The following is a 233,118-nucleotide window of genomic DNA, read 5'->3' as shown; positions in this document are numbered from 1 at the left end:
TATTATTACTTATGTCGGCAGGCCAGTGTCAATGCACCTGTATTTCGTGTGCGAGTGCAGAGTATGGTGCCAATATTATCTATGCTAAAACAATATGGGTGTACAGGTTTATATGTATGATATGTGTTGCCAAGCTTTTTTATTGAATGTCTGTTTGCGTCGCGTTGATGAGATGTAATATACTCATTCGCGTCGCAACACTATTGTTGTTAGTTTGCAAGAAACTTAAATGTCCAGTCTCTTACGCAGCTGCGACTTCCATTCATAGCTCGTCACTCTCACGCCCAATTTGATAGTCGCTACTTGTATCAAGGAGACATCACTTGTCCCCACACTTCTCACATCACTTGCAAACAACTTGAACTTACAATTAGCTCTTTGCATTTATTACCATCAAACGCGATCGTGCTCAAGTGCTTGGCCCTTTGGTCGCTCAATTGTGTATCGAGTGGGACGTATCTGTAAACGATATCTCTGTCGAATAAAAAACGCCCATGGGCAGGACACAAGCACAAAACGTGGCGGCGCGTGTCGCTACTTAATTGTTAAACATTTTGTAACATTTTGCGCAGATTAGCATCGCAAAAAACTGTGAGGCGCAACCCTCGGATAGAAATACGTTGTGTGACCGAAGCGAAGTGCTTTCAAGTCTAGTGCAAATCAAACAGGTCCTGCAAACCCTTGTTTATTGTTGTTGCTGTTGTTTTGATTGTGATGCGCGGATAATCTCCAGGCTGGCACGTGAGCCCTCTGTTTATTCGTTTGTTGGCTTGTTTACTCGTAGTGCCCACGAAGGTGTAATGCGTTAAGGGCAATGGAACCCGGGAGACGAAACGTGTGCAGAGACACGCGGCACAGATTTTTCACATGGATAAGTCGGTGCAAGTCACAATCACAATTACGATTGCAACGACTGAGTCAAGTCGAAACTTTAAAATTTCTGAAAGAAATATATGAAATTTAAAAAAATAGATCAAAATGTTCATGTAATAATTTTTGGAACATTAAAGGACATCAAAGAAAATAAAGGTGTGTGTATTTGTTTAAAAGTCCTAGAATATTTTAATAAGTAACAGACATGAACACTTCATTTTGTAAATCAATCGTATTTTGAAATCGACTTAAGGCATAATACATGAAATTTTGTATCAATTTAATAAAAATGCCAGTCGCTGTCTTTTTTTAAATTTAATTATTTGTACTATTTTTTCATAAATAAAAGTGAGCAAAACTGATTTATCGATCCTTCCAAATTGAGTTTATATTTAAACGTCTGAGGAAAACTATTTTCATTTTATATTGCCTATTAGCTGAGGGATGGATGTATTTTTTTTAATTTCGTTGCAATCGTCTTTTGATCATTTTACATTTTGTGTTCAATTTCTTGTATTTTGTACTCGATCCCTCACATACGCAACTCCAGCTGTTTGATGTTGTACAAAAATTGTGCTGCTTCGGGTAACGCCTGTTGGTCACCGTTTCGTTAAACATTCTGGCATGTCCTTGCGGCCATTACAGTTGCTGCCCGCTTTGTATGTGACCGGCAAGCTTCGACACTATTGCTGCCATTTTTTCTTATATTTGCTGAAACTGCTGTTGCTTTTGGCGCAGCCATTTTTGTTAGCATTTTACCCCACCCCCACCTCCCCCGCCACACACACTCCAGTCCCCTTTCTCTGCGTCACTGAGTACTGGCCAGTTTTGGCTTTTTCGCTTTTTTTGGCTGCCAAAAGCCATATCCTGAGCGCGCTATTTGCTCTGCTCGATTTCTATTTGCCCACAGTACACACATATACTATGCACATTCTTGTGTGTGTGTGTGAGTGTGTGTGCGAGTGTGTGTTTCTAAGTATGCCGAGCATGTAGCTTTTGGTATTTATGACTATTGTCGGAAAGCAAATATTTGTCTGCAGCGCATAAAAACAACAGTTAAACGAACGGGCTACGTAAACGGAATATGTATGAGATAGCCTCTATATCTGTATGTATGTATGTATGTAGGTACGTGTCTGTATATGTGAGTGCCGTGTAGTTGTTGCTGCTATGTATGTGCGTGTATGTATTAGTAATAATGGAAACAACTACGAACATAAAAGCTGCACACAGTAAAAACTACTGCCAAAAGTGACGCCTTTGGTATTTATTTTTTCCTTTGCCTCCTCCTCCTCCTTTATTTTTGGTCAGTATTTTTATGCTTGTGAATTTTTATGCTGACCCCAAGTTTGGTTGTTTTTGGCTTTTATGGCGCTTTGTTGGCCCATTGGCTACAAAACTGAGCCAAGAGTCGGGGGTGGTCGAACAGTTTGGTTTAGACTTGGTCAGCATAAAAAAGGACAAAAATTCTGTCTTTGCTGTAGTTGCCACTTCTTTTTACGGGTATAACCGACGAGTCAAAGCATATGGCGGTCATCAATTGTAGCTGGACTAGAGTGTCTGTCATGTCTGTGGATGAAGTTACAAAATGTGCTTTCTTTTGCACTGATTTCATACAATTAGAGGCTTAACGTAATGGGAAATTTGCATTTTTTTTATATAATATTGGCAATTTACTTATTTAAATAAAGCATCGCCTTTATTCGAAGTTGAACTATCAGGTGAAAATTTTATTTTAATATAAAATGACAATTCAAATGCCAACTCGGACTATAAATTCCTTCCTACACAACTGACACCAACAAACATTTTAAACCATATATCGACTGCTCAAAGCTACAACTGCAATAAACTATTTTAAAAAAAAATTCGAAAACTTTCAAAACCAGCATTTTACTTGAATGCAATTATTTTCAAACGCTGCCAATGGTGTCTAAAAACAGTTCTAGCTTCGGCAAGTTGAAAACATGTTCCCAAAAATAACCTTATCCTTTCAAACCCAATAGCAGACAAATTACAACTTATTATAAGCGTCCTAAAAAACAGTATTTATCAGAATATTATATGTAAATATATGTTTTTATGTATAATGTCAATATTAAATAGGTTATCGTTTAATGAAATCAATTCAATTAGAATTCAAATACTCTCATAAAACTAATATATATAGCTAAAACGCCCTAGAAGTCATTCTATAATATTATATGTCAGCTTTTAGTTTTAACTCTAATCTCGCCATCAACAATTTAAAAGTATTCTAAATTATGATTCGGCCAAGATGACGCACATTCACGAATTTTTTCTTTCATTAAATTAAAATTAAAAATTTGTCTGAGTGTTGATAATACACTTTCATCTGCAGGTAAATTAGTAATAGTTTTGTTTAATATTCTGGTAAGAAGTACAAATATTTGTGCGGGTATTCATAACTCAATTCTAAAAGACAATTTAATATAAATTCCATTATGATTTTTCTTCGCCCATCACGATCATTTTAATTCTTGCAACTTCAATTAACTTAACCTAAACTTAATATAGTGTAATTGCCAATGAATATATTAACTATGTTATGCTAAGGCCAGGAGTCTGTTCTCCTTGCAGTCTATGGCATCTATTACTATTATTATAGATTAAAAACACAAAGGTATTCTGTGTATAAAGATTGATTTTCTCACCGATGGTCCATTTGGTTCGATTTGAATTAAAATTGCTCTGATATACAAGTAGTAGATGGAAGCCCATATGCCAAGTACGATGGCCCTACCTAGTATGGTTAAAAGATCTTGGTGTCCATCCGCGTGGAGATGCTTGTATCGATTCGTCTCATATAGCTGATCATACATACCTACAATAAAAATTTGGTAACGACACGTTCTGTTTGTTACTTATATTTTGACTTTTCAGTATATCCTTTTCGTATATTTTTCCTTTGCAAAGCTAGTGATGCTTAAACATATATCAGTGCTTTCTTTTCCTACAAAATTATTTAAAGTGAGTTCACTTTGCAGATCATTGGCTTCCTCTTAATCAGATACATACCTCTGTAAAATTAGCTCAACACTTTACTTAAAATTCAATTTTCCTTGATCATCCCCCTGCAGCAGCCAACACTTTCGAAAGCAATAATTCACAAAACCTTCCCTTATATTCCCTTCCGAGCACACCGCTTAGCTCATTGATTCCACAACAAACAAACCTCGAAATTGTTCCCATGGGCATGCATACACACACGCACACATCATCATCGCCCATCGTCATCATCAATGGTCCTGAAGCTGATACGTATACTGCAATGACAACGTCGCCTTCCCAAAGTCGCAACTTTCAACACAATGCATCAGTTCGGACCCCGAAAGCAGTTTGTGTAAATATTGAAACGTTTTCCGCTGGCAGTCAAAGTTAAATCTGGCATCGAATCAAAGATTGTGCGACCGATTGGAGCTGGGCAAACAAACCCCTCTGTCTGTCGTGGATTGAGGAGCGGGAAGGGGCGCGTGCCTCAACATTTGCTGTTGATTGCCATGTACGTCTATAAATATATATCAGATATATATTTGTAGTTGCGTCCGAAATAGATTTTCCCACTCATTGTGTCAGATAATGTGCCATAATAAGCAAAATTCACACCAATTGCCCAGTGAAGCAAGAAATGCGCAAAATTCAAATATTTTCAAATTAAACGCCGAAAATAGACCAAAAAAAAAAAGAAACTTTGGCTGCTGTTTTTGGCCAAAAACGCTTTTTACACTTGACTTCAAATTGCTCAAAGGCAGTAGCGGCCGGAGAACGCGTTTTATGCGTTTGCGTTTTGGCCAAACAGGAAAAAAAAAATGGCCAACAGGACAAGGGATTGGTGGGTGCCGAGAAGGGTATTGGTGGTACCGACGTTTACGCATCAAAGCCGTATGAAAAATGACCAAAGCGCGTTGCGCAAAATTGAAAGCTGGAAAAAAATGGCTGAAATGTTGCTTTTTCAAACGGCAGTCACACTGAGAAAAATATACTTGAGCATTGTTGTCTCAAAGTGAAGAAAATTTAATATATTTGTTTTCTTTATTCTGTAGGGATAGAGCCAAAGCCATGACATGATTACAGATCGTAAATATGAGGAATTTCGGATGAGCAAGAACCAACAAAATATTTCAGTGCCTGTAAAGTTTCTTACAATTTAACTGAGAATCTCAGATTAAGCTCAAATAGTCAGTCTTTATCAAGTAAAAACTGTTAGATTTACAAGTGATGGAACAACTCCTTTGTAAATTAACAAACAGATTGACAAACATTAACATTTTCCCTTTTTCCAGGCTCGGTTCACAAATACTTTCGTCTTGAGCTTCAGAGTCCAGTCTTGTTTTAATAAGTAGCTAATAGAGAATGATTTTCTATTTTTTCACATGCTGCAAGTTTCTGTAGAAAATATTTTCCAGATCTTAAGTCTGATACATAAAATAATCGAAAGAGAAAAACTAAAGAGTTCACTTAAAGGTACGTTCAGTTTAGGAGTAAAGTTTTCTTAGTGCAGACTATGACGTTCTGATACTCTCGACGATGATGATGGCGATGATGGCGATGCTGGCATCCCTACCCTCCTCCTGGCCTGCCTTGCCAATGATGAATGCGCCCGCGCTCACATTCCGCGTTTGCTGCGCAAATGAAATTGGAAAATTTGCCGGGTAAAGAAAATATGGCTGGGCTAGCAAAATGAAAAATAGTCAAGCGCAAAACAGCACGCGAAAAATTTGAAAGCCATCGATACGCAACGCGGTCGACATTTGGAAATAAGTTTTATGGTTTATGCCTCGTCTATATGCTTTTCTTTGCTCTCTTTTCGTGTTTGTAAGCCTGGTTCATATGATTCTAATGCTGGCTCCACGCTTTCTGTCAGCTGAGCAATTTATTGCCGCCTCAATGCACGCCAAACACCAAACACCAAACCGCCAAACGGAATATTGGCCAGACTCGAGTCCGGGCACACTATTTGATTTTGGCTTTAGCGTATTGCCAATATTTGTGTTTGTGTTTGTCTTTGACATTGTGCCAAATACTTCAAAGTAGCATTTTCATTTTGACACACAGTGCCCGCGGGCTCACAGTCAGATAGACGAGATAGAAGGAGGTGCATGTTCCAATATTTATACAATGTTGAGGTTTCTGGGGCTATTGTTGGGCGCACTACCAGCTGGTTTACTGAATGACTGACTGCTCAATTTTTTTGTGTAGCTTATGGGAGTTCCCTCTATCTGCCTGTCCGTCCTTCTTATTTGGTCTTTGTCCAAACCATTCCAGTCATGTTCGTAATGTTACTGAACCCATGCTTATAAGTTCACACCATTAAGAGCATTGTTTATAATTTTGACTTAAAATCAACTTTGACGGTTCATTAAATAAGCAAAACATCTACGAGAATGCAAGAATGTGTAAATGTGTCCATACACCGCACAGAGAATACACTGATATTTTATGTAAATATTTTGATCCAAGTATATAGTAAGAAATTGTAACCATATGTTATTTAGAGTTTTTTAAAACTTTAGGTTTTAAACCTAAAAAGCAAATATGATTGGTTTTGCTCCAATATTAAAACAAATACTGGTTTTAGTGTTTTTTTTATTAACAAAATTCGAAACCATTAATCTAGGGCGAAATTGCAAAACAATGTTCTGATATAGCCAAAAATTGATTTCGGAATGCAGTTTCCCAACGGGTCAGTGATTCTTCACCTTTAATTCTTAAGTATATTTTATCTTTTATTATTTAAGTATTTTAATTTTAATTGGTTTTCTTCTATCTTTTATTGCTATAATTTTTCAACTCCACTTCTATTTTGATAGGTCTACTATATAGTCATAGTCTCTGCTGTGAATAGCTGGCCGTTTCGTTATTAGATATTTTTGTCATTTTTATATGCTCTTTTATTTCTTTATTTTTATTATACCCTGTACCCGTAGGGTAAAAAGGGTATATTAGGTTTGTGCAAAGTATGTAACATACAGAAGGAAGCATCTCCGACCCCATAAAGTATATATATTCTTGATCAGCATGACGAGAGAAATCGATCTAGACATGTCCGTCCGTCTGTCCGTCCGTCTGTCCGTCTGGATGAACGCGAGGATCTCAGAAACTATAAAAGCTAGAATAACCAAAGTTGGCATCCAGATTCTCCTACATCCGAGTAAGGACGAGTTTATTTATTTTTTTTAATTTTCCCCCCCTTCCCCCGCTGCAGAATTTCGTCAATAGCGTCATTTTATTCAATTCGGTCAATTCTAAGAAAAGTTATTGGAGAAACAAATTCTCGCCAGTACAACCTCCCCAAACTGCAGCAACAAGTTCGCTCTTCTTCTTCCTCTTTTTGCTGCTGCTATGGGCGCATATAACTCAGTGACGGAAGTTTACCTGGGTACAGGGTATTACACTGTCGGGCTTGCTCGACTGTAGCGTTCTCTCTTGTTTTTATGTAGTTTAAGTTCTCTATTGCATTGATTTTTTAAAATACATATATTTTTCTTTTTTCTTTTACATCGACTGCATTGTTTGTCGATGAAATAAATAAATAAATAAAAAATTTCAAAATGAATGTTGACGAAAGTTGATGATGATTTTGGGCTCGGATCAACGTAATTGAATGGATCATTGAGCTTAAGAAGATGATAAAAATCATTAAGTAAGCTAAACTAATGGCAAATATAATTCTAGCAGAAGCTAGGTATAATTCTTGTCCATTTTTGTACCAATATTGCTTAAATTTTGCGTAAAAAATTGACCTCCAGTTTACAGCTACTTATTCAGGTAGAGTAATAAATTCCGTAATAATTTTAGTATTTAAATTTTATTTAACTTGTTTTTGATTTTTTATTTACTTATTTTTTTATTAGATCAATAACGTCTCTGACTACTTTACTCAATTCACAATAGCTAGCTTTTTGGCAAATAAAATCCCCCACCGTGTCGGATTCGTTATTAGTTCTTATTGTATTTTCTATATGATTTTTTACTCATTAATTTTATTTTTTTGAAGTTCTCTATTGTATTAAATGTATCTGTGCATGTGAATTTCTCACACTTGACACAAATCTGTGGCTTGATCTGTCCGGCTGAAGAGTCGCACGACTTCATAAATGCCATTCCTGATTATAAACAAAAAGGCCAAGCGGAAAAAGGCAAATAAACTAAGCGCTGCAATAATAAACAAACGGTGGAGTGAATGAGAAGAGCGGCAAAGCTTCGGAGTCATGCAGCTTGCAGGCTAATGAAAAGAACTGCAGTCACACACGCACACACATACATACATACACACATACATACATACATACACCAATACATACATATGAACACTTGTGTAGCCTTTGTTGACAACAAGCAGAACGACAAACAAAAACAGCACTTAAATTGACATTAAACAAATATCGAATATTATTTATAGAATACCAAGACTGCACAGAAAGAAACAGCGAGAAAGAGAGAAAGTCATTGGATACCCCAAAACTAAATTACGCACACGCTGAGCCACTTCAAAGATACTTCATTCCAAGGACTCCCAACGCAGACAGGCAGGCCGGCAGGCCGGCAGGCCGGCAGACAGCATGTCTATCAATGCCAGTTCCAGAGCGCTATGTCAACAAGTCGGGAGCAACGGGCATCAGGGCAGCAGGCGCAAACTAATTTGGCGGAAATTTATTTGAAAATCTAAACATCTGCAAAATTACGCGCATAAATCCTTTAACACTTTTTTCTGGCTATATAGTACGCGAGTGTTTGTGTTTTCGTTGGGGGTTGCAGTCTGCTCGGTCGACTACTCCAGAGGCTGGACCAAATGTTGAACCAATGCAGGAGATCGTAAAATTAGCTCACTTCAGACCTCGGCCTGCTGTGCCGCATCGCGGGTGCAAATGCAGCAGCGGGCTCCGTCGGCAACTTTAACTCCTTGGCGTCCTCTTTGTTTACACAAACTCTCACACACACACACATGTATGTATTTATGTAGTATTTATATATATTTACACGTATACTTGTATATCAAACTCGACGCTTGCAATTTTAGCTGACCCTTTTGTTCAGATGGATTCTTTAGCTGCGGCTTCTTAGCACGCGTTGTGTTGACAACAGACAGCTGTATTGTTGTTCTCCTAGTTGTTGCCAAGACTGTGCATCTATGTCTATGAAAATAAACGTTGTATTTGTAAAAAGAAAACAATGACAACACCCGCTAAACCAAACTCTCCTTCTACTTGACTACTTGTGAATGAAAGTACGCACCTAATGACCCCTATCCCTAAACACTCATTCATGCATTCAGTTGAAGAGGGGGACGAAGAGATAGGCAGGAAACCATCTATGTATGAATGCTGCCACAAGGTGGTCCGACATAGAGATGGTCGTGATTGGCGTGATTCGCAGAGAATGTGATGCAAATAAATTAGTGGGGATAATAAGAATAATTAAAACAATAAAATGGATAGACTGCTACGCTTACGTATCATCAAAAAATAGTTACAAATATTGTCTGTTAGCAAACGATTCATTAAATGAATATTATATTAAAAATAAATTCAAAGTTGGCTCAAGTGATGAACAAGTAGTTACTTGCATCGATTGAAACTTTTCAGTACCATCAGTATACAGGTCCTTTAAAATAATTCGATTAGATTTTAGTTATTTCCGAAAGTCAAAAACTTTCATCCTATAGTAGAACAATAACACTTCGTTTTGATAGCACAGAACCGCATTTTGCCTCGATTTTAAATTTGGAATGGATTCAAGTAACCTAATAGTGCAAAATGTTAAGCAATTGAAATCTTATATCTCACGAAAGTACATTCTTTCCATCTCTAGTCCCTCACAGTCGCTTTTTTAAGGAGCTCTCGTTGTGGTTTCTTCGTCTACTATATGTAGTGCGTGTGTTTTTTTTTCGCTCTAAACTCTCACCCCTCTGTGTGTTCTTTGTGGCTCTTTAGCGCTTATCATGCTCAAATGATAATTGAAGTGCCACACAAAAACTATTTATCCTGAGGCTGCCAAGCGTGCTTTTGTTGCTGTTGCTGTTGCTGATGTTGTTGTGGTTATTCAATATTACTTTGCCCAGCATTGAACCCAAGCAAGTCTTTGCTACCCTTTGCCCACTTTTTTGTTTTTAGATATTTTATTAAATTTATTTCTAGTGCCTCTGGCGCATTTGTCCCTGCCGTTGCCCCTGCCCTTGCCTCTGCCCTGCTTCTACCTCAGCTATTGTTCTTCTATCCTCGTGTCCCTGACGAGTTTTATGACAATTTCTACTTTTTACCATTGTTGATTCGATTTTATGACCGTTGCCGACTTATCAGCGCTTGGCATGTTGTCATCATTATTTTGATTGTCAGTAGTGACTGGTTGACTAACTGCCCGTCCCCGTATCGACCCATAATCCATCTATGTATATGGCATAAAGTATCGATCTGGGTGCGAGCCAAGGTTAATTGAATTTAGGCTGTTATGTGTTTTTTTTTTTTTTTGTGGGTGTGCGATATCTTTCTGCCTTCCTGTTTTATCTTTATGATGCTAGTAAACGGTTTGTATGGCCAAAACGTGTATGCATAGAAGTTGAGCGGCATTATGGCAACAGTAATTAACATATACACCCCTGAATTGGCAACAATTAGAGCCATAAAGGTTGACATTTGGAAATGTACTTTGCTCAGGAAAAATTATGCTTCAAACACAAACCAAAAAAAGAGGCATTCATAGACGAGTTCGGCATCTCGTATCTCAAAACCTATCCAAAAGTTATCTTTAATGTTTGCTCATTTTTGCAACATGCTTTCTATTTCTATTCAAAATTGAACACAAATAAAGTTAATTACCATAAACTGATAGAATGAATTACAAGCTTAGTTAAATTAAATCGTAGTTTTACATTTTAGCTTTATGCATTTTAAAATGCTTTGATGTTTCACTTCTTAGAGAAGAATTATACGAGGCGATATCATTTTATGCAAGGCTAGAGCCACATTACAATCGGAAGGGATAAAGCCATATAGACATAGAATTACAAAGAAAATTTAAAGATATTCTTATACAATATTGATGAGATCAGCAGATATATTTCTGATCAAAATGATCAAATAATCGTGTGGTCCCGAATGTGAGGAAAGTCTTAACAAGCTTCCCATTGCTAATTGGCTAAGAAATTTTGTTGTTCTTCAGGGGGAATACAGTGACCTATGTGAGCGATTGGGGGTGCAAAATCAGCGCGAAGCTACAAAGATCTTAACAAACTTGCCTTCTGTTAAATAGTTATACGATTTTTAACTAAACGTTCCAAACAGGACAATAGAATAATTGCAATTAGTGAACAAATGCCGATTGTGAAACATAATTTTATTTCGGTTAATGTAATTAAAAATGTTGGTACTTCTATAGAACTGGAGCTGGCTGGGTTTTTAGTTTTTTAATATGACATACTTACATATATTGTGTTGTGCATTTTTAGAGAGTCTGGACATTTCGTCGTTTAAGTTAAGTGAAAAATTAAATGGTACTACGTTGCAATCAATTTGCTTATGATATTTATTAAGTGAGCATATATCGAAATACATACAGAATACATACTAGCTTGACTGACATCCTGTTGCATACCAAATATTTACGTATATGAATAGGACAGCAGACAGGCAGCAGCAACTCGGACAACAAAAACATTTTTACACACTACATCTATTTTGTTGTTATTTTGTCTGCTGCCGTTTTTGTTGTTTTGATTGTCTGAAGAAAAAGTTTTTGCAGTTTGGCTACATTTTCAATAATTTCTTTAAATTTGCACAAACTTTGGCCGCCACTTCTATTGTTGTTGCCCATTGCAGTTTTAGCTGAAAAACAAACAAAATAATAAAAGAAATATGTACCTAAAAAGTACATCTCGTAGAAGAAGAAACGTCATGCTATGAGATTTTTTTTTTGCAGGAAAAACATCAAAAATTGCTAGAGACTTTAGCTTTACTTTTGTTTTATTTCCACAGCCGGTCGGTTGGTCGGTTGGTCGGTTGGTTGGTTGGTCGGTCAATGCGCATCGAACCAAACTGTGTGTTCTCTACTTGTTTTATGTGAAAAATGTGCGAGGAAAGTTTTTCAAAGTTGCACGGCGCCAGAAACAAACTCAACAACAAGTACTAAGAAGGCAAGAAAAGTATGCTTGGTCTTTTAGAGATGCCATCGACTTTTCCGAGTTGTGTGCAGCTGAGGCAGCCTCTAAGATTTCCTAAGCTACAATAACAACAACAATAGCAACAACAGCAACAAATGGAAGAAGAACAGAAAAGCTGACAAAAACATCTTCAGTCGTAAACATTTTACAGCAGGCAGCATCAACAGTTTCTGCAGACAATACTTCGCATGCACAACAACAACAACAACAACAAGAATGGCGAGAATAACAACAACAAAAACAGCAATAACAACCAGAGCTACAACAAAGCGCACAATAAAAGTTCTGTGCAAAATCGTTGAAGCCAAAGCCTCGGCTTAAGCCAAAAGCCAACAAGAAGTTGCCAAAAGCGCAAAACAAAAGAAGGAAACCAAGCAGCCAAGCAGCCAAGCAGCCAAACAGCCAACAATATCAGCATTATCCAGCATCCAAATTCCTATAGCATTCAGTTCCCATATCCAGTAGAAATAGAAGAGAAAGAAGAAGAAACAGGAGCAGTCGGCAAGTAGCGCCAAAACTTTTGTGCACAACGCCATGTTTGGTTTGTCTTTTCAGCTTCCGCGCGGCAGTTTTCCTTTTGTCCTCCCTTCCATGTGTGGGTGTGCTTGTGTGTATATACAAGTGTGTAAGTGTTGTGTGTGTCATAGTAGTAGTTGACTTTGTTTTCATCGTTTTCCCAGATTCGCCAGTTTGCTTGTTGGCGCTTTGACTGCCTGAGCACTTCAGACTACTCGACTCTCCGGTTGGTCTTCTTGGTTTGCGCTTTTATGGTGTTATTTTGAGATACATTTTTGTTGCTTCCCACTTTCAAAAAACTTTAAAGACAATTTCTATTTTTATCTGGATTTTGCTGCTACAAAGAACGGCTTAGAAAAGCAAACAAGGTTCCGGTTATTGAAATATGCAACACAAGACTATATTTTCCAGTTTGGACATGGACACAAAATTCGGAATAGTATATCAATGTATGTATCTGAAGTCAATCGCTACAGAGAAATAAATATCTATGATGATAGAAATATGCAACACCAAATTATATTTTCCAGTTTGGACAGCGACATAAAATTCGGAATATATCAATGTATGTATCTGAATCCTTCCCAAATTTTGAAAACCCGAAGTGCTTTGCTTACCTTATTTATAGTTTCGATTTACAATACATTTTTTTTATGTTCGAAGATGTAGTTACTCGAATTTTATACCATTTTTCAAATTGGTGGACGGCAGCCAGTCAATCGCTATACAGAGAAATAAAATCGTTGATATTTCATGGAACGAACATTATTCGGAAATTCAAAGCAAATCGCATTTTGCAAATAAAAATAAACCTTTGATTAGCTCTTGAGATCCTAGATTAAGTAATATTTTTTATGCCAAAGCTGGAAGCTTACTTAAAGATTTGATTTACTGCAGTATATTTCGAAGGAAAATATATGTTAATGGCATATTTATACTCAACCAAAATCGGCATACATGTGAGGAGCCAGGCTACAGACTATCCTTTTTCGGTAAAGCTAGCTCCTACTTTTGGGTGAAGCACTTATTCGTAAATGGAGGGGGTTCCACCTGATTAAAGTAAACCAAGCCGATTTGGCAGAAATGGTTCAGACAGGCTCTATATCGCTGAAGTTGTTTGACCCCATGGCAAATCGTACATAACCGCAACCACAGCACCCTTTTGTCAACATCATCATCAGTAGAAACATCATCATCGTCAGCAACGCCTGGCAGTGTTTATGCTCACAACTTTTGTCGAGCCACAAAAAGTAAAGCAAGCGAAACAAGCGAACACAAGAACATATACTATATGTATGTTAAAACTATAAGTCTTTGGACGCAGAACAAAAAACAAAAGAAGAGAAGAGGCAAGGCCGTCATTTTTTGGTGCTTGGCATTCGGCAGCAGCATCAGCATCAGCAGCAACAACAACACCAGACTGTATTGTAGAAATTGTCGTTCAAAGGACAAGCCCCAAGTTGCTTGCCAAAGTAGTCGAAAAGTGCGAGCATGCAAAGAAATAGCAACAGCAACAACAACAGCAACAACAACAACAACAAATACAACAACTCATACTCATTGCTTAAAATTTATGCCATGACAGCCCCGGGGCCAGCAGCAAATGTAAAAGACGCAAAAATGGTCGCAAGATTTCAATTTCCAAGAAAGCAATATAAAAAAAAATTAAAAAGTTCCCCTTTTCTCAACATGCGCAGAGACGGTAGAAAATGGTTGCCGCTTCTAGTGCGGGGTAGTGATGGACCAATCAACGATAGCTCGAGGTGTGGCTATGCCAGCTGTAGGGAAATTACGCTTGAGAGAATTTCCCAAGTCCATGGGCGGAGGGGAACACACGAATGCCAAACTAGCTGTTAATAATCACTTGAGACATGCGCTCTGTTATTTAGAGTCGAGAAGGGGGAAGCAGGCACGGCGGGGGTTGGTTTCGTGCATGCAACCCTTGCAGGCTCTTCTTCTTGTTGTTGCTATTACCGTCACGTGCAGTTGGGAAATTTGGTGCCCTGTGTTTAGGTTGATTGTTGTTGGGCCTCCACTGTTGCTTTTGTAAACATGCGCAGGCGCACAGCAAAAAATGCATGCAGGGTGAGTGCGAGTGCGAGTGCGAGTATGTGTATGTCTTTCTGTGTGTGTGTGTGTGTGTGTGTGTGTGTGTGTGTGTGTGTGTGTGTGTGGGGTTACATTTCAACTGGTACTTTTGGCAGAAGCAACATTTTTGTCCCATGCTCACGATGGTCTCGGTTTCGGTTTCGGTCTCGGCCTCCGTCTCGGTCTCGGTCTCGGTCTCGGTCTCTCATTCACATTCACATTTTCAGTCGCAGTCGTCGTCGCCGCCTGTTCGGGGGCTGGCAAAGTGAAATGCTTTGATTTGCCTGATTGTTCGATCACATGCAAACTGACAGCGAACGTGGCTGGTTGTCAGCGCGCTTAAAATCAAAATCGACAATACACATATAACAACAACAGAATTAGTTTGGCTTGTGTGTTGAGTCAGGAACTTGTGATTCCCCCTAGAAAATAAAAACCAAATCAAAAATACGAAAAATTAAAGTGTCGCATCAATTGTGAATTTAAATATACAGTTCGATTTTTTTGCCTTCAACACACACACGCGCTCACATTTTCGCATTTGTTTAATAAAATGTTGGAATTTTATCCAATGCCCACAAATCTGAATCAAGTCGGTGGCAGTCTTTATTCGCTGCAACAAAATCATGGCGGTGCGCGTTTTTTGGACAATCCGAATGTAAATAATAATAACAGCAGCAGTAGCAGCAACAACAACAATAATATGACCTGCTTGCCAAATGCAAACAGCAACAACAATAACAACAGCAATGTGCACAACCATTTAACAACAAACATTTCCGGCAACAACAACCCGACAGCAACGGCTTCATTAACGGCAGCTGTAATATCCGCACAGCAACAACAGCAACAACATCAGCATGCTGGCTTGCCAATTAACAGCTGCCCAACACCCACAGGACACAGCCCCAACAACAACAACAACAGCAGTAGCAACAACAACAGCATCACCATCAATGGCAACCAAAACTCCTCCTGCAGCACATTAACAGCTGCTGCTGCTGCTGCGGCAGCGGTGGCAGCGGCTGCGGCTGTGGCAGCGACGTCATCGGTAGGGTCCGGGTCCTGCCCGACAACGCCAGCATCAGCATCAGCATCGGCAGCAGCAGCAACAACAGCAGCCGCAAACTCGAACACACCAGTGACCATGCCAGTCGGCTCCTGCTCCTCCTCCTCATCATCTTCAACGTCAACTTCTAGCTCCTCCGCATCCTCAACGTCTTTGTCATCCACAGGAGTGGGGATGGGAGCCGGTACAGGTACAGGAGCAACGTCTACGTCGGCATCGAAATTGTCTGCCGATTGCAGTGGACGTACAGGTATGTTCCAAAAGTATTTTTCACCGGCAGTCGAAGCATTTTCTGTCCGTTTCGTTCCCATTTCTGGGGTCTTCCGCGTTTTTCGCTTTTCGCATACCTCTGTGTGCGTGTGTGCGAGTGTATGTGTGGGTGTGCACTTAGCAAAATCAAATTAGCTCTTAATTCCGCTTTAAAGAAATTTATTTTCTGTTTATCTATTTCTGCTTCCACTTACATATTGAAAGAGTTCACTCTCTCCGTTTGAAAACCTATTTCTACTAGCCTAGATGCGTGTATAATTTTTGGAGAAAAACTAAAACTAATGAATATATAATCATTATTATTTGTAAATATTTGAAGAACGTTTTCAGATAATTTGTTAATTTGTTACGCGATCAAAAAAGGCATTAGCGGTTTCGTTTTATTGAATCTGTTGTCCTTTGAGAGCTAATTTTCATATGGAACCACCATCCGAATAACTTTAATTGTATTACAAGCTCACCGCCACTTCATTTTAAGCTGAAAAAAAATGAAGCACTAGGAAAATACTTCATCTATATCTCCTTTATTGCTCCTGCAGAAAAGGGACTCTATTTGCATACAATCATTTTATCAATGGGCTTTTATAATCGATCCACGGTTATATAGATTTCAGAATAATTACTAAAAAGGGCAAACAATTAAACATGTTTTGTATTAAATTCGTTGCAAAAACATTTAAAACAGTTATTTTGTTCTAGCAGCTTATTCGACTTTCAATTTAAAATAATAATATTTGGCTTGGTACATGCCTACTTTAAATGTAAATGTAGTGGAAATGTAATAGATGAGTTAATATTTCTAATCAGAAATATTTATTTATAATAGTGTTTAAATAAAAGCAATACAATTTTTGCAACACTTGCTTTTAAAAAGTGCTAGATCCATTTGCGGCAATAAAAGATATCTATGAGCTTTGACTATTATCCTGAATTAAACTTTGTATTTCTGTAAGTGTAAAGGTGTGCGCTTGTCCGTGCTTGTGTCCGCTTGTCTAGCGCCGAACTTGCGACTATCGTTGAATGTTGCCGTCGCTGCTTCGAGCTCCCCAAGTTGCCTGCCGCAAATTGTTGTTGCCTCTTGCGTGTGATATTCTAGGTTTTGAGGCAGTTTAAGCCTTTCACTTGTTGTTGCTTCTGCTGGTGTTGTTATTGTTGAATTAATTTGCATTTTGTTTATTTAAAAATGTTCCCTCTTTTTTCCCGTATACCATTCTCCCCAAGCACTTGAGCAAAAGTTTTTTTTTTGCCAGCAAATGAGGCAAGTGGCATGTGCGTGTGGCCCACGCGTTTGTGGCTCTCGGTGGGGCATCTGTTCTTATTGTTGTTGTAGCTGTTGGCGACTGTCGGGCATCCCTTTCTGCAAATTTAATGTGTGCGTTAATAGTCTGTTGGCGCTTTCAAGGTTAATTGAGCACTCTAATGCTTACAAAATATTTAAAGTTTTCCTTCGTTGCTCAAAGTTGCTGTAGGGGTGTGTGCCTGTGTGTTTTATTGTTAGGAATGGTTTAACCGCTGGATTAAAGCTAGGACGCATTTATTGCAAATATTTGAATAATAAATTAGCAACATTGATTAAAATGTACAATTTCCAATTTATCGGAATTATATTGGGTCAAACGGAGTGATAAAATCTTTTTTTGTTTGTTTGAATGTTAAATTGCCTTCTAATTTTTTTTTTTTTTTTTGTTAAAAATGTATATATAATTTATTAAACTATTTTTCTATGTATCTATGTATATACAATATTTACAATCCCCCCCACAAGGGATCTTGTGGGGAGATCCTTTGGATGGCACTTCTTCAGTCTTCTCTTCTTGGGTTTGGACAGGAGCCGCCTCGCTAGTGAGTTGGGGTGACTGCCGAGTCGCTTCTCGTAACTTCTACTTTTTGAAATAGATTTTATTTTACAAAGAGATACGGTTTACATATGTAGCTTTCCGGGTGAGTTTCAGAATAGCTATAAATACTTGTACTTAGTCCAACACTTTGTTAAGAATTGAGTACTTGTTTAAATTCTAAGTGTAATATCATAGACTTAATGGCAAAAACGTTCGACATACTGTTAAGTCTAAATACATTTTGTGTGTAAAATCTTATGGAAAAGAAATCAGTGCAGTATTTACTGAATTTATACAATCAGTTGATGTTAAATACTCTGTTCTGAATTTTGCTTTACAATTTAAGACAAATGTTCAATAACGTTCATCAATTCATAATTTTATTCACATAGGCTTTATATTTCATTGCTTGCTTTTTATTTCGCATGTCCTTACGGAAATAAAATAATGTAGATATATATTATTTGAAGCATATTATCTTCCTTTCGCCGCTGTTGCATAAACAAACCAAATAAATACAAAATTGTGGCCAGCGAAGAGACAAAATCTAAATTAATATTTTCGAGCAAATATTGGCAATCAATTTGTATGACAAGTACACAACGAGCGCGTAATGCTTTCGGGCAAAAATATGTTCAAAACTATGAACACAAGCTGACCGCAAAATAATTTTGACAATGAACCACACAGAAGGCAGGCAGCGGGATCACCATCCTGAAAGACCTGAAAGAGCCTGCCCGGCCTCAGCCTCAAAGTAGGCAACACTTTTTAGATGCAGCGGAAAGTGTTGGCTGCCCAAAAACTTTTGCAAAATTTTGCCCGAAATGCAAAGTGTGCGAACAATTTTTGAGTGTGTGTAAGTATGTGATGCGTGTGCATCAGTTGGGGATGTGGGGGGGCGAGTCCAAGCACACGCAAATATTTGGACAGCACAAACAGACGCACACTCGCACACATATGAATTGTTTGCCTTTTGGCAGCAAACTTCATATTTGCATACGAGCATGAGAATCAATAGCTCAAATTTCTATTAATGCCTTTTCGGCTTTTCCCAATGCCAGAACAGTGGCAGCAAATAGTTTCCGTTTCCGCTTTGCCCCAAAACCTTCGAAAATCGTTTGCCAATCACTTGCCGTTCAGCTCTTAGCTTTGAATTTGAATTTGACACTAGCGCCAGGAGCAGCAACAACAAGTTTAGAAGGTATTTAATGGCATTTAGGCGACTAAGAGCTAAGAGTTGTGCTTTATTGGTGTGCCCGGCCCACTCGCATCCACAGACCACGGAAATGAACACACCCGGTATCAGGTATGCGCATGTGAGCGTCTCAACATATCTGGTTGCTGCGGTCCCTGTAAGAAGTTGCCAGCACACTACTCCTTAATCGTAGATTCATAAGCTCAACTGAAAGATAAATATGATTTTATTTTATTTATAGTTCGATTCATTGCTTAGATAAATCATAATGCGACCTGAGCATACTTATATGAATTCTTCATCTTAATATAATTTTCTCAAAAGTTTTTAAGTTAAAAGTATAAATAGAATTATTTAAAATATCTAAAATGTGATACAATTTTTAAGTGCTCTACATATTGACAATTGTGCAGTAGTTTTGCTTTATTAACTTCATTCAAGTTTACAATCGTTATTGATATTCGGTTCCGAAACTTTATCGGCATACTAATGTCGTGTAGTATGTCGATGTTGGCAATTATGCGCCATATGCCCACAGCTTTCTCACTTTCGCTTCAGTAATGCGGCTCCTGTGGCTCACTGTCCCAGACCGTGCGAGTGTAGGTGTGTTTTGCTATTGCTTCTAGCTATACCATATACATACATAAATGCTTTAAATTACAGTTAGTGTAATTAAAGTTGCCCCTTTGCTGCGCCTTCAGGTGCTGTCATAAGCTGTCTGCTCATACGTATGCGAGTAAGCCAAAAAGGTGGGGGCCACGTGCACTTTATGCCACAGATTCGTAACTTTGGTGGCCTGTCAACTCAACTCAGCTAAACAGAATTCAACTCAATCTCCATAGAGCTGCGCTTGCCTGTCAATGTGTCCAATAAATGCGTCATATAGTGCTCTGGCTTCATATCCATATTGATAGTCGGGGCTTTGTGCTCATGATGATAAGCACGTCCTGTTATCGTTCAGTGTGCTGATAACAAGCCCGTCGACCGTTCTCCTATATGTGGCGCGAACATTTACTGTTTGCTTATCGTTAAGTTGATTTTGGATTTATCTGGTGTTTAATCTAGTTGACATGAGTGCGCCGCACTTGTTCTAGCTGTTGGCCCTTGTTTGTTGTTGTGTTGCTGTTGAATTTTTCCCCCAACAAGCTTCACTACATGTTGACCAAGAAAAATCAATTAATGCAGTTCAGTACATTCGAAAATATTATTTAATATTATAAAATACAAGTCCTAGTATTTTAAAATATTTCGATTCATTTGTATCGAATACCTACATAATAATAATTGAACAATTATGCTACAGGAATCAAATCGAATGCCCCGACCTAAGAATAAAAATTCGGAAACTGTGATTATTTAAAATCAGCGATCACGCTTTATATCACAACCGAACCCAAATTTAAATAAATATTGTCGCTCGACAATATAAAATTGCTAAAATGAAACCATATTTTAAAAGTAGTTCCAAATTACTTTTTGATTTTTCTTTTTCGTAATCTGTCGGTATTTGATATGAAATAATTTTAAAACTAATATAAAACTTTTCTTTATTTCATACAAATTAGATAGTTTTCGAAACTCACGAAACTTCTTAATATTTCAATTTAAAATGGCACTTTCCATAGCATTAAAAAGTTAATTAATCTATCAAATGAAATCAAATAAATATACCAAATTCTATTACGTATTTGATCTCATTAGAATTGGCTTTTCATATTGCAAAGCACCACACATCCATGAATGAAGAAACACAATTGTCTGTTCACAATGCTATGCTCGCGTTTCGTTTGTTTAGTTTAGACCGTGAAAAAATGGAAATCGGCATAAAACTGCAGAAAATGTCATAAATTTCGATTAGATTACACAAACGCAACGTCGATGGGCGCCACTAAGACCGATTGCAACAATGGACACAATATGCAGGCAATGGCTAAAGTGGCAAAAAAAAATTTAAAAAAAAAAGTTGAATGGGAACATTTGAAAATTCCGCTTCACAAGAGCTTTATCAAAAGATCCATTGCCGTGCTCAGCCACAATGCCACGCCCACACACCGTATACAACAAAAAAGGTTTGTCACTGCACAATAGATGGCGAACTTCTATGAACGGATGAATTGATGATTCATTGAGCTTCAGAGCACATTGCAATACAATGTTGCTTAACTTTATTTATTTTGTGTAGCATACTTTGGAGCGCTGTGTTTGAAATGTGGCTAAAGGGGCGTGAGTGTGTAGGTGTGTGTGAGTGGGCTGAGGCTCTTGTTAAGTTAACGCTGCACTGACTGGCTTAGCTCATAAAGCTCTGGCGCCCCAAAACAGTTAGCTAACAAACAAACACTTCAACACACTTTTTCGACTCTTTCGGCCGTAGCTCACTCACATATTTGAACACACACACACACACACACACGCGCATACATAGGCAACGTCATACATCAGCGTTGGCAGCGCCATTGTGTCAACCATAAATCATGCACATTTTTCTGCCACTGAGCCGCAGCCATATAATATAACACCACCGTGCCGCTTTCCCACTCCCCCCCCCGCTTTCTTTTAGTCGCTTCAATTTTTAGCTACTTGCGCGAATTACATATACATATATACAGATATGTACATGCATATATGTACATAGTTAGTTATACTTGTATGTGTATATTGCTACAGCAGTGTGGGTAATTTTATTTTTGCTGCAGCTTTTCCAGCGTATTCAGGTACTACTTTTTATGACTGGTTTACAGTTTCAAGTATGCTTGTGTGTGTACAGTAGATTAGTGTAAATATGTATCCGAGTGCTTGTGTATGTATGTATGTATGTGTGCGTCTCTGTGTTCCCAAACAAATCGCGCGTGTTGGGGCAGCCGTTCTTCATATGACTTGTCCTCTAAATGTTGCTTGTTGCTAACTAGCCTGGCATTTCCATCTGGACTGAAACACATTGTGACAGTTGGAAAGCTTTAAAGCAGGAAGTGACTCGATTTATCCATTTTGTAACACAATATCTTGGTAATCAATTCAATTTATTTTGATAAAACTTTGTTTTAAATGCTGTTTCGTTATTGGGAACTAGAACAACTGCCAAGCGGCGATCATCTTTTCTCTTTGTAAAAATTATCTTTTTTTTTTTTAATTCGTGCAACAAAATAAGCTTTAATTAAATATTTCGTTGTTTTAAGCCTGTTATCTCACAATAGAAATTTAAAACCAACTACATACTAATATATTGTTTATATATGTATTAATTCTAAGTATATCAATGATATAAAGAAGCATTCATTTGAAACTTCGTCTATTAATATAAAATAAAAGTATATTTGTTCAATAAACAAAATGATCAAATTGAAATCGAATTAATCTCTGATCTCAAGTAGATTGAATTATTTTAATAATTGTTTTTTTTTTTCGAGTTCATGGAAGTTAATATATTTTTGCTTTTGGCATAGTTTTAATCAAAATGTTTACTATAATAATATTTCACTACCTAGTCTGTTCTTCTATCCGTAAAAATGGAAAGCATACCATTTTTTTTTTTTTTTGTTTTATTAATTTATACGAAGTGTTATTATTATTAAACTAGTATTCCACTATCTATTCGACACTTTAATCTGATTATAAACATTTCATCATTTGTTTATGGCAAAGGACGAAATGCGAATTCTGAAAGTGGAATTGTTTTTGGGTTCCAATTAAAGTTCGCAGCTACAACCAAGTTGAAATTAGCTTTCCACGGTTATATTTTACATTTGCAAATAATCAACTCATGTGGAAAATTCTTAGTATTGTGAGGCAGACGGTGCCCTTGTCAGTAACTGTTTTTGGCTTCGGCAATTGACATTTTCTTTGGCTCGACAGCATCAGCTTTCGCATATCACAAAATAACAAAAAAAAAGAAAACAGAAAACTTAACGTTTCAATTACGCATCAACAAGCTATCAATACAAGCTGTTGCAGTCGGCGACAGATAATTTTTTTGTGTTCCACATTTCGATTTTTCTTTTCCTTTCTTTTTTTGTCTTTTTGAAGCACTTATGACGGAGAGTGCAGAACAAAGAGCAAAAAAAAACAGCTAGAGCAACAACAACAACAGCAGCACTACCTCCAAGTAAAAGGGAAGAAGAAGAAGAACAATGAGAGCAAGGCAGGCAAAACATTTTCGCACGATTTGATTTTTGCTGCTGTTGGCTCCCAAGTTGGCGTTGTTGCCAATGTGCCTCTTGTTGCTATTGTTGTTGTCGCCAGCACATGTCATGATAATTTTGCAGGGACATATGTTGCCAGAGAACGCACAGACACACAGACACAGACACACACACACATACGCACACTGGTAAATTTTACGACTAGCAGCGCGCGTATCAAGCCATAAACATGAATTAAATCGATTTTATAACTCACTCCTTTCCCTCTCTCTCTCTCGCTCTCGCTCTCTCTATCTTTGCTTTTCATAGAGGTCGGCCACATAAAGTGCGAGAAGAACTACGAGCTGTGCGAGGGCTGCGGCCAGAAGATTCACGACCGCTATCTGATGAATGTGGGGGATGCCAACTGGCACGAACAGTGCCTGGCCTGCTGTTATTGTGGTCTGCAGCTTCACCACACCTGCTATGTGAGGAACTCGAAGCTCTACTGCAAGCTGGACTACGATCGCCTGTTTGGCGTGAAATGCGCCGCCTGTTGTCATGCGATCCTGCCGCAGGAGCTGGTCATGCGTCCCATACCCAATTACGTTTTCCACTTGCCCTGCTTTGTCTGCTACGCCTGCCGACTGCCGCTGCAGAAGGGCGAGCAGTTCATGCTGCGGGATGGCCAACTGTTCTGTTATCGGCACGATCTGGAGAAGGAGATGTTCCTGGCGGCTGCGGCAGCGCAGCACTGCGGGTTTGTCGGGCTAGATGAGGAGGATTTGTTGCGGCCACGTGATGGCAGGCGTGGCCCAAAGCGACCCCGCACCATTCTCACCTCCCAGCAACGCAAACAGTTCAAGGCCTCCTTCGATCAGTCCCCCAAGCCATGTCGGAAGGTGCGTGAAGCTCTGGCCAAGGACACGGGCCTATCGGTGCGAGTGGTGCAGGTCTGGTTCCAGAATCAACGCGCCAAAATGAAGAAGATACAACGCAAGGCCAAACAGAATAGCGGCAGTACGGGCAGCGGCAATGGGCGTGGCAGTGGCAGTAGCGCTGCCGAGGACAAGGATCATGTCGAGAAGGAGGAGAAGTGCGTCAAGCAGGAGCTTGGCATCGATGGCAATGTGGGTGGTGGCTACCTATCTGGTCTGGACAGCGCCTTTTCCAGCCAGCCCCTCAATCCCAACTTGCCCTTCTCACCAGATGGTAAGTAGATTATTAGCAAGTTGGTACAAAGATTTCTAATGGTCCTTATATAAATCGAGCTTTAGTTCTACATGCAGGAAGAATGCAGATCTCTCTAAACACATTTTTCACCAAGCATACATATACGAGTAGGAATTCAATTAAGAGATATGACAGTTTTACTAAAAGAATAAAAGTCCCATTTTGGAACTATTTTTTATGTGTTTTTGATCACGAAGATCGGCTATTTTAAACAAAATAATGTCAATAATGGACATAAGAGTACATTTGGAAGCAATACATATGTACATATATTCTCTTCTAAGGAAACTAATAAGCTGCTTGTATTTTGATTCGCATTTGAGGATCGACAAATATATACGAATTTTTTCCCCAAGTATTTTTATTTTTATTTATTTTGAGATACATTTTAAGAGACCAGCCAAAATATCAACTTGTTAATGACTCAATATGCCAAGATAGTTGCACTTACTAATCAAAACGTTCTCCTTCGCAGATTACCCCGCTAATTCAAATGACAGCTTCTGCAGCTCGGATCTCTCGCTGGATGGCAGCAACTTTGATCAGCTGGACGACGATGCCGACTCGTTGTCCCTGAACAATCTGGAACTGCAATCGACCAGCTCTTCGGGAAACCAGCATTCCAATCCACATGACATGCTAGCCAATCTGAACACCAGTCTCATCAATCCCATAGACAAGCTATATCTAATGCAGAACTCGTACTTCAGCTCGGAGCAATAGAAGACGGCTACGATAACCGGGAGAAGAAGGGTTCCACGAATTTATTAGAGTTAGAGTTATCGGCTCCATTTCCGTTAGCAGCGCCCGCCACAATTGTAGATAATTTGGTAGAATACATCGCCAGCGTTCTTAGGCCTTGGGGCAGCGTTTACTTTAAAGCTTAGACATGTCCTAAAGATTGGAGATTAACTTCAATTGATTTGTCATGCAGCATTCAAGTTGCTAATTGTAATAACGAAAACATCAAATGTGATTTTTTTTCTAAGATTAACACAAAGTATTGGTTAGACCTTCTTTTAGGAGAAGGCGTTGTGAATGAGTTTGGAATGCATAATTAATTGTTAGTTGGAGTAAGTGCAAAAAACCATAAATAAAATAAAGATAAATGAAATATATGTAAACCTATCTATGTTTGTAAATAGTTTTAAACGCAGAAATTGTTATAAAAATATGTCATTTAAACTTAATGCCAGTCAAAGTCAATAAATATTGTTGTTGTGTATCAGGCCGCGTATATTTCCAGAATGTGTTACAATTCAAAATGTGTAGCTAAAGGGCACAAGATCAATGTGACCAGGTGACACTTTTACAATAATACTTAACAAGGTATCGAATACCTAACATGCCTCTCCTTAGCTTTGTCATAACACTCAATAAAATATATACATTTGCATTGATACATGTTTAACATTATGAGATATTTAACAATTAACAAAACAATTATTCATGGAGTTCAATAGAGATTTCATCATAAATTCAGGTCTAAATTCAACTTAATACATTTCATTTTGTTTTCTTAATTGCAAATATTTGATTCATAAGTTTCATTTTCTATTTTTAATTTTTAAGTGGAAGGCTTAACAACCTTTCCCTCTATACGTGGTCTTAGCTGTCTTCTGGTTGGTGTTGGTTCAGAAGGAATTACAGTGTCATTTTGACTTTTAGATTCACTTGAACAATCACTTTCGATTTGATTATCTCGTTTTTCTGTTGCAATGTGTTTGCTTTCTTGATTTCTAATTTGATTTAAATGTCGTTTTATTTCACGATTGTTATGAGTTAAGATACAACAATAAGATCGAGGTCCCAATTGTTGGCTAACTGTTGCTTGAGTCCAACTTGCCTTGTTAGGATTTTTATAGTCCCTGACCATAACCTTTTGACCTTCTTTAAATCTTATGTCGCGATTACCTCTGTAACTCATGACACTATCCTCCTGCTTTTTGCTTATTTGATCATGTACAATTGGAGGTTTTAAAAACGAAAATCTGGTCTTTAGTTGTCTACCAAAGAAAAGTTTGGCTGGCGATTCGCCGGTCGTGCAATGAATCGTGTTTCTGTAATCTATTAAAAATCTATTCAGGATTATGTCAAAACTAGAATTGCTGTTAACTTTAATGCTTGCATTTATTGATTTTTTTACAGTCTTTACAAAGTTTTCAGCTTGGCCATTTGTCGCTGGATGACCAGGAGCTGTCAAAACATGCTTTATGCCATTGTTGGCCATGAAAATGCGAAATTCCTCTGAAGTAAATTGTCTACCATTATCAGACACTAATACATCAACTAGACCATATCTACAAAATAATTCTCTTAAGGTTTTTATTGTAAACGATGACGTAATTTCCTTTGTTTTAAAAACTTCTACCCATTTAGAGAAAGAATCTACACATATCAATAAATAAAAATTATTTATTGGTCCTGCAAAATCTACGTGTATTCTACTCCATACCTGACCATTTGATTTCCACGGTATCAAAGTAGACTTTTCTGGACTTGGTTGTGATTCCTGACATGCGATACATTCTCTTATTAAATTTTCAATTTCTAAATCCATATTTGGCCACCATACGTATGAGCGTGCTAACATTTTTGTTTTCACCATTCCTAAATGAGATTTGTGGAACTCTTGTAAAACTTGATTCCTAAGTTTTGTTGGAACTATTACACGATGACCCCATAAGATACAATCGTACTCAACTGTTAGCTCATTTGCTTTATTTATGAAATTTGAGAATTCAGCCTTGTTTAATTTTTGTAGCGATCCAATTTTAATGGCTTCGCACACCTTTGAAAGGATTGAATCATGCCTTGTTTCACGAGCAATACTCTTGAAATTCAATTTAAACGGTATATCAGATTGAATGAAGTTAATATAATTGTATTCCTCATCTTCGTTTGATTTGTATAACTGAGGCATCCTTGAAAGTCCGTCAGCCTCGTTTAATGAACCCTTTATGTGTTCAACTGTGTACTGAAATCCTGACAATATTAAAGCCCACCTCTGCAAACGTGCAGACGCCATAAGTGGCAATCCTTTTTTATCTCCAAATATTCCCAAGAGGGGCTTATGATCAGTTCTCAAGATGAACTTGATCCCTAGAAGGTATTGTTTCAACTTCATTACACTATATACAATCGCGAGAGCTTCCTTATCCAGTGTGCTATAATTAATTTCACTTTTTGATAAGGCTCTGGAAACAAATGCTATCGGTTTAAGACCATCAGCAAATCTATGTGCTAGTACGCCAGATACGGCATTACTACTGGCATCAGTCGTTAAGACAATAGGCAAGTTTGCGTCATAATGCACTAAGACTTGTTCTGAAGTTATCTCACTTTTAATTCTCTCATATGCTTTGTTACATTCAACTGTCCAAACAAATTTTGAATCTTTCTGCAAAAGTACATATAATGGACTCATTATCTGTGCGAAGTTTTTAACAAACTTTGAATAATAATTCACCATTCCAATGAATGCTCGTAATTCAGATACATTTTTAGGTGTGGGTGCTAGTAAAACGCTGGAAACTCTATCAACATTTTTGCTTAATCCGTACCTGTCTATTGAGAACCCTAAGTAACGAATTTTAGATTTGAAAAATTCACATTTGTTTGCATTTAAAGTTAGTCCGGCTGATTTCAGCTTGCTAAGAACTGTTTTTAAATTTGAAATGTGTTCTTGAAGATTGCTTCCTGTTACTGTAATGTCGTCCTGATAAACTACGACTCCTTTTATTCCTTGGAATAAACATTCCATTGTCTTTTGGAATATTGCTGCTGCTGTTTTTATACCAAAAGGTAATCGTTTGACTTTTAAAAGTCCAATATGTGTGCTCCATGTGCACAACAACTGAGATTGCTCATCTAGGTGCAACTGGTTATAAGCATTGCTTAAATCAAGTTTAGTGTATAATACGCCTCCTTGAAGTGCTGCAAAAATATCATCAATTCGTGGTAACGGATATCGTACATCGACTAATGATCTATTTACGGAAACTTTGTAGTCTCCACAAATTCTTATATCACCATCTGGCTTAAGAATCGGAACCAATGGGGTTCCCCAATCAGAACTATCAACTTGTTCTAAAACTCCTAACTCAATCAAAGCGCGTAATTTTTGTTCAACGCGGTCTTTCCATGCTAATGGTAGCGGCCTAGGCTTGAAAAATATTGGCTTGGTGTTTTCCGCTATTTGTAACATAATTTTGCTCCCATTAAAAGAACCTAATTCGGGTCTAAACACATCTGCAAATTCACTTTTTATTTGTTTTGTAAGTACAGAGAGTTGTTCACTTTCGCTAACATTGTTAACTTGAACTAATTCAAAATTAAACGATCTCAAAAATGTTCTACCAAGTAAAGCTGGACTCATTGTTTTCGCAACTACTATAACCATTTCTTTTCTTATGCCTCGATATTCAATTGTTGCATCGTACTCACCGACAATTTCAATAAGACGACCATTGTAGTCCATGTACGGAACATTACATTCTCTGAGCGGCTTCTTCATCACTGCCTTCTCATAAACTGAATATGGAATAATTGTACAAGATGCTCCAGTATCGCAAGTGACGTTCATGTTACAACCATCAATTGTAACCGGTAACACGTAAACCTCACCAGAAGAAGTTGGTGCCACGCTAAATACAGAAAAATTAAATTCATTTAGCTTAGTATCTAACATAGGATCTTCAGATTGTAAATTCGATACGCAATTTATTCGTTTTGAATTACATACGCTCGCCAAATGACCCTTCTTCCCACAAGTGTGACAATTTAGATGTTTGTACTTGCACTCTTCAGATCGATGATTTTTCCAACCACAGTGCACACAGAATTTCTGCTGCTTTTTGCCTCTGCCTGCGTCGCCGTCACTACCGTCGCTGCTACTGCTTTTGAAGTTCATCCCATGTGATCTTCCGTTGCCCTTGAAACTTCCAGTGTCATAACTGCCGTTGTTTCTATTGTTGCAGTTTCGCTTTTTTCTTTGATTTGCGCTGCTTCTGTTCACGTAACTGATGTTCTCTCCTGTCCTCTTTGCAAAATCTTTGGTCTCCATTATCATTGCCTTTCTTAGTGCGTCAGAAAGAGATAGACGTTCATCTTCTTCGCACATGCGTTCAAATATTGCATTAGGAAGACTCATCACAAATTGGTTAAGTACGAATGCTTCCAAATAGACACCAAATTTACAGCTACATGCCAACTGTTTTAAACGGGCATACCATTCTGCAATTGTCTCATTTTCGCCTTTGACTGCCATATGAAACTTTTTTCGTTCTCGAAAAACAAGTGTAGGTGGTGTGTAGTGCGTTGAAAGTATTTCGCAAATTTCCTTGTATGACTTTGATACAGGTGAATCTGGACTGCATAAACTGTGTAATACACCATACGGGCCTGTTCCAATTGATTTCAACAACGTTGATTTTTTTGCATTTTCTTCACTCACACTTTGCTCGCACATGTGTATTTCAAATTTTTCTTTCCAAATTGCAAACGTTTCACTGTTTGGCACAAACTCGGGTATGCTTATCATGTGATAAAATTGTGGAGTTATAGGTGCTGCTGTAGTCATGCTGGTCATTTATTTGTTCTTCTTTAACTTTTATTTTCTTAACCTTTATTTTCCTAACTTTTATTTTCCTCGTCGCCAATTCTGTTGTGTATCAGGCCGCGTATATTTCCAGAATGTGTTACAATTCAAAATGTGTAGCTAAAGGGCACAAGATCAATGTGACCAGGTGACACTTTTACAATAATACTTAACAAGGTATCGAATACCTAACAATTGTATTAGCAAGTGTAGGTGCATTTTAATTGATATTAAACTAATTGGATGGGTGATCAAGTTGGGGCGATAATAAACAATGACGATATTGCATATGGTATATGTATGTACATATGTTTGACGAAAAACATATTTTTTGACTCTTGAACAATTCGCGGTGCTGTTAGCGCCATCTAATGGTTCCCAAAGTCAAAGAAATTTATGGTGTTCAGTGTTCTCTAGCGGCGGGAAAAAATATTAATTTCATTGGGTCTGGCACTCTCGATCTAACAAAATAATTTCTGATTATTACAAGTGGCAACGCTTCGCATTTATTTCGATACAGCTGCTTTTCGATAGCTGGAAAATTCGATTTCAGTGTTTTTCGCTTATCGACTGGCAATGCTAAGTAGCAATGGTAAGCGACAATAAACAATAATGCAAAATTTATACAGTAAATAATTGAGTGAATTATGCATTAACAAGTTCTCCTCCCCCTAGCTCTTTTACTCGTTCTTCAAGTCGCTTGTGGGCAAGGAGGTTGTCGTGGAGCTGAAAAATGATCTCAGGTAAGTGTTGTTTTTGCCGGCAAACGTTTGCATTTGTAGCGTTGTTGACACGCGTGCCAGCAGTAATTTGTGGGTTTAAAAATTGTATTTAATGTGCGTTTCTTGCAGCATATGCGGCACTCTAAACGCTGTGGACCAGTACCTTAACATCAAGTTGACAGACATCAGTGTAACAGATCCAGAAAAATATCCGCACATGTTGAGCGTGAAGAACTGCTTCATTCGTGGTTCAGTGGTTCGCTATGTGCAGCTGCCTGGTGATGAAGTGGACACACAACTGTTACAGGATGCTGCGCGAAAGGAGGCGGTTGTGAGCACTAGATAGGCATGCTATTAAGGCTTCGCCTTTGACTTAAGTTAAACTTTTTTAATTTGCAAGAGCAAAATAGTCGAAAAGTATGTACAATTTGGGTAATTTGAATAATGTCTGCTCTACGTCTACTTCTGTAAGCAAATTAACTTGATAAACGAATCTAGAAGCTATGTTGAAGATATTACAAATGGAATTTTTTATTTACGGGCTTGTGAAATCGAGAAAATCTGTAATATTCTACATGTCAGTAAGGAAAGCCCATACTGAGCCAACATTCATTTATACAAACACGTTGATGTCTAAAGATAAGTTGATATCTACAGAAACGTCTTTATTAAGTTGTAATGCGTATTTGTCCCTTGAGCAGCGAAATACGTGGTTTGTGTGTGTTCTTTTACCGGGTACTATGTCCCTATCTCCATGGTAGACAATTTGTGGAGTTGCATGGCGGCTGAAAATCTTCCGCCAATTTTTTAACTAATACTTAAACTGAACTACATGAAATGTACAGGAATTTATGTATTACGTTTGCGGGAAGTGAAAAATGGAACAGGCAGAAAGAGGCGTGGCAGACCCCACAAACTACATATTTATAATCATGATCAGCATGACACGATAGTCGATCCAAAAGTTGAGACACAGATGCCTTATGTGTATTCAGCTTATCTACTTGCTCATTATTTTGAGTGTAGGGTGTTTTCCATGTCCCCACCATTTATATATTCCTCCTCGAGTCTCGATCTCATTTTTGAACACAGTTATGTGTTAATTATGAGTATCCAATTTAATTTGAACTCAAATATTCGGAGCGAGCTTAGAGTCGCTTAAAATACTTGAAACAGTTTTCAATTTAGTAACTTCTATTTTCTGCTTGACTTGAGAAAAAATGAATTTTAATCTATATTATTGTAAATAGCTTATTTCAGTGTAACCAAATCAAATACACTTAAAATACCATTCAAAAAGAACAATTTCAAATTTCGCGCATACATTGTAAAATAATTGAGTTTAAGCGGTATGTTGCAGATATGCATCATAGGCATACGAATGTTTAATAAACAATCGCTGTTTTAAGACAATATTTGCTGTAGTTGTTGGTGCCATATGTGTGTTGGTGTGTGTACCATGAATTTCGCTCCAGTGTGTGTGTCATAACGGAATTTCCTACAGTCAGTTTAGCAATAAATGTGACTTGGAGGTCAAGCAACGCTGTCAGCGGATCAACGATGATTTTCCGAGTTAGTGACATTCAGAAGAATTTGTATAATCTTAAATGTTAACATATGTAATAAATTTTTTGGTTTTTCTACTTGTACAAGATGTCCTTAAGATGCTTATATGTAAATGAAGAGAGGTCTAGTGCAGAAGGGTGTAGGCAGGGGGTTGGCAATGCCCTCGCACTGTTTTGCTTAAATGGAACTCATGTGGATTTCTTGAAGGTTTTCTTGTAATCGTATGCATGCATTATTATTTTAACCGTGCACCGTGCATTATTTAATAAAAATTTTAATTTTTTGGTGCATATACAATATGGTCTTTCATTAACTGTGAAGCATTAAAACTAATATTAAATTTCACATCAATAAAAAATATTAAATAGCCAACTTAAAGTTATCTTCGATTGCTGGGAGAGAGGTGGGCGGACGTACATCGCAATTCCGCCTTGTCATGTTGTCCATACAATTTCAAATTATAAACATTCTTGTTATTTTTTATTCTTAAACCATAATTTTTAATATATTATATACATATGTATGTACTTATTATATTTTGCAACTATCTGGCGACCTTTAACCCAAAACTGTAATGATTCATAAAAAGTATTTATTTTATATAGAATCATATGGCCTTCATAATGAATATGTTCAGATAAAACGATTATCATTTTTTGTTTTAAATAAAATAGTTTAGTTTCTTCTGTGTATTTTTGTGGATGGAATATTCGGTGGTTTGCACTAGGACGTAATGATTCATCTGTAAGGGGCATATAAATCATAGTAAATAATGCTTTTCAGACACCCGCCCACATTGGGATTAGCGCTAGTTTAACATGTTATATATAATTTCTTGTATAGATACATATGTATTATTTACATATTCTTGCGCATGAACTTATGCCGAACATTCATAATTCACTTGGCCTCAGAAACTGTTGACAGCAGAAAATGAGCATGAAATTAAATGGTGTATAAAGATTTTGCAAAGTTTTAAAGAAATGCCCGCAACAGGCCGGAAGAGAAAGCTCAGAAGTCGGATCTAATCCTATAGTTCTCAGAAGAAAAAACAATTGAATATTGTTGTTACAGAAAAGGTAACATTTTTAAAACTCCTACTTACTGAAAACCCAGTCATCTATGCGTCTGCACTCTTCAAGAGATTGGTGACGACAAGAGCTGTAGGGAAAATGAGCACGGAACAAAAAACGCAACTATGAAAAGAAAACCTTTTAAAAAATGTTCGTCGACGATGCGACGAAGAACAACCATCTAGGGTCAATGGAAATTAAACTTAAGGCTAGTAACGACATAGAATATGTATTTACGATGTACTTTAAAGATTTTTACTTAAGGAACAATAAAATCTTTACAATTAAAACTTATTGTATCAAAAATAGCTGGGAGATATTTAGGCGGTGTTATTGTTTAAAGCAAAGGAGAAATCAAGCTAAAATGTCAATTATATGTAAATGTGTGTATGTACATCAGTATATAAATATAGTCGGTGCGTATGTGTGTATAATACTATACGTACATCGTATCGAATACTTCTCACGCTACTCATGCAGGAGGTGCCGAGCAGTTGCCACAAAAACAATTCGAAGCTATGTGAATGCGCGTGTTTAAATGCAGCGACCTGGGCGTGTGATATCGAAACCATTGAAATTGAAAACACTCAATGAAAAGTTTTGCGGTGCAGCCTGGGATTGAATTGAATTTGGCATGCCAGCAGTGTTGACGATGTTGTTTTGGGAAGGGGAGGACCCTTAGCACTGCCGTGGCAAGTTAGGGTGTGACGTACACGCCCTTTGCCCTTCCCTCCACCGCCACCCCCATCCGTTCAACCACCACCATATTCGTCTCCGTGTGTGTGTGTGTTTGCAACTGACCCACATCAACTCTTTCGTATGCGTATTGCACCATTGAAGTGTCTGCAAAAAATGTTTATAGCATGTGGCAAAAGTTTGCAGCAATCAAATCGGAAAAAATGCACACACATACACACACTGGCAAACAAGAATACACTTCATAATAGTGCTTTGGCTTTTTGGTTATGCAAAAGTTTCGGACCAAAAGTTCAAAGTTTCAAGGTGCAGTTTTAAGCGTGACGTGGCCTGGCCTGGCGTATGCGTCATAAATGCCATAAAATGCAGACACGTGGCACATTGAAATAATTCCAAAATTATAATGATCAAAGTTATTGATGCTGGTATGTAAGTGCATACAATAAAATGGCGGCAAATCAATTCAAAAATATGCATTCGATAAGTCTGAAAGTATCGTGTTGGTAGAACTACATGGAGGATTTTTTCGACAGGGAAGAACTCGCATAAATTATTCAAAATATATGCATTTTATTCATTCATTCATTTTCATATTCGTTTTATTCTCTGCATTTTGTACCCTATGTGTAACATATACAAGCAGACTTAAAGATCTCAATTGCAAAAGTTTAGTTATAATATTGCTCGAACATTTACCTTTTTCGAGATGGTTAGCCTTGAGAAGGTTCAGCAGTCTTTAAAACACTTCTTCTGTCTTTAATTCACTTACCATCAGTTAAACAACGAAACTCCATTGTACTTATTTATAAAGTTGAACGCAAAAGCTCTTATCTACTCATCATACTTGACGGAAATCACAAATTTTGTCATCATCGACACACAAAAATATGACTGAGAATTTGTAATAAGTGGAGCTACAACTACAATAACTGTGGGAACTGTCTGGCTAAAGGACTGTACGTAAAGGGGAATTTAATTGTAAACTAACGCACGATAGAATGTCAGTAATATCAGGAAAAAAATACCTGTTCTTAAGGGTTTTCTTTAGTACCATACACCTGAAGAGCTAATGATGGTAAATTATTTCAGGCAATGTGCTTCTAAGAATACGCTTTTGAGTGTTAACAAAATAAGAAATCACATACCATTCATACAGAGCTTGGTTATTATATTAATACACTTCAAATTGAAATGTTTAATACAATACTTACTTACACTTATTACTTATACTATGTAATGGTCGCTTGCATTAAAATTAAATTAATTTTACTTTTATCGCAGCTCGGTGCTACAAAATTGGCACTTGCGATAAAAAGGGTTAAAGTTGGCCCCAAAGCTTCAGGCCCCTATCAGCTGTAGTACTACGAAAGCTTTAGTTAGTACAACTCTGAAATGGACTGGAATGTATAGTAAAGCGCATCTAACTTTACGCACTTCAGTAATTCCCTCGAATTAGGTGTTATAAAAGGCCTGATCTTGCTAAGATCGCTCTCTTTTGTTCTTTAACTTTTGGATGGCCAAATTCTACAAAGTAGCCACGTCCGTCAGCTACGCCTAACACGTGTTTTGGGTGTTATTCACTGGCCCAAAAGGAAAACGGCGGGACACTCTCGAGCCCAAAGATTTTGTCCACGTTAACCTGGACCTTAATCGAGTGTAAGTCCGTGCGGCTGGAGACGATTTGAAGACCCCCCAATCTTTATGGCATTTTCCGCCTGTGGGTAACTGTCTATTAAGGGTGCTGCTAAGTAATCGGTGCGCATCCGTCACTAGATTTGCGACTAATACCTTGTCGCTGCTGTATTGGGTGCAGCCGAATCAAATAACTTCGACATAAGGGTTATTTCCCGGCGGAATTCAAACCGCAGTCGTTGTTTACACTTGGACGAAACATTTGGTTCCAATCGGCAAAGTGAATTGCCGTACGCTACAAGTCCGTCTTCCAAAAAGGAGCTTGCGAACATGCGGGATATATCTTTTTGCTCTGGGTGTCGAAACGTCATTAGCTCAACATGACCACCGCCGACTTCGCTCTGCCGTAGAACCCATTGCCGCCACCACCACCTCATCATTAACTACAAAAAATGTGCTACTGCTCACAAAAAAAGTGTCTAAGTTTGAAAATCACAGTTTCAAAATTGAAGAGAGTGTGTGTACAGTGCATACTTGTAGAAAGGGAAATGCCTTAAAACCCAATATAGTGCATATACTTATATGTACCAATAGGCGCATTTAAGTCTGTGTAATTTGTTTGCTATTGTTTTTTTTTCGTGCCCAAGATCAGTGCATAAAAGCTTAAACCGAAAAAACTCTCGAAAAGGCATGTGTACAAATATATATAATAATAGCAAAAGAAAATGAACCCAAAAAAATATGCCTCGAGATAAATAAGACAAATTTAAATAAACCCAAAATTAACCCATCCATATAATAACACACCAAATAAATATGCATTTGCATATAAATGTATGTGCATTGAATTAATCTGTACATAAAACAACGACAACACCTCGCTGGAGGGCCCTTCATCGCTGGAGTCTGTACGTAAGTCTGTACTTGTATTTATCATTGCTATCGCTTTTGTTTCTTATCTCGTTTGTAAGCCGAAGTTAAATTGATATAATGTGATACATACATACATACATATCAATTTTAGTACAGAGCTTTTGCTCGACCGTTATCGCATGTCAATTTACTTACGTCCGATACTAACTTTTTCTCTTATACTAATATGCCTTTGAGAGAACATATGACAATAATTTAGAATGCGGAGGTCAATGAACCAGCAAAGAATGTGCTGATCTGTAGCACTGACCTGCCTCACTATCACTCATGTGAGCTTTTAGTTTAGTTTTGTTTTTTTTTTTTCATTTAATTGCCATTAAATAAACTGCTGCTGATTCGGGTTGCTAAATTTTGAATCGACGTTACTTTAGTGCATAAAGAATAACATGAAAATAAATAACATTAAGCGTATATGCACACACACTTTCTGATTAATTTTTTCTTTAGTTTGATACTAAAATATTAAACTTATTTACTTTAATTTACTTGTTTTTAATTTTGTATACTTATACTGAACAAGTTTTCTTCCATGAATTCATAAACGACTATTATGTTTGCACTTTCATTTGAATTATCATGCTACTAGAAATATAATTTCTCGCAAATGTTTATAACTCATGCCTATTATTAAATTCTGTTTAAAATTACTTGATAAAGTTTTATTTTTTCTGGTGACATAGGAACATACAAATAGCTAGAACATTTACTATAGGGGAACTCCATAAACAATACTCGCATAGAAGCTCCATGGTTGGGTGGGTATAGAACACGAGCACCGACTTCCATCTCAAGATCTCGCAAACTAGCTAGACATATAGTCTGATGCAAGAAGCCATCACCTGTACCGTCAGTTTTCCTCTCTCGTTTAATTGGCCTTTGATTTGTTTTAGTTGCTTTGTTGGAAGTAGGCCTTCCAAAATTTAGTTTCAGCAGGGACTCTATAATAATTTAATTTATGTGCTTAGAGTCTTCAGGACTCAGCAAACCCACCCCACCCCGAAAGAGCTAGGGTATCAACGGGTCCCGACCTCCGCTGTGACACCGTCGGCTCACGCTATCTGTTTTTTTTTTTCATCTAGCCAGGATACCGCAATGTAGATTCGATTTACATAAAAGGTTGGCGCTCTATGTGGAGCTAAGACAACCAGATAGCCCTCTACATCTTGCATGTACTATATAGAGTATAGTGGTATATTACAACTATCAACTTCCAATTTTGATGTAAGCAATTTTGAGGACATGCCCTATTCTATTTCTATTCGGGTTCCAAGCTCTTGTCTCCTTGTTGTAATAAGATGTCGCTCGATAACTTTACAACTGAGAGACTATTTATACATAATTGTACGTATACAATCCATACTCTTTTGGGTACTATACGCTACGCAATTCATCCATAGCACTAAATCCGACTTAATTAATAATACTCATTGCTCAGGAAATATTGTCAATTAACAAAATTAAAAAGTTGTTGTATATTAAATAGTTTTCATAAATTGTTTGAAGAAAATATAACTACAATCCATAACTCTGCATGTACATAAGTGTGGATGGTTGTGTAGGTGTGTCTATTAAAGTGCTTACTGGAAATGCCTGGAATGTGAAAAAATTCGGTCCAACATTGACAGGCCCACAAACGGCATTAATTAAACGAACGCCAACAAATAAATTGTGTGTATATAGTACTTTGGAAAGAAAACAGAAACGTGCAGCTATCAGCATGTGATTAACCCAATTAATACATAAACAATACACCGGCCATCTGACTGGTCCCCTAACCCGAACTGTTTCGAGCCGTTGGCCGCCCGATGAGTGCATGAATTAAATTAATTGCAGCAAAGGCAGTTGCAGAAGCGTCTGTCATAAGTCTGCAGGGTCTGGTCGCCGCACAGTAGGTTGCTGGGCGTCCAGTGGGGGCCATGTCGGCGCCAGGCTGCACACTCGGTCGGTGCAGAAACAATTGTTGCCTCACAAAATAGAAAATAGAACTTTAATTAGAAGCATTGACTACAGCAAAAGCATAAAGAAAGTACACTGAATGCCAAAAGTGCTTGTACAGGCCTAAGAAAGAATGTTAGTGCAGAAAAATTCAAATTAATAATATTTTGGATTTTTAAAGTACATTTTTCATAAATAAACAAAGCTCAATCGAAGCCAAGTTTATTAAATAGTTGAGAACAAAACTCATTGCATAAAAACTCCTAATATAGATATTAATTAAAAGACATTTGAATGAATGTAACTCTTATATTTTTATTAGATGTGTTACATAAATTGTGTTACATAAATTATTATCGCTTAATTAGCTGTAATATTAGTGTATTGTAATCCTCATCGCCACTGCATAACGATATTCATTTTCAATACAAAGACTTTCTTCTGCGTCAATTTTCTGTGAATAAACTAATTAACTTATATTCTTTTGAGTGTGGTTTTTTCCATGTTCCTCCTCAAACCACCATCACATCCTTGCATAGTTATGCGTTAGAAGGTGTATCGAATTTAATTTGAACGTAAATAATCGGAACGAGCTTAGAGTTGCTTAAAATACTGGAAACAGTTTTCAATTTCGTCACTTCCAGCTTAATTTGAGAGAAAGATGAATTTCAATCTGGTTTTGCTCATAGATATGTATTATTGTAAGTATATTAATAAACAATTGCTGTTTTAACACAATATTTAATGTAGTTACTGGTACCATATGTGTTGTAAACGCATGTCCTAGGATTTTGGATCCAGTTTGTGGGCATAACGGACTTTGCTACAGTCAGTTTAGCAATGAATGTGTTTTTCGTGTAGAGCAACGCGATAAGCAGATGAGAAACGATTTTCCCCGTTAGTAATGCCAGAACTAAGAACTGTATGATCTTAAATTTTAATATAAATTATTTTGTAGTATTTCAACTTGTACAGAGATATAGATGTGGACCGACGGATGCTCCAAGATGTCCTGAAGATGCTTTTATTGGAGAATAATACGCGCCTACGCAGGGGCTTGGCAGGGGTAGCCATTGCTTCCCCTCCCCCACCTTAAATCAGTAGAAACAAAATTTGCATAATTATGGCGCACTTATTAAATTATTATGTAAGTGCACCGTGCATTATTTAATAAAAATTTTATTTTTTTGGCCTCCCTTTGAAAAAAGCTGCGTACGACCTTATTAGTGCATATACATTATGGTCTTTCATTGAACTGTAAAGCTTTAAAACTTAACTTAAATTGCACATCAATAAAATATATAAATAGCCAAATTAAAGTTATCTTGCACTGAATTTAAATATTTCTCAAAAACTAGTCCTCTTTATTTGGGTTTTATTTTTATAAAAAGTTCTAATATTAATACTAATGTTAAGACATTTGAAATCATATTGTTCTTACGTATAAAACAAACACTTATACATATTGTTATTATAAGTAATACTATATTATTCTGCGAATCTAATGAATTTGATATTTGAAATATTATTCATTTGTTTTAGGAAAAGGAAAAGGACCTTTTTATATTACATATCATGTATTTTTAAATAACATTTTGAAACAATTAATAAAGTCCTTATAAAACGCAGTGTTTAAGATTCGTTTAGCGAACTTAAGATATTATAGAGTCGAGTGTACTTTTTATAGTTCTTCAGTATAACCCAAGCAGCTTAATGAACAAAAGGAATTTTTATTGAGACAACAGAACATTTCTAGTAGTGCTTCGGGCATGAATACTTTAAATACTTTTACCAACTAGTGTGGCTGGCGCCGCTCATATGTATGCTAAGCAGCGTGCTCTCTGCTATTTAAAGGCTATTTGCAGTTGGCCTCATTGCATTCACACATACACACACACACGCACGCACACACACACGCACACACACATGCCCAGACCCAGAGATAGAAGGCGACGGCTGGCTTTAAACATTATACAGTAAGCCCAGTTGGGCAAAAGTAAGTGCTGGCAGCCACGGCGCTGCCAACTGCGACAGCAAGAGAGGAAGAGAGAAGAGAGTGAGAGTGAGTTTAGGAGAGGGGGTGGAGCAACAGTGGCTGTCAAGGCATTCAGATATGTCAGTGGCTTAACTTTGGCGTCATGCAAGCTCCAAAAGCCCCGGAGTTAAGTCTAAGTTTGTTGTGGTAGTTGTTGTTGTTCTTGTTGTTGTTCGCATTGCTGACACACTGTGGCATCTCCCAAGCGTGCATTTTATGGCTTTAAAGAGGAGGGAGGAGGAGAGCGACAAGTTCTATAAAAACTAATGATAACAAGCATAAAAATAACATAACATTAAGCAGATGCCACAAGAGTCGCAGGTGCTTGAAAGGATTTTGTCTGTGGTCGTCGTCGTTGGGAGCTTAAGTGGCTGTTGGTCCTTAAAACGTAAGGTGCAGCTTTTGGCCTTTGGATGATGCTGATGTTGTTGTTGATGTTCCTGATGTTGATGTTGATGTTGATGTCAGAGGCATAAATCAAATTTAGCACACAGCTGGGCAAGTGACAAAAGTCGGGGTTGTGCATGGGGTGCAGTGAATATAATTTAATTAATTCAACATAAGGCCTTAGACGGCGCAACTAGAGAGGAAATTCTATTTGAAAAAATAATTAATGAATTCATCAGTGCTAAGTGCAGCCATTATACTTGACGATGCTGCTTGCCTGTTGACGTTGATGAGCGCAAGAACAACACAAACTACTTTCGGGATAAGGCCGAGCTACAGCCCAGAAATTGAAAGCTACGGCAGGCACGGCTCGGCCCGAGACGAATGCGGAAACTGAGGCGTCGACACAGACAAAGGACAGACACACGCACATAGAACTAGTTAAGTTGGCTAAACTAACATGCGCCTAAGAGATTATCATGCACGGATTGCCCAAGTGGGCGTGGTGGCAATGGTGGCAATGGTGGGCAATGGCAGGCGTTGGCAGAGCTCTCCACGCAGCTCTGAGGCTTGATGGTGTGAGTTATGTATGAAATATGCATTATGTGCCGGCTGTAGCTGCTGTTTCTACTGCTTCTGCTGCTGCTGCGGGTATGTGATTATGTTTCGCTGCCGACTAAAGCAACAACAATGCCAGCATCATTGACTGCCCGGGGGTAGCAACATAAAGTGGCAGCAATGCCTGAGCTTGCTACTTAAAGTTGTTTAAGCATGCATTGATAATAGCGATGAGCATGGCAGCCAAAAAATATCCTCATAGCGAGCTACAATTTGTAGGATTATGTAACTGGATGAAGCAAATGCATTCTCTGCAATAAAAGGCAGTTATTTTTATCTAAGCTTTACTACTTGTATAGTATACTATAGTAGTTAGTTTTACAGAACTAACGTAAAAGTTTCACTTAAGTAGAAGTGACAGTTGTTCTCTATAAATAGTTAGATGATATACAGTGTTGGTAATACATATATACATATATACTTATATACATATTTTTTTCCAAATGTATACAGATACAAAGAGAGTACTGAATTTAAACTTTGCTAGGGTTTATCAAATGATTATCACTTGAGAGCATTTCATATTGATGTTGGCATATACGATACTATAATAGAAAATATGTTTCAATTTTTTTTTTTAATTAAAGCTTTTGTCAAACGGAGTATAAGCATAACGTCAAAAGAATCAGCATGCTTTAATTTAATTCTTGCGAACATGCACTCATAAAGATTGATAATATTTTTATGTGCTTTTATGCAGAAAAAATGAATAAGATGATATTATTATATTTGTATATGGTATATTAATTATACTCGTATGTACGTATATATTAGCAGTTTCAAAAGATTTGAGATGGATTTATGTGAAGTATTTTAAATCCCCTTGGAAAAATAACTGAATAACAAATTTATTTTTCAAAAATAATTCACTTTCTGGGTTATTGAACAAATCTGAAGAAAATCAGCTTTAATAAACTGACTGCCATAGGGCTAAAATATTATAATTTGTTTAATTATTCTATAGCATTGATTTCTGTTTTATCCATCAGTGTTATATATATTTATATAAATTTTTTTTTAAATTTTCTTTAAGTACCATTGTCCCTTTAACAAATATATTCTCTCCTTTAAATTACATTTCTAATATGGAGTCGAGGCGTAATCTTCTGTGCCGCAAGCAGCCTAACAAGCCAACTAGCTTAAGCCAGTTGCAACACAAGCAACAAAAGCAGAAACGTTGGTTTAGCCAGTCGAAGCTTGCACTATGACGTGCAATTAAAAATGTGTCAAAACTTAAACCCCACTCGATGGCCAGCGAAATGTGGGCAGGAAAGGGCTGGGGCTACTCTGTTGGGGGCGCGTAATGGCAGCCAACAATAATTGCGGCACCTCCCTAACAACGCAAGATGACATTTCAAGTACACGAGTGCATGTCAAAAAGTTGTGACTTGCACACACGCTGAGGTCAACGTCGACGTCGACGTAGACGCTGGCGTCAGCGTCATCGTCAACGTGCCGCTCACATAGCACAGAGGCGCTGCATTACATAATAATGCGGCGTTGTTGTGGCACAAAGCTGGGGTCCTGACCCACAGCAAACGCCCACATAACAACAATGTAACAGGCATGCACACACACACACGTATAAACACAACACTATGCAACACAACACCGCACAATGCGAGGCATGTGATGCGGCAATGCCGAGCGGAAGGAAGGAAGGAAGGAAAGCTGACTGGCTGGCATGCATAGTGAGCAGCCGTAGCGGCAGAGGAAACTTGCATAAAACTGTCAGCGGTTAAATGACTAACTGACTGACTCACTGACTGACTGACTGAGGGACTCGGTGACTTACTGATGCGCAAAGCCACGGACTGTCAGCGGCCACAGTCAATAGCTACACTGAGCTCAAGGCTATAGTTGGAAAATAATTAACGCAAAAGGCGAAGGACCACGCTTTAAAGATTCATGCCGATTGATTCAATTCCGAATGAATATGTATTCGAACAATGGGCTATTTATTCTGAACTGAAAAAACAGTATTGATAGAAATATAAGTATTTACTGACAGACCCTTCTCTTCCTCATCTTCATCATCGATTAAAACGCTGTCCTTATTAGCAGACTTTGCCGGAGACAACCGGAGAACCATTTAGTCGAGTCCCGAACTAATTGCTTAGTAATAAGTACCGGCCTAGGAAGCGTAGTTAATAATAATATGTGCTATTCATATTATTCCAAACTCATAACATTTCTAAAACATTTCAAACTTGTACATGTTCTTCTAGAAACTAATATTTGAGAGTCAATCGGAGGTCATATTGGAATAATGTTTGCTTTTTTAAAGTGTAGTGGGGGCAGGTGGCCATCGTTGTGGCTGAAACAGCTGCAGTTTCCTGGGCAACAGCTTGCTCTAATGATTGCGGCTTGGAGTTGCTTTAGCGCAAAAATTTAATAAGTTGAAGTTGGCGTTGAGTTAGCGTTGAGTTGGCGTTAACCGGGTGTGCTTATCAGTGACAAACATTCACACGCCCCTCATGAATATGTGGGTGAGGGTGTGCAAAATTTTTCCATTGCATTGAAATGTTGTTTAATGAAACCGTAAATTTGCAAAGTGAAATGAAAATGAAAATTAAGTTTCTCAATGGGGCGAATAAATGCAAGTTAATGCGAATCAATTCGCTTTATATTGTAAAGTGATTCATAATAAATATGTTAATGCGCTTCGAGCGTTGCCAATTTCACGTTAATTGTTTTTAATGGCTTCAGTGTGTTTTTAAATGCTTGAATAAATTAGGGCTTTTAATGCGAATAAGCTGCGAGCCAAGTGCAGCTATTAAAGAGCGTGCTCAGGCAAATTGATATTTACATGTGACACTACAAGTTTATTTATTAATTTAACGTGACAAATTGAATAAAGTGTGCATAAATCAAAGAAAACTGCACGGGCGGTCATTTAAAAAATAAAACGCAAGTTTTGCGCAACGATATGTTTTTTTTAACCCTGCAAAAGGTGTGAGCCCTTCAATTGATATTTAGCTTGTTGACAATTCTTTTACCAGCAAACTTTTGATGTAATTTCTTGACGAGATATAGCAGTTAATCCAATAACTAAAAACGATGCTAAGGAACAAAAGGCGGATTTTTAAAGTGTAGGACTAGCCTCTGAAAGACTTATCGAATCTAAAAACAGGCCACATCTTGCTAAATGCTTATATCGAGAAACTAAATCTGTTACAAATTAATTTTAGTTTGAATTTGTACTGGTTTTAATTTGAATTTGAAAGTACTTGCCGATTAGTTGTTTATGAAACTCTGTAATATTCGATCATTAGTTTAGAATTAATTATCGAACTATCGCGTCAGTATTCAAGACGAAGGGAAAGGATTGGTATGTAAGCGCGTAAAAATATATAATTTGTAAAACAAAACTACTTTATAGATAATAAAACACCACCACAACCGCTCAAGATTTTCATTATAATTGCCAAGTGAAGTTGGGTTGGTTGTCGTTTTGCTATTCACGGACCTTTTGGAGAGTGCTCAACATTTTTTATTATCAATCGCCGCCATCTTGGGAGACGCCGATCTAGTGCACCTGTCGCCGCGCTGTTTGGAGTTTGTTTTTTGGGCATTGTCTGCCGCCCAGTATTGGACTAATTCAGGAATGTGCATCGCCGCCGCACGATTAAGGAAACCTGAAGAAGTCACGTAAATATCGGAGTCCACCAAATATATCTACGTGCACAGTGAATTGCCTGCCGCACAGTGGTGGATATATAAGCAGTGGTGAAAAAGTTTTGTGCATTGCCCGCCGCACATCGACTCTTATGCCAAGAGTCAGTCATCGAACAACTAAAGGAAAGCCGCCAGTCCGTTTAGGACTTGAAAACAACATGTCTCAAAGGTCAGACAATGAAGATGAGCTCGACGCTACCGTGGTTGCCCCCTGCAAGGTTGAGCAACTACAGCAAAAGGTTCTGGACTTGGAAAAGAAGTTCACAGAGGTGCTCAAGCGTAATGATGAGCTGAGTAAGTCCCTAGAAGAAAAACTGAACCGTAATGATGCCGAAAGTAAAGGTATGTTTCAAAATGTAATGCCCTTAGTAGATCATAACATTTTCCCAGAAAAGCAATTAAAAAGCCAGCAGCATGTAGTTAGAAATAACGAACCATATAATACCATTACAATGCCGCCGCCGCCAAAACAAAATGCTATGCCGCCACCGTCAGATTATACGCCTCTACAAGCAACGAATTTTTTGCCGCATTCGTTGCAACCTGTCCCTCATATCCCGCCGAGGTCTCCGTATACATCTTCGTCATCACAGAATAATAATTATGAACACAACTCACACAGTCAACCTTACTTACGTAAACTACAGGATTTGCCTGAGTTTTCTGGAACACCAGAACAGTGGCCTATGTTTTACGTAGCCTATAAAGAAACATCGAAAGCATACAAATACACTAATTTGGAAAACTTGACGCGCCTTCAAAAAGCTCTTGTAGGTGCTGCCCGGAATATAGTTTCGTCTTTGCTTATACACTCTGAGAATGTCGAAATCGTTATTGCCACTTTGAATCAGTATTATGGTCGCCCTGAAATTTTAATCCGAAGCCAAATTGCCAAAGTTCGTGCCTTTCCGACAGTAAAATATAATAAAATAAATGACTTAATTGAATTTAGTGTATTAGCCGCGAACTTGACAGCATTTTTAGAAAATTGTAATGCTATGCCGCATTTAAGTAATCCAACTCTCATTGACGAGTTGGTTAGTAAACTGCCTATGTCTAAAAGAGAGGAGTGGGCAAAATATACGACAGAAAAAGGATTGATATACCCAACAGTAAGGAATTTCTCAGATTGGCTGCAACAAGTTGCGAAATACTTAACAATTGCATTAGAAGCAACAACCGTCAAAGTTCAAACGAATGAATTGCGAGAGAAAAGACCTGAACCAAAGCAAACATTCACTTTATATGAAAATAACACGAAGTCTCAAAAGTGTCTCCTATGTAACGCCGAGCATCAACTCTATAAATGTAATGTCTTTCGCCAAAAAGAATTGGCCGATAGATGGGAATTTGTCAAAAAGAACCGATTGTGCTTTTGTTGCCTAAGTCTAGGCCACTCACTACAAAATTGTTCACGCCGAAGAGATTGTAATATCGACTCTTGTACTAAACCACATAATCGTTTGCAACATTATAACGCCGCGATGCAAGGTAAAAGGAAAATACATCCTACAACTATATCCGAGGAACCAAAATCAGAAGCCAGTGTTGTTATTACAACGGTCGTCGAAAAAGACTTGCCCGATAAAACGCTTCTTAAGTTTCTGCCTGTAAGTGTTTCGGGTCCAAAAGGTACATGCGAAATTATTGCATTCATTGATGAAGGATCAACTATTTCCCTGATTGAGAATGACGTCGCTAAATTAATAGGAGCTAAAGGAAATAAAAGCCTAATGACGCTAAAGTGGATTGGTGACAAATCCGTAAGCGAAATGTCGGAACAAGTTAATATAGAAATCAGAGGTATAAGCTGTGGGCCTATATCCTACAACTTGAAAAATGTTCGCACAATAAACAATTTGCTTTTGCCAAAACAGAGCCTGAACTTAAATAAATTTTACTCTCATTTCTTATCTTTGAGAAACTTACCAATTGAGAATTACACTGACGCCGCCCCTAAAATGTTAATTGGAATGCCACATACAACGTTGATAAGGCCGGAGAAGGTCATAAATCTTAATAACAATTTTGCCGTACACAAAACAAAACTGGGCTGGACACTTTTTGGTTCTAACGAATCAAAAGGTGGAGAAATCGTATGCCACTTAGTAAACGAAAATGACATTTCTACAGAGCTGCAAGAACTGATGAACGAATACTTGAATATAGAAAGCTTTGGGGTAAAATCGTTTAAGCCCGTTAAATCTAATGCTGATATTAGAGCCGAAGAAATTTTAGAAGTTACAACGAAGAAAATAGAAAATTACTATGAAACCGGATTATTATGGAAAGAAGATAATATTGAAATGCCAAACAACTATGAGATGGCATTGAAGCGCCTAGAAGCTATGGAAAAGAAAATGAATAATGACAATGCGCTTAAGAAGTGGTACACGGAAAAGATATCGGACTACTTGAAAAAAGGATATGTACGCAAGCTTTTACCAGAAGAAGAAAGACAAAGAGGACACAGAACATGGTACCTTCCACATTTTGCCGTCTGCAACGCAAATAAAAACAACAAGCTTCGTCTCGTGTTTGACGCCGCTGCTATGATGAATGGAGTGTCTCTTAATACGAACTTAATGAAAGGACCAGACGCTTACCAACCCGTACCGTTACCAACAATTTTAATGAAATTTCGCGAAGGAAGCATTGGCATATGTGGAGACATCAAGGAGATGTTCCATCAGATCGCCATTCGAAAAAAGGACCAGGATTCGCAAAGATTTCTGTGGAGAGATAGTAATGTCAGCACACCTAGCACATACGTTATGCAAGTAATGATTTTTGGATCAGCCAGTTCGCCTTGTTCAGCGCAGTATGTTAAAAACACAAATGCCAAAACCTATTTAGATAAAAACAGTAGAGCCGTGCAAGCCATAATAGAACGCCATTATGTTGATGACTATGTTGATAGCTTTAGTAATATACATGAAGCTTATTCCGTTGTAAAAAAGGTTATTGAAATTCACGAAAATGCTAACTTCGAGCTTCGTGGTTTCGTTTCAAACTCAGAACAATTAATGCATTTGTTAAATAACAAAAATATACCACAGCTAGCAAACCTAACAGACCTTAATCAATGTAAGCCAATTACTGAAAAGATTTTGGGCTTACACTGGAATGCAAAAGACGATATATTTTGCTTTGTTCTTAAATTTAACAAAATACCCGAATCAGTCGTTAAAATGAAATCATATCCCACAAAGAGACAGGTACTGTCTATTATTATGTCTATTTTTGACCCATTTGGATTTATCGCACACTATGTTATAAAAGGAAAATTACTTATACAAGAGCTGTGGCGCTCTAAGACGCAGTGGGACCAGGTTATACCCGATCAACTAAAAAATTTATGGAATAATTGGTATACAATGATTAACGTAGTAAACTCAATACGAATACCCAGATGTTATCACTCGAAGTTTTTGGAAAATAATTGCATAATACAACTGCATATTTTTGTTGACGCCAGCGAAGAAGCCTATGCCGCCGTTGCTTACTGGAGGATTGAATATTGTGACGAAGTAACAGTTGCCTTCGTTTTAGGTAAAGCAAACTGTAGCCCTTTAAAGCAGCTATCTATTCCTCGATTAGAACTTCAGGCAGCCGTATTGGGAGTTCGCCTTAAAGATGCTATTGTCAACAGCCACGACATAAAACCAGACGAAGTCTTTTTATGGTCCGATTCAAAAACAGTTATCAATTGGATTCAGTCAGACAGCCGCCGTTATAAACAATTTGTCGCTCATCGCATATCAGAAATATTGGACAGCACTGAAGCACGCCAATGGAAATGGATACCTGGATCGCAAAACCCTGCTGATGTTGCCACTCGTATGGACTCGAATGTAAAATCAAAGAAATGGCTAGAAGGACCTTTATTCCTAAGAAACGACAGCGAAAGATGGCCTGTTTTAAACGAGAACATAAAGCAGTACGATCAACAAAATGAACAACGAATAAAATTCTTGTTTTCGACCGTAGAAGAGAATGGTCCAATATTTAGTTTAATTGAAAAAACATCTAAATACGAAAAGCTAATAAGAGTGTACGCCTATGTTCTTAGAGTCGTGGACACGTTCAAAAACAGAATTGGAAAAACTTCAGCATGTCTTCAGACATCGTTGATATTATCAGCAAGAGAATTACACCTTTCTGAAAAGCTTTTATGCCGCCTGGTTCAGCGTCATTGTTTCAGAGCCGAAGTAGCCGCACTTCAGAACGGACAATCCGTACCAAAAGCCAGTAAAATAGTTTGCCTAACCCCAGTAATGGACGAAGATGGAGTTATGCGTGTATCCGGTCGAATTAACAATGCCAACTGCGTGGATGACAATGTAAAAAGACCTTTGATATTGCCAAAGAATCATAAGTTGACATATTTAATTGCACAGCACTTTCACGAACAATGTAAGCATCAGAATATGGAAACTATAATATCAAATATAAGAACAAAATTTTGGATACCATCTGTTAGAGCCTTGGTCAATAAAGTAAAGTCAAGTTGCCAAGTTTGCAAAAATACGTACATATGTCCGAAGCCACCATTGATGGGTCAGCTGCCCATAGATCGACTTTCACCATATGTAAGAGCCTTTACGTATACTGGATTAGATTATTTTGGTCCTTTGTTGGTTGCTATTGGAAGACGTCAAGAGAAACGCTGGGTTGCTTTGTTCACCTGTATGACCACTAGAGCAATACATTTGGAACTCGCTAAGGATCTCTCATCGGACTCTGCTATTATTTGTTTGCAAAATTTTTGTTGCCGCAGAGGCTTACCGCAGAAAATTAGAAGCGACCAGGGAACAAACTTTATTGGTGCAAGCAAAATACACTGGATTGAAGCCGTGAATGGGATGTCATCAGAGTGTGGCCGGCGCGGCATTGAATGGGAGTTTAATTCACCTGGTAATCCTGCTGCTGGCGGTGCTTGGGAGCGCATGGTGCGCAGTGTTAAAAGGGTACTAGCATTTACATTGAAACAAAAGGTACCGCAAGTTGAGACTTTGCAGAGCTTATTAATAGAAGCTGAAAACTTGATTAATTCTCGGCCATTAACACATATTCCTATTGAAGATTCCGAAGCAGAACCTCTCACTCCTAATCATTTTTTAATTGGTTGCCCTAACCTAATTCAAACGCCGCATATTGACGAGCGGCAATGCTTGAGAAAACAATGGCAAATACGACAACAGCTGAAACAGACATTTTGGAAGCGATGGATTTTAGAATACCTGCCAACATTGACTCGCCGAACCAAGTGGTTTCAACGCGTGGAACCAATTAAAGTTGGAGACATCGTAATCATCTGCGATGAGTCTGAAAGCCGAAGCCAGTGGAAGCGAGGTAGAGTAACTGCAGTGCAACTAGCTCGAGATGGACAAGTACGCAGCGCTTCAGTGAAGACGGGAACTACAACGCTTCAAAGACCAGCATCTAAGCTGGCAGTCCTCGACGTTTTTGGTGAATCTCCGGCTCCGCCTTTGTCGATTCACGGGGGCCGGAATGTTACAAATTAATTTTAGTTTGAATTTGTACTGGTTTTAATTTGAATTTGAAAGTACTTGCCGATTAGTTGTTTATGAAACTCTGTAATATTCGATCATTAGTTTAGAATTAATTATCGAACTATCGCGTCAGTATTCAAGACGAAGGGAAAGGATTGGTATGTAAGCGCGTAAAAATATATAATTTGTAAAACAAAACTACTTTATAGATAATAAAACACCACCACAACCGCTCAAGATTTTCATTATAATTGCCAAGTGAAGTTGGGTTGGTTGTCGTTTTGCTATTCACGGACCCTTTGGAGAGTGCTCAACAAAATCAGTTGCAATTGCTTTCACTATCAGGTAATTGGTGTCAATCATTAGTGTAGGCCACAGCTAATAATTATTACTTTAATTTATTGGTCAGTTTTATCTGGCTTGATAGTGGACATTAAATGGAATTTTAAATTAGTGTCGCCTTTTATACATGACAATTATGGACGACCACCACACAACAGGTGATGAAGATATTAAAAATTAGTCGAGCTATTTCGCTCGTGTAAATAACCATAAAAGTCCTACTTGGCCCTTTGCGACCCAATATCTCCATTGGTCTAAAATGAGTGAAAAGAAATATTTCACGCTCTATTTTCCGTTTTTTCTGACATGAGTGCGATCATTTTGATTTTGAGTTTTGGGAAAATTCTTTACTTATAGCTGTTCAACAAGTGCATGTACAGCGTTTGAATATTTTTCGTTTCGCTCATCGCAAAAACATTTAGCGGTCAGTGGGCGGCCGCAATTCGCCACGGACTGGTTTGTTATTCAAATGCCGTGAAAATAGCAACAAATTAAAGTGCAGTGTTTATTTAATGAAGTGCATTAGCTGATTTTTGTTTAAGCATTCATTTTTCTGCTTAATGCACATTGTTTGCAAATGAAGCGAGAGCGTGATTTTGTTAACCCAAGGGTTGATATTTCACCAAGAATAGAAAATTCTTCATGATTTACCCAATGTAATAATATATATGATAATGAAACTAATTAATATTATTTAAAATATATAAATTATAAGATTTATTTATTAGTTTGTCTCTTGCCCCGTACAAAAACTGAAACTGAAACTTCATGGCATGTTATTGCTTTTCAATGCAATTCCACATCCGAATTATATCTGGAGAGGCTCCATATATAATCAAGAATACATATATTCAAAATCAAGGCTTTTTTCTTGTTTGGTTGGAAATTAGTATTTCAGGTACATCTATTTCTTTTTGTAACTGTTGAAATAAATTTAAAAAAAAAAATTATCTTAAAATACATAAGTCTATTGCAAGAAATAATTCTCTATCTTCAGCTTAACACTTCGCTAAAAAATTGCGTAATTTTTATAAAAAATATTTTACATTCGAGGAAGCCAGTGCTTTATTTTAAATGTTCTCTATTAAAGTGCAATGAATTACAATTTATCTTAATCGTATGAGCAATTTTACTCTGACTACGCTAAAGATTATCATTCTAGTGTGAAATTGTGGATTGTTGCCAATTGTTGGTCTGTTTGCTTTATTTCCCAATAGAATTATGTAGAAGTGGACAACGACATTTAATTTGTTAATAAACCTTAATTATAAATGTTCGTTAGTATCGTACTTACTGTGCTGCAAATTCTCATGCTGGGCAGATATCTGCATTGCTGGACACTGTTGCCAGTCAAAGCTCAACAGCGAATAACCATTAATAACACAAAACATTTAAGAATGCGGAACAAATATTTATGACACAGCCGAGCAGCAGAGATGAAGCAGTTGGTTGGCATACAAAGGATGGTCAAATTCAGTTCGCGAGCTGGGCGAGTAAGCCAATCAGTGTTTGAATGAATGAGTGTGTGAACAGTTGACGCTAATTGTTCTCTAGAAGGTTTGCAAATGTACTTCTATCTTCTCACACTCTCACATACTGATGTATGCAGCGCGATCCTCTCTACCATATTCGTTTGAAAGATGTACTGAATTGGCTCGAAATGTAAGTTCATGACATTTCCTTGGAACCGACCACATTTAGGCACTCATACGACAATGAACCGTTAGCATTAGCCCTTCTCCTTTATCATTAATAGATGCACAACTAATTATGCATTACACACTTTTTTTTATGCTTAACCATACTGTCTCTTCCATTTTCAGCCATCTTCTGAATTTCTGACCACACTCTGATATGATTCCGGGTCAGGGAATCCTTTATTTTTATATTTTCTTGACTTTATTGATTCTTGTTTTTTTTTTAAATTAGTCGCTAAATAATTCTAAGTTTCCCTTTTCTGGAAAGTTTTAATATAAGAATGGTATTTTTAAACTTTTTTGCTTGCAGATCTATAAACAATTTGAATCGGGGCATAGAGTCGAAGACGTATGTATATATTATATTTATATTTAATTAGATTCTTCTAATTATTCCGAGCTTATAAGGCTTTAATTTAACGCTTCTACTGTTTCACCTATGCCGGCAGCTTGTGTTCGTCGACATAAAATAAATAAATAAATGAATGAGTGTGTGAAAAGTTGACGCTAATTGTTCTCTAGTAAGTTTGCATATGTTGTTAGCGGCAACAATTGCTGCACGAAATTGCTTACTGACATGTGCAAATTGTAAACAAATTATTATAATTTCGAAAGCATTGAATATAGACAGAGCGCTATCAAAACAAATGCTTATCGAAATTAGTTATCAATTAAAATGTTGTCCGGCCGAGGCGTTGGCACAACCTACGCGGCATCTATGGCGATGTCGATGCCGGCGACTGCGGCACTGTCGATCGGTCTGCATTTTAGGCCATAATGTCGGCCATGTGGGTTGTCCTGCAGCTAAATAAATTCTACTTGCGTATTTGTTTGACTGCTGCTATTGATAAATCATGTGAAGTCGACTGGCAAAGCTGCGAACAGTTCGCCCATGTGGGCAACGGTCAACGATAAATACATACATATATGTACGTATATGTATGTATATGCATATGTACATTGTATATCTTATTTTATTGCACAACTGTCACAGCGTTTAAAGTGCCCGCTGACAAGTGTGGCAAGTGGTGGGCAGCACACGCTGTGGTGCAGCAGGGGCAGCGGCGCAAATAAAGCCATTTAGTTCGTGCAACGCTATTGCCATGAGACTGGGCTACTTTCGCTGCTCGCAGGCGGGATAGCTAGCCAGGCCCGGCCGTACAGTAGCGGTGTCGGCTTAGCCTTTTCCCAGCCAAAATCGAAAGCGTAATTAGGCTTCGGAAAAAATAGCTTTCTTCTCTTCCTTTCTTGTTATATGTTTTAGTTATATTTTTCGAATTGTGCCAAATTTTGATTAAACACTTTGATTTATTTTGTTTAAAATAGTTCGGTATATAAAAAACAAGATCTTAAATTTGTAATTCTTCTAAAGTATTATGTTCTCTACTACTTGTTAACATTTTCTTTATATTCATACTAATACTGCTACTACTTTCGAAACTAATTACAATCATAAGTAACAAAAACTGTTTTTATTTTTTTTTTTTAATTCATTGAAGAACTTAAAAGAATAGAGATGATTGAATGAAGATTCACCATAAAAGATGCATGAAGTGAAGTCATTTATCGCCTTATACTGTCAATAAAATCTCAAATTGATACTGTTAGGTCTAATGTTTTTACATTATGTTTTCAGCGAAAAAACTGTTAAACTGTTAAAAATGTTAACATATAGTATTTTAAGTTTGTAAAAAAACTCCCAGTTTTCTTCAAGGAAATGCGCTCTGCATTAAACAAAAATTCAAAGGCAGGAAATATAAATAAATAAAGAAATAAATAAATATTTGCATTTGTATCTTCTAATCATGGTTTTGTATATTGTTAAAAGGTACTTGTGCAGATTATACAGTTACTGACATTAACATTAGTATAGACACTTCCTCCATCTGTCCAGTTTTAGGCCAACTAGCAGAGACAAGAGGCATCACTGCCTGGACTAGACCAGTGTTGAAACTGAATAGCCTCCGAGGCTGTGGGTGACAGTCGCTCGATACTTTCGTTAAGCAAATAATAACAAGAGAGTTAACTTTGCACATACACTCAGACGCACTTGAGTGTTGCAAGTTAAACAAGCACTTGGCCGGTCAACCGGGTAGACGGGCAGTCCGACAGTCCGACAGTCGGACAGTCGGACAATGGGATATTCAGATAGTCCGACAGCCAACTGAGTGGGTCACTCAGTCTTCCAGTCATCCGGGCATTCGGGAGACTAGTACTCGCATTTAATTTTGTGCTTATCACTTAGTGAGCTCGTAAATACGTAAATGTGTAAATACGTTTAAATAGGCCGCTAATTGCAATTACTGTGAGCTTGTGAAATTTCTGGACTGTAAATATGTATGTAATCGCAATAAATTACATTAAAATGAATGCGAAAACTATAATTTTACTGTTTGTTGTTTGCATTTGCATTGCAAGCACTCGAAAGTGCTACTCACATGCAGCAATATACACATATGCCAGTACATAAATATATAATTCTTTCATTTAATCAATGCAATTGCCGCATCAATCATATTCCATATTGTCGCCAATCGCCGTTGGCGCCACTTTGTGTTTCCAGACTGACATCATACTACATGCATACAAACATAAATATTGCAAATCAATAAAAAACTGATTGCATTTTTCCGTAGCGTGCAGCAATTAAACAATATTTGCCGTAAGTCTCATCCACAGGCTCATAAATTAAAATCTGACAAGCATTTAGCTACCCGACTCCATCATTTATCAACATCTCGTGTGGGCGTTTCTTCTACACTTGGCTGAAATGCTACATTGATTGGTAATTGTGACGTGGTTATGCTGCTGGCGTCATCACGTCCTTTGCCAATTCAATGGCAATGATTTTATTTTATTTACTTTTTTCCAGACTGCAGATATTTGGCATTCGCAGTGCAGACGCTACAATTTCTCAAATTCCAAGGCTTGCTGCTCTAACTACTTAGACTTTTCGGCGTCGCCGACTGTCTTTTTATCGCACTCTGAACGCCATTTTTTACCTTCGACCTTGGCAGAGGCAATCAGTGTAAAACGTGGCATATACTATACTTAAAAAGTGTTGGCAGCCTCAGCAAGTAAATAAAGTTATTATATAATTCAATGTATTTTAGCTCCCCCTTGGTGTGCGTTTTACGTGCTGACCATTTGTGAAAATAAACGCTGACCTTTAAACTACTCTACTACTCAATAGATTTGTTGGTGTTCAAGCTAGAAATGAAGGATTAAGGCGGCCTGGTCGAAATCCAACACTGCCGAAGCCTTTTCCCGCTTTGTAGTGTTTAGCTCTGAGCGCGCCTCCTCAGTTATTTAGCCTGATTTGTATCGGCAATGCAAGTGGAGCGTATAATACACTCAATAGGTATAGTATTAGTATTATATATATATTGTAGACTCCACAGACGATGCTTGCCAGCAAATTATTGGTAATGCATTATTACTTCAAATAGAACGCAAATTGATGTTATGGATATGCGTGGAGAAATTATATTCCAAGCCAGTTTTAAAATTGAAAACTACTTGTATATTATGATTATCTAGGGCATTAGTATCGCATGGTAGTAAGCCGATTATACTTTAAAAGGAATAGGAAAACACTCTTTTTATCTGGCATACTGGAAACACGTTATCTATCTGATGTTTATATTTATTTTCTGAAAAATATTTAAAGGGAGGAAAAAAACATACTAAAACAAAGATAAAGAAAAAGATAGTTTTTTGTCCCATGGATAATGCTTGCATACTATCTTCTGATATCAGTCTCCATCATGTATGTACATTCACGTATATTCTTTATCAGGATGACGAGTTAAATCAAGATATCCCTCCGTCTGTCTGTCTGGATGAGCGCCTAAATTTCGGAAAACTGTTGAGCCCACATTGTCTTGGTATGTAGACTCTTCTAGTCCCTAGACTGTTGTTTATTTTATTTCTTTATTCCTTAAAAATAAAATATGATTTATTATGATTGTGGGTCGGGTATATCCGAATGGTAGGATTAATAAAATATGATTCAGCCAATTATAAAATCGCGGGCACTATTTATTTTAATTTAGTTATTACATTTTAAGAAATTATTTATTCATCACTCCATCAAATAAAATACAATACCAATCAAATCTTATAACAAATCTGATTCCTCTATACGCGTACTTACTCAATAGTGGTTTTCAAGCAAATTCCAGCTACTAAGAGTACTCATAATGCAAGTATATTGACTTCTAAGCTACAAATGTAAAAAAATATATTGACTCTTGAAAAGTTGGTGAATTCGAAGAATATCATAGAGTTCCATGCTACTACCTGCAATAGCATTTCATGCTGTCATAATCACGTTAGCGTCGATTATATGTCGTTGCAAAAACGTTGTTTTAGTTTAATCAACGTGCTAAATAGCGTGCCTGCTCACCTTAATAGGTTTTCCTGACCTACCCTGTGTTGTCCTGGCTGCCGTGAACATGAGCTGCAATTGCATGGCCTTTTGGCCACATACACATTTAAATGCCACCGCGGTAATTTTGCCGACAGGGCACTCGATAGGACCGTGTCCGAGCTCCATCCAATTGTGTAGGATAGCCGGCTGCATTCGCCTGCATTTACAAATGCGGTTCGAAAATGTTGCGGTCGAGCTGCTGACAAGCTTCAGCCAAACTGCAGGCCACGGTCGCGGGTCCGCCTGCATAACTCTTATGTTTTGCAAAATTTACTGATTATGTTGTTGCTTTTGATGTGTTACGACGAGGCAAGCTGGACCATTGTTTCGGTTAATTAAAATTTGTGGTTCGCCTGCACGTGTTGTGCGTAATTTTCCCTAAATTAATGAACGCCGCCGCCGAGGATAATGCCATTTGGACGACGGAGCTGCAAACATGGAGAGGTTGCCGTAAGCAGCTTAAATATTTAATATGCACAACTCCATTGGCGCTGCTGCATTGAGCATGAAATAGAGGCACTTGAGTCTCAGATGCAGCTTCTCGCAAGACAAACGGCTTGCAACTTATCTGCATGGCAGGGCACATTCCTGGGCAGAACCAGTTTGCAGTTAGCCCTCCTCTGCCCTTTGCTTTTTTCAAACCGAAAAACCAAAGTCAGCTCAGAGCAGAGTAAACTTTTGCGCCAGGATGATGATTCATGCCATACCTTGGTCGTCTCGTTCAACACGAACAGTGGTGCTACAAGTATTAAAATTAAAATTACATTCATTTCAGAAAGATTCGCTCAAGATCAATCGAACATTTTTTAAGTGAAATTAATTATTATAATTCTAATTATTGTAATAATCGATGAGTTTAATTGTAAGAAGGCAGTTAGCCTTACGTGTGTAAGCATTAATTTTATCTGAATTCTCATGCCACACTAATTCTTTATTTGTTATTTTGGAAAGATATTGCTTAGAATTGAAATCTGAGCTGTCCACCTTTAAAACCTGATTTATTTTCCATTCGGCAAAAATTGGAAACTCCACGAAATAATTATTAATTGTTTAATTAAATATCAAAGTTAGATGTACATTAGTTTAAAACAAAAAAAGTTCTTTAATTTTTATTGATTTAAATGGGGTTTTCCTTTCGCTCTTTAAGATCTAATTTGATTTACAACATCACCAAAGCTGTGGAAATTTTTAATTAATTTTGATAATTAATTTTTTGTTAATTATTTTTCTTCGGAGGAAATAGATCGGTCAGTCAGCGCGTTGCTTGCGTTTTAAATGTGTTTGTGCTGCGACAACAGCTGGGTCTGTTCATTTTTGCGGTGCTGATTCATTTAAATTAAATTGACTATTTGAATAACTTGCAGTATTTACAATAACTTTCCTGCTGAGCAAAACAAAATATTAATCAGCAGTTTAAATATACTATTTTAATTCTTAATAGCCACCACACTTTTTCTTGCAGGATATTAAAAAATGTTCATAAATTTCTATAGCTGCAATTACTTATTTAACAAAAATAGTAGCATTTGGAAAAACTCCGATTTTTCTTGGCTCACTAATTGGTATTTCGAGCCACTGTACTGCTCGTTGCAATTGCAGACGCAGGCGCAGACGCAGGAGCGTCCGTCGTGTTCACGGCCCGGCCTTTGTTGATACAGAGCCGTTCCATGCGTTACTGTCCGATAACTCGGTGTGCGTTTCGCTTTAATTTCTTCGTACTTCTTTCATTCAACAACAACATGTCACAAATGGGCTTAGCGCTTTTTATTTTTGTTTTTTTTTTTTTTGCATTTTTTTTTATCGCAGGGCTTGTCTGCGCTGGACAGAGAGCCGACATTGTGAATTTTTCGCTGCCGATTCCCACGCCACAAATGCGGTTTACAGAAGTTTTGCTCAGTCTTGCTCTGCCCACTTTCAGCCTTTTTTCTTGGTTATTGTTTAAGGCTGAGCCCAACCCACGTAGCGTGTTGCCGTCTGTTCGTCTGCCCGTCTACTTTGAACTCATGCGCGCAACTATTTGATTTTATGCACATTGCTTGGCAGCCGATCACCGATCACTGATCACGGGTCAGAGGGCGTGCACAACACGCCGTATGCATAATACATATATTTTATGGGATCCTTGGACATGTCTAGTACCTTTTAGTTTAAAAGATGAACATTTTCCAAGCCTAAAACTATACATATCGCCCTCAATTTAAGAACAAATTGGGGAAGCACAGTCCTGATTCAAAATTGTTAAAAAATGTTTTCCTAAATTTAGAAAACCCCAAAAGGAGTACATTTTAGTCTCTTTTAAAATACCTGTTGGATTACAAAACGAATTTTTAAAGAATTTGTTCTTATTTAGTTCTATAAAATATAACTTTTTAAATCTAAATGGCAAATTTAATGCAAAGGTACGCTTTAACAAAAAGCTCATCCCAAGTCTGGTAGCTCTAGCTTTTATACTTTCGGAGAAGCATAGAGCAGCGAGCGGATGTCTAGAACAACTTGTGCGATTTGAGTTACAAAACTATATGTTTTCATAAAACTCTTTTACTCTGTGTCCATTAATAACAAATGAAACGTTTGATACTACACAACTAATTGTAAAGTCAATAAGTTATTAGAAATCAGAATTTTTTATAGAAAATTATAATTCTGCTCTATGATGTATAGGTTATAGAATTGCAAGTAACTTTGTACCTCTCTGTCTCGCCTATATAACTATCTCACCAAAATCAAATTTTTCTATTTATCGTACATATTTATAACAACAAAGTAGTAGTAGTAAAAAATTATCATCGCTTGCAGATATTTTCAATAGTCGAAGTATTTATATAACTAAGGCGTGACGGGTATTGTCTGGACTGCTATATAACATACTTGTAATGCGTATGAAAATTGTAATTAACCATGCGCGTGCACTGTTCCACAACTTTTAAACTGTCTTGTTTGGGGTGAATAACATAAATAAAATAAAAAAGGAAAGGTCATTTTGTTTCTGGTGTGCCAATTTGTAACGCCAAGAAGGAAGTATGTACGCTATACTTCCATTAATGCTCTCCTCTAGGGCCTTTCATGTATTTCTGAGGAAATATTTGAATCTTGGCACATAGTTAAGAAATATTATTTTACAGGCTATTAACGTTTCTGATCAAATGGCCACCTTTGTTGATAGTTGATGGAATAAAAATGAAATGAAAAGAATTTGTGGTGAAGAATATCCGAGCTAAAAACATTTAATTTTTATTTCTTTGCTATAATGCCACTGCATTTATTATTTGCAGTTGAAAGAAAGGGCAATAATGTCCTAAAATGCTTTTTATTGCTGCGGCCCAAAATTATTAACAGCAATATCAGAACATCTTGGCTTCTCATCGGGGCCACATTGAGAACTGATTACAAGATTAAATTCTATAAAAAAATTAGTTACGTTAACGTTTTAGGTGTTGCTGCCTGTGGGTTACTCACCAGGTAATTGGTTCTTCTTCAGCATACATTGCTCATAATCAAATATACATTTATTGCTAAACTGTTTGTAGCATCGTCCGTTATGGCCACAAACTGGATCAAAAATCTTAGGACATGCAGCACTACAAAACTTCTGAGCGTCGGCGACACATATGGCCCAAGCAGCTACATTAAATAATTCCTCTCCAATTCATTTCATCATCAATATACACCGATACATACCTGCGAGCAAAACCAGGATGAATTTCATCGTTCTATCAAGTCGAACTGGAATATAGAAGTGACGAAACTGGAACTGTTCCGAGTATTTTAAACAACACCAGCTCTTTCTAATAATTTGCGTTTAAATTTAATTTGTATACGCCCATTAATACGTAACTGTGCCAAAAGATTTGCTCGAGGAGAAAGATAATATAACTGGTGGGGATATGCAAATGAAATCATTTCCACATTTCATAAATTAATTGAATTAATTTTTAAAATATATATTTTCTATAATTTTTTCGTCTTTCGTGGGAGTAGGTTACCTACGAGCAAGGTATTTAAGAGTTGAGCCCGCTCGACTCTAGCATTCCTTTCTTGTTTTGATTCAACTACAGCCTATTAATGTTTCTGATCAAATTTGGCTCTGCATTGGGAAGAAGATGTTTTTAAGGTTCTCTTTAGACTTTCTTAGCTAATAAGTTGAAATGGCCGCCTCATTTAATTTAATTTAATTTAGTTAATTCATTTGGTATTGTAGCAAAGCCACTGCATTTGCTATTTACAGTTGAAAGAAAGGGCAGCATTGTCCTAAAATGCTTTTTATTGCTGTGGCCCAAAATTATTAACAGCAATATCAGAACATCTTGGCTTCTCTTCGGGGCCACATTTAGAAGTGATTACAAGATTAAATTCTATAAAAAAATTAGTTACGTTAACGTTTTAGGTGTTGCTGCCTGTGGGTTACTCACCAGGTAATTGGTTCTTCTTCAGCATACATTGCTCATAATCAAATATACAATTATTGCTAAACTGTTTGTAGCATCGTCCGTTATGGCCACAAACTGGATCAAAAATCTTAGGACATGCAGCACTACAAAACTTCTGAGCGTCGGCGACACATATGGCCCAAGCAGCTACATTAAATAATTCCTTTCCAATTTATTTCATCATCAATATACACCGATACATACCTGCGAGCAAAACCAGGATGAATTTCATCGTTCTATCAAGTCGAACTGGAATATAGAAGTGACGAAACTGGAACTGTTCCGAGTATTTTAAACAACACCAGCTCTTTCTAATAATTTGCGTTTAAATTTAATTTGTATACGCCCATTAATACGTAACTGTGCCAAAAGACTTGCTCGGGGAGAAAGATAATATAACTGGTGGGGACATGCAAATGAAATCATTTCCACATTTCATAAATTAATTAAATTAATTTTTAAAATATATATTTCTGCATTGGGAAGAGTACGTTTTTCAGGAACCTTTTCCAGCTTTTTCTAATAATTTGCGTTTAAATTTAACTTGGATACGCACATTAATACATAACTGTGCTAAGAGATTTGCTCGAAGAGAAAGATAATATAACTGGTGGGGACATGCAAATGAAATCATTTCCACATTTCATAAATTAATTGAATTAATTTTTAAAATATATATTTCTGCATTGGGAAGAGTAGGTTTTTCAGGAACCTTTTCCGAGTATCTTAAACAAACCAGCTTTTTCTAATAATTTGCGTTTAAATTTAACTTGGATACGCACATTAATACATAACTGTGCTAAGGGATTTGGTCGTTGCTCGAAGAGAAAGATAATATAACTGGTGGGGACATGCAAATGAAATGTTAAAATGTATGCAAGATTGTGAGTAATTTAATGATTATCTACAGAAGGTTTTTGAAATGGACGATATTCCTTTTTGGGACGGAAGTATGAGTAATATTACAGCTAATTGCGACATTTTAATTACTGCATTATCACACGGATGTTTAGATTCTTCAAAAGCTTTGTAATTGCCACATTACGCTCAAATTGAGGAATGTGATATGATTTCGCATTCCATTTTGTGCAACATTTGGTGTCTCTAGCTCTTTTAGTCTCTGAGATCCAGGTGTTCATCCGGACAGACAGACAGACAGACTTGGCTAGATCGACTCGTCTTGCCATGCTGATCAAGAATATACTTATAGGTATAGTTTGTGGGGTCTGTAGATTCATGTACAGAGTATAATCATGCCTATCAGGAAACAGAAGTGATGATACACAAATGTCTTGAATTCCATAAAATGGGACAGGTAGCAGGAACATACTTTTATATGCGAAGCTCCTTTTTTGAAAACGCGAAGGCTGGCACAACTACATACACGTACTACTCGCATAAATTGCACGAATTCGCGAAATTGGCCGCCGCTGGAAGACAGAAGCTGGTGGCCTCATCAAAGACACATATTGGATTTCATATCTCACTAGCAGGCTGACCTTTTCTGGTCAAAAACTGCTTTTGTTGCTGCTGCTGCTGCTGTTGATCTTGTTCTTGCTGTTATTGTTGCTATGACTGTGTGAAGTGATCGAAGTGAATGGGAATTCAAAGCGCAACTTGGCGCAGCTATGCGACTTAATTACATACAAGAGGCAGCCCTAGTACCAATTTTAGAGCACCACTTCAAAAGCCCATGTAAATTAGCAGCTCTCACCGTATTCCGACTTCATGCAGTCCCAGTCCGAGTTACCTGCCCTCTGTCGCATATTTATTTATAGAAAATAATGAATTGAACAGGTGAGATCGAGAAAATGATAAGCATAGAAATTCCTGCATGCAACTGCCAACTCGCGCACATGGTCGTGGCAGAATTCAAAAGCCAAAAACGTTGCACTGGAAGCCGCCAGTTGCCACACTCAGAAAAACTAAAACTGAATAGTACTCTTACAGCAGATAAATTAAATTCACAATATTTTCAAATTTAAATCAGCAACATAAAAGAAGGGAATTGTTCAAAAAACCTAGATTTTTTTATTATTTGCAAGAGGAGGAGTTTTAAAGTATTGAAAGAGACACCTGTTTCCAAAGGGTTAAAGGACATGCGTGACTCTTTTACGCTCACTATTTTATGTATGTATTTTAGCTCCAATAGGTTTAATTCGTGGAAAAATCACCCTTAGACGGATTTATTTTTAGAGTTATTTAGTACTAAGAACGTACGTTTTTATTTCAACATCGTAAGGAACTTTGGTGTTATGTTTATTTATTGTACACACTATGCTTCATCCGTTATCTGAAGCTTTACAGTAATGATTGGTATGAGTGCACAAAGACTTATTTTAGTTGGAAGACTATATTCAAGAGTAAAGCTGGCACTGCCAAAACGTTCTACTCCCCGATACAAATTTCAGACGTACAAGTATAGTTGATTGTAATTTTTTCTGAGTGCAGCCCATTGGCCACTCGGGCGGCCACTCTGAGTTCGACTATGACTGCGATTGTGGATGCCGCAGTTGCAGTTGCAGTTGCCATTGCGAAATGAACGAAGGAGCGCCGCAAAAAGCAATCCAATTTACTGATTTATTTCTTATTTTACTTTGACTATGCAACAACAACAGCAACAACAACAGGAACAACGAGAACTGCGGCAAGGGCAGCTTCTGCAGCTTCCAGCGCGTTTGCGAGCGCTGGCTCAGGCTCAGGCTGAGACTGGGGCTGGGGCTGAGGCTCAGGCTCAGGTTCAGCCTGAGCTCACAAGCAGTTGATGTAGTAAGTGGGCTTTGCTGCTTGCTTTGATCTTGATGCTGGGCCAACGACGACGCCTGACAACGATGACGAGGCACAGCCGGCAATACAAAAGGCATGCCAAAAAAACCAAAACGTACCACAAGCAAAACAAAACAAAATTAAACGAGAGAGAGACCGAAATAAAAAGCAAAATACAGCAAAGGCAACGCCACAACGACAATTTTAAGATTCGTGTGGGCAAAAGTTGTTGGCAACACAGATGCAGATGCCACGACATTATTTTTGCCACTTGGTCTGGGAGCTGGCGGCCACGATGCGAAGAAGAATGAGACCAATACCGAGACCAAGACCGAGGCCGAGTCCAAGACCAAAACCAATGCCGAGGTGGAATCGGAGTCGGTTAGCATCTTTGTCGCTCATGCTTTATTTAAGGTTTCATGTATAAATATTTTTATTTATTGTGCAACACATTCGCACACGTTGTTGCATTCGCAGTCCGATTCACCGTCAGGATGTTGCGCACGATGCCAATGCCGACGACAACGACGACGAAGACGACACTGGCAAAGGCAAAGGCAACGGCAACGGCAACCCATAATGATGATGATGTGTAAACTCGCGGTTGGACGCTTAATTTCTACCTTGGCCAAGGCCTGCATTGCACGCCAAGATGGGCTTACTAAACCCTTACATACCCTTACCCTTACCCATACCCATAACCATACCCGTGGCACTATGTATGTGCATGTGGATGTGCTTATGGGTGAGTGTGCTGTTGCCAAGTGCACTCGGTGGTGAACTCGTTGCGGCATGTTCTTTGCCTTATAGCAGATGCAGCAGCTGCTGCTGCAACATTTCAAGCTCGCTGTTCAAACTTGGCTTCGAGAATTTGGTAATGTTCAACGGAAAGCGCAATTCTTTGCAAGGCTCTATCAGTTCGCTGGCGATTCTGCAATATTTTCAGAATTTAGTATTCCCATCAAATTTATCATTATAGAGGGGTCGGTTGTTAATGGGACAGATACTTGTTTTACTCCCATTTCGATGCATCTTGCATATTGTGATAGCTCGAATATAATTCTTCTATAAATAAGGTGAACGACTCTCTGCCATGTTCCAAAATAAATGCTTCTGATGTCTTCAAACTTCTTAGGCCAAGGGCTAAGCAAGCTATAGTATATCCAGCTTTTAATAATTGACTTGATCTCACATATCTCTTTTTATTTTCAATAAGAAAACTCATACTATTCTTATCAAATATGTAATATAGCGTATTTAGAAAGCTCTTGTAGTACTGCCCAAGTTTTAACGTACAGCAGAATCATAAAAAAAATTCCTAAAATTAAAAGAACAAAGGGAATGCTGAGTGCTTTGAAATTCCATGTTTGCTGAATGGTGAATGCCATTGTTCTATGCTGTGCGATTAAGACCCAAAACATCAAAAAATTTGAATTTTACAATATTTTATTATTCATGGTTCTTATACTAATACTGATTTGCTTTTTTATTATTTCATGACGAAATAATACATTTTTATAAATCAATCTTTTAAAGGCAATTTGAGTGAATTTCACTTTTTCACAAATTAGTCAAAATTATAAAAAATAGTATTATTTAATAATTCCAGACGCTATTTATTTGTTTGTCTGAGACGAGGATGATAATATGTGATGTTTTTTAGGATGTTGGCATCCAAATAACACAGTCAGTGTAAAATGCTTAATTTTAAAAATAATATCTTTTGGAACGCTTTTATGCAGCTATAACATTTAAACAATCTCGATATTCATGGCTTTAATATTATTGATAAAAATGCTAGATTAGTTATTAGAAATAAGAAGATTAGAAAAGAATTACAAATTATTATAGTTCTCAGCAATGTTAATGTTATTAAGGTAAACAATATTTACAATTAGTGTATATATTTTCAGTGAAAAACTATAGTCTTACTGCACAATTTTCTTTAATGCGCTGCTTAAATTTTACGGACAAAACTTTAAGTAACGATAAAACATTACATTAAGACCCTCCCCTTGCCCACCTATTTTAAGAAGGATGTTATGTTCTTTGTTTCTAATTTGAAAGTTAGAGATAGCTTTTGAAATTAATGTTTCCCATCAAGCACCAGTCAGAGGCACTGTCACCTCTCATAGTCATTATAATGCGACATATTTGGTCTTGTTACCTCAACTTAGCCCCCTCCCCCTATTTCCCCAGTCATCTGTCTCATCACTTGGCGAAGCTCAGTAACAAAAATCGATTTCATTCATACGCAATTGTGTTCAAATCTGTCAATGGCACGTTGTCGTTAGCTACGAGTATAGCCCCTGGCCTGCACAAACACGCACAGACACCCACAGACTGGCATGGAGCCTGGGCTGTCCAACAATACAACTGCCATCTGCACACATCTATGCACCCATAGCTATATACGTAGATACATACATAGATACAGGTGAGCGCAGCACACTCATCACGGGCATTGACAAGTAGCTGTCAGACAAAAAACGACATTGTGCACATCAGCTCAGTAGAGGGGCGCGGGTTAAAGGGTGAAAGGTGAAGGAACAAATGAAGGAAGGTTGCTGACGGTGGCATCGGCACCTTCACCACCACCATAGACCATTTTGACGTATGTAACCCGGCAAGCTCGAATACAACACCAACTTCCCCACACCTTCCCATAAAACACTGTGGGCCAAAAAAATAACAGTTTGGACATAACATCAAAAAGTAAGGCTACTTCAGCTGTAAAACGTTGCTTCAAATCTTTGTGCCAGAAGCTTCATCATCTAGTACCAAGACATGAAGCATCTTTCGCTATAGTTATCAGCATATATTTGGTAAAACATTTGGATTAATTGCTCTTTTTCGACAGCTGATATGGTATAAAAAAAGTAACGATATTTAAAAAATGGCGTCCTAAAATTGAAGCACTATATAGTACCAGATTAATAAACTCAAATTATTTTGCTCATTTCCTTTTGTTGTTAGTGTGTTGTGTTATTGTTATAGTGTTTTATAAATAGAGATTGTTGGTGTTCTTGTATTTACTACGATTAGATTAATGTTGTATATACCGTTTAATAACTTACGATTTTTAGAATATTTTCGTAAGGCTTTTATTCGTACGAACGGTATAGCAGACTACATTTATTTACTAAATAATTTGATTAAGATCTTTCTGAACTTTTATGAACTTTTATTTTGAGCAGTTGTTGACTTCTCTCCTCCATAGTCCCATGTAGATTCGTGTGGGCCAAACTACGGTTAGAAGGGGCGGCTAAGGGGTCTGGTGTCGTGCTCAGGAACTGGAGGAGCGAGCGCACACAATGTGCCAAATCAAGCACAAAAATCCAATATCCTGCAATGAAATACAATTACACGGTGCACAACGCTTGACTCGAGGCAATGTAGTTGAGCAACATTTTTATGGCACATAATTGGCAAAGTCAGAGACCACAAGTGCCTGGAAGATCTTTGTTTCTTGCAGTGTAACGCCAAATGCAGGTTGGATCCGAATACAGACTCTGCCCCAGACCCAGCCCAAGACCCAGATCAGACCAGACCGAGTTAAAGACAACGGCAAAGCCATATCCAGGGCGGAGTACATCCAGACCCAGACCCAGACCCAGAATCAGATCCAGTCCCACAAAACTGATACGAAAACCAACGCTCTCACATAGATTGTTACATGATGAAGTGCTATCGATGTCTGTTTCGTTTGACTGATTTTCATTTTCGATTGCAGTCGCCTTCGTAGGAAAAACGAGCTGCTGGGGCCAATACAAGTATATGGAATTTAAGGCCAGGTCATCATGCCATAGCTAAGCCAAGCAATGCCAACATGAAGCCAACAATACCAACTGCAAGTGCCGCCCAAGTCTTTAAAAGTAGAAGAATTCAAATATGCTGCTCGATGACTTCACACATTCCTGGGCACAACTGCAAACACACACACACACATCCACACACAAACCAGCACACAAATATATGTAGAATTTGTATATATAAGAACATATACATATGAGGTAGACAAGCTAACGCGTCAGTTAGCAACTTCCTTAAGGTTCTGAGAGAGAGGGAGAAAAAGTCTAAGCGCAGCCAACAACTTGTATGCAGAAGTTAAATGCCGAACCAGTTTTTGGTGAATGAAAATCAACAAACCAAAAAGTTTACAAAAGCAGGCAGAGAGGCAGCAGATTCAGCTTCAGCTTCAGCTTTAGCAGCAGCTCCAGCACCAGCACCAGCAAAAAGAATAAAATAAAAAGAAATTAAAATAAAATTCAAAATGTGCAAAACGACATCGGCAACGTCGTGAAACGAGAAATGCTGCATGCCAGAATACAGAGCCCCCAACGAAAGCGGCTACAGTAATGCCCAAGAATAATATACAAGTACTATGTAGTATGGCGTACGTATTTAAATCTTAGTCGAATCAAATTATTCTCAGTATTTTACTTTAAGAAAATTAAAAAACTGTTGAGCTCGCTGCAATGTAATGATTGCGTGAAACAACTGTTTGCATTAAATAATCTTGTAGTAATTAATACGACTTAATTAATAGCTGACATTAAGAAATGACCTTAGCTAAGTAGAATGTAATAAGTTATTTCAGTATATATCAGAGTATTTAAAATGAAGTAATTCAGATAATATAAAATCCGTTTTTTTTTAAACTAGAATATTCATTAATTTCTGCTATTGCGAAATAAAACAATAGAATAAATAGATAAATAAAATAATCACGCCATCCATTTTGGGGAATTCTCAGGATTGTCTAACCATACTTGCATTCGAAAAACTCTGTTCTATGTGCTCTTTAACTTTAACTTTCTGCTATACATTTTTTGACATGCTGTAGAAAACACTATCGTGGATAAATCCTAATTAAAACAATTCAGATTCTGTATTATTTTTTCCTTTAAATACTCTAATGAAACATGTCTAAATACTGTTCGATTATAAATTTAGAGATGTGTCAGAATGACATTAAATCCAGCTAACAACAAAGCAAACTGGACATAGTCCAAACATAGCAGAGCTAACCATAATTAATTGGTACGGCAAACTTTCTTTTTTTTGTTTTTTATTTTTTAAAAAGATGCACTTTATGTTTCGGTGATATTCGACCTTTCAAAAAAGTTAATTTAATTGCCTTTAATTTCATATCAAAAAAAAATATCAAATTAAAAATGTAAGCAAAAATTGTAAAAGTAACAGTATATTCTTATAATGTTGTGATGAAGGAAAAGCAACAACTATGACTTTGACTTTTAATTAATTAAAAATTTGTTTAATTTTAATTTAATTTTTAATCTTTGCTTTGGAATAGACCACAATTTCTTTTAGCATTTTGTAGTTTGTATCGTGGTTACAGAAAATTGTTTAGATTTTTATTCTGTTACTTAGTTTTTATATCTCTGACTTGGAATAAACCAAGCATTCCATTGTAGATTTGAATCGCGCCATCTGTTCCTTTTCAAAGTCGAAAAATATTGAATTTCTTGCAGTACAACTATTCTAGAGTATTTTTTAATCAATCCTTTATTTTACATATAATTGGTTAAGTAGTTTCAAAATCTTTTTTGTAATTTCGGTTTTAATCTAAAATTTTGCCATATATTTAGATAAATCCATACATTCTTTCTCTAATTAAAACTTTTATGGTTTTAGGGGGCTTTTATAAAATCTAGAAATTGTTTTTTTTTTTGAATGTGGACAACAAAAAATAATCAAAACAAGAGCTGGACTTCATCTGTCGGTATTGCTGTATCATCCTGGTCGCAAAGAACGCGGCCGCGCATACCCTTTTGCTACTTCTGAGGCAGCGGCAGTGGCAGCAACAGGGGCAGCAGCAGCATTGGCAGTGGCAACGACGACGACGGCGGCGGCGGCAGAATCCATGCCAGTCAGCTTGGAACCTGTTGGACCAGCTTACGTTGCAGCGCCATTGAGTTGGCTCTTTGGTGGAGCACATAAAATGCCACCAACGTGTTTGTGCCACGGCAGGATAAAGACGGGCCACACTCTCCATGTGTGTATGTGTGTGTCTGTGTGTGTGTGTGTGTCTGTGTGTGATTGTGTGTTCGTGAGGTTTTCAAGTGTAAAACGCTGTCGCTTGTGGAATGCGTGCTCACACATACACAAACACATTTCAACATAGTATATATGCACATACATATATGTGAGTGCAAACATACATACTTATGACTTTGGCCATATTTGCTGCGGCAGTAAATCAAGCGTTTAAATGAAATTTGAGTTGCCCAAAACAAAAACTTCAAAACGCCGTGAGTTTCACTTGGCCTGCTCATATTGCTAACTGATCAAAAAGCTATGCGAGGCAGCATAATTTATAGATGCCGTTTGCCTAAATTCGTTTAATTTCATGTTTTTGCTCCTCACGCTTTAAATGACTAGCCAGCACACACACACACACACACACACACACCTATTGGGTCTTACCTGTTCATTTTGCTGGCTGGCTTTGTGTGTGGGTTTGCAGCATCTCCGGCATTGGCATTCCTTTTTGTGTGCCCGCTGATCATCGAAAGGGTTTCATCGCTTCCTTTGCCTTTCTTCCTCTTCATTTCCCTTCTATTCCTTCCTACTTGTGCACTCTTTTTGTTTAGTTTTCTGTTGGCCGCATTCGTATTGAATATGTTGCGCGTTCATCGCCGTACATTATAATTTATAACTTTATCTAAACGATGTGGTGGTGTTTAATTTTCGACTTCACCTTTTCAATCTTGTGTTTTTTTTTTCGGACCCATTCGTTTCTCGTCAACAACAACATTGGCAGCAACATCAGTTTCCGTTTTGTGTGTTGCCGCCGCTTGTGACTCATTGCCCAACACTTTTTGTGATCCTCATTTATTTTTTTAATGTCTACTGTATTGCTTGAGCCAGAAGTGATCTGTAGAGCTCGTTCTCTGCTCCATTTTATCGCACGTTAATTTGAATAGTTCAGTTTTCAGATCGTGAATCTTCCAGCGGTGCGCAAACATTTTGGGAAAATGAACATATCACTTGCTAGTGCCTATTGCCTATTGCCGGCAATAACAAGGCCAATGAGGGCATGGGCATTGGCGAGCGAGGGCGTTGCTGCTTTTTGCCGCTCAGCTGGACGTCCGCACTGACCACCATGAAGTTTTCTTGTTAATGAAGAAATAGATACGACCAGTCGAGTCGAGTTGAGTCAAGTCGAGTCCAGTCCAGTTCGAGACCGATTCCGAGTCCGTGTTGTGTTGTGGCATAGTTGTTGCGCCGGCGTTGATGTTGAATGTTTGTTTGTGGCAGACGACAGACGGCAGACAACAGACGTCAGTCGGTGTCTCATAGCTGGATAGATAGATTTACGAGTATTTAACATCGAGGCCAGTGCCCATGCTGATGGTGATGGTGATGGTAATAGTGACGGTGACTATGACTATGACTGTGCGGTGTTACACAGATCCAGAGTGAAAGTCTTGCAAAAAGTCGTGCATTGTCTTTTGTCTTCTGCTCTCAGGCAGGCCAAGGAACCAGCCAAGCATTTCAATATTGCAAATCACACGTGCTGTGTGCTGTGTGCTCTGTGTTGATGGTAAGACGGCCCTAGTGTCTTATTTAAAAGATATTTGCAAGAATGAAGCTTCGCCAACAATTGCACAACTTTGTCATGGTTATGCCTTCATATTGTTGTCCCACTAATGCATCTAACGTGTTTAACAAATATGTGTACCATCAACACTTTAGTTTAGACAGAAGATCTGAGAACCTACACAAGCTGACCATCAAACCAATAAAAGAAGCTAATGGTATTTTAATAAAATCAGTCGTAAAAGTTTAGTTATACGACTATACGATATGTAGACATATTGAAGTCATAAAAAACCATCGTAAAACGAATCAAATATTTGTGTCAAATATTTAAATCGAATTAATAAAATGAAAACATCTGATAAAACGGATATTGGGTTGGAATTTAAATTATATAGCATTGCAAGCGGTTAAAAATGCGTAGCTATGATGAAAAATGATCTAAATTTAACCCAAAAAAAAAAATAAACCTTTTTTATACCCTGTACCCAAAGGGTACAAGGGTATATTAGTTTAGTGCGAGTGCACATGGAACACACAGAAGGAGGCTTGGTAGACCCCACAAAGTATATATATTCTTGATCAGCATGACAAGCCGAGTCGATATAGCCATGTCCGTCTGTCCGTCTGTCTGTCCGTCTGTCCGTCTGTCTGTCTGTATGAACGCAAGGATCTCCGAAAGTATAAGAGCTAGAATAACCAAACTTGGTATACAGATTCTCCTGAGACCGAGAAAGGACGAGTTTGTTCATTTTTTCTGATCCACCCCCCCACTCCCCCCCTATTAACGATTTTCTATAACTCCCGTAATTCTTGGAATTTTGAACTAAAATTTGGTAGTCACATTAGGTTAGTAATTATATAACCGTATACCAAGTCTCATTATGATAGAATGATCGGAAAGAAAGTTATAGCCATATAACCAGGCTCAATGCACACATACATACATATGTACAAGTACACAAACACGCATAGACACGATTCTGATGTAATTGTAAATGTATGTATGCATGCATGGAATATTTTATATTTAATTAGTTAATATTTAGTTAATTAATTAAATTAATTTAGTTAATTAATGTAATTAAATTAATTAATTAATTTAATTACTTTTTTGTGGGGTGGTACAGGGTATTTAAGAGTTGAGCCTGCTCGACTTTAGCATTCCTTTCTTGTTATTTTATTACAAATTGTCATATTGTACTTATTAGCAATTTCCAATGCTAACAAGTCTCAAAAAATTACGTCAGATAATCTCAAATTAGGGTAAAAGCCTTATACATTTACAGTATTAAGAAAATAATTCAATTATGCCAATAAGGAAAACAGAATCGTTGTTTGAGAGAAAGAGGTTTTTATCTGCATCAACTTAATTACTATAATATAGATTAATTTTTTATTACATTTACCTTTTGCTACATACATATCATTCTAAAATAAAATATTATAAGTGCGATAAATGTATAGAACAATTGAGAATAATTCGAACAACATTTACAAAAATTCTGTACAGATTTTCTATTAGTAAATTAAGGAGTTGTAACAAAGGTTTACTTGTATTCACGTAACTGTTCAGAATCGTGTAATTTTGTATATCCTTTCTTCCAGTTTGTTTGGGTGTTGTAATAAAGGTTTAAATTTTTTCTTTTTTTATCGGTACATCTATTGTCGCCTCTGACCACACATGGCTGTGAGACGGGGCATAGCTAGTCGAAGGGCAAATAATATTCCCCCACCGGAGGCGTTAATTAGATATTATTGTAATTTGATTAGATTTCTCCTTCTTAGGCTTTTCTTTTTTCTTATAAAGATGCTTTTTATTATTTTTATGTACTATTTCCTATGCCGACAGTCAACGTTTGTTAACATAAATAAATAAATAATTTCCAACTGGCCTTTAAAATAAAAATAAAACAATAAAAACAAAGAAATTGGTAGAATCTACTTTCTGGATATTGCTCATTAACACATTAACACAAAGTCCAATGGCTTATTGCAACAAAACTGAACACAAAACGCCGCATGCATTTGTTGAAAACATTTTGAAGCCATCTTGTACCACGGTCTCTGCATCATCTGTTCGCTTCATGTGTTCGTGCTCGTGCACGACCTCCGCCAGCGACTCTCAGCGAGTGGTGAGCGCTCAGCGCAGCGACCGGCAGCCTAAACAGTTGTCAGTTGGTTCAGTTGTGAACGAGACGTCGTCGCGTGCAAACCTCCTCGCAGCGTGAATGTGTCGTCAGTGAGCGCTAGAACAGAATACGCCGCGTTAGAGCCAAAAACGTAAACGACAAATACGTAATACAAGCAGTTATATTTTAGCCGATCTACAACTACAAAGTAGTTGTGACAACAACAAATAATCGCGTGTGCAGTTGCAAAGTCTCATGGCACATTGAAATCTAGTATAGGCGATAATAATCGAAGCAAGAAGCAATAACAGTCTGAGAAGCGGCATCTTCAATAATTATAGTACGCATGCCAACGCACATGAAATGAAAATAATAATAATCGCCATCGTTCTCTAGTGGCATACTTAAATCTATATGGCGCTATAATAGTGGCACTTGAGTCTCAGCAACAGCAATAGCGTGAATTGCAAAGCAAATGCGGAAACTTAACTACAACTGATTATGTCACAAATTCGCGGGTCGACCGTCAAGTAACGAGGAAAAAGGGGGCATGGAAAAACTCATGCGCCAATTGAAAAATCTGTAGCAAGTCGGCAAGGAAAATCTCAGCATTTAATTAGCTAAATCAAACGCAGAAATCGCGCGATTCGAGCAAACAGCAAGTCGACCAAAAATTATCTAAACACTTGCGCCTGTGTGTGTTAACACCACCAACAACAACAACAACAACAATAACAATACTACCTAACAACAACACCAACAAAATCACTCGCATTTCGCACATTTTGCAAAAAGCCTCAGGTCGACGTCAGCGTCAGCGTCAACGGCGACAGCGACAGCGACAGCGGCGCTACTGCGTCTAACTTGCGTGTGTTTGTGTGTGTATATTGGTGGGTGGTTGCACGCGAGTTCCTCTGGCTGTAGCTGTGTCTGTGCCTGTGTGTCTGTGTGTGTGCGTGTGAGCAACAAACAGCAACAAAACTCTCTCGCGCGTGTTGTTTGGCTTTTGTTTTGGCTAAGAAAAAAATAAACCGGCAAATTGTCGCGTCGTGAAAAACCTGCCACAACCGAATTGGCAAGTGAAATTTCCGAGTGTGTAAAATAACAGCTGTTGTTGCTTTAATCTAACCCTAGCCCTAGCCCTAGCTCTAGCTCTAGCTATTGTCCATTGATGCTAACTGCATATTGCAGCGGCGACCGCCTGGCTTCAAATGCTGACGCGTGTGCACATCTCAATCTAAATACCAAATAAATTCAAAAGCTTCAAAAGTGTCTGCAAGATAGAAAGAGAGAGATAAGCAAGATAGGGCGAAAGAGAGCGCGCTCTTCAACTTAATAAAGTGTGTTTGTCTGTAATTATTTTTTGTACAAGAGTTTTTAATAACATGTCCCGTAAAAACGTTGCAAAAATGTCGGCGGCGGCTGGAAGTGGAGTTCATCACCACCATACAAATTTGCGAGCATTTCTGCTATTTGCACTGCTCTGCAGCATAGGACTGGCCACAGCGAAGCACTTGGCCGGTCTCGATGGAGATGTGGCGGGTGGTGGTTCACTTGCGGGCAGCCACCGCCACCACCAGCAGGAGCAGGAGTTTCTTCACCACCAGCACGCTCATCAACACAGCGCTGTTACGCATCATCGACGACGCCTGCAGCGCGACTCACGCACCAAGGATACTGCGCAGCACTGTGACTCTGTCAAGGGTTACTTCGAATCGATCGACATAAAGATGAATGGACCAAGCGGAGAAAAAGGTAAGTTAACCGTCCACGACATCAATCTACATAGTTATTATAGTGTGTTCATATATCAGGAATTCTTTAGTGCTGCGTTAATTTAAATAAATGTGCAATCTATGGCTAAAACATAAATTGCTGTCAACTTCTTAGAAAAGAGGAAAATAGAGATAAATATCTGATCAGTCACTATTTGTCTAATCATTTGGAGCTATGGACCTTTATGAATTTCATAATGATTTATTAACTAATCCTAATACATACGTATAGCATGCATTGAATAATTAATTAAAAACCTCCGCAGCTGTACTGTAAGTGGTGCAAATGAATAAAAACAACACAGCTTTTACTCGTATATTGATAGCAACCGCAAAGTTGGCCCGCAATTGGTGTTTAAATCAAGTAAATCACTTGAAGCGCAAATAGAGCGCAAGCAAAAAGTTGGCGCATTCTGCTGGGCATCATTTTATTTTACTTTTTATTCCTACGCTTCTTTCATAGAAACTTTTTCCTATATCTGTGTGGGTGGCTCTTGGGGCTGCTTGGCGCCAAATAGATATGGAAATTCAATGAATTGACTTTGAAATGCTTTGCGCAAAGGCCAAGAACTCAAGTACTAGGCCACCTCTGGCTCTGCCTTAGCCCCAGCCTCTGCAGGCACTTCAACTTGACGGGAAACTGTAGAGGGAGCCGCGACAAGTGTTGGACGCAATTAGAAGTGCATTGAGCAATGCTTAAAAGTCACGGCGTTGCACTTGCCACAAACAAATAAAAAAAAAAAAAAAAAAAAAACGATACAAAAAAGTTGTTTCCATAGAAAACTTTTTGAATTGTGCACAGCGCCCACGTCATTACATCTGTTATATCCGTATCTCCGGGCTAGATCATTTGTTACGTTACAATTTTTTTTGGTCATATCGAACGCAAACATCTAATTGTGTGAAGGCTAAGTTTGAGACAGAAACGCAAACATATGGACATACAATTATGCACACACATATGTCAATGGCTTAAATGTGATCCGCCTTGTCATATTTTGTTTATGTTTGCATATTTCACGCATAAATATCGTCCAATTCGTTTAAACAAATGAATATATCACAGCGTCTCGATTAACAAAAGAAGCGAACAAATAGCCGAGCATTTTATAAATACATTCACATGCATATAGCATACAATGGACGCAATTTTTAATTTTTTTTCTGTGGCTCTGTTTACAATATTTTTAATATTTATCCATAAGCAATTTTAATTTTATTTTAGTCTGCTCTACACTGCATACAAGAATAGCTTAAGTCCTCTAGGTCAACAGTGGCGAATTATACTTGTATTTTGTGCTCTCTATTTTACATTAAAAGGAATTTTTACCCAACCGTGGTCATTCAATTTTATTCCCTTATCCCATAGAAGCTCTTTCATGCAAAAACTCTTTCTATACTTCATAGCATGTGTACATATGAGAGCTGTGATCTGACAGAATCGATCTTAAGTATTATCAACGCTATAGCTCTAGAACTGTTGGAGGAATAGTAGTGATTGACATACAAGTATTTGCTTCCACACTGTTATCAACCATCCTTCCTTCTGAGGTTTTATAAACTTACACACCAATAGCAACAGTGAAAAGTTACATTTATACTATGTAGTTCAGTTGTAATACAAATTATTGTTTCCCAAACAACTCCACTATGCTTTGGGCATACTACTTGTACATACACGCGAATCGATTCCCCAATTTATTTACACCATTCTGCGCTCCAACGAATCTCAACTTTAAAGCATTCATGCACTCATGCAAAGAGCAAACTTGTGGCATGACCATTAGGCAATTGTAATTGCAACTCATTGTAAAGGAAAGTACGTGAATAATTATGAAACAATTGCCAACTCTAGTAACTTTTTGAAATGAGTTTCAATGAGTTTGTTGCTTAACTAAAAAACTTTCCAACAGATTCCCCAGCACTGTGCACTGTGCGTAATTGAGTGAAAAATAATTGTTATTGATTAACCGACCTTGACTTGGTATTTACACGTTTACGCACAATTACAGCGTTAGAAAGAAACAGATACATACGAGTAGTGTACAAGTACACAGACAGACTTGGGCATGGACATGGGCTATGGTTTCTAGGGTCTGCGCTGCGGCTCGCCATGATTGTGCAAGTTTCTGCAGATACCTGAACGACTTCAAAGAACATTTTTCACACACATACACGTACATACGTAGGCAGCACTAGCGAGTGCTGAAGAAAAACCCAAAACGGTCAGGTAGTTAGCAGCGTAAACACACAAGCGTGGTGCAAACTAAAGAAGTATCTGTAGGATACATTGTTTGTTGCCGTGTGGCATGAGACGCCCGCATCGCAGCCGCCAGCCGCCAGCAGCCAGCAGCCAACTGCGAACAGCGAGTGGCAGTGAGTGCCGTCTTCACACCCAATGCGACGCGACTTGAAAGCAAAGTAGCAGCAGCAACACCAACTGAATGTTACAAGTGAGTTTCGCTACAGATTTATATTTATGTATGAGCAGAGGAACAAGTATCTACTATAGATACATATTTATGTATGTTTGTAGATGTAGTAAGTTCGGACGAGCAGAAGAATTTGATGAAATATTTTTTCATGCTTCATAAACTATACCATAAAGTTGAAATACCAACCATAAATACTGACAAACAAGGACTGGGTCCAATAAGAATGTTTATTTCTTGTGCGAATTCAGTGGAAGAGCTCAACGCCAAATGAACTGAATCCGCACAATGTTCAGGTTTTGTATCTGAATATTCTATTATTGCCTATACATATTTAGTATGTATGGGTTTGCTCCAATTGTGAAAAGCCTGGCACGTTCAATGTTCACCTTCAGCTGTTTCAATTGTTTTTGGCTTTTATTTTATGTAGATATGTAAATAGAAAACTGTCGATTAATAATTGGGAAACTTTGTGGCAAAGGCAATCAATTACTTATGTATATCGCAAAGGTAAATAATTGCTAATTAAACACAGTTCCATGTTAATTGCCCAACAACAGCCTAAAGCTTACTTTAAAGATGCCAAAAAAAATGATATTTCAAATATAAATTGTTGGCCTTCAAACATTTTCTTTGAGAAAAAAGATATTTTTGTATAAAATAGGTGACACACATATTTTAACATAACTATATAGTAATTGCAACTATTTTTTAATGTTCCGAACGGAAAATATCACATAATATTTAAATCTGAAAATAAAATATATTTCAAAATGTTTCGGTACGGACCTACCTTTATCGAGAATGTGTGCAGATGTGCGTTTGTTTTTCAGATTTAACTGCATACTGAGCCCTGACTTTGACTGAAGCTATAGTATTTGCACTTTACATACTATGTATGTACCCGTCTGTACGGGTACACCGATACAGATACTCCCATACAACAGTCATCTATCCAGTCTTTGTGGAATTTTAATTTGGCTAATGCAGCGCACATGGCCGGTATCTGCAACTGTCATGTGTGTGGCTGTGTGAGCCCGTTTTTGTACAAGTATGTGTGTAAAGCCAGCGGCTGGCCATGCCAAATCGATCATTAATCTGTGCGCATTTGACAGCAGCAGCCCCAGTTACCCTTGTTACGGTTATAAAGAGAGCTCTGAAGCTCAATAAAGCGGCATTAAAAGTAAAGCAGAGCAACGTGGCGGAGTGGTGGACAGAGATTCATGGAATGTATCTATAGCCGTAGTGCATGTAATGTATGTATCTTTGTATCTCTTTATCTTCCTGTGGCATTTTTGGTGCTATCCGTGGTCGTTGCTCTTAATGTTGCTTAAGTATGCCACGACGAAGCTGTCGCCGGCTCGTTCGCTCCTCCGCTTCTTCGACTGGCTGGACTGGCCTGACAGTTCGCTTGGCGTTTATTTACTGTTTACATAGTTTTAGTATTTGCTCGCCTCCGTCTCTATCTCTGTCCCCTTCACCCGTCCGGCTGTCCGTCTCCAGCTTGTCTGTGCCCCGCATATACTTGCGTATACGAGTATACATACATATTTATGCCATTGCTCGGATAAGTGTGTGAGTGTGTATGTGCGTGTGTGTTACTTTTACGTTTATGTGGTGTTTGTGATGCTAATCTGATGTCGATGTCATGCATACGCGATAAATGTTTTCTATAAGTAGGTGTTTTGAATACCCTACCCAAACGGGCATAGCGCCACAATCAATTTGATTCAAATGTACATAAAAATCATATAAATATAAAAAAATAATTTCAATTTGAATTTTGATTACCAATAAATGTTTGCTGAATTTTAATCTTGGTTTGCTTTGTAAGCATGAATCTTGAAATTCAATTTGTTTTTTTAAGTGTCAATCCTAAAGATAATACGAATAGCTGTTGTAGAAACTTATTCTTTAAGCTACAAAAGCACGGTCGTGGTTCAAATATATTCAAAGGATATGCAGGATTGAAGAACCCGATATTTCTTTATTATTTCCTGATAATAGTTTGTAATTTATTAAAGAACAAAATAAATTTAAATTAAAATCTAACTTTCATTTAGAAATCTAAATATGTTAGCAATTGTAATAATCTATTGAACATTAGATCTGTAGTTTTCTCGTTTAAAATGGATATTGAAATATAAGATATTGTTATATTCTCTCAAGAAATGTATGCAAAACATTGTGGCTGACAAGTTTTAAGGATAATAACAATGTTTTCTATATACATCTGTAAACATTTCTTTCAATTTACTACTTAGAGTAAAAGATCATACCGGCCTTATATCTTCACATATCTTAAAAGACGCTCTCGAAAGGATGTCTAGAGTATTTCAAGTTCGTGCAGCTAACAAAATATATGCTTCTCTCTTGGCAAAGTATAGAGCCCTCGTGTATCTTTCAGTGCGTGAACGCATTTGCGATGGGCGCACGCTCTACATGAAATTAAATTTTAATTTAATTGCGCACAAAATTTATGCCTACCGACTATGAAGAAGACGGCGATGGCAACGACTGCTAATTGAGTTGCTGGGTGCTTACCGTTGGCATTGGTGTTGGTCTATACTCACGTGTGTGTGCGTGTGTGTGTAGAGCCAAAAGCCAAATAAAACATAGAAATAAACAAAAAGCAAAATGTTGAGCAGCAATAACAATAACAACAACAACAACAACACCAACAACTAAAGCTAAGCATATTTTCCGCTTTTTGTTTAAACATGACCAGAGAGATAGATATCTTTGTTATTCTTGTGCATGCCACAAAGAAACAAAATTAACACATTACAAGGCAATACACACCGATTCGGGTCTTACAAACAAACAGGAAGCATTAGACCATATACGTTAGATAGACGCGTATCTAATCATATCGCTTTGTATCTTGTAACTCTGCCAGCGAGCATGTTACTAAATATTTAAGCAACTCGCTACAGAAACTATGCCATAGAGATATGTCGAGCAGTCAACCAGTCAACCAGCCAAGAGTCGAGTGCGTGCTCTTGCTTGTATCAAGTTAGATAAGTGAAAAGTGCAAATAGCAGCCAAGAACACACACACACACACACACACACACTCACACAAAAATTCATAAAACTGTAAATAGTGCGGTGGCGGCGTCAACGCGGCGTATACGCAACTCAAGCAGACATTGCCCGACAACTTTGCCGTGCATGAACTATGTATGCATGGGTTTCTTTTATGTTTGCATGTGTGTGCATGTTTATGTTTGCTTGACTGCAAGCCAAAAGCAACTCAGATAACAGACACAAGTAAATGAAAACTTTAATTAACTAAAATGGCAAAAATGTTTGACTCCTGTCAACTTTTCTCTTTCGATTTTCAAGCTTATTAATATCCATTTAGGGTCATGCAAATAGCTTTGTTCCAATTGTGGCTTTATGACATGCCAATTCATCAAAAACGATCGACGAATATAGAAATGTCATAAAATCCAAACAAAGCGAAATTATGTTCACATTGCAAAAACGCTGTGCCAATAAAAAAAACGAGCACATTTACTGTGAGCGATGTTTTAAACAAAGAAACAAATGGGTTTTTGTTTAAATCAAATCACAATTGGGTTTTTTGTTTTTACGATTTGGTATTTTTATGGCCACATTCTTGACTAACTTGCTTCATAAACGCTTCCAGAATTGCAAATTCGTAAAATTTCATTTTCGAATTTCTATTTTAAGGCATATGCGATTTTTAAATGTTTATGTTTTTATACTCAAGTAGAGTTAAACAAGAAACCTCGAACTACTTTAAATGGTTAAATTTATTAGCTTTTATTTTAGTTGGCAAGCTTTTTAATGGCTGAATGCCGCTTAAAAATATATACACATACATTCTATAGTATATACATATGCTGAAAACTCTTGCTCTATGTAATATCTTAGCAAATTTTATATATTGCCTGCAATTGCCGTAACTCACTCATTGAGCCGTAAGGAATTAAGTCGAAAGCCACATATAACTTATCTCATCAATTAAACGATTTTCCGTTCAACTTAATTGCGACAACCCGCTCTATTTGTGCATTTTCTTCTTTTTTTCTAGCTGGGCGATCAATTAAACTTTACGCCAAATATTTTTAATTGATTGAACGAAGCTCAAAATCGCTCATAAGTGCATTTTAAGCGTTTTCGAATATTTGCTCTGCAACGGCTACTGCCATTCATCTTCGTCTTTTACATATATACGAGTATGTATGTGTGTATATATGTATATGAAAAATTGAGTTCACAATTTAAAGTTAATGGAATAATAACAATTTGCATTGTATATTAACTATCGCACATTTTGAAAGACATTTTTCATCGAAAATTGGCGAACAAAACAACATTGCAATTTTTTTTTTTTACTAATAATAGGAATTTCCATTTTTTAAACTGTATTATTATTAATCAAATGATATTGTCTTTCTTTATTAGAGGTCCTTTAGAGTTTTGCCAAGCTATTAATTGTGATATCTTTCGTATTCGTTATATCCGTAACCCTTTTGTCTCGGCTTTTATATTATATTAAAGGGTTTTTGATTTTATGTTGGTTACCCAAAATAAGAAATTAGATTGAGAGCGATGATTTCCTTGCAAAATGTAAAAATTTCAAGAAAAATATAATATAATAATAATATATAGTATATAGTATTTTAGAAATTTAGCAGTGTATATATGTATGGTGTAGAGTTTGAGAAATTTATCTCCCTCAAAATATCTTATCACTGAAGAAAAAACTTATTTGAATCCTTATAAATGAAATATTATTAAGAATATTTCTTTCAATGCGGATTAGAGGGCCCCCAATTTGGAAGAAGGAACCGGGTGACTCTTCTCTATTACACCCCCATAGGCTGATTTATTTGTATCGATAGCAAGTTAAAGTTAAAGTATTGTTTCATTCAATATTCAAAAAGGTGGAAGAAAAAACTATATTGTTATTTGTGTCAAGGCGTTGTTCAAAAATATTCAAAATACCACTAATCGGATAGTGATACGAAAACACAGCCTTACACGCATTTTTGAACATTATTATTTTGTAGTAATGATAATATTTCTTTTGCCGATTGCAGTAAACACTCGTATGTACATGAAAGCATTGGCATTATTCTCACAGTCGAACTCGAACTCTGTTCAATGTCACATTCCGCATTTGCTACCCCGTGGTCTTTTTATATCTTAACTATTTGCCGCATTTTATGTTATTTTTGCGCTAATTAGTTTTAATTAAAGTTAACGACCCCAGCGTGCATTTGCCCATTGATTTCACACGCATTAAAAAACACCAGCCCAAGAAAATGTTCGGGCCACTCAAAAACAAAATCTTGCCTTTGTCTGCGCGGTGTTGCTGCCACTTTCTTAATGTTTGTTTTAATTTGTTTCTTTTTTTTTACACTTCTGACCTCAATACAAAAGCGATTTCAATAGACGGAGACTATAGACGACGCAGATCACTCGATTGGTCTTGGTCTCGGTTTCGCTCTTGGCATCGGAGGCTGTCGATGGGTTCTGTTTAGTTTCTGTTTCCACTCGTCTATGATGTCATTGGTGTTGCTTTTGTTGTACATTTGTTGACTGCCGATTCGTGGCCGCTGCAAAAACTATTCAAATTAATTAAATGTTAAGCACGCAGCAAACAATTGAGAAGAAACAGTTGTACAGGGCTGATGCTATTCCTTCGGTTCTCCAACTGATTTTCCAACTCCCGCAGCCGCTTCCACCTTCCCTCTCTAGGCGCTGCCATTCATTCACGTGCGCCTATTCTGCCATTCATTTATTAACGTTCGCGTAGTCGACCCGATTTCTTAGAATTTGTTTATACCATAACATAACCCAGCACAAGCAAGAGGCGAAAGAGTGCCAAAGACATACCTATAGGTATACTTGTACATTTGATATGCGTATATATTATAATGCTACGAGTGACATTTTTATGATGTTGAGTTTGGCCTGAGTTTAGGTTTGTGTAAATATTTTATTTTCATTCATGATTCTTGGCTGTGCGAGCAAAAGGTAACCAAAGTTGTTTGTCTGCTGATGAGTTCAAAGTGCGCTGCTGAAGCACAGAAACATTTACTTTTGATAAGTATCAACATACTTGTACATATATACATAAGTAGTATGTATATATGGGTCTACAGGTAGAGTTTTTCAACTTTGTTGCTGTCACATTTTAATTACAAGCCACGTTCTCTGTTTGCAGAATAAAGTTGTCCTAATTAAATGTTGGAGCACAGCTCAAAGGAAGTGACTGAAGCTCATTACAAGCTCAGTTCCTTCCTCTGCTCTTCGCTGCTTCCGCTTGGCCTTGTTGCATTTTTCCCTCTGACTTAGACCCGACAAGGCCAGCTGCCCTTGTTCGATGGCCGATAAGTAATGCACATTGCCTGATTGGTCAACATAGGAGTGCACTCGAAATGCATATATGTATGGTAAAAAATCGGAGGCGCTCTGATAAGATAATGTTCAAGTTGCAAACCATAGCACGAGAAGAAAAGGCAATTCCATAAACTCAACAACTAACTATATATACTTGCGTGTGATATATTCTATTGCACGAATATTTGTGTAATCTGGTAAGTGCAGCAGAAGAAGGCAGAGATACACACAAGCAGACACCCAAAACAGGCAGATGAAGAACTGAACGAACTCATAAAATAGACAATGTGTGAAAAGTTCAAAGCAGCAGTCAGGTACTGTCGAACTGCATTGCAATGAACTTATTTACTACGACGGCTATAAAATATATTTAAGGCTAACTCCGACATTTGTCGGAAGAATAAGCTGAGCAATTATGTAAAATGCTAATCAGAGAGCGTAAGACTAATCTTATTTAGCTTCTTCCCACCTGTCGCATTTGATGAAATAGACATGGATTCTGAAAAAGTAGGTGATCGCCTTGAAGCTGTAAAACGAGGCTTCCTGTTAACAGAGATCAACTATTTAAATCTGCATATATAGTACTTGTATGTAGTATACAACTGTAACGTAAACGATATTATTTGGAAAGTATATACTTGTACAATAATAGAAGCTATTTCTCTATTAAGAATTCTGGAAATTGAAATTTTACATTTTTTCGGTCAAATGTTGGGCAGGAGGAGTGTGAGAAGGAGTTTTTAAACGAGTACATTAATTGTGATAGTTTTTATTTGATGCAACTACTAACTGAATGACATTTTAGCACCCCGTTTTCTTGTTTTCATTCGAATTCTCGATAACGATGCTTGACAGTAGCTGCAGCCAGAGCCAGGTAAAATATTCAAGTGTATCTCACGCTTGTACCTGCATATCATCGGGGCCACCGTATATTGCTATCCCCTCTCCATCACTCTCGCGCTTCTTCTTCTGCACAGTGGGTATGTATCAGTGTGAACATGTGTGTGTGTGTGTGTGTATACTGAAGCTATTTTTAAACATTTACAAGTAAATTCATCAAACAAATAAATGCAATGCAATGCGATGGGATAGAACGCTAGGGCAGCAGCAATTGAGATGCATTTTGTATCCGATGTCGTCTGTGTGCGTGTGTGTGCTTGTGTGTGCTTGTGTGTGCATGTTACAATTTTCCACTCATTTTACCCGATTCGCTTTGGTTTCTCACACTGTCTCTTATGCAATGTCCGATGACCGATGTCTGAGCCAAATGCTGCTGATGATGCATCCAACTTTGCCGGCTTATTCACTTGCCCATCGTCAGCTAGTCTGTCTGTCTGTCCATCAGTATGTATGTACATACATACATACAAGTATGTATGTATGTATTGTATAGTATGTGTGAATATATGTTGTATTTATTGTTTGTCCATGCCTTTTGTGCCGCGTAATCGTCGTTTTCCAATGAAAGCAGGTATGAGAAATGAGACATGAGTGTAAGCTACAAGAACAACAACAACAACAACAGCAGCAAAGACAACTCAGCCCGGATTCTTAAGTTTTTGATTCATGATGCCATTGCCGGTTTTTTGAGATACGTACAGGCATGTTCTTTTGGACGCACACACACACACACACACACACATGCACAGATAATTGGGAAAAAGGTTAATGCCTAGTGAAGTGTGTGCTACGCGTCATAAATAGAAGCAACTTGTTGGGCATTTCCGCTCGCATTCGTTGTACGAGTCGAAGATGCTCCCGGGGTCAGATTAACGCGGGCTGCATGTAAGCGCTGCTTTAACTTAATTGCCTCAAAAGTGGCGCTTGACTTATTGTTCGCCTGCACCCCCCTTTTAAAAGCACGCACAATGGCTTTCTATTTGGCCTCACATATGCTTAACAGCTCTTTTTGATGCTGTTGTTTGTTTGTTTGTATATATTCACTTCTTTCAATGTTTAGACTTTGGCTTAGTGTGCAAAAAAAAAAGAAGAAAGAATCCAAAATAAAATAAAGAAATAAAACAGCTAGAGTCAACAAACCGTATAAATGTACAACAATAATAACAGCAACAAAAGCCAAACAAATAGCAAAACGTTGCAGCAAAAATAAAAATATATATAATAAAAAAAGAATTCAAGCGCAAGCGCTTCAAAGGCTATTGAATCAACTCAAACAAGCAACACACACAAACAACCACACACTCACACACACACACACAACCACACACGCACAGTAAAGTACAACACCCCGACACACACAAAGCTGAGCACACAAGTAGTTTTTGAACAGCGTCAAAAATTGAAGTGCCTGTTTCTTGTTGTTGTTGTTGTTGTTCTTGTTGCTTTTTTGCTGCCTTTGCTTCAAAGAAATCATTCACATTTTCCACGTTGTTGTTGTTGCTGTTGTTGCTTTTTTGTGTGGTAACAAGACGCCGCCAACGCCATATTAGCCTGGCTTTCATGCTACAAACAATTTTTTCTTCAGCTTTTTTAAATACTTTTTTTTTATGATTTTTTATAAATCAACTCACAATTTGCTCGCCTTCGCTGGACTGCTCATTCTTTTTCTGCTGACCATTACAATGCTAGTCGTTGTTATTGTTGTCGTTGTAGAGTCTGATGTGGTTGTTGTTGCCTCTGAGCGTAGGTAGTCAATAAGATATTGTGTACGATTTTGCGCATAGCTCGTCATAAATTGATTTATGAGCCTTAGGTGCAAATAATTGATTTATGGGACGCCCTGTGCAAAATAAACGCCAAATAAATATTGTAAATAAAAGTAAAAAGCAATAACACACCAAATTGTGATAAAAATGCAGAGCACAGCGCACCTTAGCGCCTATAGATTTAGAAAACGGTTCTTAAAGCGTTATTTCCTACGGCTCTTATTTAGATTTTCAGGTGTTTTCCGCATTCCGTGTAATTTAATTTTTACGGAATGAAAAGCATGTTTATTATAAAATCTCGCGCTTCAATCCATTTTAACATAAAATGCGCATTAGAAATGTGTTAGTATGTAGAAACAAAACTGTGTTGCTGCTTATTTATTCGAAAAGCATGCAAATATTCTGAGTTCGAAACAGGCCTAAAAAACTGCCAAAACAATTTTAAAATAATTTGTAAAACAACTATACAGACATCATGATTACTGTCTTGAATGTTTTGCCCTACTTAGACCTCGGGTCTGCTAAAATATGACAACTTAGTATGTTTCTTTAAATACTTGCTCAAAAGATCGCACTGTACAGTTTGTTAAATGAACAAGAGAGAACGCTACAGTCGAGCAAGCCCGACAGTGTAATACCCTGTACCCAGGTAAACTTACGTCACTGAGTTATATGCGCCCAAAGCAGCAACAAAAAGAGGAAGAAGAAGAGCGAACTTGTTGCTGCAGTTTGTGGGGGTTGTACTGGCGAGAATTTGTTTCGCTAATAACTTTTCTTAGAATTGACAGAATTGAATAAAATTAAACAACAGTAGATATTTATTTATAAATTATGTGTGCAAAGTTTGGTTTAGGTAGCATTTGAAATGTGGACGCTATTGACGAAATTCTGTAGCGGGGGAAGGGGGGGAAAATTAAAAAAAAAAAAAGGAGAATCTGGATGCCAACTTTGGTTATTCTAGCTTTTATAGTTTCTGAGATCCTCGCGTTCATCCAGACGGACAGACGGACAGACGGACGGACAGACGGACAGACGGACGGACATGTCTAGATCGATTTCTCTCGTCATGCTGATTCAGAATATATATACTTTATGGGGTCGGAGATGCTTCCTTCTGTATGTTACATACTTTGCACAAACCTAATATACCCTTTTTACCCTACGGGTACAGGGTATAAAAATATCAGGTTGCCAAATCTTCAGAATTATATTATACTCTCTACCAGCCTGATACATATTTTTAGTGCAGATTTAAACAAACAACAAACGCATTTTATTATAGCCTTTCTTAATGTAATTAACAATCAATAAACATTTCAGAGTCTAGAGTCAGTTTCGTTTATAAATGCATTTTTTCCTTGAGGTACTAATAGAAATTCTCAGAAATGTCTTGCTCAAAGTTCAGAACGCTCCCAAAGCATTTTAACACACTTAGCACCTTTTGGAAGGTGTTTGAACATTATCAAAAGCTTAGTTGAAAAAAAAAAAAACAACGCGCACTGAGCATACTATTTTTAAAGCTGAGAACTCTCCGAATCTTATGCAAGCTCTCATATTCATACCCATTAAATAAACGAAATGCTCGGCTAATTTATATTTATTTATTGTTCTCTCTTCCATTGCAGGTGCGTAATCGTTCACAAATACACCGGCAAACATAAAAATTATCTATCTATCATTATCGCGCGGTAAGCTAGACAAGATAAGGAAAATACAAAACTAAAACATTGAACAAAATTTGTAGACAGCTTGGCGTTTGTTGCCCTGTTCTAGCAAAATTAGAATCATATATACTATTAAATAATGTGTAAATAAATTAAGTGTGTGTGTGTGTGTGAAAGGTGTTGGAGAAGGAGGGGAATGTGATGGGAAGCGACCTTTGAAAAATGCCATCAATCATTTGGCAACAAATACGAGCGCGAACTCAACGGACCGCAGCCAAAAAGTTCCCCCCTCAAACAGAAACCACGACATTGTGCGGCGATCAGGGAGGGGGGGAAAATTACCAAATATGAATATAAATGCGCGTAAAAAATAAATATGAGCACAAGCGCTTAACTTCTGTTGCTTTGCGTCGCCATTCCGTGTACAAGTATGTCCGCCCCTTTTGTAGAGCAGTTGGAAAATTTTAATAAAAAGCTCCAAAAGGAGCGACTCCGAATGCGCCGTAACCGCTGACGCTGACGTTGCGTGTTTGTCAAAGCAGCAAATGTTTGTTGTTGTTGTTGTTGTTGCCTCTTCTACCATTCACTTTTCATTATTAATTTTGGCGTTGTTGGTATTTTTTTTTGTTTTTGTTTTTTGTAAAATTATGCTAATCCGTTGAAATATGATTATGCCAAATGACAACAGCTTGAAAAATGAAAAGTGTGTGGCATAGCGACTGCTTACACACACATACACACACACGCAGACAGAAAAACATACAAATACACATACATACATACATACATACATATGTTTGTAGCTGGCAGGTGTGTCTGTCTCCCCCTCTCCCAACCGCTACCCGCTTGCGTGACTGCCGTGCGCTCATTATGCATAATTTGATTATATTTAATGAAAAGCATACAACATTTTCACAGCTAATTTCTATGCGACTTTGAGGCCACATTAAGTGTTATCTACTATATACTAATAGTGAAAAATATTTACCCGAAAATATTAAAAATAAAGAAATTGTGTGAAATGTGGATAGCACATTAAGTGACAATAAATAATGTTTAAAATGTACGTCGCGTCAATGAGAGAAAAACTTTTTCAATTAAAACGCAACAGTAAAACAAACATGCCACGACCTTCAAAACAAACAAATTTTCGGGCCAAATGAAATTGCAAAAAGTAATTTAATTAGCTTAACCGAGAAAGCATGCTTTGTCGCTCCAGCTGCATGCCCAGGCCCGCCCCACATTTCGACTGCAATGAAAACAAAATTGTGCAGCACCGGCAAAGACAAGAAATAATTTCTGTAATATGAAATAATTTGCGCGCTACACTGCAAAGGGTTGCCAGGACGCTGAAGAGCTCCAACGGATCCTGCTGCAGGAGCGCCTTTGCGTGTTTGCATTTCCAGCCTCAAGTTTTGCGGTGGCAGGCGGCGACAGTCGCCAAAGTTAGCAACGGCAACGCCGAAGGCAACAAAAGGCCAACTAGGCAAAGGGGACATTCGGAAGGATGGAGCCGGCAATTGCAACTCGGTTAAAAGCTTCGCAAACTGTGCCACAAAATGCAAATTGCCTGCCAAGTGTTGACTTCCGCCGTCATTTTGCAACGCAAATGAATTTGACATCGTGAAACAAAAGTGCCACACCAAATCCAAGTAGGCCCTGATATATTTGTATGTTATAGCCAACAATCCATAGCCAAAACCATAAATTGAAGAAATTTAATGCATTGCACTTACTTCCACTCTACTTTTAGATGAGTATTACATATTTTAGTTAACTATTTTCAACTGGGCTGTGTCTTTTATGTAAAATGTCAAATATCAAAACATATAGAGCTTTTTTTGCTTGAACCACTCCATGCTAACTTCTTTGTACCTCATCGTTTTCATCATTTTTGTATGGATTGTTTTTTAAACTATACTATAATTGAAATTCGTAGAGCAGGTCTTCTAGTTACTTTATCAGCCTTCTACACATACCCAGGATATCCATTAATTCTGTGACTGTGAATGTCCTCTCAATTGCTAAACTTTTCCTCCACAGTATAGGAATTATGGTTTCTGATTTTGCATTTGGTTTAAAAATCGAGACACTTGTTTGTAAACGACTTTTAAATACAAAGTAGGCCTACACGGTTATTGTTAGCACCCAATTGTGTGTGGACTGGTAATTAAATTGTTCGGCATTGGAAAACATAGCTCTAGTCTGAAATTTCTCGTACCCTGAAAAATGTCCCGTCGGTTGTTTGCAATAGCCTCCTCAATTTTCCGCCATCGCGTCTGTGAGCGAAGCGTATGCGAGATACTTAATCCATCGCTGCCATTCCGTGAATTCGCCAAAGAAGCGCCTGCAAGATTTCCAGTCTCTTCAAAACCATGCACTTCTGAAGTAGAACGTTCACGGCGTCGTATGCCCATCAATGGGAACGGATTTGAACCAAATAGGGAAACAGGTCCACGTTCAGGGGGTACCATGCAACCTGAACCGACGGGAATGTCTGCAGCAGAAGCTTGCTCAAAGGAAAGTGTGAGCGTTGAGGTTGTGATGCCTGCGTCAGATTGCTCATCAAGTGAACCCTCTAGTCATCGTCCGCGGCTTCCGCCCGATGAAAAACAACGCCCAGCACGTCGGCAGCCCTGCCGAAAATTGCGGCGTGGGCGTCAACTGGATGACGATGAGTTGAAAAAATCTCTAGATCCCATACAGCCCAAGCCCATTGGGCCACCGCGTTCAGAGGAGAAATCTGCAGAGGCTTTTTCCCGTAACCTCTTTGGACCCCCTCCGCCACCACCTGGCCCGCCCATGACCCCTACAGGTCCTCCCAGACGACCAACTGGTCCGCCCGCGGGCTCCAAGCTACCCGCCGTACAACGACCAGGAGGAGGCGGTGGACCAGGCGGTTCAAAGGGTTCACCCACTCAGACTCTAGTTCCGGCCCGCACCATCACTTTGATGCCAGGCGATGGCATTGGACCAGAAATTTCGCTCGCCGTACTCGAAGTGTTAGATGCTGTGAAGGCGCCGTTAATTTTTGAGCCTGTGGATGTGACACCAGTACTGGATAAGCATGGAAGATCAACAGTACCCAGAGCCGTTATCGAGAGCATGCAGCGCACCAAGGTTGGTCTAAAGGGTCCCCTTATGACGCCCGTCGGCACGGGATTTCGTTCACTCAATCTCACGCTGCGTCAGCTCTTCAGCCTCTATGCCAACGTCCGTCCTTGTCGCACAATTGCCGGTGTAGAAACCGTGTACGGGGATGTGGACATCGTAACTATACGTGAGAATACCGAGGGCGAATATTCCGGCATTGAACACACTCTGGTCGATGGTGTAGTGCAGAGCATTAAGCTAATCACACGCGCCGCATCCTTAAGGGTAGCGGAGTATTGTTTTAACTATGCGATCGCCATGAAACGGAAGAAGATAACAGCCGTGCACAAGGCCTCCTCGATGCGCATGTCCGATGGTCTGTTCATCAACTGTGTGCGCGAGGTTGCCGCCAAATATAAGGACAAGATGGGAGACATGAAGTATGAGGAGGTAGAGTTGAGCACCGTGTGTCTTAAAATTGTGAATGATCCGAAACTTTTCGATGTTCTTGTGATGCCCAATCTGTATGGGGATATATTATCCGACACCTGTGCCGGGCTAGTGGGTGGACTGGGTCTGACACCCTCCGGGAACATTGGAGTCAACGGTGCAATATTTGAGTCCGTGCATGGCACAGCGCCAAATATAGCTGGAAAGGACTTGGCCAATCCTACTGCACTGCTATTGTCAACGTGCATGATGTTGCGATATATAAAGCTCAATAAGTATGCCGATCTAATAGAACGCGCCATTATCAAAACCATAAAGGATGACAAGGTACGCACGCAGGATCTGGGGGGTAAGGCCAAATGCTCGGAGTTCACCAAGGCCCTTATTAAGAATTTGAAGTGATGAGCTCGAAATGGATTTACAAAACAATGTTGTGTGCTTCAAATTCTCAGCGCTATTATAAACTTGAACTTTGAATTATATATTTTTAAAAACGAGAAATTATTTGCCCCAGCTACATACCGGGTTCAATCAAAATGTTAATGGAGTTTTCGGTCGTCTACGAAAAGTATATTTTGAATTTAGTGTGCGAGTATATATTTTAGAAGATTATAAATCTTAGATTTGTAATTATGAGAAGTTCATAAACAAACAAAATGTAGTGATTGGAGATGTGAGATCATGAGATAATAATATGGAATATTTAATCTAAGAGCTGACAGTCGACAACTGGAAGGGACAAAGGGAAAATTAAACTTCCGTTACTCGGTAATCCAACCTCGGACTTTCGAAAGAGCACAGCAACAAATGCGAAAATGTCTGTGAATGTGTAAGCGCAACAAAAATGAAATAGCCACAAAAGTGACTCGAACATCAGAGAAAACCGACCGACAGCCAAAGTCAAAGCTAAAAGATGCAGGATCTCTGTGAGGGAAAGGCATGAGAGCAGCCAGTCGGGCAACGGCAAACGGCAACCATCCAGTCCTCCAGTCCGCCAGTCAGCCAGTCTAACCAGTGCCAGCACCAAAGTCAAAGTCAGCCCCAGAGTCAGAGTCAGTCAGTCTCTGTGGTGCGGCGCGTTGCATGACGCTGGGCTGCGCATTGGATTCGAGCCCGAAAGCGAGAGCAAGTCATCAACCGCACACACACACATACACAAACACACATATATATATATATACACTAGCACTTGCCACATTGCTTACGTAGCATTTTTACATGCATGTCGGACTGTTAGGGCGCTGATGACACCCTGCTCCACTCCACTCCTCTCCACTCCACACAGAAACTCACAAACGCGCACACAACTTAAAAGCACCGACCAATCTCTAAACAAACCAAACTACTAGCCAACAACAACAACAACAGCAACAGCAACAGCAAAAGCAAGAGCAAGAGCGTGGGCAAAGGCGCTCCTTTAACTACAGGCTGTAGAATGCATAGGGAGCTGCTGGTCAGTGAAGCGTGCACTAAAAAAAAGAGCAGGAAGAAAACGCAACCAGCCAGCCAATACAACAAACATATGCATACATACATACTTGTAAATATAAAAAATAAAAATTAAAAAGAAGAAAATTTAATTTTGAGTGTGTGTGTGTGCGTGGAAAGAGCGGGCGTTCTCTCTGTGCGTGTGTGTGAGCATTTCAAAGAATTTTTATAAGCAACAACAATAACAATGGACGACGGAGTCCAAAAAAAAAAAAAATAATAATAATAAAAGAGAAAAAAGGGCAACAAGAACCGGGCAGGCGGCCAACGAACGAACTAAAACAGAGTCCCAAGATAAACTCTCAGTATGTGTATTTGAAACAAAAGTCAAGAATTTTTGTACACCGTAACCGGTTTTCATTTTCGTTGCACTTCCCAAGCCACCATTTCCACAGTCAGTCGAGCCCAGAAGAGCCCAGCAGAGCTCGTTGAAGCTGACACCGTCGACACCGCAACAGACGCGTCACCTCATCCAGACATCGTCTGCTTTGGAGTTGAGCTTGGCCAGAGAATGCATTGCCAGCCAGGTTCTGCTCGGCGTTGGCGCTTCATTCATAAAGAAGAGCGACAACAAGAGCTGCAACAACTTCAGGTGAAGAACTCAGGTTCAGACTCGGGCCTCCATGAAGCATTTTGGCACTCATTTCAATTTACCAGCCCAGCACGCAAACCCACTGATGACATCAACTAGTTTTCTGCGGAAATGTTGCACACAATTGTGTTCTGGGCTGGCTGCCTAGTGTTTGTGGCCCACAGACAAAGCCTTCATTCGGCGTGCCATAAGCTAATTAGAATGCTAATTTGTTAGAATGCAAACGAAGCGCGATGCTGCTGCCATTAATGCTCGCAGCATTTGTTCATGTGAACAACTTGATGGATTCCAATGAAAAAATTAAATATTCATTCATAAATGGCGGGATTATGGTGCGAAGGTCAAGTTCTGAAATTGCTAAGCTAATAAACTATTCATCACATTTATTGATTTTAATTAATAGTTAATATAGGCTGGCAAGTATCTTAAATACAATTTTCTACACACATATATTCAGACAAACTTTCCAAACACAAGCATCAACTTTATTTTGAACTATACTAGTATTTATATCTTATATTGTCATTGACAGTGCTGCTTAAATAAAATCGTCGAGTATTTTTGCAAGAAACATCATCAAAGCTTACTTTCTGATTCTTTAAAGATTTCAATATTTTCAAGCGCAAACTACTTGTATTATTACGATGACAAACAGCTAAAGTATTATATTAACATATACATTCATTTTGTCGGTATCGAACAAAATAAGAAATGCATTACACAATTCGTCATAGCCTTTAGGAGTCGAATTTCGTTTCATTACATTTCTACTTTGATAGCAAAATGTCGTTTGATCCAGTTTCACTTCAAAAATTTGAACAGTTATTGTAACTCTAACTATCAGATACCATAACTAATTGTACAAGTATAGGGTTTGCATGAAAAGCAACTTGAACAGCCCCCCAGACACGCACATACTCGTGTATACAAAAAAGTTCACGCCCCCCTCGTCTCTGGTATTGTCAACTGACACGGGTTACACTTAACAAAGATTTACGACCGCTGTCAATACTACTTTGCATTCGGCCTCCGACCCATTTGCCCAACCGACGAACCGTCCAGCCAACCAGCCACCCAGCCAACCAGCCAACCAACCGAACAAACAAACTACACTCGAAAATTGTGGCAACAAAAAGCATTTTCAAATTTAAATCTATTTGTCACTTGCAAAACTTTTGCTACCTTTCACAGCAAAGACCCCACCAGACTCCATCCCCTCCCTCCCCCAAACAAATGAAAGCATTGGCCATGCGACAAACTTTTTTTTTTCAGCTAAACAAACATAAACCCAAAAACATTTTAGAGCTAGCACGCCATAAAGATTTGTATGCCTACCGAGCGTACTGGCAAGAAAAATATCAAAAAAAAAAGAGGAAATTTTTTACAAAAGCGAAAACGTAACGAGAAGTGACAGTTACAAATTCGTGAAAATAAAAACCTAGAGCAAAATAAGGAAGAAAAAGCCATTCATTGAAACGAATTCGCAGCAAAAAAAAAAAAAAGAGATCCGAAGAAATCGGTCCAGGGGCCACTTAGTGGGCATAGTTAGATGGATCAACCCTCATTCGGTGTAGGCTGTGGACACTTACTTTCATTTGTATTCGAGTTGTTGTTATTGTCCTTGTTGTTGTTGTTGGTGCTGTTGTTATTGTTTTTCTGGCACTTTCCGAGCTGCCTTACCTATTGCCCTTGTCCCAGACCCAGCCCCAGCCCCAGCCCGTAGCCCCTGATGCTCGTTAGTGCAAATCCGCATTCATAAACTAAAACGCAAATGGCAGCAGACACAGCAATAACAACAACAACAAATAAACCGCCAGTACGCACTTCTAATGCCATTACAATATCGCAATCGCCATAATGTCAGGCCGTCCTTGTCAGACTGCCAGTCTGCCAGCCTGCCAGCCTGCCAGTCAGCCAGCTCAGGCATTCGAGCACAGTAATGGCGATGCGAAGGAGCAACAGCGAGACCTGATGAAAGCTTTAAGTTTGAAGCACCGCAGATTTTATACTCTTTATTAATTAAATTCGAGAGATTGTATTTGAACTTATAACACATCAATTGGAAACAATACTTGCTATTGTTTCCAATTAATATCCTCTGAGTCATTGGCTGCTGATCATCCGAAGCAATTGAATTGATTGGCAATCGAGTCTTACAACTCGGCATACCATTATCCATCACCATAAGTGATTACTGATTTTACCAGTTGAATGCAATAATTTGTGATTGCCATTGGTTAACCTCCCAGTCGAAAAAAAATCAATAGCTTTTTATTTGATATTTCATTTTATTGGCATGCAATTGTAGCTGCAACCCCAATATTAGCTTTTACAACTAAATAAGTTTAAAGTTATAAATGTTCTATATATACGTGTATATTTATCACCCGGGAGGTGCCTGGCCAGTCTTCTACTGTGCTTTTTAAGGTCCAGGAGCTCAATCGGCTTGAATCATCACTAATCATTTATCCCCAATCAGGATCCTGGAACATATCCAGTGTCAGGGAATGTAAGTATAGTAAGTGTGGTGTTATTATACCAATCTTACAAAGATCGTGCTCTATTTATAATACCCTTTGCTAGAGTATAGAAATAAATAAATGAACAAAAATTATTTGCATTTATTTGCTGTTTGCGATTGTTATTGTCGCACTGCCTTGTTCCCTGATCCCAGGTCCCCATTTGCACTCCCCGTCTCCCGCCAATGCTTTTTACTTTTGCTCTCGTCCGACATCATCATCGTCATCGTCGTAGCACTGTTCGTCGAGGCCAATTTTTGTGGAGGACTGGGGTGGAACAGTCCGCCAGCACTTCCGTCCCGTTGATTTTTCCTTCGTCGTTGTTTCTCTGGCCCTATTTGATGATAAAAAGTAATCCCATTTATTGTTTAATGCTTAATAAATAAAGCAATTTTTATTTATTTGCAACATTTTGTTCTGCTGATTGTCGTCCATGATGTTGATATTGTAGCATGTATTTGTTGTACTTGTTGTTGTAAGTTGCGTGTTTTGTTTCTTGGTTTATATTTCATTTCTATTTCAATTCATTTGATTTCGTTATGTGCAATGGTTTTTGTATTATTGATTTCTGTATGTGAGTAAACTGTTTCGTTGTTGTGAGTAAAGTTTCATATATTTTGTAGTACGTTGATAATAGATTTAGTCGTATTTTATTGCTTGAACTTGGGCTTTACATTGCTTTGGTTTTGTATGTTTGCGTGCTGCGTGGGAGTTGGGATAAGGCGGTTGATGAAACGTCGTAATTGTTCTTAAAAAGCATCACATCGACCATGGGGCGTATGCGCGATATGGGCAAAGTTTATTTCAGTTATTAGACATTCCATTTGCCATTTTGCAGTCCCACGAACCGATAAGCATTAAATTTCAACCAAAACTCATCAAACACAATCAGTGTGTGGGAGCTCAGTCCACACCCTCTCCGGCAATCAAGAAAATGCGCTTAATTGAAACGCCGATTCCGATTCCGACGCCAATGTCGACGCCAACGGCAATCAAACAAATAAATATTTCACATAAATATGCATAAATAAATTACGAGCTATAGTATATATGCACTAACAATTGCTGCACAGCAGCAACAATAGCGTTTATATTTGCCAAACATATTTCCCATAAATTACAATATCAATCAAAAATGCTGTTTAAATTTTTAAACAATCAATCGAGTGCAATAAATAAAACGCCAAACATGAATAATTGAGCAAGTGCAGAGAATTAAAAGAGTTCATAAGGTCAAGTTGACCGCCGTCTGCTGACTGCTAATTGTGGACAGACACCTACACATACATACTCAAAGGAGCAGCAATGAGTCTCGTTTATAAACGACAAAGGGAACATGTCGAATAAAAGCCCTTGGCGACAAAATACAGAAATGCCATAAATGCTCATAAGAACCATAAACATTAAGCGCAGTCGTATTGGTTTAATTAATGCAATTAAATGCAAGCGGGTACTATAATTGAAATGGCACATCCAGATAAGAGGCTGGATAGCACATGTTGCTGGGACGAAAACTAAAGAATGCGTCTGCCTGCAGTTGGAATTAATGCAAGTTTCATTTTGCAGCTCGCTTCGCATTTCTGTTTATTTACCGAAATGGAATTCACATTTCGATTGAAATCAAATATGCATTATCGGCAGAGCTCTTTTGTCCCCATATATTGACAATCCAATTCAAATGCTCCAAGTCCGGCTTTGAATCCAGTCTAGTCAGTGACAGTCGCCAATAAGCCGACAAGAGTGATTGAGTGAGCACGCATTCTCTAGAACTTGTCCACAAAGAGTTTTCTTCCGAATTTAGAAGGTACCAAAAATGTATATTACTATAGTAATATCTTTTATCTTTTAATATTAATATCACCAATTTATGCAAAAGCATTGAAAAAGATTGCAATTATTTAGATACATATTAAGTTAGACTGTGTATTTTGGTAGATGGTGTCTCTTTATTGTGTCATTCAAAAACCAAAGGAGGCATCTTCAGATTATACACTCGGAATCAATCAATAAAATAATTTTAATAGAGTAGCTTTGCATTTTCTTATCCACTCAAAGCATCAGTTATTGTTTGGGTTCGCCTTTCAGTTTTTAACTATTATAACTAACTTTCAATATTAATCTAGTCCAGTCTCAATATGGCAGCTGAGCTGAACGAATTGGTGCCACTGCCGGATCCATCTTTGCTGGCGCATCACCAGCCACTGGCCTACTTTGTGGGGGATACCCTGATCAACTATACGCCCCCTAAAATGCTGCTTCGGAGCAAAGAGTCACCGCCCGAGGACCAGCCACAGGTCGTGAAATACCGAGAGATAACAATCAGCATTGCTGCGACCAAGATTGTGAAATAAGAAATATGCTTCGAAAGCAGCTTAAATAAAGTTGTATGCAGTGAAGATAAGCTCCGAAACTACTTAAGCATAAATGGTCTACAGTTTTAAGAGCAGCTTTGAAATTTCCTGTGCAGCTGTCTGGCAGCTGTCGGCCTGGCGCGATGTTTTTGTTGTTGTTGATGTTGTGGCTTGTTCTCGTTCCTGCCGCTGTCTGTGGGTGTGGCTAGACACTAATTGCTGCTTGTTGCACTCACACATTAGCACACATACACTCACATGCACATTCCGACTAAGGCGCTGCGTTGCAACATTTTACCTTTTAGCTGCGACACGGCTAGCAGGCAAGTTCCGGTAATTAAGACAAGACATGATGCCAAACCGACACCAACGCCCAAACTATCGTGGCGACTACGAAAAGTTGCCAAGCACTACGTGACATGAAGTCACGGACACTTGTTGACCGGGCACACTTCTAAATGCAGCAGCAACGAGCGGCTAACCTGTGTTAGCCATCTCCATCCCCACTTCTTGCCTGCTGCAGCAATATTTTACGAATCCTGTTTTTCAATTAAGAGTTATAAATTTGCAATGAGACGACAGCGCTAGCCACAACAAGATACTAGGGCTCTATATAACCCTAGATGGGCCGCACCTGGCGCAAAGTGCGCAAACACGACCGACAATTTATACAAAGTTCATAGCTGAAATTAATAAACACCATTAAAATTTAAATAGCCAGCATTGTGCTTGTCCTGCCAGCTTGCACCCCCTTTGTTCTGTTGTCGGCTTGTTGGCCATACGGGTAAGGGTGTAGAGTGCCTTGCCCATCGGTTTGACCTAGCGCTGGGCTTCAAACAATGGCAAACGCCTGGCCATTGAACCTCTTTGCTCGCAGATGCACTTGAAATAAAAGGTGGTCCCCCAATGAGATTTCAAATAAACTTAAAAATAATATAGTAATAATAATAAGAATATCCTATATACACCAATCATGATCGTTAATAAAATCTTATTTGTCTGGCAAATCGATAGTGAATCTTTTACTCACCGAATTATTAATATTCCGTATTTAACTTTAAAACGGCTCATAATAAATGACTTTCTCCGGCAACACGTAAAACTTAGTAAATTTAAGTAGTACACTCATAATAGCAATAATATCCTTAAAACTATTTACCAGTAACAAATGTTAGCATTGCAAATCTTTTCACAAATGATTTAAACTTTTCTTGTGCAAAACTAATCAGTTGATTAAATAGCGATGCCCAATTGCATTTATGTTAATTAGTCAGTTGCTGATTCGCACATTTCATTCCTAACAGCATTTTATGAAAAATATGTCGATGTGCCTGATCCGATGAGCATGATTATTAGACATTGGGAAAACTGGCCGCGAACTCATTTTCCTGCTTTATCATTTTTGAACTTCGCAATTTTTAGAGTGCTGCTCCTGCATGGCTAAGGTCAACACTCATACACATGCACTCACACAAACACCAGCCTACTCTCGCATGCAAGCTCATGCTTGGCGGCGCATATTGAAATCTATTATGCAACTGGTCGGCGAAGGATCCGGGGGGTACAAAAGTGTTGGCATCCTGGGCTAAAATGAGTAGCACAGTGCAAACGTATTATGCAAAAGTTGCAGATTTTCATTTAAATTTCTTTTTTTTTTTTTTTTTTTGATTGCAGCAGCAGCAAGTTATAGTAGTTATCATATGTATGTGTGTGTGCACACACACAGTGCTCTATATATAGCAACTAAAGATGTGCGTGTGTGTGCGCAAGGCACATTTATTTTTACAATGCATTGTAAAACACTTGAATGCGCATATAAAACCATCGCGTCTCTCCACCGGCAACGTCAGCATCTGTGTAAAATGCAATCAATTTTTATATAAACTTTTTTATTTTTTGTTTTCCTGTTGCCACGTAAATTGCCACGCGTCGTGCAAATGGGCAAATCAATGCAGGATGGCAGGATGTAAGGCATTAAGATTCACATACATAGAGATAGCAAGCACACACACACACACACACACAGCCATACTAGTGTCTGGCAGGCAGTTATGGCCTGCATCGTCGTTTAGGGCTATCACATGGAGTACCACTTCCGTTGCACTTGTCGAGGTCCGGCTTGGATTGGTTCGGTTTGGTTTGGTTTGGTTTGCGAAGCGTTGCCTCGTAATAAATATTTAATTAACAAAGAGCTCACACAATGGCGGCCGGCAATGGCACTCGAAGCTGCAGCATTTGGGCAACGTCTCCCCCAACAGCAAATAACTTGATTTTATGCAGCGGACATGCCTTTGTCCAAGCCTTTTATTTCGCAAAACATGCAGGGTGTCAACACCAAAAAAATAATGTACGCCTTTTGAACATATTTCATTATTCGTATTGGCCACCAGCGTCCTTATATTTGTTGCTTTTACTTGTACATGAATTGAAAATGAATGGCATTGGAAATTATTATTTTTCAGCAAAAAGTCGTGGTTGTAACGTTAAGAGCCTGCTCTAGGCGGAAAGACAACGAAAGCATTTCGTTCCTTTCGTGGAAGCAATCTGTCGTTTTAACTTCTCTACATTCAGTTATTCGATTTATTTGTATTTATAATTAATGTTATTATCAACATATTGTCAACGGCCACAGGTCAAATTAAATTGTTCAGAAGTGTGAACTACCCACAAACTTAAATACATATTTGCGATTAATTGAAATAGTTGGTTAACTCAAACATGTCATGCTTGTATATCGACCGACAATTGGAAATGACTGATGCAAATAACCGCAGCGGCTGCCATTGATGGTCACTCACTACTGCTTGTGGCAGCCGAAGTTATTGTTTATTATTATTGCGGTCACTGTTGTGGCATGTACATGCAGTTCACAAAGTTGCCGGCCTGTTAATAAAGCCGAGCCAATACTTAAGCATCCACAATTAAATATGTATAATTCCAAACTAATGACATACCCGAAAAATAAAGCCAAGCCGCACTTATCTGGGCACAAAATACGGCACAAGCTAAGCCGGCAACATAATTTAGCTGCAAAGACCCGCAGAGCAAAAGTGTTGGGCCAGAGTGGAACTAGTGGGGGTACGGTAAAGTGCTAGGACCCGCACACATTGCGCGCTTCCGTTTCCGTTTGCTGGCCACACTCTCTCGCACACACACACATACATGCATACACAGTACGGGTGATAAAAGTTCGGTCCGACCTAAAAGTCTATGTGATCTGGAATTTGTTTATTTTATGTAGGAATTTAACAATTACAACAAATATACATTTTTGTTCCAACATTTTAATTATTTAGAACTATATTAATACAGCTCATTAGAATGTTAATAATGTCAATTAATAACTGTTATTAATGTCTGTAATGTCTGTAATGCTTGACAAATGTTTGGTTTGCAATAGTTTATTGACTTTAATTATTATCCTTTCGCGATTTTTAAACAGCTCCAAGAAAAATCCTTTAATTTATAGTCTATTTTTTATTGAAATAATTTGATGTTTTAACAATTAATTGAAAAATTGTGGAAGTTTCACATTTCATGTTTGTACTAAATGGGTTTTATTATATTCCTAACTGTTCGTTTATTTTTATCCCTCACTGTATGAGTCTGTTATCTGGCAAATCTGCCACACTAAATAACTGTCGGCGCTGTAAGCCAGCATCGTGCCCGCTTCGCTCCCCCCTGCCCCATTCAATTTCTATCTAGCAAGTGGCAAATGGCAAATGGCAAATATAAAACTTTGACAATTTTTATGAACTGGCGCACACAAAATGAGGAGCAACATCACTTATTAGCAAGAAGCGTTCATATACTTACTATTCCTGGGCAAAGACTTGCAAAACTTTTTGCTTTTCAGCAAGTTTGGCAAACAGCAGAAGCTGCTATCGAAAGCCTTCGACTAATGCGCCCATCCACTACCCCTACTTTAACGGCTTGTTATACATATTTTACATAACTCTACGCAATAAAAATTAATTTCCTGCCCTTTTCTGGAAGTTCTTAATTTGTAAACAAGTCTCTGCATTCGGGTTGCTTTTGTTCGTGATGGGAGAGTGGGGCTGGGGACAATGTTGTCGTCTACACAGCTCATTGGCTTTTGGTTGACTGCGGGCTTTGGTTTCGGAGCCCTGCGTCCTCGCTCGTCCCTCGTCGGCCAGTGGAGGTCAAACGCATACAAAATGTTGTACAAGCTGTGCGTGGCATTGTTTGTCCTCTACTTTATGTTGTTGTGGTGCTGGTGTGTTTGTTGTATTTTGTGCTGATTTTTATCGCCGGCCAAACGACAACGCAACGCAACACAACACAGTACAGCACAGAAAAGTTTTATGGCAAGAACGCAAATGGCCATGAATGTCAATAAAACAAAAAGTCTAACGCGTGACCCTATGCCACCGATTTGGGCGCAGTTAATTATGTCATTGTTGTAGCTACAGTTACAGCTTGTTGAAGTTGTTAAAATTTATTGTTGTGGGCGCCACGTTGCAATTTAAGCGAATAACTAACTAACAAACAGACGACTTGACACTTGCACAAAAGTAATTACCACACGAGTGCACTTAATGTTTAACAAAATGGTCGAAGCGAGACAATGTGAGGCCTCTCAAGTGCCCGGCTAAGCGGCTGCTTCCTCATTGAGTGTAGTTAGTGGGGACTGTTTTATGCAAATCCAGCCAGCCACAAATTTACAACTGCAATTTTCTTATTTGATGCACAGCATGGCCCTCTCGCACACACACACACACTCACACATTAATAATTTGTCGAAAAATCAGAGGCACTCTTTTTTTATGACATTGCGCTCATCTGCACTTGACTTTGACCTCTGGAACATTTGAGTTTATAGCCAAAGGTTACAACGAAAGTGTCAGAGCGTGAGGGAAGGAGAAAAGAGAGAGACAGAGAGAGAGAGATAGAAAGAGAGCTGTCTCTATTGAAACATCCGCATATGGGCTACATATGCGCTGATGATGACGACAATCTGTGGGCGTCCGTCAGCGAACGCCAACATCAAGTCTGACATGGCCACCCTTCCCTCTTCTCAACCCCCGGCCCACCAACCGCCCAACCCTCACAGCGAGTGTTGTCTGTGGGCATGAAAGTGCTTGACAAATGTCAAGTAAAACGCGTCAACTGTACTCCCCAGTCTCCCCAGTCTCTCTATGTACCCCTAGCACAACAGTGCCATCATAAAAAGACGAGGGTGGCTCGTGACTCGTGACTCGCTGTGCATTTGTGTGGGTGGGTGGCACACAGAACTGTCAGATTGTCAGGCTCTCAGCCGCTCAGCCTGGGTGGCTGTGTGTGCGTGTGTGTCTGTGGGTGGCATTACGTAAATCTTGACGCAGTGAATGTCTCTGTGCATTTAATGCATACAAATTGGTCTTATTTAAAAAAAAGCAACGTTGAGTTGCTTGAAAAATGTACAAGTATGTACAAATTTGCTGAGCCAGGCAATGCGCTGACATTAATCAACTGCAGCCGCTATTGGAAGTGGCTTGCTGCTTTACTTTAATACTCAAGATGCACAGAGAAGAAGAACTCAACTCAGTGTACTTATAGCCATGTTAATGATGATATAATATTCTTAACAACAACAAAATCGAGGCTGCCGAAAAGAACGCCTGATCAATGACCTACTTTAAAATAGCTCTGCAAACAAAGAAATCTGAATGTACTTATAGTACTTGAAAATAAATATAAAGAATGTATATTATTTAACGGTTTTCTATACTCAACGCTCGAACGAAATATAATTCTCTACTTCTAAATTAGAAAAAAAAAATCGTAAAAATGTCTTAAAATAAATGTTAACAAATATTAAAAGTATTTCTTTTAAAGACTTACATGTAGAAGTTGTTAATTGTTGATTTAGTATTATTCTGATATTTTGTTCACACAAAAAAGTGGATGCTTTCTGAGTTTACTTACGCTTATCCATCTGAAATCACTCTTTATTCCACCAACAAATTTTGAATAATTCCTATTGTCAATGCATCATTATGTGTTCATTTCATACAGTTTGCAAAAATATTGATTACATAATAGAAAATTGTTAGAAACATTCTTAGTTCTATGAAAAGTCTGATAAAAACCAAAAATATTATTTTTTGAAAATTCTGAAAATGCCCAAATAACTATATTCTTTTCTGTATTTCTGATGAAGGGAAGAAATTGTAACTTGTGCATATATCCTTATACACTCAGATGATCCCAGTCTACTTGTACATTGTGCTTGACTCTTTCATTGCCTCAACAGCCTATCGAAGACAAAGCGAGTTCTTGAGGAGAATACTTCCACTTTTTCTGTAGGGGCATGGCGAGTGGCTATCGGTAACACACTCGAATCTTTTAGCATGTACTTTACAGTACAAAACCTAGGTCCCATTCTTACTATATGCATATGTATTCATGTGCTATGCTTTAAGCACATTTTCATTTGACCGTGCACTTTGCCATCCCTTTATTTTATTATTATTATTATTTTTTCCTGCCTCATGCCACGCATAAAATGTCAACGCGCACGTTAACCCTCTTGAAGTGCGCTTGGGTGAGGATGACGATGGTGGCGATGGTGATGGTCATGAGGATGATGATGATGGCGAGGGTGGGGCGTTGAGCTGCTACTGCATGATAGACGAATTGTGTCAGCGACCATGTGGTCGCCGCATAGACTGCAAATGCAACGCGTTCTCTGACTCTGCTTCTGTCGCTGCCACTGGCTCCGTCACCACCCAGCCACTTGGCAGGAGCGTCTGGCGTTATTTGTCTTTCGACACGGCGCTAGCTCCGACATCAGCCAGCAGTCAGCTTCGTCAGCCAGTGAGTCGCCGGTTGGTGAGCATCATATTTTATTCAAGGCAAGTGTCATGTGCATATGAGCTGCAAAGCTGGCGAGCACTTTTGCTACTTCGGAGCTGAACTCTTGCACGCTTGCATACTTTGCCAATTTTCCAATCCCCTTTCATACGCATACTTTGTATGCGGACATGATGAGGGTGAAGGTGCGCCTGAAAATGAAAATGAAAATGAAGCTGTCATTGAACGCTTACACCATTTGAGCTGGCTGGCTTATCAGCAGCTGTGTGCAGCAGCTAGCGAATGGCTTTTAATTGCACGGCCACACACTTTTTAATCGGTTAGTCAGTCAGTTAGTCAGACAATCGCTTCTAAAGGCGCTGACTGCCAGCTGCCAATCAGAAAACCATTTTCCGCCATTTCTCACTCAATTAAGCAGCTCGAAAATAGACCATGAAATTGTAGCGCCGTCCGATGCTGCGTGTGTGTTTTTGAACTTTGACACACAAACAAACAAATTAACAATGCAACACAGCAGCAGCACGCACTTTGAAATTTCCAACGTGTTGCAGCCACAACAGCAACAGCACAGTGCGTCACTGCGGCAGTGAGAAGCAGACGCGCCCAACTTGGACTCTAAACAAATCCATTTAAATCGAAACGCCAGGCAGGGCGAAGTTTTACGGCCAGCATGTCAGTCAAGTCATCAGGAAGACAACAGAGGTGAGGAGCACGCTTTACTCCAGGGATGGCAAACATATTAAAACAACAACTGTGTACCCGAGTCTTATACATACATATACTTACCTACACAAATACGCACTATTAGAATGTAATTGTTAAATACAAGAATTCCAAGCACAACGAGATTTCAATGAACATGGGAATTGCTGGGATTTTAAATATTAACATGTCTTTATTTTTCACAATCAATTTTGAGAGACTTTTGTCGACATTTCATAACTTTTTCGTTCTAGATTTAACTTAGAAACCTACATTTTTAGTCTATTATCTACGAGTGTGTCTTGAATTTGGAACACCATAGTAGTATGAAGATCCCACGGTTTTTTACATCTAATACATAGCTGATACAACAGAAGTATGTAATCGGAAGGGTGTGTTTCGTTATTTTATACTAATTTAAATTAATGGAATAATGATCGAAATGTTTCTCCATTCTGTCTCAAAATGAAAATAGTTGATCCCATCCCTGAATTCAATTATACATACATATGTAGCGGGTATTTCTGTATACCCCCGTTAAACGAGCAGAAGAGTATGCGCTAGGGCAGCGTTTTGTTTAGTTTAAAAATCCATTGCAGTGTCTGAAGCTGTTGGGTGTGTATGTATGTGTGTGTGTGTGTGTGTGTGTGTGTGTGTGTGTGTGTGTGTGTATTGTAGCTCTGCTCGTAATTAAATTTTAATTCAAACAAAATTATAAACATTTCAAAGTATTTTATGGTTGCATTAACTGCCGCCCTCGACTGTCAAAACTCTGAACGGTTTTATTAACATGAAAAAATGTTGTCTCTTCTTCTTCTTCTTTGCAGGTAAATAAAGCGAAAAACTAAACACAGTTTGGCCGTCACTGCGCTGCACATTTTTACGGGCCGTTTATGGTTAGTTGGTTTGCAAGGCACGCAAGTATCGTAGCAAGTTTTGCGATGGCGATGGCGATGGCTATGGCCATGGCGCAAAAATAAGTGCAAGTGGTGTCCCAATGCCCCAACTACAGGCAGCAACAACAATAACAACAACACCAACAACAACGACGACAACGAGATGAAAAACAACAAGTATTACAGCAATTGCAAACGACGTCTTCAAAAGAAGAGAACGACAATGACATGGCAGCGCAATCTCAACAGCCGAGCAGAGACAGACGGACCTGTGGACTGCTGGATTGGGGCACTGCGGGACTTTGGGATTGTCAGGCAGGCAGACAGACAGACAGACAGGCAGACTGACAGAAAAAGCAGAGCAACAATTGTTGCAGACACATTGACGACGACAGCTCAGCAGCTCAGAGCACAGGACTGAACAGTTGGACCAACAGTCGGACATCGGACACAGCCATGGCACATTGCCTAGTTTGACGCTACTATCAAGGACTGACGAACAATGCGCCGACGAACAATGCGCAATGCACAGTGATTCTATAAATTTGTTTATATAATTATTTTACAGCTAAGAGATCTATCGTGCTGAATCTCTTTCCAATTAAAAGCCATTTAAATATGTTGATTTCATATATTTAAACTATTTATAAAGCAAATGTTTAAATTCTCGAAGGTTTCCATTCTTCTTTCTTTGAGGAGCTTTTAGATTAAATTTTAAATTGGTAGAAACAAATTTAGAATCAAAAACTATTGTTTTTTACATTTCCCAATAAGAAATGAATCCAATCATTTTTTTATTTAGTTCATTTTATAGGCAATCGAGTTCGACATAATTCTCATATAATTTCTTATTTATATGCACAGATAGTATACTTACAAGAATTAGATTTGTTCATTTTTTCTAGGGACTAGCTTTATATAATAGAAAAATATGAGAGTAAACTTATCATCAAAAAATCCTTAAACCATAGAAGCGAATTTTAAAACATCCATACGAGGAAAAAAGTAATGTTTTCTTGCGATTTAAAAAATACAAATGCAAAACTCATTTCTTGAAAATTTGAAAAAATGTCTTTAGATTTACTTGACACTCAACGGATAAGAAACTACATTTAATTTTTAAGTTGATTTCAATTGTCGAAATGCACTTATTCGTGATCATTCTCAATTGGTATTGGCTTTTTTGTTATTTAACAAAAATAATATACTCTAAATCACTATGCGATGACAGCGACGCTGCCGCTGCCGCTGCTGCACGACTGAACGCACAATTTTATATGACTACGGGCTCTGGGCAGCATTGGAAATTGATAATGAGGGGCAGGAAAAGCAACAACGATAGGAAAAGCGCGCAAATAGTGCAAGTGAAGGCATAAAGAGTAGCGTGGACTGAATAACTGAATGGCTAACCGGCTGACTGACTGAGCCTTATTTGGCACAAATCGTACTTGCTCGAAAGAAGCAGCAACACAGAGCGATGTTTGATAAAAGCGGGCCTGCACCGCAATGTGAATGGGTGAGCATGAATGGCTGACTGCCTGGCTGACTAAGCGACTGACTGCCGGTCGGCCTCACTGAATGAGTGAATGAGTGGATGAGTGATTGAGTGAATGCAGCTTGGGAGCAGCAGAATTGGGGTGTGGAGAGGGGGGTTCAAAATAAAATAAAAAGCAATCAAGCGCATGATAAGATACGAGTAAGTCAGCCCGAGCCATTTAAGTAAAGCCAGTCAGTCAGTCAGTCAGTCAGTCAGCCAGCAATCGACAGAGCCAGAGCCCACTAAATAGTCAACCCCACTGGCAGCTGGCACAACGCCCACCCAAAACTTTTAATTATGATTGACATGCGGTTGCCTCCAATGTCAGCGCAAGTGCGAAGCGTTGCTTGGGAAGGGCGCGGTGCGGTGAGGTTGCAGCTCTGGCGGCTTTTGCGGCTGTAACCATCCGAAATTTCCGTTCCTTTATAATTTGTTTAGGGCTGGCATCGACATCGATTTCGACACGACTGAATTTCTGAAGAGGGTTCTTGTTGTTGCTTTTGATACTCAGAGCGCGGTGTTGAAACTCATCAGTCAAATAAGCAGCAACAACAGTAACTGACAGACACGAGACAATTGCAACATAAGTTGCGGACATTTGTGGACGAGCAACCCCAAAAAATTGACTAACAAAGAGGGTTGATCCGGAAAATGTTACATTTCGCAAAGTTAACAGCGAAAAATATTAAATTATAGTCCCATTTCGGCCGCTCTTACGCACGCAACATGACGAAGTGACTTTTCCTGGAAAACATTTGTTGCGTGCAACATAAATCCCGTTTGTTCTTTTGGCAGTTTGGGGCGTTCGCGGCGTTTTCGGCACGCGAAACTAGTCTGCTTTATCGATTTTATGCAAATGCAACAACAACAAAGGCAGCACCCCGTCTGTAGTCAGTGAATCGCCTTTTGTCATAAGCAGACAACATCGTGGACTTCTCCTTTTCGCACACTCCTTTCCGCACCCAAATGGTAAAAGGGTATACGAGTTTAGTGGGAATGTATGTAACACACAGCAGGAGGCATGGCAGACCCTGCAAAGTGTATATGTTCTTGATCAGTATGTGGAGGCGAGTCGATTTAGCCATGTCCGCCCGTCTGTCTGTTCATTTGGATGAACGCAAGGATTTCATAAAGAACAAGAGCTAAATATCCCTAAGCCTTTGACGGATCAAATGTTTTTGGGATTCCTACCACCCCACCCCTCATAATACTGCTATTAATGTTTTTTCATAGCTCAATGATAAATCAATTTTCAAAGAAGTTATAGCCATACATTTTATCACGCAAATGGTGTCTAAGCACGCATTACTTAAACATATGTGGCATCGTTTAATTTTTAATTTTAATTGAATGAAATATATTAAATTAATGAATTTAGAAAATTACATTTTCAAATTTTGTGGAATTCCTCTTTATTTTATGGAATTGCATGCAGGGTATTTAAGAGTTGGGCTCGCCGACTCTAGCATTCCACTCTTGCTATTTATGTGTAAGGCACAAAAAATCCTTCGGCCATGTGACCCAACATTCTCACGCACTTGCCTGATGGGCAATTTCATAATGTGTCCGCTTAAGGGATATACATTTGTACATACATATATGCTTATATACTACATATATATTTATCTCCTTATTTGAATATCAGAGATTATGCACACGAGCGCCAACAAAGGACATGGCTGTATAGAAGCGGCGGGGGCGAGCGCTGGTAGGAAGTGTGCGAATTGTCAGCATGTGGGCTGGGGCCATGTAAAAATAACCATTTGTCATGGGGCTGTTAATGCACTGCCCAAAAAGGATTACTACAGCAGTTAAATCTATTGAAAAAATCAAATTCTAAACGAGAACCTTTCTAAAGCAGCAATTAATTTGCGCAACAGTGCAAACTTTTAAACTTTCAATTAGAGAAAAAGAATTCTTTCCAAACATCCAAGCTGATTTCAGCTGTTTTTTAAAAGCACACATGTCGAGTACACATACTTCAATTGTCTACTGTTTAATTTATAAAATCGGTCTTAAATCTGGAATCATTTTTATGATTGTCGAGTAGACATACTTCAATTGTTAACTGCTTAATTTATAAAATCGGTCTTAAATCTGGAATCATTTTTATGATTACACTTATCTCAATTATTTATCATTGCCATAGTAATAATGCTTAAGTACTCGTCTATTCAAAGATTTTATATTTAACTTGATCTGACCTCATCGTTCCGATATGGGTAACCATTAAAGAACAGAAATAAGTTTTTTTTGCTGTAGTTTTCTCATATGTCTTGCACATCTCCTCCCATTCATTAACCCTAACTTCTTGAAAATATGTTATCAGTTTGGAAATTTGAGTAAATTTTTATATTTTTGGCAAGAAACAAAATGGCTCCACTTCCGTCCGTACTCTAGACCGCCATTAAGCTGAGCTTCCGGTCTATTTAGAACGTTAAATGTGCGACGCATTCATCTTAATTAGGGATCTGGCTGGCATGTTGGCAGACAGACCGCTCCCAGCTCGCACCGTTACTCACTCTTTGCTCGTGGTACGCACAGTGTATGTGAGACCAGACAGTCCACCCCATGCCCCCTTCCAACAACGCCCAACATCCTGTGAGCAAAGTTTTGCCTTTGCTTGCAAAAAAGGATTCTAATGTGTTTCGTGCGCCGACAAAAACTGCCAAAGTTACCCGAACACAGTTGCCAAAGCTAAACGCGAACACACAACAATGCCGGCCCAAAAGCTGCTGCTGATGCCGTTGCCGCCGCTGCCGCTGCCGCCGCCGTCGTCGTCATCGACGCCACCGCCACCGCCCACACCACTAACACCACCACCACCACTATGAATGATTGCCGCGGCGCTCTTTGTTCATGTACGTTTCAAATTTCGACGAGCAAAAAATGTATTTGTCGTGGCAGGAGTAGCGTGGCCGGAGACGAGGACAACAGTCAGACAGCGAAATATGCAGGCAGCATGGCTGGTGCTCTGCTAAAACGGAAGCACACCAAAGCGGAAGCGCTCATACGCAAGCAATGGCGACGGTGACGGTAACTGTGACGGCTTCGTCGATGTTGAGGATGAGGAAGGCGGCAGTTGAAAATTGAATAAGCACAAGTTTCGCGTGCCAAAAATTTTGGCTGCCATCGACTTGGAATGCGCGTCGCTCCCCTTTTTCATTACAAGCTGCCACTATGAAATTACTTGAGCCAGCGCCTTCGCAACTTTATAGATACTTGCGCGGCGATAAAAGGTCGGCCGCGTCAGCAAAAGCAGAAACAAAAACAACAACTTATACTAAGCATGACTAGGGTTGTATACAACTCAATAAGCGCTAAGACTACTACATACAGTGGTTGAAAGCTATACTCTATAAGTATAGGTGCGGCAGCAAAACTATACTTTTTTTTTAAGTGCAGCAAAAATATGTAGACCAACAATAAGGGATCAACGTAATATTAATTGCAAAACGTTCCACGTTCTTCCATCTTTGAAATTTCAAATTTAGATCTACTTATTCCCAAGACTCTGTGGATAATGAAACCTATGAATGTCTAATAGCTTTGAAGCTGGTTGTATAAAAATTTTTAAAATGTTTTGACAAACACTGCTCCTCGATGTTAACCAGAATTTCCTTGATTATATATTGAAGCTTCTGACCTTCTGGCCATGCATGTCTTCTGGAAAGAATGCCGGCTGTTTTAATCTGAATATAATCTTTTGTAATACTACTAAAAATACAAATATATACAAGTATATAAATTAAGGTTCTTCATCTGGGCTACATACCCTGAATTCTTGCTTAAATGCCATAGATCTAAAACTGTGGGATGGTTATTTGTCGAAATTTGGATTCGTCTTGTCCTTGCTATCCTTCCTCTTGGTATTACAAGTATTACCTTCAAAAATGTGTTTCTACGAAATGGATAAAATCTCTTAGAGTATGATACGATTTAATACGATTTCATACAGCTATGAACCGTTTGCTCCACCTCACTAACGTATATTTTCTCTTTACCTCTTTAGCTGTCAATCGACACTTACAGTAAATCTTCAGATAAAAGGTCATTCAATGTTTAACGATTGATTCCACTGTGCACTCGGGTAGAGGCGGCAGTCAAAAGTGCTTAACAGTCTATCGAGCCGCGCATAATAATCCAAGTCGCATGCTTCGTTGGTTGGGTACGGCTTATGGAAGTTTCTTGTGCTTGTTTTTGTTGTCGCTCTTGTTGCTGCGGAACTGACAGTTACCTAATAGCAAACATAGATAAACCATTAACTTTGGCCGAAATGGCAGGCGAGTAAGCAAACCAAAGCGGAGTAAAGCATGGCAAAAATTCTTGGCAAGGCACGACGTCGATATCCAAGTCAGGGTCTTCGTTGTTTTGGTATTTCGGTTGGGCTAGGACCCGCGAGCATACAGACTCGTATGAGAAATGCCACAAAATCGATAATTCGTGCTAAAAGATAAATTACCGTTATGCGCGCCGCACTCACTCCAATGGGGTATCCTCGATGGCGGGATTGCCGCTTTCCTTTTCTTTGGCCTGGCCCGTTCTGGGGTATCGATGATATCGCCACCGTCGTCGTCCTAGTCGTCGTCGGTGTCGTTGTTGGTCGCAGCCAGCTAATAGCTACGTTGATTCCATTAATTTGCCAAATGACAGCCGCAGCAGCAGCACCAGCAGCAGCAGCCGCAGTGAATAAGGATTGGAGAGTGGCGAGTGGCGGCAGCGCCAAAGTGTGGCATGGCAGTAGCTTCAAGTGGCGGACAGCAGCGGATGCCCCCTGCTGCTTTTGCTGCTGCTGATGCTGCTGATGCTGACGTCGCAGTCAACTACGCTCCATTTTGACACTAATTAATTAAGTTTCATTCGATTTTTTTATATTATTTGCACTTTTATGTTGGACTGAAAGTTATGCGAGCTGGGATTATTCAGGCTCCGACAGGGGAGGGGAATGTTTCGGAAAACACACAATACGAAGACAAATTGAACTTGATTTTATTTTATTTTTTGTGCATAAATGTTTGCAATTAATGTCAAATTTGACTATAAAGCATTTTTTATAGCTGCAATTTTAATTGCTTAAGAGCACCTTTAGCTCACCTTTTGACTCACGAATTTTCACAGCTATAAATAAATCGCTTAATGGCAAGCTGTATGAGAGCCACATGTATATTTTTATTAATCTATATATTTTTCTGTTATATATAAATACATTTTCCAAAAAAGATATAGGGGCACATCTCATTTTGAGGGAAATACAAAATTGCGAACAAAAGAACTATTATTTTATATATGTACATATGTATGTATATACCGGTAGATCCTCCTAACCAAATTAAATTTCATTGTTAATTATTTAGTAAATATTACAATACACCTAGCCCTTACTTAATATACTTCGACAAATTCATAAAAATTTAACAATTGAAATTTATAAGCTTCAAGAACATAAAAAGCTTTATTTAATTATTAAGCTTTATTATTAATTATTATTAATTATTATTAATTATTTCATTTTCATTTCAATAAAGTGGAAATTCATTTGGTGGCATTTAAATTCAGAGCAGTTTTCGTAATCAATTTTTTTATATGGTGGCTTATTATCTTTTTCTGTCATTGTAGAAACTGCAATTTGTATAATAATCCACTTGCACTTAGCACAAAAGTTTTAATTTAATCTTACTATGTGCGCGGCTGAATAATTAAAGCTTTTCTCACCGTCATAACTTTGTATGTATGTACTTATTTCTTTACTGATGGTGTAGAAAGTGGACTTCCCTTTTTCTATACACATACTATACTATAAGTGGTGATAAGTATACACCAAAATATTTACGCATCAATCGACAAAATAAATAAATCGATTTTGGCAATCGTGTAGGAACGAGGCTTTTGCTTATTAAAAGAGTTCATCTTAAGCAAGGGCAAGGTGCATGTATATTTTTAGACAGTGGATAAAATGATATTGTTGAATCAGTGCTTTTCAAAAATGATCCACAACATTTGAAATAAAATACTCAGTTGACAGGCTTCTTGCAAACATCTATCTATCTGTCTATTTGTTCATTAGTGTTGACCGGAGAAACTCCTCCGTTGCCAGACATACCTAATTTCTTTAGAGCATGCCTATTTGAAGGCCATTAACAATTTCATGTATAACTTGCGTTTATATTATTGATAATTTCACCTTAAGTTATATTTGTGCGTTGTAGCTCACATACCTTTCGACACTTTTGTTTTATGACATCGCATTCAACGCTATGCCGGCTTTGCCATTCAATAACTTTTGTTTGGGGCATACAATACAATAAATTCTCAGGCGGTATCACGCACATTTCTACCACACATTAAATATATCAAACGTTGGCACATAGCACAAATCCCCTAGAGCTTTGCGGCGTGTGCCCTGGCTCGGCGTCTTAGCAACTCAACAGCTCATTTAATAAATTTGTTTATGCCACAATGCAACAAATTTATGTATGCTGTATGTAGTTGGCGAAATATGCACGAAGTAAAGAATATCGATTGCCATGCTCGCTCACTGCTGCAATAAAAGGTGGGCGAACTGAGCGGCAGGCAAAGGTGCAAGTCTCTTGTAAATCCATTTCATAATTCATCTATAAATGAATATCAATTAAATGTAAAGCAAGCACAGTCAAGGGGCAACAATGGCGACTCATAAATCTCATGGAAATGCAGACAAAAACATTTCATTTTATTTATTATAAAAATGTTTAGCTTGTAAGCCATGTTGCTTCTACTGATTTATTAGCCAAATAAAGGCAATCAAATTGATGAAAAATGCCAGAGTTATGCAGAAGTTGGTAATAAATAAGCAAATGTAGTTGAAATAGAACTGAATAGAATATTTTCAGCTACGAGGGGAGTTCAAGAATATATTCTTGGGTCTTTAAAGGAAATTGTGAAAGTCTTTCTTTTCTTAATATGCGCTTTTCTTAAACCTTTGTCCAAGGCATTTTTGAAGGAGTTTTGGAATCATTTCATAGCTTGAAATATCATCCAAATCGCTCGTCTAGTACCATCACGAACTCGTAAAAATTTCCAATAAAGGTTTTAGTCGTTGGAACGGATTTTTTCGTTAAGCCCAGTATTAGGAAAATTTCTTGTACAAGTAGTAGTCCCTAGTTGCAGGTACAAAGATTTTAAAAACTTGCCCTCTTCACTCTAGGCTATGTGTTTCGTGTACTTCTCGGCACTCCCTCGTGGAAATATGAAATTGTGTAAAAATATTTGCTTTCAGGAAAAGATAACTAAAAAATATGAATATATATATGCGTGTGTGTGTGTGTCCATGTCACATGTATCATTTCAAAAGCTTAATTTATGCGCGGCCAACAATTTGAATGTGTTCGAGTATGTGTGTTTTCTTTTGGCAGCCTACACTTTACAGAAACAACAACAAGACCGCATAAAAATATTGCGCTGGCATTTTTTATGTGTGTTTTGGCGCGCCGCTAAATTTAGCATTCACAATAACTATAAATGCTATTCGAAAACAAATATTTGCCAGCGACCGCAACTAGCCCACCAATTTGATGCCCAAGTTATGCAACACATCCGGCTGCCTATCTGACTAGCCAGGTCGGCTGGCTCGCTGCCTCGCTGCCTCACTGCCTGGCTGATATTTTCGGCGCTAATTTAATTGCAGCATTGCGTATGAAAAGATGCAGAAGCAGCAACTAACCAAGTGTCAAAGACCCTATGACCGAGTGTACCAAAGACCGAGCACGAAATGTTTGGGCTTTAAAAATAAAAAGGCAACTTGGCAATACGCTCGTCATGGTTTGAGGCGAGCCATTCAATTAAAAAAAAAGGGCCACAAAAATGTCATTTGATAAAAAATAGAATATGCGGCAGTCAGGCAAATATCCAGAGGAGCAAATACACTCGAAGCAAACGATAAGCTACAAAAAAAGAAACTATTCTAAATCAACTTCAACTTTATTTTGTCTGTAACATGTCTCTTTTGTGTCTAACCCCCTCTCTCTTTGAATATTTAAATTGTTTTATAGAAACTGGAATCATTTCATAGCTTGAAATATCATCCAAATCGCTCGTCTAGTACCATCACGAACTCGTAAAAATTTCCAATAAAGGGGGAGGGGATTTTTTCGTTACATACCTAGTTCAATTGCTTCTAAAGAATTAAATATAATGTATTTAATGTATTTAAATCTAAACTGCTATGTTTTTCTCTATGTGCAGCAGGCGCAAGTTATGGCACTCACAGTCAACATACGGCAAGTGTTGCCAAATTAACGCGGCGCACACTTTTTGCACATACTGTCGCCGGTCTGTTGCCAACAGCGATGCTGCCACCGCCGATGAGTCAGTCGCCCAGCCAGCAATTGCATTTTTATTTTCGAATGTGCATTTGGCTGTGAAAATCGTTTTTCTATATGCACTGAGCAAGAAAAAACAGTCAGCCACAAAATAAAAGAAAATCAAATGCAATTGCAATTGCAATTTTCACACAAATGCAGCTTTAAATACCTACACGCAATCAACAAAAAACCCGACTATGGCTTTTGTTCAAGTGTTTTTTGTTTGTTTGTCTGGCACTCTGTGTGCTGTTTGTCTAAATTCGATCAGTTTTTATTTTAGTCACCCTATTCCTTTTATTTTTCGCACGTGCTGGCGATGATGCAATAAACGCTGTCAGCTTACCGAAAAGCGCAAGTTTTTAAAGCTGTTCAAATGCTCTTTAGTCAATTGGCTAAAACGATAATTGTTGAGTCAATACGCAACTCACACGAGAGAAAGCCAATGATAAAGCGGCAATGAGGCAAAAAGTCAATAGAAAAATAGCTTAGCACAAATTATATAAAAATACTTGTATTATGTGCCATCCCATGACTGAACGGCGACAAATGGACCTCGTGCTCGTGCTGAGTGGTAAATACAATAAGTATAGTTTAGCGAAAAAAAACGTAAAGCCACAATTGAATAGTGACATCTAAAATCTGTTTAACTTTATCTTTTATCTATTTGGCTTTGATTTTAGTCTTGCACAATTCTGTTTTCTGTTCTTTTTCAATACAATTTGGCTAACATTCTAAGCTCCACAATACCTTCCATACATGCTTGAGAGCACAAGGCACAGTTTTGGCCCATTTAAGCTTAGTTTTTTTTTTTTTTTTTTTGATATATTAATCTTAATCTTCTTGTAAGTTAAATGAAGGAATTGAACGAAGCTTTAAAAGTATATATTAAAATACCTATGTTTCTCGCTAAAGGCATTTCATTTAATGCGCCAGCTTGACCGCTAAGTGTTTGATTTATAGTTCCAGATAACTTATGTTTATGTGCTTCGATTTCCAAGAAAAGCAAATATTGATAAAAAAAAAATTGATAGTCACAATGTTTAGCGATACATTAATCAATCCGATAGCATAACCAACTGCGTCGCCAACCCTTTACAAGGTTCACAAAGTTTGAAAAACATACAATACTGATAAAAAATACTGCAAATTTGTTTCAAGGAATTCAGTTATCACTGTACATGATGGCAGATTGCGTTGTTTTTTTGGCCGTTAGCGCATTGCGCTTTGCCAACCAAGCAAACAAAATAAGCAAACTGTTGGCAATGCAATGGCGGTCACTGCATTGGGGCAGACATATTGACGGCAATGGCGGGCAGAGCGAGACGTTGCGTCGTCACATGGGTCACAAAAGCAAGAGCAACAACAACAACAACAACTGATAGTGCAACAATACTAGGCAAGTTAGTTGTCAACTCACTTAGACACTTTAGTTTTGCCTTGAAGCAAGGCTAACAAGTTGCAAATGGTTTGGCTACAGAGTTGCCAGCTTCGACATTGAAAGCTGCCCTTGTGGCGTCATCGAGTCCGTGACGACACACCGCGCTCTATTCAATCCAAATTAATGGATTTTCCCTCAAAGCATTTACGCTTGCAATTTTCCAAAATCTTTGCGGCCACTATTTTGCTTTCTCGCTATTTGTTGCGAACTCATCGCACCAGTTTTAATGACCCAGAAATGACTTGGCACTTGTGCAGGGTTGTCATGTGATTGATTGCCTGTCCGTCTATATTTTCTATACATGTGCAATCTTGTAAATGCATTTCTATGACAGTCGTGTGGGTGGCAGCAGCATTCTAAAACTGTCTAAAATTGCAGCACCCAAGCAATTGGTTAAGTGGTCGTAGCCACTAACTGCCCACCCACAGCGTCTTGGGTTTCATTAGTGAGCGGCAGCCGCAGAAAACAGCTGGGCAAACTTTCCAAGTCGCCGACTTATGCAAAGCGTTTAACACTTAATTAATGTGTATTTAACCGGCGGGCAATTAAAGGCTAATTACAAAACAGCAACCGCCAACAGCGTCGTCGTTTCCAACGACCCTTGGGCTCAATCGGCCGCTTAGCCCGTGGGCGTTGATTGGAAAATTATGCTGTCGCCATATTTGTTGTGGCTCAGAGAGAAATCGAGCATTAATTTAAATAAATGCCGCTTTTTAAAGCCCGACAAGCTGTGAGGCATGCAAAAGCGCAGCAACACACAAACTCATTTGCCTAAATGCCGATCGGTCGGTTTCCCTTTTAACATGGACAACTTAGACGTTGTTGTTGCCGCTGCTCACACACTCTGTCATTTTGCATTTAACTCAAAATGCTGTAAAATATATATTATTATCACTTTATTATAGTTGTTCTCCTTATTCTGATGCCCTAGCTTCACATTTTCATTTCTCGGCACGGTTCTGTGCCTTTTTGCTTTGTGTTATCAGCAGTTGTCTTGCTTTTTTAACATTTACTGAAATGCCATAAATTTGTTAATTTATTGTTAATGTTCTTTTAAGTTAATTGCGCAAAAACCTTTTAAGAGTTCTTTTTTTTTTTGCTCTTTTGCTTCCTTCCCACTTACACGTTCTCGTCTCGGCCAACAGTTGAAATTGAGAAATTTTTTCTACATCGTCCTAATCAAGTAGAAGTAGAATATTCCGAATTTTATAGTTTAAAATCAAAGAATTATGTATTAATAACTAATTTTTGTTATAGTTCCAAGTAAACTTAAAAAATACATTATTGAGGAATAAAATAGTGCCAATCCTTGACCGATTTTCAATATAATTTCTATAAAAATATATTTGATTATAATAAGAATAAATTGCTATCCATACCTTTCAAAAATTAATGTACATTTCAAGATAGGAAGTATTCCAACACATCACGATATTGGTACATATTCTAGTCGAATTTGTAATTGAAGTGATCGAAATGCATGTAAAACGAAACAAAATTTGTTCTCCGAATCAGTTGATAGAACGGTATTCTATAAGCTTATATTTTTTAGTGGATTATTCCCTGAATATTTTATACTAAGTACATTGTCAAGAGCATTCCAAGCTCATGGAAGCTCAAATTTCAAAACTTATCACAAGTTCGTTTTGCATTACTTCTTCAACTCTTCGCTGGTCTTTGATTTGAGTTTTTTCGTTATACACACAATTTCTTGACCGTGATTCTAATGAAGTTTAATTTGATTAATTAAGCGCGGCAGACGGTCTGCCTTTCGGCAATTTATTAATAACAATTTGCTTTTTGGGGCAACGACTTGAGTTGTGGCTGCGTGCATTACGCATACGTCGCGTTGGCCCAGCATATAAATAGATAGCAAAATTACGACATATCTGGTGACTATATGTATACATTCATATATGTATATAGTCATCAAGCCATATGACACATGGCAATGCCATTTGGCTGCTGCAGCGCGTTGACAATTTCGTGACAATTTATTGGACATATCAATGACAACATGTGGCAAGCAGCCACAGGCAACAACAACTATGTGCAATACATAAGTGGAAAATGCATTTGGCAAAATGCATTGCCATAAACTTTGCGGCCACACGTTCATACAAGTATGTGTACACTCACACTAGTAAATCGCCGAATCACACAAAAACCACAAAGTCCACTATACTTGTATACTATATACATACATACGTATAAATGCGGCTAAAGTTTTTGGCCAAATGGCCAACTACTTACAATGATTTTCGGCTTGGCTTATATGTCGGCAGAGTGCTGCAAATCTGAAAACGTAAATGTCATTTGCCATGTTGCCTAATTCTTTTATTTCAGACCTGATGCTGAATCGGCATTAAGTTTTGCTATTCCTTTTTTTTTTTTTTTTTTGTTTTGCTGTTGTTCTGTTTTTGATTTCTGTGCCATGCTGTTTGGCCAAAATGGACATAATGCAAAATGTCAAATGCAGCACGTAGGCGATTTATTGTCATAGCCTTGCTTTGGCCAACTTTTTAGCCAACAATACGAGACAGGCAAAGTGCTTGTCATCCTTTCAAAGCTGCTTATGCGGCACGCCTACTAAGTACGGGACTAACAACAACTCCCGTCGACAACTTCATTTGCGCCTCTGGCATATCTCATATTACACGCACCGTCTATACCTTTATGTACAAGTATGTGTGTATGTGTATGTGTATGGTGTGCCCGTCTGTCTCCTACTCATGCACAATTAGTCACTTGCAAGTCAATTAAGTTCCCAGCGCGGAGGCAGCGTGTAAACCGCAACAAACGCCTGGCAAGCCACTCACTCATCCACTGCAATGCTGCCATGGGCATGTATGGGTGGGTATTGGTGGTACCTGTGGTACCCAGACGACGAGGACGATAGCGAAGCCGACAACCATGCCAACCGACCACGACTCGTTGTAATGCCTCTGTTCATTTGCAGTAAAAAGCAATGACAACCACTACGCGACAACGACACGAAAATTAAAGACAAAACCAGCAGAGACAGTGGCAGAAACGTGGAGCAGGAGAGCGCAAGTGGACAATGGAAGAGAGAGAGAGAGAGAGAATGGGAGAGAAGAGAGTGTGCGAAACAAAAAGTAAAAACAAAAACCATATTATTAACGCCTCATTAAACTTTTAACGATTTTAAATTACAGACTGTGAACGGGCAAGCTAATGAATACAAATTAGCCGCAGAACGTACGCTTTGACTTGCAAAAGATACAAACGGCAAGAGGCAAGAGGCAATCGGCAAACAGCAACAGATACAGGCCACAGCTAAAGATATAGCCCACAGATATAAAGATACATAAAGATATGTGCGACACATAGTTGCGGCATTAGAGAGGCGAAGCCGACAACGACAACACACGACGCACAGTGGGTTTTTTCTTTTAGTTCGACTTGCAAGTCTTCTAATCGAAGTCAATTATCGATTTAAAGAAAGCACAGCCTCAGGCGCTTCACATATCTTCATGTTATTTAGAACTCAAAGTCTTTCTTTTTAGAACTCTCTTCGAGCTTTATGCTCTCTCACTTCCTTTCCTCTCTAAGAGTCTCTCTTGCCATAAATCTCCGGATTTTGATCACGTTATGGGTTGTGATAGCTTCCCGACATGTTGAAAAAGTTTAAAAGTGTCGCAGAAATAACTTTTGATCAGAAAAAAATTAGTTCAACATCATTGCCCTTGACACCCCAATATGTTTTTGGGAGTTCAATTTGCATTTATGCAAACATGAAGTGAACACAAAAAGCAAATTAGTTTGAAAGTGTCAGCCAAGGGCGGAGTTAAGAGTAAATCTGTTAATACTCACAGTTAATGCGCCTTCTATCATTATAAATGTATCCTCTTTGCGATAAGGCCAGTTAGGCTCGCCTTTAGGCTATACTGTACTGATCTATTGCCTCAACACCTTTCAATTACTCGCATATTTGAAATCGATTTGCCAAAGCCGCTCAATTACCCAATTTACTTTGTTAGACCAGTCGGAAACCCTTCAGTCGTCCTAATTTGTGCAGTACCCTATAAAATTACGTATAGAAAGTGTAGATTCTTTGGACTTATGTATTCCAGTTAAACTATCGAATATAAACATCTGCAATTACATAAAAAAGCAGCCACTGTGCGATGGCATAAGACACAAATATGTATGTAATGTGAAGTGAGTGTGTGTGTGTCTACATATCGCTTGATTTCCCAGCACTTTCATGTCTGCCACAACGCCTCAGTGAGTTTTGTCTAATGACGATGTCGACGTCGACGTGGACGATGACGAGGACGCCAGACAAGGTCTCCGGCATATTATTGTAGGCATACTATTCTACTATATGTATAAAATTTCATGCGACTTTGCTGCGAGTAAAAAAAAAGCAGCAGACAAAAATTGTGCTTGGGCCTGTCTCAACATATTGCTAAATGCTTTTTCAATGTTTTGTTTGACAACTTTGCTGTTGCTGTTGTCCATGCCACGCGTAATTGTCATTAATTGTTAAAAGTCACACAATCGCTAACACACTTGACACGCCGCCTGCTCTGGGAAGGTGTGGCTTCGCCTTTCGCAGGCAAAAAAATAAATATTAATCACACATCTGACAGTTGGCGTCTTTCAATTTTAATTGTATACACTTGTAATATGCAAATAAGCGCTGGACAGCAGACACATCATGGCTAAACATAGAAATACACACATGGACACATTCACATTTCCTCACATAGTATATAGCACGGGGGGTCAATGCGGGTCAACGACGGCCTGATATATCACGACTTTGACTTTGGTCCAAAATAGCTCAGAACATGCATATTCACATTTATTTTCCTGTTCTGCGGCTACTTGCCTGCTTTTTTCTTCTTTTTTTTTTGCCTTTGCCTTTGCTTTTGTTTAATGGCGTTGAAGAAATATTTAAATGGCTAATGCTAAGATAAAGCTTTTGTCGAAATGTAAGTTTGTTGTTTATTTTGTTATTATAGTCTTGTCTGCATGGCAAATTAAATATATAATTAAGCAATTAACTGCTTCCGTTGACATTTATTTGGACAGCACGAGTCGTATTTATAGCAACACAATAGAAGCTTCATTTAAATATGCTCAACTGATCGTTCCAATCGTACCAGAGATCGTAAAATTTTATAGTGCACCAAAAACCATTTTCCAATTCATTAAAATGTTTGCCAGGTTCGTTCTCAAAGTTTAGTTCCTATAAATAAGGAGTCAAAATAACTAAATATTGATATCTATCCGAACAAATGTTGATGTCTACTTAACATTATTTGTCTTACTACTTATGTAATTAGATATTAATTCAAATTTAAATCTGACCTTTCCCACTTTTGCAAGGGTGGTTCTATATAATTTTGCTGGGTTGATGTTTGACCTTTTTTTTTTGGGTAAAAGTGTCTAGACTAAGAAGAATAATAATGGAATTAAAAATTAACTGATAGGAAATTTAGGCACCTAACATTATCGAATGCAAATTTTAAAAAGGAAGTATTAGACGGAAACATCTTTTCCTCTCCTATTTCCCCAAATATCGGCACAAACTTAAATCGGAATTTTGTTTTGTAAAATAGCATTTTCTATTTCTAGTGTCTTATATAAATATTTAAATTAAAAAACCGAAATTGTATCCTTTTGTTATTTTCTGGAATTGTTATGATTACACTTTCGTTAAGAACACATTTGTAAGGACCAGAAATCATGAAGGCAGTCTGGATTGCTCTTCAATTTCTAGAACATACTGAGATATTAATTATTCTTTTTTTGAAGATAGTCAAAAGCATTACTTTACAGTAAAACCGATTTATATTTATTTCCGCATATGCCTCATCTGCTGCTAACACGTCTGTCCGTCAATCTGTCTACCTCCCTCGCATTCCTTCTCGCTTAATTTTGGCGAGGCATTTTTCTTCTTGATTTCTGACATAATTTAATCACACAAGAAGACTGTACGATTTTTAGTTTTTTCTTTGCGTTTCCTTTTAATATCAAAGAAATATTGCCGCCTGCCAACAACAACACACACCCAACTATATAGGTGTATGTGTGTATGTATGTATGTATATATGTATTGTGAGACACGCCCCCTGTGCACAGCCTACTCTGCTGGCTTCCACGTTTTTTGTTGGTTTTGCCATTTGGCAAGAGACCAAAACGCGCACAAACAACAACAAGAACAACAACAAGAACAACAGCGAAAACGATAAAGAAAAACACAAAAGTTAAATTGTACGGAACGCTGAGAAGCTAATGTCGCTATTCTTGTTATTGTTGTTATGTTCTTGTTGTCGTTATTCTTTCTTGGCTGTGGCATTTTTCGCTGTTTATTTAAGGTTGTGTTGCAGAAAAATTCATGCAGAGAGCAAATTTGAAATGCATATCAATGTGGCTTTGTTGTAGTAGTTGTTGTTGTTGTTGTTCTTGTCGTTTCTGCTGTTTCTGTTGTTGTTGCTGCTATCTTGGGTGTAATTCGAAGCCAAACAAAAGCAGAGCAACGAACACACACAAATTAAAAATCAAGCCAAAACACAATAGAAATTGTCAAAATCCGCCAAATTTATGCAAGACGCGCGCGATAAGCCATCAAGAAAAGACAAAAATGTTGCCGATTCAAAATCGAGTCGAAAAAGCTGCCGACAATGCCGTCGGTGCCAGCGGGGCCGGGGTCGTTGGGGGCCTTTGTGTGGGCGCGCGTTATGTTTGCCATTATAGATACATAAATGATGATGCCCTCGCCCATATCGGAGAATATAAGTAGTATGTATTTCGGATAAACTGGTTTATTCAAAATTATAAGCAACAAAGCCACAATCAGAAAATATACAAGTATATCTGCGTGCATATGAAACTATTGCCCGTTTGCGCTTTGTGAACTTCAATTTCGAAAATAGATTTCGTTTTTATTGAAATTATGACATTCATCTTAATTTGGCCGATCACTAAACTTATTAACTTTATCATCATCCTGTCTTTTCTCATTTCGTTGCAGGTATGTGTGTTGGCTGGCCGTATACTGGAAACGGGTTTTTATTTATTTCTATGGTATACGAGTCATAGAAATGACTGTAAGTTGATTCCGGGCCTTTTTTGTTTTGTATAATGCAAAAAATATTTGCTGACTGTGCAGACTCATTAGAAATAAAATTGTGGCTGAACTGAACTTGAGCACCTTAGGGCCCTTTTCTAGCTACCAATATACAGTTGTCTGAGCTTTAGTTTCTTTTAAAAGCGCACAAGTTAAAAGTTGTCACACATTTTTTTTTTTTTTTGGAGATTCAATACATATTCAACTATTCAATATACAGAAATAAATTATAGTAAGCAATCGGATTATTCGTGAATAGGTGGAAATAAATGATAAGATAAGATCCTGCACGGGTCCTGAGTGGAAGTGACAGATACTCATAACATTAAGAAAAGCAACTTTACAAAATAAATCATTGAGTCAGCCTACAGGAAAGTTCAGTTAACAATCTGTATGTGAAATTAGGTGTGCCAACATAATCATGGAAAAATGCAAAAACGCAAAAAAATTGTCATGTTTCGGGTATCATTATGTAGGTAATTGATAAATGTGCTAGGGAATAATTGAACTTGCAGAGAGTTAGCCTGTACTTTATACCCATTTCGTTTGTTTATGCCTGAATCTTAAAGTTGTAATTACAATTCCACCAATATCTTTTGTAATTTCAGAAGCCACAGAGTAAATATAAACAATTGAAGCTGGAAATTGTTTTTTCCATCTAGCTCAGAAATCCAAACCACTGTGTCTGGCATGTCATTGGCGCTACTGGCGACGCTGCTCATTTTTCTCTGTTTTCTGACAGCGCGCAAAAACTATTTTCCATGGATGCGAACGCGTCATGTTTTTTCATGTTTTTGTTCTTTTCATTTTCGAGTTTCGTTTGGCATAGCCAAGCTCTCGCCTCATTGCAGCTGTCATATGGCTGGCCTTAATTTTCGTTTGGAACTTTTTTCTATCAACATTCCCTCTACGCTTAGATATTCTTGTAGTTTAATTAAAATGCAAGTGTATCATTAATTTGAAGCGGCAGGCAGCGGTTCGCTTGAAGGTCTCACATGTGTATACCCGATGGTTGGAGCTCTGTCATTAATCTTTTGACAGGCGAACTCGCAAACTGTGAAAATCTTAGCCGCTCATTTTCAATGGCAAGGCTTTGTCTAGCCTAATGATCGCGTGCAGTGTTCACATGTTTGCATTAGGCGCTTCACACTATACATATATCATATTATATTTATGCCAAACTAAATGTATCTATGTGCCCGACCCATTTGACTTGACAGTTGCGCTCGGCTTCGGTTCGCAGGATTATGCAAAGTTGATTAATGTTGGCTTAGCAGATGGCTTGGCTCACCGAGCGGCTTATACATGTCTTGGGCTTTCCTCTTATATTAATAACTATAGATATTTCATTGTAATTATCAGCATTGTCAATGATACGTGGGCGTCGAGTGGGTGCCAATGGCTGCTGCTATTGTTGCTGTTATATGCAGTCTCCAGAGTTTTCCATTGTCGTTAACTGAGTTGTAAAGCTGCTTAAGCGGATTTACAAAATTAGTTGCTCAGTGCCGGGAAAGGCTTGTCTTAATGATGTCGTATAATGTTAAATTTATCACAACGTCAAATCATTTAAATTGTGGTAATTCAGATGAAAAGTAGTTGTCTTTATATTCATCGACCAATAAGGGACATAGAAAAAACTCAATATCGTCTAAATAAAAATATGCGCTGAAAAAGAAAAGAAGAAAGTGTGGATGTTTATAGAGATAGTGTATAAGTGTAAAGACACTGTTAATATTTTGATATTTATACAGTTAGAATGATGTGCACCATATTGCTATTAATTTATTTTAAACGATATGTATTATTAAAACGGAGCTCAAAATTCTTACCTTAAAAACTTAAACGGTCATCGATATATCATATCAAAATCAATGACGACTATATACATACATTTGAATCTCTTAAATTCGAGACAGCTCCAAACTCCTTAATTTATTATAATTTTTTTTGTTAAATAATAAGAAAGCTGAGAAATAGGCATGAGGAAGAGAAACCGCAATTTTCAAAAGAGCTCCTAGTCATTATTAAAGATTCTTCTTTTTTTAGGTGCAACAGCAAGTGACAAGTAGAAAACTATGTATACTGGTTCATTTGATAGTGCACACATAATTAATTTCGATTGATCTAAATATGTTCATACAGTCAAGAGAGTAGATCTATTGGCAGCACTTCTCTACCCTTTGTTTGTTTATATTTTTGCAGCCTGTCTTGAACTCTGCAATATCCGCTTCGTAAACTAGAAGTTCAATATCAAAGACAGTAAACAAGTTCTTGTAATATCCGTCAAATTAGCGGCCAATAAACAAAGACAGAAAGTGTAGCGACCGTGTTCAGATCGCACTAATTACGTGTCAACAGCCACACACACGCCCAATAACGGCAACACCAACTTATAACAACAACAACAACATCAAAAACAGGCACGCCAACACCTTGGCGCATTAATTTACAACAAACAACGCATGTCACCAGCAACGCCCCAGGTCTATTTACAATCGCACAAAAATATATATCGTTTGTATGCATATACGAGTACATATGTTATAGTATGTTGCATGAGTTGCTGCTGGAGTGGCGGCTTTTGTATCTGCGCCCCACTTCAAAAGTGTCAAATGTGAAATTTATGTAGCGACATAAAGACAGGCAGACAGACAGACAGACAGACACACACACACGCACATGTATGCGCACCAAACAGCAAACTCTAAACACTTGTGCGATGACAGCGCACGCGCAACTCGCACCCCCCTGAGACCAGATGGACGGCAGCAGCTCACGATCTGCCCTCGGGTTTGAAGTTTTACAAAATTAGCGAGCACGGCGAAGCCACACCACAAATAAAAGTGTAAGAAAATAAAATAAGAGAAACAACAACAAATGAACAAATTAAATAGCCAAACAAGCTGTTAACTTTATTAGCATGAACATGTGTTTTAGCTGCAGCAAAGTGAATTGCTTTCTTATATGGCCATGCACTGCGAGAAAAGAAAAGGTGCAGTCCAAAATTTGAACAAGAACTTATCATTCGGTTATAATGCATGTTTCATTCAACGCGGAATATTTTAGAACTCTTCATTTTCACTCAGAATGTGAATGTTCGCTCAAAATACTTGAATTGTTTTGAGCTGGGTTTCCTTCCTCTTTTTACTGAAGGAGAGGAAAAGAACTTTCATTCGGTTAGAATACATGTTTCTTACAACGCGAGGTAATTTGATATTTTAAAAGTTGTCTGAAGTGTATTTTATGTTGGACACATATTTAAAATATTAATATAACTTAATATCACAATAAGCAGTGTACGAATTGAGCTAATAACAATTTTAAAGTAAATTATTAGAACCCTTAATTTTCACTCAGAATGTGAATATTCGCTTAAAATACTAGACTTGTTTTAAGTTGACTTGGCTTCCTTTTTTTTACTGAAGAAGAAGACAGAAACTATTTAAAATATTAATATAAAAAAATAATAATTATAACAAGTACTGATTGACATAATAACAAATTTCTTAAATTGTTTCAACCTTAAATCTCCACTCAGAATGTTCGCTGAAGAGTAGTAGACTTATTTTGAGTTGATTTGATTTCAGCTCGCTTTGCTGTTTTATTTTCTTCTAGTGTATGTGGAAGTCGCTGTCATTGTCTTGACTATTTGGCATGCAAAATGCATGGGCATGCACCATGCTGGCGACGCCGGCCCATAACTCAAATGCTCACCCAAAGGGTACAGGCACACAAAAGCGTTTAACAACAAACATTCATAATTTGAGTCTGTCTTTAATTTTATTTCATGTGTTTCCAGCGTTTCTCTTTCAAAATGCAAATTGTCTGTTTCTGTTTGTTTTGTTTTCCATAACACACAGGCAACAATGAATGGCAAATGTAGCACACGCCATCGAATCGGCCAACCGTCTATGCGGCTGCCATTAGGTCTGTCAGTCTGACGTTTAGTCAGATAGTCGTCAGCTACTCTCAGTCAGTCGAGCGTGTCTGGCTTCAGGTCGTTGCGTTTGCAATTCAATTCAAAATTCATTCAGTCATTGAATGTCATGCACACGCACGCACACACACACATACACACCCATACACAAGCATACACACACACCCAAACACCCACACTCATACACTTAAATATAGAAAAGCGTGCTGTTGTTGCATTGTTGATTTTATGTTTATTAAATGTTGTCGTTTGTTAAACGGCGGCCATTGTTGTCATTGTCGTTATCAACAATGTTGTAGCTGTTGCTGCCATTCTTATTTTTGTTGTTGCTGTTATTTTTGTTGTCACATGCACAAATTGAGTCTTTACATGTTGTTTGTGCCCCTCGCACCCCGACACCCTGTCACCCTGTCAACCATCACCATCCCCATCCCCATCCAACGACTTGCCACCACTTCTTGTTTTATGTGCAATGAAAATTCTTGGCATTTAAATAAGCATCAAGACATGCACGCACACGCCCACGTCTTGGAATACTTTTTGATGAATGAACAATCGAGGTACAACAACATTGTAGCTGTTATTGTTGCCTTTGAATTTAATAGCCAGTTATTTGTGCTATTTTTAATATACAAGTAAGTACGCATGTACGTACGCGTGTATGTGTGTATTTTGGAATAAGTGGTGCCTTGTTATTCATAAGCACTTTTTGCTACTGACAATTCAAGGCTATTTATTTTGATTGATGACTGTTCTGAGTCACATTCGTGTGATGTAGCTGTGTACTTGTATTTTATTGGCATGCGGCCCTCGTGTATCTTTGAATGTCTTCGGGCTGAGTTTAATTGCCCTCTGCTAATTCACATTCATACTCGTATGCATGTATGATTTTACTACAAGTATGTATGTCTGCACTTAACGCTGCTCATTAACGCAATTGCAGAGCAGAGTGCGCTCTTTCATTCATGTTCATTTCCTGTTACCTTTTAGGGTGCGTGGGAAACCGAAACCGAAACCCTTGCAAGTGGAGTTTAATACATTTTTAATTGCACATGCAATGAATGCACAACAAAAGAAAAAAACAGGGCCCAAATAATTACACAGACCAACACAGGCAACAGCTACAGCCACAACTTCAACTTTCACTCGTGCCGCAGTCTAAAAGAAATCTCCCGAGAGCAACAACAAAGAATAATGTGCACTGACAGTGGGCAGCAATTACAAGCAACGCATAATAAAAAAGCGCATAAATTACTGCCAAATTGGCAGACGCCAAAAAACAATACAACAACAACAACAACTTGCTTTATACGTATAAGGAAGTCAAGTCAATGAAAACGAGCCAAGCACGCACGAAAATGCGACTGCAAATGCCCCATGCGCTTAATTGAAGACAAAGTGCGCTCCCGCAAAAAACAAAAAAAAAAAAACATTAAAAAAAAGCAAAATTACGACCTACATGGCGTATACGTAATTACAAATTTATGTGAGCGTCACTTGATATGAGGCTAAATAAAACCCATAAACAGAAACGCAAGACAACGATTACAAGCAAACAGACCAAAAAATCTTTGCAACACAGAAGGCGGCCGAATGCAACAACAACAACAACAGCCGTCGGCGACACTTGTTGGCCAAAATGCGAAGTTGCTGCTGCGATTGAAATTGCATTTTACTGGTAGAGATGAGTGCACGGCGTGATTAATAAAAATCAGTAAATCAATGGAACCAAATTTTAATACGCACTGAATCTTATCTCTGAAAAAATTCCGCTTTCGCTGCAAATATTTGTCCGGCATTAGGTACTGATTCTGTGCAGTCCGTATGTATCGGTAAAGTATGCACTTGGCCAAGCAGAAGGGCATATGATTTGCAAAATACTACAAAATAGAGCCTGCACTATGTTTGGCTTTTGATTCTCGTGTTCTCGTGTTAGTTCAGCGTTCTAATCATTACCAAAGAATTACAAATAAATTTGTACTTGGTACCTGAATCAAACTAACTTATTAAAAAATATTACCCTATATTTACAAATTAGCGTTTTTCAATATCAATCAATTTTCAACTTTAAAACTATTGTTTATAAAATGAATGCGGTAAATTTATTATTACTTATTAATTTTTTATGCTCATGCTTGATATTAAAAATAATAGAAACTAAACTTTTTAAACACAGCAAGCATCATATTATTATCGGTACTTCTTTTTTTGTCGATATCTCTATGATTTTACCATTACAATGAGATTATTTGACATCCATCATCCATTCGTAATGCTGCAGTGTCAAAAAGTCCCATTACGATGCTCAAGTAAAATTCTTGGACAATCTGTTAAGAAGCTATAAACCTTCAAGACATGATTTGTATGTATGTGTCTTTAGAAGGCGACAAATTTTGGTTGCTGCATGAAAGTATAGTAGAATTTTAAATCTATATCTTTACATTTACATTTGTCTCATTTTTACAAACATACGAGTAATTCATTCAATGCATTTCCAAGAAAACCATCCAAAAATACTATATAATCCATGTAGAAATAGTTAGTTTTTCAAAACCGTTCACCAACATTAATATCTTTCGTTATCTTTGCACATTATTTAATATCATTTGTTTATAGAGACAGGTGCTTGTTAGGTAACATGGCCTCAGCTCACACCTCTAATTATCGCTTTCGATTGCGCTTGCGCATCGTCAGCCAAAAAGTGTGATATTGTTGCTGCTGCGTGGGGCGTTTGCCACACGCAATATGACGACTGTTGCCGTTGGCCACGTTTGTTGCCTGCTTGGCTGGCTGCCTGAAAATCAATAAGCGCGCACACATTACAAATTGTGCGCCGAACTCGAAAATGTTCCAAGATTTATGCGTGCATTTGAAGTCGCGCAGGCGTGTGTCTTGCCTTACCTCGGCTTGTCTTTCCATGTTTCTCCTCACCAAGCAAGTTCAGCCCACACGCCCGTTGCGCAAAAAGTTTTAATCTAACAACCACTTCGTATCTAATGAGGTGCGAAAAGGCGTTTCGCTGTCTGGCCCGCAAATCTGCGTCGTCGTCGTCGTCGTCTGCGTCGCGCTTTTTGCAGCACCTTGCCACAAAATGTCAACAGCTTTGCTTACAACATTTTCCACTTTGTGGCGCATGCACGGACGGAACGGACCAACAGCGGAAGGACGGACGCACACACTCACTTTTTCGGTCTCAACGTAGGCGGCAATGGCGACGGGGATGATGGGGGCATGGCGACGATAGCAACCTGCATGTCTAGGAGGCCAACCAGCAGCTGCGAGTGCAAGCTCCTTGGGCCGCTGGGGCCGTTGCTGCCTTCTCTTAATGAAGCTATTTAATTGAAAATTATATACCGGCATTTGTAATTGGCCAAGTCCATTGGAATGCTTGTTAAGTTCGCCCAGATGGTTGTGTGGTTGCGCAAAACTCATGAGAATTTCATGAGTCAAGTACTCAGAATTTTAAAAATAGGTATAAATCTTTTCCAAATCCCATCTAAACAAATATATTCAACTTTGGATTTGAAGAAATGCAAATATTAGACAAAAATACATTTCTATTTTAGTTCTCGCCTTTGTTGTTAGGAAAGTATTCCACGAAATTTCCAAAAATAATTAAGAACAGGTGCAAAAGCAATATTTTGCAGCTCGTATAGCTATGCGAAGATGTTCCTACTTGTATATTGTTTCTTTTCATTGCCTTGTTGCAGATTTAAAACTTAAATGAACAATTTGGAAAACTGAAGAAAATCCCCGATTCATTATTTTCAGTATTTTTTAATGGATCCATTTATACAGTGCAAGTACTTTCCTGTAAAATAAACATGAATCACGTAGTTTCACGTGTGTGTTTTAATAAAAAATAACCACAGCTGATGAATATAATTGCTTTCGTGAATATAAAAACAGAGCAGGGCTAAAATTGAATAATTTTTCAGCTTAAATAAAGCAAATATTAAAATAAAACAAATGCAAATTTTTGGCTAACGTTTACTTTTTCGCGTGAAAAGCGCCCAGAGGCGTGAAAAGCTGGGGCTTAAAATGGCAAACATGACAGAAAAATGCGAGGAAATGATGACGTAGATAAGCACAAGATGCCGGATAAATAAACAAATAAAGCAAATAAAATAAACGGCAAAAATAAAACACAATGCGGTCTTTTACCTTGGTTGCCATTATTGTTGTTGTCGTTGTTGCTTATGTTGTTGCTGTTGTTGTAGGTGCTTTGTGAGCTGCTGTGGGAACCGGCACGCATGAAAAATGTTAAATCACTACGAAAAACGCAGCAAATTTTTGCGCTGAGAGCAAATTACGTGCGCAGCATGGCCAAAGAGCCTTCAAAAAGAGTTTTGTTTGCCTACAATGTTGAGTGACTGAACAAATGAATGAACGAATGACTGAATGATGGCATGATTGCATGAATGTGTGGAGGCAGCGGGCAATGAGTGACTGAGTGACTGAGTGCCTGCCATCCAGCCCGATGTGTGGCAAGAAACAACAAGCAGCGCCTTGTGCAGCAACAGCACCTAGAAAACAAAAGCAACGAGTGGAAAACCAAAGGAAAATCCCAGCCAGCCAGCCAGCCAGCCAGCCAGCCAGTCAAGCTTTTCCATTGTTTGCTCACAGCTACCGACGACGAAGAACGTCGGCGCCTTTGTGCGGCTTTTGTTTGCATTTGTTTGTTTTTTGTTCCCCTCCTGCGTCGCTTCTGCCATCCTCTTATGCTCCTCCATTCCCATTTCTATGGCTTTAACGGAAAAAAAACTCAATATTTATTTTTTTCGATTTTACCCCGTTGGCCGACAGCAAGCACACGAATTCACATTAAGCCTGATTTTTATGGCGAAAGCGTAAAACGTTTTTCCACTCATTTTCACGGCTTAGCCCAACTGCTCAACTGGCTTGAGCTCAACTGTTCGAATATTTTGTGCTTGTGGCCACGGATTTTCCGCTGGTGCCTCAAGCTGAATCCACAACAGTGGGCCCTCAGTCGCATTCGACTTATTCGGTGGGCGTTGAAACTGAAACCGAACACGAGCTGGCAAGCGGCAAGCGGCAAACGGCAAATACAAATGGCCCATAACAAATTGTTTTAGCCGAAGCAGCTAAATGACTATTTAGTGCAAATCAAAGGCAGCCCGCACTGCGGTTGACCGACAATAAGCCGCACAGACATTCAACCAAATACATAAAGTACATACATACTACATATATCTGTAGCTTGCCTGCAGCACGTCTGCCTTTCGATGCATTGCATGCGGCTTGTCTTTAGTTGTTGGATAGACCAACAAGGCGTATGCGCAATGTTCAAATACCGCAGTTAGTTCTGCGCTTGTGATCATTTTTGCCATACCTGCTCCGCCTCTTTGCAGTCTCCCAGCAGTTGTCTCTTGGCATATAAATATTTCGACGGGAAAGCAAACACACGTCTCAAATACTCGAACTAATCCAGTTCAGCCAATAAATTTTTTTTATTTCCTGAATATTTCTTGCACAAAAAAGCAATAGAGAATACCCATTTCCACAAAATTGATCATAAAAGGAGTATAGTTCAGTGAGTATTTAGAATACGAAAGAAAAAATACTAAATTAATATTTGATGGAATTTTTTTCAATTCTGTCGCAACATTTATTAGCTATTCGTAATGCTTTGAGAATAACGCATTAATATGAATTATTGAATATTGAATCAATATTAATTTTAAGATATTAAGACTAGCTTGAATCGTCATTAAAAATTATATTTCTTCATCTCTCTAAAGACTATTGGTGAACAATTCTTCGATTATTGGCGGCTCTACGGTTCGCGAATGGCAAGAAAGCTTCATACCATACATAGAATCATTATCACAGATATTAACTTCCGAGAAAAAATCCGAAGGGATATTTTATCATTTTGAGCTGCGAATTTGAGCAGAAAGAGGTCTTTAAAAGTTCAAACAATCTCTTTTCCCATAGATTAGATATTGTTTCTGGAGAAACTTCACTCTCCCGAAGTTATGTGCAAAACATTTTACCAGCATTTGTGTGAAAAAGCAACCTAATTCAGTACAGGCTTTTAAGATGCAAATATGTATATAGCCTCTTAATGTTTTCCATTTTTCGACAAACACGTACCGTGCATACTTTACAAGTATGTAGCTGATGTTTTTACTAAATTGTTTAACACCTTGGTTTCTAGTTAAGCATACAAAATTGCTTTCGTTCACCCCTTTTCCAGGTTATCTTGAGTTTGAATTCTGCCGGTATTGCTAGGAACAAGCAAAGGGTATCTACTTATACAATATCGCTCGGGCTATAGAAATTCATTTGCATGCACGTTGCTTCTTACTTGATTTTGATTGCAATTTTAGGCGCTGAACGGCGTCCATTGGTCGTCACATATTAAACTCTCAAGACACACTCACACCCCCACAGAGTTATCTGCCCTTTAATAACCATTTGTGGCGCATGTAGCTTGCCATTGTTTGTTGCTATGTCAAAGTGTGTGTGTGTGTGTGTGTGAATGTACTATTGGTGTGTTTGTGTGCGTCTATGCCATTGTTGTCATGCAATGCGCAAACACAAAACTAATTGAATTTTTGCTGCTCTCCACGCCATTTTCTGCAAGTCAGCAAGCAAGAGGAGTCTTTGTCTATTGTTGTTGTTGTTGCTGTTCCTGTTGCTGTCGTTGTTGTTTCTCCTACTGCTGCTGTTGCTGCTTTTGCTTTTGTAGTTGCTGTTAGTTACGTGCCTCAATTTGGGTTGTCATGTTGGTCTAGCCTGGGCTGTGCCCTGTTCGTTGTCTGTTGATTTGCGTCCAAAACATAATCAGCATATAATTAAAAGCTACTAACATGCAACAAATTACACGCAAAGTGTCTTGTAAGCTAGTCTGTTTATGTGTTTCTATATGCGCAGCCAATTGGCAAGGTTATTTGATTTTTGTATGACTCGTAGCATCCGCCTTTTGGCTCGCCCTGACTGTCTAGACGTTAGGTGTGGCGCATGCTGCCAAACTGACCCACAAATCCCATTCACGCTACTACAAAAAAAAAACAACATGAAAGGAAAAAACTACAAGAAAAAAGCGCCGACGCATGTACACTCTACACAGATTTTTGTGTGTTTTCAATTGATTTTTAATTCGAAACTTGGCAAGCGAATCTAATGGAATAATAAATGTCGTCAGCTGTCGATTTATCCTTTCTACTTGTAAGTCAACTGAAATGTTAAATTAGTTAATTAAAGCACTATTTTTTCGAATTTAAAATAAAAATACTCGAAAGCAGCAATATCATGGAATATTTTAGTCTATAGATAGATATCATATTTCAAATATTCTCACAATTTAGTAATACTTATGTATGAAGACACAAAATTGAAAGTTCTAATAATATACATTTTTCAATCAAATGCTGGCACCATTTTTGTGCCCTGAATTGTGCCGCGACGCCTTACAATAGCAATGCAATTACAATACTAAAGCAATTACCCCGAGATTTCGGACGGTTTTTATTGCCCACCAAAAAAAAAAAAACCAAAAAAAAAAGGTCTGACCTAATTTGTGGCGCATTGTTTTTTGCATCGAAAAAAATAATAACGCAGTATGTACAGAATAATGTAGTTTTGTTTCATGTAGCATAATTTTTATGCAAAGTGTGCATTTTTTGAACTCAAATTACGTGCTGGCGTTGTTTTTTTTTTATTGTTGTTCTTTTTGGCCTTTTTTAAATGGTTGCCTCATGAGCTGTTCAGTTGTTGAGCTGTTTAGCTATTGGGTGCCCAATTAGCGTTCATTGGCTTAGTTTTTCAATGCCTGAAACAGTGCTCGTAAATAACTAAGCACTTCAGAAATGAAAAGAAATCAACACATGAAGCTTAGACTGCGTAATTGTAGCTGCTGCTCTGATAATGAGACCAGCTTTACATGCAACGGCAGTGGCTTATCAGTGTCATTCGGTTCAAACCTAATTAAAATATTTAATAAGTATACATAGTATGTATTTAGTGGCCGTACTAATAAATTCATGAGCTCTTTACTGCCAGCACTTGCACAATAAAGATTGAAGCGCTTGTTCAACAGCTTGTTAACACTTGCACCATCAAGCTAGCGACAGCGACCGCTTTCTTGCAACATGTTGCAGCCACAGCCACAGCCACAGCCATGGCCATAGCACCAACAATCGCTACGGATTTTCTTGTTATGCCATTTTAATTTGCTTTTTATTATCATTGCGTACAGCTTGTTTGTCTTTTATTAAACTTATGAATGAAAAAGTGGGAGAGAGCGCCCGCAATAAAGAAAGTCGTGGTGTCGGCGTCGGCGTCGTTGTCGGCGAGCACCATTAAGGAAATTTTTTATATGTGGTTTCCGCAGCATTTGTCACAACAACAGCTGCAGTAGCACCAGCAGCAACAAAAAACTCATCAGACAGAGAGCAGAGGGAGCAAAAAGCGAGTTAATTACAATGCACGGAATGCACACTTCTCCCAAAAACTCCCCTTTCTCCTCTACCTCAAATCATTCCATCCTCTGTCCTTGTATATGTCGTCTGGGTAGCTTTTTCCCATTGGTGGCATAATCTCATAAAAAGCGCATTTATGCGCCCAGACAAGGTCTGACTAACCATTTATGCTGAGTCGAACCCGCGACGATGAGTTCGTGTATATGATAAGTGCCTGAAAAGCCCTGGAGTCTAATATAACGCAAAACTGATTTTAAAGGAGTCATCAAGCTACAAGAATTTATTTGACTCAAAGACTATTTATATGCTAAATGCATTATTAACTGAGACTATATTCTTTATTTTAAGCCCAAAAAGTGCATAAGCAATATCATATGAAAATACTTAGTTTCCAAATTTATTTACAAATAAAAAATTGCTTTGAAATAAAAATACTTAACTCTTTGTAGTGCCAGAACCATAGCTATAATTCTTAAGCAAAGTTGCATTACAATTGGAACGTGAAATAAGTTTATCTGCAGTATGTCCTAATCATACGCGAATTCAATTTATTTCGTAGTCAGTTGTTAGTTTTCCATCTGGTCTTTGAAAGAGTATGTAAACTATTTAAGAAACTCGTCGGAAACTCGAAAACGGAATGTTTTATATTCTTTAGTAATGTCAGAAAATCAATTTTCATGGGGAAGATATTATTTTAAGATATCATCAAAAGTTGATTACATCTTAAAAACTAGATTCATGCAATTATACAATTACGGCAATCAAAGAAAAGCCAAAATATGTTAATATCAAAAATGATAATTGCAATGCTCAGAATTAAAATTGCGTTTGATTGAATTTTTTCTCTAGCCACGAAATTGGGAAAAGACGTGACCAGAAAAGGAAAACCATACCCAAAATTGCATATTTTGCATTGCATTTTTTATCAAACAAATTAGGTGCTGAAATTATTAATAAGCCAGTTAGAAGACGATGCGAAAAGCGATGAAACCTCGAGATAACATTTTGAGTGGACTCGTTAAATTGTCACGTGTTCATCACTAATACTTGTATATATTGAATCAAGCTGGCTGCGTTGTTTGGTCGACTCGTTGATGCGTTAATTTGCATGCAACATGCACTATGATTACCCGCTGCAGCAACAGCAACAACAGCAACAATAGTTGCTGCAATGCAATACAATGCAATGCGTTGGGGATGGCGTTGAATACAAGCTGGGGGCACTTTGCAGAGCAACTAGAGCGCCATTAGGTCGGCATGGGCAATCAGCAAGGCATGTCATCGACAGCGTCAGGAGCTGAGTAGAGTATTTTTGCAGCTGCACTGGCTACCGTTATACTTTATTGTTATTGCTGCTGGTGTTGATGTTACTGTTTCTGCTGATGCTGCTGCTGCTGCTGTTGCTGTTGGCGGTGATGGGAGCGACAGCAGCTGGCACTTTTGTAGCTGGCAGACTGGGCGCCCAGAGTGTGCAACAGGCGTATAACAGAATTATTGTTGTTGTTTATTTTTGTTTGTTGGCTTGTTTGTAGCTTTTGTACTATCTGTGTGATTGTTTGTTTGACTGTTTGTCTGTTTGCACAACTGACGGCCTTTAGAGCTCCTGCAGCGATGACGATGACGATGACAATTACTTGCGCACATTTGCTGCTCGCCCAGTTGTATAATTTGCCATTGTTTGTTGTTCTTGTCTTGTTGTTGCTTCTGTGCCTCATCATCACCACCTCCATCATAATTATCTTCATCAGCAATTGATGTTGTTGATGTGGTTTGGTTTTAATTATGAAAATACGCGCCTGCTGTTCCCATTGCCGTTGTCAGCAATTTCCGCAATTGCTGCTGGGCAGCAGCTCCTCCCCATTCCACCACTCCATTCTTTGGTGTTCTTTTATTTGCAAACATATTTGGCTTGTATTTGATTTGTATGTTTAACATTTGCTTGGCCATTGTTATTATTGTACTGATCTGTAAAGTTGCATCAAATGCCTCTCTGCTTCGGCTCTATTTGTGTAATTTGATTACTCTGTTTATTTAGCATTTGTTGCAAGCTCGGCGTGGCTTGCAGTCTCCGACTATTGATTTAATCGTACTTATGATGGACACCATCATCATTACCATCAGCAGCAGGAGCAACTTCATTAAATACAAACAACCACACTTCATAGGACCATTGCCTTTGGTGTTGTTATAGAAGTTGTTGGTTTTATTTTTAGATTTGTAATTTCATTTGCCGGGCAATCGGCCGGGATTTATGTGTCTTTTAAGGCTGCAATGCGGAAAGAGTTGGCGCGCACTATGCAGCTGCATTTGCAACTGCAACATGTCAGACAACGAACCAGACAGTCTATCTGCTAGTATTTAAAGGCTTTATTGCATTTAGGACTCAACTTGAATTTGTGCAGCTTGTCTGGTCTCTTAGCCCACTAAGCAGCTCACACTGAAATGTTTCTTGATGCCTCATTGCTTTATGCAATCAAAAGTACATCGTCTGTTCACAAAAAAGACTTCGAAATTGTTGTGCAGCTAAAAATTGTATATATAAATGTATTTATAAATTTTACAAATAAATAAATTTGCAAACTAACCGATGTTTTGAACTATCAATATAGTTACGTGTACTTTTGAATAACTTTTTCAAACAAATATTTCTTCAACCTTCTTAAGTATTGCTTTACTAAATTATTGTAAGCTGTGGGAATTATAATATTTCTTAATTTTTGAATGTAATTGAGACTACAAAATTAACGAAATGTTAAAGGTCGTAATCGCATAGAAAGCAGCTTCACATAGAATTCGTTTCAAATCAACATTTTCAATCAATATTTTAAAATGTTTAAGTTGCACTGCAATGTTTTATATAGTTGTTGAAAATAAAAAAGAAAGATAACTTTTTACTTCTTGATGTTATATGGCCAGTGCCAACAGAGTGCCTCTGACTTGTGTTATAATTCTGCATAATATTTATGAATATACGCATAATTGTCTATCGATCTGTTGTGGCGAGACCGCAGCCCACAGCCCACATGACAAGAGACAGTAAAAATATTGCACAATCTGTAAAGCCTTATGGTCTGTAGTTCATCAAAGGAAAAAAAGAGTAGGCACATATTTTAAATTAATTTTTGTAGTCGTAAATATTTTTTAGCGCTATGCCAGTCGCGTCTGCCTGGCGCCTGCCAAAATGTAAGCCAATCGACAACAACAACAAAGCAGCAGCAGCAGCAGCAACAACAACATTGGCGACTACATGCTTACAACTAAATGTTGCAACTATCCAAAAAAGTGCATACAACATAAAGGAGGCTCAGGCACTTCATCTCTACGTCTCAGCTTAGCTTACGTACACACACATCTCTTCTTGCCCCCTTGGCCGCTGCCAAGTAAGCAATTGTTGACATTTTCATTGAAAATTAGCACAAAGTGCACATGGCATGCAATTTTCATGCGTGTATTTTATTTATATATCAGACATATATACTTGCATATAGCGACATTTAATCGCATATTCGAATGCAAATGCAAATAAATGGCAAAAAGATTTTGTCGTGCCGTCGACGTTGCCGCCACGATAAATTTTACATGCAACACAGCGCATAGACATGGCGCCAAAATGTGCCACTGCGTGGCATGTTGCATGTTGTGTACGCCATTCTGGGTACGTGTGTGTGCGTGTGTGCCTCAGTATGTGCTTGTGTACTTGTATGACTGCGGAATTTGCCGCACAAATTGAAAACTTATGCGCGCATTAACAATTTATCAACGGAATTGTTGTCGGATTTCGCGCGACTTTGGCTGCCAAAAAAAATAAGAAAATAAGATCTAAAATATTATCGTCGACTGTTACGAAGCTGTGCATATACCCTCCACTCTCTGTTGAAAAATTCCAGTTTTCTTCCCAGCAGAAGTTATCACTCCCTACTTCCCTATTAAAATCCAAGCTGATTTGAATTTGAAGGTCTTATTGGTCTCCTAAATTTTAAATGTAAAACTTATATAGTATATTTCGGGCATCTAAAGTTTCTTCGCAAGGTTAATCTCTTACAAAACAGTAAAGCCTTCGATTCAATACCTTTAATTCCAATCAAGCATTAGATTGCTGGACTTCAAGAACGCACGTCTAAATTGTAATGTCTACAACTTTAGAAGAAATACCGTGTGTTATATTTCGCACCATCATGCCGCACAGAACTGGTGAAGAGTATTGAAAACACATATGCGGAAAAAAACTGCATAATTGGAAAAAAAGATTACATATCACGTTGGCTTGCCACCATTTTCCATTTGATTTGCTTTCAATCAATTGATTGACAAACGTTCAAAGCGTCAACGGGGCATGTGTACAAAAAAGATCGAATGTTGGAAAAAAAAAAGAATTGAAATCAACCTGTGAGGCTTTTTTGTACTGTTGGCCCTGCTTTTGAAATGTCGCTGCAGCTTTGGCTGAGAAATTTTCATTTCATTTCAATTTGAGTCGCGCCAACATTTGATGGACTGCTGACATTGATTTGCAAAGGTTTATATTTATTTTTAAATGTTAACCAAAAATAGCACAACGGAATCGTTCAATAGCGTTTGTTTTCATATTTCTTTATAAAGTACAGTAAGCACTACTTAGAGTGAATTAATTAATAAAAATACATATGTACTTATACCCCGCCCAAGAGCTCAATCGAAAAGAAGGCTACTCAACTCAACCAAATAATGCAACACCTATACTCTCTGTAAGATTGGATTTTGTTGTAGTAATTGTATAATTGCGATGCCATGAGTCATGGCTATCAATGAAATACTAAACAAATAATATTTGAAAAAAAATTGCACATACATAAGGCAGCAATATATTATGAAGACCAATCTGCAGACAAAAAAATTCAATTTTTTAAAGCAGTGATATAATTATTATTATAACATGAAATAAAGTGAGTTTTATAATAGTAGTTCTAATTTATTTTAATCTGTTACTTATTTCATTTACACTGCTGTGACTCTTTTCTCAGTTTTTCAGCTAACCAGCCATTCCAATCAAATTTATATTCATATAAAGCATTTTATTATTTTTCTATTTGAAGCACTGTGTAGTAAAAATATTTTGGAAGAAGAAAAACAAAAACTCGAAAGAGAGGTCTTAACTACACATTATGTTATTGCTTTTTAATTTGAGTATTTTGTAGAAACTGGCATCGTGTGGAATATTTTCTAATTGTTTTGCATGTGTTTAAGTAATGGTCACAAAACAGTAGACAGACAAGTTTGTTCACTACACTGAGTGTACAATGCTATGAGCATATGTCATATAGTAAGCACGCGCTCTGTGAAGGCTTCTCGATTAGATAGCGACAACAACATGGCGCTTAACAACAAATTGGCGACGTTAAAACAAATCGAAGAAGCAGCCATACAAAGACAAACATATTAAATGCAACTTAATTAATGCCACAACAAACACTAACCCATACAGTATACTACACATACTTGTATGTATGTATGTATGACTGTCTGACTTACGCTATAACTACTCGTTGTGGGAGTTCACTGAACTGCCGGCAAGTTGCTGTTCTATGCTTGTTGTTGTTGTTGTATGCGCCGAGGCGTAAACGGAGCAACGCCCAACTATCATTGAATAGATCGCAATTGAAATTGCGTTTAAGATCTGCCGCCCAGATATTGTTGTCGCTGTTGTTGCTGTTGTTTCCGATGATCTACAACGTCAGACGTCATAACAGCACAATTCACCGAACCATAAAATATTATTAGTACGTAACTTTTCTGCTCTTGTTAACAGAGCCAACAGCCCAAGCATATCGCGGTCAACGAATCTAAACCACAGCGATTGTCGCGTTTGTTGCTGTTACTACTTTTAGGGTCGGCATTTGTTGACTTAATTGTTATCGCTGTCACTGCACAAATTGTACGTGTTTGACAAGTAGTTGTCAACAAATTGATAAAAATAAGAGAGAACGAAAATTGTTGGCCACTCCGTAGCAGTGTGAGAAGAAGGAGTTCCTTTTTTATTTGACTTGCATTGCAATCGCACTTGAAGGGTTGAGCTCTCAACTCTCAACTGCACTGCCGTTGTTTTGTTTATACATACATATTTATTACACAATTTATGGCTTTTAACCTAATACTTTATGGTTGACCTGCTTAAACTGACAAACTGTGTTTATTGATTTTCAATCAGCGCTACTTATCAATTCTGTTAACCCGGCCTTGTTTAAATATTCACATTCGGTCTCTCAGTTCCATATTCAGTTGGGGCTTTAGAGTGGTCTACAATTATCTGCTATTACAGCTGAAGCATTTACAATTGTGTAATTACACCATTATACTGCACAAGTATCTTGACGAAGCAAACCAATGATGTGCTTTTATCTGTACGGAATTTTCTATGATTATAACATCAAATTATTGAATGTTATTAATGTTGATAGCAAACAATGAATACATTATTCCGATATCCTCTAAGGCATAATTTATCAATTTAGAAATATTCTTGGGCATGTCTCATGCCAAAATGATATTTAAATTTAAAGCAACCCACACATTAAAGAGATGACATAAAGATACAATATATACTTCATGCACCACTACTTATCGTTCTCGAAAACATTTAAGCATTGGAGGCGCCTTGTTTGAACATCCAGCAGTGTAATTCATAGAATTTGGAAGACGATGCACTCTTTGCTGTTCTCCATATACTTATAAATGTTACAGGTTAGACCAGGTTATATATGAATAACGTATCACCCGTTTCCTAAATTTAAGTTTAAATGATATTATACTATTTGCTAATTTTGAATACAAATAGAAATGTATGAGCTTTCTGTAAACATATTTCATATTTCTCATAGCCACTTAATATGACTAATTTAATTTAAATATTATATACAGTCTTTATATGCAGTTTTTTGGGTATATTATTTAGTGCATTCAATATCTTTATAGATGATTTATAAATGACTAACATAGTCTATATAAAGAATTTGAGTATGCAAATGCAATTAGTTCACTTTTGCATCACTTGCTTGATGTCACGTGTATACGTGTATTCTCTATGTTATCACTTATACATGTTCCTGTAAGCTTTTCTTAATTACAATGGGGCAGGAAAACTTTGAGACATCATTCCAACACATAATTCATTCACAGCAGCGACATACTCGCCCAGCAACTAACGAATTCATGATTACCAACACATTTACAGTAAATTGTGCGAATTGAAAACGCATAGAAAAGTTGGATGGGTCAGAGGGGAGGGCTGTCGCCGACGTGTGCGAGGACGACATTTAAAATGTGTCAAGGTATGGCACACAACTGGCACCGACAAAGCGGTAGAAGTGCTTTGCAGGCTAAGTGTCTGTTTGGCATGCAGCCAAAATGCATGTGTGCTGGTTTATAGGTTTGTGAGCGTGTGTTGTTGGTTAGCCAAGCCAAGACAAGACAAGACAAGCTGTTGACTACAGCGGCAGCAGTGGCGACATTGTCGTCTTCTAATCTTAGCTCCCCCTCTTCATCCTGCGAACGTCCAGCGTCGTATGAAACAATTACAGTAAACAAATTCGCACACATTGCCCGCCCGCCCCCTTGGTATGAAAATTGTATGAAGAGTGACAGCAGCTAGCCAAGCGAACCTAGAAATAGCATAGAAATAGGCATGATACGGAAAAATCGCAGTAAAGAGTGGTTTGCGAAAAGTCAACGACAATGGATAAGTCCTAAATTTCTTCTCCATCGTTTTTTCGCTTGGCAGCGGTGGTTTCAAATTTGCGGCCCCAGCGGCCTCTGCTGCCTCTGCTGCCTCCTCTGCCTCCTCTGCCTGCGCAGTCATGGTCGTGCCTTGGTTAGTTTTGGCAAGCATTTCGTGCCTTTGCATGAGAGATTTGCATTTTTTTAGCCATGCAATATTGCTGCAGCTTCTTCTTCGTGTTCTTCAGCCGAACTGTGAGCGTTTTCTATAGCATACTTTTCTGGGCCACAGTGAAGTGGAAGTCGAGTAAGTGCCAGTGCATGATATATATGCATTCATGGCAATGTATCTGTATGCGCGCGTGTGTGTGTATGTATGGGTGTGTCACGTTACGCCAATTGAATTGAATTGCTGCTGCTGGAGTTTTGAGCTGCCGAGCAATAGCGCAAAAGTTGAAACTGACAATTCCCTTTAGTCCTCCTCACTGGCAGGTTTAAGTTACAGCAGCAGCAAACGCCCACGGGCTGGCTATAACGAGAAAAAAATAGAATAAAATCGAAAAGAGAAAGCAGCATGCCGCATCTCTAGTATTATCATTTTTTTTTTCTATTTTTTAGCCCCCAGACGTACAGGCGCCTTCCTGCTTGGGTGCATTTTGGCCTGATGCCATTGCCTGCCGCATACTCGTATGTGAAAGAGAATGTGTTTGCATGAATGTGTGCGATTTATGGCATTTGTGCACAAACGCTTACGAAATAATTCACAAGGCGCATAGGCACGCCAGTGTATGTGTTTTGAGGTCTGACTTTAAGGCTGTCGACTTCATTCAATGCCAGCCTAAAATCTAGAATTCAAGTCCATCGTGACGTGGCCAAAGCAATTACTCCAAAAAATAACTTGGTCAGCAGCCGCAACACACACAAACACCCAACTGTTGCCTACTCTCGTTTCTGTGATAGTTCTGCAAGTGTCAACGCTGACGAGTGCCTGCCACATGCAGCCTGGCACAATGCGGTCATGCTCTTTGCTACAGATACTCGTACTTCAGACATCATGACATCATGACAGGCCATGCAAAAAGTGAATTATTAAAAAACGTAAAAGAAAGAAATGAGAAAGCTACCTTCAAGGAAATATTTGACAAACTAATTCAAGGGAGCAGAAGCTTTGAGTCTAAGACTCCACATCTTTTCCCGACATAATAGTGTATATTCATTCATTTAATACAAATTCTCTTGTTCTCTCCTGAGCTCACTCATAAAAAACTGATGTACTTAGGTATGCAGAGTTTCAAGTAAAGCATTTACCTTTAATGATGCACATAAATAGACTTGACTCTCTGAAAGAGATACAACTTTGCATTATTTTCAAAGTAGCTAAAAAGGCTGAAAAGTTAGAGGTGGTACTTCGACTTCGTGAAAACTAAACTGAACTATAATTTATTTTTTAGATAGCATACATAGGTATTGAAAAATTTAAATTAAAAACAACTAGATTTTCAATAAAATTTTGCACATTTTAAAAGCTTCATATAAATGCTGTTATAGCTTTCTTAAATTAGCTAAAAATAAAAGTACATTTGTTGAAAATCAAGATAGTTTTTCATTTATATATTCTTCCCTATTTTCCATAGTAACTGATGGACTCTTTCTAGGTATTGTCAGATATCGCCCACAAACAGTTTTCGAATAAAGTGTAATAATCTTTCTAAAATTACGAGGCCCATTTGATGACCTTCCTCATCTAATAGAATCTAAATGATCACTTTTCAAGCCCTTTTCACGCTGCCATCTCTAGGGACTGTGTATGTATGTATGAATTTACTTTACATACGCAAGCGAATAGAAAACTTTTGCTATTTTATATTCGCTCGCGGGCTAAGCTGCGCTCACACACACACACACACACACACACACACTCACACTCATATGGGAGGGCACATGCCTGCTTGTGTGTTGGCCTTGTTGGGCAATTTTCAAATTTGACTGAAGCTGTTCTTGTACTCTTGTGGTTTGCGCTGTAACAGTTTTCCATTTCATTTTGTATTTTAAGTTCGCAGTTTTTCAGTTTTTTTTTTTCAAATTTTCAATGCATGGCATGAAAATATGTGTCAGGGCTACACTGTCATCGCCATCGTCGTGATTGTTGTTGCCGTTAACGGCGCCGCTAAGTGTTGGCTGCTTTTGTTTTTGTTGCTGTGCTCATGCATTTACCCATTTGCCACACGGCCTCCTTGTTTCAACAGCATATGCAATTCACAATTAGTCGAATGCATTATGGCATCTGGCTGCCACTTTCGGTGCATTTGCTCATATATTAGCTCACACCGCAGTAACCGATGAGCCAGCAGCCGTAACAAAGCTCGCCTATTCCCATACTCGTAGGCCACTGCCCCCCCCCCCCCTACCCCACTACCGTCCTGCCTAGCTCCACTTTGACAGCGCATCGTGCCACAAGTTCAATGCGCTATTGACATTGCCATGAAACTGAAAATAGCTGCCGATTGTCGCACCAAATCAGCGTCTCTACATCATTCGCCGACATATAGTATTTATGCCTATGAATTGTGTATTAGTTTGTACAAACATATATATATTTGCGCACCGAAGTATGTTATAAAGTGATGACACTTATGAAATTAGCAGTTTATAGTAGTTATCTATCTATTAGATGTTAATTTTAGTTTAAATTCAATATGTTACTGCTTTTATATTGTAACCATAAACTATACATTTGTCTAAATTCAAATGTAGAGATACTTTCTAATATACTTATGTCTGTACATGTATGCTCAAAAGGCTAGTATGGGAATATACAAAATATTGTACAATTTCATAATTTAAGAAAGCTAAGCATAATGAAGGGGCTTAGTAAACTAAATCTGTAAGGCAAGTTGTGAGTGAGTGATTCGCTGATTAATTAAGGAATTAATTGATAATTTAAACGGCGTCAAACAGAACTCCAAGTGCATAAGTATTTAAAGCACTAAACACTGTTGATAAACTGTTGATAAAAAGGCAAAGGCCAATCTCTGTTCACTTTACGAAAAATTCAATGCACTTCAGACAATGCAATGCCATCTTATCGGCCAAGCACTCGGGCCGAAATCATGAAATTACCCATTTATCGTAATGGCGGTTAATGGCTTTAATTGTCTGAGTGTATTTAGAACTTATTATCGCCGTGTGGCGCACCTTCTTCCCTTCGCACTCAATTAATTTTATAAATTTAATGACGTCTACATTACAAGTATGTTTGGTCTGGGCCACTTCGAGATACTCACATCGAACTCGCATCGCTCTTCTTCGGTCCGATCGTGCGTAGGAGAGGTAGTCGCGTAACTCAAATCGACGCCATGGACCGACGGACACTGACGAGTGGACAGCGACACATAAACATCGTGTAAAAGTCATTAATTTAAATTATTAACTATAAAAACAAAAAAGGCGAAACTATGCGACGCACAGGCGAGTATGTATGTGTATATGAGAGACATTTATAGCGTAAACCATAAAAGTCGATTGCTTAAGCGGCTGCTGTAGTCATTTTTGTTGCTATAGTTGCCAATGCATTTGTCATGAAAAGCTTGTCACACGCTTTGTTTATAAATTTATGTCAGAAGCCCACGCCCCCGCGCTCGCCTATGTACGCAAATATCGCAGATGTTGATGCCACCAACGAACTATCAAAACATGCATACACGAATGTAGTGCTGTTTCACAAATTTATGGACTGACTGTGTTCTGTTTGTTGCTTTTGTTGTCAGGCACTGCGCTACTTAATAGGGCTGCTCTGTAATACAGTGGGTGTTTGCCGAGGTTGGCATTCGAGGGCTTAGCATGTGAATTAATTAAGACTTTATGCCAGCATTGATTAGATTATGAAGCCAGCATCCAACCGAACCAGGTGTATTGTAATCTGCTGTTTCTATCAGCGGATGCTTAAGAGTCATCATTAGCTTTTAATACAGAAGATACATCGGTTGGTAAGAAAGGTCGCACTTACACTTAAAATGTTATCTCAAACTTTGTTTTATGAAAGATTAAACAATTTTTAAAATATTCTTCCAGCAAAAAGAATAATCTGAAACACTCTTAAGTATTTTTAAATATTTCGAGCGTATCAAATATGTGTTGAAACTCCGTGTTATTTAGAGATATCATTAGCTTTTAATACAGAAGATACATCGGTTGGTAAGAAAGGTCGAAATAACATTTATAATCTCATTTCAACTTTTATTTTATCAATAACAAAAACAATAATCTGACACACTCTTAAGTTTTATTGAATATTTCGAACATGAATATATTGAATTTCTGTATTATTTGGAGACTAACTTGCTTATTTATTTTTAAATAAATTATTTAATTTTGTTCCTAATATGGCAGATTTTAATTTCTGGAGTACACAAATTGTAATTGAAAGTTTAACTAATTAGATAATGCACCCGAGGGAATCGTGGAATACAATTAACTAAAATTTGTGCTCTTTTTCGTCTTTGTCTTACTCCTAAAATCTATTTGTATGAAAATACTTTTTCTTTACTGGGTCACAACGTTTAGCAACTTAAAAAGAGTCGTCGTTAATTTAAATGCTTTTCAACAACTTTAGCCCAGTTTTGGGCAGCTACTACTCTGTTTTTGTCATTAGTAGCCCCAACAACAATTACGATAGCACCAACAGCAACAACAACACCTCAGAGAAGAGCATAAAGCGTTCCACTTGACGGTCACTAAATGCCAAAGCGGTCGCCTTTATTTCACATTATTTAATAGACAGAACGGCAGCAGAAAACAATCATTTTAAATGGCTGCCGAGCACAAATTGTAAGCACTTTGTAACATGCTGTGAATTTTATGGGCGAGCTTCTTTCTTCCTCTCATTTCTGCCGTTTTTGTAATTTGTGAGGTCCGCCAACGCACACAGCAAGTCGCAGGGAATCAGTCAGAGTGGTCGGAAGTCATCGGTATGGAGTGGAGCGCATAACAAATTTTGCAATTACGAGCAATTTAAAAGTTATTAACGCGCTTCCAAATGATAAAAAAATGAACAACAACAAAAAAGTAGTTTCGGGCGAAGCAACAAAAAACTACACAGCCAAAAATATATAGAATATAAAAGCGAGATACTTGTATAAAAAATAAATTAGAAACCCACGCGCTGCTTTTGACGTTGGCTACCACCCAGTCAGTGCGCAGCAGCAGCAGCCACAATAGTAAAGCAACAACAACAACAACAACTGTTTTTTATGCTTTTGCTGTTAAGCAATATTTGATTTGCTATTGTTGTTGTTGTTGTTGCTATTGCTATTGCTGTGGTTTACACACCCACACAAGCCACATCTGACTGAAGCCATAAACCGACATTTTTTCCAACCACAAAACAATTAAATGCACGAGGAGACAAACAACCCAGCGAATTGTTTGACTTGTGCGATAATTTGAAAATGATAGGCCAGCCAGCCGCCCAGGCACACACACTTACATACAAACACACACATACATCTGTAGCCGTATTATTGTAATTATGACTGTTACCTACTTTTGCTAACGTTGCAACTTCATTGTCTACTTGCAGGCGCCGTTTGCGGAGGCAGTTGCTGCAACAATGCCACAGAACTGGAGCTGCGCCACAAGGCGACCGGAGAGTTTGAGCGCCTACTGCATCATCATACGAACAGCTTGCGAGGCATCCTCGAGTCGACAGCAAGCCTATTCCAAAGTAAGTAAAATGCCAAATGTTCCACAAACTTTATTTCATCTACAGTGGAACTGTGTTAAAATTATTATTGTGAGCAGAACTGAAAAACAATTCAATTATAACTAAAAAATCACAACTCAAACATTCAGTTAATCACATTAAATTAACAGCAGACTGACAATATGCAAAGTCTATTTTATACCCAATACTAGAAGTACTCGAAATTATTCATACAATTCATAAAGTAGGCGCAACTATAGACTCTGCTATGGTACTTACACAGGTCTGCAGTTGTGTGGATATTCTAGGATATTGATTATGTACAAATAATATCCTTTCTTCTGAAGGCGAATTATGAAGACTGCAGCATTTATATGGAATTTCGACTGTACGAATTGCAACTTTTTTATGTATGCAAATTAGGCAATCAGAAGCGGTCGGTGGAGGCGTGCGGGTATTTCGGCCTGTCGTTCTCAGATAAGAACATATTTTCGTGCTAATAAATTATTTATAAAATGCAAATGCAATTGTTAAATGTATAAATTCGCGTAGGCGTGCGCGAAGGTCCAGAAAAATTATGAGTTCCCTTGAAGTGAGTTTAATGAAATTAAATTTGAAACGAAAATTGATTTCAAATGAATTTGAATGCAATGAATGATCAAAGGCTTTCAAGCATACACAAATGTGTCTGTGTATTTGGCAGCTGTTTTGCATGCGACAGGGCGACTGCATATTATTAAAAAAGGCATCAAATGATGTTGTTGTCGATGCCGTCGTCATATTTTCTGTTGCGGCCTGTGCGCTACCCTTTTTAGACAGTTTTTCCCGCGTCCGTTGTCAACGAGTCACGTTTTGGACCAGCCCTTGGCTCAGTTGTTGTTGTACATGCTGTAAGTCTCGCCTTAAGGCGTGGCCAGCAAATGTTAATGTCTGACTGCAGTTCTTGGAAGTTGGCGCTCAACTTATTTTTAAAAATTGCATACCATGCCTTTGTTTTTCGCCACACACAAACATAAATACTATACATACGAGTATAAATACTTGTATATTTATTTAAATATACAACCATGTGTCGTATATGTAGAGTTGGTGGTTTTGTTATTTAATTTATGCATTTCATTGATTCATTTGGCTGTCGCCCATTAAATTATTCCTTTTTTGTCGCCACAAACGCAATGCTAATAAAAACCCATATAGTATACCATATAAAAAACACGCTGATTTAAATGAAAAAGATCGCATCGCGCTTTATAGAAACTGTCAAAGTAATTTGCATGCATTTTGAATTTGGTGTTTTGCATGATGTCACAAGCCAGCAGCAGCATTTGATTTGCAAAATTTAAAATGCAATCAACAAAATCGGTTAGTATAGCATTAAGCATGGCATTAAAAAAAATGAATCAATTATTTTGTACTGTGATAAATAAATAGCTACACATGTACGTGTTTAATGAACAAAGTGTCTAGTCAGTTATCAGTTTCTATTTTATCATTTTCCATTGCAATATACCCTGCACGTCATAGTATTTATGCATGGCAAACAATTTTCACTCGAATCAATATTGCTTATCATTTTATTTTATTTGAAATTAAACAAACAATATATTTCTATTCATTTTTGCGACTATGCTGTGCAAAGGGAAAGGCTTCGCAAAAGATTCTAAAAATGAATTTTCAAAGCTTTTCAATTTCGAACCTAAGTCCGATCTGTGACTTAGTTTCGTAGATAACTGCTGGGACTTTCCAATTCGCTGAAGGGCAAATTGCAAAACCTCCTTTAAGCTCACACACTTCCCCTCTTCCCCTCGTTCTTCTTCTGTATTTTGACACTAACACACACACACACACACACACATACACTAGTACGCACTCGAGCGCATTTGTGTGTTGCTTGTTTTTTGTTTTTCTTTTCTGCAAGAACGCCCATAAAAATTGATTTACTTTACACGAATGGGCGTCAGCGTCAGACCGTGCGTATGCGTAATGCGCATTGTTGTTTCTGTTCTTTTTGTTTCTTTGCTTGCCGTGCAACGAAATGTCTAGCTATAAAATTTTATGCATTTTCTTGCGATTGTTTTTTGTTTTGTCTGTGCGTCTGGCGCTGTACAGCAGAATTACGCATAAAATATTATAGTATGAAAAATAAATGCATATTTCTATTTTCTGTCATAACTTTAGCGGCAAAAACAGCAGCAGCAGCAGCAGCAGCAACAACAATGAGAATGGCAAACGGCATATGCAATACAAGCGCATGTTTCCTTCCTGCCTGGCTGTCTATCCTGTTCTGGCCTCGCCCTGCCCGCCTCCATGGCCAACCTCCTGCCTATTCCTCAGATTTTGCTCACGTCTACGGCTTTCCGTTTCCTTGCGCTACTTGCGCTTATTGTTTGTTGCTTGCTGTATTTACACGCACACTCATATATATATATATATATATATATATATATATATATGTGCATACATGTATGTATGTGTGTGTGCGCCATTCGGTTGCCTTCTTCTTTTATTCGTTTTGTTTTTTGTTATTTTGCAAATGCACGTTGTATTTGTTGTTTTTTGTAAGCAAGTATTTGCGTGTTTAAACACGTTTCGCAGCTTACGAATTATACGCGACTGGCTGTGGCATGCCCCAAAGTAATGCCGTGCAGCTCTCGCCACTCGTCGCCACTGCACTTATGTGTCTGTGTGTGTGTGTGTGTGTGTGTGTGTGCGTGTGAGTGTGCGTGTGCTCATGCGTTTGCTTACGCGCTTAATGCGTTTGCTTGCCTGCCCGCAGGCCGCTTTAATATTCGACCAAACAGCCCAGCCTCCCACTCTTCTGCTGCCCATCCTGCCTCATCTCCTTCAGCTTTTTGTATTTCTTTTTTTCCATCCTTCGTTCGCTTTAAATGGGCGTGTGCCACTGCATAAAGCTGCACATACAGTTTTTATTGTTAGCAAAAGTTCAAAATGCTGACTTACTGCCTGCCTCGTCGTGGCCTCTTTGCGTCGTGCACTCGTTGCCGCTGCCAGTTTCCAGTTGCCAGTCGCCAGTTGCCTGGCATACATAGTAAAAAGTTTTTCGCTTTAAACAAAATGGCAAAAATTATTTCTTTTCTTTTTTGGAGCGCACACAGCAAAACAATAACAGCTATAGCCATAGGAACAAAAGCTAACAAACAACAACGAAAACAAAAAAAAACAAAAAACAGAAAAAATCGTAACGCGTGCACTTTCATAAGTTGCAACTTTCGTGCCAAATTCCGCTTCGATGTTGCTGTTGTTGTTGCCACCGTTGCACTCAACTTGGCTAAAGTCTACGGTCATATCTTCAGCTTTGGTTTTTGTTCGCTGCCTTGGCCTGCTCTCTGGCAATTCTTAGTGTGTGGGCCAGAGATGAGCCTTGTTTACGAATCGGCGGCTTCCTGCCAAATATTTCACTGTTTACAAGTCACAACTGTTATGAAATATCAGAATAATATTATTAGATAACACGAATTATTCCAGAAGTAACAATACTTACTAACTGTACTTACATACTTGTATAAATAAATAGGTTATATTACTTGTAAATCATGTGCCATTTGAGGCGACAGTCGCTGATTTATTTCTGCAATCTCATGTTTCGAATTATTCCGTCATAGTTTTCTCTATTTTTAAAATTAAACATGACAAAAATGATGATGGATAATGTTCACAGATATTTAGCATTGAATTTTTCTATAATTTTTGTCAAAATGTTTTGCCACCAACAATTTGTCACTGTCATTTTTAATCATTAATTCATCATGATAATTCGTCGTCTGTGTTTTGTTACAAATATTTATCACCAGCTTTTATTCTTCCCTATTATTATTCCAAAATATTTGACGCCACAGCTATTTAGTGTATTGATGTTTTTACTTGTATTTAAAAATTGAGCTTCAATAGTTTTAGTGTTCGCTCTGTCTGAGATATACTTGTAATTAATCGAGATTTCATACTTATTTTAAATGTTTATCCCTATTATTAGTCACAGATGTTTTAAGCCAAAGCCCAACTCTGAAATCGCAGTATCGCTCATCTCTAGAGCAGGGTCTGGCTGAGCCTTCGTCTAAAGTGGTTTTTGGGCTGCTGCTGCCACCGCTTGTTAGCTTTTGTTTGTCATGTCACAAAGTAAAGTTGTTGTTAGTTACAAAGCAGGCGTCTGCGACTGCAAGTGACTTTAGTTATTGTTTTGCTTCTTCTTCTTCTTCGTCTTCTTCGTCTTCTTTGTCTTCTAAGTACTTGTTTATGCCATGTTAGTCGCAAAGGAAGGCAGCAACAATTTAAGTTTGGCTTAATAAGCGCATATGTACATACATATATTTAATAATTTCGCACCTCCATACTCGTACATGTGTAGAAGAAATATTGCCAGCGACAGAGTTTTGCAGACTCTTCGTTATATTCAATATTCGCTGAAGCTGCGTTCAATCATAAGAGTAAAGTATAAAGCTGTTGATGCCCCCACCCGTGCCATTATAATATACTTGTAGAAGTATCATAAAATATGAACTTAATCCGCCTAGCTACCACACAAATTTCGTGTGCTCCGAAACTTGTTCCCACCAAAAAGCAAGCGCCTCGAAATGAAGGCAAATGAAAAAGCTCAGCATCAACACATTTATTTTTTTCTCGTCTGTCTCACCACATCAATATAAATCACAGACGTCGCTTTGGCGTTCAATCGCTAACCTTGGGGCTGGAGCTTCAATTTCTGAATGAATTTCTTGGACAGGAAACTGAGGCAAGCAACCATAGGCACCTGCCACATTCACCCGCGCCTCTGTGAAAAGTAAAACTCGTTTAAAGGTGACTTAATTATAATAATTTACGTTACTCTTTTATGCATGTAGTTTCAACTAAAGAAACGAAAATTGAAAACGCAAAAATTGATGGAGCCGTTTGCGACTCATCGTCAAGATAAAACACAAAGCAGCATTTAAATGACAGAGCCACCGCAACAGGTTTCGGTTTCATTAATTACCGCAGAGGCAGCGATGCGCCATTTTGCGGCCATGTGTGTGTGTGTGTGTGTGTGTATGTGTGTTTGTGTGTTGTAGGCCATTAAAGCGCACATTTTATATGTATGTAGCATAATTATTATAATTAGTTGCCAGCTTGTAAATGAAACGCTTTTAGAGAGCACGCGTTCATCATTACTTAACACCAGCAGCGATTTCGAGCAGGAGGAGACTGCAGGAAGCCTCGAATTATAGCACAATTGGTGCAAGCATTCCAATACTTATATTCAGCAGAGGCATAAAAACGGGGGAGAGAAGCTGCTGGAAGCACTGGTTGAAAAGTCATCCAATTACTTTGACATTGTTCAGTGCCTCGCTGCCTGGGCTGGCAGCTAAGGCACAGCTGTTGAAGAACAACTAGCAAGCAGTAAGAAGCAAGAAGCAAGTTGTTCTTGTTGCCATTGTGGCTATTGTTGTTGTGATTGCGATGGGTTGGGTTAGCTGGAATGAATGGTAGGTTAGGGCAGGGTAGGCTTGGCACGCCCGCAGACAGCTGCAGGCACTTGAGCTGCCGACACTGCACAATGGAACGATAAACAGAACCGAGCGATTAAAAGCAATAAACTAATGAATGACTTGAATGATCAATGAATTTAATTGCCGTCAATCTTTCAAAAATTAATAGCTTCCAAAATCTAAATTGAATTGAGTTCTTTAACTTAAGCCGAGTTCTCCATTTTTGTTATCAATCGCATAATTCAAAAGTAATCGCTAATATTACTTAGCTGCGTACCATGTTGTGGGCTGAACTAATAGATCAATGAAAGTATATTAAAAATTACAATTTATAATTATTAATAAAAGTGTTGTTCTTGAAGCAACTAATAAAACATTCGTTATGTATCTGCTATCGCTTTCTCTGCCACTGAAGCGTAGTACAAGAAGTATTAATCCAGTCACATTTTTCCCAGCACGCTCATACAAAATATGACATCCATTTAATTTGGGGCCCCAAACATTGTCATTGATTGGAATGTTTGTCGATGCGCCCACTGTGCGACACTGTTGCAGTTGCTTTGGTATGCCGGGGCAGTAACAGCTCTAACGGCAGACGGACAGACGACGCGACAGACGCTTCGGACGCTTCGTTGAGAAACTTGCCACAGTTGGGACGAAACTAAACGCAGCTAAAAAACCTAAGCGAAGTAAAATAAAAACTCAAAAAAAAAAAAACTAAAATATGTATAAAACTAAGGCGCACTAACAAACTTGCTTGGCATTCATAAGGTATAGAGCAGCAGATAGCAAAGAGACACACACATACGGCCAACTACATGCATATAAAATGCAAATAAAAAAGCAGCAGATACTAAAATTGTAATATCCGCACAGGAACGCAGGCAACAAACAACGTCTGAAACGGGCCCGCAGTTGCCTCGGGGCAGGCCAAAGCGAATAAAAACTAAAAGCAACAACAACAAAAAACGATTCAGCGAGCAAAAAAGAAGACCGGGAAAATAAAACTAAACCTGTGGGCTATACTATACTCCGCTGCATATTTGCCATGGCGTGGGAAACAACAACAAAAAGCGGCAGCATACCAGAGCGAGTCGGGCATCCGCCGCCCCTGAAACTGAATCGTTGAGTCCCTGGATCGGTGCAACGTTTTGGGGCTTGGCCCGCGGCAAAGAATCGGTCCGTCTGTCGGACGTTTGTTTGAGCACCTCGACATCGCATGCTAATCCCGCAATAGGCGGACAGACAACTCTGCTTGCTCCTGCCGCCGACTCCTCTAATAAAGCAATGAAGCCTGGCACCGATATTTGCTCTATGACTTGGCCAATAGCTTGAGCTTCAGCATACACGGCAGGAAAACCCATAGTGGTTTAGTTAAGATTAAGGCATTGCTAGCTAAATGCTCTCTAAATTGGAAAAGCTAATTAAATTATTTGATTTATTTTCTCTCAACTCGTATTGCAATTTCGCTGAGATACTCCAAGGATAAGGACTGCTCCTGCAGATAGTAAGGCAAATCAAAAGTTATTTTCCAATAAATATAATTAAATAACAAATAAATATGTTCGTTTTTGTGCAAACTCCCCAAAAATCCCAAAACGCACACTTCAAAGTAAGCAATTCTTCCTATCGACAGTGTTCTGTTAGTATGTTTGAACAGAAATTTAAAAACTATTAAGCTGAAACTAAATGTGAAGGATAACATTAATATGGAATCCTTTGTAGTTTTTGGCTCAGTTCCCGTTTATCACTTCTCCCAGTGCATTGCATGGATTTTTAGTGCTTTTGCGTGGGCTTGGCTTCATTTGTGTTATTGTTATTGGTATTAGCATTAGTATTAGTTTAAGGTTCAACTTGTGGTCGCATGCTCTGTTGGGCTCCTCAGTCGTTGGTTAACTTCATTTGCCACACTTTGTTGCACGTACATGGCTAACAGTTTGGCTGCCTGGCTGATTGTGGTGCTTCGGTCTTCTGCCCCGTCTAATTCAATTTCTTTGTCTTTGTCTGTTTGCCCATTAGTCGCTGACGTACTCACATATGAAGCACTATTCGTAGCGCTCGAGCCCGAGCCCGGGTCGACCCGCTTTGCTCTTTGGTTAAAATGTCGACTTAATTAAATTTTCATGTTTCAATGCAAAAACCATTTGTACGGCATTGTATTAGATTTTGTGCATTTCAACTTTTTCTCAATTTCTCCTTCACAAAGCTCAAGGCGTATGTTCTATACTTGTATGTAGCCGACAACAAATGCATGCATAACAGTTGGAGAAGCAATAAAAAATCTTCTTGCCCCAAACATTGCAGTTAATTGTCAAAGCCAAAAGCAACAGCCCCCGCAATCACACCCACACACACACACACACACACACACACACAAAGGCAAACACACCCACACACATAGTCACAAATAGCAATTAGTTGTGCAGTGCGGCAGACAAACAGACAGACAAATTGCACATAAAGTTAGCCCGCAGGTGAACAGAGCTTTCAGTTTTCAAATAAACACACACAAGCACACATACACATACTGAGTTTTGGGACAACTGTAACTGTGCATTCAAAACACACACAGACACACACAAATTGGTCTCAGTTCATGTGCAAAACCTCAACTTAATTGTACATGTTAAATTGGCAGATATGCGATCACATTTTGAGTTATAGACACGCTGAGAGTTGGCCTTATGTCGAATGAAGGCTCGCTTAATGCCTGAATACCTGCTGGCCTACACATTACGCATACGCACTGTCGGCAGCAGCAGAAAAAGATGTGGCAAGTGAACTCACAATGTGCAGACATGCTGGAAACTTCATTAAAATTTTAATGCACACGTCAACACACCCACACACACACCCAGAGAGCGATAGAGAGAGAGAGGGAGAGAGAAAGAGAAAGAGAGAGACAACACTTTCATTTGCAAAATGCAGAAGCAATTGCTGGATCCGACAACAAAGTAGTGGCCTCATAAGTACAAGTTGCTATGTGGCTTAACTAATGGGCGGCAACAATGTGTATACGTGTATTTAGTATAAGTATATGTATACTATATGTATGTGAGTCGGCCAAATCTGCCGCTACCATTTAAGCTAGTTCACCAAACAATTTTGAATTAAATAATCAAAGTAGTACTGTTTAGTTAGCTGTCTACTTAAATTTAATTCGCTTTACTAGTTTGTGGGTGAAGATTTTTTGCAATCTTGTTAGCTTACTACTTTAGTTTAAATTAAATTTTGAATTATACGTTTTATACAGCAACATAATCATGAGAAGAACTCGAAGCTTAATAGTAAATCCGACATATCCTGACCACAGCAATAATGTTAAATACAAATTATTTTTTAGGCTACTTATTTATTGAACAATATAGGTACTAGTTTAGTCTATGTCAGTGAATAGCGCACATAGCCTTCTAGTAGATCATTTTTAAAATCCAGAAAAGTCGAACCACTAGGTCCTTTACCCGCCATTGAAATAATCGATCGATTTTGTAGATACTTTTTCAAATTTGATAGTACGTTGCTTTATATAATCTTAGACTATATAAGTACACTTGAACTTGAACCAAATCGTACTACTATATCAAACAGCTGTTATAAAGAGAATAAGAAATATATCATCAGATAGGACTGCTCTACTATGTTGATTTCACTATAAAAATGTGGTTATGAGTGATTTTAAAACGGAGAAGTAGATTTAAAACATTTCACTAGCTTGCGTAAACAAAAGCTCTCCAATACATTATATGAGTCGCTATTCGACTCATGTATTAAATATCATCGTTGTATTCAAATCAAATTGAATTTTAAATTCAAGCACTGGAACTTATGAATGGAAATCACAGCTCCAGCATGCAACAGCAATCGTGGTTAAATGTTCTCTACCTTCATTGAAGCAGTTGTGGCCACAGAATGTATGTTGGGGCTGCATGCAAAGGGCTGCGTCTTCTATGACCCGCAGCAAATGAACGCAGCCAAGCTACCCGAATGCCCCTTTTTCGAAGCAACCTCTACCATCGCAATATGCGTTGCTAATGAGCCAATAAATGTGTGGCAACTGTGTGGCTGCTGCCGCAATTATTATGTGAGAATTTCCGCACATCAGCACGCCGCTTGGAGTGTTAATAATTAAATGCTTCCGTTCTTCAAAGCTCCCCCAACACACACAAACATATACACACACACACACACACATAGAGAGACACTCGAGTGGAACAAAGAACTCATAATAGGACAGCGCAGCATTTAAACTATGGCATGTCAATGAGATTAGCACTCGACAGGATGTTGTCTGGCATTGTCACATGACTCGCTGAGTGTCATAAATTAAACAGGAATGGCAACAGCAACATACTATATAGACATCCAATCAATTGATTGACTCTTTATCGCATCCTGCGCAATTGTCAGCAAATGGATTGATTAGCCCCGAGCAGATGGTCGGATAAAGTGATGAAAACAAAAATAATGGTGTTTATTATTGAAAGCGCGTTCATTGTTTATTATTCAGCCAAATTGAAAATTGCAAAGGCAGAGCTTATTAAAATACAGCACACACATATACATATATGTGCACACACATACAGAACAAAAAGGGTAAGCTTTGTACAAATGACGCATCAAAGTCCATTAGCCGATGATGTCGATGACAAGGCCCAACCCAAAGAGCCCAAGAGCCAAATGCTGAGAACGGAAATCGCCGAACAACAACAGCAAAGCCAACAACTAATTTCAAAACGTGCCGCACCATGAAGCACAGCGAAACCCACAACAGCCGAAACAAAAAGTATAGAAATAATTTGTTTTATTTTCCTTTTTGCCAATTAACAAAAAGATTGACACTTTCATTTGAAAATCGCAAATCAAGCGACCCAAATATCTAACTACAACAAATTGCAATTTAAAATTTGTAACGCCTTGTCCCAGCCATATATGAGTGTGTGCGTGTGTGTGTGTGTGTGTGTGTGTGTGTGTGTGTGTGTGTTAGAGAGAGCGTCTGCGTGTGTGTGAGATATCGAATAGATAATTGACAGTTTGTTGGGCAGATTTCGAAGCGTTTCTCAAAATGGTTGCGACATTTGTAATCGCTATATTAGCGCTGCATGTCATTCCGATAATGACGCGCCACAAATGTATGGAGCGATGAGTGTATGTGTATGTGTATGTGTATGCGAGAGTGTATCTGATTGTCTGTCTGGCTGAGTGTGGCAGCTATCAATAAACAAACTTTGTTCAAGCAAGCCAAGCAGACATCAAATGCTGCTGACATTTTGACAGATAATTTATGCAGGTTTCGTTTTTTCGTTTTTGTTTAACGTGATTAGCATTTTTATAAATTTGGCAAATTGTGACAAGAGCGAAACGCCCGATGCTGTAAGGTTGGCAAATCAAATTGGTATTTACACCTAATATTATATACAAAGAGATTAGTTCTGCAGATAGCCGTGACAGTTGTGCGAATTGAAACAGAAATTGCAAAACAATAGACTCTGTTTTCAATGCATTCATATTTCTTATCATTAGATACTAAATGTGCAAAGAGTTTATCTAACTTGATACATGCTTCCGATAGTTGACTGTTTAGATAGAAAAATGTAAAAGAACAAATTCAAAAGGTTCTCATGCCAAATAAATTCCAAACCTTGATATTAATCGCCATTCGAATTCCGTAACACTCAGCGTATTTATAATAATTACGATATTTAAAAACAAACATTCCATAAATAAATTGAACTTTTGGTTGATTATAATCAAAATCAAAATTTAATAGGTAATCCACATGAAAATCATTCAGAGGGACCATAGAAACTATGTTGTTTTATTTTCGGGTAGCATTCTTCTGTACAAGTATAGTATAGGTTATAATCATTCTCAATATATATGAAGTTCTAGGAGCAAATTTGCTGTTTAATTGAAACTCTATTTAAAACACACGATTTTCTGTTTATACTTTAATAATCAGCAGGTATGCAAATTATTTACATGTCTGACCGAAGCCTTCGCAAACCAAACATATGCCATGAATATATGTCTATTAAGGGAGAAAACACGATAGAGTTGAAACAATATTCACATAGCATAAAGCGTCTAGTATAAATCTAAAACAATTGCATTAATATATTAATTATATCGATTATTTTTCAAAATGAATAAATCTGTTCTCTGCACAGGAACGCTTGTGAATATTTTCTTGGCAACTAGCCCATCCAAATGTTAGGCTAATCAGCTTACACATATTATAGTATACTCATGAGCCAAGCAAAAACTTTATGCCCAATAAAACTTTGAATGCCTCATAATCATATTTATCGGACCTTATGCATGTTTAATAAACAGCAGAGCAAGCAGCAAATTAAATTTCATTAACTAAAAGCAACACCTACAACAGCAGCAACAACAACAGCAGACAAACAAACAAGTTTTGAGCTTATGTATGTACTCGTGTGTACGACTGCGATTTGGCCAAATGGGAGGAAATCCCAGGCAAACCATTAAAAGTGAGAGCAGCCGCTGCTTCAGCTGCTTCAGCTGCAAATCCCCATAGTCGAAAAACTTCTACGGCCAAGTGATTAAATTTTGCAACAACAGCAGAAACAGCAACAGCAACAACAACAACAACTAGAACTAGAACTACATACTATACAAGTACAAGTACAATAATACTTATGGCTATTTCTTTCCTCTTCTTTTTTGTGTGTGCTCGCTCCACTTGCAGGTCACGTGCTCGAGTTGGCAGAACAATCCGAGAATAAAACACTGTCGGTCTTCTCCACGGTCTACAGTCGGATGGTCCCATTGTCGCGCATGATGATACATCAATTGTACACGGAAATCATGAAGTACGTACGGAGCCTGCTCGGGGCCCCAAACAAAGGGTAGTGAAGTAACCAATCTCCCGTCCTTTTCCCCTTCTGCTTCTCTAGTCATCTGAAGTACACCTCGAACTACAGCAGCAACAATGGGCAGGGTAACAACATCATCAGCAGCCAGAGCAGTCTCGAGGATGCGCTCCACAAGTTCTTTGTGCAGCTATTTCCCGTTGCCTACCACCAGGCCGTGCATCTGAGCAAGAAAAATTACGGCGAGCTGCACGAGGACTACATCAATTGCCTGAAGCTCAACTTTGACGATCTGCAGCCATTCGGACAAATACCCAAGGAGATCCAGACAAATCTGTTGCAGAGCGTCCACATGGCCAACATCTTCATGAACGCCCTGCTCCAGAGCGCGGAGGTCCTAAGCGAAGTTGACCAGCTCTATGGCCAGCATCTGACAGACACCTGCAAGCGTCAGCTCCTCAAGATGAGCTACTGCCCCAGCTGTAATGGCCAGCAGAGGTCGCAGGTGAAGGTCTGCTACAGCTACTGCATGAATGTTTTGCGGTAAGTGGGGCGCTCTTAACATTTCTCATTTCTTTGACATTCTTAAGAATAGCAGATGGATCGGGCTAATCATAAAATACAAGTATATACATAATACAATTGCTGGTAATTTAAAAGATAGTTTGTCTCGCGTCATAAATTTGTGGCAAACAATATAAGCTACGAATATTTGAGTCCAGATAGCAACATTTTTAATACAAATGAAAAAGGCTTCAGTTTCTAGTAGGATCTAGTAGTATCTAGTGCTTGCTAATAAAAAAAAAAAAAAAAACCTTAAGAGATTCTTTTCATATTTCATTTGTCCCTTAAATGCATTCAATGCATTGCTTCCCAATTCAAAGCACATCTAAGATACCAATGCTTGCCAAAACATGCTCATTCCAAGTCAACTTCGTAGCACATTTCGGGGAAAAATAAACAGCTACTGTTGCTTAAAAGATTATAAATACTTAGCGATAAAGTATAGAGTATACAAGTATACTATCTCTTGTTCATTCGAGAGAGAGAGAGAGAGAGAGAGAGAGAAAAAAAATGAATTCATTTTTGAATTCACATTCACACATTTCTACAGAACTTAATAGATTAAGCAAAGTATTAAAATATTATATATAAATTAAAATAAAAAACACTAACGCTGTAATAGAGTTCTAGAATTAATCAGTTTAGCAATCTTGAAGTGGTTGGCGATTAAAGGCGATGGCTTAACATTTTGTAATGACTTTTGCCTTGTATCCCACAGTGGCTGCTCGGCGCAGTATGCAGGACTGCTGGACAGCCCCTGGTCCAATGTGGTGGTTGCTCTGGACAATCTGGTTACCTCACACATACGCTCGGACAGCGGTATCATGACGACCATCAAGCAATTGGGCGGCAAGCTATCCGAGGCGATTATGAGCGCCATGGAGCATGGACCCGATCTAGAGAAGAAGGTAAGTGTAACGTTGAAGGCTGCATTTATAATTCGTCAAGTAACATTGCCTTAATTTATGAACATTTTTAATTAATTTTATGCTTAACCTTCAACGAGACGTTGCCGCCAAATATTTGAGGCATTTCGTGCACTTGTTTCCACTTACATACATGACTTTCAATTAAGGCAGAGCGTGTTCGTGGGTTTGGTGCAGTCACCAGCAGTCACCAGCAGTCGCCAGCCAGCCAGCCAGCTAGCCAGCCAGCCAGTGACATGACAGGCCAGGCCAGGCCAGGCTAGACTTAGACAGTTTGCTTGTAGATTCATTCAGATTCGTGTACGGCTGTCACAAAAAGCGCTGCATAATTGGCATGCTAAAGCGTTCCGATACACAAAGTCCCCATATATGCTAAATTATAATCTCGTATTTAGACGGGCAGCAACTGCAAGCAGAAGCTGCGAGCTGCAATTTACATGCAAGACGGCGTGCGCATTAAAAGCTAATAAACATAAAAGCCAGCAGCTGGCAGATCGGCCAATGGACTTTGCTTGAACTGCATTGGGCAGGGGGCTGGTTGGGCTGTTGGGGCATTGGAGGCATTGGGGGCATCGGGGGCAGGCTTGCACGTGCGCATGGCACGCATTGCATGTGTAGGAGCGATTATCAGACGGCATGCGCAGGAAGTATTAAGTAGAGTAGCATTTTTTTGTATATACATATACCTGTACATACTTATCTGTAAGCCACTTAATTGAGTTTTGGCACACTTGAAGCAACTGTAACTGACAGCGCTATTGGTCGCATCAATCAATTGCAGGTGAAGAAAACCTGTGGCGTGCCCAACTTGCTGCCCTCCGTTACCGCCGAGACGGAGGTGCGACCCACACCCCAACAGCATGCCGTGAAATGGGCCTCGCCCCCAGACGCGGGCATCGGCCGCTTCCTCAGCACCATCGACAAGTCCAAGGAGTTCTACGCGAACATAGTTAACAAGTGAGTTCACAAACATTTCAGCCAAACTGACGATGCCACCAGGCGCCAAATCTATATTTCAAGTCTCATTTATATGATTGTGGTTGTGCGTGTGCATGTGCATGTCCATGTGTGCGTGTGTCTGGGTGTATTTGTAAACAATGACCGACCTATGACCTCTGTGGGAGCAACCAACAAAACAACAATGACAATTTTGTAAATGCCCAACGTAAAGAGCCAAGGGTCTAAACAAAAATGTTGACCCAAGGCCGCCACCCATTCAGTTCCATTCCGTTCTCCTTCGCTACTTCCTGTCACGCACGATCTTCAGATTGAAGTCACGCAGTAGACTGAGGACATCCCTCAGCAGACAGACGTAGAGTGGCGTGAAGACGGCAATGAAGAAAACCACGTTGGTCCAGAAACCAATCTTCACAATTTGGCGACAGCCCTGCCAAGAAATCGAACTGTAGCAACGGAAATACTATATTTATGTAGATGAGATAACCACTTACGTTGCGATAAACCACCGGCGCGGGCCGAGCGATGCAGAAATTGTGCGCAATCTGATGGACAAATAATACAATTTCCTTAAACATTTTCTATGAATTTTTCCTAACGATCTTTAATACTTGATTATGTGAGTTGCCAAAAGGTTCTGAGACATTTATAGAGTCGGGCCAAAGTGACAGAACATGCCAGTTTTCAACGCTAACTAGATTCATCAATTGCATCAATTTCCATTTCCATTTCAATTCACAGCATTTGCGAGGACGAGGATATCGACCAGGGCGACCGTCATTGTTGGACAGGCGAACGCGTTGGTGACTACACGCAGATCCTCATTCAACCGGGCAGCGATTCTCAGCGCTACAATCCGGAAGTACCATTTGAGACGCAAGCCCAACCCAGCAAACTAAACGAACTGGTCGACAAGCTCATCAAAATACGCAAGAGCATTGGATCGGCGGTAAGTGGTCCTGAACGTATTTTTGGAGGGATTAGTAAGCCGAGATGCTATAGTCGGAACGTATACACTTATCTTATAACTTTGGAGGCCAAATAAGGGTTTCCTGAATATAATTTGTACAGTACGAGTAAAATATATTTAAAGAGCACCAAGTGTTTAGCTAAATAATGGGACCTACTTTTCTAAGGAAAGGATCAAATGGCATTTCATTGTCCTTCAACAATTTTATTTTGTTTCCCAAAACACGAAAGTACAGTGTAGCTTGAAAGTACAGTGTAGCTTCCCTCGCCCTTCCCAAAGGAATGTGTTGCATAGAAACTTTAAACTCAACTCGTGCTTGAATCAATCTTTGGATAACATAATGGTGTTAAATACGTCATGACTGAATTTGTACAAAAAAACATAAACTGTAGAGGCAGTTCTCCTTAGATTTATTTTTTTGTTTTACAACTTTGAAAGCGCTCTTCATAGGGAACTCGATGCTCCAGTTCCTTTAGATGAATTTTGATTCATTTAAATACCAAACTGGCTATCGGCAACAACAAAGTATTGAGACCGAAGCTTATTGCTGATATGTTAAATAAGTGACACTTTTAAAGATCTATTTATACATTTATGCATGGAATAGGAAGTAATTGTTTAACAATTTAGCAAGTTCTGAACATTTTATTAACTTGCAAATGTCTTGCTTTCTTGAAGGTTCCATCCAATACTCAGACACATGATATCCAGAGCGACATGGGACGTGAGGGTTCCGGCAGTCACATTAGCGATGATGATGAGGAGTACGGCAGCATGCATGGCTCCGGCGATGGTTCGGGTGATGGTAAGTGTGAAATGCCTAGAGAATTTTTCAAAACTCTATTCTAACTTGCATTTGCTTTTCCTTTTGCCCAGGATCCATTCAGGGCGTGTACAATCCCATTGGCACCACGTCCGGCCCCAACGATGTGGAGCCGCGTGACTCGCAGGGCGCCGCGCCCTCCGCCGCGACATTCAGCGCGACATGCCTAATCCTTACACTAGTCACAATACTCTACAGTAGATGTAGTTAAAGCAGCACCCCAAAACAAGAAACAGAGCTCGTGCACGCAATCCGACGCGAGTAATCATTATTATTATGTATCATTATTATTAGTTGTGTAATTCTTAAGTTGTTACAAGTAATTTATTACACCTAAGCCTAATCATTCAGCAATCTTAGCAAGCACATTGAATGCAAAGTGCAAAGTGCAAAATGCAAAATGCAAGTGGGTTCATATCGAATCGAAATTCTAGATGCATCCCAAGCATCCGCACTTCTAGCTGTTTTTCCCCAAGGTCGTCGAACTTCAACACAAAATCCCATTAGACTCTTGTGCCATAAAAGTGTTGAGAGTAGCGCGAAACCAAGTAACGGAGTAACAGAGAAATATTTGAATCGTAGTCACAAACTTCAACTTCAAGCAACACCTACCTACGTAATCCTTCCCATATACTATACATACCACATAGAAGAGACAGCAGTTTATTCAGATACATGCAATTACGATATCTAGCATATAGTATAAAGCGAATATACAATACATAACATAAAGCTCAAGCTCAAGTTCAAAGCAAGTTGTTCCTTTTTGGTGTAAAAATAAAAGTAATCGCATAAAGTAGTCGCGGCTATGGCACAAAATTCGAAAAGTTTTCGACATACAAGTAGTATGGTCACAAGTATGTATGGTTATTAAATATCAGAAGAAACAGATATACTACATAAGAAGACGAAGAAAGAAGAAGAAATACGTAAAATGCAGAATTTACAATAACAAAAATCGTTTAGCTATAGTACAGTAAATGTTAATTGCAAGTTTATTGTTGTCTACACCTTTGAACTGAAAATACGATTATAAATACGAATACGGTAAATATTGAAAGCAAATGCAAATTAATGGAATTTAGTTGGATAAACGCACTTTATGGAAAAACTAGAAGACTTACAGCTTTATACGCAAAACACAAACAAGAAATCTATGGACGGTTTATCTAAGTATATACGATTCTATACGTATATACTTATATATACAAGAAAATATATGTATACATACCTATATACGAGTATGTATGTATGTATGTATCTATCTATGTTTAAAATATATTGTATGTAGCATTATTTAAACTAATTTTTTGTATTTGAAGTGAACGAAACAAAAACAACTTGAGCTATTGTCATGAAATGAAGCATTAATTGACGCAAGTTGAACTCAAAGCACGCGATGCGTTGAAATACTGAAAACCCCCTTTCTCTCTAGAGCGGATTGTAAAATATTTGTTAATTTAAGTTACAACTACATGCGAGGAGGGGCTGAAACGCAAAAGTCAAGAAAGTGAGCAACGGCGAAGGTTTTTTCATTCCTGCTAACCATGTAATTCATAATTAGTATATACACACTATATATTTCAGATCCAGGGTCAATTCTTTAATGCCCTATTTCCAGATTCTAATAAGACTATGAACATCTCAACCAGATTTGTTCACTACAAGTAAATTTTAATCCCTTCTTCTGCATAAATTCTTCAAACAAGTTAGCTCAAATGACTCTGTCTCTTCCAAAAAAGAAAGAAATGCTATGAGGCTATCCTATTTCCTATTTTTCTAATATTTCTTACATATGATAATTATGAATCGCAGTTTAAGAATGACTTCTCCCTGTTCGCTCTTTTGGCATTCACATGTTTTTAACCCTCTTCTCGTGCCTAGTTAAAAGCAAATTATATTTGTTAAGAAGCTATAGCAATGGCTTCGCAATATATATTTTTATATTTCATGAAATCTTGACCAGCCAACGTCCCATGAAAAATTTAAATGCAAAGCTCACAACTCAAACTACTCGTATATGAAAGTCGAAGTTTTGTGTGGCTGAACAGTGCAAGGCATAAACATGGAAACTATTGTTGCAATCTAACAGATACTTTAAAGTGTTAGAACGCGCTGCAAAATAAAAAAAAGCAATGCGCCTCAACGACACTCTAAATAATAAATATATATAAATAAATGAATAAACATAAATATGGAATATGCAGCGACTTTAAACGGCATGCATAAGTGCTAAGTTTAAAAAAATATATATATATACATACGAGGATAAACATTTACGAACTAAACAGAAATCTATTGAATTAGCGCGTAAACTGTAACAATTTAGTGTGTAATTTGTAAAAAGCAAATGTTTAATGAGAATTGAAATTTAGTTAGTAGCAAATTAACAAATGAATGAGAAAACACAACAACAAATTGTCTACATATTGGATTTCTAGCAACTAATTAATAAAATACAACATAGGAAGCAAAAACAACAACAACAGCAGCCAACCACTTCATTGGACAGCGTTCATGTGTGTTAAAAACTATGATTATATTTTATTATCATTATTATTATTTGTAACTATTGCATGTGATTAATAATATTTAAGTTAATCGTAAACATAACATATTACATCGTAACTTATGTATACCGCAGCAGCAACAGCAACACAACAACAACAACAACAGCAGCAGCAGCAACAACAAACTGTACGACAAATTAGTAGTTGCGCGGCTGTTAAAATCAATTCAATTGCACAAAAAATTAAATGTACTACTTTTTAGGCGCATACAAAAAATACAAATAAAACTTATGTAACAAAAACGCAAGTCTAAACATTTATTGACATACTGACGAAGCATTAGTGGCAATTTAAATGGAAACCGTTTTATATCTTTTAAAACATTTGAGAATCACAATAAACCTTCCTTTATATCAAACAGACAGAAAAAACATTGAAATACCGTTGGGAGGAGAAAGTTATTTGTCATCACAGTTCACGAACTCATATAAAATTGTTATAATTATTATTAATTATTTATTTTGAAAGTTTAAGAATTTTATTATTATTTTTATCAGTGTAGAAACTAACGCGCCATCTGGTTAGCAGGAAAGTTACCATTAAGCACAAATTTTGCCAAACATCAGATGGCGCCACCGTCACTGTGTAGCCACTTTCTATAGTAAAAACAGCCTGGCAGCGCTTCAAACTTTTGGCGCGAATAGCGCATAACGCGGACTTCCCTAAGCAGCTGTCGTGCATTTTGTTATTGCAAGCGAAAAGGCAAACATCAGTCGTGAGCATTTTCACCATTTATTATAAAGATATTAGACGCTGTACTATTTAATATCACCACAATAAAATGGCACGTCGAGACTACGCTCAAGACAAAGGTAAGGAAAAGCGGAATATTAAGTGAAAATTGAAATGTGTATGTAAAATGTCGTGCAGAATCCATCAAGACCTTTTTGTCGGAATTCTGCCAGACGGACGATGATGGCAAAAAAAATTTTGTATATGGCACGCAGCTGGTGAAGCTGGCGCATCGCGAGCAAGTACTTATCACCATCGATTTGGACCACTTGGCGGAGTTCAATGAAAGTCTGGCCGAGGCGGTCATTGCCAACTGCCGTCGCTATGCAACCATTTTCAGCGATGTGATCGCAGAGCTGCTGCCCAGTTACAAGCAGCAGGAAGTGCACGCCAAGGATTCACTGGACGTGTATATTGAGCATCGTCTAATGATGGATGCACGCACGCGCAATCCCCTCGAGCAGCGGGATGAGCACAACAGCTTTCCACCGGAACTGATGAAGCGATTGTAAGTAAACAACGTAAATTTCCATATAAAAAGTATGGGAATTAACTATTTGTTTAAATAGCGAGGTGGGATTCAAACCAATGTCCACGGAGAAGGCGCAATCCATTCGCGAGGTGAAGGCCCAGCACATCGGCAAGCTGGTCACAGTGCGCGGCATCGTCACGCGGTGCACCGAAGTAAAACCCATGATGGTGGTGGCCACATACACCTGCGATCGTTGCGGCGCCGAGACATATCAGCCCGTCAACTCGCTGACATTCACGCCCGTGCAGGAATGCCCCTCGGATGATTGTCGTGTCAATAAAGCCGGCGGTCGATTGTATCTGCAGACACGTGGTTCCAAGTTCGTCAAATTCCAGGAGCTAAAGATGCAGGAGCACAGCGACCAGGTGCCCGTGGGTCACATTCCAAGAAGCATGACGGTCATGTGTCGTGGCGAAGTAACACGCATGGCTCAGCCTGGCGACCATGTGCTCGTCTCTGGCGTTTTTCTGCCCATGGTTCGCACCGGGTTTGCGCAAATGATTCAGGGTCTGCTTTCGGAGACGTTCCTGCAGGCGCATGTAAGTGAGCCGCTTTGACTTTGCAAAGACTATTCAATACCATTACCTTTTATCGGCAGCGCATTATCTGCATTAACAAGAACGATGACCTTTCTGACAAAGAATCTGAGCTGACGCCAGAGGAATTGGAGGAACTGGCTCAAGATGACTTTTATGAGCGTCTGGCTACTAGCTTGGCACCCGAAATCTATGGCCACCTGGACGTAAAGAAGGCCCTGCTGCTGTTGCTTGTTGGCGGTGTGGACAAGCGCCCCGATGGCATGAAAATTCGTGGAAATATAAACATCTGTCTCATGGGCGATCCTGGTGTGGCCAAATCCCAGCTGCTGGGCTACATCAGTCGCCTGGCACTGCGCTCACAGTACACGACTGGTCGTGGTTCCTCGGGCGTAGGTCTTACCGCGGCCGTCATGAAGGATCCTCTCACCGGCGAGATGACCCTCGAGGGTGGCGCTCTAGTGCTTGCGGATCAGGGCGTCTGCTGTATTGATGAGTTCGACAAGATGGCCGATGCCGATCGTACTGCGATTCACGAGGTCATGGAGCAGCAGACAATCTCCATTGCCAAGGCGGGCATTATGACAACCCTCAACGCCCGTGTTTCAATTCTGGCCGCTGCCAATCCGGCCTTTGGCCGCTACAACCCACGCCGAACTGTAGAACAGAACATTCAGCTGCCTGCTGCCCTGCTCTCCCGTTTCGATCTGTTGTGGCTAATCCAGGACAAGCCTGATCGGGACAATGACTTGCGTCTGGCCAAGCACATCACCTATGTGCACAGCCATAGCAAGCAGCCGCCGTCTCGCATCAAGGCCCTGGACATGAATCTCATGCGCCGCTACATTAATCTGTGCAAAAGAAAGCACCCCACCATTCCGGACGAGCTCACCGACTACATTGTGAACGCCTATGTGGAATTGCGTCGGGAAGCACGTAATCAAAAGGACATGACGTTCACATCAGCTCGCAACTTACTCGGAATTCTACGCCTGTCCACGGCACTGGCTCGCCTGCGCCTCTCTGATCGTGTGGAGAAAGATGACGTGGCCGAGGCATTACGCCTCCTGGAGATGTCCAAGGACTCACTGAACCAAATACACGAACACCAAAAGGGACAGTGAGTAGCACGACAATCGATTCACATTAATTTGAGTTTAACACACGTTTTTCTTTACAGCATTCCCAATACCTCGGATCGCATTTTCGCCATTGTGCGCGAGCTGGCCGGCTCGGGCAAGGCGGTAAAGATCGCCGACATCATGGACCGCTGTACGACAAAGGGCTTCAAACCGGACCAAGTTGATAAGTGCATCGATGACTACGAGGAGCTCAACGTGTGGCAGGTCAATATGGGACGCACAAAGATTACGTTTATGTAATGCTTCTATCTTTTCAATTCGTATCTTTTTAATTATTTCTATGTACTAGCCCGTAAGCTCATTCATTTAATTTAGACACAAACTGTTCATTAATAATTATAATTCATTGCCATCAACGAGAACAGTGCCGTTTTTTAAAGTCCAATGTTTTGAAAATGCACTGTAAATAAAAACTATGAGAGAAAATCCATACATAATTATTATATTTTACACTATAACTATGGATTTACTGGTGGAATTAGTTTAACGATCCATTCGATGCGTTGCAATTTGATTATCAATCCAGGACATTCTGTGAGTGGTTTAATATGATTACGATTTGCCAGAAACGAATTTTCGAGCTACATAATATTGATATTGATGGCATTAATTGAAATTATAGGTATATGAAGGTAGTCTATAATACAAATATTGTATAGTCGACATATAGTTCGTTATAGACCCTCAGTTGCAGTTCCAGATCTTGGCACCTCTTGTCCTTTCTAGAGAAAACATATATTTGGTCCATGTTTTGCCTTCCTAGATATACACTACATATATCGAGAACTAAGTCATTATTCTGTGTATACATACTGTGTACACATACACGTACTCCGTGCAGATTGGAGATTTCCATTCTAATGAGATCTACAGACATCCATGAGTCATTTTTGCTAAAATAAGTATTTTATTGATTTACAAAAAATACATAATTTAAACGGTTTTTTTTTTTTTGTTTTTTGTACACACGACACTTAGTTATGTATGTATATACAGCAGACATCGGTAACTATGATAGTGCATACGTTTAACAATTTTATTTATCGTATTTGCCGATTTTCTCGCATTCGCACATGCACGGCAAAGCTCTTGCAATGCTTTTGTTTCTTGTTCTATATGAACATAATAATTAGATATAAATTTGATAATTGTACTTATAAGTAGTTAGGTAGTATTATGAACTTTGCTGCCAGCGTAGTTTGTGAAATCTTAAGTACCACAGCATTGAAGAAGGTTTAACAGATTAATTTTTTTTAGCATACACACCACTTGTGTTTAGCATATATGTACATACATATGTACATATTTGCATACATATGGGCATCTTTAGGTGTTGTATGTGAGAAGCAACAACAGTGACATTAAACATGTACATAAAATAATGAAAGGCTCGAACAGCTAAAGGGGCAACCCCTTTCTACTCAACTACTGAGTGCGAACTTCTCGGCTTTAGCTACATTTCTGACATACATATATGTGTACCTAACTTTTTAAATTACTTTTGTCGCCCTCTGCGGACTAAGTTGCGCTATTTAACGTAATAACTAGAGAAACACTAACCCATAAAAAGTCCGCATTGATTTATGTGTGTGTCTGTGCTTCATCGAACAAAAAAGAATAAACATCGAGGAGGACTTTCTATCTTCTCACCTCCATCACCTCCTTTAGTCAAACACATATTTACAAATAGACCGGCACTTCGTTTTTAGCGGCCTTCAGGCTTAGTAAAAGAACAGGAGACGCTCCTGCGCCGGGGCCGAGAGCAAGCGCCAGGTGCGCTTGATGCTAACATACTGGATGATAGCACGGACGCATATTAAGAAGCCAAAGGCCATGATAAGCCACCACAACCAAGTGTTCTCGTGCGAGGCCAGATCCGTGGAGTGCTTCACAATGAGCGTCCACTTGGCCAGCGACAGCCCGAAGCCGGAGAGGGCACCGTAACGAGCCGCAATTGTATGACAGAAGCAAGTGAGCATCAGAAAACCGATCCAGTTGAAGAGAAAGGCCACCATGAAGGCCGTGATGAACATGATGTCTGTGCCCAGCAGATTGTCTGTAGTGGACAGACTATTCTCTGGGTCCGATGCATCGATGGCAATGAATGTGAGTGCCGGTTGAGCGGCACGTACGGCGGCAGCACCATCGCGTAGCGGATTCGGCGGCAACAATGGATTCGGCGGCGGTGGCAACTGCTGTGTGTTGGACAGCGTGAGGAATGCGGGAGGCAGCTCTCCGTTTAGTGACTTCTCCATTTGCACCTCCTCGTAGGTGGGCAGCTTGCCGTGCAGCTCCTGCGACAGCTGTTGTGCATTGTGCTCGACCAGTGCATTGTCCTGCTGCTGTGCCTCCGAAGACGCGTGAGAGGTCAGCCCCAGTGAGGGCAACTGAGGCGGCAGCGCTACTTGCTGACCGCCAGTATAGATCGTGGCGGGCTCATATGGAGGTGGAGCGCTAAAGTCAGCCTTTGGTGGGCCCAATTGATCGTCTCCGCCACCACCGCCTCCTCCGTTGGATCGTTGATTATTTTGCGGCATGTCTACAAAGAAAGGCAGAAAATGAGCTAGTGATTAAAAATTAGTAGGCATGATGAGCGTATCGACCACAATTAAAGATCCTTGTAGATGATATTAAAGGGCTTCAGCGAATTCAGTTTTCATAACTTTGATAGTCAGAATTCTTTGGGGATTAATGACAGTCTTCTCTCGTAAGTTTGAAAAAAATTTAAATACATAAGAAAATCAAAGCAGTGCAAGTAGAAGTTTATTATGATGATATATACTTGTATAGTATTATATTACCATATAATATTCTAAACAATGGAAATTGATTATTGGAGTCACCCAGCAAATACGAATTGATAAGATATGAAGGATGAACTTCTTTCCTAAGTTGATCATGGAGATTAATACAAATCGAATCAAAGCTATTAATAGATGGGCATAATTGTTGCTAGTTTCCCCAATCGAATTGACTTAAAATATATAAGAATGTCACAAACGACCTATTTTAAAGCTTTAAGAATTTGAGGGTATTTTACGGAAATATCAGATACTTGACAACTTAATAAGCTCTGTCAAGAGATCTATTTTAATTTTACATAAGTAAGGTTGTGCTTAGTTTATATATTTTAAACAAAGATATTTGGTTTTAGTGAAACAGTTACTGGTACTGTTTTTCTTTTCGTTTTTATTAACATTATTAGTTTACGTGGCGTTTGGTGAATAATATAATTAATAAATAATTAGTTTAAATACATTTGTAGTATATGCGACTGGTTCAGAAAATTGCATTGCATTATCAGTAGACAATTTGATAAATAATTGAATTAAAAGTTATCAGCTACAAATCCTTTCAATCGTGAGCTGCTCGTCAGTTTACAATTGTTTCGTCAGTTTATAATTGTTTCGAAAAGGCACTTATAACAAACAATAGGCAAAGGCGTTAACGTTGTTAAGACGCTGTGCGGCTTTCGTCGTTAGGGCAAATAAAAAATAACTTAAAAATAAAATTATGTAATAAAATAAGCGGTTAATCGTTTTAATAAAACATTGCTCGTTCGTTAAAGTTCAGTGCTTGTTCAGTGCCTGGAAGGCCTCCTCCAGTGTTAGGATTCGATCCGGTCGAAATGGTCGTCGTGGCGGAAACGGCTGTGTCATGCCGTCGACCACATCCATGCCGGCATTCTCACAGGCAAGATCGCCGACATCGGTGCCGCTATCGTGTAGTTCCTTCTTTTTACGACTCTCTTTCCGCAGGCACCATATAATTAACATGGCCATGAGGATAAACGCCAGTGTGGAACCACTTACAATGCTCGCCTTCTCCAGCATCACGCGACTTCGTGTGGGCAGGTACGAGCCATCGATTTCCTTGTACTCGCAACGCGGTCCCATGTAGCCAAGCGCGCATTCGCAGTTGTACAGAATCTCATTATGGATCTCCACGGTGAAGCAGGTGGCATCGTTTAGACAATACCAGGCGGCATATGTGGGCGGACAGTTCAAGATGGGAAACGTTATGTTCGGCCTGGGTGGGCCTTCTGCCACATTTTCGGGCGGAAGCGGCGCGACTGTTGAGCTGGTGGTAGTGGTTTGCTCCTCGGGACGTGGTCTGGAGCTGGAACGTGGGTAGCAGCCTTGGGTTAGTGGGGTGCAGGCAATAATCGTGCAAGCAAGAGCAAGCAGCAGGCGTTTGGACGGCAAAGGCAGCATCGGCGGCAACATCATTGTCAAATTTCTTTCAGTTCCTACTTGCTTTTAATGCTGCATCATGGCAGTGAAGTTTCAGTTTTTAATCCTTTGATGCGGGGAATGTTTCTCTGAAGGTGTGTGTGTGTGTGTGTGTATGAATGAGGTGTGTGTTCTTGTTTGGCTGGAATATTTGTTGGCTGACAGGCAGGCCCAGTCTTGTGTTTGTTTCTATTCTCTGGTGTTGCTGAAAATCAAAATGGCAGTGCATTAAAATAAACTCAATAAGTAAAAGAAAAATTATTATAGGTGTGAGTGTGTGTTTCTGTACGTGTTTGCGTGTGTTAGAGCCTGCCCGCCAGCCAGCTCGCCCTTCCTCTTCCTGCCTCTCTAATACGAAGCTGTCGCATGTGTCGTTCCCCGCCCGCCTATTTGGGCTGACTTCGACCTAAGTAGAAGATAACAAATCAGCTCATTAATGAAGTAGAGTACAGGAAAAGTTAAGAAACATTGTCAATTACACGGGTTATTTACCTGAGAGCTGAGCTGGACTTCTTATTTGCACAGTTTGTGCTTCACATATCTGCCTTATGTTCATTGTTTTCATATTGTTTTATAAATATGCAAGCACATATTTTCGGGTACGTGTTAAATTTTTACACAAATAAAGACACACACGCTAATGTTATAACTTGATTTTGTTCGGGCCTGACGCGTTTCAAGCACATGAACTTAAATGTGTATGGATATATACATACATACATATGTATATACTATAAATTAAGTATACATATGCCCTGTCGTATACGCCGGGTCTAGGCTAACAATTTGATAAAATTGTTACTCTGTTTGTTTTATCAATAATATTATCTATTAATGTAATTTACAAATTGATGGAAAATTTATGAACAATTTTCAGAGGAACTTCAGGTGGGCTTATTAATATGAAATGACTTCCATTTAATAATAAGCAGCTGAGAGTGCAGTTATTGTTTGGCTGTCTAAGAGAGACACAATAGGGAATCAAATAAAAGTACTTGCAATTATATTAATTGCAATATATTAGATGCAATGAGGTGAATCGTTTTTTCATAGTTTTTGCTTAGGGAACATCAGTTCCATTATGTTCACACCAGCTTATCAAACGGCTGATTCTCATAATGTGCAAATAGTACTCTGTCTGTTTCACTATATAGTATAACAAAAAATATTTGAGCCCACGTATTGTAGGTAGAGACTCCAAAATTCGCTTCAATTCGCTATTGAAAAGAATTTTCAAATATTAATTAAGTTCTCATTAATATGTTTAAACTTTATTTTTGCTAAATTAACAACATCGAGGAATTCCTCCAAGAAGTTACTCTAACTTTCACAATAATCAAAGTAAAAGAACTTGAATTTTGGAAACTCTTCCGTAATGATGTCATAATTAAAAACAAATAAAAATACAAGTAAGTTCAGACTTCCCGAATTCATGAATATCACATATTCTAAATAAATGCCGCACACTGTGCGCAGCTTTTAATTAACTAAAAATGTCAGAGCCACATCCACTCCCTAAGCTAATGGGGCTGCTTACCTGTTGGCAGGGTCCGAGTCCTTGAACTTAACAGTCGGCGTGCGACTCACTCAGAAGACACACACATGGGACAGAAATAGCATGACGCTGCGCGAAACAAACTTTGACGCTTCTGACAGCCAACTGTGAGCTTCCAATGCGTGCAAAATGGAAAGTACTTGAGTGCAGACGGGCCACAAACAAGAGCAATTAAGTTGACCTTTAGGCAATTGAGTAACTGAATATCTCGGGTACTGACTCGAGTTGACTTGGTGCGTACTTGTAAAAGACCACAACACAACTAAAAATAGTCGAAATCAATCAAGAAGTGTGTCGTATACGCTGTTGAGACTCGAGGCCTTTGGGCTGGGCCTAATTTGCACAGACCTCGCACGCAAATGAGTAGTTTGTGAATATACGAGCATGTGGGTGTGAGTATGAGTGTGTGCCGGACAAATAAAGGCATTCAAAAAAGAAACTAATGTCTAAATAACCATTTCTGTATAATTACAGTCTGGCTTCTTGACGACGAATACCCCGCGTAGATATCAGCGGTCGCAATACATATGTACATAAATAAAACGCTATCTTCAACGCTTCATTAGATTACAAAAAAGTACATAACCTTGCAAAATTCTTTGAGCGTTAATGTTTTGTGCAGCTCTACTTGTATAGCAGAGCTTTCACATTATTAGATTTATTTTGAGCGAAAATATAATTTTATGATTAAACTCAACACGACTAATGTGCCTCCTACGCAAGAACATAATGAACTCTATCGATTATAATAAAGTTCAATAATATATATACATATAGGAGTATGTAATTGCTATCATTAGAATCAAATAAATGGTGTTTCAGCGAGGTGCAAGCTTTTACAATATTTATGACAATCATTATTTTGTAATTTATGAATCTGTTAATAACGTAAGTTTTATTTACACTTGCTTGTGCTTAAAATGTAAAACAATTATTGTTCTTATGGAAGTTTTTATATATCCACAATGCTATTGGTCCGAATATCGCATTCCGATCTTCAATTTAGTTCCGATATACAAAGTATATATACATACTATACTATACAGTGTTTCAAACATTATGGTGGCTGATCGTTGCTATGGCAGTACATATACATAGTATATACATAATGTATGATCCGATGCATACTCTTTCTAATCATTAGATATATCCGCAAACTTGGACAACTAGCTTCCAATCCGATCTTCCGATGTTGTTCAAATGCAGAAAAAGCGCAAAAGTTTTTAAGCTCGAGATAACTAGCAAAATCACAAATCGATAAAATGGGAACTTCCCAGCCAAAAATAAAGCCTCTAAATAATTTTCAAGTATGACTTTTTTTAGTCTAGCCGTGAAAACTTAGTTATACAATGAAAAGGTACAGTAATTCGGTGCGTCAACGCTTTTATCATGGAAAAGAGCTTGTTGCCTTGCTATTATTGATTTGCAGAGCGCAACAATAGCAGATTCGAAAGATAATCGGCACCAGCACAAAAACAATGAGTGTTATTGATAACAAGCCCACACAGTCTAAGAGTGTGGAACGCTCATTACCATGAGTCATGTGGCTGGCATAGTGAGTGAAAAATGGTAAATAAAATATTGCAAGTATGCACGAAATCAGCAGTTCGAGTATGAAAAATAAACGCTTTGCGCCCGTATGGGGCGCCAAGGGGAGCTAAGCCGTATGACTTGTGCATGTGTGTTTGTAAGTACACAAATGTATCTGTGTTTGTGTCCGTAGAGAAAGCCAACGTGCGCGTGAATAATCAAGTGTTAAAAATTAGCTTACAAAAAAAAGAAAAAAATACTATATACACACTATACAGCGTAGTTAGACGGCCCGAGTTTCTTTTTTTTTGCGTGTTGATAAGAAATTTTAGGCGACGCGACAACAATACATTAACGACAATAGAGACTGTCCAGAAGTAAGGGCTGGCAGCTGGCGATGATGACAATGAGGACGGCTGCGTGTCAACTACAGCAGGTGTGGGTTGTTTATGCAGCAACATACAGTTGAGCTTCGCTAATTTGAAATCGGCCAAGAATATTTTCAAATTACAATATACTTAAGAGCAGCTCAAGGAATGTTATTGTATTTTTAATATATAATGTAGAAAATGTGTCCAACACCAGTTCAATATATCAATAGTATTGTTATCAACTTTTCGATAATCATTCACAATTAAAGCAGTAGAACTGGCGATTCAATTTATGGAAGCTCAACTGTATTGTACACATGTACATATGTACATACAAATGCGGATGCGCCCTAAACCAGTTAAACAAGGCAACCAAGAAAAGAAGCAGCGCGTGCAACAAACAAAACTCCGAATAGAAATGTAGCAGCAAAACAAAGGAGAAGCAAACGAAGCGGAAGCTGTGTGAATGAAGGCTTCAAGTAGCTGCGGCTTCCGTCTTCTAGATGCAACAGTGACGGGAAGTTGCAGGGCAGCACGCATTTAGGTTGCAAGGCAACACTGAAAAAACTTGAATGAACACACACACACACTTATACTGTTGCATTATGCAAACAGGAGGGGCGGAGCGTTGCAGCAAGATTAAGAACGAGAACAGAAACAAGTTTTGCAGCGCAAACAGACAACAGTTGCGTTTGTTGCTCTTGTTGTTATTGTACAAGGGCAAATAAATTAATTTACTTGTGTAAATATGAATTAGTAAACAAGTACGTTTCAGCGTTATTGCTCCACTCACAATACACACACAAGAGGCAAGCGCACAGACATAAACAAGCGCTTATCACAGTGTTAAATATTTAGCACTTGCTTGCAAAATACCTGCTGATTACAATTTAATAAACAACACTTGCTAAATAAACTTATACACACACACCCACAAGATTATTGCTCCCCCGGAGCTTCTTTGCGTTGGCACTGTGATGTAGACATATCTATTTCTGTACTCAATTCTCAATAAGCCCCCATTTCTTTGTATTATAACTATTACAGCAATCAAATCGCTTTTAAATTTTTGTATGTATGCATGTGTGTTTTCTATTTATTCACCTTCTTTAATGCGTTGAACTCGCTAGTTTTGCGCACTCTCCGTTTTCTTTCGTACTGTTGTATTGATTTACCAAAATAATGCACAACACACTGCGAATACTGTTAGTTTGTGTAATTATACCGAATGTGAGAAGTATGTAGGTGTTTCGTTTAAGCACTGGTTACTTAATTTACATAATTCATTTACTTTGCGTAGGAACGAAACAAATTAAACAATCTTTTTCCGTCCCGCGACTTAACTACGCCAACAATAATGCACCGAATAATATCTGGAGCTCAAACACATTGTCGATTAATTTGCTATCGTTACCTTCGATAGGTGATTCCATCAGTCGGAAATTTCAGTGCTGGAAAGTGTTGCGCCAAGCAGCTGGTATTTTAAGTGGCGGAATTTTACAAAAACACAACAAAATATAAGTTTTATTTTATTGCATCAATTTTTTTTGCACATCAGTGCAAAAATTTTATCAATGTCCTTGAAGCGAAGCAAGCAAATCGATCTGGTTGAAGATGATGCGAGCAATGCCAAACGCTGCACAAAGCTGGATATTTGTGAGAAAATGGGAACCAATACGGACTCGTGCGACAGCTTCGATTCTAGCATCAACCAGCATGATTTAGTAACCGGGGATATAGTGACAATATGCGACAGTAGTAGCAGAGAATCCTTGGAATCGAATCTTTCACTGTTCACGCTCTCGCTATTGCATAAAATTAGTGAAGAAACTAAAAGGACGGAACGTCATGCGCAGGGCGGTAATGGGATTGATTTATGCGAAGATGGAGTCGAAACTAATAAGGAAATTAATAACATGAAGGAGTTGACTAGCTTCGAAATGCAAAATATGTTTTGGGATGACGACGAGATAAGCATCGAAATCACTACTAAGGGAGAGGAATTAGAAAATCAGCTTCTTTTTAAAAATACCATTGATGTAGAAAAAGAAACTGAACCATTAGAGCCTGTAGAAATACAATTTTCAACACAACAAGAGTTTGACATAACTGCAAAACTAGATTGGAAGACCGAAATGCGTACTGATATAGTCTGCGAAGATCCTCAGGCATCAGAAAACGCAAATTCCAAAGAAGTACTTGAAGTACCACTCCCAGAAATGGCTAAAATTAAAATATGAAACGCTTTTTTCAGACAACTTATGGGCCAAACAGTAAGCAACTAGATCCAGAAGAACAAAATTTATTACGACAAAAAGAGTTGGAGATAATAGGGGAACTAGATTGGGAGACGCAAGCATTTACTGAGTTTCAAGACATTCCTGACAATGGTGATTTCTATGGGCTATCTAGCAGAGTAAAGGAATTGATATTTGAATACAAAGGTATTCAAAGCTTATATGGTAACTATATGAAATGCCGTGGGATGCAGGTTCAGATATTAAGATTGCATTTTTTTCAGAATGGCAGGACGAATGTCTTAGGTTGCCGGCCATAAGGCAGCGGAAGAATCTAATTTATGCTTTGCCCACGAGTGGCGGAAAAACGTTGGTTGCAGAGATTTTGATGCTGCGTGAGATGCTTTGCAGAGACAAGAATGTTCTTTTTGTCTTGCCTTATGTATCCATCGTACAAGAGAAGGTGAATCGAAATAGGCCTTAGGAGTGTCGACAACTCAATATCTAAAAATGCAAAACAGGTTAGTGCAATGGCGCCGTTTGCCATCGACTTGGACTTTATTGTGGACGAATATACCGCCGGAAAAGGCAGATGCCCGCCCGCCCCACGTCGTAAGCGTAGGAGCTTATACATAGCTTCGATTGAAAAGGCCGTCGTGCTCATAGATAGTCTCATCGAAGCAAATCGACCGCAAGAGATCGGACTAATTGTAGTGGACGAACTTCATTTGATTGGAGAGCGTGGACGTGGCGCATCATTGGAGGCTCTTCTTGCAAAAATAATGTTCCTTAAAGGTTAGAATGCTAAAAGTATAATTATTAATCTATCTATCTATAAATAGAAAAACATACTTACCCGGTTTAAGAGCATATCATCTTAGAATTGATAATTTATCTACATTTTTGTTTTCAGCAAGCATTCAAATTGTTGGAATGAGCGCTACCATTGGTAATATTAACGAAATCTCGACATTCCTCAATGCCGATGTCTATATGCGTAGTTTTAGACCTGTGGAACTGAAAGAATACATAAAATGCGGTCGCGACTTGCTGGAAATAAATACCGAGAAACAAGCGTTGGAAGACATTTTCGTTTATAGCCGTACAATCAATAGCAAAGTAATTATTGACGAACTGGGTTCCTATGTAAGCTAATTCTCTATCTTGCAGTACAGCAAAGCCGTGGCACGTGAAGATCCCGATCATCTGGCTGGCCTGGTCACCGAGTGCGCTCCTGAAAACTCCTGCCTTATTTTCTGCCCAACGCGAAAAAACTGCGAGAACGTTGCACAATTGCTCAGTCGCATATTGCCGAAGAAAAAGTTCGTCGAACACTGTAAAGGTGAGAAGGCCGAGCTGATGGATGCCTTGGACAAGATTTGTGGTGTTCTTAGCCCGGTGCTGGCACGTACCTTGCCCTATGGCATAGCCTACCATCACTCAGGCCTAACAACGGACGAGCGCAAGTATATAGAAACGGCCTATCGCTTTGGAGTAATCTCTGTCATTTGCTGCACATCGACGCTGGCTGCGGGCGTAAATTTGCCCGCCAAGCGGGTGATAATACGTGCGCCCTATGTGGGCCAGGAATTTATAACTCTTTGCAAGTACAAGCAAATGGTTGGTCGTGCTGGACGCGCCGGCATGGGAGATGCTGGTGAGAGCATCTTGATTACCAAGGATTGTGATAACGTAAAGGTTAGGGAGCTGCTGCTCTCGCCGATGGACAAGGCATTAAGCTCGCTGCATCATCAGAACGCAGTCGGCTTACAGGTGAGTCAAAGCGAGATATACATTTAAGTTTGTAGATTTGATATACATATATAATTCATTTTCAGACGCTTATTCTCAGCATTATTGGCCTAAAATTGGGAAACTCCCGTCGTGATCTTTCTCGGTTGATTAAATGCACTTTACTTTCAGTGCAAGCCACTGAGTTGGATGTTGAAACGGAGGAACTGGTGGTGATGATTCTCCAGGAAATGATTAAAAACAATGTCCTGTTCGTAACTGAGGATCTATATCAAAAAAGTCTACAGCTAACTACAGATTGTCGATTATTCATCAGTCAGACGACACGTTTTGAACTGACCAAGATAGGCAGAGCAGCTTTCAAGGCGGGAATTGATTACAAACGCGCCATCTCCCTTCACAAGGAACTAATGCTGGCGCAGAACCACCTTATTCTTTCAAACTATTCCCACTTACTCTATCTCATTGTGAGCTGCAATTCGAATGAGCAGGGGGATGAATTTTTTAAAGCCGAAGCGGACATTCTCTTTCGTCTCTACAGCGAGATCTCTCCGGAGACTCAGGCGCTGTTCAGCCTGCTGGGCTTTAACGAAGCACATGCCGCTAAGCTGGCAAAGACAAAGTCTATTCAGGGTCCGCTGGCATTGCAATTAAATCGACTCTACAAAGTACTAATTTTAATGGAAATACTGGATGTTGGTTCATTGCCGGAGGTAGCAAATAAGTTTGATATTGAACGTGGCACATTGCAGCAATTTATTAATCAGTCGAATGCGGCGGCAAGCGCACTTGTGCGTCTTTGCCAAGAGATCGGAGAATTTTGGTGCTATACACCTCTTTTCGAGCGCATAAATGAGAAAATGGATCGTTGCGGCACCATTGAACTTGAGCCATTGTTGGAGCTGCCTGCTGTGAAAATTGTGAGTAAGCTAACTATATACTTTTATATTTTGGCTCAAAGAAATTAAAATGTTATAGAATCGTGCCAAACAGCTCTACGCTGCGGGCTTCCACACTATCGGGGACATTGCTAAGATATATCCAAAAACGCTTGTTAACGCTGTGGAACATATGCCATATAAAATTGCTACTGAAATTATAGCTGCAGCTAAGGTATGTAGATAGAAAAAAATCAATTGCACATTGATTTATATATGTATATACATATATTACAAAATTGTATTATTACTAGATTATTTTAATGAAGAGACTGGATCATTTAGAAGAAGAGACTGAGGCCTTGAAGTCGTGCCTACTCAGCGACGATGACACAAGCAATGATTAAATGAATTGCAGCTAACTTCTATATAACTGTAATATATGTACAAATATTAAGTTTAGTTTCATATTTTTTTTATTAAATTTAAGTCTCAACAGTAAATAAATAATTAGTATCAAATGCTTACAAGCTAATTTCAAATTTATCAGCTGTTAGTGTTGAAAAACAATGAATCTCAAATTCTCGTTGCAACCTCTCGTTACTTATGCAAGTGGCGAGATTAGCTGTAAACAACGACGTGGTTAATTTAATAAATATTTAGTTCCATTAAAAAAGTGTTCATCATGCTAAAATACACTATACTTGCGCTCGTGGCTGTCAGTGTGAGTTTCCGCCTAACTCTTTTTAAAATGAAACATTTAAATATCTAATTCTTTGGCAGTGTCACCACATAAACGCCGAATTCACGGTTGCCGACTGCCGGGACTTGGGATTTATTAAAACACAGCTGATGTGCTCTAGTTGTGATAAGCTCGATGACTTTGGTCTGGAGACACTGAAGTAAGTGCCTCCCTCCACTGCCATTTCCATTTCCTTGCTAACCCAGCTGCCAATACACAGGCCTCATTGTAAACAATGCTGTACCCAGGACCAACAGCCCGCGGCACAAAGAACCTATGCTAAAGCTATTCTGGAGGTATGCACCTGCAAGTTCCGCGCTTATCCACAAATACAGGCCTTCATACAGAGCGGGCGGCCATCAAAATTCCCCAATCTGCAAATAAAATATGTGCGTGGATTGGATCCCATTGTGAAGTTACTTGATGCCAGCGGCAAGGTGCAAGAGACACTGTCCATAACCAAGTGGAACACTGACACAGTCGAAGAGTTCTTTGAGACGCATTTAGAGAAAGTGGGTGCCAGCAGCAAGAACTCTTATAGCGTTGTCGAGGAAGTGGATGACGATGACGAGGAAGATTACCTGAGAACAAATAGAATCTAAATTTTCTACTCTAGATTTGTTAGCGTAAAAAATTAATTCGATAATGGAAAAGTAAGGATCATTCACTGTATTTTAAATTATAATAAAGTGCGAAAACCCGTTTAGTGAATAGAAGATCAAATGTCAAATTAGCGACCAACGCACAAACAGCTAGGAAGCTGCAATTTAGCAAAAGTTTCCTTTCACAAACAAAATTGAATCCATGCACGCATATGTACATACATATGTAAGTATGTAGGTAGATACCGCCTGCACCAAAAAAATAAAATGTATGTACATATTTACATACATACACACATATCTATGTACAGAGGAGGGCGGCCACAATATTTAAATTTAATTTATCAGAAAATGCAAAATTTAAGGTCACAAACTTATTATTTAATTTTTTAGAAATTTCACTAATTAATTCTCGATTTGCCAGCGCTTAGGTACTTGGTATGAGAATCGCGGAGGAGGGCGCCCACAATATTTTTATTTATTTTATGAAAATTTTCAATATTTAATTCAACAATATTATTATTAATTTTTTCAGAAATTAAACAATTTAATTCTCGATTTGCCAGCGCTTAGGTACTTGGTATGAGAATCGCGGAGGAGGGCGGCCACAATATTTAAATTTAATTTATGAAAAAATGCACAAATTAAGGACACAAATTTACTATTTCATTTTTTAGAAAATTCATAATTTAATTTTCGATTTGCTAGCGCTTAGGTACTTGTTCAGAAAATGCACAATTTAAGTTCAAAAATTTATTATTTAATTTTTTATAACTTTCATAATTTAATTCTCGATTTGCCAGCGCTTAGGTACTTGGTATGATAATCGCAGAGGAGGACGGCCACAATATTTAAATCTAATTCCTCAGAAATTTCACAATGTAATTCCGCAATATTATTATTAATATGTATTTAATTTATTCGAAATTTCAGAATTTAACTTTCGATTTGCCAAAGCTTAGGTACTTGGTATGAGAATCGCAAAGGGTGGCCACAAAAAGTACGTGTATGGTCACAGTATGTATTGTGATACATGCGCTTGCTTTCGGAACGTACGAAAGTAATTTGTTATTGGCAGTGCCTTTAGAAACTTTAGAGAGTATCGGAAGGCAAGTAGCATATTGTAAATATGTAAACTTTGACCTGCTAGAACATAATAATCTCATAAACATCATGTCAGATGCATCATCCAGAGACCCGACGAACCTACACCTTTTCCCGTTCCAAGCTGCAACAGGGAACCCATGGTTTTAAATACAGCCTATTCTACTTTTTCTTTAGTTTTCAATATATTCCATATTCTGTGTCAATATGAATAGCAAGCTCAATCTACAGTTTGGGAATGACTCGAATTACAGATGAGCTTTCCTGCGCGCGCAACTTGAAAGCTCGGCGTCAAGGTTTGGGCGGCACTGTGGATCGCCGTTCACTGCATTGCGACGGTAGCTGTCAAAACGCCCGATTCGTAATTTATACAATTAATTTGTTATCTCGTTATCGATGGCGTACCAGCCGCACGTTGCGTGGATTTGTTTACTGTGGTGATACTCAATTTGCTGCAACAACAATAAATGACTATTGTTAAGAAAATCCTTATCAAAGAAATTAGCGACAAACTTGAACCACGACAGTTTTCTTGTCAAGCGGTGCTTTACCTCTACACCCGCCTCGCCGTCATGCGTTATGACGTATGTACATATGTATACCTATACCTACACACACACATATGTATGTACATAGGGAATTGCGTACATTCAATTGTATGTATTTATATCTGTATATGCACACGAGAATTTTTAACATGCCTATAATACATTTATTCAAAGCCGACAAATATTTGACAAGTCTGTTTAAACAAATTGCAGAGCAAATAACCAAAGTTGCCAACATAATGGGGAGACTAAGCCAAGACCATTTCCGTTGCTGGCGTCTTTGTCTGCGCATGTGTGCCGCTCCCCTATTGCTCATTCACACCACAACAGTCGACTAACGGCCTATTTTGCAGTCAAGGCGCTGCTGACAAATGAAATTGTTTATGGGCAAACTTTGTGCATCATCGCCTGTTTACTTTTGATTACAATGCATATTTTTGCATGCAATTTTTTTTTACTGCTGTTTTTTATTGTAGCCAAAGATCGCCGCAAGACAGTGAAGCAGACTGGGATGTGCATGGAATGAAACTGTATTATAGATTCGGAAAGACACTAAATGTTGTTCCAAACTTCTTCTTGGTTGTGTTATGTGTGTTTGCTTGTTGTGTTCATTTCATTAATAATATGTGGTGAAGAAACTTTAAACAGCACAGGGTATCAAAGCTTTTTGGATTGCTTTAATGAGTCGAGCAAGCTTAGATGAATGCTTGCCAAAATATCTGAGAAATCCATAGTTTTGATAGTGAGTCCATTTATGAAAAAACCCGATAAAAATCAAAAGGAACCAACTGGGTTAACAGTTCGAAAAAGGTAATGACTACATTTTTGTCGCGCACATGTGACCTGGACTGAAAATTATAACATTTGGGACTTCTTGTGGCTGTAGTTACTATTTCCATGTCCTTCTCAAAGAAACTGGTCATTTGGCTAGTAGATTTAGAGGTGTAACAGTATAGAGGGCCATTTCGTATTATGGTATTTGCAAATTAAAATTTTCGCCAACCAATGATCAAACATACAGCCAAGAGTCTTAAAGGAATTTAAAGTAGACCTAAAATGTGGAACTAAAAAATTAGCTTACCAACTTGGAGCTCGATTATCCTTTATTTTGCTAAATAAATTGTATTATTTGTATGCATCCCCAGCAAGCAGGATGCGGAAGCTTTTAATTCAAAAGCTGCATCAATACACTATAAACATTTTCTTTTCAATTTAACTTCCATTGAAGTAGTGTTTGTTTTTAAAAGAATCAGAATTGAATTAAGTGGCGCAAAACTAAAAGGATATTGTTTTAAAATGTACACAAAATACATTCCAAACTATGAAGCTTTTTAGTTGAAACCTTATCTTAGATATATATGATTTATAGTTAAAAGAAAGTAAAAATTAAACAAGGGCGAATAAAAACAAAAATAGGCAGCAGTTTGTATTTGTAAAATAAATTTAAGCCAATAAGAAAAAAGGTTAAAATTTTTTTGAAATCAATGCGAATTTGACTAAATCAAACATCTTCAACTCACTCTTTAAATGTGGAAGGCTTTTTAAATTTTACTTTATCAGACGTTTGTAAAACTTGTATATTTTTATTTAAAAACAAAAGTAGCTGTACAATAATTTTGTATTTTAAGTGCATTATTCGGTGATCATATGCATAAATAGGGTTGAAAAACTCCTTAGCCTTTCATTTTGGCGGTCAGAACCAAGGCGGTCATGCCCATTGTTTTACCAGCCACACACACATACATACATATGTACATACCTTTGTATTGTGTGTGCACCCACTGTGCCAGTTACGGACTATAACCCTTTATGGCCGGACCATTGCACGGCTCATATACACCACACATAGCGGCAAAATGCAGCTCTAGGCTCCTCCAACGTCAATGCCGCAGCTGATGCTGATGCGTATGCGTTTTCGCTATTTTTAGCAACTGTGCTAAATGGGCAATTGAGGTCCGCGCCCCTGTCAGGCCGCACGGCAGAAGGCTGCCTTTGTAATCAATACTAATTATTTCCATTATGATTGTTCTATGCATATTGCATTATTATAATGCACGGCAATGCACGACGGCGGCAGCAACAACTGCCATGGGCGAGCCTTATCAATGCCGTGCCATGCATGTAAGGGGTGGGGTCCTGGGTGCATTCAACTGCCAGCAAAACTACGCAAGCATTTGCACAAACAAACAAACATATGATGAATGTATGGATGTATTTATGTATGTATGTGTAAGCATATGTATATTAGTGTACATATGTATTTATGTATAGTGTGAAACACGCCGAACCCCCACATCCGATTTGCCTAGCCAGGGCCACACATCTTGGAATGTCGTTTTAAGAGCCAAGCAGAGAGTTCTTCATCTTCTTATTGTTGTTGTTGTTGGCGTTGCTGCTGGTGCTAGGTATTATTGTTATTGTGCTAGTACGCTCTCGTGTTTACTGATAACATTTGCGCCTTGGCAAAAAAGTGCTAAGAATCGGCAGGCAAAGCGGCGATAATGACGTTATCATCAAAGCGTCATAATTAGCTTACTAGTAACACACTTAGATAGCAGCACACACACACACACACACACACACATACATAAGTATATGTACATATACTATATGCGTGCATATGTATGTATGTGTGTGTATAACACGCAACCGATTTGATTTCATGGCATTTTAGCACTTAATTAAAAGAAAATACACACGAAGTAAAATGAGGCGAGCAAAAAAAAATGATCAGAACACCAGAATGTTAAGAGCTTGCAATTTGTTGTTATATTTCGCTTGTTGCTTGCTTTTTTTTGCCGTGTTTTTGTATGTTTCTCACATTTCCATTACACACGCTCGTTCGTTGTCGTTATTATTGTTTTTGTTGCGTTTGTTGTTGTTACACACATGTGCCTTGCCCTTTATTATTGATATCAGTATCAGTTTTGGCAAAGTCAAGTAATCAGTGCAAAAACAAAAACAAGAGGCAAACACAGTGTTGAGAGCGCGGTCCGCCTCTCCCAGATAGACAGGCAGAAAGATAGGCCGTCAGACAGAGGTACAAACACACACACATATACATATGTACATACATATGTATGTACGTGTGTACAATCTGAGGCGAAGAGCGCTAGCGCTGCTCACTGATTAGTAGTTATAAAAATCAAAAACTTGATTTTAAATTACGATTTTTCTCTGCTTGCTTGCTTTATTTATTTATAACAAATGCCCCCAAGCATTGTTGTTTGCTATTTTATTTCTGAATGTTTTGGTATGGCAGCAACAGCTCATATTTAAATACATGACTTTTTATGCGCGGAATGTAGTAGCAAACTAAGTATAGTAGTAGAAATTGTAGGAAGTAGTGGTAGTATTGATATTAGTAGAACCACACATTGAACTTTGCTACTAAATACACATGGAAAAAACTGCGTCGTGCTTGTTATTAAACAAAACAAAACAAAAACAGACAGAAAGTCGCAGCCGTAGCTAAATAGTGTACATACATATGTATGTACATATGTATATAAGTACGCTTTGAAATATGGAATTAGTTCAGCTAAAAAAAATATTAATGTTACATATGTATATGTATATAAACGTATTTATATTTCAGAAATTTGCATTTACGTGCAATTATTTAAATATTAAATCATTGCTGCTTCTTGGGCGCATGTATGCGCAGACACGCTCGTCTCAGTCAGAGCCACAGCCCACGCGGCAGACGCCCCCAAACTGAGAGGGTTCCAACAGGTGTCTGATGACTGTCTCTAACAGGCGGCGAGCTTTTGTTGGTGGCTTCTATGTATGTATGTGTGTATGTATGTATATGTGCATACATATGTGTATGTTTAGGTTGCACAGTCGAGACAATCCAACAAAAGTTTGCTCGTGCCATTGCGTTTTAAGGGCGAATAATGTTGACGGAAGTTTCTTAGGAATCGGAAATTTGTTCTCTTTTTTTCGATCTAAAATCACAATTACTTGATATTATTAAGTTTATGATTTCATTCGAATCGACTAAAGAATATACATACATATATATTCTTTAAGGGGTCGCAAATGCTTTCTATACCCGAACCTTATAGACCATATTTCCGGATTCTTATTATGAATATAAATTTCGTTCGCTTCGGCCTTGCTTTTTCATTTCGAAATCAGTTTTTATCTCCTTTGAATGCTTTCACTTTTGAACATTCGATGCTTTAAAAAAAACTTTTATCATTCAGTAAATAGTTCTGCTACTTGTACTTGTCTAAAAGTTGGCGGGTACATATATAATTATTTTGAGTTCGAAAAGTGGTAAGAGACAATATGGCTGAGGGAAATATTATATTGATAGCGATAATTGAGTTTTTAATTCTGGAAAATGCAAAGTAAAATAAAACACTATACTATAAACAAATTATAATTTTTAAATGTTATTTAGAACTCGTTTAAGAAAGTAAAACATAAATAAAATACGAATAATCCATAAATTATTGAGAATAAATAACAAAAGGTGTATAGAAGTTTTGTTCTCATTTTCCTTTGTATCTGGCTAATCACAGCACTGGCCGCATTTTCATTATCGGGATTATAGGGTAGAATATCTTCAGGAAGAACGGTTTTTATAGTTATGCCTAACCGGAGCAACCTTCACACCATCAGTTAAGACGTATTGCATTTCCCTTCAACGGATAATCAATGGTCATCATAAATCGTCCGAACTATTCGGCTGGACCTTTGTTTAGGGTCCAGGCTGTAAATGAAATTTGGCTGAATAGGAGACACTTTCATTTGGACTTTAAAATAAAATTTTAGATTTATTTGAAACAAATAACTGTGTTATTACATTGAATATATGAATTCTTGTTGCAGGTTCTTGTATTGTTTCGTATGTAAATTAATAAATGTAATTATATATTACATATACAATTATTTATTTATAATATATATATAGTAGACACTATAATTAGTTGTTTGTTTTGTGTGTGCTTTCAAACAGTACGCACATTTAAAAACTCAACATCGTCATCGGCATATCTCGGCCGCAACATTAACCACAAGACAGTAAACACAACAATTGTTGCAGTGTAGCTCTTGGCTGCTTACTCACATATAAATTAAATTAAACATATTTGTAGTAAGTATATATATATATATATATATATATATATATATATATATATATATATATATATATATATATATATATATATGTATATTTTTCAGATTTTTGACGACATTTTTGTTTTTAAATATATGTGTATGCTTAGTTTATAACTAGAGTTTACATCAATATATTAAAAAAGGAAATTTAACATTTATGCAAAAAATCTTGGTTTCTTGTTTTTACTATAGTTAACAATTATTTATACATAACTTTCTGGTACTCAATTGCTAAAACTTTTTCACTTTCAAGCGTTTATTCGCGTTTATTTGTTTACTTCTTTTTTTTTTTTTTTTTGTGAAAATCAAAAGAGTTTCTCAGTTTTTTAATTTATTAGAAATGTAATTAGGTAGTAAATTTAGACTCAATAAATGTTGTTATAATTTTGAAATATACACATATGTACTTTTTTAATATTGTATGTAAATATTTATGTGTTTGTTTTCCTTTCCTTTTTATTGTTTGTTTCTCATGCAATAAAGCTTTTTATTTTATATCTAGTAAAATTTTGCACTTGAGTTGTTTGCTTTTGTTTTTCTTCTGCTTTTTTGTTTGGTTAACTCGAAATAGAAAACACACAGACATATGTAGAAATATGTAGGGTATTTAGTTCCAGACGCCCTCTCAAATATACATATGATGTTGTTCTGGTAATATTTATTTGTTTTTGAACAATTTATGCAAGTACTGTGGGCTTCTATGAAATAGGATTTTAAAATTGTAAAAATTTTGAATATTTCGTTTTGATTTTTGTAACTCATTTCGCTTAACTTGCATTCTAATACAAAAATCACGTTTACTGACCCGAGACACCGAACAGAACTCACAGGCAAATGAATCGAGTCTCCTCTGTAATGTTTCGGGAAAGTGTCTCATTTTTAAGTTACGGTTGTGCACAGCTGACTAATAATGAGATATGGCGTGGCCAGACAAGTATTTGAACTAACTATGCATATAGAATACGCATGTTATTTGGATATTTTCTATTTATTTATTCGCATATAAATTTGTATATAAATACGATATATACACGTAATTTTTGTGATACTGTGTTCCATAAAAGGTCCCATGACTATTTTATGATATAATAGCTGAATGGGTATTAATCGTTTTAAATTTCATTGTTGCATTTTTACAGAATTGTATTCGAAAAACATAAACAAAAATGAACAGAACACACTTTGAATTCTCGAAAGAACTGAAATAAAATAACAGCACAGTCTGCGCATGTGCGGCGCTTTGGGAGGATCGATTTGCCTGCCTATGCACTAGTAATTGCTTCGACGGCACGTAAGGGCTATACAATATACACGTACACTCGTACACTCGTAAGTATCTAGTTATTGGGGAGGGATTTCGGGTTGTAGTTGTAATTGGTAGTTAAGAAAGGTGGCATAGTAGTTGTGGTGTATAAATATTTTCAAAAGCGGAACGCTATTCTAGTCGTTTGTTTTGATTTTTATCGAGAGTGTACAATATTTTGGTCGTAGGTCTAAGACACTTTTTGGTTTTAATCCCTTCCTTATACATATATGCAAGTTGTTATATACAGAAAATAGTCGTAGTTTAATATTTTTTTAAAGTTGTTTATTATATGTATAATAATAGGTATTTTCGTGGCTTATGTGCGTAATTAAGTAAAATCTGAGACTCGGTGTATGTGTCGTAATTTTAACGGGATGTGATAGATAAAATGTATAGCTTGGTAGAGGGCAGAGAAGACTTTTTAATTAGTATGTGTGTGTGTGTTTGTGTGTGTGTGTAGATACGTCATACACGTAAAAAGACACTCAAGAACAGTACGCTTAATTGTTAAGAATTTAAAAGCTAGCTACAAAGCACATACACGACAACACGACGAGGACACTGCTTTTAGTTAGAGTTGGTAAGACCTCAGGCTAATGTTGCCTCCCCACCAACCGTGTTTCTTATACTGACCAGATTTCGAAAACTTTTGAGTTAACTCTAATGTTAAGTGGGAGAACAACATGGGAATAGGACTTACCCAACTCTATTTACAGCTGTACAATTATGACGCGGCGCACTAAGAATAACCTAAAGATTAAACTATAGGTGTGTGTGTGTGTGTGTGTGTGTGTGGGTGCGGCTTAGAAGAAAAAGTTACGCACTTCTTCATCTAGATCGCTCGAGTCGACCAGATCGTCGATTACGCCCGGCACAAGCAACTCCACAGCCTCGAGCACATCCTGCTTGTCCTGCTTTGGTGACGAGGATTCATCATCATCGTCCGTTGTTGGCTGCTCTGCAGCCATAGTTGCTAGTGTTTCCGACCCCGTCACCGCTTTATTATCGACGCCACTGATCGCTGGCATGGCGCCCAGCAGCGCGTCGTAGGTGTCTTCGAGAAGCACGCCGCTCTCAATGGCTGCAACAGCCTCCTCATAGTATCAGTTAAGGTCTCGACGAAAGTGGTCCTCGATGCTGGGATCGGCACTCATGATCGCATTGTGATCGCTCATCGCTGCATCTAGTGCGCCCAGATCGAGATCGAGGCTATCAAAGATCTCGCGTGCCAAGTCCGCATTGGTGGAGCAGTCTGTGAATATGATCGCGGGTATGTCCGTTGCAGTGGGCGTGTTGGCATGACTCTGCGAGAGTTGTTGCTGTTGTTGTTGTTGTTGGTGGTTATGGTGGTGTTGCAGGTGCTGCTGTTGGTGTTGGTGATGCTGCTGATGGTTTATCATTACATTGGAGTTGCAGGCATTTCTTAGCTGTTGGTGTGGAGATGGGGAGACGCTGCCACCGAGCGTGGTCATTCCTGGCGATGAGCTGGACAGGGGTGAGCTCGAGTGATGTGGCGAGTGCAGGGGTGAGTGGTGTGGCGAGTGTTGCACCGACTGCGAGTGCAGCGACAATGACAGTTGTTGTTGGTGATGCGCAATGGCATGCGGCGAAGATTGTGCCGACATGGGTATGGGCAGCGGGGACGATGGACCACCCAGTGGAGAAGGCACAGGCGAAGCGAGCACATCGTTGGCTAGCGGGGAGTTTCCGGACAGATTGCTCGTTGCATTGCTGCTGCTGTTGTTGTTGTGATGCGTCGTGGGCCCATTTAGATTTGTGCTACCATTGTGCGTGCTTCCTCGACCAACTCCGACACTGCTACTATTATTGTTCAGACCCATTTGATGTTGTTGCGGTTGCTGATGCTGTTGCTGTTGCTGCTGGTTGTTATTGTTGGAGGCGGCAGCATTTGAGGCAGCTGGTGAGGAGACCGGACTCAGTTCATTAAAGTCTAAAAGTTTATTTTGTGCCAGCTCCTGACCCTGATACTGACTATTGGAGCCATTGCCACCACCGCTGCTAAAATCATCAAAATCCAGCGCTAAAAAATTGTTGGAGAAGTTCTGCTGCTCCGGAGATGAATTACTATCACCGAGCGTGAAGTTTTCAAAGTGATTATGAAACGAGGGATTCAGACTGTTATAACCGCCGTCGAAGTTTCCGCCGCTGGTGACTTGTTGCTGTTGCTGTTGTTGCAGCTGTGATTGCGCAGACGTGGGCGTTTGGGTGTGGCGTATGGGACTTGCAGGGGCACTTGTGTGTAGCTCACTGCCTGACACTGAGCTGAGCAGGCCGGGCGAGCTCCGAGGACTTGGTGGATTCGGTGGTTGTCGATAATCGGTCAGGTTGCCGGTGGAACCGGCAGCGCCCAACGTGGGCAACGGGCTAAAGTGTTGTCGGGGCGATGCAGCACCCGAGGCGGACGATTGTACTGCGAGATTTGTAAATGACAAATGCGGCGAGCTGCTAGGTTGTTGTTGTTGTTGTTGCTGCTGCTGTTGCTGTTGTTGTTGCTGGGGTGTGGGCGTGTTGCCGCCTGACGTAGGCGAGTGCTGTTGCTGATGGTAGGGCGAGGGCGGACCTGCGCCACAACTTGCCGGACTGAAGGGACTCGGTGACTGATCACGTGGGACATCAGGACGCTGATTGTGCGGTGACATGGCGGGCGATAAAACCGTCGCCTGTTGCAGGTGCGACTGTTGCTGGTGATGTTGCTGTTGTTGTTGTGACTGCTGCTGGTGTTGCTGTTGTTGAGGCGTTGAAGTGCACTGGAACAACGTCAGGTCGGGCAGTGAACCAGTGTTGGCAAAGTTTTGCTCTTGGAGCGACTTGAAGATACTATTCGCTGGCATGTTGCAGTTGGAGTTGGGGAATTTGGCGTTATATGGCGGCTGTTGCTGTTGCAATTGCTGCTGCAGCTGATGTTGCTGCTGCAATTGCTGCTGTTGCATGTGCTGATGCTGATGCAGCTGATGTTGTTGCTGTTGCAGCTGCTGTTGCTGCTGCTGTAACTGTAGCTGATGCGGTTGCAGCATGTGGTTCTTTCTTCTTTGTGCCTGCGGACTAAAGCTGCGTCCAATGTGCGGCGAGTGAGATCGTTGCTGGTGCTGCTGCTGATTATGCTGGTGTTGCTGATGGTGATGATAGTTGGAATGGAGCGAGTTCATTCCATCACCGCCACCAATCTGTCCCAGGTTTCCCTCTGCTGCTGCAGCCATGAAGCTCTGATGCAGAGCAGAATCTGAGCTGGAACGCCGCCACGTTTCCGGCAGATTCAGGTAATTGGTGGAGGGTATGCCCAGCATGGCATTCACTACACCGCCAGCGGTGCCGGCGCCGTAAGGCGAACGATCCTGTTTTCGCTCAGAAGGGCGACGCATTGGGCCAACGCCTACGCTGCGACCACGTGACTCACGATACATTGCTGGCGAGCCACTACCACCACCTGTTATACCCTCGGGCGAGGCTCCGCCGCCGCTCGCACCACTGCCAGAGCCACTACCGCCACTGCCGCCGCCACCACTCGTTCCGTTGCCTGTGCCCGCACTTCCAGGGGATCCACTGCTACCTTCCGGCCCACAGCAGTCCAATATCTTTTGATTCGCTTGCGGCTCATTCATTTTTGTCGCATTAACCTCCTTCATGATCTTTTCGAACTCGGCGGTTCCCTCGGCCTGCTTCAGTTTCTGCAGCGCAATCTTTTCGCTGAACTTCCGCGGATTGGCCATTGTGTCTATTCGTGTGTGCGTCTATCTAGCATTAGGATATGCGAAAGGGATGCAAAAAGAAAAATTAAATTAATTTATGGTGGTGCTAGCTGGACCATAGAGCTATTTTCTGGTTGTGAGAGATGAAGGGGGGTGAGAGGACAGCAAAGGTAAGTTGATATTTAAATTTGCTGCGTTCGTTTTTTTTTTTTTTTTTTTGCCGCCATGTTACGGTGCTTTGGCTTTATCGAGCGCATCGATTCAAGTTGAAAATGTGTTGTACGCTCTACCCTGACTGGCGTTTTTATCAATCGTCAGCGCGCGCTGCAGATAAGGCAGATAGTTGGCCTTTTCCATTAGAACACGCGCCCACACCTTCATAGGTATGACCAAAACGCTCGCAAGCTTGCTCGCCTGCCTGTCTCCCTCGTTTCGCATCTACTCTACTCTGTGCGACTCGTGTGTCTCATTTTCAATGCCATTGCATAACAAACTTATAGCGCACAGTGTGACATTTTGGAGAGCTCGGTAAATTCGATTGCTTTTAATTACTTTTTATTGCGTGAGACAATAAATGAATCCTGAATTAATGAAAAGCACAAGCAATCAATTTTCATACTCGTTATCTTTGGGAAATGTTTTGACCAAGTCGGCCGCAATTTATTTGTACAATCCGCAGAGCCGCATGTTTATAAAGACAATTCAAAAATTGCTCCACAGAAACTTAACTAGACAGAGAGATGAGCAAGACAGACAGTGAAACACACTCTCCCCAAATAAATTTCCGCTGCTGTGTTAGTTTTGATTTATGTGCGTATAGCTGAAGGCAAAATAAAAAGAAGAGCGAGCGTGCTGCTGCAGTTTGGGAGCGCAGTATTGGAGTAGAAATTTCTCCAAAAATTTGCCAAATATTATTAAACAATTCCAGGAATACGATAGTTATGGAAAATCAATAATAGCGGGTAATGGGGAAAAACAATATTCTGAAATACACATGTTTTGCGTATCTGGCGTCTTGAACTAAAATTTAGTGTCTCTAACTCTTATAGTATTCAAGATATAGGTGATTATACGATCGGCGTAACGGAAAATCCCCTATAAGGGATATACTCCCACTCCGGAAGTGTATACAAAAATAAAACACTGTAAGGCATATTTGTATAAAATTTGGTGTGTCTATCTCTTATAGTTTCTGAAATCCAGGTGCTCATACGGACGGACAGACAGACAGGGCTTGATCGAATTGAATCACTGATGTACTCTATCAATGGAATAAATTTACAACAACCGAAAAAGCGAGGGTAACTTGATATAGAGAATGGATCGTGAAAATCTGATTATTCATTTCTTTTAATAATGTGAAAAAAACTAAACATAATAAAGGTACAAAACCCTGTGTACTTGTATAAAAGCGTACCGAAAAAGCGAGGGTAACTTGATATAGAGAATGGATCGTGAAAATCTCATTTTTCATTTCTTTTAATAATGACTAATACTAACTAAACATAATAAAGGTACAAAACCCTGTGTACTCGTATAAGTTATATACGCCTAATTTTGTTTTTACACGGTCATTTTTGTACACAGTTTTGATTTAACACGGTTTAAAAATTAAACATTTTATATATGGTTACACGACATTATTCTATTTAGCACGATTTAAAATAACATTTGATCAATGACTTTTTTGCACGTTTTTTTTTACTCGACTTTTTCTGGAATGAATCTACCGTGGTAAAACAAAATTAGGTGTAGTTTATTTGAATGACTCGTAAAATGAAACAAATTTTTATTGAAACAAAAAAACTATTAAAAACAAGTTCTATGAGATTTTATATTTTTAAGGGATAATTTTATTTGACCCTTTTTCTACCCCATGGATTGCAAACTAATCCACTGTGCAGCGATTTAGCACCCGCCATTTGCGCGATATGTAAAAAAGGGCGGGAAAGCCAGCTCTTCGCGTATCGACGGCGCGTTTTGAAACGGAGTAAACAACACGTTAATAGTTCTAAAGAAAAAAAATTATACCGAACGCTTCGTGAACGATTCCCTCTACGCTGCAATGACAACAACTGCAACTGACACTCCCCTGGCTGGCTCTCCTTCCCTTCGTCCAAGCCTACTCTGCACATTATGCAAATGTCGTGAATTGCGTAGAAAACTAAATAATATTGCATTAATTTATTCGCAGTGCAAAGTTTGAGCAACACGTGAAGGGCGTCGTCCACATTGCGCTCATCGTGGACGTGGTTTTTAACGTTTACGATTCTTATGCAGATTATGTTTTAAATAGTTATATCGAGTCAGCTTATATCGCTTGCTGGAAACCTGTTGAAGAGCTGGTTTTAAGTTTATTCGATATGACAAACAAAATATTTTTCACAGCGCAGCTCTCCCCAGCTGAACAGACTTTATCTGTGACAAACGTGAGCAGCATAAGTGCTGAAGCGTTTGAAGCATGAAGTCACTCTGAAGACGAATAGGGGCTGAAAGCTTTATAATTGCTTATCAGCAGAGCGGGTGGTGTCAGCATCTAATGTCGTCACTGGGTTGTCTTGAGTTTACCTAAGGTTCACTTCAAGGCACAACGTGTGATTGTAAGCCAAAGCAAATATGAAAGCAGTTTAATTTGGTTTCAGTGGATATAACATTAAGGAAGATATACTTAGTTGTTGGTTTAGTCAATGGAAAATTTATCATAGAGATTCGGATTGGAATTGTTTGACAAATTAAAGTTTACAAGCCATAAATTAATCTTGAACTACAGCGTGAAAATAGAGAAATTGAAGTTAAACTTAATTCGAAGAATTCCTAGTCATACTACCTTCAGAGGATTCTTTGGATTTTTTACTGGATGCCAGTCATTCTGTCATGCTAGTATTACGTTGTTGAAAGTGGATTATGGTACTATCTACGCTGTCTGTCAAATTTCAAAATATAATCTAAGCAAGTACAAAATGTGACGAACATTGCATTGTCATGGAACACAATTTATAGTGTATTTTTTCTATGATGGTATTACCTGCGTTTTTAGGAATTTAAATCTACACATATTCGTATACATAGGTGGGTGCGAGTGGTTTTATTTAAAAAATATATTTTTACTTCTATAATAAATCAATATACAATGCCAGCTATTTAATCGTATGACTCTATATGATTCAGGCTTTAGAAAGGAACTCTTTTGATTTGTATTTTTAGACGATTTCTATTAACTAAACTACATTAAGTCAAAGTTTCCGCTCCTAATTCTCTGAATTGTCATATAGCATGACACATATATATGTATATTCTAATAAAAAATAGCTTCTTACACTGTTTATTCCAAACTTTAACCTATTCTCCGTGGCAACTCTTACATACTATACTATATATTTTCAATCTTCAACATATGATCTTTCATATTTGGGAAATACCTGAAACATTAATACATACAAATTCTTCTAGGCTCGTCGAAAACGCACGTCGTCGTCTAATCTACCTGCGTACAAATACATGTGTGTATGAGTGCACATTTAATTAAACCGTCGCCCCACTTTACAATCACATTAATAATTAATATCCAATGGAGTTTTTTTTTTGAATTTTCCCACTCCCTATTGACCTAACACGAATAAGTGTGTACTTCATATTTGTTTTTATTGAAAACAGTATGGTAAAATCCAAAAGCGTTCACACATCCAAGTCTACTAATCAAATGGCAGTCACATTCCAACGAAAACCACATTGATGACTAATACTCAATTCGGAAGTGTGGTTGAGAGCCAATTTGGGATTACACTAATGCTAACTCTGCTCGAGAACTGATTTGTGATTCAGATCATATAAAGAGTGTGTCTCCATAACAAGCGTACGCCTGCCTGCCTGCCTACTAATAGGAAATGGCAGAACCTCCTTAGCCCAGCAACAAGCCTGGACAGTCTATTGCGCAAGCCATGGCGCGGCAGCGGGAATATTCCCACGAATCGATAATGACATTTAATAATAATTTTAAAGCCAATACGATAAAAATGTATTTACGTACACACACACACACGTCTGGGGTGTGAGCTTCAATACGGAAAAGCGCTGCACAGCTTGGTCGCATGGTCAGTCAACTTAGCGGAGGCTTTATTGGCGAGAGCTATGCAGCTTTTAAATATATGCGTTCATACATCCATGTATGTATGTGCGGGTGTGTATTTTAGATATTTGTTTACTTGACGGGTACAAACGCAAAGGCCGCACATTGCAACATCGCATACCCGCATACTATTAAAATAATTGCAAATTCAGTGTAAATACAGAAATTTAACAAGAAATACTACAGTAAATGTTATTAATGAGTAATTGAAAAATCGGAATATTTAAATAGCGAAGGAGTTCATAATGAACTTATTAATTATGGTCTAAAAAAATGCACATAAAAGGATCCAAAACGAAGAAAAGCGCCTTTATTATATAAAGTTTCTTGTCAAAAAATAGATAACAAATTACTAAATATATCAGAAACGTCAATTTAAAAAATAATCATCTGGTGTCTATAAAATATAAAACAATTTTGTATATTTGTAAACTCTAGATCTACATAAATATACCATATGTACTTGAAACTATTACCGACTTTCAGCTATGACTTCATATGGTATACTATAATTTTTTTCAAACCTAAGATCTTAATATATGAATTTGTGCTATTAAAAATGTCTTTGTGTGTGGGTTTAAAATTAATTGGCTTAGTTAAACGGAAGAGAGAATGTTACAGTAGGCAATAAAATACCCTGTGTCAAAAAATGTCTTATAGAAGCAAAAAGTATTATTGCCGTTGAATTGTTATTGGGATAAAAAATACTTACATTTTCGTATTAAATACTTTCGGGTTATGTACACAGAAATTGACAGATCTTTTTTGAAATTGAAATACAAATAAGTAGTTTAAAGTCAATTGATATTAATGACCATTAGTACATTATACAAAAAATATCATTTGATTTATAGCACTAGTTTGAGAGACCAGTAGCAACTATGTAAATAATCTATATTATATAGGAACGATTCTGATGTTATCTGGATGTTATGAAAGAAAAATACTGCTTAATAAGCATGATATGGTATAAATATACATATGTAGTGTTACAATCTATGCAATAACTATTCTACCTATTCCCTATATCGAACATGTACTGCATATTATATATGTAGAGATTTTGAGCGCGCAAAACGAACGCAGCTTAGTTTAATATGAGCGCAGTCAGTAAGGACGGGTATTGTGTGTTTCGGGGATGAGACACTTGTGGAGTGGTCCCAAAAGGAGTGTTATATATGTATCTTTTTATGGCTCCCAGAATTTACTATACTTACATGTCAAGCTTTATGTTAGATTAATATATTTTTTATCGCTCTCTTGGCGACGCTGCAAAACTCTGATTGAATTTTACTTGCGCCGCTCGCTAATTTTTGTTATGCAAATTTCTTTTACTCAAATTTTTTATATGCTTTAATTAAAGTATGCATGTATGTGTGTACGAATTTATTTTCGCGCTCTTTTGGCGCTGATGTTGTTAATCGTTGTTGTTTTAGTTACTGCTACAGCTGCTGCTGGTGTTATTGTTTCGTTTAAGCTGTTGTTGGCTTGCTTTTGCGTCTTCTTTAAGAGGGAGGCTAAAACTTTGTCACTTGCACACATAAACGGCGACGAGGCTGCGACTGCGACGTCGACGCTTGTATTGTTCAGCGTCGTTGTCGTCGCCGACTGATAAAACCAGATTTTTTATTTGCGTTCTGCTTCTTGCTGTACAAAATACATACATACATATATGAAATTAAATTTTTTATTATTTTTTTTATTAAATGCGAAAAAAATTGATTTCTAATTTGAGTTTTAAGCTTGCATTTTTGGACGTCTTGGGACGGTGGCGCGTGTTTGTTTTTTGTTTTTTATATATTTGTGTTGTACGAGTATATCGCGCCAGTTGGGAATTTCTTAATGGCCGCGCGCGCAAATATATTTTAACAACTGATTTTTTGCGGGCTGCGTTGATGTTGTTGTTCTTATTACCAGCTAGCTCAGCGTCACTAATACACACACATACACACATACATGACATATATACATAAACGCTAGTAGTTGTATGTATGTGTGTGCACACGTTTATTGTTTTAACGCACAACTACGACGTTTTTTTTTCGTTTTTATTTTGTGCGCTCAGCTGGTTGGTACTTTTTGTTACCGCACCGCACGCCGTGCGTTTTACACACTCACACACACACCCTTGCAAGCACAAACACTCACAGGCCAGCGAAATGAAAAACTTTTGTTGCGCCTTTGACCTCTTTTCACACCGACGGCAGCGACGACGTCGACGGCGACAGAGACTGCGACGGCAACGACACTTTTCATATGAAAATGAAAACTGTATTTTCAATACATATTTCCACCGCTGTTGTTTGTTTGTTGCGTTGATTTGCTTTAAATACAGATGTATGTATATGTACTATGTCTTTTGTATTTTCCAATTGCGTTGGAATTCTTAAATTGACTCGTCGTCTGGTTAGGATTACAGCACGCAGTAGTGCGTGCAGCGCGCACTCGCTCCTGGTTTGTACCCGTTTTGGTATTGCATTTTGACTAGCTTGAGATTATTTCAATTTCATTCTTCTTTTTTAACAAAATTGCCGCAGAAACAGACACACCATTACACACACATATGCACGAATACAAGAGGGGCCTGTTGTGCACACTCGCGTTTTCAGCAATTTTCCGTTTCTATTTTGCTGCGGGTCTTATTTTTTTCGGGCTTTTATTTTCGTGTATTATGTTATTTTCGTTGCACCTCGCACTCACATACAACTTATTATTGCTCACTGCTACTGCTGTGCTGCTGCTGATGTCTCTCGTTCTTCGTTCATCTTGCTTGCTGCGCTGCTGCTGCCTGGCGGACTGACAAACTGGCACTTTTTTACTGGCGCTCCGAATTTGTTGCGCATGCAAATAAAAACACGCGACTTGGGATTCTTTTTTTTTTTGCAATCGCCTTATTGCGCGTGTAATCGTTGTCTTTTTAATAATATTTATTGCACTTTTGTTTTGTTTTTTTCACTTTTTCACTAAAAGAGCTTGACGCGTTGTGGTCGACTGCTATCGTCATCGTGCGCTGCTCCCATAATCGGTCATCGATACGCATAACATTAAAAGAGACTATGGCCCCCAGTTGGAGCCCTGGGAGGTAAGTGTTGCCATATCGATATATTGGGGCTGTGCTGCCATATTGGAGTAGTGGCGCCACTCTGCGGCTGTCCACAACATGCAACAGTGCCGAAACTGTTGCAAGCACAAGCTCAACAGATGTTTCAAATACATGTATGAATATTTTCTGCACAATTTAATTTCATGAGAACACATATATATTTAACTTTATATATACTATATATACTTATGTATATGCTTCTAAAGACATTTATTTTCATTCCCTACATTTAAGTAAACTTATATGTATGTAGGTAAATGTGCATTTAAATTGCATGACATGCTTCAACACACTTTAATTTCGTTGCGGTGCCGTGTGTGTGTGTGCGTTGGTGTATTAGTGTGCGATTTGTTCGTTTGACTACATACATACTCGTACACCAGTTTCCTTTTCCGTTACCATTTTGTGTCTGGTTTCCGGCATTTTTGTACGCCATTTAAAATTGTTTTGCCCGATAAGAATCTAGGACAGAATTTGTTTTCCAGCCACTTGAATGCCAATTGGAAGCAAATTGCGGCCGCAAGGCAATGGCGGAAATAAGCCAGATGCTGAAAATAAAAAAATAACTGCAAAGGTGAAATGTAATTGCAGTCAGAAACGTCAAATTAGGCTGCCTATTTTAGTATTTACGATGAAGAGAGTGTGGCCAAAGGCCCAGCATTGGGAACTCCTTCATGTTTGGGTCCTGTCCACACCCTTCGTCCTTTACTCGCATGCCCACTTAACTGTACCGCTTCAGTTTATTTGCTTCATAATTATTTGTTCGTTTATGGCTTTGTGTGCATAATTCATTCATCAAACTGTCAAATGAATGTCAAAACTAATGGAGGGGTAGCTCGTGGAAAAATGGCAGAAAATACAAATAGCAAAATGACCAAAAATGTTGTCGCACGAGCTCGAGTAATTGCTCTATTATTACAATGAATCGAGCGCGGGAGGGTCTTGCTGTAACTCAATTAGCTTATCGGTATAGCCATAACAGTTTGTTTTGCCTGTACTTGTTTACTTTCGAATAGCTAATGTTGTTTTATTACACCTCTTACATAAATATGTACATACTCGTACATATGTACATATGTACAAATGTATGTATGCCTGAATGTTTATGCATAAATGTGAATGTACATATGCGTGGCTCCCTAACCTCTCTCTCGCGCTTTCTTTGAAGCCATCACTTCCCTTTATGAGTTTGTGAATGGATCTGCTGCTGCAGGTGGATTATACTATATACATTTTTGTAGTGTGTATAAATTAATGAAATGAAATGAAAATGTATGTATTCGTTTTTTGTTTTGTTAAATCCAGCTCGATTGTGGTACTCTTAAATGCACAGACTCTAGGGTCAGACGAATAAGATAATGATGGCACTATATGTACATACATATGTACTTTTATCTATATGATGGTATTGTGATAAAGCTCAAAGCATCAAATGTCAGTAGTTGCTATGATAAGCCAGTTTTTAAAATAAACCAGTGTAGAGATCGGCGGGCGGTTCAGATACCAGCGAACACTTACACAAGCAGCATATGAAATACAAGTAGAATGAGTGAAGAAGACTAGTAAGATAATCACAAAATCATAAAGTGTAATGGAGAACATCTAATTTTTCACAGCAAAAATGAGGAGCCTATTGTTGAAACCACCCATGGAAAGATTCGTGGGAAACTGTTACATGGCATTTACGGTGATCCCTACTACTGCTTTGAAAGCGTTCCGTACGCAGCGTCTCCTTTGGGACCACATCGTTTCAAATCCCCACGCCCACTGCAGCCCTGGACAGGCATCAGGGAGTGTACCATAACAGGGCCCGTGTGCCTCCAATTATATAATAATAAGCTTGTGGGCAGCGAAGACTGCTTAAATCTGAGCATTTATGTGAAGCTGGTAGGGTTCTGCTAAAAAAAAGTGTAGTTCCATCATTTAATATATTTTATTGTCAACAGCTACGGTCATCCAAACCTCTGCCCATACTAGTGTATGTGCACGGGGGTATGTTTAAGCGAGGCGATTACACACGGCGAGATTGGGGTCCGGATTATCTAATGCAGGAAGAACTCATAGTTATATCTGTGGGTCATCGCTTGGGTGCATATGGTTTTCTCAGCTTTCCGGATGATCCAACCTTGGAAGTGTCGGGCAATGCTGGACTTAAGGACATCATTTGCGCACTGCGCTGGATTAAAGCAAATGCCAGTAATTTTAATGGCGATCCAATGAACATTACTCTGGGAGGCCATAGCTCCGGCAGCATATCAGTCCAATGGCTACTGGCCAGCTCACAAACCGAAGGTCTGTTCCATCGTGCTATTTTGCAGGGGGGATATGGACCCGAGTCGCAGTGTCTGCCAAACATTGCATATCGTCTGGCCGTGCAACAAGGATACCAAGGTCCAAATGAGTCGCGATTTATTTTCGAGTACCTCAAGGGTTTGCCGTCAGAACAGTTGGCCGACTTCCATGCCCTCACCGACGAGGAGAAAAACATGGGGCTGCTTATAGCATTCGCGCCCGTTGTGGAGGCTTCATGGTGCAACGACGCCGTAGTCACCTCAGAGCCAGTGTTGGCACAGAGGACCTCGTGGAGCAATCACATACCCTTGCTTTTGGGCGCTACAGAGAATGAGTCGCTCTATTCATCATACGGGAAGTATACCAAGGACCCCACGTTTTATGAAAAAATCCATTCAGAACCGCAGAGAAAGCTACCGAATGTGCTTCAGTGGAGGTGTCCATTGGAGTTACAGCACTTATTGGGGAAGCAGCTGTTAGCTGTCCACATCGGTCGGCTTTGCGAAGCCATCGAGCTGGACTCTTACAATTTGGTTTATCACAACATGCATCGATTTGTGGAGTCCCGAAGGCGCTATTCTACCCAGCCAGTCTATTTGCAAAGATTTGCAATGGATTCGCGCAAATTTAGTTTCTATCGTAATCGTGCCTTGGGTGACGTCTTTATTCCTGGTGTAGGCCATGCGGATGAATTGCTTTTTCTTTTTCACAGACCTGGATTTAGTGTGGCGGTGTGTAAGAACAGTGACGAATACAAGACCATGCGACGCATGGTCAGCATGTGGAGTGCGTTCATAACGCGCGGCAATCCAAATACTCCCGAAATAGAGCCACAGCTGTGGTCACCAGTGGACCCAACAAGTGCTTACAAGTGCCTAAACGTAGATAGGGAGCTTACGTTGATTGAGTCTCCAGAATATAGAAAAAATTTGGTCCGGGATGGTTGGTATAAGCAAGCGGAGCTGCCTCTATATTAGGTGGAAAGCTGTAGTACCAGACATCTGGGGCATGTCTCTTTTTAATATTACCCTTCAGTTTCAACAGTTTATGCAAATTATTCCAATTTGTTTTTTAAAGGCATGAAATTCAACAAAATAATATATTTGTCTTTTAAAAGAATTTCCGACAATTTTTACTGCATAGTTATTGATGAGTATGTTGCTTACGATTATTTGGCTTTTTATTTATTTTTTTTTTTTAATATTTTAATAAGTTTTCAAAGAGTATGCCAGATTCATGGAATGCCATATCTTCTGTCACACTCGAGCGGCCTGGGGATAAGGAGATTCTACATACCTAGTTTGGTAAATCTGGGCTGAGCCGTTTCGATAATCCAGGCGTTTATTCAGACAGACGGACGACTGGACTTTTCGGGTACAGGATTTAAGAGATCATAATATTCATTATTGTATAAGTTAAATTAAGAGCTAGTAAACATATTCCTAATCAAAGTCAAATTGTTTTAAACATTTTAATCATTTTGTTCAATATTATGTTTTTTTATTTTTATTATTTTTGTTACTTTGAACTTTTGCAAAAAGGAGCTTAGTTAGTTATTAATTACTTTTTAAATGAAGCGTAATACTAATTTGGTTTTCTTTACACGATGTATCTTAATTGTTTCAAAACCAACCTAGTTTTTATCTTACTTTGTCCTTTCTCTAATTCATGTTAGTTGGTATATGCCATTAATTAATTTGGAATGTCGACTATACATATTTTGGAATATTTAAAGCATATTTTGAAACAAAATAAAATAATAGTTTATGATAATAAAAAGCTCATTTTCTATTTGTAGTATTCAATTTGGAGTTTATCGTATTAAATTTAATTTTTTTTAAAGGAATCTAATTTGATTGTTTGCGGGAAATCTATTTAAAGGCCTTTTTGTTTTTTCTGTTGCTAACATTTAGGTGCGACAACAAACTGAACTTTCACTTTTCACAAATAGCCATTCGTGTCAGGAGGTAGACATTCAAAAGAACAAGTTCCAAATAATCTGTCCAATTCCAATCAGACATGAACATTTAAGGCATACATACTTGCATATCAATTACCAAGTACACCATCTAGCAATCGCGCTCTTGTACCGCCCCATTATGATTTATCAATGTCAGATTTTATCACTCGAAATCATCGGAGCGCTTTTGAACTGTTTCGTCGCCTCAGTCCACTTCACTTCCCCCTGCTTCGCTTTCCCGAACACATGGCACTGCATGGAACATTTGGGGCCCCATATTGGGCATTGATTTCTCAAATTTCAATCAAAGTTTGGTGGCAAGCGTTCTGTACGCAGTACGGATGGTTAAGCGCTGGTATCGCCTTCGCCAATAACAATTAAAATTAACGGCAATTGACGGAACATTTAACGGTAAGCACACAATGTGGCCAACACATAGATGAACTCGTTATAAACGCTTGTTAACTGTTGTTCGGTCGTGGCACTTGGCAGTGAAATTAAGTTTTATGCGCAATAACAAAAACACTTTTGGCAGCATATCCGAGTGAGGAAAACCAGGCGGCAGTTCATTGAGCGCCCGCTTAACTTCATTACAAAATGTTCTCTTGTTGTTGCTGTTATTGTTGTTGGTTTATAGTGTGGGGGGAACTGAAAACTACAGAGGAATAAAAATCAATGCGCTCTCTGTTCTGTTTTTCCTTCTCTGATGTTGCCGCGGAAAATCTTTTGCAAGTTAACAAAAACATTGAAGACCACACTCCTTTTATCTCTACCTCCCCCCCTCCACCATTGTTTTTGGATTGCCCTTGGTGTTGGTGGTTCCTTTAATTTAACTGCTTATGTCTTGCTTGTTTGCCAGGCCGCAGACCAAATAGCAGAGTCTCAGTAGAGGATCGGGGGAGAGGAAACAATTCATTTCAGCATTTGTTGTCAACGACAGACAAAACTTTAGTTCGCCGCATTAAACCTAACTCCACTATGCTTTTGTGAGTGACTCCTTATGTATGTACATATATATATATATATATATATATATATATATATATATATATATATATATATATATATACAGTATGTGTGTATGTGTGTGTCTGTCTGTACTTTTAGTGTTTCTGTCTGCTATGCAAACACGAATTTCACAGCTTTTCCATGGCTTTTTCTTGTTTTTCTGCTCCTTGTTGTTGCTGTTGTTATGAAATTTTGGGCGAACTGCTCTTTTATTCATTAAACAACAAAATAAAAATAAAGCAGAGCAGACAATCCAATTGTGCCAAGCTGTTGAAAGTGTGAAGTGTGAAGATTGCAGACAAACTAGAGACTGAGACCCAACAATTGGTTGTGTTTTGGGAATAGCTTTAATACTTAGTAGAGGCAGTTGTTCAAGTTTTAAATGCGTTAGCTAATGATACACTGATATTTACGCACGTGCAAGAGCATAAAATAATTAGAGCAAGACAACTTTTCCAAAATCGCAATAATTTTCATTTGCTTGATTTAGATTTGAAGAAGGTTCTAAATATTGTTGAAAATGTTAGGTTTTCTGATAAAGTACTATTTATAAACATTTGAAAAATAATAAGAGATAGTTTTCATCCCTGCGAATATAAATTTGTTGAGGTTTTAAACCTCTTAAGTGAATTAAGTGTATAAATTAATTATTTCTTCTGCGGCTACAATAACCATGAAATGTTGTTGATTTAAACAGAAAAGAATTTCATATTTTAGAAAAGTTAAAATACTTGCATAATTATAATAATTATGATATAACACATTTCTAGACTTAAAAATAAATAGTATTAATATGAAATTAACTTTCAAGTTTGTATTTAATACATATATAAATTTTATGTTTCTAAAATTAAGGAGCTCCAAGCAATAATAGATAAATAAATAATAAAATAAAATATCTTCTTCAATATCATTCTCTTTTAGTCATGTTAAGAACATGGTTCAAAATGTTAATTACAAATGAAAATTAATTAAGAAATTGTAGGGAAGTAAGTTTCAGAAAGTATTTTCAAATAAATGAAAAAATCAGTTTCTCTAAAGAATATGATATTTAATGTTTCATTTCCTTTTGACTCGTTTATCATATTGAAAATTTCAAATGCTGTAGCATTACTTAGTAAAGAAAGACATATGCCGTATGAAAGTTTTGTCTGCGCAATGCAATTAATTAAAAGTCTTTCTAGACTTAGCTTATGATGCTAACACATCGTTTAGAGTAGATTTTTGAAACAATTATCTAAATTAGTCTGACATGAGTTTGCGATTAAAATTATTTTTGAATTCAAAACATATGAATAAAAAGAAAGCATCTACAGCCTTTAAGTTGTGATATTAATGATAAAATCCGTATTATTATTGGTAAACATTTTTTGAAGTCGTCCTTACTGTGTTTGTCTTTTTAGTTCAACTTTTAGCCACACAGGTTTTTATTTGAATCGAAGCGAAAAAATAATTTCTTCAAACCTACAAATTCAAAATAATTAAAAGTTTATCGTACTGCTAAGAAATACATATACTCAGGAGATCAAATTTGGCTTAATCTCTCTACCAACACACGCACACGAAACGAACATACAGTCGTGGCCGACTGAATTATTTCCAATTATGGAGTGACCAAGAAGCAGTTAAAGTTATGTAATGCTTAAGGAGCTTAATTTTCTCGCATGCAAATTGAAAAGAGCTGCTGAATTTGTTGCTCAATAAATTGAAAGTCTTAAATCTTTAAGCGGCTCACTTCAATTGTGATGCTTAATAAATCTGTGCTGAGGACAATGCCGTACCAGACACTAGGTTCTAAACACTAGACGTCATTGAAAAACTTTATTGATTCAGGGAGACAGGAAGGAAGGCAGCCTCCGCCATTTGTCGGCTATTGTGCAGCTGCCTGTGCATAGAAATAAAAGAACTTGGCCAAGTTGCTTAAGTGAAGCGTTAATAAGCTCAACTTGAAGTGGCAAGTGGGAAGTGGGAGGTGGGGAGCGGGTAGAAGGTGAATGAGAGGGCAATCTTTCTTGTTGCCCCTCGACTCGGCCGCTTGTCAAATAAATTGACTGCATGGGGCCCGTTGGACCAATTGCCAAAAGGCATGGCGGAGAGTTTGTTGTTTATGCCTTGGTAATTGTATTGCTTGGCCACGCCTTCTAACCGTCTCGTTCTGCACAATAGCCAACAAATTGCCCACACTTTGTTGTAGCTGTTGTTGTTGCTGCTGCTGCGGCGCCATTGTGTGTTAATAACCAAACCGATTTTTATGGCCTTCCCAACATTTAAAAGACTTTTTGTAAATTTACAATTTTTTTCAGTTTCTAATGCCAGCCAGCGCAAAAATTGATTTTCGGCTGTTGAGCCTTTCCGTACTATTTGCACACATTACAACAACAACACCAGCGGAGGCTTTTGTGGCTGCCTCATTAGTAAGAGCAGAGACGCCCGCACAACGCATTCTGGCCAAGTTGCCCGCATCAGGTAAGCAAAAAAAAAAATAAATAAATAAAAAAAAAGGCAGGGAAAGGCAAGAGCTACCAGCTCTGGTAGAAGCTGCAATTAGCTGCTGTTTATCACACATACGCACTGTGGTACTGTGGTTGACACTTTTGGGTTGTCACTCGAATGCGGGGTGGGGCTGTGTCAGGCCAAATGTCAACGTATTCGTAATTGGTATTTCATTTCAAGCTGCATTTAGTTACACCAGCTACAGGAACCAAAAATAACTCAAGTACTGCGCGCTCTCGAAATTTGTCAGCGAGTATGGGACAGTACATACTCCTTATGAGATAAAATTGCAATTTAAAAAAAAAAAAAAAACACTACATTTACATTTTAACAATGTTGCAAGAAAGTACAAATTCGCATCCACTACCTCATATAATTATTAGAAGGCACATTCGCTTGCATGCTTTTTAGAGCCTAGAACTATTACAACTATTGTGTTTTCTACTAATGGATCACATTTAAATGCAACATTTTATTTGCAAATATATGCTCAAGTTGAATTTATGAATACATATTAAATAACTGAGAAAATAACAGTTGGAATGTTTTAAAGACCGTAACTATTTATCAGGTCTTATTGTGCCACTTCGTTTAATTTTACCCATTTATAGCAATATATATATAATGGACTAGAATGTGCAGAAAAGGCACCAGCGTTTCAGCGAATAAATGACACAAATGAGTGCTGCGATGCGTCCCTGCACACAAATTAGGGAGCACTGTTGTTAGTTGAACAGCCTTCTCACGTTGTTGGCTCTTTATAATTTAGCAAATTGTGCATTCTCTTTGCACAGTGCATAATAAATATTTAATTAATGTTCATTTGCAACAAAGCTATCGTGCATAGAGTACGGTTGTGTTCGTAATTTAAATTAAAATTACAACTGTTCCAAAGTAATCACCAAAATATTTTATTAAATTGCTGCGCTGCTTGTTGACGGTCTCCTTTGTCGGGGCTTAGATGCTGTTAACCTCTCAAAGGGCCTCTATAACGTGACTGCTCGAAGTCATTTAATGCTCGAGGGATTTAAAATTTGCATAAGGAAATAAAGACAAATAGGTTTAAATTGCATTAATTTTAAATAGAAATACTTATATACTGCCCTTATTGTATGATTATAATTTCATTTTAATAAAACGATGATGACAATGATGACAAGAGAAAAAGGTTTTAAATAATAACTAAGCAAAATATTTATATAATTTCATTTAATCTAAATCAACTTATGAGTGTTGATTTTGGTTCTTTTATCATTACTTCATTCTTTTCATAATTGTTTTTCAAAAAAGGTAATGGTGTTTATTTCTCATTAAAAATCAATAGTACTAATAAGAATTTAAATTTCAAGTATGTATGTAATGTAAATTTTATGTTTCTAAAAAGTAAGGAGCTCCTTATTGCAAGCAATAATTAAATAAAATATCTTCTTCAATATCATTGTCGCACAACATAAAATTAATAAAGGAATTATTATTATATATCTTTTAGTCATGTTAAAATCTGAGAACATGGGTCAAAATGTTAATTACAAATGAAAATTCATTAAGAAATTGTAAGAAGAGTTTCAGAAAGTATTGTCAAATAAATGAAAAAATCAGTTTCTCTAAAGAATGTTTGATTTCCTTTTCCTTTTCGTTTATCATATTGAAAATTTCAAATGCTGTAGCATTACTTAGTAAAGAAAGACGTATGGCGTGAAAGACTTTGAAGTCAGAACCATTAAACATTTTCTTTTGGCTTGGCAGCCCTATTAGTTTCCATCAGTTTTGGTTAACACTGCGCTTTTAACGCGTTTCAGCCCCGTGCTCCTTCATCTTCCACCCCCATTGCTTCATCTCCGGCACAAGTGCAAGCTCTACACTTGACAATTGCTGTATCCGCTTGTCGCTGACAAGTGCTGTCTGGCTTCCGTTCCGTTCCATACCGTGCTTTGTCAGGCGCCAGACGATGTTGCGGGCGCTGCAGAATTTTTATGTCAGTGGTGTCATTTGTCACGCAGCTTTGTTGTTGTTGCTTTAGTAGTTGCTGTTGTTTGTTTACCCAAGCGTTTGCATTGTGCGCCTTTGCTATTGCTGCTATTGCTGTTGTTGTTGTTGTTGTTGTTGTAGTTGTTGTCATCATAGTCGTCGTGTTGTCAACACGTTGGGAAGCTCTCACGCCTCTCATGCTTTGTTGTCGCTCGAGCTTATTCTTGGCATCATTAAACACAAGCTCGCAGCCGCACACACTTAACACATATAGCTATAACTGTGCCACGCCCACTTTGATGAACTGTTGAACTGCAGCTGCACTCTTATAGTTGTTTCTGTTGTTGTGCCCGTTGCGCTAAATGCGGCAATGGGCTGCCATTAAAATGCAAATTTTTAGTGGTCATGCAAAGTTGGGCAAATATTTTTACTGGCACAACCACTGAGACAGCTTTCCCTTTTTGCTTAAAATTGAGAGAGTTTTTGACATTTTAGGTCAGCCGTCGCATATATTTTCGCCGCTTAGAGACGAAACAGAACAGAAGAAAAATAAAAAAGCCTTCAAACTTGAAAAAAAACCCATCGCACTTAAACTTTTTGCTGCACATGTCGTATGATTAATGTCAATGCGGCGTATGCATAATGTCCGGAAAAGTTTTTAAATGGGCGCATCATTGCCGGTAAATCGCTTTGAGCTCACTTTTCTGCATTGCTTGATTGGCAAACAATTTCAATTTCCGTTCTGCTCACTTTTATTTGGTGTCGGTAGCTATGGTTACTGTAACCGTTACCTTCGCCTTAGTTTCTGTTGATTGCCAGCTTAATGCCATTATTGCTCCATATTCCATTATCGCAATCATTCAATGCCTTCCTGTCATTGCCCTTTTTTTGTACCTTCATCGTTGGCATCAATCTGCTGCTGACATAACAGTCAGCAAGTAATGATTGCAATTCGATCGCTAGTCTCCTATCAATGATTCGTGTGCACCATTTGCCAGTCACATTTTTACCCAAAGCGATTTAACTTAGATTAGCTTAACTTACAATTTCTCAATTTATTTTGTACCGGAGCTGAGTTACAAAAGGAGTACTCGTTTTGCTAATTTTAAGACTTTTGAGACTTATGAGAATGTTATATTTGAATTCTAATTATTGCGTTGTTCACAAAATTATATTTCCACACTTGTACTTCTACGTACTACTCAATGTTTTTAAAGAACAGAGAAGTAATTTAATAAGCGCTTACCAAATGGAATAAAATAATAGAAGCTAAAGAAATCAGTCATTTCCCCTATTTAACAGCAAAATAATTTCACTGATATTTATATATTTTTCTCGATTTTAAAAGAGTTAATATAATATAAAAGTTAATGTTGAAAATGTATTTTTAATATTATATTAGAAATGAAATGCTATTCGTTTTTAAAGGTATCTAATTTTTTAAGAAATACATTTAATAAATTTAAATCTTTCTACCTACTAGGGACCTGCATACGTTATTGTATTTTGAGTTGTTTGATTAACTCACTTAAAACAATCACATATTTAATTAGTTTAAAATAACCAGTATTTATACCTTAATATACCCTAGAAAAATGCCTACAATTTAGAAAATCGCCATTAAAGAATAATAAATGAAATAATCAGAAATATTTTTACTAAAACTATAGTTTTTAAGGCGTAAAATATTTTTGGGACGTGGGATGATTCGTAAACTAAAATAAATTCTTAGTTTTAAAAGCAAGTTCTACGTTTGGTACGTATTTTACACGCGTAATATAATATATAGTAGTAAAGGTAGTATGTCGATATATACGGGTATAGCGCACTTCCAGGAAAAACAGTCAAACTTCGTATTTATAGCTACAATATGCCAGTAAACAACTTGGGATTTGTTAACTTATGTAAGGGGAATGTACATAAGAGTACATAATTAATTGCGAAAACAAAAACGAACGAGTAATAAAAATAAGAGAAGAGTTATGCGTTTGCATAATGATTTTTAAAGGATTTTTAAAACAATTGTATTAACATCTGAACAATTTATTTTTCTTCGTATACCTATTATTCTGAATTGGGTACTTTTACGAATGCCATTCATAACGCTCTGGTCCATGCTACATCATAAGACGACTTAACAGTGAAGGGTATAAAGCCTTCTCTTAAAACTTTTTAGCATTTGTTAAAGACTTAAACAAATTAATTAATACAAGAAGAAAACAACAAAAAACAAGAGACGATCAGGCTTCTATATGTGTATACTTTTAATATAATATATGATAATATATTTAATAAAACACCTGTTACAAAATATTAAAGATCCCCGTAAGCGTTGTGCGTGTTATGTGCTGTAGATATGTATATGGGTATATATATGATATATATATATGATTCCTTATAGTAACTAAAAATGTCTAAACAGTTTTTTAAGATTTATACTCCTATGCATTCTACGTTCACTGATCAACTAGAATGAGACCATTAAACGTCTTACGCGTATGAACTGAAATGTTTGAAGATAAGGTGGGGATTGGCGGGGATTTATTATTTTTCATTGGATTATTTAGTGCTTAGCTGGGCTGAGGCTTAGGGCAATTGCTGCACACTTAACGGACAGTAAGTTGCTAGTTAAACTCAAAGTGAAATGCTTGAGGGACCGCGCAGAGCTGAGTTGAGCGCAGCGTGATAGCTGATTGGACAGGTAGACAGCTGGGCTGGCGTAGCAGACTGTTTTAAAATTAAATTTTTGCTTATAGCAGCTTGACTCACGAGTAAAAGCAAAGTTGGGCAGAGCACTGACTTCTTTTCTTCCACTCGCTTTTACAGCACGCGGCAGTTTTCTGCTCTATCAATTAGCTCTGGCCATAAATTCAAACAATTCGCCTTGGCCCGAACCGGAAGCAGTGCACTTGCACGACTCGTTGGGAGTGGAGGAGGTGGTTGACGTGGTGGACGTGGTCGACTTGGTCGACTTGGTGGAGGTGGCAGAGGAGGGCCAGCAACTTAACTTGGACTTGAGCTGGCTGAACGCAATGGAAAATGAATTTCAGGTAAGCATTAGAGCATTGACTTGCTCTCTCGGATAACTAACATAAATCACGCGGCACGTTTTGGCCTTTTCTGTTGCTGTTGATGTAGCTGTTGCTGCTGTTGTTGTTGGTTCGTTTTGTTTTTTTCTCTGTGTGTTCTGTCTTCTTGTTGTTGGTTAACTTTTGGCATTTTTAACTTTGGCCGGATGTCTTGTCAGCTTGGCAGCTAGCACGTGACCACTTGCCAATTCCTTCCCAAGTGCCGTCGACTCGAACTTCCAAATGTCAATGGCAGACATGCGCCTCAGGTTCAAAAAACCAAAGTGGCGTAAAATAAAAGCATGCATAAAACATCGCCTGTCTAATGCCTAACACTTTACGGTCGTGCCCTCTAACCGAGTATACTTGTAGAAGTAGAGGGGGATCCTTTTAATTACTAGCCTTTCTAATTACCAAGAATTATTTCGAGTTGTTTCGTCAATGTCTACTACTTGTATGTACAATAAACTTTGCCCATATGAAGTGTTCTTTTTAAAAATGAAAATTATTTATTAAACCTGGCATGAAAAATTATATAATTGAATGGGTCAGACTTTAACAGACGCACTATTGTTTGGGTCACACTAATTTGGGCTTTCCATATATTTAAGTTTATTTATTTATTTTTATTTTTTTTTTTCTATGTTATATATAAGCATTCCATCCGTTTATACAGGTTTAGCACCTTAACAATACATGTTTACAAATATAGGAATAGCCTAACCTCGAGCACTTCCGTGCGATAATTAATATTTATAGTAAGTTTATTAAGTTAAATAAGATAAGATGCGATATTTCAATGATAATATTTGTTTGGTATAGCATCTGATGTGTGGGCTAAATCACTTATTTAATATTTGCAATCATTGTGCTTTCTTTTTACCACATGCGCACATTTAGACTCCACGACTTTAGAAAACAATCAAGTCAGCATCCGCCGCTCAGATTACAAACAACATTTTAACAATAGCTACAAAACTTTACTGTCATGACAAGCTATATTTAGGCTTTGATTCGAAAAAGATTTGATTTGGAGATCTACGAGAGATCTTTGCAAAAATGCTGATGCAAGCTACGTAGTATATGTTAATCATATTACAAGTAATTACAATTAAAAGTGTTTAAAGTTCATTCTAGCATGTGCGTGTTCTAAATTGAAACTACATAAAGAATTTAATGTTTTTTATGTTGTGAAAATGAAATTTACGAATCGTTTGCCCATCATTTACACTAAAGCGGCGCACACGTTCCTTGGCCAGATACGACCGACTTGTGCTTTGGCAGTTTCCTGTGAAAATGGTGCCGCATAGAAACACTCTAATTATCGCAGGCATAAATAGATGGCTTTACAGATGGCGTGCTTGGCAGGCCGTTAGCAATCAAAGGCAATGGCCGACTAGAAAGGAGAAAACAATAGAAACATTTTCAAGAAATTTGAATAACATTTTTGTGTATTTTATTTTTTGGGAGTTTTTCTTTTTGCCTTTAAGCGAGACAAGCGACACTGGGGACTCGAGTCGATTGCGAAGTGCGTGCGTGGGACTATGTGGGTGCGCTTACGTGTGTGTGTGTGTGTGTGTGTGTGCGTGTCTGTGTATTGCAATTGCAGCATCGCGTCTTTGTTGCCTGTGTTTGCTATCTGCTTGTGGCCGAAAGGCAGCTGCTAACCAAAAAAATATGCAAATTTTATGCAAAGGCGTAGCAGCAGAAGCAACAGAAATAAGGGCAGCAACAAGATACAGAAGAAGCAGAAGTGCTGCCATAACTGCTTAGAGTTGTGCCTTTAAGTTCAATATATAGAACTAGGGTTTTAACGACAAAAATATTTAAATTGTGTTCAAGTAACTACGCACACATCTCATAGCTACATTTCCAAAACAGCCGATTGATAATAAAGTTTAAAATATATTCTGCTCATCACAGAAACGAACACAATTATTTCGAGATGTTAATTACTAGTCTACTTGTATAAGCAGATTAAGCTATCGCGATTAATAATTATAATTAATTTAATTAATTAATTTTACTTTTGTACAAGCAAACAATTATAAATCTAGATTAAGTAAAATTATACAAATACATTGCCAAATATGGTCTTGTAATGAATGCTGGTTCATTTTATTTCAATGATCTAGACTAACAAACTCTTTGGCAGACAACTTGTCAGCTTAACCAAGAAGAATGTTTTGTGTTTCAAGTGCTTTTTTGTTTTTTGTTTTGGAAATGCTTCTGCTTGTTGTTAAATATTTTATAATGATAAGTACGAAGGCGTGTTCAATTCCCAGCACCATGGCTATTCACGGTACATGATTTAAGATGCAGTTTAGTTTCAGTTTTCGCTGCTTGCGTTGCGCCACTTAGCGCAAACATTAAGCTATTTACTTTTAATTTGAATGTTCAACACTTGACGCTCGACTTAACCCGTTGGCGATGGCGATGGAGCAGCTCCACGCCCACTCTTCGCCATTGTCGTCGTCGGTGGCATCAGTAGCAGCAACGCTAGCATCGCCATCGTGGCTGCAGGCATCTTGCAATTTCAGAATTTTCACGCATGGTTGCGCTTTGGCAGCCACTGAAGAGCAAGACCGAGTGCAAGCTAAAGGCGAAGATAAACTCTCAGCACAATTTCAAATCTCTGTTTATTATATGCCAAAACAAAAGCTAAATGCTAAGCAACTAAAATAAGTACTCCCGAAGTGCACACGAAGGCTGTTTCAACAAAAAGCGCTATTGAAGGCAAATTTGCATAGTTGTTCGAGCTGACTCGACTTAACCCGTTGTCGAACTTTTCATACTTCGAGAAAATCAGTGCAAATACGAGTATAATTAGATACATGTTTTTCTCAGGTGTTACGAGTATATGCATACTTATATGGGAACATGTTAAAATATTAATATAGGTATGGACTATGTCTCTTTTTTTATTTTTTGAAGCAGTCTAATGTTGTATACAAACATGCCATCGCATTTGGGATCCAGACATAGCTGATGTTTCAATATTTATCAAACTATCCTCGTATGTGGGGGCGTATTTGAGTAGGTTGCCATATTTTCCTAGCACGCTCTGTAGTCTAAGCTGCTGTCGTCGGCTCCACTGCCGCATTGTTGTCTTTAATGTGGCTTTTGCAGCTGCTTAGTTTTTAAGCCGGCAACTAGGAGGACTCGCATCTTAGCGAGGCAACGGAAAGCATGAAAAAATGTACACGGGGGATTACTTTGCTTAATTCAACTGCAAATGAAAATTGTTTGTTCTGCAAATTCAATCTGTTGGCGTCTTGTTGTTGACGTTGTCATTACGTCTTATGCTCCTTCATTTTTTTCTTGCTTTACATTTCTTTTTTTCTTCTACTTATTTTTGGAGAGCGCATACAGCACCCTTGAGTTCATCAAAGCGTAATCTGCACAAAATGGCGGCACTTCCGCAGCGGCAAGCACAAATAGGAGAAGCGGCAAGCAGCAGCAAACAACAACAACGACTTCGAAAAGGACGACAGTAACAACAACAACAACGAATGGCAGCAAGTTTAAGCCAACTATGCGCGAAGTCTAAGCGTCAGCCTAATGGAGTCATAATTCTTCAGCTCGTTAGCAGCAAATACAGCAACGAAAATGCTTGCGCCGAAAAGTATGCACGGAATTTTGTATAGGGAGCACACAATTTTTTCCTTCGCCGTTTTTCGTTTGCATATCAGTGTGTGCGTGTGTTTGTGTGTGTGTGTGTGGGTGGAAAATGTGGCTGTGGGTTAAACCTTTTGCCTTTGGCTTGCATTTTCGGGCGTTACGTAGTCCACGCCTACTTCCTCTCCTCTCACAGCCTGACAAGTTGCTTAATTGAAAAGTGTTTTGTTAAGCATGCCCGCAGGGATGCCATGTACACACATACATACATAGCTACATCAGCAAGCAAAAGTATGCTGCCTTGTAAACTCAATAGCAGTTCCCACACAATAAAGCATAGCTTCAAAATTTTACAATAAAGAAATTGTATATTCTATATGAGGATAAATATTTGTTTGTAAAAAGAACTGCTTGGGGAAATATGCTGATGATATGCCGATTCGCTGATCTAACATACGTGTATGTAACTATAACAGGGGGTGTGAAAGGCGTCTCTTCCTGGTAAAGCAATACATCTTTCAGCTACCAAATATTTTAACATCAACAATATAACAGACAACTTAATTGTGGCTTAACCCACAGCCTTATGTTCCCATGAAGACACAAATACACACACACTGATGTGAAATACATAAATAATTTTGTATCTGAGTGTTAATTAACAAAGACAAAACTGCAAAAGCAAAAACATTGTATTAGAGCCACGACTGCTCAAATTCAAGTACAGCCGGTAATTAATTTTGAATATTTACTAATGAAAGGCTAATTAGCAAGGACACTTAGCACCATGAATGCAAATGCCAAGACAAGGTTATCGGATGCGATTGTGTTGATTTCAAATACCCTGAAGTGCAGTGTTGCTCAGATAAATATATGATATGCTACACATATTTGTAAAATATTGCTTTTGATTCAGTTTAAAACAAATAAAAGGAAGGTATAGTTGTACAGGTAGTGGGGCAATGAAATATTGTTTTTTTCAATTGCTAGGTTTATTTATCAAGAGCGGGGTTTTCTTCCATAAGGAATATATGCAATCAACTATTCTTATGATCAACATTATATAGTATACCACAAAATAAAATGTAGTGATCATTTAAGGAACAGATTGGTATTTTATAAACAACAGGCAATTTAAATCGAATTGAATCTTTATCATAATATATATTCCGAATGCTGTTAATACAACCATAGGTAAACCCACCATTGCCAGTGCTGATATGACAACTTACAAATGTTCAATGCCAATTCGCCCTAAAAAATCATCATCCTAGCAACAGCTGCAGGCTATCATTGCTACCATTTAAAAATGGCCTCCGGTTTTTGCTTCTCTTCTTAAAGCTCACATTATAAGTCACCGCACTGAACCCCCAGACTTCAGCCCACTTCTTTATTCACATTTACATTTATTTTCGTTTTGTTTTTTTTGGGCCTTTTGCCAGTGATTACGCGTGACAGACTTGAATATTTATCACCGCCTTAATCGTGGCTCAAGCTCTGATACTTTTTATTGCTTGCTCGCTAGCTGCCGTCGCCCATGTCATAAATAATTATGATGTTTTAGATTCTCGGCGCCATGCTCTTAAAAATTGTTACAATAATTATAGCGCATTTTTCACACCACTTGTCAACGGGCGTTTCCTATTCCATTTTTGCCACTCAACGCCGGAGCTTGAAATTTCTGACAGTTTTTGTAATTAAGTAGACGCGAGCGCTTTCAATATATAAGGCTGGCATAGCCACACCCACTCGTTCAAACGTTGTGCTCATACATACATAATTTTTAGATGGCTTTGTCTTTCTGTTTTATTGCAAGCATTTTGGGCCATTAGACGGCGAAGTCTCATGCTTGATAAACATTTTTATGTATTTTTAATTAACTTTTATGCTGTCGCCGAGTAAACTGCACATCCATCCCCACAACCAAACCCCCTTTGACGAGGCCACTTTAGGCAATGGTCCCAATAAAAGCGCTGAAAATGTAAGCACTTAAGGTAGACGGTCGTGGGCCTTCTGCTTTTATGTTCAAGTGTTTGTCTCTCTAATTGGCTAATTTAATTAGCCAGACAGTCGCCAAAATGTCAAAGCGTTTTTCAGTCTGCCTTGAAATGAAGCGGCAACATTTCCAAAAAATTTCATTGTAAGTACTTAATACGCTTTTATTTTTGCATATTCAACATTTTCAATGAGATAAAATAACTTGATTTATTACGTCATGGAATATTGCGAATTGTTAAAGGACATGCGGAAAGAAGCAGATACATTTTTTTTAAAGCTTGTGTTTCAGTTTAGTCTTTTAAAAGGTTCCTTGGTTTTAGTGATATCAAACAAACAAGGAGCTTCCGGTTATCTAAAGTGTATTACTTATTGAAATTTTGAGAACTAAAATAATCCTTGTGTTGAATCGAAGCCTCTGCTGTGGTGTGGATATACTCTCATAGGATACTGTCCATCAAATGACTTTTGCAGAAACTGCAAAGATGCCAAAGAGGAGGAAATCGTTGAGCACCCCCTTTGTTATTGTCTAGTTCTCAGCAGACTTAGTTTTATTGCTTTGGGCAATCATTTTTAGGCTATCTCTTTAATAAAAAAAAAACTGCAGATTATTAGATTAGCTAATTTGATTAGCAGCTCTGGTAGGTCGACAGCGGGCCAATCCAATCAAAGGCAATTAAATAGCATCACAAACGGCTTCGATATCTGATAAAGGGTTCTATACTATAGTACATCAATTCTGATGGCATCTCATATCTGTGCCATTGTACCATAACGATTAATGTTTCTTCAAATCACTAATTCATAATTCATTCAAAACTAAAACTGCTCACCAATTTGACAAATTCTTTTAAAATATTTTAAAAGACAACATTTAGATAAAGGAACTTTCCAACCATATAGCTTTTGTTCAAATATATAGTATTGCACCAAAAATATTGAATGATAAAATTGAACTTAAAATTTTATTTGGTCTATTTAGGTACTTTAGTTGAAACCTAACGAGGAGAACTTTCAAAAATAAATTAATGCCCAATATAATTGAATGAATAGAATCTTAGTGACTGTTTATTAAACTAATTCCACACCATCCTTTAATTTTAGTAGGGTTTTCTTTTTCATTAGCACTATGGAACCTTATCTTCGGCTTAGAAGCCCTAACCTTCCTTTGAGGAAGCAGTAAAATACCACGATCTAATTATTGAAATGAATATAAAGTTAGGCGTTTGTGCCTCGCATTGAAACAAAGGGGCAGATATACTCTCAGTCTTAAATTTATTACCAATTATGATATATTCACAATCAAGAAATCATCAGCAATTTTTAAAATAATCGAATTGCTTGCCAAATTATGCAAGCTCAAATACATTTAATCGTCAATTGAAATATGAAGAATGCGTTACTTTATAATATTTTCATTAATATAAATCAAAGTTTTCAAACATGAATAACGTCCATGAAATTAATATGCATTTTGACGGAATCATTTTACTTTCTTCAAAAACAATCACACAATTCATAGTTTAAAGCTTTAAGTTAAGCAGAGATGTGAAACCTGCTTTATTTGTGTATTTATTCCCTTCACATTTCTTGCTCAATTCACCGTCATTCGATATTGTTACGTTAGTTGGTGCATAACATCCGTTTTCTCATTTCAAATTTCAAAGCTGTTGGGGCTTGTTTATATAATCATAGTACGAACGACAATTAAGTTGTCAATGTCCACAGTCTGTGCTGCCTTTTTTCGCTTTTATGCGTTTTAATTAGTTCAGCAACTTGCACTATTTTTTCCACTTCTCCTTACTTTGTTTGCCCTTTACCTTTAGCATCTGCCATTTATATTGCAGAAGGATATATTTTCATGTTTTACCTGCAATTGCTGGTACGATTGCTCATACGCACCGAGTGCCACAGGAAATTAATTTTGCTTGTGCGCGCACCCCTTTCCTTGTCGTCCCATGCACAACTACCGTTCTACGCAAGAATGGTGGACTCAGCGGGAACAACCAGGGGATTGGTGACACGCCGTTGAGTGCTTAGAGTGTGACTGGCGATATTAAATTAAACTGTTTGAAAGGCAGCAAGACGGAGCGCATAAATTTGAGATTGCATTTGCTCATAAAGTCGTTTCTTCCATTGCAGGATGTGGAAGTCTACGAGAACTTTCCGGCGGATTTGCAGGAGTGGCTGGCGGAAAGCTACGACATAAAAGGACCTGAAGTTTATCTCGGCATTGCTCGGAGCTCTCCACAGTTGTGCAATGCCCAGGGTCAGTGCCATGATGTGCTCCACATCGTAAAATCGTGCTGTCCATTCTGAGTGAAATAAATGTGCACGTAAATAAATAAATAAAACAGACATTTAAAAAAATAAAATAAAAATAAAAAAACAAGAAGACAAAAACGAGAAGGGAAATCATAAATTGCTGCACATGCAACCACTGATTGGTGGCAAGCAGTTGTTCTTGCTGCGGCTGTTGCTGTTGCCGGTCGTTATATGCCGATAAACTCACAGACACGGCCAGCCACAAGTTGTGCCGCAATGAGACAATCAAATGTTGTTGCCACGCTGCTTTTTTCTGTTGTTGTTGCTGCTTTTGTTATTTTCCGGCTTCAGGCCATCAGCTGTGCCAATAAGCGACCGGATATGGAAGTGCAAGGATGGCAACAGTTGAACCATTCGAGGGCTGTTTGTTCGCCTTTTTGGAGCTGAGCCTTTTATGCGTTGCAACAACAGGAGCAGCAACAAAAACAACAACAACACTAACAATGTCATTTCATGTTTTAGCGGCTGCTGCCAATGTCACAAGCCGCTGCCATTGCCGCTTCTGCCAGCAATCAGTTCCATGAACACGCACACAACACCACAGCAACACAAAACACAAAGTAAAAGACACAAATGATAAAACAGTAAACATCCGATATAACAAATAATCTGTATTGGCAGTGCGAAATGGCTTTAACTTTCAATTTTTTTTCTATGTTACCACTTATTACAACTCGTAATATTTTAACAAAAAAAACCGACTGCAGTCTAGTGCAATGAATGCTTTTTTTTTAGCCATTTAAAGTGATGTTTCGAGGATGATTCTGTAGCAACAGCATCCTGTTTCGGAATAGAATTTTTAGCTATTTGGACTAAATGAAGTTTAAGGTAGTTTTCTCATGGTTTCAATTGTCAGAACTGGACCAAATTTAAATGGGACCATTTGGGAAGAACAAGCTTTCAAATGGAAAAAAAAATCATTAAAATCGGTTCACATAGTGCTGAGGTAACAAACATAAAAATAAAGTACAGGCGAATTGATAACATCCTACTTTTTTGAAGCAAGCAGCCTGGGAGCTAGATTCCACTTTTCTTTCGAAGTTTAACATTTCATACGAACATCGTAATCACAAAATATTTCGATGACTTTTAACTGATTCAACTATATATATCTAGGATTATGCATAAAATGAATAAGAAAACCGATATTGAGAATAGAATTTATGACGGCTTTTTGGAAACCATTGAGTATTTAAGTATGCGGAACTTAGGAACTTGTTTTTAGTGATGGCTGCGCGATTTTTCTAGTCTGGAATATAGGCATTACAAGTCTCTTCTTGCCCTTAAGTGGCTGCCTTTCGGATACTCTAAACGGGAACATCACCCCGCCAGCTGGTTTGGCAAGGTACTTGGGCACTTGTGGATAGGCTTGTTCACATTACTGCCAAGAATTTAAAGACATTTTCATTTACTGTTGATTTATTAGGCGATGCTGAAATCAGTCTGAACATAATTCATGCACTTGTGGGCAGAGAGCCAGCTGCTGAGCGGTTTCAGAATACATCTCTTTTATATGAGACATTCATGTCGATTTATAACTGATGGCTAATTATTGCATTAACAGTGAATGACTGAGCTAGGAAAAGCAATTTTTTGTTCAATATAACAGCTGTGTTCAATGATTTTATTTCTCAAATACAGAGTATTTAAAAATGTATTTATGATTCAAGTTATACAAACGCATTCTTTACTACGAAAGTGCACTGTAGGGATACAAAAAATAGTGAAAGCGGTACAAAAATCAACATGCAAAATGCAACAGCCATCGTGTCGCTGCATTTTCACTTTACTGGCTGTATTTGTTCTTTTGGTTTTATCCTTTTCTACGTCGCACAATTGTTTCGCTGGTAAACAATGTGATTTTCAGCGTGAAATTCCATTCAATCTGTATGGGCCGAGCAACGAGCCAAGCACCCAACCAAACCTCCAATAGTCAGCCAGCCAGCCAGCCAGCCAGACAGCCAACTAAATGCCGTGCCACAACCATTGAAGTTGGGAGCCCAAAATATGTCGACGGTTTTTTTTTCACGTGGCTTTATTTGCCATTTCATTGCATTTTTATTGAGTTGCGGGCCATTGCAAAACGTTTTTATAAAACTCTCCTTTTTTTTTTTGGAACAAAATTGCTTTTAATTGATTAAATTGTTTAAATATATTCCACGCACACAGACACGTTTGCGTGTGTGTCGTGTATAGCTTGATATTGCTATATTGGAACGAACGCGAAAATATTGTTAAGGCAAACCTTCAAATGTTTGGTTATTTATTCCACTGCTGTAAATTAATTTGCGATTTTTAACAGCACACATATGCTGTCCGAATTTTGGTTGAATGGCGTCAATTACAGGTTCAGTTGATTCAGTATAGTATTCTAGTATGTCTATTTTAGCACTTAGGGGCTGGAAACATCAAAAAATTTACATGGCAGAAAACAATATCAGTTACGATATTTTCTAAGCCATACCCGACTGAAAACTAAAACCCACCCTTTCATTTCCACTTTTTTATGTTTCATTATTTTGTCGCACAATATTTTTAGGTGTTAAAATGAAAACACAAGTTCACACACACACACACACACATCGATATACTCGTACTTGCAGTTCAGTACAATTAATAGCTCGTCCTTAGCTCCCTTGCTCACAGCTCTTATTTGTAACAATGCCAGAAGGACAACTTGGAAATTATAACTTAATCGTACTTTAAAAATAATACTACATTACTCAACGAAAAATAATTTAGTACGCAAAACATTATTCTTTTCGGCCCTCATTAATCTTTGTTCTGCTTTCATAATATTATTTGGGTCAATCGACGAAATCGATTACTAAAAACTTGTCTATAAGGCTATAAGAAAAACCTTAAACATAATAATACACTTTTTATAAATTTGACTCCTTTTTTTAGGGTGACTTTCTAAATCTAAATCTGTAAAATTAATTTTACTGAGTGTATAGTACAGGCTTAAATTTTAATTGATCCCAACATCAATGGCTATTTTAAATCGTCTTGTCATGCCTATCATAACAACTTATCGCTTTGGCTACGGGATGCACAAATATATATAATAAAAAAATAAATATATACCATTAAATAACAAAAAATAATATATAATAATAATAATACAAATACGTAAGAAACTTATAAAATTGAAACCGAAGTATTATTCTACATTTATGCTGATTGTGTTTAGTATGTGGTGACAGGACATTCTTAAATACTAAATTTAAATAATAATTTAATTATACATAAAAAAAAATGCCAGCATGTGGAATGTACTTTAAATCTCAAGGCCTATTTGGCATATTTGTGTTTATCCATTCATGCGATTTCCAAATTAGTTGTTGCACTCGATGCATTAATTAGTCATTGTTTATCTTCCTTTCCTGGCATTATATTTTTTCAATTAACTGTGAGCGTGTGCCGCCAGGCGATTGGATATTCGTTATCGCTGCCAACTAAAAACAAATTGCGGATGCAAAAACGCATAGTTCATATGCGTCGAAAAAACTTAAAACATTGCTCGTGTTAAAAAGTATAAATGCAAACCAATATTTATGTGCGTACGTCTATATATAAACTATTTCACTTTTTGTGCGATTCATTGAAATGCACAATAACAAAAGCCAGTCAAGTGAGAAAAAAGAAAAAAAAAATAGTACGTATATTTTGCTTAATTGCAGCTGCAAGCGCGAAGAAGAGTCAGAGTTGCGACATTGGCATGCAAACGCACGCTTCAGTAATTGCGAACTGTTATGGGCTTGCAATTTAATTAAGAGGTAAAACAAAAAATATGAATGCTGTATAAATAAATAAACACAAGCAGCGCCAGTTGGCAGCAGCTCTCATGCAATTTAAATGATTTTAAATGTGTGGGTGTGCAAAAATGAAAGAAAAAAAATGTTTGCTTAATTCTCAGATACCAAAACGAGCCCCTTCCAATGCTTTGCGAGTCTGCTATACTGCTAGACTGTTATATGTAATCTATCTGAGTGGTATGCCCGAAAGCGGGGTGATGGTGGGGGCGAGCCATGAAATATGTAATGCTTGTAAACGATATGGTTTCGCTCATCTGTCAGACGGCATTAAATAATATTTTGCGCGCTCGTCTTACAGCCTCGGCGCATACAACATTCAAAAGGCTCTGGTTGTGACATTTTTGACTGCATGCCAAGCGCCTTCAAAATGGGAGCAAATGAGAGAACAGACAGAAAATAGTCAGTCAGCCACTCACACACTAAATGTCACATGCAGTTGCTATGCCAGCTGGGACCGAACCACCAAACCACAAAGCCATCAAGCCACCAAAGCACCAAAGCCAGCAAACTTGTGTAAGCGGTGCGCATTTAATTTTTTAAGCATATCAAATGGCATTGAAATTGAGTTGTGCGACATATCCTGGCGTTTTATTATGACATCTACTTACGAGCATGTGCGGCAAATTCATACATACATTTACTTTTCTATTTTGCTTGCAAATTTATGCAACTATAACTTCACTGTAACTTCGACCTAGACCCTAGTTGGCAAGCTATAGTGTGTATGTGTGCGGATGGGTAATACAATGCCTGGTGCTACCTGCCGCTGACGTGATGCGGGCATCAATAATTTTAGGCCAGTTTATTATGCAGATAAACAAAATGGTTGCCAAGGGGCACCTGAAAGCAGCTCGCATGCATAAACTTAAAGATGAGCCATTAATAAAAAGAAACTAAAACAAAATAACGTCACGCAATTCCCTCTCACGACCCCAAATATCGGATTCATGAATCTTTAAGCCCCAAAATTAGCAATGGAAATAGGAAAAGCTCAGTGTACGGACGCCAACAAATGGGGAGAATTTTTTAAAAGGCCAAAAGTTGAATATTTCAAAATTTGTCTTACGGTTGACCGATTTGAATGAATACATTTCAATGATTTGGAACGACATTCATGAAATTCTGTAAGTGGTAATAAGGGGAAGAGGGGGAAGAGGGGGAAAATAATATAACATGCATTTGTAATGTAAAAAAACATTTTTCTCTTCGGGTAGAGAGTATAAAAAACATACGAGTATTTAGGACTCACTAAAGGTATGAACATTTATGGACAGTTTTACATTGATTAATAGATTAATTAGTGCAGACCAGTGGTAATTAATTTGGTGTAAGCAAGGTACAACTATTTTAAAACTATTTTTTATAAAAAGTGAAATCAAATTGGATCATTACCAGCAACTATTACAGCTAACTTAGAGCTATTTATTGAATCGGGAGACGAAA

At 38.3% G+C, this 233,118-nt stretch overlaps 15 protein-coding genes across 16 annotated transcripts; 8 read left to right on the top strand and 7 right to left on the bottom strand.

The window, feature by feature from the left end:
- The first annotated feature begins 15,206 nt into the window (after positions 1–15,206).
- Positions 15,207–25,450, top strand: LOC115632931 (LIM homeobox transcription factor 1-alpha). Its single transcript, XM_030530224.1, has 3 exons — positions 15,207–15,972; positions 23,471–24,352; positions 24,849–25,450. Exons 1-3 carry the CDS (start codon positions 15,207–15,209, stop codon positions 25,094–25,096), a joined length of 1,896 nt encoding a protein of 631 aa, XP_030386084.1. The 3' UTR covers positions 25,097–25,450.
- A 135-nt stretch (positions 25,451–25,585) lies between these two features.
- LOC115632349 lies at positions 25,586–29,963 on the bottom strand. The gene is made up of 2 exons (XM_030529454.1): positions 29,114–29,963; positions 25,586–29,019 (listed from the first exon to the last, which is right to left on the bottom strand). The coding sequence occupies exons 1-2, from the start codon at positions 29,961–29,963 to the stop codon at positions 28,955–28,957; spliced, it is 915 nt and encodes a 304-aa protein (XP_030385314.1). The 3' UTR covers positions 25,586–28,954.
- A 568-nt stretch (positions 29,964–30,531) lies between these two features.
- LOC115632914 (U6 snRNA-associated Sm-like protein LSm2) lies at positions 30,532–31,212 on the top strand. Its single transcript, XM_030530204.1, has 3 exons — positions 30,532–30,564; positions 30,648–30,715; positions 30,824–31,212. Exons 1-3 carry the CDS (start codon positions 30,562–30,564, stop codon positions 31,038–31,040), a joined length of 288 nt encoding a protein of 95 aa, XP_030386064.1. The 5' UTR covers positions 30,532–30,561; the 3' UTR covers positions 31,041–31,212.
- Positions 31,213–60,433: 29,221 nt separating this feature from the next.
- On the bottom strand, positions 60,434–60,969 carry LOC115633011 (enhancer of split M1 protein-like). Its single transcript, XM_030530336.1, has 3 exons — positions 60,913–60,969; positions 60,691–60,855; positions 60,434–60,633 (listed from the first exon to the last, which is right to left on the bottom strand). Exons 1-3 carry the CDS (start codon positions 60,938–60,940, stop codon positions 60,542–60,544), a joined length of 285 nt encoding a protein of 94 aa, XP_030386196.1. The 5' UTR covers positions 60,941–60,969; the 3' UTR covers positions 60,434–60,541.
- Positions 60,970–61,358: 389 nt separating this feature from the next.
- Positions 61,359–61,922, bottom strand: LOC115632963 (enhancer of split M1 protein-like). Its single transcript, XM_030530264.1, has 3 exons — positions 61,866–61,922; positions 61,644–61,808; positions 61,359–61,586 (listed from the first exon to the last, which is right to left on the bottom strand). Exons 1-3 carry the CDS (start codon positions 61,891–61,893, stop codon positions 61,495–61,497), a joined length of 285 nt encoding a protein of 94 aa, XP_030386124.1. The 5' UTR covers positions 61,894–61,922; the 3' UTR covers positions 61,359–61,494.
- A 12,290-nt stretch (positions 61,923–74,212) lies between these two features.
- LOC115632179 (division abnormally delayed protein) lies at positions 74,213–171,509 on the top strand. The gene is made up of 9 exons (XM_030529213.1): positions 74,213–75,880; positions 152,014–152,157; positions 164,329–164,452; positions 164,537–164,995; positions 165,735–165,924; positions 166,724–166,899; positions 167,641–167,848; positions 168,548–168,674; positions 168,746–171,509. Exons 1-9 carry the CDS (start codon positions 75,511–75,513, stop codon positions 168,901–168,903), a joined length of 1,956 nt encoding a protein of 651 aa, XP_030385073.1. The 5' UTR covers positions 74,213–75,510; the 3' UTR covers positions 168,904–171,509.
- On the top strand, positions 91,214–93,086 carry LOC115632180 (probable isocitrate dehydrogenase [NAD] subunit alpha, mitochondrial). Its single transcript, XM_030529214.1, has one exon. It carries the CDS (start codon positions 91,272–91,274, stop codon positions 92,985–92,987), a length of 1,716 nt encoding a protein of 571 aa, XP_030385074.1. The 5' UTR covers positions 91,214–91,271; the 3' UTR covers positions 92,988–93,086.
- Positions 166,901–167,523, bottom strand: LOC115632181. The gene is made up of 2 exons (XM_030529215.1): positions 167,394–167,523; positions 166,901–167,329 (listed from the first exon to the last, which is right to left on the bottom strand). The coding sequence occupies exons 1-2, from the start codon at positions 167,475–167,477 to the stop codon at positions 167,183–167,185; spliced, it is 231 nt and encodes a 76-aa protein (XP_030385075.1). The 5' UTR covers positions 167,478–167,523; the 3' UTR covers positions 166,901–167,182.
- A 448-nt stretch (positions 171,510–171,957) lies between the features above and the next one.
- Positions 171,958–174,615, top strand: LOC115632453 (DNA replication licensing factor Mcm7). Its single transcript, XM_030529605.1, has 5 exons — positions 171,958–172,074; positions 172,133–172,502; positions 172,564–173,065; positions 173,125–174,182; positions 174,243–174,615. Exons 1-5 carry the CDS (start codon positions 172,044–172,046, stop codon positions 174,442–174,444), a joined length of 2,163 nt encoding a protein of 720 aa, XP_030385465.1. The 5' UTR covers positions 171,958–172,043; the 3' UTR covers positions 174,445–174,615.
- Positions 174,616–175,159: 544 nt separating this feature from the next.
- On the bottom strand, positions 175,160–183,136 carry LOC115632129 (NEDD4 family-interacting protein 1-like). Its single transcript, XM_030529135.1, has 2 exons — positions 182,997–183,136; positions 175,160–176,743 (listed from the first exon to the last, which is right to left on the bottom strand). Exon 2 carries the CDS (start codon positions 176,739–176,741, stop codon positions 175,926–175,928), a length of 816 nt encoding a protein of 271 aa, XP_030384995.1. The 5' UTR covers positions 176,742–176,743; positions 182,997–183,136; the 3' UTR covers positions 175,160–175,925.
- On the bottom strand, positions 177,421–183,122 carry LOC115632130 (protein spitz). 2 transcript variants are annotated; one of them, XM_030529137.1, is made up of 2 exons: positions 182,997–183,122; positions 177,421–178,641 (listed from the first exon to the last, which is right to left on the bottom strand). In XM_030529137.1, the coding sequence occupies exon 2, from the start codon at positions 178,431–178,433 to the stop codon at positions 177,774–177,776; it is 660 nt and encodes a 219-aa protein (XP_030384997.1). In that variant the 5' UTR covers positions 178,434–178,641; positions 182,997–183,122; the 3' UTR covers positions 177,421–177,773. The 2 variants fall into 2 exon arrangements, with proteins under 2 accessions (XP_030384997.1, XP_030384998.1); XM_030529138.1 differs by lacking the exon at positions 182,997–183,122 and adding an exon at positions 179,974–180,106.
- Positions 183,137–183,466: 330 nt separating the features above from the next.
- LOC115632689 (helicase POLQ-like) lies at positions 183,467–187,177 on the top strand. The gene is made up of 9 exons (XM_030529925.1): positions 183,467–184,087; positions 184,147–184,354; positions 184,414–184,592; positions 184,651–184,924; positions 185,043–185,248; positions 185,300–185,902; positions 185,968–186,801; positions 186,860–186,994; positions 187,074–187,177. The coding sequence occupies exons 1-9, from the start codon at positions 183,467–183,469 to the stop codon at positions 187,164–187,166; spliced, it is 3,153 nt and encodes a 1,050-aa protein (XP_030385785.1). The 3' UTR covers positions 187,167–187,177.
- Positions 187,178–187,372: 195 nt separating this feature from the next.
- Positions 187,373–188,217, top strand: LOC115632818 (selenoprotein F). Its single transcript, XM_030530070.1, has 3 exons — positions 187,373–187,483; positions 187,543–187,661; positions 187,722–188,217. Exons 1-3 carry the CDS (start codon positions 187,445–187,447, stop codon positions 188,101–188,103), a joined length of 540 nt encoding a protein of 179 aa, XP_030385930.1. The 5' UTR covers positions 187,373–187,444; the 3' UTR covers positions 188,104–188,217.
- A 9,072-nt stretch (positions 188,218–197,289) lies between these two features.
- LOC115632292 (probable serine/threonine-protein kinase yakA) lies at positions 197,290–206,961 on the bottom strand. Its single transcript, XM_030529385.1, has 2 exons — positions 205,245–206,961; positions 197,290–199,947 (listed from the first exon to the last, which is right to left on the bottom strand). The coding sequence occupies exon 2, from the start codon at positions 199,920–199,922 to the stop codon at positions 197,298–197,300; it is 2,625 nt and encodes an 874-aa protein (XP_030385245.1). The 5' UTR covers positions 199,923–199,947; positions 205,245–206,961; the 3' UTR covers positions 197,290–197,297.
- A 1,714-nt stretch (positions 206,962–208,675) lies between these two features.
- Positions 208,676–210,541, top strand: LOC115632688 (esterase B1-like). The gene is made up of 3 exons (XM_030529924.1): positions 208,676–208,692; positions 208,747–209,017; positions 209,077–210,541. The coding sequence occupies exons 1-3, from the start codon at positions 208,676–208,678 to the stop codon at positions 210,397–210,399; spliced, it is 1,611 nt and encodes a 536-aa protein (XP_030385784.1). The 3' UTR covers positions 210,400–210,541.
- Positions 210,542–233,118: the final 22,577 nt, after the last annotated feature.

The sequence above is a fragment of the Scaptodrosophila lebanonensis genome, unplaced genomic scaffold, assembly GCF_003285725.1.
Source record: "Scaptodrosophila lebanonensis strain 11010-0011.00,11010-0021.00 unplaced genomic scaffold, SlebRS2 tig00001415-arrow-pilon, whole genome shotgun sequence".
Lineage (NCBI taxonomy): Eukaryota > Metazoa > Arthropoda > Insecta > Diptera > Drosophilidae > Scaptodrosophila > Scaptodrosophila lebanonensis.
Note: the sequence above shows the minus strand (reverse complement) of the source record. Positions and strands in the feature narration are given on the sequence as shown.

Excerpts from the sequence above, each read along its gene's own strand:
- LOC115632931 (XM_030530224.1), top strand. The coding sequence starts at position 15,207 with ATGTTGGAATTTTATCCAATGCCCACAAATCTGAATCAAGTCGGTGGC. Across the intron at positions 15,973-23,470 it reads CGATTGCAGTGGACGTACAG|AGGTCGGCCACATAAAGTGC; the intron begins GTATGTTCCAAA and ends TGCTTTTCATAG. Across the intron at positions 24,353-24,848 it reads CTTGCCCTTCTCACCAGATG|ATTACCCCGCTAATTCAAAT; the intron begins GTAAGTAGATTA and ends TCTCCTTCGCAG.
- LOC115632349 (XM_030529454.1), bottom strand. The coding sequence starts at position 29,963 with ATGACCAGCATGACTACAGCAGCACCTATAACTCCACAATTTTATCAC. Across the intron at positions 29,020-29,113 it reads GGGTCATTTGGCGAGCGTAT|CGTGGCACCAACTTCTTCTG; the intron begins GTAATTCAAAAC and ends TTCTGTATTTAG.
- LOC115632914 (XM_030530204.1), top strand. Across the intron at positions 30,716-30,823 it reads GAGCTGAAAAATGATCTCAG|CATATGCGGCACTCTAAACG; the intron begins GTAAGTGTTGTT and ends CGTTTCTTGCAG.
- LOC115633011 (XM_030530336.1), bottom strand. The coding sequence starts at position 60,940 with ATGAAATTCATCCTGGTTTTGCTCGCAG. Across the intron at positions 60,856-60,912 it reads CATCCTGGTTTTGCTCGCAG|CTGCTTGGGCCATATGTGTC; the intron begins GTATGTATCGGT and ends TATTTAATGTAG. Across the intron at positions 60,634-60,690 it reads GAAGAAGAACCAATTACCTG|AATTTAATCTTGTAATCAGT; the intron begins GTGAGTAACCCA and ends ATTTTTTTATAG.
- LOC115632963 (XM_030530264.1), bottom strand. The coding sequence starts at position 61,893 with ATGAAATTCATCCTGGTTTTGCTCGCAG. Across the intron at positions 61,809-61,865 it reads CATCCTGGTTTTGCTCGCAG|CTGCTTGGGCCATATGTGTC; the intron begins GTATGTATCGGT and ends TATTTAATGTAG. Across the intron at positions 61,587-61,643 it reads GAAGAAGAACCAATTACCTG|AATTTAATCTTGTAATCACT; the intron begins GTGAGTAACCCA and ends ATTTTTTTATAG.
- LOC115632179 (XM_030529213.1), top strand. The coding sequence starts at position 75,511 with ATGTCCCGTAAAAACGTTGCAAAAATGTCGGCGGCGGCTGGAAGTGGA. Across the intron at positions 164,453-164,536 it reads TTGTACACGGAAATCATGAA|TCATCTGAAGTACACCTCGA; the intron begins GTACGTACGGAG and ends CTGCTTCTCTAG. Across the intron at positions 164,996-165,734 it reads TACTGCATGAATGTTTTGCG|TGGCTGCTCGGCGCAGTATG; the intron begins GTAAGTGGGGCG and ends TGTATCCCACAG.
- LOC115632180 (XM_030529214.1), top strand. The coding sequence starts at position 91,272 with ATGTCCCGTCGGTTGTTTGCAATAGCCTCCTCAATTTTCCGCCATCGC.
- LOC115632181 (XM_030529215.1), bottom strand. The coding sequence starts at position 167,477 with ATGTTTAAGGAAATTGTATTATTTGTCCATCAGATTGCGCACAATTTC. Across the intron at positions 167,330-167,393 it reads CGCCGGTGGTTTATCGCAAC|GGCTGTCGCCAAATTGTGAA; the intron begins GTAAGTGGTTAT and ends ATTTCTTGGCAG.
- LOC115632453 (XM_030529605.1), top strand. The coding sequence starts at position 172,044 with ATGGCACGTCGAGACTACGCTCAAGACAAAG. Across the intron at positions 172,075-172,132 it reads AGACTACGCTCAAGACAAAG|AATCCATCAAGACCTTTTTG; the intron begins GTAAGGAAAAGC and ends AATGTCGTGCAG. Across the intron at positions 173,066-173,124 it reads AGACGTTCCTGCAGGCGCAT|CGCATTATCTGCATTAACAA; the intron begins GTAAGTGAGCCG and ends TTTTATCGGCAG.
- LOC115632129 (XM_030529135.1), bottom strand. The coding sequence starts at position 176,741 with ATGCCGCAAAATAATCAACGATCCAACGGAGGAGGCGGTGGTGGCGGA.
- LOC115632130 (XM_030529137.1), bottom strand. The coding sequence starts at position 178,433 with ATGATGTTGCCGCCGATGCTGCCTTTGCCGTCCAAACGCCTGCTGCTT.
- LOC115632689 (XM_030529925.1), top strand. The coding sequence starts at position 183,467 with ATGTCCTTGAAGCGAAGCAAGCAAATCGATCTGGTTGAAGATGATGCG. Across the intron at positions 184,593-184,650 it reads TATCCATCGTACAAGAGAAG|GTTAGTGCAATGGCGCCGTT; the intron begins GTGAATCGAAAT and ends AATGCAAAACAG. Across the intron at positions 185,903-185,967 it reads AGAACGCAGTCGGCTTACAG|ACGCTTATTCTCAGCATTAT; the intron begins GTGAGTCAAAGC and ends ATTCATTTTCAG.
- LOC115632818 (XM_030530070.1), top strand. The coding sequence starts at position 187,445 with ATGCTAAAATACACTATACTTGCGCTCGTGGCTGTCAGT. Across the intron at positions 187,484-187,542 it reads TTGCGCTCGTGGCTGTCAGT|TGTCACCACATAAACGCCGA; the intron begins GTGAGTTTCCGC and ends ATTCTTTGGCAG. Across the intron at positions 187,662-187,721 it reads TTTGGTCTGGAGACACTGAA|GCCTCATTGTAAACAATGCT; the intron begins GTAAGTGCCTCC and ends GCCAATACACAG.
- LOC115632292 (XM_030529385.1), bottom strand. The coding sequence starts at position 199,922 with ATGGCCAATCCGCGGAAGTTCAGCGAAAAGATTGCGCTGCAGAAACTG.
- LOC115632688 (XM_030529924.1), top strand. Across the intron at positions 209,018-209,076 it reads TGAGCATTTATGTGAAGCTG|CTACGGTCATCCAAACCTCT; the intron begins GTAGGGTTCTGC and ends TATTGTCAACAG.